Here is a 288,358-nt window from a genome sequence, read left to right on the forward strand (position 1 = left end):
CATATGGTACGGCATACTATAGCGCGCCGTTTTTCATCATTTTTGAGGATTTAAAAAAAAAGACGAAATGACAAAAACGATGGGTTATAGCCCATGTTTTTTTATATTTTGAAAAAAAAAGTTAGCCTCGTTTCTCATCATTTTGGACCATGGGCTATAGCCCATATCGTACGGCATACTATAGTGCGCCGTTTTTCATCATTTTTGAGGATTTGAAAAAAATGACGAAATGACAAAAACGATGGGTTATAGCCCATGTTTTTTGAAATTTTGAAAAAAAAAGTTAGCCTCGTTTCTCATCATTTTGGACCATGGGCTATAGCCCATATCGTACGGCATACTATAGCGCGCCGTTTTTCATCATTTTTGAGGATTTGAAAAAAATGACGAAATGACAAAAACGAAGGGTTATAGCCCATGTTTTTTGAAATTTCAAAAAAAAAAAGTTAGCCTCGTTTCTCATCATTTTGGACCATGGGCTATAGCCCATATCGTACGGCATACTATAGCGCACCGTTTTTCATCATTTTTGAGGATTTGAAAAAAATGACAAAATGACAAAAACGATGGGTTATAGCCCATGTTTTTTGAAATTTTGAAAAAAAAAGTTAGCCTCGTTTCTCATCATTTTGGACCATGGGCTATAGCCCATATCGTACGGCATACTATAGCGCGCCGTTTTTCATCATTTTTGAGGATTTGAAAAAAATGACAAAATGACAAAAACGATGGGTTATAGCCCATGTTTTTTGAAATTTTGAAAAAAAAAGTTAGCCTCGTTTCTCATCATTTTGGACCATGGGCTATAGCCCATATCGTACGGCATACTATAGCGCGCCGTTTTTCATCATTTTGGACCATGGGATATAGCCCATATCGTACGGCATACTATAGCGCACCGTTTTTCATCATTTTTGAGGATTTGAAAAAAATGACAAAATGACAAAAACGATGGGTTATAGCCCATGTTTTTTGAAATTTTGAAAAAAAAAGTTAGCCTCGTTTCTCATCATTTTGGACCATGGGCTATAGCCCATATCGTACGGCATACTATAGCGCGCCGTTTTTCATCATTTTTGAGGATTTGAAAAAAATTACAAAATGACAAAAACGATGGGTTATAGCCCATGTTTTTTGAAATTTTGAAAAAAAAAGTTAGCCTCGTTTCTCATCATTTTGGACCATGGGATATAGCCCATATCGTACGGCATACTATAGCGCGCCGTTTTTCATCATTTTTGAGGATTTAATTTTTTTTACGAAATGACAAAAACGATGGGTTATAGCCCATGTTTTTTGAAATTTTGAAAAAAAAGGTTAGCCTCGTTTCTCATCATTTTGGACCATGGGCTATAGCCCATATCGTACGGCATACTATAGCGCGCCCTTTTTCATCATTTTTGAGGATTTGAAAAAAATGACGAAATGACAAAAACGATGGGTTATAGCCCATGTTTTTTGAAATTTTGAAAAAAAAAGTTAGCCTCGTTTCTCATCATTTTGGACCATGGGCTATAGCCCATATCGTACGGCATACTATAGCGCGCCGTTGTTCATCATTTTTGAGGATTTGAAAAAAATGACGAAATGACAAAAACGATGGGTTATAGCCCATGTTTTTTGAAATTTTGAAAAAAAGGTTAGCCTCGTTTCTTATCATTTTGGACCATGGGCTATAGCCCATATGGTACGGCATACTATAGCGCGCCGTTTTTCATCATTTTTGAGGATTTTAAAAAAATGACGAAATGACAAAAACGATGGGTTATAGCCCATGTTTTTTGAAATTTTGAAAAAAAAAGTTAGCCTCGTTTCTCATCATTTTGGACCATGGGCTATAGCCCATATCGTACGGCATACTATAGTGCGCCTTTTTTCATCATTTTTGAGGATTTGAAAAAAATGACGAAATGACAAAAACGATGGGTTATAGCCCATGTTTTTTGAAATTTTGAAAAAAAAAGTTAGCCTCGTTTCTCATCATTTTGGACCATGGGCTATAGCCCATATCGTACGGCATACTATAGCGCGCCGTTTTTCATCATTTTTGAGGATTTGAAAAAAATGACGAAATGACAAAAACGATGGGTTATAGCCCATGTTTTTTGAAAATTTGAAAAAAAAAGTTAGCCTCGTTTCTCATCATTTTGGACCATGGGCTATAGCCCATATCGTACGGCATACTATAGCGCGCCGTTTTTCATCATTTTTGAGGATTTGAAAAAAATGACGAAATGACAAAAACGATGGGTTATAGCCCATGTTTTTTGAATTTTCAAAAAAAAAAGTTAGCCTCGTTTCTCATCATTTTGGACCATGGGCTATAGCCCATATCGTACGGCATACTATAGCGCGCCGTTTTTCATCATTTTGGACCATGGGATATAGCCCATATCGTACGGCATACTATAGCGCACCGTTTTTCATCATTTTTGAGGATTTGAAAAAAATGACAAAATGACAAAAACGATGGGTTATAGCCCATGTTTTTTGAAATTTTGAAAAAAAAAGTTAGCCTCGTTTCTCATCATTTTGGACCATGGGCTATAGCCCATATCGTACGGCATACTATAGCGCGCCGTTTTTCATCATTTTTGAGGATTTGAAAAAAATTACAAAATGACAAAAACGATGGGTTATAGCCCATGTTTTTTGAAATTTTGAAAAAAAAAGTTAGCCTCGTTTCTCATCATTTTGGACCATGGGATATAGCCCATATCGTACGGCATACTATAGCGCGCCGTTTTTCATCATTTTTGAGGATTTAATTTTTTTTACGAAATGACAAAAACGATGGGTTATAGCCCATGTTTTTTGAAATTTTGAAAAAAAAGGTTAGCCTCGTTTCTCATCATTTTGGACCATGGGCTATAGCCCATATCGTACGGCATACTATAGCGCGCCCTTTTTCATCATTTTTGAGGATTTGAAAAAAATGACGAAATGACAAAAACGATGGGTTATAGCCCATGTTTTTTGAAATTTTGAAAAAAAAAGTTAGCCTCGTTTCTCATCATTTTGGACCATGGGCTATAGCCCATATCGTACGGCATACTATAGCGCGCCGTTGTTCATCATTTTTGAGGATTTGAAAAAAATGACGAAATGACAAAAACGATGGGTTATAGCCCATGTTTTTTGAAATTTTGAAAAAAAGGTTAGCCTCGTTTCTTATCATTTTGGACCATGGGCTATAGCCCATATGGTACGGCATACTATAGCGCGCCGTTTTTCATCATTTTTGAGGATTTTAAAAAAATGACGAAATGACAAAAACGATGGGTTATAGCCCATGTTTTTTGAAATTTTGAAAAAAAAAGTTAGCCTCGTTTCTCATCATTTTGGACCATGGGCTATAGCCCATATCGTACGGCATACTATAGTGCGCCTTTTTTCATCATTTTTGAGGATTTGAAAAAAATGACGAAATGACAAAAACGATGGGTTATAGCCCATGTTTTTTGAAATTTTGAAAAAAAAAGTTAGCCTCGTTTCTCATCATTTTGGACCATGGGCTATAGCCCATATCGTACGGCATACTATAGCGCGCCGTTTTTCATCATTTTTGAGGATTTGAAAAAAATGACGAAATGACAAAAACGATGGGTTATAGCCCATGTTTTTTGAAAATTTGAAAAAAAAAGTTAGCCTCGTTTCTCATCATTTTGGACCATGGGCTATAGCCCATATCGTACGGCATACTATAGCGCGCCGTTTTTCATCATTTTTGAGGATTTGAAAAAAATGACGAAATGACAAAAACGATGGGTTATAGCCCATGTTTTTTGAATTTTCAAAAAAAAAAGTTAGCCTCGTTTCTCATCATTTTGGACCATGGGCTATAGCCCATATCGTACGGCATACTATAGCGCGCCGTTTTTCATCATTTTTGAGGATTTGAAAAAAATGACGAAATGACAAAAACGATGGGTTATAGCCCATGTTTTTTGAAATTTTGAAAAAAAAAGTTAGCCTCGTTTCTCATCATTTTGGACCATGGGCTATAGCCCATATCGTACGGCATACTATAGGGCGCCGTTTTTCATCATTTTTGAGGATTTGAAAAAAATGACGAAATGACAAAAACGATGGGTTATAGCCCATGTTTTTTGAAAATTTGAAAAAATAAGTTAGCCTCGTTTCTCATCATTTTGGACCATGGGATATAGCCCATATCGTACGGCATACTATAGCGCGCCGTTTTTCATCATTTTTGAGGATTTGAAAAAAATGACAAAATGACAAAAACGATGGGTTATAGCCCATGTTTTTTGAAAATTTGAAAAAAAAAGTTAGCCTCGTTTCTCATCATTTTGGACCATGGGCTATAGCCCATATCGTACGGCATACTATAGCGCGCCGTTTTTCATCATTTTTGAGGATTTGAAAAAAATGACGAAATGACAAAAACGATGGGTTATAGCCCATGTTTTTTGAATTTTTAAAAAAAAAAGTTAGCCTCGTTTCTCATCATTTTGGACCATGGGCTATAGCCCATATCGTACGGCATACTATAGCGCGCCGTTTTTCATCATTTTTGAGGATTTGAAAAAAATGACGAAATGACAAAAACGATGGGTTATAGCCCATGTTTTTTGAAATTTTGAAAAAAAAAGTTAGCCTCGTTTCTCATCATTTTGGACCATGGGCTATAGCCCATATCGTACGGCATACTATAGCGCGCTGTTTTTCATCATTTTTGAGGATTTAAAAAAAATGACAATATGACAAAAACGATGGGTTATAGCCCATGTTTTTTGAAATTTTGAAAAAAAAAGTTAGCCTCGTTTCTCATCATTTTGGACCATGGGCTATAGCCCATATCGTACGGCATACTATAGTGCGCCGTTTTTCATCATTTTTGAGGATTTTAAAAAAATGACGAAATGACAAAAACGATGGGTTATAGCCCATGTTTTTTGAAATTTTGAAAAAAAAAGTTAGCCTCGTTTCTCATCATTTTGGACCATGGGCTATAGCCCATATCGTACGGCATACTATAGCGCGCCGTTTTTCATAATTTTTGAGGATTTGAAAAAAATGACGAAATGACAAAAACGATGGGTTATAGCCCATGTTTTTTGAAATTTTGAAAAAAAAAGTTAGCCTCGTTTCTCATCATTTTGGACCATGGGCTATAGCCCATATCGTACGGCATACTATAGCGCGCCGTTTTTCATCATTTTTGAGGATTTGAAAAAAATGACGAAATGACAAAAACGATGGGTTATAGCCCATGTTTTTTGAAAATTTGAAAAAAAAAGTTAGCCTCGTTTCTCATCATTTTGGACCATGGGATATAGCCCATATCGTACGGCATACTATAGCGCGCCGTTTTTCATCATTTTTGAGGATTTAAAAAAAATGACGAAATGACAAAAACGATGGGTTATAGCCCATGTTTTTTGAAATTTTGAAAAAAAGGTTAGCCTCGTTTCTTATCATTTTGGACCATGGGCTATAGCCCATATGGTACGGCATACTATAGCGCGCCGTTTTTCATCATTTTTGAGGATTTTAAAAAAATGACGAAATGACAAAAACGATGGGTTATAGCCCATGTTTTTTGAAATTTTGAAAAAAAAAGTTAGCCTCGTTTCTCATCATTTTGGACCATGGGCTATAGCCCATATCGTACGGCATACTATAGTGCGCCTTTTTTCATCATTTTTGAGGATTTGAAAAAAATGACGAAATGACAAAAACGATGGGTTATAGCCCATGTTTTTTGAAATTTTGAAAAAAAAAGTTAGCCTCGTTTCTCATCATTTTGGACCATGGGCTATAGCCCATATCGTACGGCATACTATAGCGCGCCGTTTTTCATCATTTTTGAGGATTTGAAAAAAATGACGAAATGACAAAAACGATGGGTTATAGCCCATGTTTTTTGAAAATTTGAAAAAAAAAGTTAGCCTCGTTTCTCATCATTTTGGACCATGGGCTATAGCCCATATCGTACGGCATACTATAGCGCGCCGTTTTTCATCATTTTTGAGGATTTGAAAAAAATGACGAAATGACAAAAACGATGGGTTATAGCCCATGTTTTTTGAATTTTCAAAAAAAAAAGTTAGCCTCGTTTCTCATCATTTTGGACCATGGGCTATAGCCCATATCGTACGGCATACTATAGCGCGCCGTTTTTCATCATTTTTGAGGATTTGAAAAAAATGACGAAATGACAAAAACGATGGGTTATAGCCCATGTTTTTTGAAATTTTGAAAAAAAAAGTTAGCCTCGTTTCTCATCATTTTGGACCATGGGCTATAGCCCATATCGTACGGCATACTATAGGGCGCCGTTTTTCATCATTTTTGAGGATTTGAAAAAAATGACGAAATGACAAAAACGATGGGTTATAGCCCATGTTTTTTGAAAATTTGAAAAAATAAGTTAGCCTCGTTTCTCATCATTTTGGACCATGGGATATAGCCCATATCGTACGGCATACTATAGCGCGCCGTTTTTCATCATTTTTGAGGATTTTAAAAAAATGACGAAATGACAAAAACGATGGGTTATAGCCCATGTTTTTTGAAATTTTGAAAAAAAAAGTTAGCCTCGTTTCTCATCATTTTGGACCATGGGCTATAGCCCATATCGTACGGCATACTATAGCGCGCCGTTTTTCATCATTTTTGAGGATTTGAAAAAAATGACGAAATGACAAAAACGATGGGTTATAGCCCATGTTTTTTGAAAATTTGAAAAAAAAAGTTAGCCTCGTTTCTCATCATTTTGGACCATGGGCTATAGCCCATATCGTACGGCATACTATAGCGCGCCGTTTTTCATCATTTTTGAGGATTTGAAAAAAATGACGAAATGACAAAAACGATGGGTTATAGCCCATGTTTTTTGAATTTTCAAAAAAAAAAGTTAGCCTCGTTTCTCATCATTTTGGACCATGGGCTATAGCCCATATCGTACGGCATACTATAGCGCGCCGTTTTTCATCATTTTTGAGGATTTGAAAAAAATGACGAAATGACAAAAACGATGGGTTATAGCCCATGTTTTTTGAAATTTTGAAAAAAAAAGTTAGCCTCGTTTCTCATCATTTTGGACCATGGGCTATAGCCCATATCGTACGGCATACTATAGCGCGCTGTTTTTCATCATTTTTGAGGATTTAAAAAAAATGACAATATGACAAAAACGATGGGTTATAGCCCATGTTTTTTGAAATTTTGAAAAAAAAAGTTAGCCTCGTTTCTCATCATTTTGGACCATGGGCTATAGCCCATATCGTACGGCATACTATAGTGCGCCGTTTTTCATCATTTTTGAGGATTTTAAAAAAATGACGAAATGACAAAAACGATGGGTTATAGCCCATGTTTTTTGAAATTTTGAAAAAAAAAGTTAGCCTCGTTTCTCATCATTTTGGACCATGGGCTATAGCCCATATCGTACGGCATACTATAGCGCGCCGTTTTTCATAATTTTTGAGGATTTGAAAAAAATGACGAAATGACAAAAACGATGGGTTATAGCCCATGTTTTTTGAAATTTTGAAAAAAAAAGTTAGCCTCGTTTCTCATCATTTTGGACCATGGGCTATAGCCCATATCGTACGGCATACTATAGCGCGCCGTTTTTCATCATTTTTGAGGATTTGAAAAAAATGACGAAATGACAAAAACGATGGGTTATAGCCCATGTTTTTTGAAATTTTGAAAAAAAAAGTTAGCCTCGTTTCTCATCATTTTGGACCATGGGCTATAGCCCATATCGTACAGCATACTATAGCGCGCCGTGTTTCATCATTTTTGAGGATTTGAAAAAAATGACAAAATGACAAAAACGATGGGTTATAGCCCATGTTTTTTGAAATTTTGAAAAAAAAAGTTAGCCTCGTTTCTCATCATTTTGGACCATGGGCTATAGCCCATATCGTACGGCATACTATAGCGCGCCGTTTTTCATCATTTTTGAGGATTTGAAAAAAATGACGAAATGACAAAAACGATGGGTTATAGCCCATGTTTTTTGAAATTTTGAAAAAAAAAGTTAGCCTTGTTTCTCATCATTTTGGACCATGGGCTATAGCCCATATCGTACGGCATACTATAGCGCGCCGTTTTTCATCATTTTTGAGGATTTGAAAAAAATGACAAAATGACAAAAACGATGGGTTATAGCCCATGTTTTTTGAAATTTTGAAAAAAAAAGTTAGCCTCGTTTCTCATCATTTTGGACCATGGGATATAGCCCATATCGTACGGCATACTATAGCGCGCAGTTTTTCATCATTTTTGAGGATTTAAAAAAAATGACAAAATGACAAAAACGATGGGTTATAGCCCATGTTTTTTGAAATTTTGAAAAAAAAAGTTAGCCTCGTTTCTCATCATTTTGGACCATGGGCTATAGCCCATATCGTACGGCATACTATAGCGCGCCGTTTTTCATCATTTTTGAGGATTTGAAAAAAATGACGAAATGACAAAAACGATGGGTTATAGCCCATGTTTTTTGAAATTTTGAAAAAAAAAGTTAGCCTCGTTTCTCATCATTTTGGACCATGGGCTATAGCCCATATCATACAGCATACTATAGCGCGCCGTGTTTCATCATTTTTGAGGATTTGAAAAAAATGACAAAATGACAAAAACGATGGGTTATAGCCCATGTTTTTTGAATTTTCAAAAAAAAAAGTTAGCCTCGTTTCTCATCATTTTGGACCATGGGCTATAGCCCATATCGTACGGCATACTATAGCGCGCCGTTTTTCATCATTTTTGAGGATTTGAAAAAAATGACGAAATGACAAAAACGATGGGTTATAGCCCATGTTTTTTGAAATTTTGAAAAAAAAAGTTAGCCTCGTTTCTCATCATTTTGGACCATGGGCTATAGCCCATATCGTACGGCATACTATAGGGCGCCGTTTTTCATCATTTTTGAGGATTTGAAAAAAATGACGAAATGACAAAAACGATGGGTTATAGCCCATGTTTTTTGAAAATTTGAAAAAATAAGTTAGCCTCGTTTCTCATCATTTTGGACCATGGGATATAGCCCATATCGTACGGCATACTATAGCGCGCCGTTTTTCATCATTTTTGAGGATTTAAAAAAAATGACGAAATGACAAAAACGATGGGTTATAGCCCATGTTTTTTGAAATTTTGAAAAAAAGGTTAGCCTCGTTTCTTATCATTTTGGACCATGGGCTATAGCCCATATGGTACGGCATACTATAGCGCGCCGTTTTTCATCATTTTTGAGGATTTTAAAAAAATGACGAAATGACAAAAACGATGGGTTATAGCCCATGTTTTTTGAAATTTTGAAAAAAAAAGTTAGCCTCGTTTCTCATCATTTTGGACCATGGGCTATAGCCCATATCGTACGGCATACTATAGTGCGCCTTTTTTCATCATTTTTGAGGATTTGAAAAAAATGACGAAATGACCAAAACGATGGGTTATAGCCCATGTTTTTTGAAATTTTGAAAAAAAAAGTTAGCCTCGTTTCTCATCATTTTTGACCATGGGCTATAGCCCATATCGTACGGCATACTATAGCGCGCCGTTTTTCATCATTTTTGAGGATTTGAAAAAAATGACGAAATGACAAAAACGATGGGTTATAGCCCATGTTTTTTGAAAATTTGAAAAAAAAAGTTAGCCTCGTTTCTCATCATTTTGGACCATGGGCTATAGCCCATATCGTACGGCATACTATAGCGCGCCGTTTTTCATCATTTTTGAGGATTTGAAAAAAATGACGAAATGACAAAAACGATGGGTTATAGCCCATGTTTTTTGAATTTTCAAAAAAAAAAGTTAGCCTCGTTTCTCATCATTTTGGACCATGGGCTATAGCCCATATCGTACGGCATACTATAGCGCGCCGTTTTTCATCATTTTTGAGGATTTGAAAAAAATGACGAAATGACAAAAACGATGGGTTATAGCCCATGTTTTTTGAAATTTTGAAAAAAAAAGTTAGCCTCGTTTCTCATCATTTTGGACCATGGGCTATAGCCCATATCGTACGGCATACTATAGCGCGCTGTTTTTCATCATTTTTGAGGATTTAAAAAAAATGACAATATGACAAAAACGATGGGTTATAGCCCATGTTTTTTGAAATTTTGAAAAAAAAAGTTAGCCTCGTTTCTCATCATTTTGGACCATGGGCTATAGCCCATATCGTACGGCATACTATAGTGCGCCGTTTTTCATCATTTTTGAGGATTTTAAAAAAATGACGAAATGACAAAAACGATGGGTTATAGCCCATGTTTTTTGAAATTTTGAAAAAAAAAGTTAGCCTCGTTTCTCATCATTTTGGACCATGGGCTATAGCCCATATCGTACGGCATACTATAGCGCGCCGTTTTTCATAATTTTTGAGGATTTGAAAAAAATGACAAAATGACAAAAACGATGGGTTATAGCCCATGTTTTTTGAAATTTTGAAAAAAAAAGTTAGCCTCGTTTCTCATCATTTTGGACCATGGGCTATAGCCCATATCGTACGGCATACTATAGCGCGCCGTTTTTCATCATTTTTGAGGATTTGAAAAAAATGACGAAATGACAAAAACGATGGGTTATAGCCCATGTTTTTTGAAATTTTGAAAAAAAAAGTTAGCCTCGTTTCTCATCATTTTGGACCATGGGCTATAGCCCATATCGTACAGCATACTATAGCGCGCCGTGTTTCATCATTTTTGAGGATTTGAAAAAAATGACAAAATGACAAAAACGATGGGTTATAGCCCATGTTTTTTGAAATTTTGAAAAAAAAAGTTAGCCTCGTTTCTCATCATTTTGGACCATGGGCTATAGCCCATATCGTACGGCATACTATAGCGCGCCGTTTTTCATCATTTTTGAGGATTTGAAAAAAATGACGAAATGACAAAAACGATGGGTTATAGCCCATGTTTTTTGAAATTTTGAAAAAAAAAGTTAGCCTCGTTTCTCATCATTTTGGACCATGGGCTATAGCCCATATCGTACGGCATACTATAGCGCGCCGTTTTTCATCATTTTTGAGGATTTGAAAAAAATGACAAAATGACAAAAACGATGGGTTATAGCCCATGTTTTTTGAAATTTTGGAAAAAAAAGTTAGCCTCGTTTCTCATCATTTTGGACCATGGGATATAGCCCATATCGTACGGCATACTATAGCGCGCAGTTTTTCATCATTTTTGAGGATTTAAAAAAAATGACAAAATGACAAAAACGATGGGTTATAGCCCATGTTTTTTGAAATTTTGAAAAAAAAAGTTAGCCTCGTTTCTCATCATTTTGGACCATGGGCTATAGCCCATATCGTACGGCATACTATAGCGCGCCGTTTTTCATCATTTTTGAGGATTTGAAAAAAATGACGAAATGACAAAAACGATGGGTTATAGCCCATGTTTTTTGAAATTTTGAAAAAAAAAGTTAGCCTCGTTTCTCATCATTTTGGACCATGGGCTATAGCCCATATCATACAGCATACTATAGCGCGCCGTGTTTCATCATTTTTGAGGATTTGAAAAAAATGACAAAATGACAAAAACGATGGGTTATAGCCCATGTTTTTTGAAATTTTGAAAAAAAAAGTTAGCCTCGTTTCTCATCATTTTGGACCATGGGCTATAGCCCATATCGTACGGCATACTATAGCGCGCCGTTTTTCATCATTTTTGAGGATTTGAAAAAAATGACGAAATGACAAAAACGATGGGTTATAGCCCATGTTTTTTGAAATTTTGAAAAAAAAAGTTAGCCTCGTTTCTCATCATTTTGGACCATGGGCTATAGCCCATATCGTACGGCATACTATAGCGCGCCGTTTTTCATCATTTTTGAGGATTTGAAAAAAATGACAAAATGACAAAAACGATGGGTTATAGCCCATGTTTTTTGAAATTTTGAAAAAAAAAGTTAGCCTCGTTTCTCATCATTTTGGACCATGGGATATAGCCCATATCGTACGGCATACTATAGCGCGCCGTTTTTCATCATTTTTGAGGATTTTAAAAAAATGACAAAATGACAAAAACGATGGGTTATAGCCCATGTTTTTTGAAATTTTGAAAAAAAAAGTTAGCCTCGTTTCTCATCATTTTGGACCATGGGCTATAGCCCATATCGTACGGCATACTATAGTGCGCCGTTTTTCATCATTTTTGAGGATTTTAAAAAAATGACGAAATGACAAAAACGATGGGTTATAGCCCATGTTTTTTGAAATTTTGAAAAAAAAAGTTAGCCTCGTTTCTCATCATTTTGGACCATGGGCTATAGCCCATATCGTACGGCATACTATAGCGCGCCGTTTTTCATCATTTTTGAGGATTTGAAAAAAATGACGAAATGACAAAAACGATGGGTTATAGCCCATGTTTTTTGAAATTTTGAAAAAAAAAGTTAGCCTCGTTTCTCATCATTTTGGACCATGGGCTATAGCCCATATCGTACGGCATACTATAGCGCGCCGTTTTTCATCATTTTTGAGGATTTGAAAAAAATGACGAAATGACAAAAACGATGGGTTATAGCCCATGTTTTTTGAAATTTTGAAAAAAAAAGTTAGCCTCGTTTCTCATCATTTTGGACAATGGGCTATAGCCCATATCGTACAGCATACTATAGCGCGCCGTGTTTCATCATTTTTGAGGATTTGAAAAAAATGACAAAATGACAAAAACGATGGGTTATAGCCCATGTTTTTTGAAATTTTGAAAAAAAAGGTTAGCCTCGTTTCTCATCATTTTGGACCATGGGCTATAGCCCATATCGTACGGCATACTATAGCGCGCCGTTTTTCATCATTTTTGAGGATTTGAAAAAAATGACGAAATGACAAAAACGATGGGTTATAGCCCATGTTTTTTGAAATTTCAAAAAAAAAAAGTTAGCCTCGTTTCTCATCATTTTGGACCATGGGCTATAGCCCATATCGTACGGCATACTATAGCGCACCGTTTTTCATCATTTTTGAGGATTTGAAAAAAATGACAAAATGACAAAAACGATGGGTTATAGCCCATGTTTTTTGAAATTTTGAAAAAAAAAGTTAGCCTCGTTTCTCATCATTTTGGACCATGGGCTATAGCCCATATCGTACGGCATACTATAGCGCGCCGTTTTTCATCATTTTTGAGGATTTGAAAAAAATGACAAAATGACAAAAACGATGGGTTATAGCCCATGTTTTTTGAAATTTTGAAAAAAAAAGTTAGCCTCGTTTCTCATCATTTTGGACCATGGGCTATAGCCCATATCGTACAGCATACTATAGCGCGCCGTTTTTCATCATTTTTGAGGATTTGAAAAAAATGACGAAATGACAAAAACGATGGGTTATAGCCCATGTTTTTTGAAATTTTGAAAAAAAAAGTTAGCCTCGTTTCTCATCATTTTGGACCATGGGCTATAGCCCATATCGTACGGCATACTATAGCGCGCCGTTTTTCATCATTTTTGAGGATTTGAAAAAAATGACAAAATGACAAAAACGATGGGTTATAGCCCATGTTTTTTGAAATTTTGAAAAAAAAAGTTAGCCTCGTTTCTCATCATTTTGGACCATGGGATATAGCCCATATCGTACGGCATACTATAGCGCGCCGTTTTTCATCATTTTTGAGGATTTAAAAAAAATGACAAAATGACAAAAACGATGGGTTATAGCCCATGTTTTTTGAAATTTTGAAAAAAAAAGTTAGCCTCGTTTCTCATCATTTTGGACCATGGGCTATAGCCCATATCGTACGGCATACTATAGTGCGCCGTTTTTCATCATTTTTGAGGATTTAAAAAAAATGACGAAATGACAAAAACGATGGGTTATAGCCCATGTTTTTTGAAATTTTGAAAAAAAAAGTTAGCCTCGTTTCTCATCATTTTGGACCATGGGCTATAGCCCATATCGTACGGCATACTATAGCGCGCCGTTTTTCATCATTTTTGAGGATTTGAAAAAAATGACGAAATGACAAAAACGATGGGTTATAGCCCATGTTTTTTGAAATTTTGAAAAAAAAAGTTAGCCTCGTTTCTCATCATTTTGGACCATGGGCTATAGCCCATATCGTACGGCATACTATAGCGCGCCGTTTTTCATCATTTTTGAGGATTTGAAAAAAATGACGAAATGACAAAAACGATGGGTTATAGCCCATGTTTTTTGAATTTTCAAAAAAAAAAGTTAGCCTCGTTTCTCATCATTTTGGACCATGGGCTATAGCCCATATCGTACGGCATACTATAGCGCGCCGTTTTTCATCATTTTTGAGGATTTGAAAAAAATGACGAAATGACAAAAACGATGGGTTATAGCCCATGTTTTTTGAAAATTTGAAAAAAAAAGTTAGCCTCGTTTCTCATCATTTTGGACCATGGGCTATAGCCCATATCGTACGGCATACTATAGCGCGCCGTTTTTCATCATTTTTGATGATTTGAAAAAAATGACGAAATGACAAAAACGATGGGTTATAGCCCATGTTTTTTGAAATTTTGAAAAAAAAAGTTAGCCTCGTTTCTCATCATTTTGGACCATGGGCTATAGCCCATATCATACAGCATACTATAGCGCGCCGTGTTTCATCATTTTTGAGGATTTGAAAAAAATGACAAAATGACAAAAACGATGGGTTATAGCCCATGTTTTTTGAAATTTTGAAAAAAAAAGTTAGCCTCGTTTCTCATCATTTTGGACCATGGGCTATAGCCCATATCGTACGGCATACTATAGCGCGCCGTTTTTCATCATTTTTGAGGATTTGAAAAAAATGACGAAATGACAAAAACGATGGGTTATAGCCCATGTTTTTTGAAATTTTGAAAAAAAAAGTTAGCCTCGTTTCTCATCATTTTGGACCATGGGCTATAGCCCATATCGTACGGCATACTATAGCGCGCCGTTTTTCATCATTTTTGAGGATTTGAAAAAAATGACAAAATGACAAAAACGATGGGTTATAGCCCATGTTTTTTGAAATTTTGAAAAAAAAAGTTAGCCTCGTTTCTCATCATTTTGGACCATGGGATATAGCCCATATCGTACGGCATACTATAGCGCGCCGTTTTTCATCATTTTTGAGGATTTAAAAAAAATGACAAAATGACAAAAACGATGGGTTATAGCCCATGTTTTTTGAAATTTTGAAAAAAAAAGTTAGCCTCGTTTCTCATCATTTTGGACCATGGGCTATAGCCCATATCGTACGGCATACTATAGTGCGCCGTTTTTCATCATTTTTGAGGATTTAAAAAAAATGACGAAATGACAAAAACGATGGGTTATAGCCCATGTTTTTTGAATTTTCGAAAAAAAAAGTTAGCCTCGTTTCTCATCATTTTGGACCATGGGCTATAGCCCATATCGTACGGCATACTATAGCGCGCCGTTTTTCATCATTTTTGAGGATTTGAAAAAAATGACGAAATGACAAAAACGATGGGTTATAGCCCATGTTTTTTGAAATTTTGAAAAAAAAAGTTAGCCTCGTTTCTCATCATTTTGGACCATGGGCTATAGCCCATATCGTACGGCATACTATAGCGCGCCGTTTTTCATCATTTTTGAGGATTTGAAAAAAATGACAAAATGACAAAAACGATGGGTTATAGCCCATGTTTTTTGAAATTTTGAAAAAAAAAGTTAGCCTCGTTTCTCATCATTTTGGACCATGGGATATAGCCCATATCGTACGGCATACTATAGCGCGCCGTTTTTCATCATTTTTGAGGATTTAAAAAAAATGACAAAATGACAAAAACGATGGGTTATAGCCCATGTTTTTTGAAATTTTGAAAAAAAAAGTTAGCCTCGTTTCTCATCATTTTGGACCATGGGCTATAGCCCATATCGTACGGCATACTATAGTGCGCCGTTTTTCATCATTTTTGAGGATTTTAAAAAAATGACGAAATGACAAAAACGATGGGTTATAGCCCATGTTTTTTGAAATTTTGAAAAAAAAAGTTAGCCTCGTTTCTCATCATTTTGGACCATGGGCTATAGCCCATATCGTACGGCATACTATAGCGCGCCGTTTTTCATCATTTTTGAGGATTTGAAAAAAATGACGAAATGACAAAAACGATGGGTTATAGCCCATGTTTTTTGAAATTTTGAAAAAAAAAGTTAGCCTCGTTTCTCATCATTTTGGACCATGGGCTATAGCCCATATCGTACGGCATACTATAGCGCGCCGTTTTTCATCATTTTTGAGGATTTGAAAAAAATGACGAAATGACAAAAACGATGGGTTATAGCCCATGTTTTTTGAAATTTTGAAAAAAAAAGTTAGCCTCGTTTCTCATCATTTTGGACCATGGGCTATAGCCCATATCATACAGCATACTATAGCGCGCCGTGTTTCATCATTTTTGAGGATTTGAAAAAAATGACGAAATGACAAAAACGATGGGTTATAGCCCATGTTTTTTGAAATTTTGAAAAAAAAAGTTAGCCTCGTTTCTCATCATTTTGGACCATGGGCTATAGCCCATATCGTACGGCATACTATAGTGCGCCGTTTTTCATCATTTTTGAGGATTTTAAAAAAATGACGAAATGACAAAAACGATGGGTTATAGCCCATGTTTTTTGAAATTTTGAAAAAAAAAGTTAGCCTCGTTTCTCATCATTTTGGACCATGGGCTATAGCCCATATCGTACGGCATACTATAGCGCGCCGTTTTTCATCATTTTTGAGGATTTGAAAAAAATGACGAAATGACAAAAACGATGGGTTATAGCCCATGTTTTTTGAAATTTTGAAAAAAAAAGTTAGCCTCGTTTCTCATCATTTTGGACCATGGGCTATAGCCCATATCGTACGGCATACTATAGCGCGCCGTTTTTCATCATTTTTGAGGATTTGAAAAAAATGACGAAATGACAAAAACGATGGGTTATAGCCCATGTTTTTTGAAATTTTGAAAAAAAAAGTTAGCCTCGTTTCTCATCATTTTGGACAATGGGCTATAGCCCATATCGTACAGCATACTATAGCGCGCCGTGTTTCATCATTTTTGAGGATTTGAAAAAAATGACAAAATGACAAAAACGATGGGTTATAGCCCATGTTTTTTGAAATTTTGAAAAAAAAGGTTAGCCTCGTTTCTCATCATTTTGGACCATGGGCTATAGCCCATATCGTACGGCATACTATAGCGCGCCGTTTTTCATCATTTTTGAGGATTTGAAAAAAATGACGAAATGACAAAAACGATGGGTTATAGCCCATGTTTTTTGAAATTTCAAAAAAAAAAAGTTAGCCTCGTTTCTCATCATTTTGGACCATGGGCTATAGCCCATATCGTACGGCATACTATAGCGCACCGTTTTTCATCATTTTTGAGGATTTGAAAAAAATGACAAAATGACAAAAACGATGGGTTATAGCCCATGTTTTTTGAAATTTTGAAAAAAAAAGTTAGCCTCGTTTCTCATCATTTTGGACCATGGGCTATAGCCCATATCGTACGGCATACTATAGCGCGCCGTTTTTCATCATTTTTGAGGATTTGAAAAAAATGACAAAATGACAAAAACGATGGGTTATAGCCCATGTTTTTTGAAATTTTGAAAAAAAAAGTTAGCCTCGTTTCTCATCATTTTGGACCATGGGCTATAGCCCATATCGTACAGCATACTATAGCGCGCCGTTTTTCATCATTTTTGAGGATTTGAAAAAAATGACGAAATGACAAAAACGATGGGTTATAGCCCATGTTTTTTGAAATTTTGAAAAAAAAAGTTAGCCTCGTTTCTCATCATTTTGGACCATGGGCTATAGCCCATATCGTACGGCATACTATAGCGCGCCGTTTTTCATCATTTTTGAGGATTTGAAAAAAATGACAAAATGACAAAAACGATGGGTTATAGCCCATGTTTTTTGAAATTTTGAAAAAAAAAGTTAGCCTCGTTTCTCATCATTTTGGACCATGGGATATAGCCCATATCGTACGGCATACTATAGCGCGCCGTTTTTCATCATTTTTGAGGATTTAAAAAAAATGACAAAATGACAAAAACGATGGGTTATAGCCCATGTTTTTTGAAATTTTGAAAAAAAAAGTTAGCCTCGTTTCTCATCATTTTGGACCATGGGCTATAGCCCATATCGTACGGCATACTATAGTGCGCCGTTTTTCATCATTTTTGAGGATTTTAAAAAAATGACGAAATGACAAAAACGATGGGTTATAGCCCATGTTTTTTGAAATTTTGAAAAAAAAAGTTAGCCTCGTTTCTCATCATTTTGGACCATGGGCTATAGCCCATATCGTACGGCATACTATAGCGCGCCGTTTTTCATCATTTTTGAGGATTTGAAAAAAATGACGAAATGACAAAAACGATGGGTTATAGCCCATGTTTTTTGAATTTTCAAAAAAAAAAGTTAGCCTCGTTTCTCATCATTTTGGACCATGGGCTATAGCCCATATCGTACGGCATACTATAGCGCGCCGTTTTTCATCATTTTTGAGGATTTGAAAAAAATGACGAAATGACAAAAACGATGGGTTATAGCCCATGTTTTTTGAAAATTTGAAAAAAAAAGTTAGCCTCGTTTCTCATCATTTTGGACCATGGGCTATAGCCCATATCGTACGGCATACTATAGCGCGCCGTTTTTCATCATTTTTGATGATTTGAAAAAAATGACGAAATGACAAAAACGATGGGTTATAGCCCATGTTTTTTGAAATTTCGAAAAAAAAAGTTAGCCTCGTTTCTCATCATTTTGGACCATGGGCTATAGCCCATATCGTACGGCATACTATAGCGCGCCGTTTTTCATCATTTTTGAGGATTTAAAAAAAATGACGAAATGACAAAAACGATGGGTTATAGCCCATGTTTTTTGAAATTTCGGAAAAAAAAGTTAGCCTCGTTTCTCATTATTTTGGACCATGGGCTATAGCCCATATCGTACGGCATACTATAGCGCGCCGTTTTTCATCATTTTTGAGGATTTGAAAAAAATGACGAAATGACAAAAACGATGGGTTTTGCCCATGTTTTTTGAAATTTTGAAAAAAAAAGTTAGCCTCGTTTCTCATCATTTTGGACCATGGGCTATAGCCCATATCGTACGGCGTACTATAGCGCGCCTTTTTTCATCATTTTTGAGGATTTGAAAAAAATGACAAAATGACAAAAACGATGGGTTATAGCCCATGTTTTTTGAAATTTTGGAAAAAAAAGTTAGCCTCGTTTCTCATCATTTTGGACCATGGGCTATAGCCCATATCGTACGGCATACTATAGCGTGCCGTTTTTCATCATTTTTGAGGATTTTAAAAAAATGACGAAATGACAAAAACGATGGGTTATAGCCCATGTTTTTTGAAATTTTGAAAAAAAAAGTTAGCCTCGTTTCTCATCATTTTGGACCATGGGCTATAGCCCATATCGTACGGCATACTATAGTGCGCCGTTTTTCATCATTTTTGAGGATTTTTAAAAAATGACGAAATGACAAAAAGGATGGGTTATAGCCCATGTTTTTTGAAATTTTGAAAAAAAAAGTTAGCCTCGTTTCTCATCATTTTGGACCATGGGCTATAGCCCATATCGTACAGCATACTATAGCGCGCCGTGTTTCATCATTTTTGAGGATTTGAAAAAAATGACAAAATGACAAAAACGATGGGTTATAGCCCATGTTTTTTGAAATTTCAAAAAAAAAAGTTAGCCTCGTTTCTCATCATTTTGGACCATGGGCTATAGCCCATATCGTACGGCATACTATAGCGCGCCGTTTTTCATCATTTTTGAGGATTTAAAAAAAATGAGGAAATGACAAAAACGATGGGTTATAGCCCATGTTTTTTGAAATTTTGAAAAAAAAAGTTAGCCTCGTTTCTCATCATTTTGGACCATGGGCTATAGCCCATATCGTACGGCATACTATAGCGCGCCGTTTTTCATCATTTTTGAGGATTTGAAAAAAATGACGAAATGACAAAAACGATGGGTTATAGCCCATGTTTTTTGAAATTTTGAAAAAAAAAGTTAGCCTCGTTTCTCATCATTTTGGACCATGGGCTATAGCCCATATCGTACGGCATACTATAGCGCGCCGTTTTTCATCATTTTTGAGGATTTGAAAAAAATGACGAAATGACAAAAACGATGGGTTATAGCCCATGTTTTTTGAAATTTAGAAAAAAATAGTTAGCCTCGTTTCTCATCATTTTGGACCATGGGCTATAGCCCATATCGTACGGCATACTATAGCGCGCCGTGTTTCATCATTTTTGAGGATTTAAAAAAAATGACGAAATGACAAAAACGATGGGTTATAGCCCATGTTTTTTGAAATTTCAAAAAAAAAAGTTAGCCTCGTTTCTCATCATTTTGGACCATGGGCTATAGCCCATATCGTACGGCATACTATACTGCGCCGTTTTTCATCATTTTTGAGGATTTTTAAAAAATGACGAAATGACAAAAACGATGGGTTATAGCCCATGTTTTTTGAAATTTTGAAAAAAAAAGTTAGCCTCGTTTCTCATAATTTTGGACCATGGGCTATAGCCCATATCGTACGGCATACTATAGCGCGCCGTTTTTCATCATTTTTGAGGATTTGAAAAAAATGACGAAATGACAAAAACGATGGGTTATAGCCCATGTTTTTTGAAATTTCAAAAAAAAGAAGTTAGCCTCGTTTCTCATCATTTTGGACCATGGGCTATAGCCCATATCGTACGGCATACTATAGCGCGCCGTTTTTCATCATTTTTGAGGATTTGAAAAAAATGACGAAATGACAAAAACGATGGGTTATAGCCCATGTTTTTTGAAATTTAGAAAAAAATAGTTAGCCTCGTTTCTCATCATTTTGGACCATGGGCTATAGCCCATATCGTACGGCATACTATAGCGCGCCGTGTTTCATCATTTTTGAGGATTTAAAAAAAATGACGAAATGACAAAAACGATGGGTTATAGCCCATGTTTTTTGAAATTTCAAAAAAAAAAGTTAGCCTCGTTTCTCATCATTTTGGACCATGGGCTATAGCCCATATCGTACGGCATACTATACTGCGCCGTTTTTCATCATTTTTGAGGATTTTTAAAAAATGACGAAATGACAAAAACGATGGGTTATAGCCCATGTTTTTTGAAATTTTGGAAAAAAAAGTTAGCCTCGTTTCTCATAATTTTGGACCATGGGCTATAGCCCATATCGTACGGCATACTATAGCGCGCCGTTTTTCATCATTTTTGAGGATTTGAAAAAAATGACGAAATGACAAAAACGATGGGTTATAGCCCATGTTTTTTGAAATTTCAAAAAAAAAAGTTAGCCTCGTTTCTCATCATTTTGGACCATGGGCTATAGCCCATATCGTACGGCATACTATAGCGCGCCGTGTTTCATCATTTTTGAGGATTTTAAAAAAATGACGAAATGACAAAAACTATGGGTTATAGCCCATGTTTTTTGAAATTTTGAAAAAAAATGTTAGCCTCGTTTCTCATCATTTTGGACCATGGGCTATAGCCCATATCGTACAGCATACTGCGCCGTGTTTCATCATTTTTGAGGATTTGAAAAAAATGACGAAATGACAAAAACGATGGGTTATAGCCCATGTTTTTTGAAATTTTGAAAAAAAAGGTTAGCCTCGTTTCTCATCATTTTGGACCATGGGCTATAGCCCATATCGTACGGCATACTATAGCGCGCCGTTTTTCATCATTTTTGAGGATTTGAAAAAAATGACGAAATGACAAAAACGATGGGTTATAGCCCATGTTTTTTGAAATTTTGAAAAAAAAAGTTAGCCTCGTTTCTCATCATTTTGGACCATGGGCTATAGCCCATATCGTACGGCATACTATAGCGCGCCGTTTTTCATCATTTTTGAGGATTTGAAAAAAATGACGAAATGACAAAAACGATGGGTTATAGCCCATGTTTTTTGAATTTTCAAAAAAAAAAGTTAGCCTCGTTTCTCATCATTTTGGACCATGGGCTATAGCCCATATCGTACGGCATACTATAGCGCGCCGTTTTTCATCATTTTTGAGGATTTGAAAAAAATGACGAAATGACAAAAACGATGGGTTATAGCCCATGTTTTTTGAAAATTTGAAAAAAAAAGTTAGCCTCGTTTCTCATCATTTTGGACCATGGGCTATAGCCCATATCGTACGGCATACTATAGCGCGCCGTTTTTCATCATTTTTGAGGATTTAAAAAAAATGACGAAATGACAAAAACGATGGGTTATAGCCCATGTTTTTTGAAATTTCGGAAAAAAAAGTTAGCCTCGTTTCTCATCATTTTGGACCATGGGCTATAGCCCATATCGTACGGCATACTATAGCGCGCCGTTTTTCATCATTTTTGAGGATTTGAAAAAAATGACGAAATGACAAAAACGATGGGTTATAGCCCATGTTTTTTGAAATTTTGAAAAAAAAAGTTAGCCTCGTTTCTCATCATTTTGGACCATGGGCTATAGCCCATATCGTACGGCGTACTATAGCGCGCCTTTTTTCATCATTTTTGAGGATTTGAAAAAAATGACAAAATGACAAAAACGATGGGTTATAGCCCATGTTTTTTGAAATTTTGAAAAAAAAAGTTAGCCTCGTTTCTCATCATTTTGGACCATGGGCTATAGCCCATATCGTACGGCATACTATAGCGTGCCGTTTTTCATCATTTTTGAGGATTTTAAAAAAATGACGAAATGACAAAAACGATGGGTTATAGCCCATGTTTTTTGAAATTTTGAAAAAAAAAGTTAGCCTCGTTTCTCATCATTTTGGACCATGGGCTATAGCCCATATCGTACGGCATACTATAGTGCGCCGTTTTTCATCATTTTTGAGGATTTTAAAAAAATGACGAAATGACAAAAACGATGGGTTATAGCCCATGTTTTTTGAAATTTTGAAAAAAAAAGTTAGCCTCGTTTCTCATCATTTTGGACCATGGGCTATAGCCCATATCGTACGGCATACTATAGCGCGCCGTTTTTCATCATTTTTGAGGATTTGAAAAAAATGACGAAATGACAAAAAGGATGGGTTATAGCCCATGTTTTTTGAAATTTTGAAAAAAAAAGTTAGCCTCGTTTCTCATCATTTTGGACCATGGGCTATAGCCCATATCGTACGGCATACTATAGCGCGCCGTTTTTCATCATTTTTGAGGATTTGAAAAAAATGACGAAATGACAAAAACGATGGGTTATAGCCCATGTTTTTTGAAATTTTGAAAAAAAAAGTTAGCCTCGTTTCTCATCATTTTGGACCATGGGCTATAGCCCATATCGTACAGCATACTATAGCGCGCCGTGTTTCATCATTTTTGAGGATTTGAAAAAAATGACAAAATGACAAAAACGATGGGTTATAGCCCATGTTTTTTGAAATTTTGAAAAAAAAAGTTAGCCTCGTTTCTCATAATTTTGGACCATGGGCTATAGCCCATATCGTACGGCATACTATAGCGCGCCGTTTTTCATCATTTTTGAGGATTTTAAAAAAATGACGAAATGACAAAAACGATGGGTTATAGCCCATGTTTTTTGAAATTTCAAAAAAAAAAGTTAGCCTCGTTTCTCATCATTTTGGACCATGGGCTATAGCCCATATCGTACGGCATACTATAGCGCGCCATGTTTCATCATTTTTGAGGATTTAAAAAAAATGACGAAATGACAAAAACGATGGGTTATAGCCCATGTTTTTTGAAATTTTGAAATAAAAAGTTAGCCTCGTTTCTCATCATTTTGGACCATGGGCTATAGCCCATATCGTACGGCATACTATAGCGCGCCGTTTTTCATCATTTTTGAGGATTTGAAAAAAATGACGAAATGACAAAAACGATGGGTTATAGCCCATGTTTTTTGAAATTTTGAAAAAAAAAGTTAAGCCTCGTTTCTCATCATTTTGGACCATGGGCTATAGCCCATATCGTACGGCGTACTATAGCGCGCCTTTTTTCATCATTTTTGAGGATTTGAAAAAAATGACAAAATGACAAAAACGATGGGTTATAGCCCATGTTTTTTGAAATTTTGAAAAAAAAAGTTAGCCTCGTTTCTCATCATTTTGGACCATGGGCTATAGCCCATATCGTACGGCATACTATAGCGTGCCGTTTTTCATCATTTTTGAGGATTTAAAAAAAATGACGAAATGACAAAAACGATGGGTTATAGCCCATGTTTTTTGAAATTTTGAAAAAAAAAGTTAGCCTCGTTTCTCATCATTTTGGACCATGGGCTATAGCCCATATCGTACGGCATACTATAGTGCGCCGTTTTTCATCATTTTTGAGGATTTTAAAAAAATGACGAAATGACAAAAACGATGGGTTATAGCCCATGTTTTTTGAAATTTTGAAAAAAAAAGTTAGCCTCGTTTCTCATCATTTTGGACCATGGGGTTTAGCCCATATCGTACGGCATACTATAGCGCGCCGTTTTTCATCATTTTTGAGGATTTGAAAAAAATGACGAAATGACAAAAAGGATGGGTTATAGCCCATGTTTTTTGAAATTTTGAAAAAAAAAGTTAGCCTCGTTTCTCATCATTTTGGACCATGGGCTATAGCCCATATCGTACGGCATACTATAGTGCGCCGTTTTTCATCATTTTTGAGGATTTTAAAAAAATGACGAAATGACAAAAACGATGGGTTATAGCCCATGTTTTTTGAAATTTTGAAAAAAAAAGTTAGCCTCGTTTCTCATCATTTTGGACCATGGGCTATAGCCCATATCGTACGGCATACTATAGCGCGCCGTTTTTCATCATTTTTGAGGATTTGAAAAAAATGACGAAATGACAAAAACGATGGGTTATAGCCCATGTTTTTTGAAATTTTGAAAAAAAAAGTTAGCCTCGTTTCTCATCATTTTGGACCATGGGCTATAGCCCATATCGTACGGCATACTATAGCGCGCCGTTTTTCATCATTTTTGAGGATTTGAAAAAAATGACGAAATGACAAAAACGATGGGTTATAGCCCATGTTTTTTGAAATTTTGAAAAAAAAAGTTAGCCTCGTTTCTCATCATTTTGGACAATGGGCTATAGCCCATATCGTACAGCATACTATAGCGCGCCGTGTTTCATCATTTTTGAGGATTTGAAAAAAATGACAAAATGACAAAAACGATGGGTTATAGCCCATGTTTTTTGAAATTTTGAAAAAAAAGGTTAGCCTCGTTTCTCATCATTTTGGACCATGGGCTATAGCCCATATCGTACGGCATACTATAGCGCGCCGTTTTTCATCATTTTTGAGGATTTGAAAAAAATGACGAAATGACAAAAACGATGGGTTATAGCCCATGTTTTTTGAAATTTCAAAAAAAAAAAGTTAGCCTCGTTTCTCATCATTTTGGACCATGGGCTATAGCCCATATCGTACGGCATACTATAGCGCACCGTTTTTCATCATTTTTGAGGATTTGAAAAAAATGACAAAATGACAAAAACGATGGGTTATAGCCCATGTTTTTTGAAATTTTGAAAAAAAAAGTTAGCCTCGTTTCTCATCATTTTGGACCATGGGCTATAGCCCATATCGTACGGCATACTATAGCGCGCCGTTTTTCATCATTTTTGAGGATTTGAAAAAAATGACAAAATGACAAAAACGATGGGTTATAGCCCATGTTTTTTGAAATTTTGAAAAAAAAAGTTAGCCTCGTTTCTCATCATTTTGGACCATGGGCTATAGCCCATATCGTACAGCATACTATAGCGCGCCGTTTTTCATCATTTTTGAGGATTTGAAAAAAATGACGAAATGACAAAAACGATGGGTTATAGCCCATGTTTTTTGAAATTTTGAAAAAAAAAGTTAGCCTCGTTTCTCATCATTTTGGACCATGGGCTATAGCCCATATCGTACGGCATACTATAGCGCGCCGTTTTTCATCATTTTTGAGGATTTGAAAAAAATGACAAAATGACAAAAACGATGGGTTATAGCCCATGTTTTTTGAAATTTTGAAAAAAAAAGTTAGCCTCGTTTCTCATCATTTTGGACCATGGGATATAGCCCATATCGTACGGCATACTATAGCGCGCCTTTTTTCATCATTTTTGAGGATTTAAAAAAAATGACAAAATGACAAAAACGATGGGTTATAGCCCATGTTTTTTGAAATTTTGAAAAAAAAAGTTAGCCTCGTTTCTCATCATTTTGGACCATGGGCTATAGCCCATATCGTACGGCATACTATAGTGCGCCGTTTTTCATCATTTTTGAGGATTTTAAAAAAATGACGAAATGACAAAAACGATGGGTTATAGCCCATGTTTTTTGAAATTTTGAAAAAAAAAGTTAGCCTCGTTTCTCATCATTTTGGACCATGGGCTATAGCCCATATCGTACGGCATACTATAGCGCGCCGTTTTTCATCATTTTTGAGGATTTGAAAAAAATGACGAAATGACAAAAAGGATGGGTTATAGCCCATGTTTTTTGAAATTTTGAAAAAAAAAGTTAGCCTCGTTTCTCATCATTTTGGACCATGGGCTATAGCCCATATCGTACAGCATACTATAGCGCGCCGTGTTTCATCATTTTTGAGGATTTGAAAAAAATGACAAAATGACAAAAACGATGGGTTATAGCCCATGTTTTTTGAAATTTCAAAAAAAAAAGTTAGCCTCGTTTCTCATCATTTTGGACCATGGGCTATAGCCCATATCGTACGGCATACTATAGCGCGCCGTTTTTCATCATTTTTGAGGATTTAAAAAAAATGACGAAATGACAAAAACGATGGGTTATAGCCCATGTTTTTTGAAATTTTGAAAAAAAAAGTTAGCCTCGTTTCTCATCATTTTGGACCATGGGCTATAGCCCATATCGTACGGCATACTATAGCGCGCCGTTTTTCATCATTTTTGAGGATTTGAAAAAAATGACGAAATGACAAAAACGATGGGTTATAGCCCATGTTTTTTGAAATTTCAAAAAAAAAAGTTAGCCTCGTTTCTCATCATTTTGGACCATGGGCTATAGCCCATATCGTACGGCATACTATAGCGCGCCGTTTTTCATCATTTTTGAGGATTTGAAAAAAATGACGAAATGACAAAAACGATGGGTTATAGCCCATGTTTTTTGAAATTTTGAAAAAAAAAGTTAGCCTCGTTTCTCATCATTTTGGACCATGGGCTATAGCCCATATCGTACGGCATACTATAGCGCGCCGTGTTTCATCATTTTTGAGGATTTAAAAAAAATGACGAAATGACAAAAACGATGGGTTATAGCCCATGTTTTTTGAAATTTCAAAAAAAAAAGTTAGCCTCGTTTCTCATCATTTTGGACCATGGGCTATAGCCCATATCGTACGGCATACTATACTGCGCCGTTTTTCATCATTTTTGAGGATTTTTAAAAAATGACGAAATGACAAAAACGATGGGTTATAGCCCATGTTTTTTGAAATTTTGAAAAAAAAAGTTAGCCTCGTTTCTCATAATTTTGGACCATGGGCTATAGCCCATATCGTACGGCATACTATAGCGCGCCGTTTTTCATCATTTTTGAGGATTTGAAAAAAATGACGAAATGACAAAAACGATGGGTTATAGCCCATGTTTTTTGAAATTTCAAAAAAAAGAAGTTAGCCTCGTTTCTCATCATTTTGGACCATGGGCTATAGCCCATATCGTACGGCATACTATAGCGCGCCGTTTTTCATCATTTTTGAGGATTTGAAAAAAATGACGAAATGACAAAAACGATGGGTTATAGCCCATGTTTTTTGAAATTTAGAAAAAAATAGTTAGCCTCGTTTCTCATCATTTTGGACCATGGGCTATAGCCCATATCGTACGGCAAACTATAGCGCGCCGTGTTTCATCATTTTTGAGGATTTAAAAAAAATGACGAAATGACAAAAACGATGGGTTATAGCCCATGTTTTTTGAAATTTCAAAAAAAAAAGTTAGCCTCGTTTCTCATCATTTTGGACCATGGGCTATAGCCCATATCGTACGGCATACTATACTGCGCCGTTTTTCATCATTTTTGAGGATTTTTAAAAAATGACGAAATGACAAAAACGATGGGTTATAGCCCATGTTTTTTGAAATTTTGGAAAAAAAAGTTAGCCTCGTTTCTCATAATTTTGGACCATGGGCTATAGCCCATATCGTACGGCATACTATAGCGCGCCGTTTTTCATCATTTTTGAGGATTTGAAAAAAATGACGAAATGACAAAAACGATGGGTTATAGCCCATGTTTTTTGAAATTTCAAAAAAAAAAGTTAGCCTCGTTTCTCATCATTTTGGACCATGGGCTATAGCCCATATCGTACGGCATACTATAGCGCGCCGTGTTTCATCATTTTTGAGGATTTTAAAAAAATGACGAAATGACAAAAACTATGGGTTATAGCCCATGTTTTTTGAAATTTTGAAAAAAAATGTTAGCCTCGTTTCTCATCATTTTGGACCATGGGCTATAGCCCATATCGTACAGCATACTGCGCCGTGTTTCATCATTTTTGAGGATTTGAAAAAAATTACGAAATGACAAAAACGATGGGTTATAGCCCATGTTTTTTGAAATTTTGAAAAAAAAGGTTAGCCTCGTTTCTCATCATTTTGGACCATGGGCTATAGCCCATATCGTACGGCATACTATAGCGCGCCGTTTTTCATCATTTTTGAGGATTTGAAAAAAATGACGAAATGACAAAAACGATGGGTTATAGCCCATGTTTTTTGAAATTTTGAAAAAAAAAGTTAGCCTCGTTTCTCATCATTTTGGACCATGGGCTATAGCCCATATCGTACGGCATACTATAGCGCGCCGTTTTTCATCATTTTTGAGGATTTGAAAAAAATGACGAAATGACAAAAACGATGGGTTATAGCCCATGTTTTTTGAATTTTCAAAAAAAAAAGTTAGCCTCGTTTCTCATCATTTTGGACCATGGGCTATAGCCCATATCGTACGGCATACTATAGCGCGCCGTTTTTCATCATTTTTGAGGATTTGAAAAAAATGACGAAATGACAAAAACGATGGGTTATAGCCCATGTTTTTTGAAAATTTGAAAAAAAAAGTTAGCCTCGTTTCTCATCATTTTGGACCATGGGCTATAGCCCATATCGTACGGCATACTATAGCGCGCCGTTTTTCATCATTTTTGAGGATTTAAAAAAAATGACGAAATGACAAAAACGATGGGTTATAGCCCATGTTTTTTGAAATTTCGGAAAAAAAAGTTAGCCTCGTTTCTCATTATTTTGGACCATGGGCTATAGCCCATATCGTACGGCATACTATAGCGCGCCGTTTTTCATCATTTTTGAGGATTTGAAAAAAATGACGAAATGACAAAAACGATGGGTTATAGCCCATGTTTTTTGAAATTTTGAAAAAAAAAGTTAGCCTCGTTTCTCATCATTTTGGACCATGGGCTATAGCCCATATCGTACGGCGTACTATAGCGCGCCTTTTTTCATCATTTTTGAGGATTTGAAAAAAATGACAAAATGACAAAAACGATGGGTTATAGCCCATGTTTTTTGAAATTTTGAAAAAAAAAGTTAGCCTCGTTTCTCATCATTTTGGACCATGGGCTATAGCCCATATCGTACGGCATACTATAGCGTGCCGTTTTTCATCATTTTTGAGGATTTTAAAAAAATGACGAAATGACAAAAACGATGGGTTATAGCCCATGTTTTTTGAAATTTTGAAAAAAAAAGTTAGCCTCGTTTCTCATCATTTTGGACCATGGGCTATAGCCCATATCGTACGGCATACTATAGTGCGCCGTTTTTCATCATTTTTGAGGATTTTAAAAAAATGACGAAATGACAAAAACGATGGGTTATAGCCCATGTTTTTTGAAATTTTGAAAAAAAAAGTTAGCCTCGTTTCTCATCATTTTGGACCATGGGCTATAGCCCATATCGTACGGCATACTATAGCGCGCCGTTTTTCATCATTTTTGAGGATTTGAAAAAAATGACGAAATGACAAAAAGGATGGGTTATAGCCCATGTTTTTTGAAATTTTGAAAAAAAAAGTTAGCCTCGTTTCTCATCATTTTGGACCATGGGCTATAGCCCATATCGTACGGCATACTATAGCGCGCCGTTTTTCATCATTTTTGAGGATTTGAAAAAAATGACGAAATGACAAAAACGATGGGTTATAGCCCATGTTTTTTGAAATTTTGAAAAAAAAAGTTAGCCTCGTTTCTCATCATTTTGGACCATGGGCTATAGCCCATATCGTACAGCATACTATAGCGCGCCGTGTTTCATCATTTTTGAGGATTTGAAAAAAATGACAAAATGACAAAAACGATGGGTTATAGCCCATGTTTTTTGAAATTTTGAAAAAAAAAGTTAGCCTCGTTTCTCATAATTTTGGACCATGGGCTATAGCCCATATCGTACGGCATACTATAGCGCGCCGTTTTTCATCATTTTTGAGGATTTGAAAAAAATGACGAAATGACAAAAACGATGGGTTATAGCCCATGTTTTTTGAAATTTCAAAAAAAAAAGTTAGCCTCGTTTCTCATCATTTTGGACCATGGGCTATAGCCCATATCGTACGGCATACTATAGCGCGCCGTTTTTCATCATTTTTGAGGATTTGAAAAAAATGACGAAATGACAAAAACGATGGGTTATAGCCCATGTTTTTTGAAATTTTGAAAAAAAAAGTTAAGCCTCGTTTCTCATCATTTTGGACCATGGGCTATAGCCCATATCGTACGGCGTACTATAGCGCGCCTTTTTTCATCATTTTTGAGGATTTGAAAAAAATGACAAAATGACAAAAACGATGGGTTATAGCCCATGTTTTTTGAAATTTTGAAAAAAAAAGTTAGCCTCGTTTCTCATCATTTTGGACCATGGGCTATAGCCCATATCGTACGGCATACTATAGCGTGCCGTTTTTCATCATTTTTGAGGATTTAAAAAAAATGACGAAATGACAAAAACGATGGGTTATAGCCCATGTTTTTTGAAATTTTGAAAAAAAAAGTTAGCCTCGTTTCTCATCATTTTGGACCATGGGCTATAGCCCATATCGTACGGCATACTATAGTGCGCCGTTTTTCATCATTTTTGAGGATTTTAAAAAAATGACGAAATGACAAAAACGATGGGTTATAGCCCATGTTTTTTGAAATTTTGAAAAAAAAAGTTAGCCTCGTTTCTCATCATTTTGGACCATGGGGTTTAGCCCATATCGTACGGCATACTATAGCGCGCCGTTTTTCATCATTTTTGAGGATTTGAAAAAAATGACGAAATGACAAAAAGGATGGGTTATAGCCCATGTTTTTTGAAATTTTGAAAAAAAAAGTTAGCCTCGTTTCTCATCATTTTGGACCATGGGCTATAGCCCATATCGTACGGCATACTATAGCGCGCCGTTTTTCATCATTTTTGAGGATTTGAAAAAAATGACGAAATGACAAAAACGATGGGTTATAGCCCATGTTTTTTGAAATTTTGAAAAAAAAAGTTAGCCTCGTTTCTCATCATTTTGGACCATGGGCTATAGCCCATATCGTACAGCATACTATAGCGCGCCGTGTTTCATCATTTTTGAGGATTTGAAAAAAATGACAAAATGACAAAAACGATGGGTTATAGCCCATGTTTTTTGAAATTTTGAAAAAAAATGTTAGCCTCGTTTCTCATCATTTTGGACCATGGGCTATAGCCCATATCGTACGGCATACTATAGCGCGCCGTTTTTCATCATTTTTGAGGATTTTAAAAAAATGACGAAATGACAAAAACGATGGGTTATAGCCCATGTTTTTTGAAATTTTGAAAAAAAGAGTTAGCCTCGTTTCTCATCATTTTGGACCATGGGCTATAGCCCATATCGTACGGCATACTATAGCGCGCCGTTTTTCATCATTTTTGAGGATTTGAAAAAAAATGACGAAATGACAAAAACGATGGGTTATAGCCCATGTTTTTTGAAATTTCAAAAAAAAAAGTTAGCCTCGTTTCTCATCATTTTGGACCATGGGCTATAGCCCATATCGTACGGCATACTATAGCGCGCCGTTTTTCATCATTTTTGAGGATTTGAAAAAAATGACAAAATGACAAAAACGATGGGTTATAGCCCATGTTTTTTGAATTAAAAAAAAAAAAAGTTAGCCTCGTTTCTCATCATTTTGGACCATGGGCTATAGCCCATATCGTACGGCATACTATAGCGCGCCGTTTTTCATCATTTTTGAGGATTTGAAAAAAATTACGAAATGACAAAAACGATGGGTTATAGCCCATGTTTTTTGAAAATTTGAAAAAAAAAGTTAGCCTCGTTTCTCATCATTTTGGACCATGGGCTATAGCCCATATCGTACGGCATACTATAGCGCGCCGTTTTTCATCATTTTTGATGATTTGAAAAAAATGACGAAATGACAAAAACGATGGGTTATAGCCCATGTTTTTTGAAATTTTGAAAAAAAAAGTTAGCCTCGTTTCTCATCATTTTGGACCATGGGCTATAGCCCATATCGTACGGCATACTATAGCGCGCCGTTTTTCATCATTTTTGAGGATTTGAAAAAAATGACGAAATGACAAAAACGATGGGTTATAGCCCATGTTTTTTGAAATTTTGAAAAAAAAAGTTAGCCTCGTTTCTCATCATTTTGGACCATGGGCTATAGCCCATATCGTACGGCGTACTATAGCGCGCCTTTTTTCATCATTTTTGAGGATTTGAAAAAAATGACAAAATGACAAAAACGATGGGTTATAGCCCATGTTTTTTGAAATTTTGAAAAAAAAAGTTAGCCTCGTTTCTCATCATTTTGGACCATGGGCTATAGCCCATATCGTACGGCATACTATAGCGTGCCGTTTTTCATCATTTTTGAGGATTTTAAAAAAATGACGAAATGACAAAAACGATGGGTTATAGCCCATGTTTTTTGAAATTTTGAAAAAAAAAGTTAGCCTCGTTTCTCATCATTTTGGACCATGGGCTATAGCCCATATCGTACGGCATACTATAGTGCGCCGTTTTTCATCATTTTTGAGGATTTTAAAAAAATGACGAAATGACAAAAACGATGGGTTATAGCCCATGTTTTTTGAAATTTTGAAAAAAAAAGTTAGCCTCGTTTATCATCATTTTTGACCATGGGCTATAGCCCATATCGTACGGCATACTATAGCGCGCCGTTTTTCATCATTTTTGAGGATTTGAAAAAAATGACGAAATGACAAAAACGATGGGTTATAGCCCATGTTTTTTGAAATTTCAAAAAAAAAAGTTAGCCTCGTTTCTCATCATTTTGGACCATGGGCTATAGCCCATATCGTACGGCATACTATAGCGCGCCGTTTTTCATCATTTTTGAGGATTTGAAAAAAATGACAAAATGACAAAAACGATGGGTTATAGCCCATGTTTTTTGAAATTTAGAAAAAAATAGTTAGCCTCGTTTCTCATCATTTTGGACCATGGGCTATAGCCCATATCGTACGGCATACTATAGCGCGCCGTGTTTCATCATTTTTGAGGATTTAAAAAAAATGACGAAATGACAAAAACGATGGGTTATAGCCCATGTTTTTTGAAATTTTGAAAAAAAAAGTTAGCCTCGTTTCTCATCATTTTGGACCATGGGCTATAGCCCATATCGTACGGCATACTATACTGCGCCGTTTTTCATCATTTTTGAGGATTTTTAAAAAATGACGAAATGACAAAAACGATGGGTTATAGCCCATGTTTTTTGAAATTTTGAAAAAAAAAGTTAGCCTCGTTTCTCATAATTTTGGACCATGGGCTATAGCCCATATCGTACGGCATACTATAGCGCGCCGTTTTTCATCATTTTTGAGGATTTGAAAAAAATGACAAAATGACAAAAACGATGGGTTATAGCCCATGTTTTTTGAAATTTCAAAAAAAAAAGTTTGCCTCGTTTCTCATCATTTTGGACCATGGGCTATAGCCCATATCGTACGGCATACTATAGCGCGCCGTGTTTCATCATTTTTCAGGATTTTAAAAAAATGACGAAATGACAAAAACGATGGGTTATAGCCCATGTTTTTTGAAATTTTGAAAAAAAAAGTTAGCCTCGTTTCTCATCATTTTGGACCATGGGCTATAGCCCATATCGTACAGCATACTATAGCGCGCCGTGTTTCATCATTTTTGAGGATTTGAAAAAAATGACGAAATGACAAAAACGATGGGTTATAGCCCATGTTTTTTGAAATTTCAAAAAAAAAAGTTTGCCTCGTTTCTCATCATTTTGGACCATGGGCTATAGCCCATATCGTACGGCATACTATAGCGCGCCGTGTTTCATCATTTTTGAGGATTTTAAAAAAATGACGAAATGACAAAAACGATGGGTTATAGCCCATGTTTTTTGAAATTTTGAAAAAAAAAGTTAGCCTCGTTTCTCATCATTTTGGACCATGGGCTATAGCCCATATCGTACAGCATACTATAGCGCGCCGTGTTTCATCATTTTTGAGGATTTGAAAAAAATGACGAAATGACAAAAACGATGGGTTATAGCCCATGTTTTTTGAAATTTTGAAAAAAAAGGTTAGCCTCGTTTCTCATCATTTTGGACCATGGGCTATAGCCCATATCGTACGGCATACTATAGCGCGCCGTTTTTCATCATTTTTGAGGATTTGAAAAAAATGACGAAATGACAAAAACGATGGGTTATAGCCCATGTTTTTTGAAATTTTGAAAAAAAAAGTTAGCCTCGTTTCTCATCATTTTGGACCATGGGCTATAGCCCATATCGTACGGCATACTATAGCGCGCCGTTTTTCATCATTTTTGAGGATTTTTAAAAAATGACGAAATGACAAAAACGATGGGTTATAGCCCATGTTTTTTGAAATTTCGAAAAAAAAAGTTAGCCTCGTTTCTCATCATTTTGGACCATGGGCTATAGCCCATATCGTACGGCATACTATAGCGCGCCGTTTTTCATCATTTTTGAGGATTTGAAAAAAATGACGAAATGACAAAAACGATGGGTTATAGCCCATGTTTTTTGAAATTTTGAAAAAAAAAGTTAAGCCTCGTTTCTCATCATTTTGGACCATGGGCTATAGCCCATATCGTACGGCGTACTATAGCGCGCCTTTTTTCATCATTTTTGAGGATTTGAAAAAAATGACAAAATGACAAAAACGATGGGTTATAGCCCATGTTTTTTGAAATTTTGAAAAAAAAAGTTAGCCTCGTTTCTCATCATTTTGGACCATGGGCTATAGCCCATATCGTACGGCATACTATAGCGTGCCGTTTTTCATCATTTTTGAGGATTTAAAAAAAAATGACGAAATGACAAAAACGATGGGTTATAGCCCATGTTTTTTGAAATTTTGAAAAAAAAAGTTAGCCTCGTTTCTCATCATTTTGGACCATGGGCTATAGCCCATATCGTACGGCATACTATAGTGCGCCGTTTTTCATCATTTTTGAGGATTTAAAAAAAATGACGAAATGACAAAAACGATGGGTTATAGCCCATGTTTTTTGAAATTTTGAAAAAAAATGTTAGCCTCGTTTCTCATAATTTTGGACCATGGGCTATAGCCCATATCGTACGGCATACTATAGCGCGCCGTTTTTCATCATTTTTGAGGATTTAAAAAAAATGACGAAATGACAAAAACGATGGGTTATAGCCCATGTTTTTTGAAATTTTGAAAAAAAAAGTTAGCCTCGTTTCTCATCATTTTGGACCATGGGCTATAGCCCATATCGTACGGCATACTATAGCGCGCCGTTTTTCATCATTTTTGAGGATTTGAAAAAAATGACGAAATGACAAAAACGATGGGTTATAGCCCATGTTTTTTGAAATTTAAAAAAAAATAGTTAGCCTCGTTTCTCATAATTTTGGACCATGGGCTATAGCCCATATCGTACGGCATACTATAGCGCGCCGTGTTTCATCATTTTTGAGGATTTAAAAAAAATGACGAAATGACAAAAACGATGGGTTATAGCCCATGTTTTTTGAAATTTTGAAAAAAAAAGTTAGCCTCGTTTCTCATCATTTTGGACCATGGGCTATAGCCCATATCGTACGGCATACTATACTGCGCCGTTTTTCATCATTTTTGAGGATTTTTAAAAAATGACGAAATGACAAAAACGATGGGTTATAGCCCATGTTTTTTGAAATTTTGAAAAAAAAAGTTAGCCTCGTTTCTCATAATTTTGGACCATGGGCTATAGCCCATATCGTACGGCACACTATAGCGCGCCGTTTTTCATCATTTTTGAGGATTTGAAAAAAATGACGAAATGACAAAAACGATGGGTTATAGCCCATGTTTTTTGAAATTTCAAAAAAAAAAGTTTGCCTCGTTTCTCATCATTTTGGACCATGGGCTATAGCCCATATCGTACGGCATACTATAGCGCGCCGTGTTTCATCATTTTTGAGGATTTTAAAAAAATGACGAAATGACAAAAACGATGGGTTATAGCCCATGTTTTTTGAAATTTTGAAAAAAAAAGTTAGCCTCGTTTCTCATCATTTTGGACCATGGGCTATAGCCCATATCGTACAGCATACTATAGCGCGCCGTGTTTCATCATTTTTGAGGATTTGAAAAAAATGACGAAATGACAAAAACGATGGGTTATAGCCCATGTTTTTTGAAATTTCAAAAAAAAAAGTTTGCCTCGTTTCTCATCATTTTGGACCATGGGCTATAGCCCATATCGTACGGCATACTATAGTGCGCCGTGTTTCATCATTTTTGAGGATTTTAAAAAAATGACGAAATGACAAAAACGATGGGTTATAGCCCATGTTTTTTGAAATTTTGAAAAAAAAAGTTAGCCTCGTTTCTCATCATTTTGGACCATGGGCTATAGCCCATATCGTACAGCATACTATAGCGCGCCGTGTTTCATCATTTTTGAGGATTTGAAAAAAATGACGAAATGACAAAAACGATGGGTTATAGCCCATGTTTTTTGAAATTTTGAAAAAAAAAGTTTGCCTCGTTTCTCATCATTTTGGACCATGGGCTATAGCCCATATCGTACGGCATACTATAGCGCGCCGTTTTTCATCATTTTTGAGGATTTTAAAAAAATGACGAAATGACAAAAACGATGGGTTATAGCCCATGTTTTTTGAAATTTTGAAAAAAAAAGTTAGCCTCGTTTCTCATCATTTTGGACCATGGGCTATAGCCCATATCGTACGGCATACTATAGCGCGCCGTTTTTCATCATTTTTGAGGATTTGAAAAAAATGACGAAATGACAAAAACGATGGGTTATAGCCCATGTTTTTTGAATTTTCAAAAAAAAAAGTTAGCCTCGTTTCTCATCATTTTGGACCATGGGCTATAGCCCATATCGTACGGCATACTATAGCGCGCCGTTTTTCATCATTTTTGAGGATTTGAAAAAAATGACGAAATGACAAAAACGATGGGTTATAGCCCATGTTTTTTGAAATTTTGAAAAAAAAAGTTAGCCTCGTTTCTCATCATTTTGGACCATGGGCTATAGCCCATATCGTACGGCATACTATAGCGCGCCGTTTTTCATCATTTTTGAGGATTTGAAAAAAATGACGAAATGACAAAAACGATGGGTTATAGCCCATGTTTTTTGAATTTTCAAAAAAAAAAGTTAGCCTCGTTTCTCATCATTTTGGACCATGGGCTATAGCCCATATCGTACGGCATACTATAGCGCGCCGTTTTTCATCATTTTTGAGGATTTTAAAAAAATGACGAAATGACAAAAACGATGGGTTATAGCCCATGTTTTTTGAAAATTTGAAAAAAAAAGTTAGCCTCGTTTCTCATCATTTTGGACCATGGGCTATAGCCCATATCGTACGGCATACTATAGCGCGCCGTTTTTCATCATTTTTGATGATTTGAAAAAAATGACGAAATGACAAAAACGATGGGTTATAGCCCATGTTTTTTGAAATTTTGAAAAAAAAAGTTAGCCTCGTTTCTCATCATTTTGGACCAAGGGCTATAGCCCATATCGTACGGCATACTATAGCGCGCCGTTTTTCATCATTTTTGAGGATTAAAAAAAAATGACGAAATGACAAAAACGATGGGTTATAGCCCATGTTTTTTGAAATTTCGAAAAAAAAAGTTAGCCTCGTTTCTCATCATTTTGGACCATGGGCTATAGCCCATATCGTACGGCATACTATAGCGCGCCGTTTTTCATCATTTTTGAGGATTTGAAAAAAATGACGAAATGACAAAAACGATGGGTTATAGCCCATGTTTTTTGAAATTTTGAAAAAAAAAGTTAAGCCTCGTTTCTCATCATTTTGGACCATGGGCTATAGCCCATATCGTACGGCGTACTATAGCGCGCCTTTTTTCATCATTTTTGAGGATTTGAAAAAAATGACAAAATGACAAAAACGATGGGTTATAGCCCATGTTTTTTGAAATTTTGAAAAAAAATGTTAGCCTCGTTTCTCATCATTTTGGACCATGGGCTATAGCCCATATCGTACGGCATACTATAGCGTGCCGTTTTTCATCATTTTTGAGGATTTTAAAAAAAATGACGAAATGACAAAAACGATGGGTTATAGCCCATGTTTTTTGAAATTTTGAAAAAAAAAGTTAGCCTCGTTTCTCATCATTTTGGACCATGGGCTATAGCCCATATCGTACGGCATACTATAGTGCGCCGTTTTTCATCATTTTTGAGGATTTAAAAAAAATGACAAAATGACAAAAACGATGGGTTATAGCCCATGTTTTTTGAAATTTTGAAAAAAAAAGTTAGCCTCGTTTCTCATCATTTTGGACCAAGGGCTATAGCCCATATCGTACGGCATACTATAGCGCGCCGTTTTTCATCATTTTTGAGGATTTAAAAAAAATGACGAAATGACAAAAACGATGGGTTATAGCCCATGTTTTTTGAAATTTCGAAAAAAAAAGTTAGCCTCGTTTCTCATCATTTTGGACCATGGGCTATAGCCCATATCGTACGGCATACTATAGCGCGCCGTTTTTCATCATTTTTGAGGATTTGAAAAAAATGACGAAATGACAAAAACGATGGGTTATAGCCCATGTTTTTTGAAATTTTGAAAAAAAAAGTTAAGCCTCGTTTCTCATCATTTTGGACCATGGGCTATAGCCCATATCGTACGGCGTACTATAGCGCGCCTTTTTTCATCATTTTTGAGGATTTGAAAAAAATGACAAAATGACAAAAACGATGGGTTATAGCCCATGTTTTTTGAAATTTTGAAAAAAAATGTTAGCCTCGTTTCTCATCATTTTGGACCATGGGCTATAGCCCATATCGTACGGCATACTATAGCGTGCCGTTTTTCATCATTTTTGAGGATTTTAAAAAAAATGACGAAATGACAAAAACGATGGGTTATAGCCCATGTTTTTTGAAATTTTGAAAAAAAAAGTTAGCCTCGTTTCTCATCATTTTGGACCATGGGCTATAGCCCATATCGTACGGCATACTATAGTGCGCCGTTTTTCATCATTTTTGAGGATTTAAAAAAAATGACAAAATGACAAAAACGATGGGTTATAGCCCATGTTTTTTGAAATTTTGAAAAAAAAAGTTAGCCTCGTTTCTCATCATTTTGGACCATGGGCTATAGCCCATATCGTACGGCATACTATAGCGCGCCGTTTTTCATCATTTTTGAGGATTTGAAAAAAATGACGAAATGACAAAAAGGATGGGTTATAGCCCATGTTTTTTGAAATTTTGAAAAAAAAAGTTAGCCTCGTTTCTCATCATTTTGGACCATGGGCTATAGCCCATATCGTACGGCATACTATAGCGCGCCGTTTTTCATCATTTTTGAGGATTTGAAAAAAATGACGAAATGACAAAAACGATGGGTTATAGCCCATGTTTTTTGAAATTTTGAAAAAAAAAGTTAGCCTCGTTTCTCATCATTTTGGACCATGGGCTATAGCCCATATCGTACAGCATACTATAGCGCGCCGTGTTTCATCATTTTTGAGGATTTGAAAAAAATGACAAAATGACAAAAACGATGGGTTATAGCCCATGTTTTTTGAAATTTTGAAAAAAAATGTTAGCCTCGTTTCTCATCATTTTGGACCATGGGCTATAGCCCATATCGTACGGCATACTATAGCGCGCCGTTTTTCATCATTTTTGAGGATTTAAAAAAAATGACGAAATGACAAAAACGATGGGTTATAGCCCATGTTTTTTGAAATTTTGAAAAAAAAAGTTAGCCTCGTTTCTCATCATTTTGGACCATGGGCTATAGCCCATATCGTACGGCATACTATAGCGCGCCGTTTTTCATCATTTTTGAGGATTTGAAAAAAATGACGAAATGACAAAAACGATGGGTTATAGCCCATGTTTTTTGAAATTTCAAAAAAAAAAGTTAGCCTCGTTTCTCATCATTTTGGACCATGGGCTATAGCCCATATCATACAGCATACTATAGCGCGCCGTGTTTCATCATTTTTGAGGATTTGAAAAAAATGACAAAATGACAAAAACGATGGGTTATAGCCCATGTTTTTTGAAATTTTGAAAAAAAAAGTTAGCCTCGTTTCTCATCATTTTGGACCATGGGCTATAGCCCATATCGTACGGCATACTATACTGCGCCGTTTTTCATCATTTTTGAGGATTTTTAAAAAATGACGAAATGACAAAAACGATGGGTTATAGCCCATGTTTTTTGAAATTTTGAAAAAAAAAGTTAGCCTCGTTTCTCATAATTTTGGACCATGGGCTATAGCCCATATCGTACGGCATACTATAGCGCGCCGTTTTTCATCATTTTTGAGGATTTGAAAAAAATGACGAAATGACAAAAACGATGGGTTATAGCCCATGTTTTTTGAAATTTCAAAAAAAAAAGTTTGCCTCGTTTCTCATCATTTTGGACCATGGGCTATAGCCCATATCGTACGGCATACTATAGCGCGCCGTGTTTCATCATTTTTGAGGATTTTAAAAAAATGACGAAATGACAAAAACGATGGGTTATAGCCCATGTTTTTTGAAATTTTGAAAAAAAAAGTTAGCCTCGTTTCTCATCATTTTGGACCATGGGCTATAGCCCATATCGTACAGCATACTATAGCGCGCCGTGTTTCATCATTTTTGAGGATTTGAAAAAAATGACGAAATGACAAAAACGATGGGTTATAGCCCATGTTTTTTGAAATTTCAAAAAAAAAAGTTTGCCTCGTTTCTCATCATTTTGGACCATGGGCTATAGCCCATATCGTACGGCATACTATAGTGCGCCGTGTTTCATCATTTTTGAGGATTTTAAAAAAATGACGAAATGACAAAAACGATGGGTTATAGCCCATGTTTTTTGAAATTTTGAAAAAAAAAGTTAGCCTCGTTTCTCATCATTTTGGACCATGGGCTATAGCCCATATCGTACGGCATACTATAGCGCGCCGTTTTTCATCATTTTTGAGGATTTGAAAAAAATGACGAAATGACAAAAACGATGGGTTATAGCCCATGTTTTTTGAAATTTTGAAAAAAAAAGTTAGCCTCGTTTCTCATCATTTTGGACCATGGGCTATAGCCCATATCGTACGGCATACTATAGCGCGCCGTTTTTCATCATTTTTGAGGATTTGAAAAAAATGACGAAATGACAAAAACGATGGGTTATAGCCCATGTTTTTTGAATTTTCAAAAAAAAAAGTTAGCCTCGTTTCTCATCATTTTGGACCATGGGCTATAGCCCATATCGTACGGCATACTATAGCGCGCCGTTTTTCATCATTTTTGAGGATTTTAAAAAAATGACGAAATGACAAAAACGATGGGTTATAGCCCATGTTTTTTGAAAATTTGAAAAAAAAAGTTAGCCTCGTTTCTCATCATTTTGGACCATGGGCTATAGCCCATATCGTACGGCATACTATAGCGCGCCGTTTTTCATCATTTTTGATGATTTGAAAAAAATGACGAAATGACAAAAACGATGGGTTATAGCCCATGTTTTTTGAAATTTTGAAAAAAAAAGTTAGCCTCGTTTCTCATCATTTTGGACCAAGGGCTATAGCCCATATCGTACGGCATACTATAGCGCGCCGTTTTTCATCATTTTTGAGGATTTAAAAAAAATGACGAAATGACAAAAACGATGGGTTATAGCCCATGTTTTTTGAAATTTCGAAAAAAAAAGTTAGCCTCGTTTCTCATCATTTTGGACCATGGGCTATAGCCCATATCGTACGGCATACTATAGCGCGCCGTTTTTCATCATTTTTGAGGATTTGAAAAAAATGACGAAATGACAAAAACGATGGGTTATAGCCCATGTTTTTTGAAATTTTGAAAAAAAAAGTTAAGCCTCGTTTCTCATCATTTTGGACCATGGGCTATAGCCCATATCGTACGGCATACTATAGCGCGCCGTTTTTCATCATTTTTGAGGATTTGAAAAAAATGACGAAATGACAAAAACGATGGGTTATAGCCCATGTTTTTTGAAATTTTGAAAAAAAAAGTTAAGCCTCGTTTCTCATTATTTTGGACCATGGGCTATAGCCCATATCGTACGGCATACTATAGCGCGCCGTTTTTCATCATTTTTGAGGATTTTAAAAAAATGACGAAATGACAAAAACGATGGGTTATAGCCCATGTTTTTTGAAAATTTGAAAAAAAAAGTTAGCCTCGTTTCTCATCATTTTGGACCATGGGCTATAGCCCATATCGTACGGCATACTATAGCGCGCCGTTTTTCATCATTTTTGATGATTTGAAAAAAATGACGAAATGACAAAAACGATGGGTTATAGCCCATGTTTTTTGAAATTTTGAAAAAAAAAGTTAGCCTCGTTTCTCATCATTTTGGACCAAGGGCTATAGCCCATATCGTACGGCATACTATAGCGCGCCGTTTTTCATCATTTTTGAGGATTTAAAAAAAATGACGAAATGACAAAAACGATGGGTTATAGCCCATGTTTTTTGAAATTTCGAAAAAAAAAGTTAGCCTCGTTTCTCATCATTTTGGACCATGGGCTATAGCCCATATCGTACGGCATACTATAGCGCGCCGTTTTTCATCATTTTTGAGGATTTGAAAAAAATGACGAAATGACAAAAACGATGGGTTATAGCCCATGTTTTTTGAAATTTTGAAAAAAAAAGTTAAGCCTCGTTTCTCATCATTTTGGACCATGGGCTATAGCCCATATCGTACGGCGTACTATAGCGCGCCTTTTTTCATCATTTTTGAGGAGTTGAAAAAAATGACAAAATGACAAAAACGATGGGTTATAGCCCATGTTTTTTGAAATTTTGAAAAAAAATGTTAGCCTCGTTTCTCATCATTTTGGACCATGGGCTATAGCCCATATCGTACGGCATACTATAGCGTGCCGTTTTTCATCATTTTTGAGGATTTTAAAAAAAATGACGAAATGACAAAAACGATGGGTTATAGCCCATGTTTTTTGAAATTTTGAAAAAAAAAGTTAGCCTCGTTTCTCATCATTTTGGACCATGGGCTATAGCCCATATCGTACGGCATACTATAGCGCGCCGTTTTTCATCATTTTTGAGGATTTGAAAAAAATGACGAAATGACAAAAAGGATGGGTTATAGCCCATGTTTTTTGAAATTTTGAAAAAATAAGTTAGCCTCGTTTCTCATCATTTTGGACCATGGGCTATAGCCCATATCGTACGGCATACTATAGCGCGCCGTTTTTCATCATTTTTGAGGATTTGAAAAAAATGACGAAATGACAAAAACGATGGGTTATAGCCCATGTTTTTTGAAATTTTGAAAAAAAAAGTTAGCCTCGTTTCTCATCATTTTGGACCATGGGCTATAGCCCATATCGTACAGCATACTATAGCGCGCCGTGTTTCATCATTTTTGAGGATTTGAAAAAAATGACAAAATGACAAAAACGATGGGTTATAGCCCATGTTTTTTGAAATTTTGAAAAAAAATGTTAGCCTCGTTTCTCATCATTTTGGACCATGGGCTATAGCCCATATCGTACGGCATACTATAGCGCGCCGTTTTTCATCATTTTTGAGGATTTGAAAAAAATGACGAAATGACAAAAACGATGGGTTATAGCCCATGTTTTTTGAAATTTAGAAAAAAATAGTTAGCCTCGTTTCTCATAATTTTGGACCATGGGCTATAGCCCATATCGTACGGCATACTATAGCGCGCCGTGTTTCATCATTTTTGAGGATTTAAAAAAAATGACGAAATGACAAAAACGATGGGTTATAGCCCATGTTTTTTGAAATTTTGAAAAAAAAAGTTAGCCTCGTTTCTCATCATTTTGGACCATGGGCTATAGCCCATATCGTACGGCATACTATACTGCGCCGTTTTTCATCATTTTTGAGGATTTTTAAAAAATGACGAAATGACAAAACGATGGGTTATAGCCCATGTTTTTTGAAATTTTGAAAAAAAAAAGTTAGCCTCGTTTCTCATAATTTTGGACCATGGGCTATAGCCCATATCGTACGGCATACTATAGCGCGCCGTTTTTCATCATTTTTGAGGATTTGAAAAAAATGACGAAATGACAAAAACGATGGGTTATAGCCCATGTTTTTTGAAATTTCAAAAAAAAAAGTTAGCCTCGTTTCTCATCATTTTGGACCATGGGCTATAGCCCATATCGTACGGCATACTATAGCGCGCCGTGTTTCATCATTTTTGAGGATTTTAAAAAAATGACGAAATGACAAAAACGATGGGTTATAGCCCATGTTTTTTGAAATTTTGAAAAAAAAAGTTAGCCTCGTTTCTCATCATTTTGGACCATGGGCTATAGCCCATATCGTACAGCATACTATAGCGCGCCGTGTTTCATCATTTTTGAGGATTTGAAAAAAATGACAAAATGACAAAAACGATGGGTTATAGCCCATGTTTTTTGAAATTTTGAAAAAAAATGTTAGCCTCGTTTCTCATCATTTTGGACCATGGGCTATAGCCCATATCGTACGGCATACTATAGCGCGCCGTTTTTCATCATTTTTGAGGATTTAAAAAAAATGACGAAATGACAAAAACGATGGGTTATAGCCCATGTTTTTTGAAATTTTGAAAAAAAAAGTTAGCCTCGTTTCTCATCATTTTGGACCATGGGCTATAGCCCATATCGTACGGCATACTATAGCGCGCCGTTTTTCATCATTTTTGAGGATTTGAAAAAAATGACGAAATGACAAAAACGATGGGTTATAGCCCATGTTTTTTGAAATTTCAAAAAAAAAAGTTAGCCTCGTTTCTCATCATTTTGGACCATGGGCTATAGCCCATATCGTACGGCATACTATAGCGCGCCGTTTTTCATCATTTTTGAGGATTTGAAAAAAATGACGAAATGACAAAAACGATGGGTTATAGCCCATGTTTTTTGAAATTTAGAAAAAAATAGTTAGCCTCGTTTCTCATCATTTTGGACCATGGGCTATAGCCCATATCGTGCGGCATACTATAGCGCGCTGTGTTTCATCATTTTTGAGGATTTGAAAAAAATGACGAAATGACAAAAACGATGGGTTATAGCCCATGTTTTTTGAAATTTCAAAAAAAAAAGTTAGCCTCGTTTCTCATCATTTTGGACCATGGGCTATAGCCCATATCGTACGGCATACTATAGCGCGCCGTGTTTCATCATTTTTGAGGATTTTAAAAAAATGACGAAATGACAAAAACGATGGGTTATAGCCCATGTTTTTTGAAATTTTGAAAAAAAAAGTTAGCCTCGTTTCTCATCATTTTGGACCATGGGCTATAGCCCATATCGTACAGCATACTATAGCGCGCCGTGTTTCATCATTTTTGAGGATTTGAAAAAAATGACAAAATGACAAAAACGATGGGTTATAGCCCATGTTTTTTGAAATTTTGAAAAAAAATGTTAGCCTCGTTTCTCATCATTTTGGACCATGGGCTATAGCCCATATCGTACGGCATACTATAGCGCGCCGTTTTTCATCATTTTTGAGGATTTAAAAAAAATGACGAAATGACAAAAACGATGGGTTATAGCCCATGTTTTTTGAAATTTTGAAAAAAAAAGTTAGCCTCGTTTCTCATCATTTTGGACCATGGGCTATAGCCCATATCGTACGGCATACTATAGCGCGCCGTTTTTCATCATTTTTGAGGATTTGAAAAAAATGACGAAATGACAAAAACGATGGGTTATAGCCCATGTTTTTTGAAAAAAAAAAAAAAAAAGTTAGCCTCGTTTCTCATCATTTTGGACCATGGGCTATAGCCCATATCGTACGGCATACTATAGCGCGCCGTTTTTCATCATTTTTGAGGATTTGAAAAAAATGACGAAATGACAAAAACGATGGGTTATAGCCCATGTTTTTTGAAATTTAGAAAAAAATAGTTAGCCTCGTTTCTCATCATTTTGGACCATGGGCTATAGCCCATATCGTGCGGCATACTATAGCGCGCTGTGTTTCATCATTTTTGAGGATTTTAAAAAAATGACGAAATGACAAAAACGATGGGTTATAGCCCATGTTTTTTGAAATTTTGAAAAAAAGAGTTAGCCTCGTTTCTCATCATTTTGGACCATGGGCTATAGCCCATATCGTACGGCATACTATAGCGCGCCGTTTTTCATCATTTTTGAGGATTTGAAAAAAATGACGAAATGACAAAAACGATGGGTTATAGCCCATGTTTTTTGAAATTTCAAAAAAAAAAGTTAGCCTCGTTTCTCATCATTTTGGACCATGGGCTATAGCCCATATCGTACGGCATACTATAGCGCGCCGTTTTTCATCATTTTTGAGGATTTGAAAAAAATGACGAAATGACAAAAACGATGGGTTATAGCCCATGTTTTTTGAAATTTAGAAAAAAATAGTTAGCCTCGTTTCTCATCATTTTGGACCATGGGCTATAGCCCATATCGTGCGGCATACTATAGCGCGCTGTGTTTCATCATTTTTGAGGATTTTTAAAAAATGACGAAATGACAAAAACGATGGGTTATAGCCCATGTTTTTTGAAATTTTGAAAAAAAAAGTTAGCCTCGTTTCTCATCATTTTGGACCATGGGCTATAGCCCATATCGTACGGCATACTATAGCGCGCCGTTTTTCATCATTTTTGAGGATTTGAAAAAAATGACGAAATGACAAAAACGATGGGTTATAGCCCATGTTTTTTGAAATTTAGAAAAAAATAGTTAGCCTCGTTTCTCATCATTTTGGACCATGGGCTATAGCCCATATCGTGCGGCATACTATAGCGCGCTGTGTTTCATCATTTTTGAGGATTTTAAAAAAATGACGAAATGACAAAAACGATGGGTTATAGCCCATGTTTTTTGAAATTTTGAAAAAAAAAGTTAGCCTCGTTTCTCATAATTTTGGACCATGGGCTATAGCCCATATCGTACGGCATACTATAGCGCGCCGTTTTTCATCATTTTTGAGGATTTGAAAAAAATGACGAAATGACAAAAACGATGGGTTATAGCCCATGTTTTTTGAAATTTCAAAAAAAAAAGTTAGCCTCGTTTCTCATCATTTTGGACCATGGGCTATAGCCCATATCGTACGGCATACTATAGCGCGCCGTGTTTCATCATTTTTGAGGATTTTAAAAAAATGACGAAATGACAAAAACGATGGGTTATAGCCCATGTTTTTTGAAATTTTGAAAAAAAAAGTTAGCCTCGTTTCTCATCATTTTGGACCATGGGCTATAGCCCATATCGTACAGCATACTATAGCGCGCCGTGTTTCATCATTTTTGAGGATTTGAAAAAAATGACAAAATGACAAAAACGATGGGTTATAGCCCATGTTTTTTGAAAATTTGAAAAAAAATGTTAGCCTCGTTTCTCATCATTTTGGACCATGGGCTATAGCCCATATCGTACGGCATACTATAGCGCGCCGTTTTTCATCATTTTTGAGGATTTAAAAAAAATGACGAAATGACAAAAACGATGGGTTATAGCCCATGTTTTTTGAAATTTTGAAAAAAAAAGTTAGCCTCGTTTCTCATCATTTTGGACCATGGGCTATAGCCCATATCGTACGGCATACTATAGCGCGCCGTTTTTCATCATTTTTGAGGATTTGAAAAAAATGACGAAATGACAAAAACGATGGGTTATAGCCCATGTTTTTTGAAAAAAAAAAAAAAAAAGTTAGCCTCGTTTCTCATCATTTTGGACCATGGGCTATAGCCCATATCGTACGGCATACTATAGCGCGCCGTTTTTCATCATTTTTGAGGATTTGAAAAAAATGACGAAATGACAAAAACGATGGGTTATAGCCCATGTTTTTTGAAATTTAGAAGAAAATAGTTAGCCTCGTTTCTCATCATTTTGGACCATGGGCTATAGCCCATATCGTGCGGCATACTATAGCGCGCTGTGTTTCATCATTTTTGAGGATTTAAAAAAAATGACGAAATGACAAAAACAATGGGTTATAGCCCATGTTTTTTGAAATTTTGAAAAAAAAAGTTAGCCTCGTTTCTCATCATTTTGGACCATGGGCTATAGCCCATATCGTACGGCATACTATAGCGCGCCGTTTTTCATCATTTTTGAGGATTTGAAAAAAATGACGAAATGACAAAAACGATGGGTTATAGCCCATGTTTTTTTAAATTTAAAAAAAAAAAGTTAGCCTCGTTTCTCATCATTTTGGACCATGGGCTATAGCCCATATCGTACGGCATACTATAGCGCGCCGTTTTTCATCATTTTTGAGGATTTGAAAAAAATGACGAAACGACAAAAACGATGGGTTATAGGCTATTATAGCCCATGTTTTTTGAAATTTAGAAAAAAATAGTTAGCCTCGTTTCTCATCATTTTGGACCATGGGCTATAGCCCATATCGTGCGGCATACTATAGCGCGCTGTGTTTCATAATTTTTGAGGATTTTAAAAAAATGACCAAATGACCAAAACGATGGGTTATAGCCCATGTTTTTTGAAATTTTGAAAAAAAAAGTTAGCCTCGTTTCTCATCATTTTGGACCATGGGCTATAGCCCATATCGTACGGCATACTATAGCGCGCCGTTTTTCATCATTTTTGAGGATTTGAAAAAAATGACGAAATGACAAAAACGATGGGTTATAGCCCATGTTTTTTGAAATTTAGAAAAAAATAGTTAGCCTCGTTTCTCATAATTTTGGACCATGGGCTATAGCCCATATCGTACGGCATACTATAGCGCGCCGTTTTTCATCATTTTTGAGGATTTGAAAAAAATGACGAAATGACAAAAACGATGGGTTATAGCCCATGTTTTTTGAAAATTTGAAAATAAAAGTTATCCTCGTTTCTCATCATTTTGGACCATGGGCTATAGCCTATATCAGTGGTTCCCAAAGTGGGGTCCGGGGACCCCCAGGGATACCTGAGGGAGTTCCAGGGGGGACTCATCTATTTTGTTCATGTTCATAAAGTGCTAAAGTGTTTAAAGCAGTGGTTCCCAAACCTTTTCATGTCAAGGACCCCCAAATTGACACTACTTAGCCCGTGGACCCCCATTTGAAAAGATATGCCAGGGACCCCCATAAGAGAAGACGTACACATTTAGACGTCTACATTTAGACGTACACATTTAGACGTCTACATTTAGACGTCTACATTTAGACGTCTGTATACAGACGTCTATATACATTTAGACGTCTACATTTAGACGTCTACATTTAGACGTATACATTTAGAAGTCTACATTTAGACGTCTACATTTAGACGTCTACATTTAGACGTCTACATTTAAACGTATACATTTAGACGTCTACATTTAAACGTATACATTTAGACGTATACATTTAGACGTATACATTTAGACAGTGTCCCCCCGAGTGCCTCCCCAGTGTCCCCCTGAGTGCCTCCCCAATGCCTCCCCAGTGTGCCCCCCGAGTGCCTTCCCAGTGCCTCCCCAGTGTTCCCCTGAGTGCCTCCCCAGTGTCTCCCCAGTGCCTCCTCAGTGCCTGCCCAGTGTCCCCCAGTGTCCCCCCAGTGTCTCCAATAGCAATACAAGAGCAATAATACAAATTAATCTTAATGTATTAATCTTATTAATTAATGAATCAAATTAATTAATGAATCAAAATTGCGGCCTGTGCCCAGCACCATGCCAAAGCTTTTTCCTGCAGGAAACACTGCTTGTGGTTGTAAATATATTGTTATCCGTGTTGCGAGGATGAGGGGGTACCTGGAAAAATATCTACCCCAAAAGGGGTACCTGGTCCAAAAAAGTTTGGGAACACCTGGGCTATAGCCCATATCGTACGGCATACTATAGCGCGCCGTTTTTCATCATTTTTGAGGATTTAATTTTTTTTACGAAATGACAAAAACGATGGGTTATAGCCCATGTTTTTTGAAATTTTGAAAAAAAAAGTTAGCCTCGTTTCTCATCATTTTGGACCATGGGCTATAGCCCATATCGTACGGCATACTATAGCGCGCCGTTTTTCATCATTTTTGAGGATTTGAAAAAAATGACGAAATGACAAAAACGATGGGTTATAGCCCATGTTTTTTTAAATTAAAAAAAAAAAAGTTAGCCTCGTTTCTCATCATTTTGGACCATGGGCTATAGCCCATATCGTACGGCGTACTATAGCGCGCCGTTTTTCATCATTTTTGAGGATTTGAAAAAAATGACAAAATGACAAAAACGATGGGTTATAGCCCATGTTTTTTGAAATTTTGAAAAAAAAGGTTAGCCTCGTTTCTCATCATTTTGGACCATGGGCTATAGCCCATATCGTACGGCATACTATAGCGCGCCGTTTTTCATCATTTTTGAGGATTTGAAAAAAATGACGAAATGACAAAAACGATGGGTTATAGCCCATGTTTTTTGAAATTTTGAAAAAAAAAAGTTAGCCTCGTTTCTCATCATTTTGGACCATGGGCTATAGCCCATATCGTACGGCATACTATAGCGTGCCGTTTTTCATCATTTTTGAGGATTTGAAAAAAATGACGAAATGACAAAAACGATGGGTTATAGCCCATGTTTTTAGAAATTTCAAAAAAAAAAGTTAGCCTCGTTTCTCATCATTTTGGACCATGGGCTATAGCCCATATCGTACGGCATACTATAGCGCGCCGTTTTTCATCATTTTTGAGGATTTTTAAAAAATGACGAAATGACAAAAACGATGGGTTATAGCCCATGTTTTTTGAAATTTTGAAAAAAAAAGTTAGCCTCGTTTCTCATCATTTTGGACCATGGGCTATAGCCCATATCGTACGGCATACTATAGCGCGCCGTTTTTCATCATTTTTGAGGATTTGAAAAAAATGACGAAATGACAAAAACGATGGGTTATAGCCCATGTTTTTTGAAATTTCAAAAAAAAAAGTTAGCCTCGTTTCTCATCATTTTGGACCATGGGCTATAGCCCATATCGTACGGCGTACTATAGCGCGCCGTTTTTCATCATTTTTGAGGATTTAAAAAAAATGACAAAATGACAAAAACGATGGGTTATAGCCCATGTTTTTTGAAATTTTGAAAAAAAAAGTTAGCCTCGTTTCTCATCATTTTGGACCATGGGCTATAGCCCATATCGTACGGCATACTATAGCGCGCCGTTTTTCATCATTTTTGAGGATTTGAAAAAAATGACGAAATGACAAAAACGATGGGTTATAGCCCATGTTTTTTGAAATTTTGAAAAAAAAAAGTTAGCCTCGTTTCTCATCATTTTGGACCATGGGCTATAGCCCATATCGTACGGCATACTATAGCGCGCCGTTTTTCATCATTTTTGAGGATTTGAAAAAAATGACGAAATGACAAAAACGATGGGTTATAGCCCATGTTTTTAGAAATTTCAAAAAAAAAAGTTAGCCTCGTTTCTCATCATTTTGGACCATGGGCTATAGCCCATATCGTACGGCATACTATAGCGCGCCGTTTTTCATCATTTTTGAGGATTTTAAAAAAATGACGAAATGACAAAAACGATGGGTTATAGCCCATGTTTTTTGAAATTTTGAAAAAAAAAGTTAGCCTCGTTTCTCATCATTTTGGACCATGGGCTATAGCCCATATCGTACGGCATACTATAGCGCGCCGTTTTTCATCATTTTTGAGGATTTTAAAAAAATTACGAAATGACAAAAACGATGGGTTATAGCCCATGTTTTTTGAAATTTCAAAAAAAAAAGTTAAGCCTCGTTTCTCATCATTTTGGACCATGGGCTATAGCCCATATCGTACGGCGTACTATAGTGCGCCGTTTTTCATCATTTTTGAGGATTTGAAAAAAATGACAAAATGACAAAAACGATGGGTTATAGCCCATGTTTTTTGAAATTTTGAAAAAAAAGGTTAGCCTCGTTTCTCATCATTTTGGACCATGGGCTATAGCCCATATCGTACGGCATACTATAGCGCGCCGTTTTTCATCATTTTTGAGGATTTTAAAAAAATGACGAAATGACAAAAACGATGGGTTATAGCCCATGTTTTTGAAATTTTGAAAAAAAAAGTTAGCCTCGTTTCTCATCATTTTGGACCATGGGCTATAGCCCATATCGTACGGCATACTATAGCGCGCCGTTTTTCATCATTTTTGAGGATTTGAAAAAAATGACGAAATGACAAAAACGATGGGTTATAGCCCATGTTTTTAGAAATTTCAAAAAAAAAAGTTAGCCTCGTTTCTCATCATTTTGGACCATGGGCTATAGCCCATATCGTACGGCATACTATAGCGCGCCGTTTTTCATCATTTTTGAGGATTTAAAAAAAATGACGAAACTACAAAAACGATGGGTTATAGCCCATGTTTTTTGAAATTTTGAAAAAAAAAGTTTGCCTCGTTTCTCATCATTTTGGACCATGGGCTATAGCCCATATCGTACGGCATACTATAGCGCGCCGTTTTTCATCATTTTTGAGGATTTAAAAAAAATGACGAAACTACAAAAACGATGGGTTATAGCCCATGTTTTTTGAAATTTTGAAAAAAAAAGTTAGCCTCGTTTCTCATCATTTTGGACCATGGGCTATAGCCCATATCGTACGGCATACTATAGCGCGCCGTTTTTCATCATTTTTGAGGATTTGAAAAAAATGACGAAATGACAAAAACGATGGGTTATAGCCCATGTTTTTTGAAATTTTGAAAAAAAAGGTTAGCCTCGTTTCTCATAATTTTGGACCATGGGCTATAGCCCATATCGTACGGCATACTATAGCGCGCCGTCTTTCATCATTTTTGAGGATTTTTTAAAAATGACGAAATGACAAAAACGATGGGTTATAGCCCATGTTTTTTTTAATTTTGAAAAAAAAAAGTTAGCCTCGTTTCTCATCATTTTGGACCATGGGCTATAGCCCATATCGTACGGCATACTATAGCGCGCCGTTTTTCATCATTTTTGAGGATTTTTAAAAAAATGACGAAATGACAAAAACGATGGGTTATAGCCCATGTTTTTTGAAATTTCAAAAAAAAAAGTTAGCCTCGTTTCTCATCATTTTGGACCATGGGCTATAGCCCATATCGTACGGCGTACTATAGCGCGCCGTTTTTCATCATTTTTGAGGATTTAAAAAAAATGACAAAATGACAAAAACGATGGGTTATAGCCCATGTTTTTTGAAATTTTGAAAAAAAAAGTTAGCCTCGTTTCTCATCATTTTGGACCATGGGCTATAGCCCATATCGTACGGCATACTATAGCGCGCCGTTTTTCATCATTTTTGAGGATTTGAAAAAAATTACGAAATGACAAAAACGATGGGTTATAGCCCATGTTTTTTGAAATTTTGAAAAAAAAAAGTTAGCCTCGTTTCTCATCATTTTGGACCATGGGCTATAGCCCATATCGTACGGCATACTATAGCGCGCCGTTTTTCATCATTTTTGAGGATTTGAAAAAAATGACGAAATGACAAAAACGATGGGTTATAGCCCATGTTTTTAGAAATTTCAAAAAAAAAAGTTAGCCTCGTTTCTCATCATTTTGGACCATGGGCTATAGCCCATATCGTACGGCATACTATAGCGCGCCGTTTTTCATCATTTTTGAGGATTTTAAAAAAATGACGAAATGACAAAAACGATGGGTTATAGCCCATGTTTTTTGAAATTTTGAAAAAAAAAGTTAGCCTCGTTTCTCATCATTTTGGACCATGGGCTATAGCCCATATCGTACGGCATACTATAGCGCGCCGTTTTTCATCATTTTTGAGGATTTTTAAAAAATTACGAAATGACAAAAACGATGGGTTATAGCCCATGTTTTTTGAAATTTCAAAAAAAAAAAGTTAGCCTCGTTTCTCATCATTTTGGACCATGGGCTATAGCCCATATCGTACGGCGTACTATAGTGCGCCGTTTTTCATCATTTTTGAGGATTTGAAAAAAATGACAAAATGACAAAAACGATGGGTTATAGCCCATGTTTTTTGAAATTTTGAAAAAAAAGGTTAGCCTCGTTTCTCATCATTTTGGACCATGGGCTATAGCCCATATCGTACGGCATACTATAGCGCGCCGTTTTTCATCATTTTTGAGGATTTTAAAAAAATGACGAAATGACAAAAACGATGGGTTATAGCCCATGTTTTTTGAAATTTTGAAAAAAAAAGTTAGCCTCGTTTCTCATCATTTTGGACCATGGGCTATAGCCCATATCGTACGGCATACTATAGCGCGCCGTTTTTCATCATTTTTGAGGATTTGAAAAAAATGACGAAATGACAAAAACGATGGGTTATAGCCCATGTTTTTAGAAATTTCAAAAAAAAAAGTTAGCCTCGTTTCTCATAATTTTGGACCATGGGCTATAGCCCATATCGTACGGCATACTATAGCGCGCCGTTTTTCATCATTTTTGAGGATTTAAAAAAAATGACGAAACTACAAAAACGATGGGTTATAGCCCATGTTTTTTGAAATTTTGAAAAAAAAAGTTAGCCTCGTTTCTCATCATTTTGGACCATGGGCTATAGCCCATATCGTACGGCATACTATAGCGCGCCGTTTTTCATCATTTTTGAGGATTTTAAAAAAATGACGAAACTACAAAAACGATGGGTTATAGCCCATGTTTTTTGAAATTTTGAAAAAAAAAGTTAGCCTCGTTTCTCATCATTTTGGACCATGGGCTATAGCCCATATCGTACGGCATACTATAGCGCGCCGTTTTTCATCATTTTTGAGGATTTGAAAAAAATGACGAAATGACAAAAACGATGGGTTATAGCCCATGTTTTTTGAAATTTTGAAAAAAAAGGTTAGCCTCGTTTCTCATAATTTTGGACCATGGGCTATAGCCCATATCGTACGGCATACTATAGCGCGCCGTCTTTCATCATTTTTGAGGATTTTTTAAAAATGACGAAATGACAAAAATGATGGGTTATAGCCCATGTTTTTTTAAATTTTGAAAAAAAAAAGTTAGCCTCGTTTCTCATCATTTTGGACCATGGGCTATAGCCCATATCGTACGGCATACTATAGCGCGCCGTTTTTCATCATTTTTGAGGATTTTTAAAAAAATGACGAAATGACAAAAACGATGGGTTATAGCCCATGTTTTTAGAAATTTAAAAAAAAAAAGTTAGCCTCGTTTCTCATCATTTTGGACCATGGGCTATAGCCCATATCGTACGGCATACTATAGCGCGCCGTTTTTCATCATTTTTGAGGATTTTAAAAAAATGACGAAACTACAAAAACGATGGGTTATAGCCCATGTTTTTTGAAATTTTGAAAAAAAAAGTTAGCCTCGTTTCTCATCATTTTGGACCATGGGCTATAGCCCATATCGTACGGCATACTATAGCGCGCCGTTTTTCATCATTTTTGAGGATTTGAAAAAAATGACGAAATGACAAAAACGATGGGTTATAGCCCATGTTTTTAGAAATTTCAAAAAAAAAAGTTAGCCTCGTTTCTCATCATTTTGGACCATGGGCTATAGCCCATATCGTACGGCATACTATAGCGCGCCGTTTTTCATCATTTTTGAGGATTTTAAAAAAATGACGAAACTACAAAAACGATGGGTTATAGCCCATGTTTTTTGAAATTTTGGAAAAAAAAGTTAGCCTCGTTTCTCATCATTTTGGACCATGGGCTATAGCCCATATCGTACGGCATACTATAGCGCGCCGTTTTTCATCATTTTTGAGGATTTGAAAAAAATGACGAAATGACAAAAACGATGGGTTATAGCCCATGTTTTTAGAAATTTCAAAAGAAAAAGTTAGCCTCGTTTCTCATCATTTTGGACCATGGGCTATAGCCCATATCGTACGGCATACTATAGCGCGCCGTTTTTCATCATTTTTGAGGATTTGAAAAAAATGACGAAATGACAAAAACGATGGGTTATAGCCCATGTTTTTTGAAATTTCAAAAAAAAAAGTTAGCCTCGTTTCTCATCATTTTGGACCATGGGCTATAGCCCATATCGTACGGCGTACTATAGCGCGCCGTTTTTCATCATTTTTGAGGATTTGAAAAAAATGACAAAATGACAAAAACGATGGGTTATAGCCCATGTTTTTTGAAATTTTGAAAAAAAAAGTTAGCCTCGTTTCTCATCATTTTGGACCATGGGCTATAGCCCATATCGTACGGCATACTATAGCGCGCCGTTTTTCATCATTTTTGAGGATTTGAAAAAAATGACGAAATGACAAAAACGATGGGTTATAGCCCATGTTTTTTGAAATTTTGAAAAAAAAGGTTAGCCTCGTTTCTCATCATTTTGGACCATGGGCTATAGCCCATATCGTACGGCATACTATAGCGCGCCGTTTTTCATCATTTTTGAGGATTTTAAAAAAGACGAAATGACAAAAACGATGGGTTATAGCCCATGTTTTTTGAAATTTTGAAAAAAAAAGTTAGCCTCGTTTCTCATCATTTTGGACCATGGGCTATAGCCCATATCGTACGGCATACTATAGCGCGCCGTTTTTCATCATTTTTGAGGATTTGAAAAAAATGACGAAATGACAAACACGATGGGTTATAGCCCATGTTTTTAGAAATTTCAAAAAAAAAAGTTAGCCTCGTTTCTCATCATTTTGGACCATGGGCTATAGCCCATATCGTACGGCATACTATAGCGCGCCGTTTTTCATCATTTTTGAGGATTTAAAAAAAATGACGAAACTACAAAAACGATGGGTTATAGCCCATGTTTTTTGAAATTTTGAAAAAAAAAAGTTAGCCTCGTTTCTCATCATTTTGGACCATGGGCTATAGCCCATATCGTACGGCATACTATAGCGCGCCGTTTTTCATCATTTTTGAGGATTTAAAAAAAATGACGAAACTACAAAAACGATGGGTTATAGCCCATGTTTTTTGAAATTTTGAAAAAAAAAAAGTTAGCCTCGTTTCTCATCATTTTGGACCATGGGCTATAGCCCATATCGTACGGCATACTATAGCGCGCCGTTTTTCATCATTTTTGAGGATTTGAAAAAAATGACAAAAAATCAAAATGACAAAAAATGACAAAAAAAAAGTTAGCCTCGTTTCTCATCATTTTGGACCATGGGCTATAGCCCATATCGTACGGCATACTATAGCGCGCCGTTTTTCATCATTTTTGAAAAAAAGAGGAAATTACAAAAACGATGGGTTATAGCCCATGTTTTTTGAATTTTTGAAAAAAAAAGTTAGCCTCGTTTCTCATCATTTTGGACCATGGGCTATAGCCTATATCGTACGGCATACTATAGCGGGCCGTTTTTCATCATTTTTGAAAAAAAATGTAATAATGAAAACAAAATTTGTATGTCTACTTCGAAGTTATGCACATTTTATGATAGGCCACTCCCATTGCATCTCCCCCACCCCTTTTAGCCAATTGGTCTGAAAGCACATGACCTTCATGCAACATTTCAGTCTTCTACAGTAAATATTGTAGCTGCTAGAGGGACGTTTAGGAAGATTTGACAAAACCGCTGGCGGCCATTTTGAAAAATGGCTGCCACACCCACCAGAATAAGAATTTGGGATGGCCCAATATCCAGTTTCGTTACCAATATATCTGTCAAAACTTCTGCCAAATTTGGCGCTTACGTCATAAAATGAACGATAGGTTAGCTATGCCGCCTCATTATGGAACGAAAATCATTCCGAGACCATGGGCTATAGTCCATGATCTTGGAATGATTAGTCTATTTTTTCAAATCCTCCAAAATGAAAAACGGCATACTGAAAAAAGTTCCATGGACTTCTAATATGGACCCCCAACCCCCAACTGACTGCCGAGTGTGACCGTGGACTGCCATTTTTGGTGGAAGGAGAAGAGAAAACCAAGAGTACCTTCGGGCTTGTCCCTAAATAGACTTGTAACCCAAATGTAGAGAGTACAAACGCAGTAAAGAACCTGGGGGTTATCATCTCTGAAAAGGCAACAATGAGCAGAAAATGAACCATGTAAATACAACAAATTGAGGGCACCGCAGGGAGTTGAACCCCATTCTGGTAAACCAGTAGTACCACACCAGTGCCTTAGTTTGTTTTGTTGTAATTTACAGGTCCAAAAGCAATCACATTCATAATAATTTGAATCATAATAGCCTATAAATGATAGCCATGATTATGTCTTACAATTGAAATCGAGAAGAAGACCAAGGAAAACTCCTCAGACATAAACTAAGAAAATATTTTATTTTTCCGTGCTCATAAAGAGCTGCAAAGTGCTAAAAGTGAAAAGTGCAGCAGAAAACCTTTGGGTCATAGGCCCATCGTCAATGCCTCGCCTACTGACCGGCATGAATTAAGTTTTAGCTGCAAATGGCAGCATAAATAAATCACATCAATACACACCACTTAATGTGATGTGAACTGACACGATGAAGCTTCACTCGCACATTATAAAAGACATACATCACATCAATCCACATCACATACCTAACCCTAGCCCTAACCCTAAATTCATCATGTGATGTGGGGATGACGTGATGAAGCCTTACTCACCAATGTGAAATGATACGAGACATAAACACACATCACATACCGGGCCTGTGTTCATATGTGATGTGGGCATAGATGAAGCTTTATACTCACAAATTGGATCTGATAATATAGCACAAACAATGCTCTTATGACCTAGAGGTTTGCTGCTGGACTTCTCACTTAAAGCACTTGGAGCGCTTTATGAACATGAACAAAACAAAAAGATTCTTGGTCTCCGCCCAAGCAGTTGGCCTTAGGTTTGTGGCCAGTCTTTCTAGCCAGTTGTCCCACATTTCCATTTTAAAATCTACATGTTTTCAAAAGAATTGCCCACATTTAAATATACATTACAATTTATGCCATTTGTGGACGATTGACAAATTATACGAGGTGCAAATTATGCAATGGCAGAAGCATTCTTTGGACCCCAGTATTTGTCAGCAATACAGCAACACTATGAACATGAGAACACAACATACATACAACACTGAGGATGACATTAGAACACAAGAGCAATGAACAGAGTGCATGGCGTGCAACGAGCTATCCGCAATTTGTGAAATAATCACATAAAAATATCACATAAATGCACATCACATACCGGCCTGTGTTCATATCTGATGTGAACTGACGTGATGGCGCTTTACCAGCAAATGACACAACGCAAATGACGTGAAACGATACAGCTCCAATCAAATGATTAGAAACTGTATGAGAGACACGACCCGACACACGCACCACATACACTAGTGAAGAACTAGTGATAGATAGGAAAGAAAGAAATGACTTATGAAAAATAAAGCAAAATGCGATTAAAAACTCTGACCAGAAAAAACAATAACTTTATTAAAGCAAAGAATAGAAGAGAAGATGAAAGGTCGGGGTAGAAACCGTGCATGTTCGATACTAATAGGTTATATTCAATAATGGATGATCTTTGCATCGTGAGCTTGTAGATCAGCTATTTGCTACTTTAGTGTGTGACACTGTAGCATGACCAAGTAAGGAAATTAATTTACAAAAGGTTGAACTATGGAGATACAAGGTTTCTGCCCGACATCAAAAGATAATAAACTACGTCCACTTACCTTCAATATCAGCACTAAACAAAACAAACTAACCAACGAAGAAAATCTGCCATAATTTTCTTCCTGTTAGTTTGGACAGATCTACAGCATAGAAGGCTGTAAACAGTGTTAAGCAGGCTACATGCTACCATAATGATACCGGAAATAAGTCGCATGACGCCAAATCACATTTTGTACACACAGTCCACTAGTGAAGAACTAGGGCAATGGGCAAGGAGAAATAAAAAAAAATACTTTTTTTATTAAAAGAGAAAGGAAATAGAAATTCTAATAACTCGACACAGAAAACAGCACAGAAAGACTACAACAGAACATACATAATGTGATGTGACGTGACGCGACAGCTTTACCCGTAAATTATGTTAAACAATACATAAATCACATTGCGGCATGTGATGTAGAGTGGCATTATACACAGATTACGTGAAACGATACACGGTGCGAATGACAACCTATGGTATGGTAGCATGTAGCATGTAGCCCACTTACACAAGCATCAGGAATCAAAAGGTTCATTACTAACCTTCACTGCCAACAGCACCCAGGAGTGGCAACAGCACTGTACCTTCAATACCGACGTCGCCTTGTCAGCTTCACGTTCTGAAATGACAAGAAAAAAATATATCTATTTAGTTGTCGGCCTACAGGATGACATTTTGTAAGTCATAACAGTCACTGAAAGCTGTGTCACCAATATCTTACTTTATTATTGTCACAAATTGTGATTAAAGCTCCTATAAGCAATAATGTCAATTTTAATGATTTTTATTTCATTCAGCAATGAGTAAAACACACATGATTTAGTCTCTGCGATACATCTAGGGGCCACAATCTGCAGTCAAAGATATTCCTAGAAGCTTTGTCATTGGTCAGAGAAAAAAAAAGAACCCGGTCAAAATGACTGACCAATCAGGAAGTAGACAGGCAAATCGACCAATGACAAAGCTAGGAACATCTTTGAATGCAGATTGTGGCCCCAAGATGTGTTAGAGACAATATTGTTTTACCCATTGCTGGCAGTCTGAATACCAATTTTTTTTAAAGTACATTTGACATATTGCTTATAGCAGCTTTAATGATTCAACCCATTAAACGGCGACTTCACCCCTTTTGCAACCAGAGCTTATTTTAATGATGTTTGGGAGACAAGAAACACTTTCCTGGGTTTTTTATGTGGGTAATCGTCGTTTTTATATATGTAGTATTTCAAAAGTGTCCATGGGCTCCATGATGTCATGGACAATGGGCTCACTTCCTCCCTAGACTACATGTTGTCTCAGTAAGACAGCCCTCCCCTATGCACAAGGAGCAGTGCACCAAAGCATTATGGGAATTGTAGTCTGGGTAGGAAGTGTCCATGAAATCATGGACACATTGAAATACTAAAAACACATAAAAACCTCAGTAAGGTTTTTCACCCAAACATATGTAAAATCAGATGTATGACAATGAATGGTCAACTTGACATGTAATGGTGACACTGCCCTTGTTTCTACTACAGCCACATGTAATCCAGGTACATACCATGGGGGGGCTTCCGTCGCTCAGTTGAAGATAGCCGGTATTAATAGAGCCGCGTAGGTTGTATGGCACAATACGTCCCGAGCACCGTACGCCTCGTAATCTCAGGGAGCGTTCGTTGACACCGTTATACGTTTCAGCTCAGCCGAGTAGACACTCTATTATCAATACCAGCCATCTCCTGATGACCCCATCCAAGGTCACACATGACACCAAGGTCACATGATTAACCTGCAAGACATAAATAAAAACAACATTACTCTTTATCCAGATTTCATACATTGTAAAATTCATATAATATTTCACTTTATCGTCTACTCAGGCTTATGTGAACACTGCAGACAGCTTTTAAGTTGCTTGATTCAGTATTTAAATATTCATTTTAGCTTTTTAACTTAAAAACTGTCTGTAGTGTTCACATAAACCCGAGTAGATAATACAATGACAAAAAGTTAGTTTTTTAAAGTGAATTGTCCCTTTAAGATATTGGTAAAAAAAAATCTAAACTTCAAAATCTACATTATATAACTTGAGTCAAAGTTAAAAGGTTTTGGCATCAAAATGTACTTAAACATTTCAAATGGGACAATCTGCATACTTGGTCATTTTGAACAGAAAAAAACCTTTTGAAAATAGCAGATCTAAAAGCTCACAATGTGTCACATCACATTCACAATGCATTGCGAGCTTGTAGATCAGCCATTTTCACAGACAAGACAATGCTTTTGTTGCGATCAAGGCCCAAGGCCTCAGTCACACATAAGCATATGTTCTGGGCTCTGCCTGCATGTGTTTGATTGCCCCCCAAAATCAAACACAAATGTTTGGTCAAAGCATGTGCCTCCCATTGGAAATGCATTGGGGCGGCCATTAAACAGACAAGACAAATGTTTTTTTTGTGTGATCGAGGCCCAAGGCCAAAGAACGAGTCCTATAAAAGGACAAACATTGCTGACATTGTTGTCCATTTAGTGTCACAATAAACAACAGTCTTATAAATACTCTGTTTAAACAATAAACAGTCCTATAAATCATCTTAATGTCTAAACAACAACAGTGCTCAAGGATAAAACCGTGTTTCTCAAACAAACGCTTCTTACCTTGGAACAAACAGCTCTGCTCACAGACAGCATGAAGTGGATCCCAAACCAAACAGCATGCTGGGAAAAAACATGGCCGCTCCTATTTAAATCCAAAGCCCCGCCCACTGGATCCGGTCACCTGTTCAACTAGTCCGTCCGTCATTGGTCCGTTAGTCAGTGTGATTTGTGTTTGGATCATCCACTGTTGATGTAACTGCTGTGTGCACCACACACACACACACACACACACACACACACACACACACACACACACACACACACACACACACTCATGCACTCACGCACGCACGCACGTGCATTATTTCACCCTTTGGTTGGTTATAAAGGCTTATATTAATAAACACAAGGACGTGTGTGTCTGTGGCTGTCTGTATCAGCCTTTATAGGTTTGTTTATTCCGCCATCTTGTTTGATATTTGTTTGAGTGTCACCACCATCAGCCTTTAACAGGTGTTCAATCAGGCAAATGAGCACCAGCAGCCATCTAGCAGCTGATGCACTCTGGGAGATGTAGTTGTTGAGACTGTAGAAGTTGTCTGAGGTGTCTTGTAGAAGATCCATGCTCCATTTATGAGTTTTAACTCAACAATAACGATTCATTATGAACTAATAACCTATAAGCTCATCAAGTGTGGTAGGACAAGGTGTCAAATCTTGAGGTCCTGCAGAAGTGTGGTCTACCCAGTGTTGAAAGCCTGATCATCAAGGCCCAGTTCCGGGCAGTAATGATACTGCCTGTGATATTTTTACAAAATCTCATTGACCCCCATTATAATTTTCTCAACTTTTAAAGAAATATATTTCTAAAACTATGAAAGATTTCAAAGATAAATTTTCAGGCAAATATGTCCACCGTAAGATGAACATTTACATGCGTGAATGCGTGTGTGGATGTGTGTGTGTTAGAGCTATGAAACAGCCCCAAGCAAAGACAAGATGGTAGCCCACACAACATCCAAAGTATTTTTTATTCCAGCATGAAATTTAAATCTCCACAATATTAACACCCAGTATCAATTAAATAAAAAAGTGTACAAAAGAAATAGATACAAAATATGATACAATATCTGGTAATTCGCTTATCATCGTTGATTGATCACTTGATCAATTCTAGCCTTTTGATCCAAAGACTTTGATTCAACTTGTGAGCCTTGTGAAGATATTTAAATATGTTCACTGTCCTCAAATGTATGGCCCTTGCAACTGAACGCAAGAGCTCTATCTCGATACAGCCATTCCCGGAAGAGCCCAAAAACCAAAATGGCCTCCGTGGGGAGAATGAAGACAAACATATTTTTCTACCAGTTGCAACCAAGCTAGAGAAGGTCAAAGAGCTTTGGGTTAAGTTTTTGTTGTTGATATCTTTGATACTTTCATTTAAAAATAATGAACAGCCTTCTCCAGGCTTATGGGTGATGTATAGTATACCTGCTTGGGCTCCGGTGTCGAGCTCTGGCAATTATGGCTAATTAACTGGAAATATATAAAAAAACGATATTTATAACCAATAAACGACTTAATCTTGCTTATGTAGGTTAATCAAATAATGTAAATGCAGGTTTTGTTGCATACTTTCTAAATGTATTAGTATGCATACTATCTAGTATGCACAATCTAGTACGCATCTAGATCAACAAATCAACACAATGTTTTATATAATCGCCAAAATGGATTAGTCTGATTAACCATCTTAACACTCTATTATACTTTTGTTGTACAGTGGTGGCATACAAAAATAATGAAAATAGCCGATCGACAAGCTCACGTGGCGCATTGCTCGATCATTAATCGAGGCAAACGTCTTAAACAATCAGGATTGGAATTCATATCTCGCCCAGCTCTACTGACAATATTGTCACGCTGTGACCTGGAGATCTGCTTGTCTTGGGGTGTGTGACGCCAGCAGGCAACAAAGAGTCAATCAGGCATTATTCCAGCACACAGCTATGCAAAGGATTTGACTGATATGCTGCATCTGCAAGTTCCCACTGGTGCCTTAATTGGTCTCAAAGCATCCTCCAGATTCTCATTATCAAGCAGCCTCCAGACTGTGGATTTTTATGCAATTTGTCCTGCAGATACTTTGTATCTCAAGACTTCAATTCTCTCTGTGCAGCTGTGACTGACAACTATTAATCTTCTCAGCATGTAACCTTCACAAAATGTGGAACGTACAGTTGATTGTTAGAAATGCACAGGCTTCGACTGCTAATGTTTTTCCTTTTTTTTCTTGCGAACACAAGGTTATTCCTTTGCAGAATGTTGACAATGCAAAAATTTAACAACTCAACAGTGTGTTGATTCTTCTCAGGTTAAATTATAGGCCAAATGTTTTTTGAAATTATTACACTGCTTATTAAAGTCGTAGTGTATAACCTTTTCCAATTAAACAAAAGTAACTTTTTATATAATCTTTCACTAGAAGAAAAGGGTCCCGCACACCGTCTTCACTTATAGAGCAGCAGTTGTATGCGCATGCATAGAGTGAATGCCAGATCGAGTGGCAAAGGGTATTTAATGTTGTTTAAAGTCATTTAATGCAATCAAATAGGACTTTTCTGTTTGGATGTATGGGCTGTAAGGCCAGAAAATAGTTGACAACGTTTCGGTCTAAACGTCCTTCACCAGGTATCTCCTGAGAAGGTCGTTTAGGCCAGAAATGTTGTCACTCTGAATAAAACAGCTGCTCTGGAAGTGAAACAGTGTGAGGGACCCTTTTTCTTTTCATGATTGGCATTTGGTTGCCGGCTCCCTCCTACGCACCTGTCCTTGTAGGTGTGCCACAAGGCCTTCTCTCTACAAAATATAATCTTTCACTGGCATATTTTTCACAATAACCATTCCACATAAATGTGATTTTGACAACTTCTTTAAACAGTATTTTAAACTTCGCGGAACACTTTAAACTCAGTACTGTGATTTGAGAACAAAATTCAGACAAGACAACGGAGCAACCGGAGTCACCCCCCCCCAAAAAAAGGAAAATCGTAAAATGGACGCTACACAGTAAGACTGTAAAGAAAATGGATAAATACACTCATACATTAGTCATATAACTTTCTATAATAAAAATAAATTGCAATACACCACTGAGTTAAACTATTGAATGTCAAAGCAAATACATAGTGAATCAATATAATCTCATGGTCTTAATCAAATGATAAATTACAAAAAACACAAAACAAAACAAAATGCATTTGGATTTTAATAATGTAAGGCCTATGCATTTTTGTGGTGATTGACTGAGGTCACATTACACAGTAAAATCCTATGCGTTAATTTAACTCAGAAAATGTACAAATGGACCCTTATGGCCTGTACCTCCGAGAAGTGTACAAAAGGAACCAAATGGTCCATTTGGTTCCATATGTACACTCTCAGAGTTCAACTAACACTAAGGAATTGACAGTGTGTGTAGTCTCATGACAGCCTGGCTCAAGAGACAGTCTGACTGTCTCACAGAGCCAGTGACACACGGCTAGAGACAGACGGATGGACAACAAAGACACATGGGTTTTAGAGACAGACCAGGAGGTGAGATGGACAGTGAGCGCTAGAGTGAGCTCTGTGTCCTGATAAACGCTGTCCTCTCACTGTGGCCGTCCACCTCCTCGCTGTCTGACTCAGACTCGTACGCCAGCGTGTCCTCGTCGCCCCACACGGTGGGGATGCCCTTGTAGCATATGCGCGCCTTCCTCTCGTGTCCCTGGCCCAAGGCCAGACTGATGCCCCCCGACACGGCGGCACGGGGCGTCCGCCTGGACCTCCAGCTCCAAGGCGGGCCGCCGCCAGAGTGCATCTGCAGCAGGATGAAGACTCCGGCGAAGGCTGCCAGGATGAAGGCACAGCTGAGCACGGCCACTAGGGCGGGCCAGTGGGAGGAGGACGGGGCTACGCCGCTGGGGGCGAGGGGTTCAACGCCCCCTCCTCCTCCTGCTACGTCGCCCTCTGCCGAGGTCTCTCCCCCGAGCTGGGCTGCCTCGCCCTGAAGTCCCGCCCCGGCGCCGGCGGGGGACTTGCGCTGGACCTGGTTCTGGTGCAGACAGGAGGTGAGGACCAGGTGGCTGTGAGGCGGGCAGGACAGGCAGTCCGTGCAGCCCGTGCCACGGCAGGTGAGGCACGCTGGGTTGCAGGGCAAACAGGCCTGGACTGAGGACTCGTCCTGGACCAGGTCCCAGGTCTCCAGGGACAGGTTGAGGAGCTGAGGGCCTGAGGTGAAGCCCGGCGGGCAGAACTTCACGCAGCCCTGGAGGAAGAGGGAGAAGCCGGGGCTGCACTCTGGAAGAGATGACCACAAACAGACAGGGGGGGGGGGTGAGTCTGATGCAACCAACACACCAGTGGCAGTGCTTCAAATACTGTACTTTTTACTTTACTTGAATATATTAAAAATATATACTCCACTACATCTCAGACACACAAATATATAATATTGATATTTTTACTATTGTACTTTTTTTCTATTTGAAAACTTTAGTTGCAGGTTACTTTGTAGATCTCTAGATTATTATTACAAAACAAACATTAACCAATTAAACCCTATGTGCAGACACTCAATCCGGTGATTGAGCTATCAGCCCAAATGAAAAGTCTCCGTGCCGGCTATGACCAGCCTCGGTGTCCCTGAAAAACAGACAGCTATACTGAAACCATTTCTTAAACCAGGAAATTCAATCTTGCACAGCCAGCAAGACCATTTATAAAGTCCCTTTCCACCATGTTCTGTGGTTTAAATCCGTAGAAAAATATCTGTCCAACAATGTACATCAATGTCAACTATTTTTATCATGAAGGTCTGATCCTAGTCACCGCCTGCCTCATTATCTTAACAGTGCCTCAAAACGCCACACCATTAAGGCAATTGGCCATTGCACTATTTCACTTCTCACTGTGTGCCCACAGAATACAAAACACTCACATTTGTCATAGTGTAGATGCAATTCTCATTCTATTTGACAGTCAAAACACATTTTTCCTCAATTGGCTGGCTAGGTACATTTTCAATTTGCATTGACACGGTTGTTCACTGGGTACAACATTGCATGCAAAATACCATGCGCAATGAATGAATGAATGAATGAATGATTTTATTTCCATGTCTGGCTGCCTTTCGCAGCCCATCCCTCACAGGATTATTCAGACACACTTTACAATACATTAGATTTCCTGTGCCAACATGCAGACACCAAAATATTAAACATAAATCAATATCACACAATGTACATAACACTAATCGAGAGTACATTCAAGTAGTCCATATGGTCAAGATAGAGACTAAAGTGGAGGGAGAGAGAGAGGGAGAGAGAGAGAGAGAGAGAGAGGGAGAGAGAGAGAGAGAGAGCGAGAGAGAGAACAATGTTTAACTTAGACAAGGTAATACACACACATACATACATAAATACATATACATGCATACATACATATACCTATATACAGTATACATATACTCACATACACATAGGCCTACATACTGTACACACAAAGAACTCAGATCTCCACTTAGGAGTTGGTATGATCCATCACAGTGCCACTATACATCCGTTTTCTTCCGTTCCAGGCTTTATGGATAAAGTTTGAGATTGCGAATGTATGGTATTGGTTATCAAATAAATATTTAACTAAAACACTGTCCAGGGAGTCAGGGACAGACCTACATGTACTTTGTCAAAGAGCGTTTTTCTTAAATCATGATAAAAAGGGCAGTACAATAGAAAATGAATTTCATCCTTAACCTCACCAAGTTCACAATAACTACTCTTTTTCGTTTCAACACGGTGCACAAAGAGATGACAGTGAGAATGATTGTAGAATTGTACAGCATGACGGGTGATCGGAGTAACATCAGATATGATATGACTTTATTATCAGCTCACACTGAAATTGCGACCCAGCAGCCATGTATGCAACACATGGACACAACTTACTGTATAACCATACAAATGATAAAATAATACGCTATAAACAATGTTTTTTCTAGTATCTCTGTGTTGAAGATTTTGTTTTGACACCAATAGCAACACTACACAAACCTGTCTCGTTTCAATGCAAATACATGGCAGGGTTTACCCAGAAGGAGCTATACACTGTTGTTTAATGTTGAAGAGTCACGAGTGTGTCCTTTCAGTGTGTCTTGTCAGTTTTGGCAAATAACAAAAAAAGAATTAAAAAAAATAAACTACGCAACTACAACTGGCAACTTGAGAACGGCTCTTGCATTGTTGCAGCGATAGTATCATCTCCTGCTGGTACTTCAAGCCTCCGTGCTCTTGATTAAAACTGACATGACATATGCCGTTTCCAGGCGCGTTTGGCACAGTGCTTATTCATTGCTGGTGTCCACAGGTGTGCTCAGCGAAAAAATGCTTGTAAGTAGTAAGCAAGCCAAGTAAGTGAGAATGCTTGTACAGTAAATGTACAGTCTGCATGTGTAAGCGTTTGGTCCTCCCAAATTCTGCGATTATAAGCATTTTTCAAAGGGCACACTCCCCCACACTTTACATGTGGGGGAGGAGAAAACGACAAAAGAAAAACATTGAAAAGGCTCAAATCAATAAAAAAGTAGTAGTAGTAAAACAGTCAAACAGGTGGGTGTGCAGTTAGCTGGGGAACGCCATATTGAAGAGGTGAGTTTCGAGAGCCGTCTTGAAGAATTGGAGGGTGTTGGGGAGTGTATTCTACAGGGTTGTGACAGCAAAAGATCACCCTAACTCCAATTCCAATTCTGTGTCTACAGCCGAGGCATTCAGCATGTTGTTGTGCAAGGCAGTGGTTCCCAACCTGGGAAGGCGCGAGGCCTTGTCTGTTTGGAGTGGTCCAACAAAATGACCAGCATCACGACAGACGCGTGGAAATCGGCTATTTTTGTCAAAGAGATTTGGTGTAGATGCCAGAAAAAAACTGTCCAAGTACAAAGCCAACTCGGGTTTAATTTTCCAAATCAAGTGCAAGTGGTTAAGCAAAGGATAATTGCCGGCATGCCGGGTGTTGTTGACATATATAACCCTCGACAGGATGATTAAACTCTAAGGCGAAGTCGAGGGGTTTAATTAGTAACAACAAAACCAAATATTTAATTTTCCTTGCTTACAGTAATGAAAGTGTTGCGCTGGCTGTCGTCCAGCGCAATGCGGTCGCCTGCCCAAACAAGTTAGTGTTGATCAAATAGAATACCGGTACATTGTCATCGACATATTTTTCCCGAAATCTAAAAAAAAACATTAAGAGCAATGTTTAGCTCGCAAGAATGTTTATTTCTGTGCATGTGCTGCTTTGTTGGACATGGCATAAAATAAAGCAGCGCAGCAGGTACTCTGGGGCTTCGATTAGACAGCGGCCTGTTATAGAGCTCATTCAGCTTATTCAGAAATAACAGCTGAATTCAGTGATTGTGATGCAATGGGAAACAATTGGGAACCACTGCTTGCTTAAAAGCCATTTAGGACTGAGGCCGGCATTTGCTATATATATAGTAGATGCTTTCAGAGCCACTGACATCAGTCTCACCTATACAGATCTGCTGAGCGTCAAAGGTCTTGCAGCTGTTGTTGGACGGCCGGGGGAAGTCGGACGACGAGGGGTTAACGGCGCTGGACCCGGTCCCCCACAGGATGAGAGTGAACTGACTCAGAACGCCTGCAGGGAGAAGAGGAGGACGTGTCAGTTTGAAAGAGCAGGACGAGTGCCATGTTCTTTTCATCCCAGGAGGGGACAGGGAGAAGGGTGAGTCGGCAGAGTATCAGAATCATCTTTATTGTCACATCACAGTTTTACGGTAAAAAGGTGGCTGACATTTGTTTTTGTGCATAGTTCCCATTGTGTCATTTTTCCAAGAAAACAAAGAAAATGTTTGAGCGCTTTTACCAAGAAAAGTACAAAAAGATATTTAGAAGCTTGTTTCACAAATGGCCCAGCCGTAGGGTCTCTCTTAGCTCATTTACAGGCTGTAAAGCCGTACAACCAAGGTTCCACAAAGGGCTGCAACTATCCATTATTTCCGTAGCGATTATTCTATCCATTACCTTTACGATTAATCGAATAATCGAGGAACATGTTTTTTTATTTAAATCTATATATTTTTCAGATTTTTTATACATCAACAAACCACGTAAGCCCTATTGTAATAATTGTATACTTTGTGGTTCAATGGTGTCATGCAAAAATAGCGGAAAAGGCATGCCTACAAGCACTGAGCTTGTAGAAGTGCCTACTGTATAATGACAAAATAGGGGTACTAGTAGGGGGGCTAGTTTTTATTTTTTTAAGATATTTTTGGGGAATGACACACTGCAAAGGTCGTCAGGATCGGGAGTCGAACCGGCAACACGCTGTCAGGCTGGATCAGCAGTCTAGGTGCCCAGACGGCTACGCCAGCCGCCCGGGCCATAGGGATACATTTTTTATGTATTATTTAATTAGATAATCTTTTATAATCCATTAGTTAGATTGACTGCTGCACTCCTAACCTGTGGCTTCCACTGCCACCCGTCTTATTCTCCTCTCTGTGGTGACTCTGGTGAGGTAGCCCTGGGAACACTCCTATGAATCAAGTTGTTTACAGCCTGATGTTTCTCCAAGGCGAACATGAGTCAGTTCAAATGGAACTGTTCAATTGTCAAAAAAAACACTGTCCAAAAACATTTCATCAAATGAATTTCATCCATTTAATGGTTGTTATCAAAGTGTGCCAATTTAACATAACAATTATACAAATGGAACTAAATGGACTTGTACATTATCAGAGTTCAATTAACACACAGAGCTGTGCATGTCTTGCCTTTTAGTCAGGATGTGCTTATCTGGGTTTTCTGCCCGAACAAACTCCCATTATGGAGGAAATGGGAAACAAAGTGTGGAACTGCTAAAATCTAAAATATCTAAAACTACAAATTAACCAGGAAGTGTAGCCCCCCAGCACACTATAGTGGCTTCACTCTAGGCTGCGGTAGACCGGCAATGATGTAAGAAGAGGGAATAATAACCTTCCAAACACTGGATTTTGGTTCATTTAGAGCAGAAAAAGGAGTAATAAGCGCACGCGCGTCGGATCCGTATGTATATCTGTATGTAGCCTGTCTAACATGTGAGTAAAAAAATAATAATAATGAATTACTCGATTAAATGAAATTAAAGAAAGATGAGGTCCCTCTTTTTGGCACAGGCGGGTCGCGGAGAGAAAAACGAGGCCCCGCGTTCTTGCCATTAATACGGTTAACTACTAGTTAATACATGTTTTTAATGATAATTATGGAAATATGCAAGGAACTAAAGCGATTAAATAAATGTAGTGCAGTAAAAACTACAAAATGTGCCTCCGATATGTAGTGGCGTATTACAGCAAATATTAAATTGTTCTTAAGTATACAGTACTGAATGTGAATGTAGTTAGTTCCATGACACCACTGGTAAAAAGTGGCTCTTGTGAGATGATGAGAAGTGGGCTCTCCAGTGTGACAGCTGGTGAATTGTGTTACCAGATTCATGTCCTCCTCCTCCAGCCTCGTTCTCGATCTCCAGGGTCCACTCCCCTTGAGGATTCTCATCCCACGAGTGAGTGGTCATGAAGGCCCAGTCGGTGAAACCCTCCGAGGAGAAGTCATGAGGCCTGAGAACCAAGGACAAGGGACAGTATGAGGGGAGGGGATTCATTGGAATAATTGTTGAATAATCCGTTTAGAGATGTGCATCATGTAAATATGTTGTATGTCTTTGTTCCATATTAGAAAATGTGAGAGAGGCGCAAGGGTGGCGAAAGGGTGGAAAGGTTCCTGTCCAACACCGAGTCTATATATGGGTGTTCCAAACTGCCGAAACTGTCGAATGGAAGAGCAGGACGACGTCCTTCTGGTGGGTGAGTGAGCCAGTAGGGTCAGCAGTGGAAAGACTACACAGAAATGTGTGGGGAATTTGGGAATTGGCATAGGCCAAGAAAAAAGTGTGTGTGGTTGAAGGCGGAGCGGCTGTCAACACATGCTGGCTTTGCCAAAAGTAATGGTCCAGGCAAATGAACGAAGGCTTTTTAAATTTGAACATTGGAGATTGATAAATTGGGAGGAAACAATTATTGGCTACTCCAAAAAAGAAGCAAAAAAAGCATGTTAGCTATATATCCCTGATGGAAGCAGAGCTGCTGCCCACACGTGTTGTGATGGACTAAATTGATGATTCAGCCAAATTAATAACAGCTTTTTAAATTTGGAACTTGGGAATGCCTCTGGGCTTTTTAGTAGTTTAATTACTACTTTCTTTCTTACATAATTTAGAAAGTGTAATATTTTGGACCAGTGGGTAGACTAGACACACATATGCAATTTCAAGAGGTCTGTTTAGGCTCAGATAACGTGATGATCATTTACCAATTTTGGTACATATCGCTTGGTAAACCAAGCATTTTAGGTCTAAACTAGATAAAGTGCCCCTCCTGGTGGCGCTATAATAGGCCAATGTGAAAAGGGTGCCATTTCTTCTTACGCCTTGGATGGCAATCGGATGATTTGAGGCATTTTGTTCCAAAATTGTGCTATAATAGATTAATCCATTCTGAAAATATTTGTTAATTGTCACCCCCGACAAACAAAGAGTGCTCCCTCTTCACTTACTGCTTCGAACAGCCGAGCTTTGTCAAACAACTGGTTGCTTGACTGAAAAATTGCATTAATATTACATAATGTACAAAATTGAAGACAAGCCGTCTTAAGATAAAGTGGCACTATAAGTAGTGCCACTTTATCTGTCTTTCTACGTTAAGCGTTCACCTCCTACGCACCTGTCTACTGAAAGCAAAAGGACCCTGACAATACTGGTCATAATAAGTGGGCAGAGTGATGCTTGATTTATACTTAGATGCACGTGGGTGTCATATCAACCATACATTATTACAATATCTATCTATCTATCAAGGTTCTATATCTATCCAAAAACCTCATATTGACTATTTATTTTATCAGTATACTTTGTGCACACTAATTTTCATTATTTATTACACTTATATTTATTAGACGCTTGCTGTTTAAACACGGCTTTAAATGGACAAAGTTTAGGTTGAGCTTAAACATAAAAAACATTAAAACTTAAGTCTCTTCTAACAAAATATAACTCAAGTCATGACTTGTCCTCATTATTTTAGAACAGTTAAAGATTTAAGGAATACAAACTTAGCACCCAGTAATTTTTGGAGACGACTACTATACTCAACACTTTTTTGACAAATGATATAATTCACGACAGCATTTTTCCCAGTTGAGCTCTTATTTGGAAAAGCCACATTTCCAGACTTCCAGTACTGAACACAAACTAGGAAGTGAAACGGGTCCTGGACAGGTGTTGTTTACCAAACGGATCTATGCCGGTGCATTGGAGAGCTCCACATCGTCGGCTCTGTGCCATCAAATAAACTTTTTTTTTTTTTTTTTTAATATATTTTTTATCCCACGATTTTGTAACCCATTTTTCACCCCTGTGTCAATCATCTAATGTGATCCTGGGCTCTACACACCCTCCACCAACCTGGGGAGAGCAACGGACTTAACTCATGCTTCCTTCATGCTTGAGTGTCCAAGTTGCTCCTTTACACCTAACAGGGGGGAGTTTCCCTGGTTGGACGTAGCGCGTGGAAGGAACACGTTATTCCAACCAGTTCCTTTCCCCTCCATCAGGCAGTTTAGAGACCAGGATTACTGCATGTTTTTTGTGAGGGTATCTACCCTAGGGGACACGGGGAGAACATGCAAACTCCACACAGAAAGGCCCTTTCGCCAACCCCACCTTCGGGTATGGGCACTGATGACGCGGAGGAGGAAACACGCCGCCAGCACCCACAGCGCCCCGAGCGGGAATCGAACCCAGGACCTTCTAGCTGTGAGGCTACAGCACTACCAACTGTGCCACCGTGCCCCTATAATAAACCTTGTTTTGACCAAAAATGCCATCTGGGACAAGGAATAGGAGATACAGGCGATTGAAAGAAACAGATGACAACAGCAGCTAGCAACCCGTTGCTAACGTAAGTAGCATTATGGCTTGATCGATCGAAAGTGCTATAAAATCGCAATTGCCGTTGATCTATGGCAATGGCGTTGAGCGTTTGATTAAATAATAAGCTTTAATTGACGAACATTTACTGCAATGGCGCTATAAGTGTTAAAATATTCCTTGGGCAAGAACACCAGCCTATCAACATTTTGAGGTTGAAGCCTCATTAACAGTAGATGTTGCTGTACGATGATGTCGCTCACCAAACAATAGCAGATCTACAGCACAAGCTCACAACGTGTCGCGATGCATGCAACACCTTGTGAAATTATATATCTGCTGTTTTCAGTGAATGAGATTGAGCTGTCCAATGACATTTTTCCCCCGCCGGTGTCATTCATCGCCAAGTGTACAGAGCAGCCAACGCAACGTTATTAGTTCCGACAGGGAAAAGATTCTAGCATTTTCATCATTTTTTCTAAACCCCTTGTTTGGTTGACTGGAGCCATATTTATTTAATCAAAGTGCCTTCGTTTCTGTAATTTCATCTGTAATATTTACGTTTAATCAGGTAAGTTTGACAGGTCAAAGCAGTTAGTTAAATACGTTGTATTTTTATTTTTCTCCCCTTCCCCAACCCTCTCCCCCTCATTGTTATCGCTGTCTCCCAGTTTGTGTGGTCTAGCAACAGCTGGGTTTTTGTGATAATGTGATTTTATGTTTTGGTCCTTCTTTGCTAAATCATATGGGATTTTATTATGTTGTTTGAGGCGGTTGTAGAGAGTTATAGAGTGTTACCTTGAGGTGCTGCAATGTTGCCAAAGTAGTGTTTTGAAATTAATGACTCCTTGTACATCCACACTAGAATGTGTTTCAGTATAAACACAAAATCACTCACCCTCACCACAAGGATATTCCTGAGTGTAGCTCATTTCTTTAGCTGTTTTGTGGCTCCATCAACACATGCTGCGTTGGGTTGCTATTCGATAGTAAAACTAGATAAAGTGCCGCTCGGGGCACAGGTCTCCACCAGGGAAGGTCAGGTTGTGGCCTCCTGGTGGCGCTATAATAGGCCAATGTGATGGCAATTGGATGATTTGAGGCATTTTGTTCCAAAATTGTGTTTTGCAAAAATCCAGCTGTTGGTGGCGCAATAACAGGCCAAGTAGGAAAGACTGTGAAAGATTTCACGTAAATTGCATGCTGTGTTCATGATTTGAGGCATTTTGTTCCAAAAATGTGTTCCAAAAAAATCCACCTGTTGGAGTGTTGGTGGCGTTATAACAGGCCAATGTGAAAAGGGTGGGAGATATTCCTCAGCTTAGTAGGAAAGTCTGTGAAAGATTTCACGTAAATTTCACGCTGCGTTCATGATTTGAGGCTTTTGTTCAAAACGGGCCAATCCTGCAAACTTTGAAAGCCAATGTTAGCCAATTAGGATGGAATATGAAATATCGGACAGATCCGGCTAGAACACATGACTATAGACATAGTGTGTAACGATTTGCGCGATTTTTGGACAGAATCTGGAGGAGTTTTTCAAAAGACGGCCTCCTGGTGGCGCTATAACAGGCCGTTCTGGAAAATTTGGGACAGAGGTTCATCATTGGCATCGAGGGAGTGGTGTGTGCAAAATTTGGCATCGGCCGGCTTAACGGTGCCGGAGATTAGCTGTACACGGACGGACGGACGGACGGACACGGACGCGCACACACACACACACACACACACACACACACACACACACACAGACACACACACACACACACACACACACACACACACACACGGAGGGACACACAGTTGAGTTATGTAGAGTGTTTAACACACACTTACACAATGAATGTGTGTTAATCCAATAATATCGATTGGACTAACAGTGTTAAACACTGTTTTTTCCCCCTTATTTTTTTACAGTTTTGCTCTAATGTTACAGTACATTGTTACATTGTTGTGTTTATACTGAAACACATTCTAGTGTGGATGTACAAGGAGTCATTCATTTCAAAACACTACTTTGGCAACATTGCAGCACCTCAAGGTAACACTCTATAACTCTCTACAACCGCCTCAAACAACATCATAAAATCCCATATGATTTAGCAAAGAAGGACCAAAACATAAAATCACATTATCACAAAAACCCAGCTGTTGCTAGACCACACAAACTGGGAGACAGCGATAACAATGAGGGGGAGAGGGTTGGGGAAGGGGAGAAAAATAAAAATACAACGTATTTAACTAACTGCTTTGACCTGTCAAACTTACCTGATTAAACGTAAATATTACAGATGAAATTACAGAAACGAAGGCACTTTGATTAAATAAATATGGCTCCAGTCAACCAAACAAGGGGTTTAGAAAAAATGAAAATGCTAGAATCTTTTCCCTGTCGGAACTAATAACGTTGCGTTGGCTGCTCTGTACACTTGGCGATGAATGACACCGGCGGGGGAAAAATGTCATTGGACAGCTCAATCTCATTCACTGAAAACAGCAGATCTATAATTTCACAAGGTGTTGCATGCATCGCGACACGTTGTGAGCTTGTGCTGTAGATCTGCTATTGTTTGGTGAGCGACCCCCAAAATCTAGTCTAGACGACGACAGGGGTGGTTTTGTTATCTCAGGCCTGAGAGGGACAGACGGACAGAGAGTGATGGTTTCACTCTTCCTCACCTGGGAGACAGCAGGGTGGAGCGCGTGCCCAGAGGGCTGACCAGATGGATGGCCAGGTTCCCACGGTGGTTGTAGGAAAGGGTGAGGTGAGCCTGGACGTGCTCGAGGGAGCTTACGAACTCCGGCCGCCCCCAGCATGCGTCCAGTGTCTTGCTGAAGGACAGCCGGCTCCCGATGTCTCTGCGGGGGCCAGGGAGAGGAGAGGGCTGAGGTTAATGGTGTAGCCTAACGAGGATCAAAGGAGGTCACGCACACATCAGATGAAAAGGCAAAAAGAGGAGTTCACTTTATCACTTCTGAAGAAGAGCAATGTAATGGAAACTGCACTTTGTTTATGTGGGTGGATGCCACAATAAAGTCATAGAAGGGAGCTAGTGTGCAAACTCATCTTTTTGCATTGGAGGCCTCCTAATACAGCAGTGTTTCGCAAACATTTTCATGTCAAGGACCCCTAATTGATATATTTGGCCACAGACCCCCATCTGAAAAGGCTTTGTAGAGCAGTGTTTCCCAACCTTTTTTTATTCTGACTGCATACATTAAGTAAGTAATACACGAGTTTTTTGCAATTTATCATGTGTAGCTATTCTTTAATCAATTTAGTTTTGATTAAAGAATAGCTACTATGAAAAAACTCCGGTGATTAGTTGCCGATTTGATTAATCAATTACTAAATTAGTTGACAACTAACGGAATAATCAATTCATTTATGATTCATCGATTCATCTTTGCAGGCCTATTTTATACTGAAAAACATCCCTCCATGTGCAAGAAATGACTGGAGCGGCCCATTCGTTGTGCTACTGTATATAGAACACAACAATGGACATATGGTAACTTATTAGAGCCTGCTTCATTCCTCATTAATGCCTTTTCATATTTGATATAGGATAAATTCTGGGCTTGATTGATTGAAATATTTATTAACAGTTTGCAGAATTACAGTACAATTCAAGCACAACTCAATACAAAAACTGTTAACTGTGAGTGGACGACCCAATAAAGCATTACACTTGTTTACAAGAGGGTCCACCTTGTGCCATTAGATATTGCAGTGTTCTAAGCTTGTGTCCCTGCCATGGAAGTGGCTTTGTGAGAATAGTATTGGAGGAAGACTAGTGCTTACATGTTCTTATTAAGGAAAGGTATTTTTCCCCCTTTTTAAACTAGCTAATGGATTTAGAAGGAGAATTCTTTCTTCGGATTTAATGGACAGCAGCGCTGCTGTCCATCAATCCCAAGAAAGAATTCTCCTTCTAAATCCATTAGCTACACACACACACACACACACACACACACACACACACACACACACGCGCGCGCGCGCGTGCGTTCATGCGTGTGTGTGTGTGTGTGTGTGTGTGTGTGTGTCCAAGTATAAAATAGGGTTAAAGTGTTTAATCTGATTTTGATGAAGAGTCCGTAGAAGCCTCTCAAGGACCCCACTTTGAGTGTAGTGCTGTACAGTCACACCGAGGCTAAGTAATTTCACTATTCGTTGTACGATGACGATATCTAGGGCTTAATTGGTTAACCCATTAAAAACATGAAAGCATCTATGCCATTTTAGATTTTAGTCTTGGCTATTCATGCCTGAAGAAGGTCTATGAGTTGGCTATTCATAAATAGCAGATGTACAAGCTCACAGTGATTTTGGAATGTTAAATAATTTTGAATTATTTGAGAACTTCTGATTTAGAAGGCATTTGTAGAGCCGGCCTCAGGTCTTAATGGGTTGAAGGACATTCATACAACCTTGGCTCTGTGAGCATGGTGTGAACACATTGGTGCTGTGGTCCCACGCTGGTCCAGTTCTGTGCCAGCGCCACCATGGCACCCGCGTCCAGCAGGCCGTAGCCGTATGAGTGACTCACTGAGAACGAGACGTCAGAAAAGAAAATGGGGTTTTATCTGCCATGTCCACTGGTCAAGACTTTATCTTGGGGGGTGGGGGTTTGAGCACAGAGTCTGTCTCACACCTGGATGGATTGAATGAATGGCCTTTTGTTACGTTGTATGACTTATTGATGAGCTGTCACCTACGGTGATAAAGCAACAAGCCCCTTGAGGCCATGGTTTTTAGTGGTTTTAGGACAGCTAAGGGGCATTGTTGGGTACGACATGGAGCAGAGTGTCTACAACCCTCACTATAAGCCTCATTCATAAATAGTTCGTTGCCGGCAGGTTTCGTGTACCAAAAAATTGCTGATCTACAAACTCACAGGGCTGTTGTGTGAGCTTGTAGATCGTCTATTTTTGGCGTGCGACAATGGTGTGCAACTTAGTAAGGCAGGCTTTAGGTGTACATACATAGACATATCCCCATGAAAACTCTTTGAACTCTTTTCACTATGAGAGTAATTTGTAAAAGTACGGTAGTCACAATTACCTGCCAACAAGGTAATTTAAACAGTGTATTATTTGCTGCAACACTTTGCACATACGCAGAATGAAAACAAGCACTCCAGCGGTAATAGCCTATCTCCATCAAATGGTGTGGTGCACATTTTAAACGAGACATTTTGGTACAGTGATACTGATACGGGCGGTCCAGGTGTGTGTATTTCACAACTGAGACTCAGCCAGCCAGAATAAAGCAACAGAAACATCTGTTTTATAATGTTGCAAGTTTTTGAGGGGTTCATGGGTTCATTCGTATATAGATGTTTTGTATAACTCCTCTACTGCATATCATTCTTGGGACAGATCTATCAGTCATAGATTGATGGAGCACAGATCCGTCAATGCCAGATGTGTGCTCTTTCCCGCATGACTATGCAGTATGCACGGCCTCGTTTCGGTGATTTGTTCACGTTACCTTGGAAGAACAACATTATGCTGCGTTCTCCCCGGCTACAGTAAAGCCTTGATGCACGACTATGTTAACAGAATGCAAGTGAATTCAATAGAGAGCTCATCTTTCAGCGTCTCTTCACAGGCAAATATAAAAACTCTCTGAATTTGTTTGTTCCCGTGACCGCTGCCCTGCCGCCATGTACCTCTGCGTCCGACACCATTAGTCTTCCAGTCGTCTGTGCTGAGGTGTGCGGGGCGCGACGTCCTCACCACCAGGTGCTGCATGTCCCGCCAGGTCAGGTTCATGCTGCGGAGAGAGAGACAACACAACAACAACACGTCACAGCAGAACAACAACAGCAGTGTATTAGCTCTCTAGCCCATTTAGGCCTGACGTCGAAATTTAAAAAAATCTCTTCTAAATCCTGAAAGTTTTATGAAAAACCCATGTTTCTATGTCAGTGGTTCTCAAACATATTCATGTCAAGGACCCCAAATATATGACTTTGGCCGCCGACCCCCATCTGAAAATATGTTGTTCCAGGGACCCTCTCAGTAGCAAAGATTTGAGTTAGAAACTCGCTCTGAAAGAACATATATTCAAAGATTTCAGGCACATTTTCACAATTTTTCAAAAATAGCAGATCTACAAGCTCGTAGCGTGGCACTTGGTGCCGCACTATGAGCTTGTAGAACTGCTATTTTCAACAGCTAAAGTACAACTTAATGCTTAAAACACCAAAAGGGGTTCCCGCCCAATATGAGCTAGTGTGTCACCCGGGATGAGTCTCTTAATCCAGTAAGACTTGAAAGACAGGCCGATTCTGCAGATGTCATTTTCATTTTTTTGAATGACACTTTATTTGAATTTTAACAGATACGAAAATCAGAGTAAGGAAAGAAGAATAATACAAATATACATTCATATTTTTACGAAGGCACACAAATAAACAACAAATCCTTAACAGTTTTCAGAAAAACGTATTATGTCTCTATATCGGTGGTTCTCAAACATTTTCATGTAAAGGACCTCCAAAATGATGAAGAATTTCGTAAAAAATGCATATATCTCACATATCTACAAGCTCGAAAATGACACAGAGAATTTCCCGGTTTGAATGGATTAAACCTTAACACAATACAGTAATGGAATAACGAGTTTGTAGAACACACAGAAAAGGTCACGTTACACAAGAAGACACACCTGAAATGTGATCATGATGAAGCCGGTACACGCCGACCTACATTGACAATTTTTTTACATGATTTTGTAAGATCATGTTTCGTCACTTCACAACACAGAGGAAGCCCCAGAGGTCAGCCATAACAGAGAAACGGTCTCAGGTTATGGGGCTTAACGCAGAGTATAAAACACTGCTTTATAAAAGGCACGTCGTAAACTGTTGTGTGGGAAAAAAAGAGGTCAGGGAACGCAGAGACGAAACCTTGGCTCGGAGCAGTTTGCCTGCCGGGCCACGGCGCCCCCGGAGGAGAGAGCGCCTCGTCTCGTCGCCTGTAATGATAGTTTCTAATGAGCCCTGGGATTCTGGGATGGGTCACCTTCAACAAAAAAGCACAAAGCCAAATAATAAAGCCCATAATAAACCCTCTATCCATTTAGAGGGTGAAGCCTTTCGGTGAGCACAGAGAGAGAAAGAGAGAGGTATGCTTGGTGGTTTAAGGTAATCAAACCATGAATCACACTGCTTTGCTGCTCACTCCGCGGTGCCACCATGTGCAGCAGAGACAGGAATAGAAACACTGAATTGCGGCGCGGACTCGACTCTCACCTCCGTCACCCCCCCCCCCCCCCCTTTCACATCAGCATTCCATCTCTCACAACCCTCTCATGTGTTATTAACACATATCCAATCAAATGTCAACTCAACCAACGGGAGAGACGTGCAGAGGTGCGAAAAGGAAGAAAAAATGAAGAAGAAAACAGAAAACCGAGACAGAATTCTTCCTATTAAATGATTCCATCTCTGTGAATTCTGGTGTGCTCTGACTGAGATTTACTATCTACCTTGTTATTACTAGTGCAGTTGTTCTCTAACGGTTTCATTTCAAGCAACGCCCGTAACTCTGAGAAAGTATAAATGGAACCAAAAGGACCCGCAAATGGTCCAGAGTTACAGACCTGTTAAGCGTCCATTTGGAACCCCCTCAAGGAACCCTCCCTGGACCCCACTTTGAAAACCACTCTGCTAGCGCCTCTAATGCCCAATTTGGGTTTATACGCGTGATGCATTGTGAGCTTATAGATATTCTATTTTCGTGTGCTGTGCACACAACTAGGTATAAATGAGGCTTTGTGTGTGTGGTGTGCGTGTCTGTGTGTGTGTGTGTGTTTGTGTGTGTGTAGGGGGCGGTTGAGGTGCTTGCACCGAATGATTGCATTTGGTTTGTCACTGAATGTGATGGACGTTTAGTTTAGTTTAGATGGGCTACGCTTCACTTCTGCCCGTCAGAACGCTGCTCCGTGGAGCGGTGTCTTGCTGAGGGCCTGGTATCTGCGCTGACAGTGGCACAGGCACAGGGGCGATGCAAGGGATGACGGACGTGGCGCGACGTAATGAGCATTCAAACTGACTCGCGCCATGATAGCTGATTAGACCTGACACCTGTCAGCCAATCCCCTAATGAGGAAAGATGTGGCGATATGGAGAGTATTGAGTATACATGCATACAGCAGAAAACTAATCTTACGTCTATCTCTCTCTCTCTATATATATATATATATATATATATATATATATATCCTATATTAAATTTGGCTTGCGGGTGGACGTTGGTAACCTGACTGCCAGATTGCGGCAGTATTGAGTTCCCTCCTCCTGTCTTCATCTGGGCTCTCTCAAGCAAAAACGATGAACTGGAAGCAGCGGGACAACAATCTGATATCTCCATAATAATTGAGTTGTAGTCTTGTTAGGTTGTGTTGTGGCACAGCTTCAATATGTCATCAGTGTTGCGTCGATCCCGCCTCTAGCGGCCGCATACGGCTGCATATCGCTCCGGTCTGATTTGGTCCGGAGTACATCGTCTCTGCCCGAGAGACACCAGACTCTCCCTTCTGGCAGAATGCAAATGTTGTCCAGCAGGGGGAGTGGTTTTACCAGGCTAGGACGTTGGGCGTCACAAACGTAATTTGCCCATATATGGACTTATGGTGACGACTTTTAAAGGCCATATAGCAGATGTGGAAATCTCAACATCTAGATTAGAGTGCAGCAATTTCAATGCCATTTTGTCTTTTTTCCCCCTGACACATGGGGGAAAATGTGTTAAGGTTGCGAACCAGGACGTGCACTGCACGCACACTCTCAGACGTGTTTGCGAATGTGCATTGAAACAAATGTTCCCTGTTCATTAGGGACAGGTCGATTTTTAAAAAGTGTACCCATGTAGAAAAAAAAAAATCAATGAAGTGAAAATATGTGTCAATCACCATCGTTGAGACTCTGAATAGGCTCTCTTTCTTTCTCTCTGAGGGAGATTTGACTGGGTCATTCACACTTGCAGTGTGTTGATGCCTGATGGCTTGTTAACGACCGTCATTGTGTCATTGATTGACTATTTTATGAATTCAAATTTGTATGACCCTCCATTGGACGCAAAGTAAAATTAGCTGATCTTGCCTTGGACTGAGATTAGAAAGGCATAACCCCCTCCCCTATTTTCCTCCAGGGGAACACATTCAAAAAATCGTCCTGTCCCTTACTACTTTACTACTTCATTAGTATTGTTATTATTATATTATTATTACTAGACTGGTGCCCGGCTGTAGAGCACCGAGTCGGTAACGATGGAAGTTGGAGATCCATGCCCCACACGGCTATGCAATACCCGTTGTACCCGTGTCAGAGTACCCCGTTCCACCCATCTGTCTGTGTCCTTTTATGTCCATATACAGTATGGAGATTTCTGTATCCGTCTCTCTGTGTCCCTTTATTCCTATATATTTTACATTTACATTTTTTTTACATTTACATTTTAGGCATTTAGCAGACGATCTTAATCCAGAGCGACTTACATTAAGCAAGAACAAAAAAGCATGGGAATACATCACATAAAAAGCATTTATCATGAAACATGCGTAAGCTAAGAAAGTAACAGTGGAATATCATAATGAAACTATACATATAAACTACGGTATACATATATACTACTATGCTATACATATGTACTATGACGTGCTATGACTACATATACAATGCAATTATAGTGCTGTCTACATAACATGCTATAAGTCTGTATCAAATGCTATCTAAGTCTACAGAAATGCTATCTAAGGGGGTAGGGTAAGTGCTATGGGCCATGATGGAGTCTTAAAAGGTGGGTTGGCCAGCCGGGGCGCCTGATGGAGGGGAAAGGAACTGGTCGGAATAACGTGTCCCTTCCACGCGCTACGTCCGGCCGGGGAAATTCCCCTCTGTCCGGTGAAAAGAAGCAGCTTGGACTCCTCATGCATAGAAGGAGGCATGAGGTCAGTCCGCTGCCCCCCCCAGGTTGGCAGAGGAAGTGTAGCGCCCAGGATTACATTAGACAATTGGCACTGGGTGAAAAGAAAACTGGGTTACAAAATCGTGGGATAAAAATTTAGAAAAAAATAAAAGGTGGGTTTTCAGACTACGGCGGAAGATTGGGAGTGATGCTGCAGTTCTGACTGCAATGGGAAGTGCATTCACAGTTTTGGAGCCAGAAGGGAGAAGAGTTTGGGACGTGTGGAGCGTTGTCCCGGCATTTTTAGTGAGGGTACTTCCAGCTTCCCTGCGTTGGCTGATCTGAGTGTGTGGGAGGGTTTGTAGGGTTCAATCATACTTGCAAGATATGGCAGGGGAGCCATACCTTTGATTGCTTTGAATGCCAGCATCAGAGTTTTGTATTCTGTGCGGGCAGCGACCGGGAGCCAGTGGAGTTCTGTGTCACGCATGCCAAAATATGGTGTTGTGATGTCACAACTGGCCAGCTCCATATATGGAGCCCGGGCAGAGGCCTTTTGTGGCAGTTCTGGGCAACTGTGGGTCAGACTCCGACCGACTCGACACTGGGCACTGCACTGGGGGTTTGGAATGTGTGTGTGGAATTTAAAGTCGACACAAACTCGAGTTACGTGGATTACAGACGTACAGAGACTCATAGATTATTCTTATTACACTTATTATTATACTCCTAGCTGCAACATTCTGTATCACAAGGTTAGAGTGTCCGCCATGAAACTGGGAGGTCGGGGTTCGATCCCCGGCCGGGTCATACCAAAGAATGGGACCCAATGCCTCCCTGCTTGGCACTCAGCATCAAAGGATTGGACCCAATGCCTCCCTGCTTGGCACTCAGCATCAAAGGATTGGGGGGACCCAATGCCTCCCTGCTTGGCACTCAGCATCAAAGGATTGGACCCAATGCCTCCCTGCTTGGCACTCAGCATCAAAGGATTGGGACCCAATGCCTCCCTGCTTGGCACTCAGCATCAAAGGATTGGGGGGACCCAATGCCTCCCTGCTTGGCACTCAGCATCAAAGGATTGGGGGGACCCAATGCCTCCCTGCTTGGCACTCAGCATCAAAGGATTGGGGGGTCAATTCAGCTAATCAAATGATTCCCAAGCACGGCTGCAGCTCACCGCTCCACTTTGATTTTCATCTATTTTTCTGTGTCTGCTCCATGTTTTATAACAGCGGTACTGCAAAGACAAATTTCACATCTCCCGCGGGATCAATAAAGGTCTATCTATCCATGTTGCAATGGCTGCCAGCAGAAACCGCCCTCTCTGCTGTTCTAATCCAGGCATTAGGATGGAGCAGGTGTTTCTCTTAACAGGCGACACACACACACACACACGATCATGAACACACTCACTTAGCCTCCAGCGCTAGAGCAATGATCCCAGCAGCCAGCGGGGCAGAGGCAGACGTCCCTGTGTGAGTGTCCGTGCATTTCTCTCTCAAGTCAGTTGTCACCTAGAGAAGACAGAAATGGAGAAATATATGGTACAGTGTAGTGAAAAGCCTGCTTTATAATGTACTACTCTGTACACTGGTGTCACAGCTGCTCTACAGCGATTTACAAAGCTCAACACGATGATGCCAACGTGTTGTTGCGGGCTTGTAGATCTGCTATTAGGGGAGTAACATGGTTTTACGACTAGTAAAAATTCAGTAAAAGACACACAGAGAGAGAGAGAGAGAAGTATGTGTGTGTCTGTCAATCTGACATGAGTTTTCCAGCAGCCTGAGTGAACATTACGCTGAAGGCATTTTGGACACAGGGTGGGCCAGTGGACTGTGGCAGTTCTGCCCGTGACAGTAGAAGAATCAGACAATCAATTCAATCCAAGGTCGGCAGCTCCCCGGCAAAGAGCTACCGACCAGGCGGTGGATGTCAGCCAAGTCAGATTAGCCAGCCAAGGAGGGCACAGAGAAGCAGATCCATCGGGTGCCATCGGGGTAAAAATATCCATTTTGGGATTTTGCCGCGTGCGTCATCTCTCGCTCCCCATCATTGGCGGAAATTTAACGAGGGTCATGATGAGGACAAGTCACAGACGAGCGGGGTGCCACAGGGTAAAAGGAACTGTGAAGGTAAGGGACAGATTCCTGTGCGTGTTTGTGTGTGTCTGCTTGACAGCTTGTGGCACTAATGACCTGTATCCCCATTCCCAGTGTAGAATGCACCTGGTTTAGAATCGTGGAAAAGATGCCTAGCTGTCGCTAGAAAAAGATAAACAAAGTAAAGGAGGGGGAGGGGCAGTTAATATGCAAGCCTGTTATCCCTCAGACACTCGTAAAAGAACACAGAAAAACTTCTGTCATGAGTCCTGCCAATAACGGCTACAGTGTTCGAGAGCTTAAGAAAAAAATAAAATGTTTTAGCATGGAAAAACCCCACAACTCGAGTATTTTGATCCGTGCCGCAGAACCTTTCCCCCTAATGCTACATAACATGTACTTAGAAGCCACCAGATGACAAAACGCGGTACACCGACTGCTACGGCAGTACATTAGTCATAGTACAAAGCACAGCTTCTTTCATTAATCACTGCTATTCGCACATTTTGAGTTGTTTGCTTGCTTGCAGCGTGCTTCTGGTTGAGCTCGGAGGGAACGGCAGACTTTCAGTTTGTTTTTAATGTTATTCTCTGTCTCTGTTCTTATTTTAGATGTGTGTGAAACTGTTTTACGAGTCTCATTTAAAGGTCCACCGATTTATGGGTGTTTATTCAGGCCTGACAGAAGTACGGCAACAGTACTGTATGTCGACTTTTGCCTTTCACTGGCATCCAAAGCTGATAATTATCATACATCAATAATTTCCACATTTGCTAATTTTCAGCGCAAAAATACTGTTGAGGGCGGGAATACAAATTCAGTCCCTAAAGTCCCTAAGATATGCGAGTGCTCGTTCTGTTTGTTTGGCGGAGACGATGATGAATTCTGTGAAGGAACAAACAATGGAAAAACAAACAAGCAAGGAGCAGATATGGTGCTTTTAATTTCCTCCACTTATTATCAGCATCGGACCACCAAAACCCTATTCACGCTGTTTGATCACAGACATCTCAGTGGCAAACGAGACATGACAACCACGGTCAATGAGCTGTGGCATTGTGCCATAACGTACGACAAAACACTTAATGAGAGTGCTATGAATGCTAATGAGACAATATTGAATAATTTTGTTTTGTTTTTCCTTTTAGAATCGACATCATGTGGTATTCATCATGTGCTAAATAGTCGATGTATATGGGGTTAAGTGGTTAAGTACAGATTTTAATGCTATGTTTACTCATTTTGTTGGGTAGAGGTCCCCGGATCGCACTTTGAGAACCACTGGTTCAACCACATGAACCGGGGAATCCCTACTCTGGGCATCTCGTGATCATTCAATGAAAATAGCAGATCTACAAGCTCAATATGGGATCAAGAAAGTATAAGGGAAAGTACAAGGGAAAGGGAGATCTTGGTTATAGGGCATAGCAGTGGGCGTGGTTTTCTGGTTCCACTGGGAATCGGCCATTCATTTTTCCCATAGAGAGCCAGTTCAAAGCCGGGCTCCCCCAGAGTTACAGTCGAAGTGTCCTTGAGCAAGATGCTGAACCCCTACTCCCGATGTATGGTTGGTGCCTTGCATTGGTTTCCGCTGCCATCGGTGTATGAAAGTGTGTGTGAATGGGTGAATGCACACCCAATGCACAATCTATGTAAAGCGCCTTGGATAAAGGCGCTATATAAATGCACCATTTACCATTTAGATTATGTGAAAGAAATTCTATGATATACTACATTTAATAAATACCTTTTGTTTAGCGTTTTCTATTAATTTTTTTCACAGAATGAAAGGTTTTCTGATCATGACTCACCGGGATCCTGGATGGCTTGATTCTACAGTAGGTTTCAAATAAATCATATAAATATTTTTGTAAATCTGGGAAAAATGAATGGCCAATTTTTCAGTGGAACCAGAAAACCACTCCCACTGCTATGCTCTATATTCCTGCAGGGGAAATTCAGTTTCACCCAGCTGCTGGCTGCTCGGATGATTATAATGAGCAGTTAGGGGTTAAATATAATTTGATTGTAGGTAGACGGAGAGAACACCAGACCTTACACACTCAGCCACGGCCGTCTGAATGCTTCGTCTGCTTGTTTGTCATTTGTTTGTTTACAGGGTTTGTCTCAAGGGTATGTCGAGTGTACGTGCAGTGCTTGCGCGCCGTTGCCTGACTACCCACTATCTGTTTCTCGCTGGGGTTTCCGGAGCTGAAGGTGGTGGCGAGGGTGGAGGAGCAGGCCTCGCTGTACCAGGGCACGTTGCCGTACTGGGTGGTGCTGCTGATGGACAGGGTGTAGATGCTGTTGGTGTAGCCGTCACAGTTGCAGCTGTCCTTCTCCCTGCCACCGTTGCCCGATGCCCACACGAAGATGGAGCCCAGTCCGCCGCGACCCTGGAAAAAAGGCAAAGAACACATGTAAGTGAAGGTACATCTGAAAGAGAGGCCATTAGTGGGAGAGGAGGAGAGAGAGAGAGAGAGAGACACTCGTATATGAAGAGTGATTAAAGTGTGAAGAATTACCCTCGCCAAAGATGTTCTCCCTCAAGCAATAAAAGCCTGCTATAACTTGCTGCATCCGCTAAGACACTGCATTGTAGGCATAAATGTTATTAATACATCATAATGCCTGACAATTTACCGTGGCAGCGAGACGGATAACAAACAGATGAAATGTAATTACAAAGTGTACTCAAGCTGACTTTAATTTGGGAGACTGATAAACGAGCAGTGGCTATTGGAAAGTAGAACAAGATAGAACAAGACAGGGGGGGAGGAAGGCACCCAAAATGTGCAGATCGTTCTCACATAATCCCATTAGCGGGGGTCCGCATTTAAAAAGAAAATGAAACAATGAAGTGGAACGAAGCATAGAATGTGAAGATCAGCAACGCAGGCAGAGGTTAAAGTAACTGAGTACGTTTACTCAAGGTACTTTTAATTTACTTGAGTATTTGCATTTCTTAATTCTTACTACTCTGCTACATCTCAGAGGCACATTTTTACTCACATTTTTACTTGACAGCTTTAGTTACTATGTAGATCTGGTGATTTAAAAAAAGTTTAGTATTTCTACTATCAACTATTTTGATGCCAATTATTTTACAAGTAACATTTAATTGAAACTGAAAAATGTAATAAGGGCCTTTTGCTAGTAATATAATACCAGTAAGACGCGCAAACGCGGGAAGCGAACGCAGCTCGTACATATTTGGGTTCTTTTAAGATTTATTTTTAAGTTATTTAAGTCTCATGTCACCATGACTCAGCCATAACCATATAAGGAGTCCACAAAGCAGCTATACGTCCAAATATGGAGTGTGTTGCATCAATCACAAACAAATCACTCAGCTCCATATATGGGCACAAAGGGGGGACACACGCACGCACAGACATGATCTGCTAGGTCTCATAGTAAGTGCTCACTGCGTTCGCAATAATGATGTTCTTTTCTAATGGTTTGAGCCTAAATCACCACTCTGATATAACCAGTTTCAAGTAATTTCTGTCTGGCTTCTAAAGTAGTTTCAGCTACAGCACCACTGATGTGGCTGGTGTTACTATTTAGCCACCACAACGTTTTGGTTACACTTTTATTTCAGTCCATATACTGTATCTATATCATATGACATATAATCCCTCCCCAATTATGTATTGCCCAAGTAGGGCAATACATAATTATGACATCACTGGTACCACCAAATCAGTTGGGCTGTTCTGAGAGAAATTTCCATAAAAACCAATTTATGATGAGAAAGTTGTTCAAAATTGGGTATTTGTGGGGATAGAAGACACAGGGAGCATCAAAAACACAAACATATGGGAAAAGTTGAAATTCATGATATAGGAACTTCCAGTAAAAAGTACTTCTTCCACAACTGCACGTATCATTCCCATTAGCAATGCAGGGGTTCATATTTCAAAGAAAATGTATGGGAACGTTTCATAGCATGTGAACAGCAGCAACCCCCGGCACGGACTCTATACAATAAAATCTTTCTTTGGGTGGAATAAAAATGATAACACTACAAAACCCAGAAGGGGCGAGGGAACACGACCAGGAGGCTGGTGAGAGGTGTGATATATTCCTCTCACAGAGAAAGGGATAATGAAGTAGATAATGATCAACACTAGTGCAGTGTATGTTCCGAGCGTGGCCATTCGGAACACATGGCCATTTGGAGCTTGTAGCTGCTTGGAAGGCACGGCTGTTTAGAACGGGCCAATTACTTAGCTGCTGCTTGCTCCGTTCCCTGACGGGGTGTGCCTGTTCGGAGCACATGGTCATTCTGGGTAGTTTGAGTACTTGCCCCCCCCACCCCCACGACTCCTCCCCCCACCCACCTAAAGGGCTGCTTGCCGTGCTCTCGAGAACCAATCTTCCAATCGACTTCATATCTCAACACTGAACTGAACACACTAGGGTTCTTAGCGATACACACCACATAAATGTGAAGGCGATCGGATGAAGTCTAGAGATATGTGAAAGAAAGACACGCACACAAACACATTTGTAGATAGGCAGAGAACAGAGACAATGGTTAGGATGGGGATGGATGGCTCACTCCGTTTCACACCATGCCTAAGCTCCAGCAGAGCCTGAGATGAGAAAGCAGTGCTGTGGAAGTAACATCAACAAACTCCAAAGCATCGTCGCGCAACAGGCACACACACACACGCACGCTTACAACACTCTCTTCCGCAAGCGCACAAACACAAAACCCTCTCACATATGCATGAACACAAACACAAAACACCGTCGTCAACAAGCTCTTGTCATTATAGATTCAAAGAAGCCGCTGTGAATGTTTTCCTTGTCGCTTGTTTGGGGACCAGCAGCCGCTCTTCATGAATACAATAAGCACTAACCACTTTTCTCACTTATCAACACCTTTCTGGACGGCTTCCTGCCGGGGAAATAATGATTCAAGAGCGTTTCCAAGCTCATCCTTGAATCTCAAGAAGACTTGTGCTCCTGTAATTTAACTTTCCTCATACAAAAAAAGCATCATGCTGCAAATGTTTGTTGTTGTGTCGCGATATATTTCTGAGACACTATCAGACTTAAAATGGGTTATTCCACTTTAAAACGTGTTTGGGGGTCATTAGTTTCCATAACCCGCATTCTACACTTTTAATCCCTTGTCTCCCCCTGCGTAATATGCTAAACCCGCTATTTTTTTTATGCGTTTAATTCACCGTTTTGTAATAATTTAAAAGAAATAGTGGATTTGTCGCGAACCTGGTGACGAGGCGGACACGTTATGATGACGTAACCGGAAATCAACCAACCGCCGGCTTGCAAGTGCTTCTGGGAAACTGAGCCCAATCTTAGCTCACTTTGATCTTCGACTATGACCCGGATCACGGAAGTGGCTTTTTTATCCCGGCTCAATAACTAATCATTGGACTGTTTTCAAGCAGATTTTCATGGATCAAAGCAAGCCCCCAGTGCAGCTCTCCAACGTTGAAGTAGCCTGATTGTCAGACTCTGAGAGCCTCAGTGCGCTCAGTCGAGTGGGTGGGGTCTATGGGCTGGAAACCAGGCTAACGTTGAAGCACTGGGCCCTAGTGGAATGAGCTGGGACTGCAGGCAGACCCTTGGAGTTATGAGGAGGAAACCCCGTGCAGCTGGGGTTTAACATTGAGCGCCCGTTTGCACTTTGGACACCAAATTTGGCCTGTATATGTCATATATTAATATAAAGCCGTACTAGTCCATTGTAACATTTTCTCATAAATGTTTTCATTATTGTATTATTTCATTTCCCCAAAGAATTATAAAACATAAATGAAATAAGTAATTGTAAAAACACGGCCTCCTCACACATTAGAACAACAGTCACCAGAACCAAGGACAGGTGTTTTCAATGAATCTAACATGGTTAAAATGGAGTTTGAACTTAACCCCAAACATGTTTGAAAGTGATATATCCTTTTAAACACTTTGGGGCATTTGCCACAAATTCCCTCACTGGGAGCTGTGTACAGGGTGTACCTCCCCAAAATCTAAATGTATTGGTCAGCAGTGACAGCAAGTGGCATTACGAATAGATTGTGAGAAAATGTTAAATAGAGAAAATTAAAAGGTAAGAGAAAAAATTGATTAATGGATTCTACCATGTGCACTGCAGTTGTGCACTAAATGTCAGGCTTACTTTGAATTGCACCCAAGTGGTGGTCTTCAAGCTGTGATTGATGCTCTTAACGTTCAAGCCGCATTTATAGTGGCCGCACACCCCTGCAGCAGGTTACAGGGGCTAACTGGTCATACTTGCAGCATCAGGGGTTATCTCAGTAAAACCCGAAAGGTCCTGTTGTGCTGCTGTCAGGTAATAATTGCTCTGCAACACGCGTGCCACATAGTAGGCTTGTGATGAATGACTCACTCACTTCCATAAAAAAGAAAATCCACCATTTCACACGTGCATGTGCCAATTGCTTTCCAATTTTTCTCTTCTTTTAATCTAAACCCTGCTCTGCATCAGCTATTTCTCCTCAATTTCTCTCTCCGAGCCAGTCTGGCATTGCTCATTTCACCATCTTGCTAATGTCTCTATCTCTCTTAATAATTGTATGCCGCTCAGGGCGCTGACACATGAGAAGCGATGGCATTAGCCTTAGATGACTCGTTGGGCTGATGGCTCCCTCCGTGACTCGTCTGGGTCGAAGAGGACAAAAAGGAGTCATTTAACTCAGAGCATGAAGAGATAAGAGTATGGTCTATTGGTCTACTCTTACCCCGTCTGCTGTTAAAAAGACCTTTGCTGCCTTTTTTTGTTACACAGAAAACAATCCTCATTATACCACAGGTCGTTTCGAGGAAGTAAAACAAAGAATTCGGCTGCTCTGTTTTCCCAGAGCGCTAGCAAACTCGGTGGCTAGGCTAGCTAGTTTCTTGGGACATTTGTGGTCGTACTTCAGTGATGCTTGCGGAACTCGACTTCGTCTCGTTCCTTACCGCATCACTGTCGTGGCAATAATCACGTTAAACCACACCCTCTCGTGTAATATTGCTTAAGTATTCATTGATCTGTTTGTATTGTAACTCACAAAGCTCTCAGAATTAAAAGTTGCAATCCAGAACTTATTTGAATGAATAAAACAATATTGTATATACATGCAATATAACTAGTACTGCAGTGGTTGTAGCTGGTCTCCCTACTCTTCCATTGAGAAATGTAGCTTTAACAACTTTAACCCTAAATCAAGGATACTCAAATACAAATCTTGAAGGGCCACAAATATTTTTTTGAAGGTCCGTCTATTGAAGTCTGTCAAATAAGACAATTAAGAAGTTTATACAAATCGGATCCCATCACAACCAACGACTTAACAATACTGGGTTTTACTAGTATGAAAAATAACATTTGTCACATTGACAAGTATTCCTCTCCAACAATCCTGTTAATAATCACACACACACGCAGACACACACGCACACCCACGCACGCAGTGAATACAACAGAGACAGACTTGCAGTAACTCGAGAAAACTATAATTTGCTCAGCGTCTACAGAGAGGTGTGCCGGTAATGGACTGGTCTGCCTATTGAGGACCCGTGCCCTATATACTCAGTTGACCATGTCCCCCAACTCCTTAAACATTCGCCCACCAGAATATGATTATTGTAACTCCCTCCATACTGGCCTACCGGCATGCGCACTTAAGCCTCTCCAACTGATTCAAAATGCCACAGCTTGCTTGGTCTTCAACAAGACAAAATTCTCACATGTCTCCCCCCTTCTCCGCTCCTTCCATTGGCTCCCTGTCGCTGCCCGCACAGAATACAAAACTCTGATGCTGGCATTCAAACCAACCAAAGGTATGGCTCCCCCATATCTTGCAAGTCTGATCCAACCCTACAAACTAGGCCTGTCAAAAAAAATCGATTCGATGCTGTCCGATTCAGAATCGATTCTCATTTTCCAAAAATCGATTAAAAAAAAAAAAAAAAAAAAAACTTTTTTTTTTTTTTTTTTCACAAATGTACCTGTGCATGCAATGCATTATGGCCTGGGTTTCTGCATAGTGCATTTACTACCAGCTACGCTAAGCCTGCCAATTGTATTTATTTTACACCTGTTTTAATACTAATGTATTGTTCTGGTATTGAGTGAGAAGAGATTTTGTAACTTTTGTACTGGTTCAAATTTGTGCAAGCTAAATACATGAGACATGTTCTTACTCTTGGATTTAACCTTTGTGTGTTTAAATCATTCAGTTGATAAAACCTTTACAATTTTACAAGCTTTTTACTAAATGTACTCTGCTTTCATGCCAGAAGACTGGAGTAGATCATGCTAAAATTCAATTTAATTGTTTTTAATAAAATAAAATAAACTGCTTTAGAATCGAAAAAAATCTTTTTTGAATCGAGAATCGGAAAAATCGAAAAGATCGTTTTTGAATCGAATCGTCACCCCAAGAATCGGAATCGAATCGAATCGTGGGACACCTAAAGATTCGCAGCCCTACTACAAACCCTCCCGCGCACTCAGATCAGCCAACGCAGGGAAGCTGGAAGTACCTTCACTAAAAACGCCGGGACAATGCTCCACACGTCCCAAACTCTGCTCCCTTCTGGCTCCAAAACTATGGAATGCACTTCCCATTACAATCAGAACTGCAGCCTCACTCTCAATCTTCCGCCGTAGTCTGAAAACCCACCTCTTCAGACTCCATCATGGCCTGTAGCACTTTCCCTACAGGCATATGCAAAGGCCCAATTTATGTAACTTAGATTAGCATTTTACGTAGACTTAGATAGCATTTTATGTAGACCAAAAAAGGAGAAAAAAATAATTCCGGTACCTGCTCTCCTGTGTCTACTGTCTACTCCTGCTGAAACCACCAGCTTGTTGTTCTGTTGTTCATCAATGTGTTGCTCATGCCTTTTTGTTCTTGCTTAATGTGAGTCGCACTGGATTAAGAGCGTCTGCTAAATGCCTAAATTGTAAATTGTAATTTGATGCTGGGGTTAAGACTATTATGGCCGATTAACACCCAAAAATCTATCACGCTGCCCGTTTGGCGAATAACGAATGATGTTACATATTTTGTGTAATGTTATACATGTTTTGGACCAGACACTGACACGTTGAGTCTCCTCAGACTCACCTTGGTGACCCCCTGGAGGAAGGCCTCCTCAGACTCACCTTGGTGACCCCCTGGAGGAAGGCCTCCTCAGACTCACCTTGGTGACCCCCTGGAGGAAGGCCTCCTCAGACTCACCTTGGTGACCCCCTGGAGGAAGGCCTCCTCAGACTCACCTTGGTGACCCCCTGGAGGAAGGCCTCCTCAGACTCACCTTGGTGACCCCCTGGAGGAAGGCCTCCTCAGACTCACCTTGGTGACCCCCTGGAGGAAGGCCTCCTCAGACTCACCTTGGTGACCCCCTGGAGGAAGGCCTCCTCGGACTCACCTTGGTGACCCCCTGGAGGAAGGCCTCCTCGGACTCACCTTGGTGACCCCCTGGAGGAAGGCCTCCTCAAACTCACCTTGGTGACCCCCTGGAGGAAGGCCTCCTTGGCCAGCTTGGCAGGTCCGTCCACTGTCTTGCCGTCGTCCTCAGGGCCCCAGCTGGCGCTGTAGATGTGGATGTGCTGCGCGTTGAGGCTGAGCGAGCGGGCCTCCACCACGTCCGTCACTTCCCCGTCTAGCATGCGCACGCCTGGGGAATACACGCACGCACACACACACAAGCACGCACGCACATCAAACAATGACGGAGTGACAGGGGAGTCGAGGGGATTTGGAATTCTAGCTTCAGATGTCCACGAAAGAGCCAAAATGAAAGTGACAGATAGTACGCAAGTGGACGCGGAACAGAGCTTGTCGTAAAAGGGGGAAATAAAGAGAGAAATCAGTCAGGCCGCAGATTCCCATTTTATCTGCTGTCACAATAGAAACAGTGACAGGAAAAACAAAAGAATTTCCGAGAGCGCTGCAGTGCCGTAATGAGTAACTCTACGCTGCCTCATGCACGTGTGTCTGTGCACCGCCTGGCACACAATTCTATTGTCACATAAACAATAAATGCAGCTGTGCCGGCGCCATCAAACACACAAACAGACAGACTGTGTGGAGGAGGCTGGAGCCCAGGTGGGAGCTATGCTTCCCCACAGGCGACCTCAGGGGTTGACGTCTTACCAGTGGTGCCGCTGTGTCCGCGAGGGGCCAGAGGGGTCTCTCACCGCGCGTCACCTTTCATCATACCTGAACAACGGCCCTTTTGATGTGTGGCGCCTCAGGTCAGCGAGCTGAACATTAACGGCAGCACAGAGGCGTGAAATGAACCGGTTTCAAATAAGGGCCATTACAGTTACACGACCCCCTCTCCCCGGACCCCGGTATGACTGATGATGCCCTCATAAAGACTTCAATAATCCACGTTCGAGGAAACCTGCCCGCGCCGCCCGCGGGCGCCGAGTGCTTGTGAGGGATAGCGCCGCCGGGGACTGTAATCATTTTTAGTGGCGTGTAGGTAGAAGTCTAGCGCAATTCATAAAATAAAAAAAACCAAATGCCAGCCTGTAGTATAAATGGTGGCGGTGGTGGTATACTGTGGGATGTTTTTACTTGAGCATCATTATGTGCGATTCACCGCAACGCAGCTGTAATGATGATTGCCGTCGTAAAAGGCTCTCATCAACCTCCAACTGCACGGCGGCAAGCCCGTGGATAGTACGGTGTTACCTTCCTCTCCAGTTAGAGGTGGTATATACTATATCATATCATATCATATCATATACGTTGGTCCATGTGTGTCCGTGTGTGTGAGGAGGGTCAATTACAGTGGGTAAACACAAATCGTTGCTCAATACGGATGTTGCAATTAAGCTCTGAAACCCCACCACCCTCACCCTCCAACACACACACACACACACACACACACACACACACTATGTGCTCACATACACGCGGCACATGTGCGCCGCTCGCCACCGCTATATTACGGCGCACAGCTGTTTATAAACAATCTGGCGATCTCGTGGCATAAACGAATTGGCGGGGGAATAATGGATGAGGGGGAGCGGGGCCAATGGGCTTGCGAATGTTGTGACGAATGTTTAATGAAGACAGAGAGGGAGAGTTACAAGCAACATCTGCGGATGGGACCGCCACGGGCCCCACCGAGTCTTATTGGCTGCCTCTGACAGATTGTTTAGTGGCAAAAGTTTGTAAAAAGGCTCATCTGAAGATGCTCTGTGAAGGGAGCGAACTTATTCGAGAGGAAAAAACAACAACAGGTGAATTCACCGAGGACTATTTCCTAATAGACGATGGCGCGTGGGTGATCAATGTTCAAACCGTGTGCACACCTGGCTTTTAATAGCGTGTAATTTCTACGGTTGCGTAGAGACCTGTGGTCTGGTGGGACGAGAACAGATGCCAGGTGAAATTACATATCTTCTTTTAGGAATCGGGATAACGAGCCGACGCTCTGACAGCAGATGTCCAAAAAACCTGTGTGTCTATCCTAGCATGCATGCAGACAAAAGGTTCAAGCAGGCCAACTCCACTTTCTCTGTAAATATGCCTTATGATTCTACTGAGCTTTATTAATGTTTGGTTTGTTCATATTTTGTTCATTCACTCACTTTATTATGTTTTGTATTGTAGTATTATATGTAGTACTGATGAGCCGAATACAATGGACCACAGTGGAAACAAGCAGCTGGGGATTTTTGTGTTATCTTTAGCTGTGACCTTTGACTGTAATTCCTGTGCTGTTAATAATTGTGTGTATACATATGGTTAACAGATTTGGATACATTTAAAAAACTCTTAATGAATGTGGTTGACTGTGAAATTGTGAATTATTGTGTGTTAAGTCTAACAGTGTTCGTATTTTGCATTCCAGATCATGCCTTATACCCACCTCCGATCTTGGCATTGTACGCCACACCCACACCACACACACCGTTGTTGGCTGCAGCTGCAACCTCTCCCGCACAGCGAGTGCCATGCCTGCCGAGAGAGAGAGAGAGAGAGAGAGAGAGAGAGAGAGAGAGAGAGAGAGAGAGAGAGGGGGGGAGAGAGAAGAACAGGTTCATGAACCAAGGCTAATAATAGACAGGAGAATGATTAAAGACCCACAGCCAGGGGAAAAAATCACGTTATGTTTGGTTAATGTCTTAACGCCTACCCGTAAAAAGACTGTTAATGTTCTTTACACTCTGCATACCAAATCTCTCTAAAGCATAAATAGAGAGTTTAATAAACAAAACTCTGGTTTTCAGTACTCACTAAAATACCGTGGACCACACATTGCTGATAGAAAGATGTCATATTGGTTTTGATCCTGGTTTAAAAAGTATCTCTCTGAGAGACATCAATGTGTTAAAGTTGGAGGTGTAAAATCAGAGTTCCTTTTTCTAAAGGAGTACCCCAACGCTCGACTTTGGGTCCTATACTATTCATTATATATGATATGATGTGTTTAATTACAGACATTACAGACCTGTAATATACATTTGTATACAGATGATACAATCTTATATTGTTTCTCAGACTCTGTGGAGAAATCTACTCATATGCTGCAACTATGCTGCAAAATTGGTTTTAAATGCTGAAAAACCACATTTATGGGCCTTTTTCTTTTTTTTACAAAGGGAAGAGTTTTAAATGAAAATTATCCTCAGCTATACACCTCAACTGGCACCACCATTGAACGAGTACCTTATTATAAATACCTCCGGATCCGGCTGGATGAGAAACTTTCTTTTAAAGGGACACTTCACCCTTTTTGCAAAAAAATATATGTTAATGACGTTTAGAAGCTTTAGATCACTTTCCTGGGGATATTTATGTGTGTAATATGTGGTTTTAGATATTTTAGATTGTAGCAGTGAGCCTGTTGTCTCTGATGTCATGGACACTGGTCTCACTACCTTCCTGGACTACAATTCCCATAATTCTTTGGTGCACTGCTCCTCCTTGTGGATAGGGGGAGAGCTGTCTTACTGAGACAACATGTAGTCCAGGAAGGAAGTGAGCCCAGTGTCCATGACATCAGAGACAACAGGCTCACTGCTACAATCTAAAATATCTAAAACCACATATTACACACATAAAGACCCCCAGGAAAGTGTTCTAAAGCTCCTAAACGTCATTAACATATATTTTTTTGCAAAAAGGGTGAAGTGTCCCTTTAACACACACACATTAAAATGTTTACAAAGAAATTGCGAATGAAGCTTGGCTTTTTTTTTATCACAATAGATTCTGCTTTCCATGGCCTACTAGAAAGAGACTAATTGAGGCACTATTCATCTCTGCTTTGGACTATGGGGACATTATATACAGAAGCGCATCAGCTACCACACTTAAAAGCTTGGACCCAGTTTATCATTCTGCCCTCAGATTTATAACAGGTGGCAGCTATAACACCCATCACAGCATACTGTACAATATGGTTGGTTGGCCCTCCCTTGCGACAAGGAGAGACCAACATTGTTTTTTATTCATCTATAAAACTCTAGTCTAGTAGCCAGAATGTGAACCCAGACATGTTGAGTACACCAACGTTTTATGTTAGAAATGTTTAGTATGGGTCCCCAGCATGTAGAAACTGCCGGATGCTAACTTGCATACTGTATGTTGAGCAATTTTCATAATTGGCATAATATTTGACCATACCATTAACAACCTATAAGGAAAATAAATCAAAATGTCATATGCTACATACATTTATGTAGCATGTGCCATTTGCCAGGGTTTTTTTATGATGCTGAATCCATTCCAAGCACAAAATACACTCCTTAGGCTAAAACGGCCATAGCCGTAATCACAAATGTGATGATGTCAGCACATTTGTAGCTATGGCCGTTTATAGCCCAAGGAGTTTTTTTTGTTAAACTAATGCTTGGAATGGATTCAGCATCATGAAAACCCCCTAATTTGACATGTCACATGCTACATAAAGCATGATGAAATTTGGAAATCTTTGCCTTATATAGGTTGTTAATGGTATGGTCACATATTATGCCAATTATGAAAACTGCTCAACATATGCAAGTTAGCATCCGGCAGTTTCTACATGCTGGGGATCCATACTAAACTTTTATTTTATTTTTTATCCCACGATTTTGTAACCCAGTGCCAATTATCTAAGTAATCCTGGGCGCTACACTTCCTCTGCCAACCTGGGGGGGCAGTGGACTGACCTCATGCCTCCTTCTATGCATGAGGAGTCCAAGCTGCTTCTTTTCACCTGACAGAGGGGAATTTCCCCGGCCGGACGTAGCGCGTGGAAGGGACACGTTATTCCGACCAGTTCCTTTCCCCTCCATCAGGCGCCCCGGCTGGCCAGGGGGAGGTAGTTTTAGAGAGCAGGATTACGGCATGTTTTTGTGAGGGTATCTACCCTAGGGGACACGGGGAGAACATGCAAACTCCACACAGAAAGGCCCTATCGCCAACCCCCACCTCGGGTATGGGCACTGATGACGCAGAGGAGGGAACACGCCGCCAGTGCCCACAGCGTCCCCAGCGGGAATCGAACCCAGGACCTTCTAGCTGTGAGGCGACAGCACTACCAACTGTGCCACCGTGCCCCACATACTAAACATTTCTAACATAAAACATTGGTGTACTCAACATGTCTGGGTTCACAATGGGGCTCTATGGGCTGGCAAGAGTTCACCTTCTTATTTAAACGCTCTTTTACAATGGAGAACTATTTCTTATCATACACGCTCTCAAGATTATTTGATGCTAGTTGAGACCACACATGCCTCCACTAAGTCTGGAAAATCTGCTTTCAAGTGCTCTGCCCCACACACTTTGAACACCTTATAGACTTCACTCAAGTACAGCTCTCTTCCTTCTCTAGGTTGCTTTCAATTGGACATATCAACTTTGATAAATCTCAATTGTACCTGTTTTAATTGATGTTGATTCATTATGTGATTAAATGTTCCTCTATTAATTTATTTTATTCATCTATGTTTTGTTTTTAGTTTTTCCTTTGTCTCCTCTCCCCCACATTTTTACATTGTACATTATTGATGTGTTTTGTTGTTGTAATCTCGGCACAGCTGAAAAAGAGGGTCCGAGCCCTGAGTGTGTTCTCTAAATTAAAATTGAAATAAAAAAAGACGGTGGATACGCAGGCAATTCAGACAGCGTGTGACGTCACAGACCGAAGCCTCAGTAAAGGCAGCATTAGGCCGGGGCTCCACTGAGTCCGTTGCGTTGCGTTTGGACAGCGGCAAAAAATGAACACCGTCCAGGCGGCGTCCAAGCGCTGCAGTGGAGCTTCGGCGTTAGTCGAGTGAGGAGCAAACAAGCGCTCTCCCCAAAATAAATGTCATCGTCAATGAGGAAGTGACTGGCTTGTTGTTTGGTGGATGTTCTAAATTCTGGAGCATCAAACATATGCATAATTCATAGGATTTGGAGTACTAATTGAAAAACAGAAGAGTGAGGTTTTAAGCCTTTTTAAGTAGATGATTTAAGCCACAGAATGGATCATGTGGACACTGGACACAGACAAAAATAAATAATTACCCCATCTCCAGCTATACACTGCTAGTAAGAATGAAGTATGGAGTTTCTCTGAGAGTCACTCATGAGTCGTGACAGTGAGGTGAAACTTAGGGACAGAAAAAAACGTATTCGGCTTCATCTTCACTGGCCGCTGGCCATCCCAGTGAAATATGAGAGGTTATTGATGACTGTGAATTATTCACAAGAACCCCCATTAATATTTTACGAGGGCTGCCGAGTTGTCAGAGAACAAGCAGATGCCATAACACCAACTCCCCTTTATAGAATGTTGTATGGATATTATTAAACAATGCACAGCCACAGGCTGTAACCAGCTACTTGCTTTATTAGTAACTAAAAGCAAATCGTCAGCACACTTTATAGAATAGATACAGCCGAATACAAAACGTTGTCTTCAGGTTGCTTCAGGCTCTAGACAATATTATGATCACTGTTAATGAAATGGCTTTAATTTCCATGGAGGCAATATCGTGCGGCCAATGCCAGTGAAATGCACGAAAAAACAAAGAAGAAGACTCCCTTGGCCCACCAAGAAGTAATGAAATTCTGTTCTGTAGTCCGGGGCTGATCCATAGAGTAATAAAGGGATAGAGACCGAACCGGTCCTGTTCTGTAGTCCGGGGCTGTAATAAAGGGATAGAGACCGAACAGGTCCGGTTCTGTAGTCCGGGGCTGATCCATAGAGTAATAAAAGGATAGAGACCGAACCGGAGCGACTACTCATTTCAGTGGAAGTTGCTCAGTGGCGTTTTGAAGCACCCGGAAGAACTGTCGCTCAATGTTAAACCCCAGCTGCACGGGGTTTCCTCCTCATAACTCCAGGGGTCGGCCTGCAGTCCCCGCTCTTACCACTAGGGCCCAGTGCTTCAATGTTGGAGAGCCTCAGTGGGGGCTTGGGCTGATCGCGGGAGGAGGTGGAGTATCAGTGAGATCATGGATTAAAGTTTTATAAGCTTTTAACAAATTTTTGAGCAGAGAAACGATAATAATAAGCGTGTGCACGGCCGCGTGCACGGCCGTGTGCACAGAGGATTCGGATGTACAGTAGGCTGTCTAACGTGAGTTAAAAGAAAAAAGATTTTTTTTTTTTTACAAATATTATTTGAATTACTGGATTAAATAACATTAATCAAAAACAATATTTCTCGTTTAGGCAAACTGGGCAAACAGGCTAAAAATGACACTTCGTGTTCTTGGCAAAAATTGTTGCGACTGCAGGTCCCATTTACTATGAAATCATGCAATTCCCGTCAGTGTATCGCTCAAAATCCCCATACATGGGAAAGCCCCCATATAATGGTGCCCAGATCTCGTGAGTCGTGACATCACATGACATCATCAGATAGGAGATCCCTGATGTCATAGTAATTGTGATATGCTGTCACAATTAAGCCCATATATGGATCCCTAATGTCATCAATATTGGCCAGAAACTCTACATCTGACCTCAAACCTTGATCCTTCCCCATCCATCATTCCTCTTCGATGTCTCCCTTTTGACTGATACCTGTCCATTCAAACTCTTGATGGGCCGGCCCCAAAGTTATTAGTGCAGCTGGCGAAAACTAGAGTTCTCAACAGGCCTGAAAATTAGGGCCCGGCCCTCATCAAACCCTGTACACTCAAGAGAATGTCCCCGCTACCACCCTTAGATCTCCATATACAGTATAGAGCTGACCTGTTCTGACATTCCATTATGTTGATCTGACCTCATCAAACCCTATGTACACTCGAGACATTCTCCTTATATGTCCAGTACAGAATTCATTCCATGTTAATCTGACTGCCCATGCTTAAGCGCAAGCGCTCGCCCAGCAGTCTGCCATCAACGAGGCGGATGCGTGCACGCGACCGGGCCCTTTGGGGCGAGGTTGCTTCTTGCACCCTAGCTAAATCAGTAGAGCATGCCCTGGGCTACATCTGTGCCAAATGTGGTGCTTTTAGACTGATTAGTGCAAAAAATATGCCTAAGGCCCGGGGACTATCGGCTGCAATATTGTCCATATATGTGATTATAGTCATTTAAGCTAATTATGAAAATTATGAAAATTGCTCAACATGCTGGGGACCCATACTAAACATTTCTAACATAAAACGTTGGTGTACTCGACATGTCCGGGTTCACAATGGAGCTCTATGGGCTGGCTACTAGACTATTAGGCGTCTTACTGGTAATAGTGGTAATAATATGTTGGTAATAATATGTTCAATTGGTTTGAGGCTTTGACAGTTCGTCTGCAATGTGAGGAGCATGCAAACGGTTGAAACAGAATGGACCGCTTGCCATTCGTCATTAGGTTATTACACCGCTTATTGAGATCATACCTTGATTATTGTAGAGATATATGATTAGGAGGCACTCCGTCTCATTCCGTTTCCCGGGACGTGCTGTGCACCGTAATCTGAACATCAGCAAATTATGAGCACTGTATTGTTTTGGAGGAAGCAGTAATTACAATTCCTTGTTGGATCCCGCCAGCTCCTTGATGGGCGAGTCAGAGGACAAAGTCATTTCACAGGGTCATAGTATGAATGTGTCTCCAGCTGTGATCCTGATTAGACTGGGGCTGACTCTCTCACTTAATTCCCACCCACTAATTCTCAATGCACTCGGTCGAACACATTTTTGCAAAGAACACTGCTATTGCTTTCTTCTGAATTAATGAGAATAAGTCTATGCTGAGATAACAAACAATATGTTCACATTGCGAGACAAAAGGCAAGGAACATAGAGCAGAGCTGAAGAAAAACTACCACCAAATTGCTTTTAAATGACGCTTTCTAACGTGGCATTTGTTACATGACCTTGGCTGGCAACAGGCATACTCACCAGATTCAAGTGATTTATTAACACGCAATAACGTGACATGACAAGGCTTATTTATTTAATGATAGATGACCTTAGCCTGGCACAGCATATGGCAAGATGTGATACATCACTAAAGCTATTAAAACCTAATCAAACTAATCAAGGGGTTAAGCTCTGGTACATTGTTGCACAGCTGTGGTACCTAGTTTATTTCAAAGTTAATTAATACCAAGGGGTCAACGACAACAACGATTGAAAACAATCTCGTAAATAAAGTGAATTAAATGTGTAATTTCCAGACTATGTTTGTCTATGGGACATTTGTCAAGACATTTTTTCTCAGGATACTCAGAGCAATCGTTGATCTTGCATGGCTTATCACTGAGGGGAACAGAGTGGCATTCCGACGCAGCGCCACACCGACGCATGTGGTTAGGGACAGGGTTAGCATTGTGGTTAGGTTTAGGGTTAGGGACAGGGTTAGCATTGAGTGCGTCGTAAAGACAGTGGTGCTGTGAATACACCATTACCTCACATTCTAATACTCCTTAATTAACCTTGCGTCAAAAAAGCCTGGAGGAAAGCCTGGTCTGTATTACTAAATCGCTGTATGTTATCTTACGGTCTAGGTGTGGTGTGGTTTAGACCGGATGATAAAAAAAAACCCTCTTATGTTTCTGGTTGGGGGTTCCGGGTTTTTCGACGTTGATTTGCTTTGAACCTCCCCGTTTGTTTTCAGTCTCGCCAGTCGCTACAAGTTGGAATAAAATATGGAATTATGGATGTAACAAATTGACTATTCCAAGAAGTACTTTAAGAAACCTGTCGGATTCATACGCAGCATCAAGGCTTTTATTGGGTACAGTAGGCCCTAAAACTATGGTAATCACAGGTAATTTTGGGTAATTTGCATGTTCCTGTCTGATGATGACTACAAACCAGTGACTACAACATGACGTGACATATCATCATGGCCACAGACGCCAGGGAAAGAAGGACGATTCCCGGTGGCCTGCCTCCTAGTGGCCTGGCTGGTTTTTTTTTGTTTTTTTTTTTTATCAGGTCAGGCCAGCAAAAAAGAAATCGCTCCTAAGCTCAGGCCAGGCCAGCCACAGTCAATTTCAATTCAATTCAGGCAGTGTTGCTGCAGCACAACTACGTTGTGTGTCTTGTGTTAATGGAGGGAAGAAGTTAATAATATAAATAAATAACATCAGATGGTACATTTATCATGTGAAATTACTGTAAAGGCCCCCAAAATGTCCCCCAAGGGCCCCGCGCGGTGTGGCCTGCCAGGGCGTATAACTCCCGGCCTGATTTGGAGTTCCACTCCGGGCCTGTCTGATGCTGAATAATAGATTAAGACTAATTAAGTATAATTGGATAATGAGAACTTACATAACCCCGGAGAAATGAAATAAATTTGATCCTAACATTCCTGATTTATGTTACTAGAATTTAGAGTTACTTCGCCACGCACTATGGGAAGAAGGACATTTCGGGAGTTGACTCCACATGTAGTAACGGATGGGTTATTAGTTATTATTATAGCACAATGACAATGATAACGTGCTGTTGTAGATTGTGAGAAAGGGATGTCAGAAAGCCAAGCGTTGTCAGTTTACTCACAGCACAGCACCGTCACTCCCGTCAGTTATTTCGTCCTGTATTGGTAGCCTATATTAGCCCAATATTGGCGTTAAGCATTTCACTTGAATAAAGTTGTGTGCGCACGTGCGGAGAAAGACAGTTATTTAATGAAACTGAAAATTATAACGTGCTGTCTCCTGTGTGTGTGTGTGTGTGTGTGTGTGTGTGTGTGTGTGCAAGGCAGGCGTGCGTGTGTGTGCAGGCGTGTGTACTCGGCTGTCGGCTGGCAGGCGAAAATAGCCAATGCGATCGTTGTAATGGTAAGATTTAGGCAGGAACCAAGTTCGTGCAAAGAACAATGTTGATGTAACTAAGGGATTAGTTGAGTCATTGATATTTTAAATACAGAGATTTAGAAGGAATAAGCGAAATCGCGAGCCTAGAATTCCTCTTCCTTGTTTTTGTCTTCTCCTGCGAGAGCCGAGAGAACAGTCAGATTCTGAATTTCTGAGAGCTGTGAGCCTATTAGAAGACAGGGCAGTGTTGCCAGGTTTGCGAATTGTAAGCGAGTTGTAGTGTATGTAAGTAGCGTGGTTAAAGGCCTTGTTTCTGGACCTGTTGGGGCAACAGCATAGGCAGCAGTGGTTAGTGTTCCGTGTAGGGAAGCCTCGGGGGTGTGGGTGATTGGGGCGATAATGTTTGTATTAAACAAATGCATTGCCGGCGTGAGTGTGGAAGGGAGGCAGTGTTAGTGCCAGTGCAAAGACTATTGTTTGACGGCTGGTGTTCAGCGTTGGCGAGGGCCTAGGAGATAGCGTTGGAACACTGCAAAGGGTAAGTGTGTGACGTCACTGCCCGTGTGAGTGTGTGTGAGTGTGTGTGAGTGTAGTGTGTAAGATGGTGTTGTGGGCGTTGCAGTAGCGACGTAGCGTTCGTGGCTTTGGGTTTCTTTCAACTTTTGGGTACCACTTTACAAATATATAATAGATAAATGTAGTGAACAAATGTACCCTATTCCATTGCTTATGGGAATGTGAGATTAAAACATTCTGGAGGTCTGTGGTCCATTATGTCTGTCTCAGATTACATCAGGTCCAGTTCCTCTCTGTGCTAAATTATGTATACTCAGTATTTATCCATTAAATTGTACACTAAATAATAAAGACAAAATAATGATTGACCTTTGCCTGTTACAGGCCAGACGCTCAATTGCGCTATGTTGGAAAAATGTCAATGCCCCTACAATCGGCTTAACAACCAGTTTGGCACATGAGAAACTAACGTACAGTGTGCAATTAGGAAGAAACCTGCTGTATTCTATAAGAGATGGGAGAGGTTCTTGGAGTTCATTAAGCGAGGTGATATTGAAGAGGCTTTGGATGTATAGTGGTTAATTGGAGTAGTCAGCTGTTGGGTGTGAACTGCGACGGGGACATTGTGCATTTCTTTGTTTGTTTAATTTTATAATCTTTTTTATTCATGGACATATCCTGATGTTTCTTTAAAAAATGTGTTTAGTGTTGCCATTTGCGTGTATGGAAAAAAATATATGTGCATACAGTAATTGCATTGAAAATACTATGTTGTAAAGACAAATCAATAAACATGATGCTGGGAGGGAGCCAGCCATTTACAGACCATATACTGTACAGCACAATAGCAGACAACAGCTGCTTGATTATAGTGTGTGTGTGTGTGTGTGTGTGTGTGTGTGTGTGTGTGTGTGTGTGTGTGTGTGTGTGTGTGTGTGTGTGTTTGTGAGAGTGTCTGATTACAATGAATTGGTTTAGTTTCAAGCAGCTTAATGTGTGCAGATGGATTCGGCCGTGCCAGACCCGCCAGACAAATGCATTTATGATAAGGCTGCATTTTTATCTGTCAAACACCCATGAAATGAAATGATTTCCGTGGCACTTTGCTAAATGTTTTTTTCCCTACTCCTCCCCCCGCCCCCAAATCCCATTTTAAATAGCTTTGGAGGAGTGCTGATGAATGACAGAATGATTAGTGAGGTCATGGAGGAGAAGCAAAAGTTGGTTGGAGTGGAAGTGTAAAAACTATTTTCATGCCAGCGCAAGCAAGGAGGCGTTATTGTCCTTTAGCAATTTGACAATTAATTCTGTAGGGCGCAAACCGAATAATGTCTTGCCTGAGCCCAGTTTGGCAATTTCATGGTCAATAATAAACACATTTGTCTCGGCAGGACAGAGCGGTAAAATAGGGGGTGTCAGTCAGTCAAAAACAATCTGCTCTGTGTAGAATGTATGTCTAAAAAATGTGCGGTTGCGTTTCTGCCCCAGCCAGACCATGTTCTAATGCAAACACCAACACTGTGGTAATGCTGACTGCATATATACTGCATCTGAAACCACATTAGAATGCTAGGTGAATAATCTAGGCTCATGTCATGTCGTCATTCCACTTTGAGGCAACTTATCCAATCAATGACCAATTTAAATGCAACTGCAATCAATTGAGCACTACAAATTACTAGCACAGTTGTGGTCGTTCAATACACCCGTTTCACTTGAATGAAACAGAAACTGCACCTGGCTCGCTGATAACAAACTATCTTTACACCTGGGAAAAACTGAATCCATTCTCTTTGGATCTAATAGTAATCTCAGCAAGGCAAATTACTTCTTGGTTAGAGTGGGTGACAATGTTATCACACGTAAAGATGAAATGACCTACCTACAGTAGGTTCCATCCTGGAGGCTAATCTTTCCGGTGATAAAATGGCCACCAACGTAATAAAAAAAGTCAACCAAAGAACAAGATTCCTTTACAGGATCTCCTCACTGGTCAACAAAAACACCTTGAAGACCTTAACAGGGGCCCTCGTACAAGGTTTCTTTGACTATGCATGCACCTCCTGGTACCACAGCACCTCAAAGAGTACAGCATCTTTCAATGGGTGTGGTCCACAAGATTCGATACACCACCAAGATACCCATGTACCTGTCTAGATACTTCCTTAATGTTAACGAAGTCCACACCCACAACACCAGAGGGAGTGCAACGAACCATGTACAACCCAGATTCGGCACAAACAAGGGACTAAATTATTTTCGCTCCTATGCCACCAAAATGTGGAACTCCCTACCAACAGTCATTAAGACATGCAAATCCCTTGACTCCTTCAAAACCGCCCTCAAAGGGCACCTACGGACGGCTGCAATTCGAAACAGGCCCCCGTAAAATCTGAATCCCCCCCACCCCTTTTCCCACTGTATATGTTTCTTTTCTATTTTTACCTCCTTTATGATGAATTCCTGTTCTGTTCTTTGACTATATAGAAGTGTATATTTGTACATCTCTAAATGTTTTGATGAATTGAACAAGGTGGACCCTCTTGTAAACAAGTGTAATGCTTAATTGGGTCGTCCACTCACAGTTAACAGTCTTTGTATTGAGTTTGTGCTTGAAATGTACTGTAATTCTGCAAACTGTTATAATAAAATAAATATAAATAAAGATTTCAATCAATCAATCAAACAAACACTAGTATCTCTGCCTTGAAGCAGGTAAGATATTCCTACATATTGTTTGTTGCTGTCGGGCAGAAACCAAGTATCTCCATATTTAAAGTAGTTGTTTTTCCAGTGAATTAATACCCTACTTCACCATATACATAGTACAGTGTCGCAGCGTCATATTAGTAAGTAGTGAAAATCGACGAACTACAAGCTCACAATAACGCGGCAGATGGCAACACTTGCTCTTTTTGAGTGGTACAGCCACACCAATGCACATCAATGTGTGTCCCTGGGCCTGGCTGGCTGGCAGGGTCCGTCTCTCGGTCTGTCCTTCCCAGCACGGAAATAGCGTTATAGCGACACCAAGTGTCACTGTTGTGCAGCCTAAAGGTGACTCCAGACCAAACAAACTTGTTCAGACACTTAAAACTGTCAGATTGCAACAGACAAGCATTTTTTAATCAGCACACAAACCAGTCGGCCGAAAATAAAAATCCCCATGCAAATTGCAAAAAGCAATTTCAGAAGTGTAGTTGCTTATTTGACCTTGCTTTCATGATTCTTTTTGAAAATAGCTGATGTAATACTGGGCTCAAGTGGTGAAACGGGCTGCTTGTTTTGGGCTTGTTTTCATAGAACTGGTAGCTTATTTCACTCACAGAATCTGGCAACCCTGGAGTCTCTGCAATGCATCCCGCAACAAAACAAAACACACTAGCTTTGCTTTGCTTTGGAGTTGATCAAATGGTTTATGAATTGAGAGTTGAGATTGAGAATAACTATGGTATCTAGCACTGAACGAGTCAGACGAACAGACTAGAGAACCACTCTACAGTGGATTATTCGGTTCTTCATCAACGGGTTCCGACGCGTCTGCAAGGTGATATGGACGGCAAGCGACGGGAGGTTGTCATCGGGAGTCTCTTGCCGATAACCTTGCAACGCTTTCAAAATGACCGACAGCCGACGGTCAGCCACGCACACACACACACACACACACACACACACACACACACACACACACACACACGCCAGGGAGGAGGGCTTGTACAGTACAGTTATTTGAAAGTGTGTGACTTAATAACTACATTGAATCCATAACAGTTTTTTTTTTACCGGAAAATAACAATTTTGGACATTATAAGTAAGGTTTCTAAAAATACAGTGATGATATACATTATTTTGTAAGTATATTTCAATTTCCTTTATTGTTTTAGGTGTCTGCACCCTTTACAGAATATGTGCTGACAACATCATAAAGTGTAGAGAATTACTTTGATGATAATGGCCATTGGTTATCAAACAAGCCTGAAAGGTTCCCATGCAAGATGCCCACGCAAGTCATACAGAAATCCTCATTCATTAAATATTATTGTATCAGTGCACGGACTGCGCCCACCAAGGGGATGTAAATTATTAAACCTGGGCAAGCTCAGAAACCAAAATATGTGTAATAAAACATAAGCAGTTCATGAATTATAATAATTATTCAGGGTTGCCCCTCTCTAGCAAAAAATAAATACAGGAGTCTCTAACTCGAGAGTAAGAACTGCAAAATACCATTCAGCTCAACAGATATCTGACGATTGCTGCATTTCTAAGGAATGTTTACACAGCATATATGGAAAAACAGCCAAACTTTAATTTATATTTATTTATCCAAACTGTCTGTTGTTTATACTCCCCTCTTGTCTGTTCCTTGCCAGTTGCTTGTTTGCCACATTTGTTTGTTCTTGGCTCCTTGTTCTCTTAATTAAATCTTGTGTAAATATTCCTAGTGGTTGATTTCCTAGAGTTTCCCTTATGTATACATTGTAGTGCTCAATCCCATAGGGCCAGATTCACAACGGAAATGTACGACCAGGTGTAAATGAAGTGCGTAATGACAGCGTATTAATCCGTCCGATCAAGCTCATGTGTCATTCACCAAAGGTGGCGTAATGACTTAATTTGTGCAGATCGTCATTTCGCCTGGTTTAATAGAACACCCACGACAATTTCACGCCATATAAGGCAACAGGAAATATGTTTCCTCGCGTGAAACGTCATCACATGACGTCAATGTATCAATTTGTAACACAGTGTACTCTCTCTCCAATTGTAACCAAATGTACCCATTAGGGATCCACTTGGTTGCATTTGTACACCCAGTTAAATGTGACTGTACACAGCCAGTTCACTGTAAAGAGGCTGTGGAGGGCAGCAGACAGAAGAAAGCTGGAGACTCTGTTTAAACAGGCAATGTGACCCCTTTATCTTATCAGGAGGACCGAGGGGGATAGACAGAGCTGTTATCTGTCGCTGCTTCAGGCCAAGGCAACACATCCCGGCCCAGTTCTTGCCCTGCCCTTTACGAGACAATGCGGTCTCTCCACAGGCTAAGGCTATGAGATGCAGTGTAACACGCACGCACACAATCACACAGAGGATGCACGCACGCACGCACGCATGCAGTCACACAGACGGATGTACGCACGTGCGCACGCAGGCACACAGACAGGGTGGGATGGGATGCAAATTAAATTGTGATGAACTGATGAACCTTTCTTGTTGTTCTACCAAAGGTATGTATGCATGTAAAAGAAACAGCGGCTTGGTTTATTCCTTCAATGTCAGGGTTTATGTAGAGCATGGGTGTCAAACACAAGGCCCGCGGGCCAAATGTGGCCCGCCATGTCATTTAATGTGGCCCGCCTGCCTCAAGCAAAAAAAAAAAAAAAAAAAAAAAAAAAAGTTTTTTCTTTTTTTTTTCTTTTTTTTTAATAGCCAAAATATAGGCTTATAAGTAAGGCTGCATGATATATCGAACATGTACCTTCATCAGAGTGGAGAATATAAGTATAAATCAAGTTGAGCAAAGCCACTCTTCTCTGCCCCTCTCTCTAACAGACACAGTTAACGATTGCTTGTTAAGTGCCTGCCAGACAGACAATCAGATGAAATGAAGGCAGGTGTAGAGTAGAGTGTAGACTAGTGAACTGAACATGTTCTCTTTATATCAAGTACTTCATACCAGCCCCTTATGAAACTACTTCTCCCCAAATCCAAATGGATTTCATTTTCCATCCTGAATGGCAGTAACTAGCATACAATGAGAACTGAGAAGATCTCCACAAAGGTTTACTCATCAAAACTGATTATATAACTGTAACCATCAAAGCATGCACTCAACATAATGGTTATGTGACCATGGCATGTGCATAATATAAAATCTTATACGTTTTATCTGATATTGATTAATATGGGGGTGGGTTCAATTAATCGATTATTAATCGGCAGAGCTGTCGACTATTCAATTTGGCTGATGTTCACTTTGTGGCATCCCTACAAGTTACAACAAGTGAGTAAGTGACTATCTCTCTTCCATACTGGTGTGTGGCGTCTCTTGCGTGATATGATGAAGTAGAACGGTGCCGTGCACATTATAGGGACAAAGTCGTGTGTGTGTGTGTGTGTGTGTGTGTGTGTGTGTGTGTGTGAATGTGTGAAGACCCATCTTCTCTTTCTGTCATAGTGACATTGTCCTGCATCAGATCATGTCCAAATCAGGTTCTCCAATCTCCAGTAGCCTCTTCAGTTTTTTGAAGATTTTTTGAGTGGTGCAACCACTCCCTTACGGAGGTGTGTGTGGCTGGCTGGGTCTGAGCACTATGTGTGTGGCTTGCTGGCTGGCTGGGTCTGAGCACTGTGTGTGTGGCTTGCTGGCTGGCTGGGTCTGAGCACTATGTGTGTGGCTGGCTGGCTCTGAGCACTATGTGGCTTGCTGGCTGGCTGGGTCTGAGCACTGTGTGTGGCTGGCTGGCTGGCTGGCTGGCTGGGTCTGAGCACTATGTGTGTGGCTTGCTGGCTGGCTGGGTCTGAGCACTATGTGTGTGGCTTTCTGGCTGGCTGGCTGGGTCTGAGCATAGATAGATAGATAGATAGATAGATATTATAGCAGTGACTGACTGAAGGGCCTCCCACACCGTCTGCGAACGCCGCGCGTCAAAACAGCCGCCTCCATCATTTTCAATGAACCCATCGCACACCGGCGCCGTCCGACGTGCGCTGACGCGTCGCGTCGGACGGAGCCGGTGTGTGTTGGGCTTGAGACATCGAGCGTGCGTCCGCAACTGGTTGTGGCCCCCATCAAGTGACCTTTTGACCAATGCGGCCCTCGCCCCAAATGAGTTTGACACTCCTGATGTAGAGAGACAAAATAAAACTAGAAACTGAACTCACTATTTAGTAAAGAATAAATACTTTCTCTGCTTGTTATGTACAGTATCCCTGGGTGAGAGAAATACTTTCTCTGCTTGTACAGTACAGTATCCCTGGGTGCTGTTTCCACTGCAGTATGTCCTTATGTTGCCTTGTTTATGAAGTTGGTTTGTCCTTGGTATTTTTGTATTTTACTATCGTGTGTATAGTGTGTAGTGTGTAACTATAGTGCGATAATGACATGCCTTTGAAGGGCACCAGGTTGAAAGTAGTTAATAAGCAGTCTACGCTCAAACCTTCCCACCACACACTAGTTCCTCCATCCAGACAGAACAGTGAAGACATCTCAGTATTAATTCTAAACACGGTTGCACTCTAACCTCCCGTCTCTGTAATATATCCGGACTTTAACCACAACCTTTGTACTAAAACCAACACCTAACTGTTACACCTACCTAAACGTAACTTTAATCCTGGATAAACATCGATCCTTTGGCCTGTGGTGATGAAGAAAAGGTTTCCCGGGGTGAAACACACCCTTGTATTTTGGTGGCAGAATACAATGGTACTGTAACTGGTACCCTAGTTTTAAATGAACGCTGGGCCCAATTCAAAATAGAATGAATATTAGTTGCTGAGCAGGGGATATATTAACGCCCTAAATAAATTCCACATACAGAGTAATATATGAAGCTCTCTCCAATCGAGCAAGGGGAAAAAAGAGCATATATTATAGAGGGGCTGGGGGAATTATAGGTCTCATGGGTGGATGAGCGCGCACACACACACACACACACACACACACACACACACACACATTATGGGTGTTCAATTATTATTATCACAGTGTGACTGATGTGTACCCCACGTTTGGCAGAATTGTCAGATCTGTGTCTTGGTTTATAGCTCTCCTGGTTGCTATCTATGCCAGAGGAGTGAATGGAATGGGCAAGGGTCCTATGGTGCTGCTAAAGGGATTAGATTATTTTTTCTGCTCATGCAGCTTTTATCCATAGCCTGAGGCTGGACTGTTCAGTTGTTCCAGTATTTCATGTAGTGGAGGTCTATACACAGCATAGTCCAACCAGGCAGCTGGCTACTCTCTGCATCCCTGATTAACTCACAGCCTCGTTAAGATCCAGATCATACAGCTTTGATTCCTCTGCTCCCAAGATCCAAATCTTAACCACTTCAATCTGAGTGTCCCTATTCTGGGGGCGGTGCTGCTGCTCTACACAAGCTCACAACCGTTTTGAGCATGTTCTGTAGATAGGCTATTTTTGGTGAACATATTAGTGACAGCTTCGATTCCTATCCTGATCCAATGGCCTATCCTGAGGCTGATTCTAAAGAAATGTCTTCTAAATCCTAACAGTTTTCTGAAAAACCTATGTTTCTATGTCAGTGGTGCTCAACCTTTTCACGTCAAGGACCCCTAGAATTATCTGTATTTGGCTGCGGACCCCCATCTGAAAATATGTAGTTCCAGGGACCCGCCAGAAACAAAGATTTGAGTTCGCTCTGAAAGAATATTCAAAGATTTGCGCCACACTTTCAAGAAAATAGCAGATCTACAAGCTCGTAGCGCGGCACTCTGTGCGTGCTATGAGCTTACAGCTTAGGCGGGAAAGGCGGGGAGAGATGGTGGTAAGACCTACGCAGCAAAGGTCGTCGGGATCGGGACTCGAACCCGCAACACGCTGTCAGGCTGGATTACGAGCCTAGGTGCCTGGACCGCTCAGCCAGCCCAGGCCAAAGGACCACTTCACCACTTTTCAACCTACATTCATATGATTGGTCCTCACTAATGTTGATGATAAAATGCCACAATTGTGGCTACAAAAGTGTCTCATAGGAGGGCTGTGTGGGCAGTTCAGAAACCCGTCCACCAGTGACATCATCAATGGGGAATCCAAGCTAAAAAATCCAGATCTAAATATTTTACGATGATGTCACTGGTGGACGGGTTTCTGAACTGCCCACAGCCCTCCTATGAGACACAGACTGAGTAATATTTTTTTGTGTGGTATTTTATCAGTATATATTAGTGAGGACCAATTATACGAAGATAAGTTGAGAAGTGGTGAAGTGGTCCTTTATGTGTTTAGGGAAAAACTAACACAGACGCAGCTTAAAAAACTACTCATCAACAAGCTAATTAAAAAAAGCTTTTGAGCCAAGGCAAATTATTTGGTTTTTGAACGGACATGAGCGGAGCAAATGAGATGCACAACAATTCAACCAGGGTTCTGAAGCAATGTAATGGCATGAATCCTGCCAGAAGACAGGATGAATACGCATTTTTGAATGGCCTTAAAGCAATAAGGGTAACTTAATGAGAGAAACACATTCTTTCTCCAACGACATCTCACTTATAAGTGAGTACATTCGCTCGCCGCTGACACACCTGCTTAAAGATTCCATTCGTCAGTCTCCAAACAGCCGAGCGGACTAATGTTGATGGACTCCAGGTGGTCGGGAATGTGTGCTAGACGTGGGTTTGGCGCAGGACTGCCATCCTCAATCACTGTGGCCCTGTGCCTTATTGAGCTGGCTGGGGAACAGCAGCCTTCAATCACACAGCAGCCCACTCACTGGATAGAAAGTGTATTAATGGCAGAGTAGAGACGTGTGGCGTGGAGCGGTACGGATCTGAGTCTGTGAGCGAGTGTACCCCATGCCAAACATCTACCTCTCAATGTCTGTCCATTCATCTGCCGCCTCCCAGCCGTCTGGGGAAATAAACAGACTGTCCTGAGCAGAATAAACAAAGCGGAAGCAGGGGAGTGAGGCAGAGCCTCCAAACGGGATTCTAAATTAGAAGTGCTGAGGCGCATGGAAACAAGCCGAGCGTAGACGCGCTTTTGCATCGCATGAAAGCCACAGAAGACAGGAGTAGGTGTTTTGACGAGTGCTGTGTCTTCTTTATCTTGTTATTTTTTTTATTTTTTTGTTACACAACCAAGTGTCAGACTGAATATTATTTCTGTCAAACTGTCAAGGGCTGGGATGGGGATAAGGCATGATGACTAATAGGCTTAGACATCAAAGTTGCCATTTGCTAAATTACTTAACTCATTTACTCTGCCATGGGCGGAGTTTACTTAATTATGTCTTAAGTATTTGGCATTAGCGGCTCATAATAACAGAGTGAGAAACACTTTGGATATAAAAACTGCTTCATAATGCAATGCATTTTCAATTATTTATTCTACTTAGCCAACTCCCGTTGCTCTCACAGCCAACGTCTCCGTCAGTGACCCAGACTGATGTATAATAAGACGGCGACTGGGACACATCATGTGTGGAGGTGTGACAGAGATGTAAGGTCTCCGGCTGCTGAGGCAGGAATTGTACCCGCCTGTGGACAGTTGTCACCATCAGTCCAAATAGATTCCTGTCTGGCCCTCCTTACCTTCTGCGTCCACACTATTGACAACACTGTAATGGAGGAGCGAGGCGAAAGCACTTAAAGTAGACAAACATTCAGATGATGGAGTACTGCACAAAGGGATTACCTGCTCGGGCAAAACCCACCTCCAACTGAGCTTGAATCCCCTCCAACAATATCTGCCAGCAATGTCAGCTCAAAAACACAAAGCACCATCGTGGAACAACTCTTAATAGATGTGAATTCATAACTCAGCCGTGCGTGCTACCAATACAGATAAACTGGCCTACACAGCTGGGGGGGGGGGGGGGGGGGGGGGGATGAGCACGACCTCTTATTCTCCAGGTTCTTATGAATATATTCATATAATCTCATTGTGCCGAAGCGAGGAGGTGAACATTACTCAACGTCGGCCCGTATCACGCTATTGGGGATTTACAGAACTCATCGAGTATCATTTCTCCACAGGTCACTCCAAACGCCCACCGCTCAGCTCTATTGACAGCGACGCACCCTCGCTTCTCGTTTCATGGCCGTAAATCGATCCCGCCTGAGATAAACGCCTTGACAGGCCTATTGGAAATGGTGTGGGTGTGTGTGCTCTGTCGGTCTGTGTGTGTCTTAACCCATTTTGGGTGGGAACACCTTTTGGTGTTAGCATTATGTTATGCTTTAGCTATTGAAAAATAGCAGATCTACAAGCTCATAGCGCGCCACAAGCTTGTAGGTCTGCTATTTTTGAAAAATCGAAGAACCACAGACATAGAAACATAGCTTTTTCAGAAAACTGTCAGGATGTAGAAGACATTTTCAGAATCTGATCTCGGGTCAAAATGGGTTAAGTAACGGATCAAGTAGTAATCCAACATGAGTGAAGGTGCGGTATGGAGTAATCTACTACCCAGCGTCCCCAGTCGCAGACCCAATACCAGCGGGGCAGAGTGGAGTTTGCTTTAAACTGTGTCAGGAAGCCGGGTAGCCTGGCTCAGCCTGTGTGATCTCTGGTCTACAGGGGCGGTGGATCCTATTGGTTCACCAATCTGAGGGCCCCACCTCTTCCCCTCCCCAGTAGAAAACAGTGAAGAACACTGGCGTCACCGTATTTGGGGGGGGGGGGGGATGCCCCTCTGCACTGTTATTGGTTAGCGAAATACAAGGAAATGGGCTTCCTATGCCAGATTTTCCAATGCGTTTCCCCAGGCTTTTCTTTTTGAGCCAAATTAAAATTAAAATAAAAGCCATGGGAAGGCTAGAAGCTGGGCAACCATAGCTACTGTTATAATCATGAGTTGCCCATGTACATCTAAGTCTATGTACTTGAACTCTATTGTGTACTGCCTGTACTGTAGCATACTTTATAGATAAGCTACGAGAGACATCTCAGCGGTAGCAAGGTCAGCCTTGCTGCAGTAGGCGTGTTACTTTGTCTCATATCTTATTGTCACGTCATTATGATCCAGCACTATTATATGTTCCCTGTTGTGTAATAAACTTTGTGAACCTTTAGCGTGATACTGTCTCGTGTCACGTTATTGTTCTCCCGGGCCCGCCGCTGCAGTCTCCGTACCGAAGGAATCAACCGGATCACCACACACCACCCAGCCTGCACACACTACCAGTCTGTCAGAACCAGACGAGGGTCCAGTAATTAGAGTTTACAACAGCTACTGGGAAGGACAATTAACTGACCTTGATAATGCAAAAGCACAGAAACCTGTCCAAGATAAAATCTATTTCGTACTGAAAAGAAAGGCTGTGCAGAGTTTAAACCATCTCATTGTGTCGGCGACCCTGGGCCACTTCCTGTTTATTGTAGCAATGGATTATGCACTGAGACTCCCAATACTCTGTTATTTCATATTTCATTTCATATTTATTTATTTCATTTCAGTTTTATGGTTTTATGATGATTATATTAATTTTACCTTGTACTTTTTCTTTTTACATATTCCATTAAAAAAACATCTAATTGATGCTGAAATAAAAAGGAGAGAAAACAAAGACAAAAAACTAAACAAACAGAGCTCAACAAGTGAACAAAACAAAGCTGAGAGAACGGAAGAAAAATTTAAATCTAGCCTTCTAATTCATAATTTATAATTTATTCTCTGAAACACTATTGTACAACTCTTCAACTCCTGGTTTTGAGAATTCCATACATTTATATTGGTAATGATGTGTTTTTCGCTCTGAAAATACCACTAATAATTCAACTAAATCCATGATTTTCAGAATGCCTGATAACATAAAAAGCCTATTGGTGTGTGCTCTGAAATCTTCTTCATAAATGATTAACGCTCTTTTTTGTAACATAATCAAAGGAGTCATATTACTCTTGCATATGTATACTCTTGTGTACAAACGTGAGACCCTGACGAAGGCTTGTATAGCTGAAGCACGTTGGTCTGTATTTTATTAACCTTTGCCATGCCGTTACAATAAAGTACATCCCATCACGATTACTGACCTTAACTATGCAGATTATATTGCCTATCCTATAGTCCTGGATACAGGAGAGAAAGGACCAGAACTGCTACTAGAAATGGGGTACAAGGAAATCTGCCTCAAACTCAATGGCAAGAAAACAAAGGAAGTGGCATTTAACAGGGAGGACAAAAACAATGTCCACTGCCAATGGAACGATGCTCGAGATAGTCAAGGACTTCAAATATCTATCAACAATCTGGCTATCATTATCGTGAGGGGCGCTCACTGAATTTATATCGGCATAATGTCATTCAGTGGTCTAAACAAACATTAAAGTCCATAGACGTCGCTGGCAAACCATTTACATCATAAGTTCTCTAAATAAACATTAACACCCGAGCTTATCTTAAAACTCTAATTCTTAAAACGTTAATAACGTCTAATTCTAAGCAAAGATCATGTGTTGGACGGCCCACCACGGTCCCGTCGCTGGTAGCGGTAGATTTAATCATACCTCCAGTTGTTGTCGATCGCCTCTATAGTGTTTTGGCTACATCTAGCTGCTTCAGCCACATCCAGGATAACATCCGCTCCGTCAGTAAAAGTGCTCCGCTGCTATAAATTGCTGGGCGCTATGATTTAATGGATTAAATAACCCCAGGCGTTCGGGGTGTTAACCCATTCAGGACGGGAACCCCTTTTGGTGTTTTAACCATTTGGTTCACAAGTGCTCTAACAAGCACATTAACAAGTCCATATTTTTTTTAATTTCTCCTTTCATTGTCGATGGCAAATATTGAGACGTGTGGGGACAAAAGCTGTATATAGGAGGGGCTAGGCCCCTCAAAAATGTGAGAAGAGATAGGTCTAATTAGTTGTACAGTCTATATTCAAGAGAGTGATCATGGACTTTATAATAAGTATATGAACATTTCTGCATGCTGCATCTTTGGGACTACTGGCACTCAATGCCAATATGGGGGAGACATTTTATGTATGGAATAGGACTGGACCTGTGTGCCAAGCAGTGTTGTTTTGGCAATACATTTTGATTTTAGTCATAGTCTCTTCAATAGTTTTCCTTTAGTTTCAGTCACATTTTAGTCACCTGGAAGGCTTTAGTGTTAGTCTAGTTTTAGTCGACTAAATATCACAAGGTTTTAGTCGACTAAAATCTACAGTTGATTTAGTCGACTAAAATGTATTTTGGTGGGCGTTGATGCCGATCTACAAGTTCACAACGCGTCGCAGCACGACACGTAGATCTGCTATTTTCAGCATGCAACCAAGTGTAAAATGACTTATACTGGATATCTTGTCCACTAGTCTATTCCTAACATTTAAGACCTAAGTTAATACGTTTTTATTTGTTGACGAAATTGTCAGTATATTTAGTCTTAGTTTTAATCATCATGGCTTAGTTTTTATTTAGTTTAATTTAAAGTTTTTGTCAGTGAAAAAATGTAATCGACGAAAACAACAATGGTGCCAAGTTTTGATTATTTGTATTAACGGGAAGACAGATGTCCTCATTATATAGAATAAGGAAGAAGAATCAGAAGGTAGAACAACCCAGTGTGTCCCTGAACTGTCAGTGGCTGTCACATGTTGAAACACAAAACTAAAAACAATAAAAAAGACTGTGGCAGTGGTCCCAGAAACAAAAAAAAAGAAAAAAAGAGGAGGGATGGGTGGGCTTAGACTAATCCCGCGGCGCACTTCAACGATGGTTTGCAGCTTCTCTTCTGCCATAAACAATCTGCCAAAGTGGCCCTGGGGTTGTGGCACCCGGAAAACCTTTCCGTGCGGCTATTATGGCAGCTCAGCCGGTTTACTGGAGCACAGCAGAGAGACACTTTAGTTTTAAGGGAACAGAGACTTCAGAATCAGAAGCTTTTCAATTGCAACTGCGGCACTGCGTCTAAAACCTAATATAATTGTGTTTTTTTAACCGATTAAAACTGGGAAAGCGTCCGTGTCGTTTTAGATTTTAGCTATATACGTTTTTCAGAAAACTATTAGGATTTAGAATAGTGGTTTAGAAAATAGTAGATATGCAAGCTCACAGTGTGTCTCTTTGTGCCGCGCTGCGAGCTTGTATATCTGCTATTTTAAATCACAATTTAGGCATTTAGCAGACGATCTTAATCCAGAGCGAAAAGGTTCCGAGAACAACTAATTTAGGAGAAGATTTGGGTCTTACTGGGTTAAATGTTAAATACCCGTCAGCTGCGGCAGCACCGGTGCCAAAAGCCTTTAAGATAGCACAGCACGGTGCCTTCGCTCAATTTAGCTGGACTTTTTTTCCCCTCCCCGCATTGGTTTCATTCCCTGGCAACTATATCCTCATAGGGAATTATTAATGAGACTGCACAGAGCTAGACATTTCTGTGTGATGTCCTTGTCAAGAGATGTTTTTTTTAGAGAACCGGGACAGCTTCTGAGTGCATGTACAGGGGGTAGCTTGAAGGACGAAACTGTCTTGAAACTAAGAAAGACTGAGCCAACAACATCCCACAGCATTCGCTTTCCTTTTTTCTGTATGCAGCATCTATTTTTCATACTCGCGCTGGGGTTGAATCACGTACAAAATCATCAAAGCAACCACGAAAAATTAGGAGCAATCAAACCCACTTTCGAGGAACACATCTGCGAGATTGCTGCAATTGGTGAGATAATTACCTGTTCTCGTTGCGCTGAGTGTATCGTGGCTGCGGGTCACTGTCGTTGTCGTTGACATCGTAGCTGGCTTCCGGGTCCTGTGAGAGAAATTAAAGGAAATATTAGATTCTCATCTTTTTTGAGCGGTGCTAGTTGCTCCTATGCACAGCTATGTGTGTGTGTGTGTGTGTGTGTGTGTGTGTGTGTGTGTGCGCGTGTGTGCGTGTATGTCTTATGTGTCTATGGACTTTAATGTTTGTTTAGGGCAGTACATGACGACGTAAATTTCATTTTTCATGGACATGAGAACATCAAAATGCCCCCCAAAACCTGGACGCCCCTCACTTCACACATTATTCCTCTACTTACGTAATTGTTGATCAGATCGGGGTGGTCTTTCTCAATGCCGTCGTCCAGGATGGTAACCACCACATCTCTCCCTGTGTAGCCCTGAGCCCAGGCCTCTTTGGCGTTCAGGTCCTGGTGGGTTGGGCTGGACTGGAGGCAGCGCCGCACGCGCACGCACACGCACACACACACACACACACACACACACACACACACACACACACACACACACACACACACACACACACACACACACACACACACACACACACACACACACACACACACACACACACACACACACACACACACACACACACACTCGTTTTCCAGTGTGACTGGCCAGCAGTTATATAAAAATATATATAATTTCATTTTAAAAACAAAACAAACCATATGTTTTTGTCACACCGGTAGGTATGATCGATCCAAAACACTGTGACATTTGATTTTGTCAATATCAGCTAATGTTGTACATAGTGCTGAATGACTGTAAATAAACACTGAAATGTAGACGGTCTGGTGGTGCATATGGATGCATCTGAAACTCTTTGCTAATGATACTGTCCTTCACCCAAAGACAAATAGTTTTGCCATTGTTTTTCTTTAGCTAGAAGCAGATGAACCAGCTGCAATGTCCGGGGGGAGCTTTTCCACCTTGCTCGAGGAGAACAAAACAGCTTCTCTCAAACAGTGAGATGATGAGACAGAGAGCAAGCTACCGAGACGGAAGGAAAGGGAGGGAGGGTGAGCTGGATAAACAAGCAGGGACAGGATCAGTACGGAGAAAAGCAGACGATTACGCAGTAACAAAATAAATACAATTACTGTCCGGTATTCTTTTTTTAATAAGTGATCTACAAGCTCATAACACGCTGTGAGCTCGGAGATCTATCTAAATCGAATTAAATAGCCCATTTTGGAAATTACTCTTGAAAGATTGAGAAAAAATGTGTGAAAATAAGGCTAACATTTGACAGTGTTCACCTCTTTGTTCCATGTCCATGTCCTGCTGAGCTGCTGTGGCTGCGGTGCCAGGGTGCTTAGCTAAGGAGCTTACATCCCCCGGGCTGTGGACTATGCACTGGCACCGCTGCCATTCCCATACACAGAACCACGTACATGAAGGCGCATTACAGGGCGCTTCTGTGCCACATCTTGGCCTCAGTCACACACTGTCAAAATCAAATGTCACCGTATTTCTGACCGAATCTCAGTAACTCATGTGACGTGACGTGTCGTTTTTCATGTCATATGAAAGCAGGGAATCATGTCAAATTGACATATTGGTTGTTCAGTTTGACCCACCAGTTTTGGCTTATAGAGTAAGCGAGTTGAGAAAACAGGCTTGAAAAGTTCACTTCTGTGGTCTCTAACATTACACCTAGCTACATGTTTAAGCATTTATTTCATGTTTACATGTCGATTTCAGCTCTGCCTCTGACACTTATTTCAGACATGCTCTATTATGTCTGCCTGTGCTATTAACTCATTTAAAAATCTCCTCTGTTGAAAGGCTGTAGTTTGCGCGATGGCAGGCTCTCAGTCAAATCTGGTCACACATTATCATACCTCAATAAATACCTAGATAAGGTGACCATATTTTGGGGATGATGGTGGGTGTTTCGGGATATATCTTCTTTGAAAAACTATCAATTAGTAATGTGGTTGTGATGACCAAACAGGAAGAGGCATTCACTTGGCATTTAACTTGACTTCAGCAGTCGTCAAAAGGTCTGAAAAGTGCATTCATTTATAGTGACATTAATGGCTTTAAGATCAGGAAAAGACAATATTGTATGATGTTAGGATTACCAAAATCCCCGGATCATACTGTATCTACCCTAGTTGATATTATATTAATAATACCCACCTCTAACAAAAAACAACAACTAAAGAATGTCTGTTGCACTTAATCCTCCCCCATCGTCATGCTCTCTTTGATTCCAACCAGACAAAGACTTTTAATAATATTTATATCCAAAAAGGTTTGACCGCACTATCAAAGTAAAAGCATCTGTATTGGCAACACGTACGCATGACTTGGAGCGCTCAGCTGATTCGAGCCAGTCTAAAGCTGAATGGCAGAGGTCCCATTCAGCTGTGATTTACACCCGGGATAGTCAACAGTGCCATTAATCCATTCCTAGTGACAGACAGGGGCTTACTGCACAAAAAAAGGGAGAAGGGCAAGATAAGGGTCAATCAAAGTGTCTCATAAAGCGCATGAAGGAGCCATTGTTGAGCCATATGGCTCACATCGGCACTTCCACTGTGTGTCCGTTTCACTTTATTGTCCGATGCTGATTCCTGAGTCTGTCGAGGACGAATTTGACTGAAAATAGCCAATCTGTAAGCTCCGAACGGATGCGACACGTTGTGAGCTTACAGATAGTCTAATGTCTACACTTATAGATCTGCTATTGTCGGTGTGCGATGCTGTAAACTAGGCATCAGCTTAGACATGGAAACCTTTGCGCTGGCGGCTGTTTTTCTTTTGAGGGAACTAAACCGAATTGATGCAACATAGGCCTGTAGGGACACTCTTAGACAGCGATTCAATTCTCTGCTTATCAAGCTGTCCACGAGGGAATTAATAATTGCTGCCAGTTTATTATCGAGTACAGCTCTAAATCAGGTATCCCCACAGGCTTGTGCACATTGCTGAAGGTATTGAGCGCAGCACAGCTCTGGCAAGGCTGAATACAAGGCCTGTTAAAACTTTAATCAAAAATAATTGCATACGGAAGAAAAAAAGAAAGAAAGAAAAAGTCAAAAGATTTGAAAGATGTTCAATCTGGGACAGCGTTATTGACTTAAGGTAGTGGGGGGGGGGGGGGGGAAACGCATTCACGTGAATGGCTTTCTTCCCCAACGGCTGCCAAAAAAACCCCACAGAGGTAAATAATATTAAGCACATCTGTTTTATTGACCATGCGTGTGTCTCTTTGAGTTGACATTGTATGGATTTCAGCAAGATACATGTTATTCAATGATCCTTTAGTTTACAAACGCTATTCGACTCTCCTTGTTCCACACCCGATACGCCACTGTACGGCCGTGATAACGGATCACAGAGGGTTGGCAGATAAGGCACCATTACTCACCAGGTAGTACTAACCCCTACTCACCAGGTAGTACTAACCCCTACTCACCAGGTAGTACTAACCCCTACTCACCAGGTAGTACCTCTACTCACCAGGTAGTACCTCTACTCACCAGGTAGTACCTCTACTCACCAGGTAGTACCTCTACTCACCAGGTAGTACCTCTACTCACCAGGTAGTAGTAGTACCTCCACTTGTTTACAATAGGGCCCACCATTTTCAATTCATCAAAACATGTAGAGACGTACGAATATATACGACTATATAGCCAAAAAAGGAAATCATCAGAGGTAAAAAGGGGAAAAAAACATATACAGTGAGGGGGAAAAGGGGTGGGGGGGGGGATTCAGATTTTACGGGGGCCAGTTTCGAAATGTGTAGGGGTGAATTGCGTAGGTTCCCTTTGAGAGCAGTTTTGAAGGAGTCAAGGGATTTGCATGTCTTAATGACTGTTGGTGGGGTGTTTGGTGGCATAGGAGCGAAATTAATTTAGTCCCTTGTTTGTACCGAATCTGGGGTTCACATGGTTTGTTGAACTCCCTCTGGTGTTGTGGGTGTGGACTTCGTTGAAATTAAGGAAGTATTTAGACAGGTACATGGGTATCTTGGTGGTGTATTGAATCTTGTGGATCAGGCACATTGCAAGATGTACTCTGTGGTCAACTCTAAGCCATTCCAGCCTGTGAAAGTGGGCAGGGGTGAGATGGGTTCGGGGAGTGAGGCCAAGTAGTAGCCTGCCCAGTTTGTATCATCACTAACCAGCAGGTACGTACTAACTACACACAGCAGGTGTCATTGCTCACCAGGTACCACTGCTTGGAGAATTCAGGGTCTGAAGGGTCGTCAAACAAATCCCTCTTCTTTCTCCTTTTTATCACCTGCTGCTCTGCCCATTGCACCTAGGTGGAACACACACACACACACACACACACACACACACACACACACACACACACACACACACACAGTGTTATTTATTTCATATCTTCCATGCACACACAGTCTTCATGACAGTCCCAGCACTTTTCATTTGTGCCAGTGTGTTGTGGCATCCCACTGGCCTCGGATACAGAGGAACCAGGGCCCCCGCTGTGTTTAAAAAGAAATCACCAGAATGAGAACGAAATGTGAGGCTGCTTCATGGCAGGGAGGTGGGGGGGATCAGAGTATGAAAGTTCACTTCAGTTTAATTCATGTTGTAGGCTTGACTAGAGCTCAACCTGTGCCCGATGTTTGGGTCTTGGACGACCGATTACCAATGTTTTGACTGATATTTAGTATGTAACAACAAAAATACTATAGCAACTTTACTACTAGCAAAGACAAACAAAATAGATCTACACGCTCACAGCGCGTTGCAAACTTGCAATGTGCTAATCTATGAAAGTCTTCACTTATAATGACAATGACAAAATAGGTACACGAGGGTGAAAGTGGTTAATAATCTGGATACATTGGTAGCATCATTTTCTACACAGATGTGGTCAAAAACAAGGCAATGGCAAATATATTGGCCAAAGGCAAAGCTGTACATTGGTCTCTCTAGCATCTTCACAAATAGAGCAGAAACCTCTTATTTCTATATTCAATTTTTCTGTAAATTATCATCATCCTACAGTGTCACACAAAAGCATTAAAAGTAGCAGATCCATAAGCTTGAAATGTGACACGAAGTGAAAACTTTTTCATTTGAATCCTGAAAAGTAAGTGTATGTGAGGTTTCCACCCAACAGAGACGATATGCATGGTGTGTATAGGCCTGCAGGGTGATACTGGGCTACACCAATAACCCATTTAGGCCTGACATTGAAAAAAAAAAAAAAAAAAAAAATCCTGACAGTTTTCTGAAAAACCTCATGTTTCTGTATCAGTGTTGCTCAATATTTCATGTCAAGGACCCCAATAATTTGTTGTAATATGCCTCCGCCTCCCATCTGAAAAAAATTTGTTCCAGGGACCTCAACACGAGCAAAGACTTGAGTTAAAAACGTTCACTCTGAAAGAATATATATTCAAAGATTTGTGCCACATTTTCACGACTTTTCAAAAATAGCAGACCTACAAGCTACGAGCTTGTAGATCTGCTATTTTTCAATAGCTAAATTATAACATAATGTTTAAAACACCAAAAGGGGTTCCCGCCCAAAATGGGTTAATAAAGAAGCACATTTTGTGAATATTCTGATAAAACAGTTTTGTTACTCATTAGATACAGTATACTGTAATTGACTCATGCTGAAAAACTGGCACATTGGCAAACACTTTGAGACTGTAGGTTTTCATTCCCCCTGCTGTGTGTGACACAGCAGGGGACCGACGTGAGAATAATTTACATGCGCGCACACACAGTCACACACAGTCACACACACACAGCTTTTCCAATCAAACATCATAGGCGTTTCCCGCCCACGCTTGTTAAATTGTAATGAGCATCCTATTTCAAAGGCTGCTGACGTGCACTACAACAGCTAATAGTAAAACATACTGTCATGTATGTAGACCATGGCAATTAATGTTGGAGTCACTTAGGCTATCTTCCAAAATGCTGTCCCACCATTGGGGAATTTTAAATCAAAATTAAAGACCCAGCTTTTTTTCCCCTCTTGCTTTTAGTTCAGCCCGAGGTTGTGCCATGGTTTTAGTTTACTCTTAATTGGCCTTAAATTCGTTTTTTAATATCCTCTCACTGTGCTTTTTGTTGGTTTTACTTTTATTCAGTTTCAATTAAGTTCTTATTTCGACACTTTGATTTCGATTTGATTCTTGTATGGTTATCGTGTTCTGATTATTTTATGGTTAGTTTGTTTTTGTTTCCTACCATTTTAATTTCAACAAATGAATTGCAAACCGTAACATATCGTATCGTTTGACTGTTTAGCGCATCATATTGTTTTAGCAATGTATCGATACTAAGTAGTCCAAGTAGGCTACTTGTGCATTGTATTCAGTAATTTTTAAGATGAAAAAAAGAGAGGGGTTTAATTACTTTTTCATTCTACGTCGCTACATTTGGTCTATTGATAAATGTGTGTATTCCCTGTGTCAGTGGCGGTTGGAAGGTCCCACGGGCCCCGAGGCGAGATTGACAGCCCGGGCCCTAATACAACGTCCATGCATTTGCCAGAGAATCACTGTGTTTACTTATTTATATCCAATATGATAAATGTTTCCCTCAACAAAACCTGAATTTACACAGATTTAATTTCTTCGCCAAAAAGTTACTGAATCGATTTTTAATCATTGAATCGTATCGTCGTATCGTATTGCTGTTTGTATCGTTACACCACCATGCTTTATTAATAAGCATAATAGGTACAACAGAACTGCTCAGGTTTTTTGTATGTGTATATAGTAAATAAAGGTGATCCGACTTGACAAAACTTAGACCCTAATCACCCTATATATATATATATATATATGTCTTTGACTAGGAATATGTACTTGGCCCCCTCCTTTTCTTCCTCTACACAAAATCAGTTCGCCAAACATAGCCGATCTACTGCATAACTTTCCATGCGTTTTGTGAGCATGGACATTTCATTAGGACGTGCTCGGAATAGGGACACTATAGGGTTCATGTGGTTAATATCTCAAATAATAATGAATTGCATTTTTAAAAGGTCATGTCATCGCTGCATGGGCATTATTAGCGTAGCTGATGAATGCTTCCCTTGCTTAAGTTATATTGTGCTGCAGTGGGAATGCAGAGGCCACGAGTGGATGGTAAAAAACGTTTGTTTAACACTTATGAATTTGATTACGACTTGTACGTCTTTGCTTTGCATTGCCCAATACAAGTTGTTATTAGCAGGCTATTTTCCATCCTTCCATCCATCACTCAATTCCCATAAAAGTACATTTCTAATAAAACGGTTTGAAAATACAGCTATAAATTGGTCAGCTGGCGTGTAGAGCCCTCTCATAGAAACTGGAGCTATTAACCTCATTCAGTTGATAGTTGTGCTACAGTGCTGTAGTGATTTATTAATAAGCGCCTTTATGTCCCCTGTATCAAATCTACTGACCTGATTATGCTGCAGAACCCATGAGATTAGCACAGACAAAATGACTGGAGACATGTGCTGGAACACTGTGTAATACAGTAAGTGTCATAAATGGCTTAGATGTGATTTCATTTTGTTTTATACAAAAACAACACATTGGATTCACAGATTACTTAGTTTACCACTGCAATGAGATTAGACATCAGTGCAATGCAATCTACGTGTTAAAGTGGCTCCACAGTAAGTTTTATTATTATTATTATTATTATTCAGGGCACGGGAAACAGTGAGATAATGTGTATTGATCCGGGGCAGCATTGCTCACACCGCTGCTCCCACAGCTCAAGGTGAGTGACAAAAGGACTAATTAGGACACAGACAAACAGATGCAGATAAAGTAACTACCTCCCTGAAGCCTAGACAAAGTCAGGCAGCCGACACAGACACGGCCGCACAAACAAGCAAACCGAAGGGAGGTAAAGCAAGTGATTTAGGAGTCCGAGCATGACCTGAACGGGTAATCCACTCCACATATAAACTGTTTGCTCCATCCATCCAGACCCCTGTGTCTGGTTTGTCCTGTTTGGAGAATAGACAGAGGGAGAGGCGGAGCGAGGCAGACAGACAGACAGAGAAACACAGTGAGACAGAGAGAAAGTGAGGAAGTGAGAAAGAAAGATTGACAGAGTGAGAGCCACGACTGGAGACATTTTAGCACTGCAGAGAGAAAAAGTGAGAACAAGAGTGAAGAGAGGATGTGAAATGAATGAGTGTTAAGAGTGCTGGTGTGAGAGAGAGGGAGAGAGAGAGAGAGAGAGAGAGAGAGAGAGAGAGAGAGAGAGAGAATGAGAGTGAGAGTGAGAGAGAGTGAGAGTGTGAGAGAGAGAGAGAGAGAGAGAGAGAGAGAGAGAGAGAGAGAGAGAGAGAGAGAGAGAGAGAACCAGTAGAGAAATGGTGAAAGATATGAAAGTGTGCTGTAGGTGCCTACAAAGCTAGGCAAATCAGCAAGTTATCTTTGCTAAAGCCTAATGGCAACCACACAGCAAAACAAATCAAATGTATTTTCTCCCTTCAGTCAGGATAGCAGGAGATGCATAGTGGTGGAGGCTTATGCTGCAACCAATGTCAATTCCACTGCGTTATTATTCCGGGGGAAAAAAAGGGGACGATAAGCAGTGTGTCAGTGCCACAGAGCTGAGCCGGAGAAGACAATGGAGGTAATGTGAGAGACAGCATCCGGATTAGGGATGGGGAAACACTGAAACGAGTTTAAAGCTTAGCAGGGTCTAAATCCTAATCCCCGTCTTTATGTTCTCATTGCCTTTTAAAATGAGCTTCTGTGAACCAGGTGTAGATGCATGCTTCATAGCATGACGGCGTCGTGTGCACCGAACAGCCGACCTAGAAGTTCACAACAACACGTTGCGTCCACGCGGTGTGAGCTTGAGGGTCTGCCGTTTTGGGGTGCGCGACACCGCGGTGCAAAAAAGAGTAACTTCGATTTGATCCGTTTTGTCTGTCTTCACGCCCACATGAGCTCTGAGACGCGTGCATGCTCATGCAAAGGCATGAGAAGTGGCATGCATGATGCCCAAATAAACGAATAATAACGATGCACACATTTCACACAATTTTTGGCCGTTGTTTCACTAACAGGCTGAGTGCTCGACTCACAAGCAATTGTGGTGTGTGTTTTGCCGGAGGCGGAGGTACTGTATGTAAGTGTGTGCATGTGTGTGGGAGTTGAGGCCGGGGCTACGCAGGGCAGGCTGATGTTCACCCGGGAGCCCTGGATAACTGGCGGTTCAAACTGGTGTTAACTTGAACTGACTCAGGAGCGCCCAGGAGATGGCAAGTTGGACTTGATGGTTTCTATTTTAAACATCCTGCTAGAATGGACTGCCTTTTGGACTCCAGTCAATGAAAAAAATAAAGTACTTCCCCCCCTTCATAACCATTTATGTTATGTTATGTTATGTTATACATACTATATAGGCTGCTGGTGCTGGCCTTCAATTGATTATCTCCTAAGACTCTAGTGCTAGATTAATTCTAGTCTTTGCCTGCAGCTGATCAAGAGAATATCAAATATGCTTGAGCCGTTTCTGATTAGGCCACCTATAGTGTCTCGTCAGTTTATTCTGCATTCTCTCCTGCATATATACATCTCCAATCCACTGCCTAAGCATCGCTCTAGTCGCCACCTACATCTGACACAGCATCTCATCTCGCCGTCATATTGATTTTGGCACTCTCGCATGCTAGTCTTATTGCTGCTTAGGTGCCGCGGTGCTCTCCGAGCCCGCAGCTATAGCCTCCCCAAGAACTGGACCTGTAACGCTGACATGTCATGGCTGTGCCCGTTTAGCCTGACCTCTATAACATAGCCGGCTCCGGTCAATGTCACTAACTCTCACTTAATGAAGAGCAGAGACAAGTCTCCCTGTCAGCACATGTTGGGCACAATGGTGGCAACCGTGGCATACCTTCAAAGGTGGCGTCTACAGCTCAGTGTCGGTAAGACAGTCGCAGCAGCATACCACCTTAGCACCAGGGAAGCAAGGAGGGTGAGCGTCGACAGCAAACGCCTGGAGGTCCAGCAAGCCCCAAAGTACCTTGGTGTGAGTCTTGATCGGACAATATCCTTCAGACAACACCTCGAAGAACTCAAGGCAAAAGTGACATCCAGGGTTGCGCTGATCCGCCGCCTCGCTGGAACAACCTGGGGAGCCTCCGCTAAGACGCTGCGTGTATCCACCCAGACCTGGCCTTCTTTGCAGCGGAATACTGCGCCCCAGCCTGGAGCAGAGCCGCCATACGAGAAAGGTTGACGTGGCAATTAACAACGCCCTCCAAATCATAACGGAATGCCTGAATCCCTGTGTTCCTCTTTCCAGTACTTGCGGGAATAGCACCGGCCGGCCTCCGATGGGAGGCTGCCACCCTCGTCCTGGCCAGGAAAGCTAAAAAGCACGACTGGCACATCCTGCACAACACCACAACAACTCCAGCGCTTCCAAGCAGACTCAAGTCCCTCCACCCCTACAACAAGGCAGCACAAGAGATGCTCAACTCCACCTCAGCACTTGGAAGCAGGAGTGGGAGTCCCACATTCATCGCTACATCTGGGAACCAGATGAGAGAGAGAGAGAGAGAGAGAGAGCAAGAACCTCGCTTTGCAACAGATGGGCTATGTCTGTTCACTCCCCAACGGCCTCCCCTGCAACTCGGGTCACCTACCTCTAACTCAAGGCCTTCCAATATCCATAATGGCTGGGTTTCTCGAACGCATGTGGTGTAAGACTTGTAGTGCCGCACATGCTCAGTTGCTCCTCTATGCCACACACAGAAGCCTGTGAACATAGACATTTCGTGCATAGATGTGCCACGCAATGGTAGACCTGGTATGGTAGGCCTCAAGCCTGGTATGGTAGGCCTCAGGTCTACCATAGAGCCATATGAAATCAGTTTATTTTTTTCCCCAATTCCGTGTTATTTTTTCCCAAATTCAGTTTTTTCCATTTTTATATTTCTGAATTCCGTATTTAGCTTTTTATGCTTGTTTACGTTATCTATAAGCAGAATCATGAATAGGCCTATTTAATTTATACAAAAGGAGAAGAGAGAGAGCAATGCGTTTGTGGCTCAAACGTTGTCTAATATTGTTTTAGAGCAGTGGTTCTCAAACATTTTCATGCCAATAGCAAAGGACCCCCAATATTTTTTCAATCTACAAAAATAATCCCAAAATCGCTTAAAATTAAATTAAATTAAATTACTTACTAATCGCTTATTTGGCAACACTGGCAAGAAATGACAAGTGTTGCTTATTTTATTATTATTTTGTATAGACCTAGGTGGCTTGTTTCTGCCATAGAGTTATACTGGCAACACCTCTGGCTTCTAGCTAGCTGGTCTGGATATGTGCTGCTGCTCGTCGACTCGTCTCTGTGTGTGTACTGTCAGTCCCAGCTCCGTGACTGGGAGATGGGACTGTGGATAGTCTGGATAGAACTTTCTGTTACAGTTAAATCAATATAAAAGTACCACACAAGTATATTGGTCTGGATGGATGGACTGGAACGTAAACAACAACGACATGCTTACTGCGTATGTGCACGTTCGCGCGTGTGGCTAGAAAGCTCGCTCCTCCGTCATCACTTGATTTCGGAACAAACCTGACCACTGAATGTTCCATTTTCTCCCGAAAACTGAATTTCAGCCCAGATTAGGGCCAATTCCACAATATTCCGCGTTTTATTCCAATTCCATTTTCCATTTGTCATTTCCGCAATTCCGTCCGCGATTCCGTTAACACGGATTTCATATGGCTCTAAGTCTACCATTCTGAAATGTAATTTAATAATATTTGGACTGCTGGACAGCTGACAATAGGCTCTCTTTACTCTGAGCATGTGCCGCACTACAAGTCTTACACCACATGCGTTTGAGAAACCCAGCCATTGGCATTTTAATGCTGCATCGACAATATCTGCCAAGGAGAGAGGTCGGAAATCACAGAAGTGCTCTATTACAAGTCAGGCTAGAGTTTGTTGACTGAGCAGACTGCTAAACTGAAGGAATCTGTCTGAAAAGACCTTGACATTCAGGGATAGAACACGCTCTCATGTTGGCCCAACAGATGGGAGCGTGCCAGCGCCTCTCTCATTGACATTTAGGCAGTAAAATAAACATTGCTTTGACGTCTGCCACAAAATGAATTTGCCGGCCGCAGAGGCGATCGCAGCTGTTCCTATTTTGTGCGTATTTACAGCTGTCAGGTAGTGGTACCTAGGTGGGGTCAGAGAGCAAAGCGGATGGAAGCATGGGTGTTCCGAAGAATTCTATTTGAAGGAGCGTCCCAGACCAGTAAAAGTGCATACGACATACATACAGTAAGTCCTTCCTGCATTTCTTTGCGGCATTTCATCCCCTCTCTCTCTCTCCCACCTTTTCCATCTCTCTCTCTCTCTCTCAGTCTCTCACTAAAATAATAGAGAAATGCTGAAAGAATCATCTAGAAAACATGTGCCGTATGACAAGCTGTCATACGGCACATGGTGGCACCTTTTACTGATGTTAATCTGCATTCCCAAAGTTAACTGCCGTTCCGAAGAATTCTATTTGATGGAGCGTCCCAGACCAGTAAAAGTGCGTATGACATCCTACATTTCATCCCCTCTCTCCCTCTCACTGTCACTAAAAGAAAGAAAATGCTGAAAGAATCATCTAGAAAACATGTGCAGTATGACAAGCTGTCATTGTTGTCAAAAACAACAACAGGCCTACCTGTGGTTCTTTGTGCAGCATGACGTGCGTTCCCCTGTGGCCAAGCACGGACCTCTTCTCCACGGTGCGATGCCTGAAGTGATAATAATCTCCAAAAACCTGCACAAACACAATGGAGGATACAATGAGTTTACCTGCTGCTACAGGACAGCCAGATAACAGCCTTTAGACACATCCACCATGGGAGGGAGGCAGGCAGGCCTGCACGCACGCACACATGCACACACGCACGCACTAATATACTTGAGAGGACATCCTTTTATTTTCATTATAAGCGCCATTTTAACCTTTTTGTGTGGCATTTTTAACAAACTTGCCTCAAGTTATACTTGGCTAGACCCAAAAAAGCAGATCTAAAAGCTCTACAAAATGACCTTGTAGATTGTTTTATTTTTTCCAAAAATAAATCATGGATAAATCTAACACTAAAAACTGAACTTAACTTCGAAATGTTTAATCCTAACCATTACTTCAACCGGAATCTTTTCCTAAATTATAAGTACACACAAGCACACGCACGCACAGTGCTCTTTCGCAGGGAGCTTGAGACAGATCGATCCATTTGAACACCACCAGGGACATTTACATCTATTACATCACAAAGACATTCCCATACATCTCATGCACATTCTGTCACACGAGCAGTTAAGACACGAGCGCAAGAATACAGTCTCGCATGCGCCACAAACGCCTGCAAAGACAAAGACATTCATTACACATGACTGTGGACGGACGCCATCCATCAGAAATAATTAGACACATCCATTAGAGAGCGATCCGGTGCTACAAAGCCACGGCGGCGCATTCCTCATACTCCTGCCATCGTCTCCTTCACGCCCGTGGCCGTAAAAGAGCTTTTAAGGACAGATTGGTGGTGACAGTTGTAGCCAGACAAAAACCTGAGGGAGTGCTTTGCATTTCTGTGACCTTTGACAGAGCTGGCACCACGAGCACCTGGAGGCTTCCATTTCGTTCTCTTCCCTCTTTTCTTCTTCGGTCAAGGACAGCCCTGGCACAATACAGAGACAGACACCACTAGGGGACCGATTAAGTGCCCGGTCAAAATGAGAAAAGGCAGAGGCGGCGGCGGGCCAGGTAGCGGCGGAGACGACTGTTGCAGTCTTTACATAGGCAATTCACAAGAGACAGAGGGAGAGGCATCCATTTGAGGCGGGAAGGGGCTGCAATCTGTACAGCCAGCGCCGCTGGGGATCGGCTCACCTTCATGTGACCAGTGGAGCAGAGGAATGGGGCGGGGGGGTTGGGGGGGGGGGGGGCAGAGCAGGTTCTGTCAGGCGGACCGAGTAAGGATGGATGTGTTTGAGGAGAGAGAACAGCAAACGCAGCAGGATGCAAGGCTCTCCTGGGGCTGTGGGCTGATTTTGCAGGTTGGCTGCTTGCTGGCTGACTGGCCTGTGGAAGGGACCCAGAGACCCTGCCTGGCAAGACTGATATACAGCGCAGCTGCAGCTATGAATTGTTTTCTCAGTGATTGTTCTATTGAGTACTCATTCGATTAATCAAATCACCCAGAATCACATCCCATATTAACATTGGCTCAAGGGAGGACCTGGGCAGTGGGCCGGCCGGCGGACGGACCTCTGACATCACACCCGTGTCACCATGACTCAGCGATAACCAGGACTAGGAGTTCCCAATGCAGCTGCACCCAAATATGAGAAGATAAAGATATCTCCATATATGGACATAAGTCAGGAATGGCAGTGCGGCGTAACTCTAGATGTGAACGTAACTCTAGAGGTTACCTCTGGTTTTTGATAAAATAGTTTTCATTGTTAACGACTTGGACGCTATATACCGGTACTGTGTTGTATTCGACCCATGCAGGCCAGGAGGCCTGGAAATAGCAGATCTACAAGCTCATAGTGTGAGCTCATAATGTGATCTTTTACAGATCTGTTCATTTCAATATACTGTACATCAACAATGCTAACAAATTCAAATCAAAGTTCAAGTCAAGTCAAATTAACTGTTGCAGCCCTATTGGACTTTATGGTCCATTTAATGCTATTTAAAGACACAAATGTACAAACGTGTGCATGTGTCATGTGATTGGAAATTGTTTTTGTTGTTGAAGCCATGGGTACACATTAATTATAGAGACGAGACTGAAGACAATTATATCTTCTTTAGTGAACTGTTCATTTTAAAGGCTGATGGAGAATGAATGAACAAAGATAAACCAATTATCCAAAGCAAACAAAATGCCCTTGATATGAGTTTTTTCTCACCTCCCGTTTCTCTGCAAAATTATATTATGAAACATTGGAAACCACATCTCCCTTAATCTCAGGCAATAACTTTGACAGAAAACACCCAGGTGCTGCTGGGAAGGCTCAGAGGAGGGTTTAAACGAGCATGCATAACCTGCGATATTACATTACATCTATATATTGTTGGAAAAAGCTCTGGATGGAGTCTACACAAGAATGCTACGAATGGCACTAGGTGTCAGAAATGTGGACCTCTATGGGGACCTACCACGGGTCACGGACAAAGTCAGAGAGAGAAGGATGAGGCTGGCATGAGGGCACTGCGTCAGGCACCCAGAACTTGAGGCAAGTAAATTGACCCTATGGTAGCCAACCCAGGGAAAAGCCAGGAGGGGAAAGAAGTGTACCACCTATATGTACAGACGTGCTGCGGCACGACAGCTTGGCTGACAACACTGCAGAGCTCAATAACCTGATGTTGGATAGGAAATTGTGGAGGGCAGCGATCCAGGAATCCAGAGTTGGTGTTGGCTAAACCTCACTCTCAGCAACATATTGTTTACATTGCAGACACCACCAGCTCGTATACAGTTTAATAGCATGCCCAAATTACATGACCAGCAAGTACTGTAGCCTTAAGGTTAATTCAGATCGCAATGTTCAATTTATTGCTTAAGCTTAATTCAGACCGCAATGTTCTATTGCTTAATTATATGCTTCATCGCATGATGGTGTCCTTGTAGGTCTGCTAATTGAGGCGCATGACACCGTCGTGGGAGGAAGTATAAATGGCGCTTAAAACGGTTTCTTCATCTCGTCGCAAATCTTTGGTCTAAACTAGGCCTTTAAAAGGGGCCGTGCATGCACTGGAAATTCACATCAAAGCCATGCAATGGCAAATGGCCTAAAGATAATGCAAAGATTGAGGTGTAACGGAGGAAACGACCCAAGAAGTTAATGGAGCCTACTTTTAGTTTCTTTCTGCGGAGCAGAATGCTAATTCGAGCTGTGCCGGTGTGGGCCGGTCTGCTGGGCGGGCCCATATCCCACGGCGCTGATGTCCTTATTTAGCCCACGGGTCTATCTGTCCTGGGAAATTCAGCCGAGGCTGCAGAAGTTACTTCGTAGTTTGTACATGCACAGGAGCAACATGTGTGCTTGTCTGTCCGAAGTATGTGTGACTCATGCTTCTCTGCAGCCAGATGTGCACGTACGCACAGGGAGCTGTGAATCACAAAGCAGTTGTGTGTGTGTGTGTGTGTGTGTGTGTGTGTGTGTGTGTGTGTGTGTGTGTGCGTGTGAGTGTGCGCAGGGACGATAATTGAGAGCAGTGTGGATCATTACTCATCCTGCCAGTGCTGTGCATGTCTGCATCGGTGGACCACTGCCCTTTACACTCCTCAGTGAGCAGTGCAACCAGTTGCTACCTCATCATCTGTTCTGCAGTTTGCCTTGTCTCCTTCCATCTATCACGCACACACACGAGCGCACGCTTACACACACACAAAACAAAAAATCATTATTTTTAGGCCTAGACTAGTACCAATTATACCTCTCTGTTCTCCACGGACCAAAACTGTGTCTAGAAGTAGAGGTCATCTGATGGATACAGATTCCAATATTTTGGAGAACAGGACGGCTGATAGACAGATAATAATAACCAATTTGTTTGTCTTCCTTTCAAAGTTGCCTTTCATTCGTGTGTAAATGTTGTGCATGTTTATTGTTTACCCTATTTTACCTTATTTTATGTCTAAGTATAAAGGACTTGTGGCCGTGACACAAATGGTGCTCTCTCTCAATTGTGGCTTGTGCATGTCTGAAAATTATTTCTACTGTATTTCACTATTTTAATTCAGGTATACCATTAAGACCTGAGGTCGATTCTACAAATACCCTCTAAATCAGATGTTGTCAAACTCTTTTGTGCCAGGGACCCCCAGAAGAGAAGATCTGTGTAAAAAAGTGACGTGCTGTGAACTTGTACATCTGCCATCTTTGAGAAACACTGGAGGTAGCAGAGACTACAATGTTGAGGTTCTCCCTGGGAGTAACAACGATGGATAGGATCAGGAACGAGTACATCAGAGGGATAGCGCACGTTAGATGTTTTGGTGATAAAGCCAGAGAGACTAGACTGTGATGGTTTGGACATGTGCAGAGGAGGGATAGTGTATGTACATTAACCGTCAGCAAGTCTTTCACAACAGTGAACAGAAATCATGTCGGTTTTGTCGGAGCCTTTGGGACGCAAACGAAGAGTTGACGCCTAGTCAAATTTCACATATGACGCCAGGACGGACAAGACCACTTGTGTAACGTGTGACGGTAAACTCAAAGGGAAGAACACAACTAACCTCAAGCGACATTTGGAGACTACTCATCCAATACTATTATGAGAAGGTAAGCTGCTGTGCAGAAAGTGTTGATTGGCCATTGACATGTGGACAATAAGTGCTATAAGTGCATGCTACTTTTGTGTTGAACAATGTAAGCCAGAACACACATTGCAGTAGCCCACCCACACACTGCAGTGTCAATTAAGGCAATTATGTGGACAAATGTATGCATGAGTGGCGCATAACAGACAATGGGAGTAACACGGTGGCAGCCTTGAAGACCACGCCAGAAGAAGACATCAGCTCCGACTCCTCAATGGAAAATGACACTGAAACCGATGACTAGCGGTGAGCCATGTTTAGTTAATTATTGTATTAGTCATTTATCACATGAATATGAAACAGACTTTTCCCACTCCAATGTGAATATATATATATATATATATATATATATATTAAACTTATTTGTCTCTTCTTCTCGTTATAGGTACCAGCAAGTCAACATGGACATGCACTGGACCCCGTGTGTCGTGCATACAACCTTACAGCTTGTGGTCCTGATGGTGCAGAAGGAAGCTGCTGTCAAGAGAATCCTCGAGGAAACAAGACATGTGGTGAAGCTCTTTCGCAAGTCCTCAGTGGCATCACAGAAGGTAATAGAGAAGTGCGGCCTTGTTGTTCTAAATGACTCCACAAAATCAAAGTGGAACTGTGCAAAATTGCGACAGACATGGGATGGGACACCTTGCAGTGTGAGTGAGTGGCAAAAGCTTTCTTTAGTGCATGAGCTACTGCCGCCTTTTGCAGAACATACTAAAAGCCTCCAGAGTGACACCACATCCTTGTCCCTAGTAGCCTGGAACTCACCTATGTTTTTTATGGCATAGGCAGCTCCCGGCAGGATCCGCCGGAAGAATATATGCGCAGCTGCGCGACATGAGACTAATTACTTAGAGCGACAGAGAGAGAGAGGAGCGTGTGTGTGTACATGTGTGCGTGTGTATGTCAATTTTACAAAGGTGCAGACAATCAGAAATCAGCAGAGAGTGAGCAATGTTTGCGCTACTCTATGCCGAATTGAAGTGGACTCAGACCCAGACTTTTTTTTTCTCCCTGGAAATAAAAACGTCTGGGTTTCCGAGGCTATGTCCCTAGTGGTCCCCATGCCATCTTTGATCTGCACAGCCACCTTACAGAGTTCTCACCAAGCTCTCGCTACAGAGACCTCGCCACTCTTGCAGACCGCATGAAAGCAAATATGAAAGAGCGGTTTGCTCGCTTTCTCGATCCAGACAATGAAAAGTTCACCACTTGCAGCAGCTGCCTGCTTTGGCAACCCAACTGTCTGTGAGATCCTTCTTAATGTTGACATGGCTGGTGGAAATATCCAGGAACGGCTGGACAAGAGGACAGTTTTTACCACAGTTTATAACAGTTTGCATTAGACTTGTTAGCTATGCCAGCTTCTCAAGCTTTCGCAGAGAGATTACTCAGTGTCACAGGGGATCTCACAAGAGGCAAGTGCAACAGAGGAAGGGTCACATTGCAGCGAAGTGCTTTCCTTAAGATGGACAGAAACAAATAGAACTCCCTGCTACAGTATTTTTTCTTTTTTTTTAATAACCGATTCAGTATGGGAACCGCTTTTGGTGTTTAAGCATTATGTTATACTTTAACAGATCTACAAGCTCGAGTGCTGCGCTATGAGCTTGTAGATCTGCTATTTCTGGAAAATCTTTTAATATAATTATATTCTTTCAGAGCAAACGTTTTTTGCTCAAATCTTTGCTTGGCTGGAACATTAGATTTCCAGATTGGGGGTCCGGGGCCAATTATATATAATTCTAGGGGTCCATGACATGACATTGAGCACCCGTGACTGACCTAGAAACAAGGGATTTTCAGAAAACCTTTAGGAGAAGCCATTTGTAGAATGTGCCCCAGGTCTAAATGGGTAAATAGAAGAAAACAGATAGATGTTGTTGTTCCAAAGCTAAGCAACTTAAACCATAGATGAGAGTTCTTTTATTTAATGTGATATTTACACATTTGCACAATTTTTTCCATACTTGGTCAGAGGTCAGGTCACTGGTTATATTTTTCACTTCAGGAACATTGTATTTGCAATTTAAGTTTTTGGTTGATTTTATTTGAACAGTAAGTACAGGAGTGTTTTCCATCCATGTGTGCATAGCATTATTTTTATTTTACATTTGAAAATGTACTCCGACTGTGTACTCGGACGGTGTAGCCTTAGCAGACAGTGTTAGTCGCATGCGCACCATTTCTTTTGAGAATAAGAGAATTGCACTTTCTTTTTGACAGTAGAATGTTCAGAGTTATGTGGTTCTAATTTTCAAGAACATTGTACTTTTGGCTTGAATGAATGTCATATCTGCAGTATGCACTTTTAGTCATACTTTTGCACTTTTCCGGGAGAGCAGGGCAGACCATGATACGATCATGGACATGTACATTGTTTTGTTACTAAAAATAAAATGAGGCATGTTTCATATTAAAACTAAATCTGTGTCTGTATTGCATGTTCAAACGTAAAATGTATTTGACTAAGACTAAAACTAAGTCCAAATTTCATCATTATTTAAGTAGCATGTGACATATGAAAATAGGGGGTTTTCATGATTCTGAATCCATTCCAATCATTACGGTAGTTTTGCACACAAAAAAACACTCATTGGGCTAAATTCGGCCATATCCACTTTTGTTATGACGGCTATGGCTGTTTTCCTCCCAAGGAGTGTTTTTTGTGCAAAACTAATGCTTGGAATGGATTCAGAATCATGAAAACCCCTAGTTCCATATGTCACATGCTAGTTAAAGAATGATGAATGATTAGAATTTTCTAGATCTAAATCTTGAGTTATCTGTAAAACACATGTTGCCAAAATAAAAAATGACACAGATGCTTTCCCGATTGTAATGGGTTAAACAAAAACAATTTAAGCGATATAAAAGAAACTGGCCATGTAGTTGTCTACACTTGACTGATTGCACATCTACAGCAGCTAGTTTAAAACTTTGTTTTCAGAGAGTTATATTTGAGTGCATCATTTAACTAGCAATCATCATGCCAGCTGTGCCCAGCAGGAGATTGCACAGGCAGCGCAGAGAAATACAGACACTCTGCGTCTGTCTGGCAGCTGGCAGCAACTTTCTTGTCACATCACACGATTACAGGTAGAAAAGAGGTGGAATTATTTTTGTCAGTGCAGGCTCTCAGCATTTGCAGTTTTAGGAAGAGTTGGAATAGGGAAAGAGAGAATAGAAAGAGAGAATAGAGAAGAAAGGAACACAGCAGATAGAACAAGTCAAATAACAACACGGCACAGTCAAATACTGAGTCAAATATTCATAAGGTGCATGATGAAAACAAAACAGCAGATACAAATACCAGCCGGTATAAACGAAGTCAACATTTTAGGCAAGAAATAGCCCTTGCAGTAGCTCGTGAGTCGTGATTAATTTCACATTCAAATCTACAACTGCTATATATTGAAATGGGTTTCTGTCCATCTCAAGTGGTGAGTGACGCTCAATGTAGAAATGGTTGCAACGTGATGATTAGCTGCCGTCCAGGAAAAAACAAACGTGCACCTCATTTGAATAAAGTTGCGTTGAACACTTGAACACGCATCCAATCCCATGATCCTTTGTGCAGGAATACGCCCTGCTTCGGCTTCCATAGAACATTTATGAGGAGTGGCAAAGAAAACACCTTGCTCGCATATGCACCATTACTGACTGTGTAAGAGTAGTGCTTGAAATGTTCTTTTTAACGCATTCAAAATGCATGTGGATGAACACATTTTGTAATAGAATTACACGTAATGAACATCTTTATCATTAATGTGCGTAATTATCTAATTTGAAACGTTAAAGAAATTAACAAGTACGGTACGAAATGCAAATATCGGCCCAATGTCGGTCTATCCAATTAAGTCAGGCTATCACTATCTAGTGCTGAAAGGAAAAAATAATTAAATCCACAATAAAATAAAATGGTTGCCACAGAACTGCATGACACAGCGTGCATCCAAGTATAAATCAGGCGTTATTGGACAGAGTGCCAGACAGACCATCAAGCCATGTCTCTGTGTGCACTGACTGCACACAGAGACCCCACCGGTTGGTTCCCAATGGGAACCGGTTCAGTTCTTTTTGGTTCTTAGTCCATGAGCCAGAGCTCCAAAATTGGAACGTTAATTATGAATTGAGTGTGCAAAACCATACATATATTATATTGTTCACCATGACAACCATCACCATGAAACTTCCCCAATTGATTACTTACACGAAGACAATGATTTATTGCAAATTAAATATGCAAATGAGTATGTATTCATGTATGAATCCTATAAACAATTTAATATAGGTCTAGTTTTTTCCCACCAATTTTGGAGCTCTCATGGACTAAGAACCAAAAAGAACTGAACCGGTTCCCATTGGGAACCAACCGGAACTGGAAAGGGGGTCAGACTGATAAAAGGATGAAAGAAAAGCACAGGCCTCGAAATGGACTGCCATTAACAAGAATTGCATGACGCAACGGGGATGAATAGCAGAGCAAATAAAACTAACTGCAAATAGCATTTCTAATTTAAGTGGCTTGATTTCCTTAAATGTCAGGAGAAGATGAAACAGCAACTACATTTGAACAAAGTTCGAACTTCAAAGAGAAGAGATGGGTTATGGGCTTGTGTGTGTGTGTGTGTGTGTGTGTGTGTGTGTGTGTGTGTGTGTGTGTGTGCGTGCATGCGTGCGTACTTGCATGCGTGCGTGCGTGTGAGAACGATTGAGATAAGGAGAGAGAGTGGGATGTGAGGTGTGAGGAGATGCAGACTGATTTGAGTGCTGCTGACAGTAATAACGGTTATCAAACGTTCCCCGACAGCCTGAGAGTGCCGAGAGGCTTCAAAGCAAAAGTCCACACCGTTCCCACCTCATCCGCGGCACCTTGGTGTCTCTCTCACCGCTGGCTTGCCGTTTCTTTCACACTAACCTTGCGTTTCACGCTGCTCTCTCTACCGCCGTCATCCATTTAATTATCCTCATGCTGCCTTTTTTAATGACTCACCTATGTTCTTCTCTATCCATATGTAGCGCTCCGTTTTTGCCTGAGCCCCATTCTCTCTCTCTTTATCATGACAGAGATAGGAGAGAGGAGGAGGGGGGTGCCCTCCTTCTCTCTCCTATCTCTGTCGTGGGTAAGGCCCTTCTTAGGGACGTGTTATACACGTGAAGTTCCATATCAGAGATGCAATGCATCGCCGCCATTCTCTGCCGGTGTTTGCTAGCATTATCAATCAGGAAAGCTGTCAAGCTGCAAGGTGACTAAACTCAATGTCACGGTGTGTGTATGCGTGTCTCCCCCATAACCTCACCAATCCTCTCTATCCTGTCCTCATCATCCCCAGGGAGGCTTTATCACGGTCCCTGGCGCCCTGCAGTCTCAGGGAGGCGCACCGTCAATATTGGCCAGAGGGGGCTTGGCTCCAGTTCACCGGTGCCTGGAAGATAAGCTGTATACCTTCCAATGAGGCTATGATGACCTTTCATGTACACACTAAACAGTAAAATCTTACGTGCTAATTTAACTCCGACCGGATCCATTTGGTCCCATTGTACTCTTGCAGTTATTAGCACTGATAATTTTACTGCGTGATGAGTAGGGAATGTTGTGAATATTCTACTCTGCAGACCAAACCTATGGAGGGCTTTTCACTGCCAATGAGCACTAGTCGCCACGGTCAACCTGGAAGCATCCGTTCTGCTGAGGGACGAATCTATAACTTGTTCTGTGCCATTGCCATTCTGCAGTGTGGCAGCAGAAAGACAATCTAAAATCAAATTTTCTTATCGTCACAACAAACGGTCAAACACCGCTGTAGGGAGAGGAAAACAAACCCATTTGGAGCGATGGTGGAACAAGTTAACATCTGGAAATGTGGTAACCTCACCTTAGTGTGCGTGACTCTGTGTTCAATACAGGAGCTGCTCTTTGAGGATTCCATTTTTTCGTACTATAGCTGTCCGGTGTCATTAAATCGGGCATGGCGGGATGCCTGTCCCCCCCGTGGCTGGGCAAACAGACGCAATTATTGGAGTTGGCGTCACTTAAGGAACAAGGGACAATTGTTCAAGAAAAAACACTGAGGTTCAATTGCTGGTTAGAGGAGCAGCAATAACAGTAATTCACTCTAACCGCTGTGCATTTTAATTTGCAGCTTGTGATATACAATTGCAATACCGCTGATGGAGAGGGCCAGGCCTGCATACAAATGTGCATGTGCGGCACACACACACCCCTTGTGGGTAGTGAAACAGCTTTGCATGCTCATCGGAGAGGGAAATGTCAGCAGCACAGCTCAGTGATTGCCACGTAGCCTTGCAACCCTCTCTCCCTGTGCTGCCCAGGTCCGTTATTAATCACACACACACACACACACACACACACACACACACACACACACACACACACACACACACACACACACACACACACACACACACACACACAGTGATGAATACTCCCCATTGAATGGTTCACACTCCTTTGTTCCTTATATCAACTCACAGGCCCAAACTGTACAAATGCTTATTCGAACACAACAGACACACACGTGCACGCCCGCCCACCGCGATACTAGCTGTTTGGTACTTTGGTTAATGAAACGGTCATGTATTTGGCGTCCGCTGGCCTGCTGTCTTCTAAACTAATTACAGCTCAAACTCTGTGGTTCTGTTTTCAAAGGATACGCTCATTATTTTTCCTCTGAAACAGGCTAATTGAGTGTTTTTAAATGAAGGGTAATTATTTGTTTGCACCGCGCCTCTAATTCCGAATGTTGCCCGCCTACACTACCGCTCGGGGGAAGAGTCATCTCGGGATTGAAGCGTCTAACATGAAAAGCGGCTAGCCTGCTCATTATGTGTCTGTCTTTCTAGGCAACATTTAATGAAACCACATCCATGAAAACCGTCCAGAATAACAAGACGGTGGCAGAGTGAAAAGGTGGGTTAAATGGCTCCACCAGGTCAGGTAGGTTATTGTGGCCTCCTGGTGGCACTATAATAGGCCAATGGGACAAGGGTGAAATTTGACTTTGACACCAAACAGGCATTTTGTTTGAAAAATGTGTTTCACCTGCTGGTGGCACTATAACCGGCCAATGTGAAAAGGGTGGGATTTATTCCTCTGCCTAGTAGGAAAGTGTGTGTAAAAATGTCACATATAAATTGCACGTTCATGATTTTAGGGCATTTTGTTCAAAACAGGACGATTCTGCAGACTTTGGAAGCCAATGTTAGCCTATTAGGATGGAATATGAAATATCAGCAGGGAAGCTGGAAGTACCTTCACTAAAAACACAGGGACAACGCTTCTCACGTCCCAAACTCTTCTCCCTTCTGGCTCCAAAACTATGGAATGCACTTCCTATTACAATCAGAACTGCAGCCAAATCTTCCGCCATAGTCTGAAAACCCACCTCTTCAGACTCCACCATGGCCCGTAGCACTTGCCCTAGCCCCGACGACCTTACAGGCGTATGCAAAGGCCCAACTTATGTAACTTAGATAGCATTTTATGTAGACCTAGATAGCATTTTATGTAGACCTATAGCATCTTATGTAGACATAACACTATAAAGTATACATGCATATAGTTTCAATATATAGATATTCCACTGTTACGTTCTTAGTTTACGTATGATTCACGATAACTACCTTTTATGTACAGTATGTGATGTATTGCCATGCTTTTTGTTCTTGTTCAGATCTTGAACAAGAACATAGATACTTATATAACATAGATATTTATAGATACTGTGTATCGATTTGCGGGATTTTTGGACAGAATATTTTTTTAAAAACATAAGTCGGCCTCCTGATGGCGCTAAAAAAGGCAGATTTGAAAAATGCAGGTCCAAGGTTTTTCCTTGGCCTCTAGGGAGTGTACAACTGTGCATGCAAAGTTCCACACAGATCGGTGCAGATATAGGTAAAACACCCTACAACAACAGGGTGTTCTGGAAAATGTGGGGCATAGGTTCAAATTGGCATCCAGGGAGTGTGTGTGCACAGTTTCGTAGCAACCGGACCAATGGTGCCGTAGATTAGCTGTACACGGACGGACGGACACACACACGCACACACACACACACACAAAGTGCAAAACATACTTTTCGGCTTGGCGGAGACGAAAAGCAATTCTAGCCCGTTGCCTCAGAATAAATAAAGAGGCACAAGCCGTTAGGGCGAGGCCTTGGGAAAGTGAAAAGTCTCTAAATCATGAACTCGCCGGTGCCAGTTCAGTTTGATGGGACTATACGACACAGTGGAGTATAAAAGACGAGAAACATCGAAGGGGATGGACAGGTGAGCAGCACTGCATGAAAAACGACAGGGGACAACGACGGACACTGAAAGGAAATCGCCTGGAAATGGATGGGTGACAGACGAGACAAGAGAAGAGGAAATATACAGCCCCTTGACAAATGTCGCCATATAAAATGATATTTGACATGCCTTACGCTGGAGCTACGATTTATTTTGTCTACGGTGAAAGGCCTGATCATCATCAACAGCGGTGACACATCTGAAGATCCGCACCTGCCCAATTGCAGGACAGATCCAATCGGGTCTAGGCTGTAAAGTCTAATGGTCTCAGATTAAGGATGTGTCTGCCACAGGCATTCTCCTGCCAGACATACATCTAATGCAAAGGTTTTCAAAGTGGGGGCTGGCCAGTGGCCAGGGAGGCCAATTGGAAAGTGGAAAATGGAGGGGGGAAAAAAAATGTATTGTCAAAAAATACATTAAATAAAAAAATTGCACAAATAAAATTCAGCTCACAATGCATCGCTATTTCCGCATTGCTAAAGTCCAAAGTTTGCATTGTGTGATTTTTTGAACAGAAGGCAGATGAGGGGAGGGTGGCGTGCTTATCTGTAAAACCAACACACACACACACAAAGTTTCCTCATCAGCCCTGGCCAAACCTTGCTGAAGGTGACGGCAATGCCTCAGCTTTCCATATCTCTCACACACACACACACACACACACACACACACACACACACACACACACACACACACACACACACACTCCGCTGCATGACAGCCAAGCGTAAATCTGGCATTCCAACCCTAACCCGTAAACCTCTAATTGCCGAATCCCAACCTGAATATTTTACGAATTGTAAGCCTATAGCTCCGCATTTCTTTTGTTCTTTTGTGAGGACCAGAAAAAGGGTCCATTTGTCTATGTTGTAACTATACTTGTATACCTCACAAGTATAGTAATATAATACAAGTACACACACCTCAAATAATTTGAGCTATGGCCTTGAATGATAACGGAGAGAGAGAGAGAGAGAGAGAGAGAGAGAGAGAAGAGATGGAACATTTCATATTTTAAGATACCAACAACAAATCCCTGCCGGGCTGCTTCCCAAGCCTCACTTCCTCCAGTGACCAGGGCGCATAGAAATATGTTAACCAAATTGGTAAACACCGCAACGTTTTAACTCCCCCTCTCTGAAGCGCTGAATATTTATGAGGGCCCTGAGAGTCGTTGGATCCATCCTCCTTCCCTTCCCGACATTGCAGAGCAGCGGTGTGCTTTAGTGGGTTCCTGCACGCATCGCATCGTAATCATGCTATCGCTCATCGATAATGCTACACATTAATGGTCCGCTGTGGGAGGGGGAGAGGAGTCAGGGTGAGGGGGTCTTTCCATGTAATTCCTCCAGATAATGTCCAGGGAGAGACTAGAGGTTAAATAAAAGTGGAGGGAGCAGTGGTGGAAAGTAACCGAGGACATTTACTCAAGTACTGTACTTACTACAATAAGTAAACTTTTGTGGTACTTTTACTTTTATACTTGCGCATTTCTTCCGTTTTTGTTAGCATTATACTTCTACTCCACTACATCTCAGAGGCAAATGTCATACTTTGTATCAAATATTTTAGAGTTTGAATACACCCCTGTAAATGGTGCAGTCCAGGCTCATTAGCTGCAGCTTGGTATAAAAGGCTGCAGGTTGAGGTTGGGAGTAGAAGGAGGATGGAAGGCTGGATGCCAATGTAGAGACACTGATTGAATGTGATCCGTGTTGGTGTTGTGGAGAATAAATATACCAACCTGTTGAACTCTATACCATGCCTCTGTAGTCTGTACTGCATTCCAAGCTAAAGGCTCATAGTCATATACATAGAGTAGGTCATTATATTACAAAAGATCTGTAGGGAGGGGGGAGATTTTGTCCGTGCATTCTTTATCTCCGTTCGGTTGTACGTCAGACGTACGTTACCGTTATGGTGGGTGCAGTATGGTGGGTGCAGTATGGTGGGTGCAGTATCCCCTGGTGACATTTGACAGAAGCATACACAAGTACATATGAAAGTATGCATGCAGACGTAAAAAGCGTACGTGCGTTCCTCACCCCAAACGCACAGAGTACTATTGACTGCTGCTTAAGAAGTCATTCTCACACAGCGTTAGCTAGCCATTAGTTACTTTTCACAATTTGAATATAATAAAACATTTGAATACCGGTACATACAATATTTGAAAATAGCCTATTGACAATCTCACAAAGTGTTGTGAATTGACACGTTGTGAGCTTGATGATCGTTCAAAAAATGTACAAGCCTTCCACTGTAGTCAAATTATTGTGTGTGCCGTAAAAGCCTGATCGAAAGTACATGTAGTGTGGGCAGGAGAGAGAAAAGAGAGAGAGAGAGGGAGAGGGAGAGAGGGAGAGGGGGGAGAGAGAGAGAGGGGGGAGAGAGAGATGGGGGAGAGAGGGAGAGAGAGAGAGAGAGAGAGAGAGAGAGAGAGAGAGAGAGAGAGATTGGTAAATAGGATCTGTACTGCAGTCGTGACTCGTGGCCACAGGGGCTCGTTCCTCCTATTTATCTTCAAGGCATCAGAAGCACGTCACAACAAAGCACAGAAGACCTGATATTATGTGAAATAAAAAGAGATCTCCCGCGGCAGATCAAAGAACGCCCCCCTCCCCCATGGAGCAGATTCTGAATGGGGTTACTTTTTAACAGCATCATGGGGAAAGAGAAAAAGAATAGTTGAAAGTCGAAAATGCTGCACCCAAATTCTACCCAAAAGGACCAAAAAGCTCATGGATCAGTGCCCATGCCCCTCGGATCAAAACTAGCTCCAGCAATGACTATGTTGCTGTGATGAATTTTGCATTCAACTTATGAAATGAAGCATGGCATCATGAAAATGAATAGACAGATAAGATATGGAAGGAGATGGACAGAAATCCACTAAAACTTCCAGCTGAATATATTTGCACTAGAGCTGCATGGGTAATAGCCTACAGTATATCAAAATTATACCGATGTATATGGCATAAGTGTTCTCTCTTTCTATAGTTTTAAATCATTTGCCGAATTTCATACTTTCAAAAATGTCCAAAATTAACAAAACTAACTGATCTACCAGCAACACTTCAATATGAAGATCTGCTATCTGCTATTACATTTTGAATTTTTTTGAAGAACGAAAGGAAAGAATCGCGGCAATATGATATTATCGTCACAATATTGATATTGATGTATTTGGCCAAAACATATCGCTCAGCTCTACTTTGCACTGAATATTATGTTATTCCAAAATCCAAAAGGTGTAGCGTCACATTATGCATGCCCACAGTGCTGTTGTATGGCAGGCAGCGTGTCGCCATGATTGCAAAAGTCATAAAAGTTTAAAATGTGATCTGATCTGCAGTCAATAGAAGCACAGGCTGCTATTGATCCAGCCACAAGAGAGAGGAGGAAAAAAACTAAACACGAAAAAATAAATCTCTTATGCTGCCTCCCTCCATCTCTTTCTCATTTATATTAATAACGCCCCAGTGCTCTTATGCAATATCGTTTCCACCCCTGGTCCGCAGTCATAAAAGGACTACACTACAGTATATTTTCCAGAGGAACCAGTCCTTGTTAGTACAGTAACTACACTACAGCGCATGAAAAATCCATGAGGAAAGTTCTCCATGTGCTGTCGTTATCGATTTCTCATAGACTCAAATCAGTCAACCTGTCTGTGGCGTGGATGTGATGGTGGAGGGTGTACTGTACCACTGACTGAGGTGCACGCCGCAGGCGGAATGACGCTGATTGACTGCAGAAAAGGATATGTTGTGAACGTCCTCTGTCCAACACATGCCCTTCACTTCAATAACATGGGCCGGGACGGGGAGGCAGGGGGGGGGGGGGGGGGGGGGGGGATGTAAAAAATTGAAAGCTGTCAGCGTCTTCAATGAGCAGGAAAGGATTGAGACGCAGCCCCACCGCATGAAGGAGAAGAAAACATCCACGGAGAAAAAAGGAAAGCCACCTCACACCTATAGAAGCAATACATCACAGTATTACTTTTGTTCCTTTCTTCTATTTTGTGTGTGTGTGTGTGTGTGTGTGTGTGTGTGTGTGTGTGTGTGTGCACTGTGTAGGTTATCTAGGTATGGGGTGGGGTCAGTCAAATCAAATTCAGTCAAATTGTCCCGCATCTCCTCCCTGGGAAGAGGTGTTTGAGAGCAACCGAGATGCAGCTCCACCACATGAAGGAGAAGAAAATGAAAATGTCCACAGAGAAATGGCAAGCATGCACCTCATGCTTATTTGTTTCCACCTGTTTTGTAGTACCGGTGGAAACGGAATCTGACAGGCATTCAAAAGGAACTCAAATGTGATGTTAATGTCCTGTAAGTAGACTTAGAAATAAAACTAGTGTTGACTAATCATTACATGCTACTACCCCCCCCCCCCCCCCCCCCCCTCGGAGCTTGAAGGTTATTTTTAAAATGAATTACAAACGAATGGTTCGAAGGTTCGCTCGAAAATTGTTATCAAAAATGGGTGCCCGAGGGGGAATGGGTGACAGGGGGGATGCTGCCAGGCTTGTCCATTAATATGCATGTGCAGTAGACAGTGTAACCCATGGGCCCGGGTGGTGTCACCAATGTAAAAGGTCCCTGCTGGATGCAACAGGGGCTCAGTCACACCGAGCCCACCGGGGAACTGAAATATTAGTTCCATTTCCTTTTCCATTTTACCACACGAGTCAGTTTAATTCCTTTATTATCCTCATCTGGCCCTCAGCTCTTTCTCCATTTCCATCTATGAATACTGACAGTTCACTGCGCCTCCGCTTGATCTATCTCTCCCGTGTTTCGATTCCAGTGAATATCAAGCTGTGTGTGTGTGTGCGTGTGCGTGTGCGTGTGCGTGTGTGTGTGTGTGTGTGTGTGTGTGTGTGTGTGTGTTATTCCGTCCGCGTGCAGCTGAAATTGGACAGCAATACATGTGATTTATACACAGCGAAAATAGCGATCTCTTGTTGTGAGCTTGTAGATCAGCTGATTACGCGGCGAGACACAATGTGCAACCAAGGATAAATCAGGCTTAAGACCTGACAGAATTAGGACGGATGTGAGCACACTATGAATGGGCACATTTTAGCTGCATTACAGTACTGACTGACCTAACTCCTGCCTCATTGGCGCAACTGACAGCCAAACGAGGAAAAATGCACGAGGTCAAATGGAGGTCTATGTCTGGAAAGGAGCCAGCCCAGAGACCAGCAGGGGAGCGTGGCCCCTCACAGTGCTGAGAGCACCAAGGTTTATCGCAAGGTCCTTCTGAACACATGCTGGAGCCTGGAGGACGCTGATATACGTACTGAATGGCGGAACCTTCTCCTACACTATTAACTACCACAGATAGTGGTAGTTAACACAAAGATCAAGACATGACATATTATGTAGACAACTCTACTGCACACACACACAAGCACAGGTACTGCAGAAGCAATACTGCACATGTACTGTAGTACAGTAGAGTACAGTTGCACACACATACACGTTGGTGTAAACATTTGGGGACATTAGACTAAAGCCAACTCCACATTGCAGAGACTGTCGGCTGTCTGCCAGTTTGGAAGTGTCACGAGCTTGTCGGCAGGAGACTCCCGACGAGAAGCTCCCGTCGCTTGCCGTCCATATCGTCTTATCGACGCATCGAACCCGTTGATGAAGAACCGAACATGTCTGGTCGGTTGCCGATGTCGGGAGCGACCCTATCCATGTTGTACTGATGAGGGGGGTAAATTACTCCACTGTAGAGTGTACTTCTAGTCTGCTCGTCTTGTTTCAGGGCTGCATGACTATTGTAGTGTGAACTAGATATCATATTCTCAATAAAAACTCTCAATGAATATATATAATATCAATCGATCAACTCCAAATAAACTCCGAAGCAAGGCTAGCGAAAATAATAATCTCTGTTGTTTTGGTGCGACGCTCTGTGTTGCCAGATTCTGTGAGTGAAACAAGTGACCAGGTCTATGAAAACAAATCCAAAAGAAGCAACCAGTTTCACTACTTGAGCCCTATTACATCAGCTATTTTTTTAAATAATCATGAAAGCAAGTCCAAATAAGCAACAACTACACTTCAGAAATAAACCCAAACTACAATGGGCAACTATGAATATTAAGCTATGTTACAGGAAAACTATTCTATTATTCTATTCATCCCCTCCCTCTTAACCTAACCAACCTCAATGAACCCTATAGTCTCTCAAGACAGACTATTGACTCACAAAGGGGATGCTGTTTTTCCTTTAATTAAACTTCCAAAATCTTTCTGGAAATGTGCACAGAGAGAGAGACATGCTCACACGCACACACACACACACACACACACACACCTCCAGACTTGTGGGATGATCAATTAACAATTTATCCACTGATGCTTCAAAGTCCAACAAGTTGTTCAGACAACAAAGGCTCCAGCTTCCTCTGTTCCTTCCGCCTGAAGGATCTGTTGCAGAGCCCCAGCATGCTGTGGATGCAGGGTGCCCGGCGGCTGGCCAACAGAGCAGTGAAGGATCTGTTGCAGAGCCCCAGCATGCTGTGGATGCAGGGTCCCCGGCACTGCCCAGCGGCTGGCCAACAGAGCAGTTGTTTCTTTGAACCGGGCTTCTTTTGAAATGTGCAAAAACATCACTTCCCCAGGTTATCAGCGCAGTGAGGGTTGGAGTAGTGATTCTCAACCTTTTTGGTCTTCAAGGACCCCCGAGTTTGATATGCATTAGGCCACTGACTCCATTTGATATCATTTTGATCTCTGTGACCCCAATCTACAGGACATTGTAAAATGTGTTAATTTAACAGAACCGGTAAGGGTCCATGGTTCCCCCAGCTATCAATAATTTTGCCCCAGACCCACTCAAATCCCCAAAGACCGCTGGTGGTCTCCAGAACCCACATTGGGAACCAGTGCTCAAAGCCTCTGGATTCCAAACGCTGGGTCGGGACTCAATTTAGTTTTGTATTACTATTTCAATACATTTTTTAAAAATATTCCCCAAGATTTTCATGAATTCTAAATGTTCACGGAGGAGACAGCCGACGAGCGGCGCCGTCATCTGGCCAGGGAACGCCAGAGGCGCCGCCGGCGGATGATTGCACACGCCGATCTGCCCCGGCAGTCTCGTCGTACTGCTGGGGCAGATTGGCACGTGCACTCATCCACCGGATGAGTGCACGTGCCTGTTCTGACCTGTTCAGACATTCCATATGTTAATCTGACCTCATCAAACCTGTATACACTCAAGACATGCTCCTTACATGGCCAGTACAGAATTCATCAATTCATCCCCATGCCAAAGCGCCAGTGTCAACGAAAGGGCGAGGTCGCTTCTCGCCCTCATGCGTTTTATTGGTAGATTTTGATCGTTATGACAAAACATACGTTAACACCTTGAGGGACTGGGCCTATTTAATCCATTAATAAAATGTGCCCATCGTCAGCAAGCGCCTCTAGGCTTGCTGACGATGGATCCGTTTTCATAGCACTAATTTGACCGTGCACTTGAACTTGACGGTGATTTACATCATGGGCCCCGATGGTGTTAACCACTTCAGCCCTATACATTTCGGCCATTTGAATAGCCAATCTAAAAGTTCACAATGCGTAGCGATGCGACGCATTGAAACTTGAAAACTTGGAACATCATCATCATCATCATCACACTATAATTCAGTCAATGTCTGTCTGAATGTGTGTCTGTCTGTCAGAAACAACGCCGTATCTCGTCACCTGCACCAATCGCTCCCACTTTTCACACAGGCATTGACCATAATAATATGGAGGTCTTAACGAAGCCCTTTTTCCAATTTAACAAATTATTTAGAGAATTAAAAATGCGAAATTAAAACGCACCCAGGGCGTTTTCTCATTTTGATGTCAGTACTTTTACTCAAGTAAATTTTACTTCTAAATTGCAGTATTGATACTTCTACTTACAGTAAGTAAAACATTTGAGTACTTTTTCCAGCACTGTGTGCTTCACACAATTTCCTGAAATGACTCCTGTAATGCAGTTGGCTCTGTGTCGGCAGAGCGACAGAAGCGATACAACCTGAGGGATTGATGTATGCATCTGTCAAGAAGCGCACAGACAAACACACAAGCAGAAATGTACGCAGGCTCGCCTCGTATACGTGGCCGCAGCACAATATGATCCGCCGCCGCTATCGAACGAGGAGCCTTATCAACATGACATTCAGTCGTGTCAGGTAGCCTTGTTACAGTGCTATTTAAAGACGCTTCCCTTGACTGAAAAGGCCATGACATTTACGACCATTAACGTACCGGTGTGTGCCGTGTGTGTGAGACAGAGAGAGAGAGAAGTGTTAACACACCGTCAGTAGAGCCAAAGGCTTTTACACAGCAGATGCCCACAACCGCATACTTAACCACAGCCAGCTGACCAATAAAGGAGAGGGAAGGGAACTAATTGGAACATGATTTAAGAAAGGATTTACTTCAGAGGAGTTCATCCATTTCACGTAGTTCCCTTCCATTCAAAACCTCAGAGACAACATATCATAGCGGGGTGCATTAAATTAATGCGGCATAAACAATAGGCATAAAAACAAATCTAGCACTTCCAAGTAATGCCTGCAGTGTGTGGTGTGGTGGTCGTGGTGGTTATATGTTGTGTGTGCGTCGCAGCAGAGAAATGTACGAGAAAACAGAGCGGTTATTATAATGAGTCTCATGCAGGGTCCCATGATAGCCCTCATAACAATGATAAATGGATGAAGCTCGCTAAGCTATGTCACAAGCCTAGCATATAACTCCACAAAGAAACGCTTTTCTAGCAGGATTAGGCCTAGGGCATTCTGGGAAGGCTGCACTGGGAAAAGCACCTTATCTAGTAAACAAAATATAGGGTTTAACAGAACGGTATGGCCATTTTAAACTTTCTTGTGGGGAGATGGACATTTTTTACGTGTGCTTTTTTTATTTCACCATAGCCATAGCAGAGTTGCATTTTCTTTCTCAGGAGGCTTACGGCTTATCATATTTTGCTGTGAAGCCTCCTGTGGGTTGGTTATTATAAGATAAAACTTTTGTCTATACCCTGGAATTGTATTCACTGTGGGACAGAAATGCACATATTTTAGCATCGTTGAAGCGAAGCTGAGGCAACAACCCGGCAAACAGCTGTTAAAAACCACAGGAGACAAATAGAATGGAGACAAGGATATTCCACAATCCATCAGGTTAGACAGGCAGTCCGGTGCCTCTCAAGACTAGTTCACATTGTTCCAGGAGTTTTAAATAGAGGCTGTTTATGTGTATTGTAATGGCACATGAATAGAAACCCAAAGAAAGACATTATCCTTGTTTTACTTGTATGCTGGATTTAGGCAAACTGATATGAATACTCAAAGTATGAGTATCCATTACTCCAGTGCTCCACACTTCACTATTTGTATTTTAATACAAAACGTCAGAACCTTTGTTGCATGAATCATTGTGCATAATAACCACAGTGGGATCAGCTTGGGTCCTACGTTCCCTCAGCATCAGAGCCGGCCCTTTGGTGTCATGATAAAAGTCTGTCCCCACTCCCCAGCCACACGGCACTAATGTATGATGACACCGCAGAGGTAGTCTTTTGCATGCCATAACACCCATCATGGAATGCAGACCTGCAGGTCACGATGATTCAATATCTTTTGCATATCACGTTGATGCCGAAGGAAATGCAGACCAGCCGACTATGTCAATTTAATAAAAATGCTGGCACTGAAAACAAATCAGTCGTGCTAACAGAAGTGGCCTTGAGCCAGAGTTGCATCAGCCGGGTTGAGTGCCCACTGCCCATGCCGAGCGGGGTGATGGTCACACTTGTCAACTAGGTGCTGTCCTAGTTGCATACTGATGGGAATCACGTATACTCTATTTGGAAACGGCACATGGTTAAGTTTAATTTAATTTGTTGATATGGTCTGCATTCCATCATCGTAAACGCAAAACATGAAAGGGTACCCTCAGTGTTAATATGTAGATGCTGAGGTTCCTGCCCAAGCGGCAAAATGCGGCCAAATACATATGCCAAGTGTGAGGGGTTGAGGGAACATACAGGGTAGGGCTGAATGAACATAGGGTTGAGGGAATATACAGTAGGACTGAGGAAACACAGGGCTGAGGGAACATAATATGGATGAGGGAACATAGGGCTGAGGGAACATAGGGTTCAAGAACATAGCTGTCATGACATACCGTACTCGCACCACAACCCCTCTATCACAACCTCTCATGGAGCACGCACAGTACATACTGTAGCAGCCAAAAATAATCACTGGAGCACAACGCACAGTGCGTGTGCCATTTATTTAGACTAACGTTTCGATGTTCTGTCACTGAAGTATGAGGGCATATTGTGAACATATTTTCTCAGGAAATGATGTACAAACTGTCTGGGACAATGGTTCAATAAAGGCTGTCTGGACTCTGGACAGAAAAAAATAGCAAGTGTTCTCATCCAACCTCTCTTATAGGAAACATCAATACAATCCTACATCTCATTTTTAGTTGGCAGTAGGATCAGAATGCGGAAAGGGACATAATTTCATCAATTGACTTTTAACACTACAGAATCACACTCCAAACCCATAACCACAATAGAACCCCCTTTGGCAGCAGGGTGGGTGATAATCGTCCTGTCTCCATTCCAGGTTCCAATACACACAAAAGACCCACATTATGGCATCGTGCAGCAATATATCCAAGCCAAGTTAGCCAACCATGGTCTGAATATTGAAAAAGTCTCTGTGCCATCGAAAGGTGGTGATGTCTTCAAAAACACTACTGTGCACAGAAGGAGAAGCACATTGGATCTATATAAACTCAACAGAATCAAGCCATTAATGAAAAGCTATAAGCCTAGCTTTTTTTTAAACAGATACTAGTGTACTCTTCTACTGTATATGACTGCTACACAGTAAAATCCTCAGTTTGAAATGATTAATTTGTACAAATGTAACCCATGGACCCATAACAGAAACCTATGCACCCAAAAAACATACCCTTTGAATTAACACCCAAGGATTTTACACTGTATGCTGTGCAAAGTCTGCCTTCGTTAATTATTGATGAAATTTAAACATTTAGACGTTGGCTAATTGAGTGCACTGACCCTTTCATTACCCTGCAAGGTGATTTCTGTAGTATGACATAAATTGTCACACTTTCGTCCTCTCAGTCTCGACTGATGAACTTATGAAGACAAAAGGAACATTGAAACGTCTATGAATCACAGATAAAGGCCTGTGTGCTCAGTGCTCCCACACAGATCCCTCGATGTAAATTAGTCATTAAGTGCAGGTTACATAACAAGGCTAGACAGCTTTGTGCAAAACAAACACGATGCTGTGTCAAATCAATGGAGAAAAAGCATCTTGGTTGAGAACCACACAATAACAAACGTCTACTGTATAAGTTAGTCAATACTGCCGTAGTTGTCAGTAATCCTTTTCCTCTAGTGGCGCAATCCAGTGAACATGAAGTGACATGTCATCAGTGTGCTTGGATCATCCCTTCACAGGACAGGAAAACATTGCAGGAAGCAATGACTGACAGCTAAACAAGTCCAATGGGGATGTAATGTACGTATCACGACATGTGAGTGAAAAGAAAAAGAAAACCATACACAACATGTCAGGCTAATATTATTAATTGCATCTCATAACTTTCCACTCAAACGTGGCCATATACTGTATAGGCTAAAGCCTTTTTAGAACTGGTAAAATATGCAGAAATGCATGCACAGATTGCACACATTGATTGTTGCTGCTTTATTGCTGCAGTTTGGAAACATACTGCATAATTTTATTTGGATCGGTCAATTAGCAGTCATTAAAAGCCAGAGTGCTATAACCACCAGAGTATTACTTAAAAACATTATCTTTTGTTGATGTTGAAGATTGAGAGGAGTAAGAGGTTTGCTGCCACTGCAGTGCTATGGCTTCATTTATACTATGTCACACGGCGGCATTGCTTGCCAACGCGACGGCGTTTGCTTGTAGATCAGCTCGTCTTGGCAAGCGACACCGTCGTGCGACAAAGTAAAGATTTGGCATAATGCAGCACAGATGCGTGCATGATGGAGGAGCTGCACAATGGCTTCCACTGTACATGCAAAGCATACATAAATAATGCAGAGTTATTTTCACACCAACTGCGTAATAAAGACGGCTTATTTATAGCGCTCTCCGTTCCATCAGAGCTGTTAGTTAACAGTGCAATTTAGCAATAGTCCCAATACACTTCTCTGCACCACATAAATCATTGTTCCTTTATCATGGCGAGTTCGGTTAGCACATGAGCAGGCCTGTTCCGTCTTCTGTTCAGTGGAGGAGATAACTTTAAGAGTCACAAGTGCTGTGCTGAAACAGGCTGAAGACTATGTGGGAATGCAGAGACAAGGTACTGCATTAAAGTGGTCCCTCAACTAATCACATTTCAATTCATATCCACAGCTAGGAGCCAAAACATGGCTAAATGAGCAAAAATAATTGAAGAATTGTTGCATTGAATTGTTGTCCATCCTTCCTTCATTTTTCTATAGATGTATTATAGTTATAATAGCTCAGATTTATATATGACTTTTCTATTCACCCAAAGTCGCTTTACATAAAAGAAAAGGAATTATAAAAAGACACGTTATCTTTTCTAAAGACAAATGATAATAATCATGTATTTATATTTTCTGGGATATTGTTTTCCTCTAGATGGCTGCTGTCTTTTACTAGGTGAGAGCACTATCCATGGCTATAGGAGCCAGGAGAGTTCTAAATGCCATTTGAGCAAAAAGCCCATGATGCTTATTGCTTTTATTATGGTGTGTGTGCGTGCGTGCGTGCGTGCGAGCGTGCGTGCGTGCGTGCGTGCGTGCTTGCTTGCGTGCGTGCGTGCGTTAATCTCGCAAACCACTGGACCGATCAGGGCCATATTTCTTGTACACACTGCTGGTAGACCACAGTCCACAGAGGTATCAGAAGCCAGCCTGAGAAGTACCACACGATATTGTTTTCACCGTTGCTTTTCAGGAAATGGAAGAAAGGAACCTGTGTTACATGGAACCAATTAATATAGATATGATTTTGTCACATACTCTTGTTAATACTGTACTTTTCAATGGTTAAATATGTATTGATTTATCGCTTTACTGATCGGATCCACATGATTCAAAATGGGGTTTTTTTGTTAGTTTTTTGGGTGGGGGGGCATTTATGATTAACGGTCCTTGACTTCTTGCAGTCTGGACGCATTTTGTGGGACCTAAAGGGACCTTTATTGTGAATTGAATGACTCCATTCGTCATCCTGTTTCTCTACAATAGTCTTAGATCCACAGCTAGGAGTCAGAAGATTGCTAAGTGCCATTTGAAATTTTGAACAAAAAGCTTGTTCTGGATCAACTGCTCCATTCTTGGATGTCAGTTCCATTTTGGAGAATACACTTTGGAACTTCTATTGTAAGAGTATATCGGATGGCTGCTCAAGCGATCCTGCTGTCTCTGTTCTCACAAAAGAAAGAGTACACCTCTGTAGTGAACATGGCCAGTGTGTGTGCGTCAGCGAAGAACAGTCTATCCATCGGGATGACAGTCTTTGTGCATTATGCATACTGAAAGCGATCCATCCGCATTACGGCGGTTACACAAATGCTGGTTCAGGATGAAGTTTCCACAAGCTCGCACTCTCACCTAAACATTCACCCACCCACACACAACTATTGCAAACACATACCAATGAAGTCCTGCATGGATTATTAGCCCTATAGGTAGGGAGAAAGAAATCCATGTTTTGATTATAATACCTCCTCGACTATCCCTTTAATACTTTGCTATTATGTGCTGTAAATATCACCCTTTTCATTATTGTCCTTTTTTTTTTTTTACAGCTCAAGCCAATTTTGAAGTCAATCATGATGACCTGTGAGGATAAAACCAGCCACTGCACTTTTGTTTTTGCGATCTATAATTCGATCCAGTAATTAATTCACAAACTCAATTCTGCAGAATAGCCAGACAGTATATTATTATTGTCGCACAGCCCGTGACAGCCAGGACGCCATGGTAACCTCGCAGGCCTTTTACTCCTCCTTTCATATTTCCATCAAAAGGTCACATTATCCCCCTATTGTGCCATACTTGCCTCTTGCTATCTTGTCGGAGGGGAGAATAAAGACGGTGCTCAGTTGGTCGAGTATAACACTGAAGCCTGTAGATACTAATATAGCTATCATGAAATTGGAGAAAGCTCACTTTGCCCTTGACAGATAAATGAGCCACATATACTCTTTAAAATACATTTATACAGCAGGGACGTTTGAGAATAGAGTTAGATTTGTGTTTCTAGAGCAGGGAGGTGCCCAGACAGAGCTTTACTAATAGCCATTTTACAATGTAGGTAGGAACTATAAATGAGCTGTTTAGTAGAGAGAGGAACTGATATAGAGATAAACAGCCCCCCACGCTTTATAGATCCTATGAAGTGAAAAAACGACTTCCTAGTTGATTGATGTTCTAAACTTTAAAGTACGTTACAGACCAAGCCCAAGCAGTCGATATTTCTTTGCTTTTCACTTCTCCTGTAAATTTATCATTTTTAGGTTGTTTTAACGATTAATGTAAAAATTGTTATATTTTTATCTAGCATTTCAAACAGGCACTTTCACTTTATGATGATTGACAGCTGGAGGTGCTCCGCAAAGTGTATAACTTTGGCAGGTGGCGGTGCCATGCAAGGTAGGTCTTTGTGAGCCAAACTAACTAAACAAACAAAACAAATTGGCAAACTAATTAAATCTAGATAAAACAATCAAGAAAATGTATTTGGTAAGTGGTAACCCATTACAAAAATCGTGGGATAAAAAAATATTACACAAGAAAATGTATTTGAATGCTACCAACTTAGGCTAAACAAAATACTCAAAAGTAACTAAACATCGCAACAGACCGCAATAATCATGAAAACGTACGCAACATACCATGACATGGGATTTGTGAGCGTCCGAACATAATTTAAGATGCATATAAATCCTCAGTAGGAATACAGTGCTGTGGAGTGGTAAATGAATAAAGGAGGATTTATAATGATCCCAGAGGGGAAATTACTTCTCTGAATTGATCCAGCAGTGGCTTGTTCAGAGAGACTGCATGGGAGAAGAGTTGGAGGTTAAGTGTCTGCGCTCAGAGCTGGGCATTAAACCAGCCAACGCAAAGATTGGAGGCGCCGAGGATCGAACCAGAGACCTAAGGACTGCTCTACGTCCTGAGCTACTGCCGTATACTAAGGTGAATGTAATCAAGGAAATTAGTATTGGAAAGACACGACTGTGTAGAGTAGGGTAGAATGCTGAACTTTTTATTAGACGAGGACACACAAAGAAGTGATTATAATACAGTAGTTCAACTCTGTTGTGCTGCATGTAATGGCATATTTCAAAATAGTGACAATGTCTAAATGTCTTTATTTTTTTCTGATTATGATGCTGTAATTAGTAATAGTAACTGCAATACATTTCATGAGAATATAATTCAAAACACTGTAAAAAATAAACCTTACAATTCGATACAATTTGATAGACAATTCGTAGTCTGGTGATGTTTAAAGAAGATTCTTGGCAGAAACATTGCCATTACATTTCTTCTTTACTGAGCAAGTTAAGATGCAATGTGCAAAGTGCAGGTGATTTTGATTCTTGCAATACAATTCTGAAATTTAACTGACTTCATATATTATTATTTTTTGCAATAATTTTCAGTATAGTAGATGTTTACTACAGTACTGTTTACACTTTACAGTAAAACATTCTGATGCCCTGTGGGCTCAATTTTGAACTTGTCTGTTCTCCACAGAAATAGTTGAAGATGCTGAATTTTGAAGATGCAGTGTAGAGTGTTTGGTGTCAATTGTGAGGTGAGAACATACAACTAATCTGTTGTGAATTCTCAAAGTTTTAAACTTCAGACAATTCAGTACTATTAGCCCATATAATGCCAGTTGAGTAAGTTTGGTGTAGGACTGGACCGATTTGTTTCATGTTCATGCATGAGGAGGCAGATTTCCAGATTGGAATAATATAGAAGAAAGGCAAATACAAGAGGGACCAGCCCTGTTGCAGGAAAGTTGGCCATGGCTAACACCATTACTAGGCAATGGAGACCGCCGTCGTTCTCAAATTCCTTTTTATCACAGCACAGCCTCGCTTCTTCAACTGAGCTCTGATTTACATTTCATGGGATATTTAAATATTCATGCTACATTGACTTCCTGTATATTAAATGAAAGCAACATGGAAATATAGCCTAAGGAATTGCATCTGACACCAGAAAAGAAATGTAAAAAGTTTGCACCCTCTGCACATAATTGTAATGCTATAGCCTAGGATCTACCAAACGAAACAGGGAGATCAAATGCTAAATCATCAGATCAAGGACAATCTTCTAAGCTTTCAGAGGAAAAACTCATTTTATTTGAGATAAAAATCATCTCGACAAGGAAATGACAAAAGCTTTTTGACTTTTGAAAAGATCCAACCGTCTCGTGGGCCTGCGTCAAACCACACCACCATCATTCGCCCCCACACACATAGTACCAGCTTAACTTTCGTTCAAATAATGTATTAGTGGCTGTAATAATAAAAATGTAATAATCAAATGATTCTATTTAAAGAGCAATTATCAGAGCTCTTAGATATCAAGGCATTGACATTGAAATTAAGGCAGGTAGAAGGCCATAGTTTTAAACATAATGTCACAGAAAATGTTTGCCTTTAATGACATCCCCAAAATAGGGACGCATGTTCGAAAGTGGATAAGTCTGTCTGTAGGTTCATATGAAAACTTGAAATTAACCAATGAAGAGTATTAACAAACTGTTTTTCATTAACCCATTTAGACCTGGAAAGATGTTGTACCTTTCAATCCGTCATTCATAAATGTATGCGCTACTTGATCAGTAGTGCATTACAGCAATAGTTTTAGACATACAGTATGAGGTTTTTCCGAAGACTAGGGTCAGGATTTTGAAGGTGTTTTTAAAATTGGCCTCAGGTCTAAATGGGTAAAAGTTATGGTTTTGGACATACAAGTGGTTTCCACCCGACAGCAAGGATAATGTATGCAAAAGAGGCCTGGGTCCATTTCCTGGTAGCCGTACCCAGAGCCATAGAGTAAGACACTTCATGGGGCCAGGCTCTTCTAAAAAGGACAACCGGAAGTTTACGGAATGCATTGGAGTCTATGGGCTCGGGCGAGTACATGAACCATGTGACCAGTCTGTTTTCTGCCCCCTCAATGTCTTAACTCTAGCTCGGCCTGTGTCTCTGGTAGACCAGTGAACAGTCACTCTGCTAGCGACTCCTTCTGATTGTTGGGGAGCCTGTCCAGCAGGGGACCTGGCGATATTAATTATTTCAAAATATTAAAACATAACAATAAATACAAAGGTTTGACCACTGGGCTACACCACTGGTTCTCAAAAATGTTCATGTCAAGGACTCCCAAATTGACAATATAATATTTGGCTGTGGAGTGCGGACTGAAAATCCTGCTGATTTCCTGCATGACAGGCACTTCTAGGCAATCAAGCAAATGCCATTATGCGATACTTAACAGAAAAGCAAGCAACTGCTCATTTTACTTTGATAACCAGTAATTTGGGCTGCATGGCAGACTGGTTGGGTAATTTCCCAGTGTTTAAAATTAGATATTCCTATTATTTTTTATTTTATTTATATATATATATATATATATATATATATATATATATATATATATATATATATATATATATATTATTTTTTCCCCTGAATGTACAGTATGACCAGAATAGAGCTGTCACGATTATACATCAAAGTTGACAATTAATTGTCACTCAAATAATTGCAATTAGACAATTATGTAATAATATTGTGACAACTCTAGACCAGAAGACCCTCGGTCTATCATATACTATCATATCGAAGGTAAGAGAACGATGTGTGTTATTTGGTTGTCTCTGATGGCTCTCGCATTGACATCAATACACTGAAATCAGTGTCTGATCTAGTTACATTTCTCCCCACCACACAGGAAGCAGGTCATTATACGTGGCCTGGCGTTCCTCTGTAGCCTGTGGTCTTGATGTGCTTTTGGAGTCTGTCCCTGTAAGGCGGGATCAAGGCTGAGCTCCATGCCTCTGCTGTGGGAATGGGAATATGGGATGTTCTTTAGTTTGTTTGTCGAAACAGCCAAGAAAGGCTTTAAGAGCAATACTCAAGAGTCTCAGCAGCTACATGTTGCACAGTTGCACTCTAAACCTGTTTGAAAGGGAACCGGAATGTTACCGGAAGCAAATTGCCCGCAATGCCGCAAAAATCGTCTGTGAATGTGCATCACACAGACTATAGTTCCACCTAAATGGCTTGTTACGACTACTAACAAATGAGTTTATATGGACATATTCCCACGGACAAGTTTATTGCTGACTACGAAGGGCAAAGTAAATATGATTCAGAAATATGATTCGGAAATCAGGCTCTGTGTTTTGCATACACAGCAGGGGTTGGATATCTTTCAAAGGCTTTGAATTTTAATTGTCCTATATGCCATTATATGTGCCATTAAAATACACAAAAAAACACCGCTTTAGAGGACCCTACTATAGCAAGAAATAGTACTAGCCCAATGTGCCGATAACATGTCTGATGAAGGGCAGTTGATCGTCACGTGATCCATGTGCGGATGATTTAACTTTGGGAAATCCCTTTGTAGTAACTGCAACTGACAAAAGGAAATACATATGAATGAGACCCGTTGGTAGATTCTGATTGTGTGCCAATATAAGCGTTGAAACGCAAAAAAAAAACCTGCCATCATCATGTGTTCAATTCTGTCTTTTCATTTCTGCTGAATGCATTCAACACGGTTGAAAGGTTTCAATAAATGCTTCATTTGGCCTCAACATCTTGACACATCCATTCACCACAAAGTCAAAAGTAGGGCGCTTTCGCACATGCAAACATGCACAGGACTCTGACCCCCCCCCACACCCACACACACGGCTCGAACTGACACATACACACAGACGCACGCACCCACCCTTGCACTGACTACGAAGGAGCTAAAGAGGTACTCGAGCAAAGTAAAAATTGATTCAGAAATCAGGCTTGGTGTTTTGCACACACAGCAGTGTTTGGTTATCTTTCAAAGGCTTTGTATTTTTATCTTAATTGTCCTATATCCCCTGTGCCATTTTCATTTACAAAGCCTAAAAGGGTACAAAAACCACAATTTAATCAATTTTTTTGTATGACAATTAATCGTGATCAATCTACAATCTCATGATCGTGACAGCCATACCCTAGCTTCTGGACCAGGCTTGCTGTTTTGCTGCTCTGCCAACACACTAACACAGCAGTGGTTGGATCACTTTCAGTAGGCTATGGCATTCCACACCAGTCACAAACAATACTCACATATACATACTGTACCATTATTTGACACCGATACTGTAGCTGGAAAGAAAATGCTACTTGATGGCAATTATGGTTATTTAACTGTACCATAATTGCGTGCAATTCCTATAGAGGAATAAAAGTAGACTGCTTAAAAGATGTTGCTCCATCATCTGCCTTGGGCAGTTAATAATGGACAGAGTTGGAATGTGAATATGTCTATAGAAAGTGTTCCCTGGCCTGAAGAAGACAATAGACTTCAATGAAATCTGACCCAACACACGCACACAGCTGGCTCTATGCATCTATGCCTACAGCATCTATTCTACAGTATATATACTGTCAATCCCTTTTCTGTCCACAAAGAGTATAGCCTGAATACTACAATTATTACCAATACACTGACTACAATAAGTGCGACTCAAGTCCAACCTTGTGGGTCAACAGTCGAAAAACTTTAGACTGCCTTTTCGGTAGCAAATTTTAGGGAACTTTGGCAAAGTACCAAGTCATTAACAGGATCTTGAAATGATTTAAAGTCCGTGGCTGTAGGCTCTGTATAATGAAGTGGTGCATTTACATGAGAGAGAGCTCTGGGACTGAGGAGGAGCACTTCACTCAGCAAACGGGGCATGAAAGTGGAGCGTGCTTAGATCACGTATTAAGAAGTATAGGAGACAGGAAGAGGAAGGTCGAAAGAGACAGAGTCACACAGAGAGAGACGCACATGCGCACACACGCACGCACACACACACACACACACACACACACACACGGAACCTGTAAAAACTGACTGAATGGAGGTGTGGAGATACTGTAGGCGAGGGCAAGTAAGATAAGAACAGGATAGGTGAAAACAAAAGTTGAAAGAAAAAGATGGTGCAAAGAAGGAGAAAGGAGTTTTGAAAGACACTGCTATTAAATCCGTAACATACTGTAGCAGGAAATAATGCCCTAAAGAAAACTAGCCCAATGTGCCGATTTATGTCTGATATTAAAGGGCCGTTGATCGTCACGTGATCCAGTGTGCGGACTCTACCCGTTGGTAGATTCTGATTGTGTGCCAATATAAGCGTTGAAATGCAAATCACACAGTGTAAAACCTTCCATCATTTCAATTTCCACTGAATGCATTCAACACAGTTGAACGGTTTCAATAAATGCTTCATTTGGCCTCAACATCTTGACACATCCATTCACCACAAAGCAGAAAGTAGGGCGCTTTCTTTCGCACATGCAAACACGCACAGGACTCTGACCTCCCCCCACACACACACAGCTCAAACTGACACATACACACATATGCGGCACGCACGCACGCACACACGCATGCCCCTCAAATAGACAACGATAAGCTGGCAACACTCTCCATGGCAACACTGTGCCAAAACGCTCATGTGCCACCAGGCTGCTAGACACGACGGCTTTACCTTGTGTCTGTGAGGTTACACACAAACAAAAATCTATTACCACACACACACACACACACACACACACACACACAAACACACACACACACACACACACACACACACACAGACACACACAGACACCCCCCCCCTCCCTCCCTCTCTCCTACTGAAGAGAACCACAGCAGGGTGAAGAGGAAAAATGAAATAACTCCTCATAAACAAAAAGAAAGCCTAGCACTGAACGGTATAAATTGGTGTGATGATTATGACGGGAAACAGAGCTTCCATATTCAGAACCTATTTTCTTTTCAAGTGCAACCTCCCCTGTTATAATGTAATCGTTCTCCCGCTGTCTCCTTTACCGCTGAGGTTTGTTAACGCTAATAGCAAGTACTTGTTGTTTTAGTTCGTTTGTTTTTTCCTTTGCAGGGGAGTGCTCCCTTTTTATTTTCATTTGAAACTCCTGCAGGAAACAGGAGAGGATGTAATGGTATAACTTTTGCAGAACAGTATGGTGCAGTGTAGTTACTGTACCTGTCTTCAAAGATTAAGCTTAATGCACCTCTATTTTTATAGGTGTGCAAAAATTATTTTTGAGTGGTTTTTCACCACCTGTGTGCAACCTAACACACACGCAAACACACACACGCACATATTAACTGTATATATGGTGATTTCGGGTGTGCCAGTACAGTACAGTACAGTACAGTACAGTACAGTACAGTACAGTACAGGGTATAGTAGAGGGACCCCCACACGGTAACTGTCATTTCTCAACCGTTTCGGATGCGGGGCGGCTCGCCGGAATCGGGGCGGCAGTGTGCCACCCTGGGTGCGTTCCTGTGGGTCTGGAACTCCCCCCACCCCCCCACACGTAGTTGCACCACTCACTTCACACGAGTGTCATTTTTTTCTACTACAGTATGGTTACCAATACCATGCATTATTTCATGTTATGTGTTTTCCCCCTAACCATTTAAACCCTATATAATTGTAAATGGTAAATAGATGGTGTATTCATATTATCGCTTTTATCCAAGGTGCTTTACAATGTGCAGTCACCCATTCACACACACATTCACACACTGACGGCCGAGGAAACCATGCACCGTCCTGCTCATTGGGAGCAGTTACAGTATGCGTTTAGTGTCAAGGACACTTAAACACCAACTCTGGGGGAGCCTGGTATCGAACTGGGAACATGTTCCCAGATGCTCTACCTCCTGAGCCACTGCTTTGTTGTTAGTTTCCTTTCTGGATTTTCTTGCCTTTGATAGTTGCAGTGAAGAGAGAGTAGAAGAATGACCAATCGGGTATCGATGCCCCCTCCATAGTATATGGAGGGGGCATCGATACCGAATATAGAACTAAATTTTAGTTCACACCGGGGTCTCCCAGGGCTCTATATTCGGTCGGTTCCTTATTTCCCCTCTACTCCAAATCTCTTTGCCAAAAACATGCTGCATGACGACACATTGTGAGCCTAATGTTCAGCCCTGAATAGGGATGCTAGGAACCAGGTGGTTTAATGAAATATATAGTACCATGGCCTATTCTAAAACACAAACAACTATTTTTCATTGAGGACAATTTTGGTTTACTGAACTGAAACTCTGTGTGCATTTAATTGAAACTCGCTTGCATTAGCATGCCAACATCAACGTAAAACGCAAGGGTTACATTTCACCATGGGTGTGGTATTACAGGGAAAGGCTTACAGTTCAAAACCTTAAAAGTTTCTTGTATACTGGTATATGCAACGGTTTAGTATAGTGTGGATTTTATGAGACAGCGTGGTCTGCTAAACTGTGAGGGAATGACAAACTGTATATGGAATAATGGAAGGAGTGGGTGTTGATTCAGGGAGGCAACAAAGGATATAGGAAACAAATCTGCATTTAAACACATACGCGCACAGCCGCACACGCACGCACGCACACTACACACTTAACTTGTTCTTTCTTTCCTTTCTTTTCTATTTTGCATACACATTATAATGTGTATCATATGCTTTTCTTTATGATTTATCTAAAGAACAACTAAATCACTACTATATATTCCAGTCTATTCCCCATGAGACAATGTGCTTTTGAAGTTTTGTTTCTAGTATATGAATGGACCTCAGACATTTCATATACTTCCTTTCAGAATATAATTTATATATTTCCATTGGAAGACAGGAGAATGTTTATGCCTAAAACTGCCTTGCAGTTGTAGAGTACAACTTTGTACTTTCATACTTTGCAATATTATGGTTCATGCAACATTCATGAAAATGTATGAAAAATAAATACAAAATTAAAGAGAGAGAGAGAGGCGAGAAAGACAGGCAGAGAAGAGAAAGGAGAGAGCACCAACTCCCTGCACCAGTATACACTAACCCCCTGTTACTGTATAGCACATTATAGAGTCAGCAGGAGCTGGCAGTAATACAGCCCCATTAGATTACACCCACCACCGAGTGTGGACGTGTATGTCAGAGGTGCAAAACCATGACATTTTCCAAACAACATCAGAATAACTAACAGCATGGTGCAGAATATAGCATTTTGCTATATAAGTTTGGGTTCACATTAGTGGACTTGAGCTGCTTGCAGATCTTCCGTTTGGAAGAGGCCTAATGAAGTGTCGCCGAACATGCAACCTACTATTAGTGCATTGATGCGACTTTGGAAAACAGAGCCAGCGGAAAGGTGAATGGCAAGACTGTGCTTAATGCTTTTGTGATGAGTTTATCTCAGATTTCATATCGCAGCCATATGCTGCCTCTTGTAACATTTACCTGGGGAAAAAAACAAAACAATCTTTTATTGTGGGATCCAGGGCATCCAGATGGTACACTCTGGAGGCTTGGAACAGCTAGACAGAGTAACAACCATTCCACACTCCTCATTATGTGCCACTGTGACAGTTTAACCAACCTGGCATCGCTATCTTGGTGTCATTATACAGAATTTTCAAAAATAGTGAAAAACAGACAACCTACAACTTCACATGGCATTGGTCATATTTTCTCTGTTCCTATGATGAGGAATGACTTCCGTTTTGTGTGGTTAACAACAACAGTGTTTCAGTTTCAGTGCACCAACAGGATGATGCACCATGGAAAAATCACAGAACTTCCACAACATCTTAAACGTTCCAGAACATAACATTCCACACTAGGATATTCTGGGACATCCTGCGGTCTTTTCCTTGGAAACAGAAAACTGAGACAGAAACTGAGAATCAGCAGTTTTTGCAAGAGATCAAAGTCGGGATGGCTATTTGCATTGGCTCGAAAAAGCACAGATAATCACCTATTTTTTTTGGCAGGCAACCCCATACTGATGTCTGACAACTCCTTGTGAGGTCAGATTATTTTATTCATGTATGTAATGTGATTTATTTGTGTATAATGTTTAGGTTGTGTTAATGTGTTCACAGTCCACACTGTGTTAATGGCTAGGTCAGGTTAATGTGTTCACGCTGTGTTAAACTTTAGGTTAGGTTAATATGTGTAACGGTGTTAATCACATTATTGGTTATTATTGCCCCAGAAATATCATATTGCACCTGTTAGCTTAATTTAACCCTGTAAGTCCCAGTTCATATCTGACCATATATAAATTATCCGGTTTAGTTTAGACTTGAGGCAGATAAAAATAAAAAATAAACAGTTTTCTGAAAATAACTATGTTTCTATGTCAGTGGTGCTCAACCTTTTTCATGTCAAGGACCCCCAGAATGATCTGTATTTGGCCGCGAATCCCCAACCTAAAATATGTTTTTTTCCCGTTTTTTTTTCCCCAAAAATAGCAGATCTACAGATCTGCTATTTTTCAATAGCTCAAGTTTAAAATAATGGTTAAAACACCAAATGGGTTATGGACCAAAACAATAACTTATTGTTTTAATATTATTTGGGTTTATTCCAGAGTAGAGATCTTGGAAAGGCATAGTTCTGGTCTGATATGTTCTTCTGAAGAGTTTGATAGATATTTTATTGTATTGTGTTTTATTATTTTATACTGTAATTACATCTTATAATGATGTTAAAAACACCTTGTCTGTATGTGCAGGACCACCCTGTCATACCATGCCATGTATACCGTTTCCTGTAATGTTTGCATGTTTACTATCAGCCATCACCCACTGCAGATTGCCACCTATACCAATTGAAAATAACAATAATACCCAAAAGACCTAAGAGGAAAATCAACAAGAAGGAAAACAAAGGAGAATAAACTATGGCCACAGAGATAATGACACAAAACTGGATTGAGCAAGTTTAATCAAGGTCTCAACATGACTGGAGTCACAAACAAACTTCAGAACCACTGTCGCCTGATGACAGCAATATGACAACTCTCAACGATGTAATGTGTCATCCTATGGTTATCCTATGTTATGAGTATAAAATGATTGTGCAATTGCTGTGATATTGTTCAGGGCTGCATCTTGAAACTTTGTGGACATATCTCTCTTCTGTCTCAACTGTACCGCTCTGAAACTGAACTTGAGATAAAAGTAACTTGTAAGATATACCTTAAGTCCGTTGTCATCGTGTCCATCATGGGTTCTTTCAACCTCTATTTTCCATAGAGTTAAATCTTTTTCATATCTGGGTTAAAGGTTTCATGGTTTTACATCTATTCAATTTACTGAGGTTGGGTTTCTGGTGTTGGCTATCATTTCAAAGCCATCTTCTATCTGTCAGTGACATTGATTGATACAGTGTACATCACCTCAACCATCATGACTTGCGTAGTTCCCTGGGCAACTAGGGTTGTTGACATTTTAAGCAGGAAACTCTAAAGGCATATATGCTATCTCATATTGTTTACATACCAGAAGGAGCCCAACGGATGAAAAACATGACCAACGCCGTTTGTGAACCGCAAGCACTTAACACAAACCTAGTTTCGACTGAGCATCAGCTTCTGTCAACGCCCACAGAGCTGTTCAGTGTTCACCTCACTGAAAACAATCACCCTGACCTGGCTCACCAGAAACACAACATGAAACACACTCGCACATATAAAATACAAACAACCTACATAAATACAAATGATATAAACAAATTATGTCCCCAGGACCCCCAGGTATATATTTTGTGTGACCCTACAAGCTGTAACCGTCTCACTATCAGCCTGTGTACATATCCTTGATATACCCACTATGGCTGCTACTACTAAACATACCTATATGCGTTATTGTGTTGTGGGCCACCACACAATCATGGCCAGCCAGCCACCACAGTATGGTTTTTAGTAGGTGGCCTCGAATAGGCCAACAAAGCAAATAACCGCAAAAGACAGCAAAAAAGAAAACGTGCGTGTGCACTGGTCCGGCGCATGCATGCGCGCTGCACGAGTGTGCATGCGTGAAAGCTCCCCCCACACTATCAGCTACATGCTATGCTAGGGGAAACACTGAACTGCATGGTAGCCTAATTCCAAAGCCACGCCGTCATGCAAGGCTGGTGCTCCTTCAGCAAGAGGCCTCGTCTCGGGGCTATAGTCATATAGGTGCACCTGACCTTCACAACAGACTTCTTCTCTGGTTTCTTGATCAAACGCAGCCACGCGCGCACCCAGCCACGCACGCACACACACACGCACACACACACAAGTCAAGTCAATTTTATAAAGTAAAACGTATACAGTAGAGAACACAAACGCACACACACTGCAGTGAGAGGAATGCCGTGAAACGTTAGTTCATTATCTATTTTATACCCTTTATTCTGACCTCGTTGATGGTGAGAAGCCTATTTGTTGTACAAAACAAGTAGGCTTAATGAAAATATACTGCTGAAAGAGCACTAGCACTGTGTGCTAAACATAAACTTGATACTATAGGATGGCCGGCCTACCCGTTTTTCCCTATTGACTAAATCAAAATGTTTTGCAAAGTTGCAACGCAACGTCGTGCACACACACACACCATTGAACAAAAACAAGCAGTTACTGTACATGATGATCCCGTAATTACATTAGTGATAAAAATCCCATTACTTTCTGATTACACATCAGCTTCGCCGTTCTCTGCAAATGCCTTGGACAAGCCATTCCTTCACACCCCACACCCCTGCTGTGGTCCAGCCACCAGGGGGGCTTCCAATCATTGTAGAGATAAAGCCTCCCCTCGCCGTCACTCTCTCCATCTCTCTCCCTTTTAGCACCTCATCATCAGCCGCACAAGGCTCATTACCCAGTCACCCTGTCAGAGAATGATGGCCTAGGATTTATTCCTACATACAATAACGTCGTTCCAGACTACAGATAATGCTAAACGTCACTTTGCACTCCCACTTTGCCTCTGTGTTTCTGCTGACCGACAGACTGGGTCCTTCTGGGGCCACACTCTGTCCACTCCCACTCGTTTTTTTTGCTTCCTCTCTCTCTCTCTCTCTCTGCCTCTTGCCAGACTCTCCCACTCGCCCCGTTATTGCACTCAGCTCCGCTGGCTGTGTGTTTTGCAGTGGGTAATTCCGAGAGACTGTCCTTCCTTTCACACTCTCCCCCAAATGTGTCATTGTTTATCCCATTGCCTTCCTACTCTAAACCCACCCACGCAGTCATCTCCCCTCCAACACTGTATGGGGGGAAATAATATTCCAGAAACAGCCCCTTTCATCAATGCGCTGCAGGGTGTCAGCGGGGAAGGGAGAAGAAAGACAGTCTGCTATGAGGTTGTGAGGCCCAGCAGTAGAAGAAGAGGTCAGTGGATGATGGTAGTGGGTCTTTTTTGATATTCACGATTCATTATTCTTTGTTGTTACATCTTGTGTTACGAGTACATAAGAGTACAATTATTTTGTTCTGGTTTCACTGTAGCAGCAGCAGCTACAGAAATAATAACAAACAATGACAAAGCCATGAAAGAAGGAATATTTAATCAGAGAATAGCAGCAATAGTAAGGATAATAACAAGGTTTGGTAGGTTGGTCTTATTGTGTGCAATGTTCCGAAGGTTTTAAACATCTATATACAGTGCATGTGGTAGTGTATATAAAAGCTATAGTAACCGTGGCATGTGTTTAACCACTTCTATCCTCCCCAGTGATTTTTAATTGGCAAATACATTTGCAGCTTCATCACGATTCTTTGTAAATTGAAAGAAAAATATATAATAATAATAAATATAAATTCCAGAAATAACATGCCCAGAATAGGGAAGATAGAACAGTTCATGTGGTTATAGGCTGCCTCTGACCACAGTCGGGCAGTTGGGGGAATTGAGGGGTGGGGAGAATGCAGAGGCTTAGGGCTGTACATTCTGTAGCCTCGCGGTCGGCCCTTTTGGCACGCTGTGGACACGACAGCAGTTTAGCGTTCGCAGATTCCCAAACTTGCGTGGGTGGCATCAAACATTCATCAGTGACAGTCATGGCTACTGTAAGCGAAGCTCCTTTTATTTAAGTGACTAACGAGGAAGCACACGGTAGTTTCTCCCCTCTCTCCAGTCATTAATCTACCTGTTCCAATGACAGGATGGAATCCTGTTCTTTTCTTTGTATCTGGGCTGAATGAGGAAGAAAGTAGGATGGGTGGTTGGTTTGTAAACAGAGAGAAGAAAGAGAGAGACAGAGATGGAGAGAGAGGGAAAGGAAAAAGTTTGGGACAAAGGGAAGAAAGTAATCACACGACTTGAGATGAATGGGTGAACAAAGAATTATGCCAGCTTAGACGGGGAAGAGCTATTTTGTTTTCTGCCCCGTGCAAGTGTGTCCCTGAGTGATTGCATAGAATATGTATGTGCGTGTGTGGTGTAGAATATTGAGCATTTCATTTCACCCAATTCAATAAGGCTAAATTGATTCTGTCTAGAATTCACAGAAGCAATTAAGAATAAAAGGTCTATTTGAGGCCATTTTTCCCAATGAAAACTTTCTCTGTCTGTCACAATAACTTTTACACAGCCAAAACAACCGCAACCTATTGGGTCAATATCTATTTTTTTACAGTCTATGGTCAATATCCAAAGAGGTCTAAATTAAACTGGAGTGCAAGTCACTTCGACAAGATATTTTTTTGTCAATTCAGGGTGATGGAGCACACGATAAATACAATTTAATAAAAGAACACTTCTAATGTCTTCCAACTTAGGCCTATATGACAGCTGCTCAGCTCCACTGTGATATCACTGTGATTTCATTCATAACAAGAGGACAAATAACATCTCCCTCATAAACCAGAATACATTTAGCAAACCCCTCTTTTAGAAAGATCACAATTATGAGTTGGGAATATGCAGAGCCTCATAGGAATATTCCTGAGGAGTTCTCCAGAAGGCTGCTCAGCGGTGTGTGCAGCTCACAACCTGGCCCACACAAAGACGCATGCAAATGGAGTGAAGTCTCAAGTGAAGCAACAGCGAGCGCAGGGACCCAATAGCAACTAACTGTCAACTGCAGAGCGTAAATATGGAAAAGCTTAGCCTCAGAAGAATGTTGATATATTCAAAACGGCTACCATACCATCGACTAAACAATGAGACACTTTTCCCGCCTCTCTCCTCCGCTCCTCTCCTCTCGTCTGTCTGACAACTGTCCTTTTTTCCCTTATCTATGTGAGCCAATGGTGCGATTAATTAAAAAGATCGGGCAGTCTCAATCACCAGAAAGCAACAGAATAGAGAAAGGGAAATGAAACTCCCAGAGGCGTGATTTGAAACAGCAGCTTTCCTCTACTCCTCAAAATAATAGTTTTGCTGCTCTCCCCTTTGTCCAAGTATTAACTTGGTAAACACACCACCTCCAGCTGTCCCTCTCGAATGCCCATGAGTCTGCTAGTAAGTTGTAAGTCATGTGTGCTCCAATTAAGCGGTTATCACGGGGGATGCCATGCCTCTTGCTACCAGCAATAAGCTGCGTGCGCAGCATGGCCTGAAGGGGTCATGATGAGGACTCTACACTGTAGTGGAACTGCTCTCAACAACACTGTAGTTGTTGCCGCGGTGATAAGCCACTCATCCAACACATCTCTGTTTTTAGTATTAACGACCGTTTCGGTGGCCACCTTATCACCTAAAACTGGTGTATGAATAGACCTTTTACGGGTCCATTTAGGTTACTTATGCTGCAATGTTACTTATTTTAATTAATAAAATGTTATTTTAATTTGTATGGTAGACAGTGTATGTTAATATAACATGCTGCAATGGTTGGAGGTCCCTACTCTTCCAATGAGACATTTAGACGCAGGTGTCAGGTAGGACACCTACTGGTTAACAAGTAGCACCATTAAGTGCAATATCCTACTACCAGTATCAGAGAGTCTGGTTAACAAGTAGCACCATTAAGTGCAATATCCTACTACCAGTATCAGAGAGTCTGGTTAACAAGTAGCACCATTAAGTGCAATATCCTACTACCAGTATCAGAGAGTCTGGTTAACAAGTAGCACCATTAAGTGCAATATCCTACTACCAGTATCAGAGAGTCTGGTTAACAAGTAGCACCATTAAGTGCAATATCCTACTACCAGTATCAGAGAGTCTGGTTAACAAGTAGCACCATTAAGTGCAATATCCTACTACCAGTATCAGAGAGTCTGGTTAACAAGTAGCACCATTAAGTGCAATATCCTACTACCAGTATCAGAGAGTCTGGTTAACAAGTAGCACCATTAAGTGCAATATCCTACTACCAGTATCAGAGAGTCTGGTTAACAAGTAGCACCATTAAGTGCAATATCCTACTACCAGTATCAGAGAGTCTGGTTAACAAGTAGCACCATTAAGTGCAATATCCTACTACCAGTATCAGAGAGGCAACGTTGCTGTGCGTCAGCTCATCATGGGCTGCCTCCATGGGCTGCCTCCACACTTCATCACTTCTCCGTCTATGATCTAGGCTTATTATCCCGCCCTCAATGTTTTCACCTTTGCACAATATTGTACAGTTAATATAAAATGCAGTATTTAGGCACATTTAACTTAAGCCACCTTTTGCCTATTAGGCCCACTCTACATAACGTCATCAAACAACGATGCACACGTGGTAACATCATTCTACAGGCCACAGGTTTCTGCGTTACACCTTTTTTTTGCCCGTGGCGCTAGAGTGAGACGGGGCGAATGCCGGTCGAGACTCGAGCTTCTAGTCTGCCTTAAGGCTGGTGGTCAGCTCACCACCGAAAATCCAGACTATGTATGAGCCTTTAACCAAGAGGCTGAGCAGTATAAATGTGGCGGCTGGCCTCTCACACGGGAGACACAGGTTTGAATCTTGGTTAGAACTAGGGCTACAACTAATGGTTATTTTCATAATCGATTCATCTGTCCATTATTTAAATGAATAATCAGATTATGGGACTTATTTAGCTACCACCTTAGAATATATGAATAATTAATTCAGAAATACATAATTTATTATACATTTTGCTAAGCTGCTGATTACCCTTTTATTCAAATAAGACAAATATAATAATAAATAATATAATAAATTAATCAATGCCACTCATGGTACCTTTACTCTTATTCTGACTGCATACATTTCATTATGGTTAAGAGGAAAAACACCCACGATAAATAGCAATAAACTCCAGCGATTAGTTGCCGATTCGTTTACCATTACTAAATTAGTTGGCAACGAATTTAATGAAATTATTGCAGCCTTAGTTAGAACATAAAAGTTACAAATTGCATGTTTAACACTGAGGACTTTACTGTGAAATGTTCAGCTAAAAGCCTACAAATACACACGACACACCGGCTGACAGCCTGACACTGGTTACAGTTTGCAGGATTGGCGCGTGCACGCACGCACGCAGACACACGCAGACACGCATGCACGCACGCACGCAGACACACACTAGGCCTGTCGTGGTGCTAGAATTTCCCCACCGTTTCCACCGTGCTTTTCAACACCGGTGACACCGGTAAAACCGGATCCAACCACTATGTAGGTGTCCTAATAGACCTGCCTGGCATAGATAGAGCACAGTCTCTTTCAGTAGAGGGCGCCATGTATTTTTTTATTTGCATTGAAATCCCCGATTTTAGGTCGCTTCATATAAGAACTGTGTTTGAAAAATAAACCGATCATCCCGGCCTTTCTGTCAGGGGGGTGGCTGTGTGTCGTTAATGATGTCCATTAATATTTGATACAGCCAGTTTCTGGAGAAAATGGAATTAATGTGGCCGCAAAAGCCTTGAAACTACAATGAAAGCAATGTCGTTGCTAATATACGTCACGCCCAGCTGTCAACACATTGCGTTCCTGAGATTCCTCGTTGACGTAAGCTCAGCTGGCAGTGATTCGACTCGTAGTAACCACGAAACATTAAAGACCAATAAAAAAAAACGTAATTAACATGTCAGTTTCTGCGATGGGCAGCTGCAGAAACCCCGCCTACCGGGAAATGTAGTCTCTGGGTTGTTTGACTCGTTTCTAATGCTTATTGTGTTACTCTTTGGGTATACTTGTACATTTTCACCTTCAGTCGATGCTTCATATCCATATGAGTGAAAAGGCTGGGATGATCGGTTTATTTTTCAAATACAGTTTTTATATGAAGAGATCTAAAATCCACCTATGGGGATTTCAATGCAAATAAAAAGTACACGAACCTGTGGACTGGCGCCCTCTACTGACCATGACCTCAGGACTTCGGTGCTCTATAGATCCAGAAACAGAAACTACAACAGCGCTTGAACTTCTAGATATAATTTCCAAAGTAACTTAAATCGATGCTTTAGGCAATATAGGCAGGCACGGTCAAAAAATACAACTAGAAGATAAACAATCCAGGCCTGGGCCATGGCTCAGTGGTCCAGACAGGAAATCATTACAGGATGAATTGAGAGTGCACCGTTGCTACAGGTTATTGTGAGTAAATAAAGCACTAAAACATTGTGGAAGTATAAGCTCACCGTACCATAAGTCAAATGCAGCTAAGACCTGTCACCAAACTAAAGTGAAATTTGACACCATGCTGCGTGTGTGCTCAGCTCCGCACTGGCTGCTGCCTGCCTGTAGCCCCGTTGAAGGGCAGCACTCAGTGGTTTTATAGGGTACACGAGAAAATAATTAGTCTAGTATTAAGAATAATAATAAAACAGTGCTATCGGTGTGCAAGTAATGTACTCGGTGGCGTGCCCGCCCACCGGTAACACCGGACACCGTGACATGTCTAACACACACACACACACACACACACACACAGTTTGCTCATACCCACAAACGCACTCTCGACTTACGTTGCCGTAGTTGATGAAGCCATGTTTCGTGGCAATGCGGTCGGCCTCGCCCGGCCCGCCTGTGATGTGCACGGCCCAGGTATTGCTGTAGATCTCCGCGGCGTCGGCCCACGTCAGTGCCACCGTCGAGAGCACAAGCAGTGTCCACAGGTGCGGTAGGGCCAGCCTGGCATCCATGAAAGGGACAGCGGGCCACGGAGCCTGTCCGCCTATCCGTTTGTCACCTCGTACCAGGCACAGCCCAGCTGCTCTACCTCACGGCAGTAAAGTAGAACAGTGACCTGAAGAAAAGAGGACACACAGCCGCTTATAATCACACCCTCTTAGTTGGGTCCCTCGTTCCTTGGCCCCAAACTGCTCAGTATGGATTCTCTAAAGAAAGTAAAACTATCATAAAACCAATGCCAGATTGACCAACGATTAGTGATGTTTTGACCAGTATTTTGTCAAGAAGTGCAACATAAAGTAATGGGAAGCTGTATTCCCCTTTTGCCTAATAGATAGTACTAAATCTCAGAGAAGAAGACTCCTACTTTTGGGTCTGACAGCTGCAAAAACAAGTTGTCGGTTGGTCGTAAGATGGAAACCTCCACATAACTCAAAGTTTCACAATGGATCCTCTCGTTATTGGACATGATCTCTGGAATTCTCTATAGCTCAAATAGTCTAATTAAAGTGGCGAAAGGAAATCCAAAGCACTGATTAAAGTTCTAATTATTGTCCTATACGGGCCAATATGGAAATGGCCTGGGTGGCTAGTGTGGCGGTCCGGGCACCTAGGCTGCTAAGCCAGCCTGACCGCGTGTTGCGGGTTCGACTCCCGATCCCGATGACCTTTGCAGCGTGTCAACCCCAATCTCTCTGCCCATTTCCTGTCACCATACATACTGTACACTATCCAATAAAGGCAGAAAAAGCCAAAAAATATATTTTTAAAAAAGCAACACGCATTGTCTCACTGTTGATAACATCTGTTCTGACAACTGGCAAATTCTGAGATTGAATGTCTGTGCAACAAGTCAAGTCTGCCTGATATTTATCTGGATGGAATTTCTCTAAATGTTGTGCGAAATAACATGGCACATAAACTGGGACAAAATTACTTAGATATTGCCAACTTATGACCCGTTACATACCTGTTACATACTGTCTTTTCCAAACAAGCGATTTTCGCTTCTAAGAACTGATTTGACTTTGTTAAATTAGGGCCTGTAAAGACCTTTGGGTCACATTCAATGTAGCCTCGGAAATGCAGACGTCTGTACCTTTGTTAAATTGACGCACACACGCACACTCCTCTCTCTCTCTCTCTGTCGCTCTAATTAATTAGTCTCATGCCCAGCAGCTTTGCCTAGTTTCTCCCGGCAAATCCTGCCGGGAGCTGCCTATGCCATAAAAAGCATAGGTGAGTTCCAGTCTACATTCACTGTGACTTGAGTCAAAATGTCTTCGATCTCTGTCCCTGAAGGTTTTGGCTAGAGAAATCTCTGGGACCGAGGCTATGTCGGCACTGCATTAGAGAAAGGTTTATGGAAATGTTGCTCAATGTGGGGCAGAAATATGATACGGTGTGGGTGGGAGTCCCGAAAGTGCATCAATTTGTCTTAAGAAGGATGGTACTGTAGGACCTACAGTACCATCCTTCTTAAGACAAATTGATTTGTCCACCTACAGTGTAGGTGGTGAAATGCAGCTCTGAATGTTTGTCATTTTGCAGAAAATCCCCACCACCACTGCCAGGCATCCCTATAGTTACACAAACTGATGGGAGCCATGTAGATTTTTGGGCCAGTTTTTTACTTTCCAAACTGAATGGATTTAATTCCACTGTGCTGTGGAGATCTAGAATTCTCCCGAATTTTGAAGACATTGTGTGCTGATAAGAGATGGATTTTCCTGATCCACTGTTTTTTTTTAAAGAATTCTTACTGTATAGTTATTTAAATGAATAGATACTTGAAGCAGTAACAGAAAGAGAAGCTCAGGTGTGGGTTATGATGATAGTACTTACTACTTACTTACACAGTTCTAGACAGACACAGGGGTGAATTGTTCACTGGGCACTAACATTTTCACTCTGAATTTTCACAAAAAAAAGGGAGCTCGCTTAAAAGATGGCGATTCTTGCCGAGCAGACGGGATCTAAAGGCAGAGCAGCGAAAGCCATTCTCCTGAGACCCCCTAGTCACAGTTGCCATAGGTGGGCTTAGTATTCAGGGGGGCAGACAGACGCATTATTCGGCACAGACAATCTGGTCCCTGGGGGACAGCTTATGGGTACGGTGCCATCTCGCTGTCTTGACAATGCTGCATACTTGGATTACCCTAACTTAATATACAGTAATGAGAAAAGGACGCCCACCATGTTCGCTTGTACAACACAATTGCTTTCTAAAAGTTTTAGTCAATGGTTTGACAATGTTTCCACCAGGACAAATCCAAGTAATTCAAATTGAGAGGACACCAGGTAGACAGGCGATATGCTAACAGTTCACACGGAAACCTATTGCTTTGTCCTTTAATCCTCCCTCAAATCACCTGCCAAGGAGCAAGGGCTATTCACATGAGCAAAAAAGGAGAAGGTGTGTGGTGGGACATGATCATCTGTAGATTCAAAGATACATTTGAGGGGAATGGCTGCGATTACACTGAAAAGTGGTTGAGATGGAGGCATGACTACAGGCCCCAGGCTGTCACTCATCGTGGGGAGTGATTATTCTGAGCTCATTAGGGCTAGGTCTCAGTCAGTCACAGAGCTAGGAAAGGCTCAGGGGTGTGTGACAGTCTGTGACTGTCACTGGGTTAGTAGGAGACAGTCACGGGGAGAGAGAAATAAATAGAAATCGCAAGAAAGAGACAGATAGATACACATCCAGAGAGAGAGAGAGAGAGAGAGAGAGAGAGAGAGAGAGAGAGAGAGAGAGAGAGAGAGAGAGAGAGAGAGAGAGAGTGTGTGAGTGAGTGAGGTGTGCGTGCATGGCTGCATGCGAGATAGAGAGAGAAAGGGCAAGTTACCACCCTCCTACCCAGCATTGTGCAAAGTAGCAGGCATTATTACAAAAAGAGAGAGAGAAAAGCACTTTCCTAAAAAAACATAGCCTGGAGGAGAGTTAACAAGAGACTGCTGCTTGCTTAGGCTATACTCGATACAATATACATCAAAGAACAGAAACCAAGATGAAACTTGAACCTCACAGGAGAAATTCATGAGCCAAATGGCATAAACCTCTTTAGAGCTCATTGCGGAGCTGGTGCAGTGAGGACCATAAGCAGTGACCTGATGCATGGCTACTGTTTATCATGAATCCAGCACCCCCTTCTTTAAAAGGTAATGACAGCTCAACAATATACAGTAAGAAGAATGGCAGGGATTCAGGGAAAGTAGATCACAGCCTCCCGTGCAAAACAATTCCCCAGTGCCTGGAATAGAACAGCAGCTGGACGGAAGGTTGTGTTTCCGAAAACATGCACTGCCTCAATAATACTACTCTTGTGAGGAACTACTGCCCTTTGCTTTGTCCTGTGAAGTATTTCTCACAACACATTCTAGAATGTGAAACAATAGAATCCTAAAACACAGGACGTGATGTTCAGACTGTGCCAATAGATGGTGTGGGCTCACATGAGATTATATTTGTTCAACCTAAACGGCTAAAAGATATAAAAGATCCTTCCCCTTGTCCCCCCCCCCCCCCCCCCCGCCCTTCTTTCTTTTCTTTTAGGAAACAATCGATGCACACAGAAAACTAATTTCACCCACTGTTTTACACCTGTAAACCTGTAATGTGACAATAAAGATGATTTGATTTGATGTTATTACCTGCAACAATAATTAATAATTTTCAAAATGTTTCTCAAAAATAGCATATCTACAAGCCAACAACAATGCATCGCATTGTGACACACTGACACTTTGGTCGTTTTTTTCAAAGTATAGAGAACGAGCGTGGTGGAGCTCCCCCACAAACTTCGACCACTTTCGGCACCATGTTGTTTGTTACAGGATCTTCCAAATACTATCTTTGTTGAGCAAGCAACTACTTATTGGACTGTGTATACCATCTTCAATCTCTCTACTATCTTTGACGTCTCTGTGCGCTAGTGTAGCGTTGTCGGTTGCAAGGCAAAGTGAAAGTGTTCTGATGTTGGCGTTAAGAACTTAAGATGTTTGGATTTCCAGCTTGGAAGCAAAACCAAGGAGATGACATGGCGGAATTATGAAAGAAACGTCGTATGGCCTGGGTGTCAGCTGTTAGATGAATCAACATAACTTTCAACAACATTCCCAGACACATGTTTGTGTGTTCACAGCCTTTTCAGACGGGTAAGTTTAGTTAGAATCCAAAGCCGTCATCACAATGGGTTGTCAGCACATTTGGGCAAGTGGCTATGGCCGAATTTAGCCCAAGGAGTGTTTTTCGTGCAAAACTAATGCTTGGAATGGATTAAGATTTCAGGATCATGAAAACCCCCTAGTTTGACACGTCACATGCTACTTAAAAGCAAGCATAATGAAATTTAGAACATGTTGCCTTATATTAGGTTGTCAATGGGGCCATCTTGGATTAAGGCAAATTTAGGGTATTAGCAGAGAGCAGATCAGGGTAGATTTTTTATCCTGGCTAGTAGACTAAATTCCCTGTCAGAATCAGTTGAAAAACAAAATAATCTAATTTTGTCCAAACTGAGTGGATGTTTTTAACTTTATTTACTGGACTACTGACTGACTGATGGGAAATGCACGATTCCATAGTTAACTGCGACCTTCGGTCGCAACCAGGAAATATCATTCACAATGCTACATATCCAGAATCCCAGATGATTGGTCACACATCACAATATCGCTAATAAATGCCCAGCCTGATATATCAAGGTCCCAGATCTAAGGTTTTTTATTGTTACACCTTGTGTACACTCGCGTACATGAACCCAGAATGAACTGCACATGAAATGCGTTGTGGCACACACAGTCAAAGAAAATGTCCTCCCCCCCCAGAGTGAAATTGCACAGAGATATTAAGGGCGATTGTGAAATGAGACATGCTACATGTTGCCCTCCGCCCCCAGACAGAGCATTAAGTACGGCATTACATAACTGGCCTGTGATCTCTATACCGACATCGTCTGAGATGTGCACAGAGGTGACTCAGCTCAGGATGCCAATGGTGGAGCACAGCTATAGACTGATTTGACGGCTTACATTGCCTATGAGCTGCAGAGATGGAGCCTGATAAACCACTGTGTGGTGGCTCAGCTGGAATGTGTCTAAGGAAATAAAAGCAATTCAACAAGTAACATTGCACATATAGCTACTGAAAGCCACCTCTAACAAAGACAAGCAACCTGATTGTTACTGTAAGTATGCTTCACTGAAAAACCTTTGTTAATGTACAGACAGCTACAGTAAACCCTTAGTTCCAGTCCACAGAGAGAGTCCATAGTTGAGATGTTTCTCTTACTGCACTGGTGCGTTCCTTTGTTGTACCCCCCCCCCCCCCCCCCAACACACACACACACACACACACACACACACACACACACACACACACACACACACACACACACACACACACACAATCTTATTTTGTGAGATACTGCCCAGAGCAAAAAGTTGGAGCATCATCAATACTGTAACAGTAGCACCCACAGTAGACACACTGGACTTATTTGCTTCAGATGAAACAAACCTTTTTTAAACTACTTTGTCCAACTTTGCCAGGTCAAGAGAGGAATACATTATACTACACAGCACTTCACAACATTGCCTTGGCCACTGAACACACTTGAGCAAGACATAGTCCAGCAAAGATTGTTATGAAGGGCTGGTTGACTGGCAGCCAAAGCAAATTGCTTCATAAATCAATGTTTTGACATAGGGAAGTACTGCAATCCTTTTATGTAAGAAGTCCACTCCAGCCCAAAATGCATCGTGTGACCTTGACTTCCCCTGCTTAGATCTCAATATGTATTGCATTAGATATGATACAGGAACAATAACAATAACCAAAGCATGAATCAACTGGGTCAGTGGCAGTGCCATGGGTCACTGAACGTTTTCAGATGAAACTGTGAGAAACAAGATCCGACTATTTTTCAAACCAATGACACTCTAATGTAGAGAAAGTCCCAGTAGAAAAAGAGTGAGGAAAAGTTAACTGCTCAACAATTATCTATTGTAAGCACTATTATTACTATATTATAAGCATGACTTGAATTTAACTGTCATACCCAATGCAACACATTGAGTTACTAAGTGATGAGTGACAATACAATACGAGAAAGAAAGAGAGGTGGAGAGAGAGAGAGAGAGAGAGAGAGAGAGAGAGAGAGCGAGAGAGAGAGAGTGTATATAGATACACAGTAAGTAGATATACAGTAAATGTGAATTTAAAATGCGAACTGCAGCTGACTGTGGTGTCGGTGGAAATCAAGACATTGCTACTGATGTAAGTGTATAAATGTGGCATTAAATCTGCTACATTGTAACTATATGACATTAAATCTGCTACAACTTAACAGCATGACGTCAAAACAGTACAGTATGGCATGTCTGTACAATGTAACAGCGTGGCATGATTCTACAATGTAAAATGACAAGTCTACAACAATGACATTTTAGCATACAATGACATTAAGTCTGCTACAGTGTAACAGTAAGACAAAGTGTCTTCATCTTACCAAGAAGAATAAAGTTCGGTGCGGACGCGCTGTAATTTAAAAAAGCCGTTCCATAAAGAGTATTATTATTAACAAAGCCAGGCTCGAGCCTGTTAACCTGACTGGAACCGACCCAGACTGTTAACCTGACTGGAACAGATCCAGATAGAGTGACTGCTAAAGTGGTAAAGTAGTGGAGGAGGTCGATCGTCTCGTGGCAAAGACGCGCTGTCACACTTGTGCGCTAATAGCGTTCGCCCAAATGGTGCCATTGTTCCCTCCCACTCTGCCACTGTAATATAACGGTCCCTCCTCGTTGAAAACACAACTGTGTGCTAGATAGAAGGTTGTCAATGTCAACCACAGTTATAGTTACCCGTCGTCAGATCAGATGCCAAGGAGAAGGAGCCTCATCTTCCTCTGTGCCAGGGTGGAGACTCCCCTCCTCCTCCTTCGGGTTGGCTATCAACTTTATGATCCAGGCTTTACTTGAGTCGTGGGCGTAAAGAAGACACGGACACCTTTGCACCCCGGCTCTTCCTCCTCTTCTTCACCAAGAACGTCTCCAAAAAAATGCAACTATTCCGTCCGACCATCACATCGCTGTCCATCGACTCGCTCCCATTGTTCTTTCGCAAACTCCTCCGGGTTCTTTTGGGACGGGGTTCTGCTTCGGGACCATGCAGCAGACACGCTTGGTCTTTGAAGCGCGCACAGACCTGTGCCGGAGGGTCGCCACGCATTTGGAGAGCAAACCCCCTGCTGCAAAAAGCACAAAAGTGTAGGAAAAAAACCCAACCGTGGATGACAACAAAAAAACACAAATCCCAGTCTCCAGGAAATACGTCACGTTCACACAGCCCACTCTGGTTGTGGTTTGTGGCATGCGCCTGTTTTGTGTTACTGTACCCGCTGATAAGGCGGTGCATTACTTGTCTCCATTGGGCCGCCGTGGGAGCGGGTCCCGTGCTACGCATGTGTACAAAACATTCATCCATGTCTGTGAACCTATGCTGTGAACAGGCAAGCGTCCGCTGAGCGGGCTGCGAGCGCCATCTATCGTCCATGTGCCGCACATGCAAAGTGATTATTTGTAATACAAATTGCCATGAACAAGCAAATAAAACGTAAATGTAGGCCTATGGCTATTGTGTACAATATATCTCTTTCATTTTAACATTGCAACTTGGCAGTCAAGTACTATTAAATACAATATAAATAAAATAACAAACTATAACAACAAAAATGTGCTTTTGGCTTTTGCTGTTGGAAAACAACATGTTTAGTAGTAAGCCTAGGTGGACCAAGGAAGGTGGACCCTCTTGTAAACAAATGTAATGCTTTATTGGGTCGTCCACTCACAGTTAACAGTTTTTGTATTGAGTTGTGCTTGAAATGTACTGTAATTCTGCACACTGTTAATAAATACTTCAATCAATCTAAAAGCAAATATACAAATAAATAAAAAGGGCAGAGCAGAATATGTCCCAGTGAACAGCAGAGGGGGCCATAGTGCAAAGCTTGCATCTCCTGACTCGGGTAGTTTTGGTCCAGCCTGAATAAATATCCCGCTTCCAGAACGGACCAAAGTTATCCCGGAATAAGGACAGCACGCATGTGCCGTCAACCCGGATGTATTTGTTTTATGTTATCTTTTCGCCCATTTTATTAGCAACTTGTCTTCATGAAATATTATTGCCGTTATTCGTCATGTCTAACACGCTTTAGCCACCCCGTCAGACCACAAGTCGTTCCAATCCAATTCCAAAGAGGAACCAGTCCAAACCGGGTTAAAACAAAGATATGTGTGTCACCTCTCGTGGATGGATGTCACAACCTGGTCACAGCTAAGTGACAGTTCCACAACAATCCCTGTGGCGAAGACCTCCCTTCACTTTCCCCTTAAGGTGAGAAAAGAGCGATACGTGGTTACGTGGACATATGTATTCAGATCAGCTATAATTTAGAACGACCTATTGCAATTACGTCTGTCAGACACAGATTAAGGTGAATAGTTAATTAATGTAACTGCGCGCGTATGCACTCAGAGATGCAGTTACAGACCCCCTTTCTTTACTTTTTCATCCTGTCTTCTCTTGCAGACTTGCCTCCTATTAATTCAACTAGTAGAATGGACTTCCGCGGCAGGAGACATGAGCGCGGGAGCAACTGGACCGACCCAGAGATCGTGGAGCTGCTCCAGCTGTGGTCCGACGAGTCCGTGCAGATCGAGCTGGAGAGCTCCCTGCGCAACCAGCGCGTCTTCGACCGCATCGCCAACGTGCTGCGCGACAAGGGAATCTACCGAACCGGGGACCAGTGCCGAGAGAAGATCAAGAAGATGAAGCTGGAGTACCGCCGCATCAAGGACAACCACAAGCTGCGATCGTGGAAGTTCTACGACGTGATGGACAGGGTTCTGGCCAACCGGCCGGCCATAACGTATTCGTCTCTGGGCGGTGCCGTGATCGCCCAGCAGGTGTTTCAGAACAACCCAGGCGGCCAGGAGGCATACCTACATGGAGGAGGAGGAGGAGGAGGAGGCGCAATGGGCCCCTTTGGCCCTGCGTCTGCAGGCGGATTCTTGTTCGGTCATCCGTCCAGACCTGGGGATCTGCTGGATATCAAATGTGAGGATGTGAAAGAAGGGATGCTGAACTCTGGCATCGCGGCCCCGGAGATGTACTATGCGTCTGGGGATGAGCAGGAGACTGACGGGCAGTCTGTGTTGGAACCAGAGGATGGACAGGGCTCAGCAAATGCAAGGATCTCCCCCTCAGGTGGTCCATTTAAATTAAACCATAGGCCTATAGATATACTGTAGTGTATAGGCACTGAAGACTAAAGAGGATTGTTAGGTTTTAGTTTTCTTATTTAATGTAGATGTTTTAAGAAGTGACACTTTACCCTGAAAGGGTCCTTGTATTTTAACACACAGACAGACAGTGTCGTGACCATAGTTTTCTGTGGAATCTGATGATTCTATCAGTCAGAATGACAGTACGATAACTCATGATATGCATTGCCCTCATCCCCCTTTAACTTTTTTTTTAATACATATTTGAATACATTTACTTTAGTTTTAAACTGCTCTCTCCTTTCTGTGTTTATGTTTCTATAGGTTTCAGTGACCTGAACGTGACTGGTTCCACAGCTATGAGCAAGGCTGACAGTGGTCCAACACAGCAGGAGACCCTCACCAGGCCCGATAGGGTGGGTTGCCGTCCCCCGGCTGCTGCGAGGCAGAGGAAGCGTCGTCGGGCTGGCAGAGGATCATGGAACTGTGGGGACGCTCGCTGCAGTAGCCAGCGGAGCCTTGACAAGGCCCTGGTCAGCTTCCTGAACTGGCAGCGGTCAGCAGAGGAGCGGCTCCTGTCCCTGGAGGAGGCACGTCTGGAGAGAGAGGCCCAGGCGGAGGAACGGCGGGAGCAGCAGGACGAGAGGAGGGCAGAGCAGGAGCGCCAGCACGAGATACGTCTGCTGAGCGTATTTGCCGGGGCCTTGGCGGCTGCCCGGCAGGGCGGCCTGGGTGCCTCAGTGCCTAACGGCACTAGTAATGACGCCTCCATCTCGTTAGCTAATCTCTCAGCTTCTCTGGAGACCATGCGCTCAGCTTCATCGTCTTCACCTCAGCCGTCACATCCTGACGGCCCTGCGACGCAGGCTACATCCACCGCCGAGGCTCCCAAGTCACCATCAGCGCCAACTCGTGAGGCCTGTGACACTGCTGAGAGTGTCCTGGCGACTCTGAGGGGCGCAGAGACACCAGGCCATAGTGTGTACCTGTCTAGCCGTGGAAACGCCATCCGACAGAGGCAAGGAATCCTCCAGGAGGGCTATTCCCAGTACCATGCGGACAAACACCATGACACCCACAACCCCAGTGTGAGTGTGGACAGTGTTTTCGAGGGCTTTTCTTGTGTAGTGCAGAGCAGAGCATGACCGATATATTGGCCGATATTTTATTGTTGTGATAGCAAATAGGAGGCACACAGTTGTCAGATCATTGCAATAAATGGTAAATGGTCAGGTGCATTTATATAGCGCTTTTATCCAAATCCTGCTCATCGGGAGCAATTAGGGGCTCAGTGTCTTGCTCAAGAACACTTCGACACTAACTAAGGGGGAGCCCGGGATCGAACTGGGAACCTCACCATCCGGCCACTCTACCGGCCACTCTACCCCTGATCAACTGCTGCCCCGCAATGTGAGATATGCTTTGTTTTGCCTGATTTATGCTCCGTCGTACGTAGTGCCAGAACTAGCCAATCTACAAGCTGTGTACTTAAGTAAGCCTTGCCGAGCCATGAGGAGATAGGCCAGGAGTGTGAGGCAGCTTGATGTATAGTACAAGTAAACCCCTGGACATGATGACGCTAGTTAGTATGTCACAGGGACTTAACACCCAATCCAACCCTTGATGCTGAGTGCCTAGCAGGGAGGCACTGGGTTCCATTTTTCAGAGGCTTTGGTATATGATCCGGCCAGGGATGGAACCTCCCAGTCGGTAGATTGACATGTGACACTGTAATACGAAGTATAAATCAGCCTTAATGCTGTTCAGGATGAGGTGTGTTACTGATGTGATTATTATTTGTTTGTTTTATTCCTCATCTCCAGGGGATTATCAACTTGGGCACCAGTGAAAACAAGCTCTGCTACGATCTTCTCAACAAGCGGGTAAATCAGGTTATAGGGACAGCATTCACGCTGTACTGTAAATCTGTACTCTATTGAGTATTGAGCGGCTCTGTAATCATGACTACAATCTTGGGTAATATTCATAACTTGTACCACACTACACGTTTATTTATTTTTTGCTATACATTAAAACCTGAATGATAATTTATGGTAACTCTGAGATTGTTAAAATCCAACCAAATGGACCCTTAACAGCCCATTTGGTTACAGAGTTACAAATTGATAATTTTACACTGAGGGTTTTACTGTTGACATGAAAATGAACATTTATTTAATAGCCTGTTGTTTTCCTGTCTGCTTACTCTGCTATAGCTGACCCAGCCTGACATGGTGCATTTTGATCCATCCCTGTTGCAGTACCCAGACTGGAAGGGACATGGCTTGTATGTCTGTTTTCTTTTCTTTTCTTTTCTTTTTTTCTTTTTACATTTTATGGTATGATTCATGGAATAAAAGTAAAAAATAATGAGGTGAGAGACCACTGTATAATGCAAAATATATATTACCTTCACATTACCTACACATCCTTTACATTGTTTTTCCAGGCCCACGAACACACAAAAAGGCTTAAATCATACATACTACTTGGCCAAAAGCTCTTCATCAGGCTGCCTAAATGTGTACAGTAGGAGTAGGCTGTATTTCAGGAAAAGGATTAAGCATAGTATGTAAGCATTGGCAAATTATGGATTTGTGTAATTCTAACTGGATTTTCTTTCATCTCATTGTAGTCTGAGAAAAGAGGTGGCAAGTTTCCTTTCCCACTACTGTTGTTCTCCGAGCCCACTGAAAGCTGACAATGTGAGTGACTGTTTTCAGCATTTTATACAATAGTTGAACCTCACTCATTTCAACCTCACATTAATAGTTCAAAATGGAGTCAGCATGGATAAATACAAAGTTATCTATAATCATGATTGATTGATTATTTTATTTTTGTGTCCTGCACACAAAGTGCACAACCCCCATGGGTTTATGAGACACCATTTTACACTTAACAGCATGTTTACAGTATATTCATATAATACATTGAATTACAGCCCAGATTTCAGACCAGATTTGTGGTGCGCAGATTTGTGCAGACGGATCATTCCATTTTGTTTAAATTATACTTCACATAAGGTTCTACAGTGTACCTGCCCTTTATGAGACAGTAAGTTTGCAACTTCACCAATATCACTACACCATTTCAATGTATTTCATAAATGGCATTTATGAAATACATTGAACTGATGAAAAGTTCAGTAACACATTCAATCTATCTTTTGTCCTGATTGTAGTCAGTAAGTCGTAAGATCCCTATTCTGGGCAAGTCACAACATTGTATGTATGTTTAAAGTGTTGCATAAAGGAGGTTCTCATGTGTACAGAGCATTATATTCAGGGACCGTCTACTGCTGAAACAGAAGTGGTAAAAACCCATAACTCAACTGAATTCAAGTACTCAATGAGAGTAATGTTGCGCTTTCAGAAAATACAGCCAATTTAATTTGCAACCATAATACACTGCAGTGTTGTAGTGTATTATTGAATTCATGGTAGGTATATTTATTAGACGTATTATTGTGTTCAGGTCGTGGTGATGAATGGATGCGGCTCCCTCTTCTCATCTATTGCTGCAGTCATCTGTGACCCTCAGGGTACATTCACACATGCACTCGCCAACGAAGAATTGATCCATGTTGGAACTGTATATAAGAAGTATAATAGAAATGTGTATACAATAGCAATGGCATGTTTTTGAACCTATTCTTTGAGGGCCACTACCACACTAGCCTCTCCTATGCCTGGCTTTTCGGGTTTGTGTAAACACAAACATTGGCTTGTGATTGGTTGATCACCCCATAGCAAAGTACATATTTGCATGATTATTAACCACTACAAGCTAAGAAGGCGATGATGAATTGTGAGCTTGACCTCTTTTTTTTATATGCATAGACTAAAGTAGTCAGTAGTCAGTCACTAGACTATATTTAAAATGACCTTCCATTCTTTCAGATTCCATCCTAATTCCTACTCCATTCTACGGTGTGATCACAGAGGATTTGCGTCTGTACAGTGATGTGAATCTCTTTCACGTTCCTCTTGACTGTGAGGTAGGTACAGTATAAAGATGGCTTGTAATAGTATCGAACACCATGTCCGTGTTTGAAATGTTTCTATAGCTTTTAAATGAGGATTTTGTATTCTCTTTGCGTTGTCTGACTCTAGAGATAGGTCTGCTATTTGACCTTCTACAAAATGTTATGTTCAGCATTGTTTGTGTTTCATGTCCCCTGTGTTACTTTGTATTTATAGGCAAGCGGGAAGGACAGTCGACCCTTCCACCTCACCGTGGTCAAACTGGAAGACGCTCTAGGAAAGGCAAAGCGAGAGGTAACTTGGGAATCCATACAGTATTGTTAGAGTTATATGGGATCAATCATGGTGTTGTGCATGTGTCGTGCCGTCGGGAACTGGACCTCTCTCTCTCTCTCTCTACGCACACACGCACTGTTCTTTTGGGCATGGAGGCACAGCGCTGAGTGCGCTAAGCGCACTGAGGGCACTGAGCACAGACAGCAGCGCAACATGTTTATCGAGATGAAGAAAGTCCCTACTCCCCACACAGTGACAGCACTCCATGTTTACGCACAGATAGACATAATATTCTGTAGGCTATACTGCAGTGTCGGTGGTCAAGAAGTTATCTGATAAAAGTGGAGATCAGCCTATACACATACAATAGTGGGGAGATTGTCGCCAAGCTGTACTCAAAACAATAAATACCAGGCCTGTTGTGGCATCTTAATTCTATAATATTCAGATCCATTTCAGGGCCTTGTGCCTATGATAACAAGACGGTGAGGCTATAACTAACAATGAATATAATAAATGAACAGTATGTTGTAATCCAGTGATTCAATGGGAAAATTCACCTCCTCTTCGAAGATGAGCCTTGTCAGCCAACAGGATCATAGTCTGGGTCAGTGTTCTGGATTTTTGAGTGGTGCAGCCACACCAAGGAACAGCAATGTGTGTCCCTTTTATGTCTGTTTAGAGTACCAACAAGTGACAAAGTGGCGCTGTTGAGCTTCACACTGTGCACAGCTGCATGATAGGAAGCCGAGTTGTTAGCAGCCATTACGTGATTTTGGGTATGACAGTACAGTAGTAGAGGGACCCCATCGGGACCCCCACACAATAACTGTCATTTCTCAACCGTTTCGGACGCGGGGTGGCTCGCCGGAAACGGGCCGGCCCCCTGGGCACGTTCCCGGAAGATCCGGGGACCCCCACACAGAGTTGCACCACTCGGTTCACACGGTTGTGATTATTTTTTTCTTTTTGCACCACAGACCCTGTATTGTTTTAATCTGTGTTTTGAAAGGTTGTGTTGTTTGTTTCCCATTAATTTCAAATGAACTGTTCCCTTCCCCTCTCCCCAGGGGGTGACTATCCGAGGTGTTGTCCTGGTGAATCCCCACAACCCTCTGGCCGACATCTACACCCCACAGGAGATGGTTGCCTTCTTGGAGTTTGCCAAAAGGTACAGTACACTACTTACCTCCTGAACATCCCATGCGGGGCGCCCCCTCCTCCAACCCTCCACTATGCCTAATCTGTGCTCTGCTGCTCGCCGAAAATGTCAATGTGAGCTTGTAGATCGGCTATTTCTGGCAAGCAAAAGACGGCGTTACGGTGAAGTATAAATCAGGCTTCATCGTCTCATCTCATGCCGTCTCATTGGCCCGTTAGGAGATTAGCCGCGGCACAGCAGACAACTTCCTAGCATAGACTCCTTCATTTTACAGCCAAGAGCTCTGTCCCGTGTGAGGAATATCAAGCACTCTGGATGGAGTTTTATCACCTCTTCTAACCATCAGCATATTGTCAAGTGCAGCCACGGGCCAAGGAATTTCCTGCATCATCTGTTGTTTTCTAAATGATCTTGCCAGAGTTCCCCCCCCCCCCCCCTTCCATGGACCCTAGAAGGCACTGAGCTGTTGTAACCATAAACCACAGCGTTTTTACATAGCTCCCTGAGGATGGCCACTGAAGGAACCATTTTGCTGTCAGCTTGCATTATCTGCCCCATAAATAATTGCTAACCCCGTAAAACCGTGGAAGATGAATTGTATAAATTCTTATTTATTTATTTTCCACTCCACTCCTAACCCTCCTATCCACCATTTACTGCTGCAGACACGAGCTCCATGCCATCATAGACGAGGTGTACATGCTGACGGTCTTTGACAAGTCTGTTACGTTTCACAGCGTCCTCAGCATCCACAGGTACCGTATGACCACAACCTCTGCCTAAGTCAAGTGATTATCGACCTTCATTAAGCCACAGACCATTTTATATGTTTTGGGACCTTTAGCTACAGTATCAATATTAATATACCTGGGGACTCCCGGAACCCCCTCAAGGACCCCTAGGGGTCCCTGGACCCCATGTTGAGAACCAGTGCCCTTAGTAATCCTGATACTTACTTACTATGGATCAATTTGTCATCTTCCTACTGAAACTATTCACGGTGTGTTTGTTATTGTAGTTTGCCTGATCCACTGAGAACACACGTCATGTGGGGAGTCAGCAAGGTACGTATTTAACGTATTTAACAGGTCTATTTGGCTCCATCTGATTCTATTGACCATATTAACTCATTTAGCTCTTATGGCATACTCGGGGAGTATAGGAATAAACAAAGTCTGCACAAGCAGCTGCTGCTCGAGTCTTTAATGTGCAAAGTACAATGTTTCAACTAGTGAATTCACACTTATTTTATATATGATATTTTTTTGTCCTTTGTCCAGCGACTGACATAGTCATAACGATTCCTTTTCAATCAATACTCACGGAGTATGCCATAAGTTCTTAGGTATGACGTAAGAGCAAAATGGCCACCGTTCGAATGAGATGTTTAAACCCATATCTGTTTGTGTTACTTGAATGTGTCTTGGTCCGTTGCAGTCCAACAATATGTCTCTTTATGTAGGATTTTGCTATGGCAGGCATCAGAGTGGGCACTCTGTACACTAACAACAGAGACCTCATAGACGCCTTGGATTCGCTGGCCTCTTTCCACGGTGTCCCTGGGCCCATACAGTACCAGGTGGCACAGCTGCTTCGGGACAGAGGTATGGAGCCACTTTGCTTGGGCTAACGACACAAAACGCTACCGTGGGATATTGTAATATTTTAACTTAAGGAGCTTATCATTGCCACACACACCTCTTGTTTCCTCAGACTGGATCAGCAAGGAGTTCTTGCCTCAGAACCGACACAGAGTGCAAGCAGCTCACTGCTACCTGACAGGAGAGCTGCAGCGCCTGGACATTCCCTACCTACACAGGCCTGCAGGCTTCTATGTGTGGGCTGATCTTAGGAAGGTACTATGTGTGGGATATAATTGGCTCATCACGAGCTGTGACATCCATTTCCCTCTTTGACTATCACACCTGGCCGCCCCATGATAAGAATGTGCCTGCCCATTTGGCAGAATGCTTGACACTCTCTCTCTCTCTCTCTCTCTCTCTCTCCCTCTCTCTCTCTGTGTCTGCCTCGGTAGTACCTCAGGGAGGCATCATTTGCGGAGGAGCTGTCTCTGTGGAGGTGTTTCCTTAGACACAAGGTGGTGCTGAGCTGTGGCCAGGCTTTCTCCTGTTCCACGCCGGGCTGGTTCCGCATCGTGTTCACGGTTCAGATGCATCACCTACAGCTCGGTCAGTCCGTGATGGATGCTTTTGTCTGCTGCATTTAGCGCCCGATATATTTGTCTGGCTAATTGGTCTCTGTATTATTGGCAATTATTCAGCTGATTTGTCCCGGTTTATAACCTTTTTTCATTTTCAAAAATAGCCGATCTACAAGCTCTGTGAGCATTTATATTGGCTATTTGGGATCTTTTTTTTACAGTGAGCTTAAGAAGTTAAAGCTCACGTTAAGGCATAGGCCGAAACGTTGCACTGCATTTGAAGACAGTGTGCAGGTGTTTGTTCCTTATGCATGAAAAAGTAAAATGTTCTCAAATTAATAATCAAATCAAACATTTTCAAATTGATTAGTACATTTTGCACTTGTGGACAAAATATGGATAAAAATATCGGTAATCGATGGTCTAAGATTCTCTAAAATAGGCATCAAAATGGGCATCAGTCGGGTTCTAATCATGTGTCTTTCCTGACTGATGTCTTTGGACCGTATCTATTGTTTGAAATCGTCGATTAATTTGTTTTTGTTTGTGTGTGATCAGGCATGAAGAGAGTTAAGGAGGCCTTGAAGGAAACGCAAGAAGAAAAAAACATCAGCCCTGACTCAGGCCTTATCAAAGACACAAAGGCGCCAGTGAAAAGGGACAGTGTTGACTCGGACAGTGCCGTGATTGTCAATTCCACATCGTCACCCCAGAGCAAGTCATCGGACCAGTGGAAGGAGCGGGACAGCCCGGGCTCAGACACTGGCCCGCTGGCCAGCGACGAGCTTGTGTTGCTCGACTGTCAAACATCTCAGCCCTCAGAGAATCTGGATTCCCTGATTGGTGCTCTGAAACAGCAGATCCGCTCCTCTGATTGGCTGGAGAAGAACACACCAGAGCTGTCTGCCGGGGAGGACCCTGAGATGCTTGACGTTTTCAGAGACCTGCTGCAAAGAGCCAGTAAGTAGAGTTGTTGGGACAGATGATCTGGAAGGTGGTAGGCACCCGGGCACTGCCAAAATAGCATTTCGTTCTACTCTGCCATGTTTATGGTAGAATGATTCATCTGGATTAAAAGACGACTTTCGTTTCATACTACAGTATAAGACCGCAAGATTAGCTAGCCTAGGCACGTGGATGCCTTATTATTTCTATGTTGCTATGAGAGTTTGCCTTGATATTTTTGTAAGCAAAACCTTAGCTTATTACTGCAACTTTAAGTGAATGCCAAATGTGAAATGACCAAAATTCAATTTATTTTATTCTTAAGACTTAATACAATAAATTGAACTTGTTTTCTTGTTTCTGATCTCATATGCACTTTAACGGTTGATATAATTCCCCTTTTTTGCCAAGTTATCGAATCTGTAAATAAAGACATTTTATGTATCTATCTCCCCCAGGCCTTAATTTTAATTAAATCCTGTTTGCTAATTAAAATGCCTTGTATTTTACTGCTTTCCGCTTGAGTGACTTCCTTCTGGAGTTACACTGTGTTTTATCGGGTTTATCTTGGCTGTGAGACATTTATTAGCTATACTTTATTATATTCTGTAATTTTGTTTCAAACATGATGTTTTGATGGGTCCTTTGCGGTATTTAAAGCGGTGTGACAGTATTTATATGCCTTTGGGTGGGTAACTTGTCAGAGGTTTTTACACATCGACCATGACCGGTATAAAACATGTGGGAGGGGAGGCGGAGGGGGGAGTACTTGGAGAGGTGCATAAGAACAATATGAGAGGAGATAGAGTGGGACTTCCTTATGGGTGGTGGTCTGTCATGCGTCACCACCTTCTGACACCCACCCTCCACACACTTTCTATAATAAATCACTGGTTTGTGCCTGACCTACGTCTGGGCTGACACCCATCTCAGGGAGAGAGGGATCATGGTTTGTAACTTCTCTGCTGTAATGACGTAAAAAATTAACACTAAATTGCATGTATATTCCTGTCTACACAGTGAAAAACATATTCAGACAGTGTTATTTTATCCATTTGTAACTCTGAGATTGTACACATGTAACCAAATGGACCCTTCGTGGGACATTTGCTTACATTTGTACACCTCAGAGTTAAATGAACATTGAGGATTTTACCGTGTACCATTTATAGACGGTATGAAATGGTCATGAAACCTGATTTTATTTTCCCTTTCCATCATTTACCAAATGTTCAGTGTTGTGCAGTATGTGGGCATCCTCGATTGTGTGTAACTTGTTTCACATTGTCTATTGAGCTGGGGGATTCTAGGGGAACTAAACCACCAAGAGAAGGCGGAGTTTCCACTGTAGCTGGCGGGGGAAGAGTCGTACGGACGCGGGGAGAATACTTACAGTGTCATGTTCCACCACAACGTGGGTAATCCTTGTACTCTACAGTGGCAACAGGGTTAGTCACACCGTGTCAGTGTTTTGAACTTTGTGAAAGGATTTGTACAGTAGCCGAACTGAGAGTGTCGTAGCCACCTGGGAGAATTTGTATCTGATTGTTCTTCCACATAATTGTGGTTCATCATCCAGTACAGCTGGATTACAACTTTGCTTGTGTTCCTGATAAGTCTGTCCTGAACAACAACGCAGAAGGTAAGGCTTTTAATGACCATTCTATATTTACAGATCTATACAGTATGTATGCACATATTACTGATTTTGTGACGGCTTTGAAGTATGTTATTATGGTGTACTGCTTACACTATTCTTGTTGTATGTGTTTTCCCTCTCTCCCTCTAAGACAAGTGTACTAACATGAAGTGGCTGGATCTGCGGAACTCAATAGGTCGGTTCAGGTTTGCTGAGTCCTGTGTGGGCCTGACTGGCTGCCTGTCCATATGCTATGCTGTATGGACCCCATACTGGCTAGCAAACAGGGGCCTCTGGACAGATTGGAATATCTCTGAACAAGGCCAGACACGGGATGACAGCAATAGTGCAGTTTATAATGGTGAGTCAACAAGCTTTACAACATGCATTAAAGTGCAAAGGAACCACCATGTAATTCAGTTCCAATTCAGCTCGTCGAAAGCTGTTATACTGGCTAAAGTTCAAAGTGTGATTGGCGTAGAACAAGTGTGCTTATATTAAACATATCAGTGGAGGCGGTATGCAGTAGTTAATGAGACATAAACAACTGTTCAATTCATGCTGTGCGGCTCAGGGTCTTGATAGGACATTTAGCTCTGCTTGAGAATAACCTTAGGCTATACTTTACACCCTAGCGTAAGAAATGTGAAGAGTAGACCTGCAGCACAAGTTGTCAGCAGTAAACCTGTGTGGGCTTGTGGCTGTTGCAGGGATCTGGATTCTTAGTAGGTTATAGTTGAAGGAGGATCTGTCCATACAAATATGCTACAATCTTCATCATTACCGTGGTCTCTATATATGCTGTGTGTGTGTGCAGCCGTGCATGCGCAAATTCACTATGTGAATAAAAGTCAATACATAACCTTTCATTGGATAATGTACTGTAAATAGATCACACTTTAAAACAAAACGTCAACATTGATATACACAAAAAGCCTATGGCTTGTTCCCATTGTGGTCCCATCATATTTCTAATTAGTGTTTCTAATTTGTGCGATCTGTTCCAGTGAATCTTAATGCAACAGCTACAGTAAAATGACATTTTAGAACATTTTGTGGCAATAGATTTCAGAATGCCGTTTCATGTTTGACAATCCTCCATGCCCCCCATAGAGATATACTTTATTAGTCTCCCGAGGAAGACATTTGACAAAGGGCCATGTCGCCGCAGTGCAGCGCCAAATACATCTTTCTTGCATCATAGAAGAGGCAAGCAAGAAGCTTCAATTTGGGTGTTTTTTTTTTTTTGTATTCCATGAGAAGAGAGAACAGCTATCTTGAGAGGTAGAGTGAGAGAAAAGGGAAAGTAGACATGTTTTAGAATCATTATCCCCATATGCATTGCAGGTGTGTGCATAACGTGAGGCCATAAGGCTGGTACAGTATTTGTTAATGTGCTTGAGGAAGAATATTAGAATTAGTCTACTCGGTGATTTGTTTATTTTAGATAAAGTTTTGACACATCAATTCAAGACCTGATCTGATCAGCAGTGAACAATACACATCATCTCTGTTGTCATCCTTCAGTCCCAGAGGCCCAGAGGTTTTTTGCAGTCATTTCCTTCCTCATGGCCCTGAGCTGTGGTGCTCTGTGTCTCATCTTCGCCCTCTGCTGGACATCTGACACGGTGCACTCCTACTCCAACACGCGTTCCCTCCTCATGGTGGGACAGGCACTCTACCCCACAACACTGCTGCTCTTCACCCTGGCCTCTACAGGTCTGTATACACATATCTCATTGGCTCGGGTGACTTGTCGCATGAATGGGGGAAATATAGTGACATGGTGAGGAATAACACTAAATGCCTTTAGGTTAATTTGTCCTTCAAATGGCCTACTGGCCTATGTAGTAAAAATAAACAAAGGGACCTCAAAGGGATATCAATTTTCTATGTACATGTTCCTATAGGGCTGCCTGTTGTTGTTTTAGAACAGTTGATCTCAATCTTTTCTGGGTCAGGGCCCACTTGTAAATCTCAAATGTGTTTGCAGCCCACCAATCTGATCATTTAACCCATTTAGGACTGAGGCCGATTCTAAAAACGACTTCTAAATCCTGAACTAAGTTTTCTGAAGAAATTCAAATATGTATTATGAATTACAAAAATGTTATGTTATACTGTACATAGCAACAAGAACACCAAAAGGGATTCCCGTCCTGAAGGGACAAAACATCACAACATGGCAGCCGGTGTATGTTGTGATCAAAAACATATTTTTCAAGGTATAATAACATGTATTTCTTTAAACAATTGGATCAATTTATCACCTTTATTTGGAACAAAACAAACCCGCGAATGAAAAAGATATATCTGGAAAGATCCAAAACAGAGGGTGGGTTAGGCTTGCCAAATTTCTTACATTACTACAGGGCAGCGAATTTAGCCAAATTTTCATATTGGACTAACTAATTCGCTAATAAAGAGGGCCCAATCTGGCCACAAATGGAACTCGAGAATAATCTTCCAATCTCCCCTATATCGCTTTTGGCTGCCCCACTTCCCCTCAATATAAATAAATACACTCAAAATCCCACTGTAAAAAGCTCTATTCGAATTTGGAACCAATTTAGATCTCACTTCAACCTCAAACAAGCAAATACTTCTCTTCCACTAACCCACAACCACCTATTTTTACCATCACAAATTGATCCGGCTTTTAAGTTCTGGCATCGAAACGGTCTCATCTTTTTTGCTGATTTATTTAGAGCTAATCATTTAGTAACGTTCAAGCAGATTTGCAATAACATTCCAAGGTCACATTTCTTCAGATATCTACAAGTGCGCAGCTTCGCCAACAGACACTTCCCATCCTTCCCTATTACCCCTGCAAAAGACCCATTACTCTGCATACTGAAATTAAATCCGCTTGACCAAGGGCTAATATCTAAAACATATTCGATAATCCATCAGATCAACCCAATCAATTGGACAAAAAATAAAGTGGCCTGGGAAGAGGATATCGGGGAAGGGATACCGGACCAGATATGGGTAGATAGTATAGCACGCATTCATTCTTCATCATTCTGTATAAGACACTGTCTAATACAGTTTAAAGTGTTTCATCGTCTTCATTATTCTAATGCCAGGTTAGCTAAAATATACCCAACAGCCAATTCTAACTGTCCCAGGTGTTCTCAAACCCCTGCAACCTTAGGTAATATGTTTTGGAGTTGTCAATCATTAAACATGTTTTGGAAGCAGATTTTCGCAACCTTTTCAGTTATGTGTGGGAAAACACTCGAACCGAACCCGATAACGGCAATATTTGGAGTGGTAAAGCCGGAGGAGAGACTAGCTGTGCATCAAAAGAACGCTTTTGCCTTTGCCTCACTGTTGGCCCGTCGTCTCATATTGGTGAATTAGAAAGCAATAAACCCACCGTCATTCAAACAATGGATCAATGAAGTGGGGAGCGCATTAAAGTTAGAAAAGATTAGTCACTCTGTAACCGGAGCAAGAGAGAAGTTCGATACAACATGGGCTCCATTCATGAGATATGTAGAGAACCGAGCTGTCATATAATAACAGCATAAACCAAGCTGCCATCATGATGATTCTCTTCTCTCTCCTTCCCCCTTCCGATACACCGTGCAGACTACATCCCTGTCCATTCAGGGCGGCAGGCGGCATGGTGGAGAGGATGGGGGGGAGATGGAAACAGAAGATTTATAGGCACATGATTTACTGTGATTTTTTTTTTAAATGACTTTTTAAAAATGGAACACTGAGTGGGGAGAGTTAATGTATGAAACAAATTATTATAAAAAGTATAATAATGCTTTAAATGTTTGTTGATCACTCTCCTCCCAGTTCTGTACAACTGTATGAATGAGTGTGCTTCTCAATAAACAGGAGGAGAAAAAAAGGGCTCACTCGTTGAGAACTACTGTTTTGGGAAAAAGCCTCCTAGTACTTTAATCACTTTAGTTTACTGAGACTTACTGAAAGGACAATAGATGAACTCAAACCTGTCCTCGGTCTTCCAGGTCTCCTCTTCCTGCTCTGCTGGTCTCTCTTCACCTACCACCACAGGGAAGAGATACGCCGGGATATCGCCTCTCTCGGCTCCTCCTATTGGCTGGGGGCTGTGGGCTGGGTGCTGCTATTGATTCTTCAGCCTACCGTGTTCTTGGCTGAACAATGTGTCGTGCCAGACATCCTGCCGGACCTGGAGAATTCCATCGAGACGTGGCGGCGTGCCTCCCTGCAAAAACGCACTTTCAGTGCAGGCTGTCACCCGGGCAACTACAAGGTAGATGACATTGCAGGCCTGCGGCGGTACATGTCAGAACCGTGAGAGAAAACAAGACATGATGAAAAACATTAAATGGGAAGGTGAGGAGAACTCACCTTTAGTCTACTGTATGAGACCAAGTGCCTGTGCTGGGCAAGGCATGTACTGCACACAACCAGCCTGAACATCGAATGCTGACCACCGGTGAATCCTGGAGATCTTGCTGGACTGTTCCGGTGCGTATTGTGGAGGGGCGCCTCTGGCTAAGCTGGAATGATATTGAGCTGCTTTATGATCAATATGTTTTTATTCTAAAAAACACAACAAACAACGTAACACACACAACACTGTGACATGAGAAAATATAATCTATTGAGCTTTGACAATTTTATCAAATATAATGATGCCTGCCTGACGTTTAACCACTTGGCATGTCATTTTTATTGTAATAATTGTGTAAATTGCTGATCTACAAGCTCACAAATGTGAGTGCAGTGCTGATAGGTCAAATGTACCTTTACACGGTTGGTAATTATTTACACTCTTAGAGGTCAATTAACACTAAAGGATTTTGCAACCAAACTGCATGCTGAAGAGCAATGAAAGGTTTTACTGTTGTGAAATGAGGCAACTCTGCATCTGTTTTTAAGTGTTTAGCCAGTAGTCCGTCAATGTTCTACGGAAATCTGGAAAGTATGTAGGTCGGCAAATAATATTCACATATTAATAATAAATGCCGGGCATCTGTTGTTTGACACGTGTCGTCTTAATTACAGGATATCTCATAAATTGTGAATATCTTTTGAGAACGCTTGTGAAACGAGCGCATACGTTTAATATCCAAAACATAGCAGCAGCTGCTCATTCATAAAGGGCATAGCTCATAAATTCCACAATGCCAGTGCGTTGTAACACAGCCAATACTGCTCAGCAGTCATATCATCCAGAGAATGGATGTTAAGATTATTTTGACGTTTGGAACCCTGCGGATCGGAGAATGTGATTTGTGATTTGAAGGCTGCCTGACCAAATCCCAACACTGACTGGAATCTACGCTGCCAAAGTGAATAATGTTTGTGTCATCCAGCAGACGGAGCACTGTTTATAGTTCCACTGAGCAGAGTTATTATTGTTTTGAATTATTCATTCGTTTTTATTTAGAGTTTCAGTTTGGTGTTTGATTTCAGTTTTACACATGCATAAATAGTTTCAGTCTTACTTTTAGTTTTTCAGGTTTTAAGTTTTAAATGCAAGAAAAACTAAATGTATGCTGTTTTCTAGGGCTATGAATATTAACTTGGATAGTGTAGTTATAACTTCCTCAGATGGATCCACGATTGAGAGTGTCTGAGTCTGAATATAAATATCTTGGCATCTGGCTTGACGATAAACTTTCTTTTGTTGATCTTGTCTCCAAACTAAGACGCACGCACACAGAGACGTGGTGTATTTATAGTAGGATAGTATACTATTGCTCAATGCTCAACTTCTGGACAAATGAAAAGAATGAATGTGTAGACTACACAATAAATGTATTCCATTTGTTGAGTGTACAAATGGAACATTACACGAAGGGGAGGACTATAGCCTCATTCCATTTTGTGTGTCCACTGTCCAAGCACTATCCTATCCTGAATTTTTGAACCATCAGACGCCACCCTCCCTCTTGCCCAGAGTCCTAAAGAGGGGCTGCCCTTCTCCCTCGCTCCCGTAAGTAGGGGGAGGAGGAGAAATGCTGGTCTGCGTATGTTTACATTCTCACCCTGCTAAAGTGATGCAGATTACTGGCTCTGGTTCCGTTAATTGGGCGTTAATCAGGTGTTGCTCTAATTAAAAGGCAGTTCCGCCCTGTTGGCACCTCGTAATGAGTTTGTTATTAAATCCACAGAGGATTTTTGTCTCTTTTTCAATTTAACAACAGGGTACAGATTAATTGCTGTGTAAATGAGCAGAATGTCCTTGAAGGTCGTCTTGCTGAACTGCATTGAGACAAGTGTCTCCCCAAAATGCATCAAGGGTTCTGTGTCATGAGTCATGGCCTTTTACAGAACAATTCCTTTAACGTTAACCTGCACTTCTTCAGATCCCTCTTTGCCTTTATAAATAACTATTTATTTCATTTTCATCCAAGGTTATCATTTCCTCCTACATAGTTTGTTGGTATCTGTCTGAGTCCTTGAATTCATGTAATGTTTTTGCAGTGCCTTTTTGAACAGAGCCCTCCTCCACTTTTCAACCTCCCACCTTCCTGAGACTCCACTGTTCCACCTCCCTGAGACCTCACCATTTCACCTCCCTCAGAGAAATAGAACAAAAAGTTGTGAGTGCTAATTAAGCACTTCTTAAACCCTTTGTTCTTAGTAAAACACATCTGAGGTACAACTGTACTCGTCTCTGACTGCTTTTTTCCGTCTACACACTGCATCTCTTCGTCAAGAGCTCTTCAAGCTCACAACGCATTGCAAGCTTGTAGATCTCCCAAAACGCTACCCCCAGAATCGGCATGCTGGGGTTCAAGTGACAGAGATAGAGATTGTAGTTCAAAAGCTGAGTGTAAAGGAAATGGAAAAACAAAAAATAAGTACAGTACATGAAAGCAGAAGTGACTGGTGAGAGATTGCTGGACAGGTGGCCGGAGAGGAGAGGAGAGACAAGACCGGGAGAATATGGATGGTGTTGGAGGGCATTCACTCATAGATTGTAAAAAAAAAAATAGCATTCACTAGGAGACATAAATCAGAAGATGGCCCTTGTGATTGAACGGCCTGCTAGCCAGTGTTTCCTGCCCTCTGCCAGCAGCACGTGTAGAACAGCCTGAGATACGCAGCTGCTCTTCATATCAATTAGAGACCAATTACACAACCATGTCCTACTAATTATGCTACATAGCCACCATGCCACCACCATAGTGCACCATGAAAATCCTCAGTGTTCTTTTAACTCTTGAGTGCACAAATGGAACCACTGACCATATTGGGTCCATTTGGTTCCATATATACTTTTCAGTGGAAAGGTATGGAAGTAAATCAGAATTTACTAATTGTTAGTTTTTATTTTAGTTTCAGTTAACAGAATATTTCACACATATACCTAATCATTTTTCTTTCTTTAATTTAATTTCTTTAATGATTCTTTCATTTAACCCAGAACAGAAGGTTAATAATACTAAAAGTATGGAAGTAAATCAGAATTGAAAGTGTGTGAGAGAGAGAGAGATGGAGAGATAAGTCTCGTTGCTGTTAGCTGCTTTGCCTTTTGGTGGTGCTAGTGTAACATCTATTTGCTTCTCAGGATGAAATCAAACAAAAAGGAGAAATCCTGGTTTAATGTGATGAGTAATGACTTCACAAAACATGTTATGTATGTTTGTGTTCGCGACCCCACACATTTGTGTGTGTTGCATATTGTACGCACGTGCAAACATGTATGATTGTGTTTAATTCTTATTTGTGAGGTAGACAAAGTGTGATACATTTTCTTACATAGACGGCACGTCGGCAAACTACTGGACGGTTTTATTTGGCTCCGGGGTGTGAAGAAAAATGAAATAAAAAAGTGAGAGGCTAAATGGATTTTAGCAGTTTTCATGTCTCGTAGTCTACATGGTTTGCATAATTCAGAATTCAGAACATCTTCCCTGACAGGCTAACGTCATCAAGTTCCGAGTGAAGACCAGGGGATGAAGACATGGATAAAAGGAAGAGATCATCTGAGATGAGAGTTTCGTATGAGTCCCTGCACAGTAAAATACTGTGTTGTTCTATATCCAATTGTAACTCTCTGAGAGTGTACAAATGTAACCAAATGGACCCATATTATGGCAGGTAAATTAACTGAGGAACTTTAGAGCAGTGATACTCAACCTCAGGCCCGCGGGCCACATCAGGCCCGCGGGACCATTATGACTGGCCCACCAATGAAAATCTAAAAAAAAGAAGAAAAAAAAATCTGGAAAATGAAATAAAAAAAAAGAAATCTGAATGAAGTTATCTTTAATTACATTACCGGTATTATAAGTAATACTATTAGAGTTGTACTATTACTCGAACGAAAATAAAAGCTTGGGGGGGGGGGGGGGAGATGCAATGCAAATGAAAGACATACGTATACTGTGTATCCCTATTCCCTGACATAATTTTATAGCTAAACGGACAGAATTCTATTTTATTTGAATGATGAAACCCAGCTGCCATTAATAGTTGGAAATGGAAATGGAAATTGCGGAAATTGCGAAAATTGAAATTGTGGAAATGGTGGAAATGGAAATTGCGGAAATTGCGGAAATGCGGAAATGGAAATTGCGGAAATTGCGGAAATGGTAATTGCGGAAATTGCGGAAATGGTGGAAATGGAAATTGCGGAAATGGAAATTGCGGAAATGGCTCTTCACTTATAGCTATCTATTTTCAGGTAGATTGTTTTATTTTACTCAGTCAGCCATAATCCCGCTCCTGCGCATCACTACAATCTGGCATAGTCAGCAGGACATGGAGTGCAGGATCCTTGTGTGAGGGACATGAGGGACGTTGTCATCACCATCATTTTTCGACTGCGGTCGAGATTGTGGATTTCACAATGTCATGCCAGACTTCCCGGTCCTTCATTGCCATCCATGAATGCCATCCATTCAATGTGTACAAAGTGGGTCCTTAAAAACTGCTAAAACTTCTGAAATGTATGTATGTAGATATGTAGGTATGTATGTGTGTAGTATTTAAAAGGGGGGCTTTTTTGTAAAAAGCCCAGCCCACCATACCTTCATATATTTAAAACTAATCCAAAATAGGGTTACCAGTGAAGGGCAAAATGCCTATTCACTGGGGACTATGCAAGGCAGAGGCGTCCACCCCCCTGAGTCCAAGTTAGGCTAGACCGCATACCTAAACCATGGTCCGAAACTGTCCTCTAACACCCAATGGTAAAATGGATATAAAAATAGACATTAATAAAACAACGTAAAACCATAAAAGAGTAAAAGTTCACAGCAAGGCCTGGATACCATTTATTTAGTTTGCAGATAAGTGAACAGAAAAGGGATAAAATTCAACTTCTTTCATTTAAGCCAGTGGGTGTTACAGTTTGTAATTTTTGAATCCATCTGTGCTCCATGAGTTTCCGCTTTCCACTGGTCCATCGGACTCCACATTCCAGACCTGAAATGATGAGGTTAGTGATGGGATGGGATTGAAAGTGTGTGTACAGAGTTGTGTGTATGTCTGCTCGTTTGATGTGATATACTGTAATTTTCTTTAATTTTCTCTGGAGTTGTTAACCCATCTAGACTTTCAAGCACCAAACTGAATGTGTCCATATTTGTATATTATTCTTTGGTATATGTGTATAACTGTGTCCTTTGTTCCACAACGTGCCTGAGCTGAGCTGAGCTGTCTGTTTTTGTTTGTTTGTTTTGTTTGTTTTTTCCTGTCTTGTCATTGTCATAAAATGTAAAAATCAATAAAAATATTATTGAAAAAAAAGATACTGTATCTCTCAAACCACCTTTAACCATGTCTTGCGATTTGCTACTTCAGTACCCTTTGATGTTAAAGATATAATATTTCTGGGATCACTACAGACAATTGCAGATAAACGTTTCTTATGCAGCAATTCACAATTATGGACACAATATCACTTACTATCAAATTGTGTCCAATTGCAACCCACAGATCTGCATATAACACCCAGCCAAAATACTAGAGTTTTGACCCTCTTGTTTTTCTTCCAGGGACCCAATTTATCTCTCCTGCACAATCTCCAATGGGGCATTGGTCTTCCTGTCTGACATCTCATGTCAAACCACCCTGATTACATTTGTTAGCAGGATGGAGAGACATGGAAAGAAATGGGCGAGATGGGATCATGGGAACGACTGAACTCGCGCAAAGGCGTAAAATAATGGTATGTTTCTTGATTACTGCGAGTTCAGGGGTACGTTTCTTGATTACTGCGAGTTCAGGGCTCCATTCATCCATTTGATATGTGCACGTGGTGCTTTCTGCATTGTAAATATCCTCTTATACCGTCCGTCTGGATATATTTGGCTTAACTCAAGCTTTTGAATCCCTCCATCTGAATATTTGTCCATCATTGTCTATAAACAGTGTCTTTCTTTTCTTTTTTTAAATCTCGGTCCAGACAATGAAGCTATAGTCCTATTCTCATCACTCTATTCATCCATGGCCAACTGCTGCAGCTTCCCTTCCCTTATCTCTGTGTGACCAAGGAAATTAAATTACAAATATAATCACTCGGCACCCGTTTCTTTAACAGCGTGGCTCTGCTTTGCATATAGAGTGTGCTTGCTTTGGAGACGCTTGGCGTGGAGTTACTTATTGGCCTCTGGGCTCTGCTCTACTAGCAGTGGAGTCACACACACTCTTCCACAATGACGATGACAATCTGGAGGTGAGTGGGAAAGGAAAAAAAAGTTGGAGAAGGAAGGTATGAAAGACTTGGCTTGGACGTGAGTGCCGTAATCTTGACAAATAAACGTTGCAGTATTCTCTGCGCGTAATTTAGTATTCAATGACATGGTCTGACTAAAAGGTGAGGTTATGGGGAGATGATTTCTGCCTTTAGTCACAAGTGAAGATAGATAGGAAAGAGGGAGAGAGAGACTGGGAGAGACATGCAGCAAAGGTTGTCATGAACGGGAGTCGAACACATGACACGCTGTCAGTCCAGAGCATATAATATGTGGCATGCGCCTGGACCGCTAGGCCAGCTGGTGCCCCAGGGAGACAGTATTCTGTTTTGAATGGCATGCACTCACTCAAGCATGTACAGTACTCACTCGCTCACTGACATAGGCCTACTTATGACTCACTCACACACATTCTTATGACTCACTCACATACTACTCACTCACGCATGCAGACGCATCCTCTCTCTCTCCCACTCACTCATGCACACACACACACACACACACACACACACACACACACACACACACACACACACACACACACACACACACACACACACACACACACACACACACACACGTACAGGTAAATATCCATTAAAGTGATGGTGGCTGCAGGCTGCTTCCTCTTCACTTCAAACCTATTCCAGACACGTTAGAACCATCTGACTGATTGAACAGTGCCCGTCTCTCTCTGCCCCAGTCTCTCTGTCTGTCTCTCCACCATTCTCTCTCTAAGTCTCTCCATTATTTCTGTCTCTCTCTCCCCTTATCTATCTCTCTCTCTCCAGCTCTATCTCCCCTTTCTCCTGCTCCTACAGGTCTTTCAGATTGAAGAAAAAAAAAAAAACACGTCAGGGATGAGAACCTGCGTCTATTAGAATGATGTGCTTCCCATGGGAGGCAGAAGGAAGGCAGGGTAGAGGTAGAGAGAGTATGAGATGGAGTATGAATAGAATTGCATTACTATCAGCGTTATTATGAGGAGGCCATGGCGAGCCTCCTGCCTCGCTCCCTTATTCCCTATTCAGTTAGGAGACAGTGAATATACAGATTTACTTATGCAGCGGCTGCTACAGTGCCTGCTCGTACAGGAAGAACAGCGGATGCAAAGGTGTATCAATATCTTTGGCTGTATCCAGTCCCAGGGTGCTGTATCCAGTCCCAGTGTGCTCCCAAAGCAGGTGGCTGGTGTATTTCTTTGTGATCTTTATGCCAGTGGTTCTCAAAGTGGGGCCCAGGGAGCCCCAGGGGTCCTTGAGGGGAGTCCAGGGGGTCCCCTGCGAAATGAGTTAATATTATCAAAATCTAGGGTTAAATCACTTTAACCCTATTTCTAGGGATGTCCCGATCACGTTTTTTGCTCCCGATCCAATTCTGATCACTTGATTTTGAGACATACTGATACAGAACACTAATGCCATATCACAATAGCAAATATCCTAATGTACTGTATGTCACTCTAGTGTAGTCTGTTGTGTTGCCTTTCAATTATTGAAAGGCAAAATGTGACTATACTTTAATTAGAATGACTGTAATCTTTTTTTTTCCTTTCTATGAAAGCATGGAATCATAGCAACATTGTATTGGTTAATTAGAGTGAATACAGTTCTACAGCTTATAGAACTGAAGTCAAGTTAAAACTCTTAAAGAGTATCTCTCTTTGTTGATGATCTCTGACTGGGAGGAAAACAACTAGCATAAACTCAACAGTTTTTACAAAATCACATTACATCTTTCTTTGAGATTTACATTAGACAATTAAAAATCCAATCTTTTCTCCCCGATCTTTTGAAAATCTTGTGATCTGAGCCGATTTCCGATCTCCCGATCCGATCGGGACAACCTTTGACTATTTGAAAATTGCAAATCGCCCAGCAAGAGAGACCGCATTGTGAGCTTACTGTAGGCCTATAGTCGTTGCTGTCGGGAGGAAACCTTTTCTTTTGCATAAATCAAATAGTTTCTTATTAAAACTCCACCACCTCTCCCCCTCTCATGCAAGTCATTGACAATATATAAAGTCACAACACCAACTTTGATGAGGAAGTATTGCTTTGTTTTAAAAATATAACGTTTTAATTTAAATTTCCTGAAGAATTAACATTTTGGAGTTTAGGTGGTTTCTTCCCGACAGCAGAGATATGCAAAAGATTTGAAATATCGTACTTTGTTTTGAATGATTTTGAAAAAGATTTAACATCACAAATGTACAGGGGTCCCTGGCACAACATATTCATGGGGGTCTGTGGCCAATTACATATGGGCATTGACTTCAATTTCTTCGTGTTTCCCAGTTTCTTCTCCCCCTGGCATTTTGTGGTGTTCTGCCACGGTGAGCTAATGCCACATTGTCCCTGAATTGGGCTCAACCATGCAGTTATTTCTCAATATATTCCGATTCCGGAGACAACGCCTGACTGACTCTGTGAATTCTGAGCAGCGAATGGGATTTTATTCCCTCCCTATAATCCTATTGTTTGTGCGGCACAGCTATGTCTGTTTTTATGAAGCCCACAGTCATCATCCTGCTGACCGTCCGGCTGGTGTGAGAGACTGGGATGTGAAATAATGGCTCCCTGCAGGATTGTGTAAATCATGGTGCGTTTGATAAACGCTCAGCCACCCGGCTCTCTGGCTCCACCAGTCATCTCTCTCTCCAACTGGAACCGGCCGTGCTGTGACAAAATCCCCCCTCCCCAACCAGTACACCGCCTCGGCCCCCACACAATTTCAACCCCGCCCTCCCTTTAATTATGCTGGGAATTGAGTTTAATGCCAGCCTGTCCACATCTCTCCTGAATCAGCACCACACTGCAAAAATCTCGAATGTCAATTTAACTCCCAGATTGTGAAATGGATGGATTCGTACACAGAGTTAGTTAACCACATGAACCTACCTGTATATGGGCTTGTTTGAACATTAATGTATATAGCTGAACATTTGTTTAAGATGGCAAATCTATAAGCTCACAAATGCTTGTGGTTCGATCGGCTATGTTTGACATACGATCCAACAAAGTATATAGGCCTAGGGTTTAACTTGTTAAATTGACACTTAGAGTTTTGCAGCCCATCACCAGTGCCCATTGTACCACTTGTCTCAGTCTCTGACACCAACTGGTGCGGCAAAGGGCACAGTCAGCCTGGCATTTCCCATAATGGACTTTTTAGCTAAAGGACAGAAAAATAATAATCATCAGACCAGCATGGGAGCACAGTCCTTTGTCTTTGGCGGGCGAGTCGAGACCAGGGACAATCGGGGTTAGAGTTGACAGACAACACCGCTGCTCTTTTCATCTTTCCTGACACCCAGGGGACTGTTTTCCCTCTCTCTCTCTCTCTCTCTCTCTCTCTCTCTCTCTCTCTCTCTCTCTCTCTCTCTCTCTCGCTATCATTTGCTCATTACAATGATGGAGAGGGATGCAAAGAGGGAAGGATAAAGCACATGGGAGAATTAAGCGGAGTGACTAGTCAAGAGACATTGTTCGGAGATTTGGACTGGACAAATCTTTGCCTTCTTTGTTATGAATTATTCTTAATCCCAGTGGTGGAAGAAGCACTCAGATTTAAGTAAAAGTAGCAATCCCAATACCACCAAAAATACTAGTAAAAGGTCCAAAGTCGCAGTTAAAGTCGTGCATTTCCCGTCAGTGTGTTGGTCAGGGTGAGAGAGCACATGACATCACGTAACATCATCAGGGATGGAGATCTCTGATGTCATCGATATTAGCCAGCAACTCTACATCTGACCTCAAAACTCAAACCCTTAGATCTCCATATATGGAGCTAACCTGTTCTGACATTCCATATGTTGATCCTTCCCCATCCATCCTTCCTCTTCGATGTATCCCTTTTGACTGATACCTATCCATTTCAACTCTAGACGGGCCTGCCCTAAAGTTATTAGTGCAGCCCGGCAGCCGGCGACAACTAGAGTTCTCAACAGGCCTGAAAATTAAGATCTTACCCCCCATGCCAAAGTGCCAGCACTCGCCCAGCAGTCTGCTGTCAGCCTGTCACGGTGTCACCCAGGCAGATATGTTGATCTGACCCCCCATTCCAAAGCACCAGCGCTCGCCCAGCAGTCTGCTGTCACCCAGGCGGATGCGTGCACGTGACCTCGTCCTAATAACCAGTAAGTCGCCCTGAGGTCGCGTGCAGGTGCCTGTGTGCCAGCAGACTGCTGGGCGAGTGCTGGTGCTTTGATATGGGGGGTCAGATCAACATATGAAATTAATTCTGTACTGGCCATGGAGCGTGTCTTGAGTGTACAGGGTTTGATGAGGTCAGATCAACATATGGAATGTCAGAACAGGTCAGCTCCATATATGGAGATCTAAGGGTGGCAGCGGAGGCAGTGTCTTGAGTGCACAGGTTTTGATGAGGGCCCAGGTAGGGCTGGTCCTTAATGTCAGAACAGGTCAGCTCCATATATGGAGATCTAAGGGTTTGAGGTCAGATTTAGAGTTGTTGGCCGGCTCCATATATGCAGATCTATGATCCAGTCTTCCAGGGTTCCAGTCCAGGATTTGATGAGGTCTGTGTCGTGATTTTCATATATGGAGACGGCCATATATGGAGCGTGTCACGAAGCGTGATGGACTGACGGCCATAATATGGTGGTGTGACGTGTCACGAGGCGGCGTGATGTCACAAGGCGTAATGGACTGACAACCATATATGGTGGCGTGACCTGACCTGACAGGTTGTGCAGGTTTTCATAGTAATCTGCGACCTACGACCACAATTAACAAATATTTTCCTCTAAGATGTCCTAGTGGAGAAGGACGTATACGTTATTGAAAAATGGAAATACTCAAGGAAAGTAAATAGTAAAATTGTTCTGCAGTACTTGAGTAAATGTACTTTAATTAAATGTATAATTTGGAGGAGTTGTTTGTGAGACACAATCCCTGAGCTGGCAGAGCTGCTGTGTGTGATAAATTCAGTTCAGGAAAGAGCTCTGATATTGGATTAAAACACAACACAGGGAGTCCAGCGAGCAGCTGTTTACCTGGCCACAGCTCCCCTGGCGTCACGTGGACCGCAGCTCTCTCGGGGAAATCGGCATTTAATTAACAAAGAATTAAAGAGCATTGTTTTTTCTGATTAAAAGACACACCGTTCGCTCCTGAATCCGGCTTAGCTAGGGTTCAATTTAATTCCGTTTAACGAGAGTGGATCAACATCCATCTGGCGAGTCTGCTTCAGACACAGGATGACTCATGTCTAGGTGAGATGTAAACCGCAATCATGAATCCATAGTCGCACTATTAGGGGAACGAGGTGCAACACTTAACGGAACTAATCGATTTATAATCGATTCTAATAAAAAATATAGCTGCAAGCAGCTATAAGACGGGGTCAAGCCCAAAAAGAAAAACATGGTGGTCCAGACTCCATTCGCATGAATGGAAATGCAATTTCAAGGGGAGTGGTCATTCTTTGATTTGGCCCAAAAAAGTCTGAAAAGTGGACTGAGCAAATTTACTCATCGGGATATGTAAAGGTCTGAGGTCTTTTGACGAAATAGAAGTAGAAATATAGATCCCCCCCCCCCTCATTCAAATTGTTTTAAATTGCAAAAATAGCAGACTCACAGGATCATCTAAAATAAATGGTAAATGGTGCTTTACATTCACCCATTCACACACACATTCATACACCAATGGTGACGGAAACCATGCAAGGCACCAACCAGCACATCAGGAGCAATTAGGTTCAGTGTCTTGCTCAAGGACACTTCGACACTAACTCTGGGGGAGCCCGGGTTCGAGCTGGCAACCTTGCGGTTACCATCCAGCCACTCTACCTCTGAGCCACCTAGATTTCCTTAAAGCACCCAATGACCACTTATAGTGATTTATAATCCCACTCTAATGCATTTATAACAGTGATTATAATGCATTTTACATTACATTGTTTTACAATTATAAGATGTATTATACACTAGCATTCTTTCAAAAGCATATGTGATTGTGCAATAGTGTACACAATATGCCATGATTATTGTTAGAAAATCTTAGGAATATGTATGATCACAGCATTATAAGCATTACCGCATTGTAAGCATAATATAATGCATTAAAAGTATCTTTATAATGTATAAGACATGGCCGTAATATACTGTGTTACTGAAATAAAAAATGTCCTCATGAAAAGTTTCTTTACCTAGTATGCCTTTAAGTTGTTCTCCACATTGTCTGACTCACCATCACTCAGGAGATAAATTAAACTGGTCGGAAAACCACAATAACTCGACGGTGCCTTGGGCAAAGGCCACAGGACAGCATGCGACAAATTAATGCGATTTCACGACCTGCGCACATCCAATAAAACGAATGTGTACAGCTGAACATAGACGATATTGTGGTGTCGCTTGAGGAGGATGTTTGTGGAAGCCAGGATGCTGTGCGCGTCTCCTTGGCTCTCTGTTAAGGTTCCATCCGTCAAGAGGGGCGAACATCAAGCACTGCCATGTCACACAGGGTCACGCAAAGCCCGGAGACAGCATCACTCACCTCAGCTGTCACCTGGCTGTCACCGTGTGATTTTATGTGCCCTCACCTGTGGTGGAAAGGAAGGTGCAGCTCTTAATGAATCACCCTCATTGGAATAATCACATAAATTATTATCACCAAAACCTGAGGTGAGTGTGAGAGACAAGGGAAATAAAATGTGTGTGAGAGAGAGAGAGACAGAAAGAGAGATGGATGAGTATAGAATGAGTGGTGGGGAAAGGTATTTTTTTCTGTCTTTTTGGCGGGTTGGTTTGACAAATAGCTTTGCATTGCAGTCCACCTCCTTGAGTATTAATTTACCAAATCATGTCTCAGGATGAAGGATGGAAGAGAATCAAGAGATGGACAGTGGGAGGCACCTTACTGAAGAATGGGGCTAGGTGGGTGAGACATAAAAGGATCCCTGGCTAATAAGACAAATATGCCTTGATACATTGATACATTATAATGAATCTAAAAAGAAACACCTTAAATATTGTATTTATTTAATAAATAGATAATCTTTCACACCATATGGGACTACTTACGTGACGTCACAGGTTGATGATGTCATATGCCCATGTGTAGTCTAGCCCTATGGAATGCATATGCTAATAAAAAAACAAGAACAAGCATTCCATAACTATTCCATAGGGCTGGAACACACATGGACAAATTACTAAAATAAATAAATATTTAAATGTGGCTAATGAATCTTATTAGCCAGGGATCCTTTTAAGTTGTTAGTTACAGCAGATTGCAGATAGATGCGTAATTGAATTCAACTGACTTACTATAATCTAGAACTACTCTAAAGAATGCTAAAATACTAAATACTAAAATCACCAGTAATAAAATACAATCAAATCCCAGTCAGTTCCTAATGAGACAGAAATATTGCACAACAGGAGTCCTCAGCAGCATATGAGAAAGGTTAGGGGATATTGCCTTTGATGGAGGGCAGTGAGTCAGTGATGTCCCAATGATCTTCTCCGCTGTCCTCACCACTCTGCACAGTTTTCCAGTGTGATGCATTTCAGCTTCGAGACCAGACAGAGATGCAGTTGGTCAGGATGCTCTCTATAGTGCCCTGTAGGGGCAGTGGGCACTATAGAGAGAGCAGCTTGACCAACTGCATCCCTGTCTTTAACACGCCAGGATGAGCTCAATGAGTTAAATGAGCCAAAAACAATTAACCACATAATCTCTGTACTGGAAATAGCCGCTCTACAAGCTCACAGAGTTTGTGAGCATATAGAACGGCTAGTTGCTGTATTTTTTTTATTGTTTTGTAATTCTTTTAAATGTTTTGCCTATATTGACATGCCCCAAATATATAGGACTAAGGACACTATGTTTAAAGTATAATTATGATTATGTTGTATTCTGAATACCCATATTGACTAATTCACTAATTCACCCTGCATAGAAGATGAAGCTTCTCTGGTGAAATTCTAATTCAACTTCAACTTTACTTCATTGTCACATCACACAAGTTTGGTGTAAAAGATCATTATCACATGGTGGTTGTTTTTGGACCTTCGAACTGCATAGTTCTGCATTTAAGGCAGAACTATTCTCCCCTTTCCTTAGTTGTCAGTTGTCACAACCTTCACTCTGCCTTAAGCCTGTTGGTGTTCCCTCTCCGAGGTAAGCCTGTTATCCAGTGCAACTCCTTTTCAGCGGGTCACTACCTTATCCCTCTCTCTTTTACTTAGTGTGTATTGCCCATCTCTTCTTCCTTTCTTTCTTTGTTTCTGCTGTATCGCTTTTTGACATGTGGGGGTGAAGGTGAGAGTAGTAGGTGTGTGATAGGATCTAGGATCTGAATATCCGAGTCCTCCTGCATACGTTTCACATATCTCTGGTCCTGTGTGTTATGCACCTGGCCTAGGGGGTGCCTTAAGGTACACAACAAAAAACAGGGGAGACGCAGTTTACCAAAGAAATATAATTGATTGATTAACCAAAAATAAGTAATCAAATGATGAATCAGGAATAAACAGATGAAGTGTAGGTGATCAGTATTCAGTGGTGTAGTGCGTGTAGTGTATGCATGAGTGAAATGTATGCGTGTGCGTGTATGCATGTATTAACAGAAATGTTGAAAAGTGTGCATGGTGGAAAAGGTGCAGGAGGCAAATGAAAAGAACAGAACTGGGGAAAGACTGGGGAAGCAGGCATTTATAGGGCGTCGACACCCGGGTCCAGGTGCGAGCTGATCATAATTAGTAGCTCTGCTCCCCAATCCTATTGGACAGAGAACATACAAATGATTAGGAGAGCAAGACATATTATACACTAAGAGTAACATATAACACACAATATAGGGAACCGTCACATGTGCCACACACACACACACACACACACACACACACACACACACACACACACACACACACACACACACACACACACACACACACACACACACACACACACACACACACACACAGTGGTGTTGAAGTGACCTGGTTGTAAACAGTAAACAAATAAAAAACAAGACTTTCTTCCAGTGGCGTGTATCCACTTGGTTCCATTTGAACACTCTCACAGTTAAAATGAACACTCGTGATTTTGCAGTGTAAACTCCGGGTCCTCCTCCACCCCCAGGTCTGCTCCCCACATTCATAACACTCAGCTCCATGCCAGGTGGCTGTCTCCGCCACTCTTTCGCCCCATAAATCAAACTGTCATCGAGTTGATCAATAACAAGTCAATTAGCAGACACAGAGCGATGAGGGTCTCGGGGGGTCAGCGCTTGTTTGTTAGACAGACATCTGCAGCTCTGTCCCTGTCTGCCACCGAGCTATGGGTGTCACTTAACGTGGAGGCATGTGGCTACCTGGCCGCCATAAATCTAAACATCAACTATAAATAGGGTTTGGAACATCTTGCTCCAATTCATCATCTGCTTGTTCTTGGCTACATAATGTATGGAGCGTAATGTACCACTGCATACATCAAGTCTCCCTTGGAGGCTGATCAAGGTGGATGGACCCAGACATAGTAACTTTTAGTCATTGACATAGTTATAGTATTTGTTCACCACTTAAGCCTCCCTATAGTGTATACCTGACTGCATGTCTCTGCTGTCGGGAAGAAACCCCTCCTATGCCCAGCTTTCCAGGTTTGTGTGAACACAAACATTGTCTTGTGATTGGCTGATCACCCCATAGCGATGATATGATTGGCTGAGCAAATTCATATTGAAGATAAAAGTAAGATAAAAGTGAAGACGCCAAAACTGATATTTTGGATATTATCTCTTTTCTGGGGGGAACATTTTCAGAAAATAGCATAGACCTATCAAAAGAGATTTGGTGGTGTAGTAGAAGGCAAAGAGAGCGAAACAAGGACAGAGCTGACCCAGGTCAAATAGCATTAGTATTTAAGTAGTTAAATTATTTTAGATAACATAACAATCTGGAAGTGTGTGAACTTTTTGGAAAATGTGCCCAACATCCAGAATTACCGTGGGTAACATTCTATTTAAAACTAGAACTGCACTCTGCCGAGTGCATACTTGCTTGTTGCACACTAGTAGGCCATAAATGGCCTACTAGTGCGCAAGCAGAGCGCGCAAGTACTTTCGACCGCTACAAACCGCTACAAACTGTAAAATCTCAGTTTCTGCCTCTATGTATATGTCATTTGTAAGTTGATTAGCGGTATACTGTGGTTACTTTGCGCCCTATGCACCGTCCCAGCCTTTTCGATCTGTATGCACCGTCCCAGCAATGACTAATGACTAGACATACGTATACATATACATTATACTATATAGAGTATGTAGTTGTAATTTGATTAGCAGTATACTGTGGTTACTTGGTGTCAAAAAGTGACAGCCGTCTTTTTCAACCGTTTTTATGTGTATGCAAATCTGTGCCTGGTTTGCTGGGACCAGATTACACATTACGTCATCGTTGAGAGCTGGGACCAGAGTACATGGTGTGTATATGTATGACTAGCTCTCAGTGATGACGTAAGAGAAATGGTCATCTGTGTAATCTGTCCCAGCAGACCAGGCACAGATTTACAAATTACAAATTTCAAATTACAACTACATATAGAGTATGTAGTTGTAATTTGATTAGCAGTATACTGTGGTTACTTGGTGCCAAAAAGTGACAGCCGTCTTTTTCAACCGTTTTTATGTGTATGCAAATCTGTGCCTGGTTTGCTGGGACCAGATTACACATTACGTCATCGTTGAGAGCTGGGACCAGAGTACATGGTGTGTATATGTATGACTGGCTCTCAGTGATGACGTAAGAGAAATAGTCATCTGTGTAATTTGTCCCAGCAGACCAGGCACAGATTTACAAATTACAAATTTCAAATAACAACTACATATAGAGTATGTAGTTGTAATTTGATTAGCAGTATACTGTGGTTACTTGGTGCCAAAAAGTGGCAGCCAGTTTTTTTCAACCGTTTTTATGTGTATGCAAGTCTGTGCCTGGTTTGCTGGGACCAGATACCACATTACGTCATCGTTGAGAGCTGGGACCAGAGTACATGGTGTGTATATGTATGACTAGCTCGGCAGTGTAATGGTTTTTACACTGGTGTGTATATGTATGACTAGCTCTCAGTGATGACGTAAGAGATATGGTCATCTGTGTAGTCTGGTCCCAGCAGACAAGGCACAGATTTACAAATTACAAATCACATTACAACTACATACAGAGTATGTAGTTGTAATTTGATTAGCAGTATACTGTGGTTACTTGGTTCCAAAAAGTGACAGCCAAGTTTTTTTCAACCGTTTTTATGTGTATGCAAGTCTGTGCCTGGTTTGCTGGGACCAGATACCACATTACGTCATCGTTGAGAGCTGGGACCAGAGTACATGGTGTGTATATGTATGACTAGCTCTCAGTGATGACGTAATGTGGTATCTGGTCCCAGCAAAACAGGCACAGATTTGCATACACAAAAAAACAGTTGAAAAAAAAACTGGCTGTCACTTTGAAGAGACCAAGCGAAATTATTACTTGCGCGCTCTGCTTGCGCAAGTAATGAGAATTTAAGCGCTCGGGTGGTGCAGTGGTAAACTCACTGGCACTGCCCACCACCATAGAGGTTGTGGGTTCAAATCCACCATGCTGCATCCGGCTTTGTCAAGCGCACTGTGTTTGGGGGAGGGAAGCCGGGTGGGGCGTGTGATATTGGTTATTGCATGTAATCCTACGGCCTACGGGCTGGCGCAGCACTTGTCAGTGGGGAGTGTTGGGTGGTAGGAGTAGGACGAAGGCTCTATGTCCTCCCGGCTGGGGCTCCTCACTGGCAGGTGAGTCAGTAGAACGACAGTAGTGATAACACAGAAATGTGTGTGGGGAGGAATCAATTGGCATAGTGACTAGTTTGGGGAGAAAAAGGGGGTAAAATAATTGGCTACACTCTAAATTTGAAGAAACAAAAGAAAATGAAATGAATTTAGGCATTTAGTAGATACTGTTAAGTGCACTTACTCTGTTAGTGGCATGAACCCTAACAAATGACAGGCTAAATGCTCACATAAGTAGAGTGGAAAGGAAAACAATTAAGTGCTACAAAGTAACTAGGGCACCAGTCACTGTGTGATAATTCTATTGGGAAATGTGCATGCTAATTAAACGGCCAACTATTTTCTGTTTTTATGGTCACCCTCCTCGACCATAACATAAGCAACAGTAGATATAAAAGCCAATAAAGCCAGCCCACACTCTAGCTTCCTTTTTGTTAGGCAGACACATGATGTGGAAAGATCGAAGCGCTTTTTGGCTGCCGCTTACTGTGTGGTTAATGACTTGGCTGCCATGTCCTGCACAACAGCAACAGGCTCCTGTGGTGACGAGAAGAGATTAATCCCCTGGATGATTACAAACTAGGGTGATTTGGGGCATTATAGCTCTCCCGATCCACTGAGACATCACATCAAACCATGCTGTCTAATTAGTGCGCTTACTGCTTACAGTATGTAGATTGGAGAGACAGGCATTTTGAAGGAATGAATGTATACCCTTACTTGGGTGTTGCCCAGTGTTGGCCTGTCAAAAATATCCAATCTACAAAATCACAATAATGCACCACGATGCAACATGCTGTGATCTGTACAAGCTGGTGTTTCTCAAATGTGGGTGTAACGTTAGGGGTATTGCATATGTGGAGTTAGTACAAGCAGTAAAGAGAATGTGAAAAATGAAATAATGTACATTTTTACTGCTATGTTTAAGGATAAAACATTGACAAACTTTGAACCTGCTGATATATATATGAGTAGGCTACTTTTGCTTTTAAGTATATTTTGATGCCAATATCTTTTAACAAAAATAAATTTTGATTACCAGACTTTTACTTGTAACATAGTGTTTGTACATTACAGTATTGAAACTTTTACTTAAGTAAAACATTTGAGTACTTTTTCCAACCAATGGTTGTATAAGTGAAGAGGGTACTTGGATTCAGAGAATCAGAGAAAGTGGGGATTGCTAAAGCTGAAAAGGTTTGAGAACCATAACGAATAAGATAACTAAACAAAAAGCTTTGCTTGACTCTTCCAAGATCATCCACGCAGTCAGTGTAGAATACAGCTTGGTAGGCTACATCGCTGTTCTTATTGTGAAAAAGCGATTGTTGAACTGAGGCCTGCTGAAGTGAATGTGAAACGTGTAAGTGTAAGTGGTACAGTATAAACAGTGTCTCCAGTCCCTACCTCCTTCAAAACTGCCATAAAAGAAAACCTGTCTGCAATTTACAAATGGGCCTATAAGTCTTCTAGCTTGCCAAAATAAATTACCCCCTCACTGTTTCTCTGTAAATATACGTTTACTGCTCCTAGAATTGATGATCTCGTGTATGTCTTTCTATCTTGATGAATTGAATACTGCCAGGATCACAATGGAAACAAGCCCTCAGGGCTTTTGGTGTTATCCTTTTAGTATAATTGCAAACTTGTTAAAAATGTATTCAACTAATCAAACTCATTGTAGAAGCAATGACAGTATGGAATCGTTTCTTGGTATTGACAGACAGAGTTATTGTTTTGAGCAATCCATTGTGATTTGTGACTCTGTCTGCACTCGTAACATTTTCCCAGGTTTAACAGTGTCTGTTTTGAGTTACGAGCAACACGAGGCCACCTGCCTGAGGTGAATCTTCAGACATGGGGGATAATCATGACATGGTGGCCTCTCCAGATGAGGTGGCGTGCACAATTGTTTGTTTGGGGGTTACTGTTGGAATGTGTGTGTTGTGTGTGCATGTGCATGTGTGTTGTTTTTTTTGGGTTAACCATGCTCTCTCTCTCTCTCTCTCTCTCTCTCTCTCTCTCAGCTGTATGGATCAGGTGGCATCAACTGACTGTTGCTAACCCACACCAGTGTGGGTATAAATACCAGACACAATGAATGGATCCCGCTGCATAGAGAGTGAATCCTTCATACAGGAGCAGCACCAAGCTGGGAGACGCTTGGAGACAGATACAAACACATAGAGGGTTGTGTGTCACATCGGCTCCTGGGCTTCCCCTGTGCTCCCATGCAGAGAAGACCCCCAAGTAACCCCCCGGGGATCCAAACACCAGCTGAGACTGAAAAACAAGGTAGGGGCCCAGCTGACACACACACGTGCACACAGTTTGTCTCAGAGGACAGTTCAACACGGCAAACAGACAAACACACTCACACACACATGATGATGGGGGCCGCCAGATTCCAGCCTCCCAGGGATACAACGTACAATGGCAGATAGAAAGATGGATAGACGGACCATGCTGAAATGTGTGCACTACTGGTATGCAATGGTAAGGCTCACCAATGGAATTAAGAGTTTATAGGCTTATTTACATGATTCAACTTTGATTGAACTTGCAGACTATGCAAATTTTGAATTGGAATTGATCAATTATGGTTTGGCTTGGGACATTTGGGAATAGCAATATATATTTTTGAGGGGCGCTAGCCACTCCTCTACCTAGCTTTGAGTGTTTGTGTAAACACAAACATTGAAGACAAAAGTGTGTAAACACAAACATTGAAGACAAAAGTGAGGACGCAAATTGTATATATATACTTTTGTAGATGGTGGGTACCTGTTGACCTTTTCTCCTGTATAATCAATAACGTTGTTTCCACGTCGTTTCGTGGGTTTTTAAATGCCAGTCAAGCTGGCGCCGGGACAACACTCCACATGTCCCAAACTCTTTTCCCTTATGGCTTCTTCCGCCATAGTCTGAAAACCCATCTCTTCAGACTCTTAGCCCGTACATAGCACTTGCCGTAGCACTTGCCCTAGCCTTGACGACCTTACAGGCGTATGCAAAGGCTCAACTTATGTAACTTAGATAGCATGTTACAATGGGTTTATATAGGGAGGGAGCGGGGCAGCTAAAATGTGTATAAAATATCTAAATACTGAATCGAATGACTTTAAAACTATCTGGGGTGTTCACATTAGCCGATTAGTAGACGATAAAATTACATTTTTTTTAAAGTGAAATATGCATTTAAAGCCCAAACCACACCAAAGGCTGGGTCGAGCGGTGTGATATGTCCTGTTGCACCTCGACCAAAGTCCACCCAAGTGATTCAACTGGTTCAATGCAGTGGCCCAAACCGCACAAATGGTTGCAACTGTTTGGTTGCAAGGTGTTGCATTGCGACCCATTGGTGTGGTTTGGGCTTCTAAGAGCAAAATTTTGTAAATTGTAAGCTGGAGAGAATTGGAGGCTGGAGGCTTTCAATTCTTCAGCCACAATATAGCCATTATGCGTGTGAGACAGTCTTACAGTTAAGGCTGTCTTGCAGTTATCAAACTCGCTGTGTCAAAGTAAAAATAAAGTCACAATGGCTCCCTGAGTGATGGAATTGCATGGAGATGAAATAAATTAAGATTTTGGTGCTGTATTGATCCCCAATGCTTGTCTCATACATTTTACAGAAGACCTAAATGGCATTTATGATATAATACAGCACTCAGAGTCAAGGCTCACCATGCATGACTGCCTGTACAGGGGGATTTTAGATGATTTGATGTATAAATCCAACAGCAATCAAGTAAAGCTGTCATGGGCTCAAATGTTAAAAAGGCACTTGAGAAATCTTTTACAGTTAAATCTCTTCTCTTTATGTTTTAATGGCTTCTCACAGGAAGCTGACATTATTTAATACTTTTATTATATGCCTCACTACGCCCTCTCCTCTCCTCTCATCTCCTATTCAATTCTATCCTATCCTCTCCAGGGTCCACAACATTTCTCCCATCATGGCGGAGCAGGGCCTGGAGACAGATGGCCCCAGATCTTCCATGCCAGCTGAACTCCATCACGATCATTCCAAGTTCTCACACTGGAAGTTTAAACTGTTCAGGGTGAGGTCCATGGAGAAGGCCCCTCTCCCCAGCGAGACAGGGCCTGAGAAAGCAGCCTCTGGTATCTCTCCTCCTGCAGATGATAGTGAGCCTCTTCCTGGGAGTGTGATGAAACTGTGCCTCGGGGGGGAAAGTAAAGAGTACATGGAGGGTCCAGGCCGGAGAGTAGATCTGAAACTACAGGAGATGGACACTCATATGAACCACCTCAGGTGAATGCACAGTGCATACACTCAGCTGTTGTACATTACACTATACTACCGTATACTACTTTTTTATTTTTTATTTCGTGTCAGGACAAGACACAATTCTAAGATGATTAGTCCAAAACATAATTATACATAATGTATAACATATCCCAAGCTTTCTCTAATTATTCAGCAAATGCTAAATCCATGTGTTCAAAAAGCCATTTATGTCTTTACTCTTTATGCATCACTGAACTTTATGCATCACTGAACTTTATGCATCACTGAACCACTTATTTAATCATTTTTGACACAACTATATGTACTATACTATACTATACTATACTATACTATACTATACTATACTGACTGGCTGTATAATTGTCCTGTTTGAAGGTGTCTCTGTCGGCTCTGTGGTGTTGCTCTAAGAAAAGCCAAAGGCACAGAGCATGAGGTGCAGGGTTCTTTGGATGAGGCAAGCAGGTCTGCCCTGCGTAAAATGAGCTGCAAGTTCACAACCTGGCCACAGGTCATCCTGAAGGTTTTCAAAGTCGACGTGGAGGAGGACATGGAGGCCATCCACCCCCCGTCCTTCTGCCATCGCTGTTGGACGGTCACCATGCGGGGAGGAGGCTTCTGCAGCTTCTCCAGGGGAAGGGTACCCGAGTGGACACCCCACTCGTCACTCTGCTCCCTCTGCTTTCCCAGGAAGCGCTCACTCCAGCGGAGTGGGAGGAAGAGGAGTAAGTGTCATCATGGAGCCCAGCACATGACCAAGAGAGCCAAGTGGGACCTCTCTGATCACCATGTCCCTGGTGAGAGGAGATCCCTGAGGGACCTCTCTGATCACCATGTCCCTGGTGAGAGGAGAGCCAAGTGGGACGTCACTGATCACCATGTCCCTGGTGAGAGGAGATCCCTGAGAACAAATGCAGGTCAAGGTCCCGCGGACAACTCCTGGGCGAAGCCCAACATTCAGAAGGAACAGTGGGTGAAAAGCATTACTCACTGTCAGAACGACCACCTCAGCACCGGGCTGGTCTCAGAGGGACTCCCCGTGGACTTCCTCTGCTCCCTTACCTGCCTGGTTTGTGACCATCTGCTCTGTGACCCAGTGCAGTCCCCGTGCAGACATCTCTTCTGCCGCAGCTGTATTGTGAAATATACCCGTGCGCTAGGACCCTACTGCCCGTCCTGCTACCGGCACTGTGCCCCTGCTGACCTCACCCCGCCCACCAAGGCCTTCCTGGTGGTGCTGCACTCTCTCCCTCTCGTCTGCCCGAGAGACGGCTGCGGGGAGCTGGTGAGGCAGGACACTTTCAGGTCCCACCGTCTAGCCCACCAACATGTGGAGCTGGAAGAGAGTTGGGGGTCCCAGGAGAGCCACACAGGCGACCACCTTCCGATCAACAAGGGAGGTCGACCCCGTCAGCACTTGCTGTCACTGACCCGTCGCGCCCAGAAGCATCGACTCAGAGACCTGAAGAGCCAGGTGAAGGTGTTTGCCGAAAAAGAGGAAGGAGGTGATGTGAGGTCAGTGTGTCTCACACTATTCCTGCTCGCTTTGAGGGCTGGAAACGAGCACAGGCAGGCAGACGAGCTGGAGGCCCTGATGCAAGGTAATAGAGGTATTATGTGGCTTATTATCCAAGCTAAGTTTCGTACTGTAAACCTTGTATCTCCAATCGTTTTATGTTTCTTTCCTAAATTAATGCTATTGGTCACCCTTCATCCACTTCATCCATCATCACTATGTTATACTTTGTTGTATGCCTCTCTCGTAAAATAGCAGCAATAACATATAAGCTCACAACGGGTCACGTGGCACATTCATCGTCAGCTTGTAGATCTGATATTTTTGAAAATACCTACAAAGGTTTTTGTTTTCAACTGTAATGACATGTCCAACATAGGGATGATGGGTTCGTTAAGTGGTTAAGTCTGTGGGTTTGATAAATGTTTAACCAATTTAAAATATTGTATTCTGTAGCCTATCCCTATACAATAATAACATAGCCTCTTTTTCCATTTCCTAAACTGTTTTGGACATCCCTAAAATGCTTTGAAAGAGAATGAAAATGCAGCAGCATTTGCTCATTAATATTTCTGTGTACCACAGAGGAATGCAACCATCTCATAAATAACAATGAGTTGAAAAGTTCACCATTCCACGACAATGGAGTAACTTGCCTGCGAGAAGAATTGAAAAGCTTTTTTTTATTTTTTATTATTTGCCTGTCTTTTGAAATGCTTCTGTCTTGTTACACGCGCAGTCTCCTCCCCGGTTCTCTCTCATTCTCACTCTTCATTTAATACACAATAACAACTGTCAAGGGGCTGTTAATATCAAAACAACATCAGAAGCTCTTGTATGTGCAAATTACACAGACAGCACCATTCTCCTCTCTGGAGAATAGGGGCCAGCTGGTGTCTGTTTTCATTTGCAGCCAATACATCACTTTTGCCAGCTCCAACGACTCACCCTCTATCCCCCCCTGTAACATTTCGATATTACGAAATATAGAATTTTGTTATTATCACAAAAAACACAAAAATTGTCTGGTCCCTCATTTGGCTGTTAGATTCAGGATTCTCTCTGCGTCAAATAACATTTAGCCATTAGCCAAATTGCTTATATAGACAGCAAATGCAGAGCATGAAAATACTGTAATAGATTAAAAGAAATATCAGAGCAGCAGAATACGCTTGAACAACGGCTTCACTGCCTGTCTCCTTTCTCTCTTCTTTTTTTGCTCCTCGAATATTGTCTTTGTTCCTAATCTCTCTCTCCTTTTACCTCACGTCTTTTACAGGCAGAGGCTTTGGGCTGCACCCAGCTGTGTGCCTTGCCATTCGGGTCAATACTTTTCTGAGCTGCAGTCAGTACCACAAGATGTACCGGACTGTGAAGGCCACCAGCGGCCGCCAGATCTTCCAGCCCCTGCACACCCTCCGTGCCGCAGAGAAGGATCTCCTCCCTGGCTACCACCCGTTTGAATGGCAGCCAGCCCTCAAGAGCGTGTCCCCCTCTTGCCATGTGGGCATCATCGACGGGCTCTCTGGCTGGGCCGACTCGGTGGATGACTCACCAGCGGACACAATCAGCCGGAGGTTTCGCTATGATGTGGCCCTTGTGTCTGCCTTGAAGGACCTGGAAGAGGAAGTGATGGAGGGGCTGAGAGAATGCGGGCTAGATGACAGTGCTTGCACCTCAGGCTTCAGAGTAATGATCAAAGAGTCCTGCGATGGCATGGGAGATGTCAATGAGAAACATGGCGGGGGGCCCGCGATCCCTGAGAAAGCGGTCCGTTTCTCTTTCACCGTTATGTCCATCTCTGTGACGCCGGATGGGAAAACGGAGGCATTGACCATCTTCACAGAGCCAAAGCCCAACTCCGAACTGTCCTGTAAGCCCATGTGCCTGATGTTTGTGGATGAGTCGGACCACGAGATGCTCACTGCCGTCTTGGGGCCCGTAGTCGCAGAGCGCACGGCAATGACAGAAAGCCGACTCATCCTGTCCATGGGTGGCCTCCCCCGCTCGTTCTGCTTCTACTTCAGAGGCTCAGGCTATGATGAGAAAATGGTGCGCGAGATGGAGGGCCTGGAGGCATCAGGTTCTACCTATGTCTGCACTCTGTGTGACTCCACCCGGGCGGAGGCCTCTCACAACATGGTGCTCCATTCCATCACCCGCAGCCACGGCGAGAACCTGGAGCGCTACGAGATATGGCGGAGCAACCCCTTTGCAGAATCTGTCGAGGCGTTGCGAGATCGGGTGAAGGGGGTCTCCGCCAAGCCCTTTATGGAAACCCAGCCCACTCTGGATGCATTGCACTGTGACATTGGTAACGCCACTGAGTTCTACAAAATCTTCCAAGATGAGATCGGGGAGGTGTTCCAGAAAGCTAACCCCAGCCGTGAGGAAAGGCGCCTCTGGAGGGCGGCTCTCGACAAGCAGCTGAGGAAAAAACTCAAGCTCAAGCCCGTGATGCGGATGAATGGGAACTACGCCCGGAGACTGATGTCCGAGGAGACCGTGGATGTGGTGTGTGAACTGGTGCCCTCAGAGGAAAGGCGGGAGGCTCTGAGGGAGCTAATGGGGCTTTACATCCAGATGAAACCTGTGTGGCGTGCCAGCAACCCAGCCAAAGAATGCCCTGACCAACTGTGCCGCTACAGTTTCAACTCCCAGCGCTTTGCAGACCTCCTCTCCACTACCTTCAAATACAGGTATGACGGAAAGATTACCAATTACCTGCACAAGACCTTGGCCCACGTCCCAGAAATCATAGAAAGAGATGGCTCTATTGGAGCATGGGCCAGTGAGGGGAACGAGTCAGCAAACAAACTATTCAGGCGCTTCCGTAAGATGAATGCGCGTCAGTCCAAGGCTTTCGAGCTGGAGGATGTGTTGAAACACCACTGGCTCTACACCTCCAAGTACCTGCAGAAGTTCATGGAGGCTCATAAAGACTCTGCCACAGCTCTGAAAGCTACCATTGACCCAGCGGAGATCGTGCGAAAAGAAAATATCTCCCCTGACACTCATGTTTGACAATGTTAAGGCTTGATTGATTTTATAATCTTAATACCGGGATTTTTATCTGAAGCGGTATAGTATTTTTTACCTAAACATTATGAGAAATTAATGACTTGATTTACACAATTTAAAAATGTTTTTTCCTTTAAATGTCTCATTAAAAGGGATATTTCACAAAAAACATTTGGTCATTTTATCGTCTACTCAGGCTTATGTGAACACCACAGACAGTTTTTAAGTTGCTCCATTCAGTATTTAGAGATTTGATATTCATTTTAGCTGCCCCGCAATCTTCCCATACAAAGCCATTATAACTTAAAACTCCATTTTAACCACGATAGATTTATCGAAAACACCCAATCTTTTTTCTGTTGACTGATAATGACCTTCTAATACCGTGGATTTTCATTTACTGTTTTCATTTATTTTTAATAATTCTTTTTGATTTTGTAAATTGTGAGCAGTGCTGGAGGAGTTTCTTTTCCAAAATAATTATAAAAAATAACTGAAAACAGTAAATTACAAACCACGGCCCCCTCACGTATTATAATAGTAGGACAATATCAGTAAACAGAAAAAAGGTTGGGTGTTTTCGATGAATCTATCATGGTTAAAATGGATTTTGACGTTATAATGGGTTTGTATAGGAAGGGGACAGGGCAGCTAAAATGAATATCAAATATCTAAATACTGAATCAAGCAACTTAAAAACTGTCTGGGGTGTTCACATAAGCCTGAGTAGACGATAAAATGACCAAAGGTTTTTTTTTTTTAAGTGAAATATCCCTTTAATTGCCTAATTTCAAGATGGCTGTGGAATATAATATAATGCCATACATCCTATAATGTTATTCCAGCATTTATATTTGGTTCATACTTAATTTCAAGGTAATGATCACAGTTCAAAAGCAGGCCAGTTCACAGAGGTAACATAAAGGTCTTTCTCCTTTCTTTTAGCAGGAGAGATTTCGTTTTTTATCTACAGCTTCCTGTGAAATATGGTGCAGTTTATTGTGTTGTGGGGTTATGACACATTTATACATTTATACAGAAGGGATATTTATGGAAACAGATGAAAGCACTGTAAGTCATGGTAGGGAAATTGTGTTAAAGAGACCAAATTTATGACCGCAGTATTAATTTATCTTTTGGGCTGGAGCTAAATGGAATCAGCAGGACCCAAATGCTCTTTTTTTCATGAGCGCCCTCAGAAAAAGATTATTTTAGTGCTTTGTGGTGGGATCCCTGAGGGGATTTAATAGACGCCAGGTCACTTTGAACCAGTTTTATCTCTATAGAGCTTTTGCACAGTGGCAGAGAAAGTGATACTTATTCTACCTCGTCTTCACACAAAATAAAACATATACTGACCTTTTTTGTTGATATCATAGAAATGTGGTATGGTTCATAACTAAGCCCAATACCGCATGGACTTCCTTTCGGGCTTGACTTTGTCATATTTTGCCAATGATTTTCACAGCGAGGGGAGGATGATGGACGACAATAGGAGAAAGTGGATGTAAACTGCATTGTTTGAGTTCACACATTTGTTTGATTGATTGATTATTTTGTCCCGTTCAGCCCCTGACTATTTTGTATTGTGACAGGCAATTTTTATTTTCTTATTTGATTGAATGTTCTTGGTTTGTTTTCGCTGTCATAACTTTTACCACATGACAGCAGTGTGAAGTATACACATTTCGTTTGACAGTTGTCAGAATCCTACAATAACGTCATGCTTTACAGTATAGTGTATTGTTGTGCTGTGTCTCACTCTCATATTTGTGTTTGCCCATATAATGAATTGCATTTCCAAACTAATGGGTGATGGATGAGTCATGAAATTCCACTGGTTCACTTTGCACGGTGCACTTCATCATTTCTTTCTGTTTTTACAACACCATTTTGAATATGATGAAAATTGGATTTTGTGGATGGAGAAAACTTTTGTGTGTATTAAGGTAATACATTTAAGTAGGTTCAAATGTTAAAATGTTTAAATGTAAAATGTTCAAGTGTAGGTTTCTTGCACTGAAGCAGAACATCCTCAGTGTTCATTTTACTCTACGAGTATACAGTACAATTGTAACAAGACCATAACATACTTGCATTACAAATTAACACTGGATATCTGTGGTGATGAGTTACAGAGTTAGTGTGCAAGTCTAGGAGTTTTCTTATGGACACAATCTGTTATGTCAAAAAATTAATAAATACAAAATAACTGTATATTCTGGATTTGTCTCATTCTCATGTACATGCTTTCTAAAGTGTTTGAATATTGTTTCATATACACAAGATATTTTTTCCCAAAACTTATTTCATACTCAAGGTCCATATCACATACCAAATCACAAAACACACAACCAATAAATAAGATAAAACAAGAATGACGCACGTCATAACCATGCTGGTCACAATAAACGCTGTACAGTGCATAGCTGGAATTTGACGTAAGTAGCGGGATTTTGGCGGAAGTAGACCTACCGCTCAAGGAAATGACGTTGACGCTTTACAAATCTGTTTACATTCTCTGTGAATGAAACAGGTGTTGTGATTGGTCAAAAACATATTGTATCCGGGGGAAATGCATCTGACGGGTGTTCCGTCCCAACATTTCTGCCTATGCACTCGCTGCCTTATAGCCTATTGTAACCAGGCTTTTCTCTTCACTCGCTGCCTTATAGCCTATTGTAACCAGGCTTTTCTCTTCACTCGCTGCCTTATAGCCTATTGTAACCAGGCTTTTCTCTTCACTCGCTGCCTTATAGCCTATTGTAACCAGGCTTTTCTCTTCACTCGCTGCCTTATAGCCTATTGTAACCAGGCTTTTCTCTTCACTCGCTGCCTTATAGCCTATTGTAACCAGGCTTTTCTCTTCACTCGCTGCCTTATAGCCTATTGTAACCAGGCTTTTCTCTATGCACTAGCTGCCTTATAGCCTATTGTAACCAGGATTTTCTCTTCACCGATGAGTAAGGCTGGGGCATATATATGCTCACTGTCTGTAGAGGCTGTTGCGCCAATGTCTCCAAATCATGAAAGAGAACCGATTAGACTCTTCACAGGGTTTATTACAATCATAATAGCACAGTGTTCTAAATTAACGACACACATTTCTTGAAAGGGCCTGACAGAAAACAAAGCCTAGATATCAGTTTTGAATATATATATTATAATAGACACTATTTTAAACAATGTCCTATAGAATATAGTTTGTTTTAAGCATTTTTTCACATTTCACAGAATATGAACACAACAGGTGTCCTCTCAAGAGTCAGTTAAAGCTGAGCAGTTAAGTTAAACAGCGGTTCAACATTGTTTTCCCATTCATCAGTTAAACAACCTTCTGAGGAAGCTCTTTTTAGCCGGTGTCATCCTCACTGATGGAGGAGTCTTCTTCTTATTCTGCATTTTCATGGCCGTGCGCTTCAGGGCTAACGCTCGCCGAGGTGGGGTCATTTCCTGTCGGGGCAGACCTCCATGGTCCATACAGAAATACTTGCTGTTCCCTTGAGAGAGCCTCACTAGTAGGGCCTCAGACAGCTCCATGCACTGCGCATGCACCCAGTGGCCTCCTTCTCCCCTGGAACAGAAGATCATGGCAGGACGGTGGAGCTCAGTGGAGTAGTACGGCTCCCATGTGTTGACATCCACCTGGCAGCCCAGGCAACATTTCATCCAGTAGCCTGTTTTGGACTCGTCCTCTTCGTCGTCCTCGTTGTACGTGTATTCTTCTCCGTCGCTGCCGCTGTCCTCCAGCTCATGAGGCTCGCGGCCAAAGTACAACTCCTCTGAGTCCTCAAGCGGAGTGGAATCGTCATAGTCAGTGGATTCTTGGCTGCAGCCCTGGGTGCCCTCCCCTGCCTCGTCGTCCCCCTCCATCTGGAAGCACACCTGATAGAAATAGTGTGCATCTGACTGGGCTGACCTTCCCTCCGATGGAACCCCTATCAGGGCACTTCCCTCTCCCAGGCTGCCACCGAACCATGTGCGGCTCTGATTGACATCGGCAGTCCACTGAGGTGGTTCTAAAGCCTCGATGTGGATTCCTTTTTCATCCAGGATCACAGTGCTACATTCCAGCCTCTTCTGAGAGTCAGCCTGATATCCTCCCAAGATAATGTATTTGTGAGCGGGACCCGTACGGGTGACAATAGCACTCGTGATAGACAAACCCGTACCAAGGGCGTCGCAGGAGAGCAGGGCGTTTCCCTGCAGAAGCTCGACGCGGAGTCGGAAAAGGCGAGGGGGGCGGGAGTCGGAGGAGAGCGAGTGACCGCCAAGGAAGTAGACGCAGTCTTCTCTGGCGAGACCCAGATGAAAGGACTGTCCACCACTGAGCTCCGATAATGTGTGGACGGAGCAGATGCCAAATTCCAGGTCAATAAGGAACACCTGAGGAGGGCAGTCTATAACGCTGTTCCAGTTTTCGGTGGTCCGCTCTCCTGCAGGCATGTATGATCTGCCCCCAAACAGCACACAGGCCGACTTTCCCCGGCTATGTACCATACTGATACTGTGGCCATATCGTGCCCCTGGCAGCTCGCCTACTAGCTCTTTCTCTTGACACCTCAGAGTGACTTTGCGATTACAGCCACGGCTATCCAGGGTCAGCTGGTAGAGGCTGTTGGAGATCTCGTTATTTGGAGTGCGGCCACCATGGATTAGGTAGCTCTCTGGGTAGCCGTCATGGGGATCAAGACGGGCAACAGCTGGGCAGCGCAACGGAGGCAGGTAACAGGAGTCGTTAGAGAAGGAGATGGGCCGCAGCTTGAGCTCTCTGTTCTTCAGCCGCACTCCAAACACTCCCGTTGGACAAGAGCGCTTGGGCCAACCTTTCTGGCCAAACAGAAGTGCCTCCCCATCCAGGTGCAGCAGGGAGCAGCCGGGCTGTAGGAGGGCTGCACAGTTCACTGGAGTTAATGGCTGCAGGGACATTCTGTAACAGGTGCCTATGTGAGAAAACAACACACAAACACAATGGAGTCAGTCAGCTGTCGATTGTTTACATGTATTTCAGGAACTTCATGATTCTTCCTGTTTACTAGTGAGTGAGACATGTCAGTTATATTGTTGTGTGTTAAACATTCACATGGGATATGAACATTTGAAATGTATGCAGTAGTAGCCTATTATGCTTTCCTGGCCTTTTTTTATTTTATATTTGTATTAATTTAACTATTGTTATAATAATACTGATACTAATACTAATCATACTTATTATTATTATTATTATTATTATTACTATGTAAATTTTCTTCTGATCTGTCTTTTAAGTAGCCTAATCTGTTGTTGCATATACATTTAATAACATCATTATCCCATCATTTTAACCGTAGAGACAGGTGTTGGTCTGAAAACAACATTACCCAGCAGCCATCAGAAACCCTCAAAGTGGACCGGTTGCTATAGAAAAGAGGAAGACGCTATTGGCAAACTGCCAGAGCAATGAAACCACCTATACTGTAGCTCTATGCAAACCACTGGGTAAGCTTGGAGCATTTAAGTTAACCTACATGTAACCTCGGTAGCATGTTGTGTGCAAAACGTTTTACATAGTTTTCTATGCAGTTGCTTTGTTAGTCAGAATACCTTACGGCCAAACATAGATCTGCTCTAACTTTATACTGTGCTTATTAATATAGATAGTCTGCTTGACTAGTTCACGTAATTGTAAATGTTATATGGTAGTTATATGTACACTATCTGTTTCTGTAATTTTCATCAACTTTATGGACGCCATGCAGTTCCCAGGATGATTTTATGCCATCATGTCTCTTCTCAAACTATAACATTAATGACCCACATAACAGATGTAACCAAATGGACCCGTAAGTGTCGAAGACCTGTATAACTCCCCCCCCTCTTTTTAGCCTCTCCCGGATAGTTCTACCACTATAAAGGACAGCTAATCTATATAAGTATAACTCAATTCCATGCACACTCTGTTTTCACTGATACTATACTGTATTTAAATGAATAAATTGCATACCGGTAAACCATACTGTAGCCTAATACTGACATTTGGGATGATAATTCTACCATTGCTTACCTTATGGTCCGTAACAGGATGCTATCCAACAACTCACTTTCAAAGGAATCTTATCGGCAGATCGAGGTTCTTAAGGTGTTCTTTATGCAGCCTAACTTTGACAAAGACGATATGGGACAGAGTTTGGAAGCTTCATTGACTAAGAAAGATTTTTTGGAACTTGAGGTTAACAGTTTGTGACGGTTGCTCATTGCCAGGTGTTCTGCTCCAGTGCAGTGAAGTCACTTCTGCAATATCACAGAAAAGACTGCAGCACAGACGTTGGGCCATTTATTTATTGAAAGACAGTATGTCTTGTCTAGTGAAGAAAGAAAGCCGAAATACTTTATTGCACCGGTATTACTGATGCAAGTTTTTTGTGTTTTGGGATTTCTTTTATGTCGACCCCATTTTTGGAGAGTCCTGGACCACCGATTACTGATGTTTGACCGACACTTTTGTAAAACTAAATCTAAGTTCTTTCTAGATATTCGATACTTGCTTGATACTTTCAAGCAACCAAACACAAAAAAATCACAAATTACCTTTTGATTGATAAAACATCAAATTAAGTATTGTATTAAGATTTTTTTAAGGTTACACAATTGGGACAATTTCTGATACCAATGTTGTCAAAAAGGTGAAATCATCGCCAAACCGATATATCGGTCCAACTTTAAAAGATATTCTGAACACTATTCAATTCAATTTGAGTTTTTGTTTTTCTTGATTTACTAGATTTAGCTGACATCCTCCTTCAGTATTCCTGACTCCAGACTCCTGCGCTGCACACAGCCTCACAGACAGTCAAGACCACTGACGTGTCTCTTGCGAGTTTCCCCACCTAAATGGATGTGACTATTGGGTGTAGGCAGCTTATCTTGCAGCATATAAGCGTCTGTGGCTTAAATGGATGTATCACATAAACTCCTCACCTGGCCCATGAGCTGGAGAGTCATCATGATACTGCCAGTGAGTGACATTTTCTCTCATGGCAGAGTTGAGTGACATGTTTTACCATGTACAGTGAGTGGGAGTGTGATTCATGGTCTCTCACACAGTGTACTGAGCGTAATGCGTGACTCGCATTATCATGCTGTTCTACCAAGGGAAGGGAGAACAGTAAGGCCCTCTGTCTTATCGAGTGATGCGTTCTGTTTAATTCTAGGTTATAGTATGTCTGAGACGGCTCTCCGTTAAGGCCGGGTTTTCAAATCACTGGGTAACTTGTATAGTCACACACGCACGCACACGCACACACACACACACACACACACACACACACACACACACACACACACACACACACACACACACACAGCAACACCTAGGCAAGCGCTGAGCTGTAGGCAGATGTCTGTCATTAGCATAATGTTTTTGTGGTTGTTGCATTGTGTGGCGGTGAGAAAATCCGGGGAGTGTGAAAAACAAAGGCTGTAATACAAGTGTGCCTGGAAGAACACTACAGCTTGAAAACATGGTACGTGCAGTGCACCTGTGCATATAGCTGATGTTCAGTAGGCGCTGTGGAGGACAAAGACATTTCCCCCGTAGTGCTAGAGAGCAAATAGTGCACCAGCCTCTACCAGTGGAATATGCAGAGCAGAAATGTGTTATTCCACCCCACAACGGGTTGAGATGTATTGTATCCAAATTAACATTGGAAATAGACTGAAACAACAGCAACAATAACAATATGGCTGGCTGCAACTATCAATTATCTTCTTAGAGATTCTATAAATTATGATTAATCAAATAAGAGCGTTTTTCATGACAATTAACATTTTCGATACAAAATAAATCTGATTGGTGAAAAATATTCAGCTAAACTGCTGGTTAGTTTAATTAACTAGCCTATTTTATACAAGCATGGTTTTGCGAAGAAAAAAAAATAGCCGATCTACAGTAGTAGATTGCACTGTGATACGGTTATTTTGTATCATGAAAATCATTAATACCAATGAGACGCCCTGAGGGTGAGAAGCGAGGTCGCGTGCACGCATCCGCCTGGGTGATGGCAGACCGCTGGGCTGGCACTTTGGCATGGGGGGTCAGATCAACATATGGAATGAATTCTGTACTGGCCATATATAGAGCGTGTCTTGAGTATACAGGGTTTGATGAGGTCAGATAACATATAGAATGTCAGAACAGGTCAGCTCCATATGGAGATCTAAAGGTGGCAGCGGGGGCAGTGTCTTGCAAGTGTACAGGGTTTAATGAGGGCCCAGGTAGGCCCGGGCCTTAATTTTCGTGCCTGTTGAATGGACAGGTATCAGTAAAAAGGGCGACATCGAAGAGGAAGGACGGGTGGGGCAGGATCAACATATGAAATGTCAGAACAGGTCAGCTCCATATATAGAGATCTAAGGGTTTGAGGTCAGATGTAGAGTTGCTGACCGGCTCCATATATGCAGATCTAGTGATGATCCAGTTTTCTCCATGTATGGCTATCCAGGGTTTGATGACGTCAGTGTCGTGATCTCCATATATGGAGAAGGCCATATATGGAGACGTGATGTCACGAGATGACCATATATTGAGGTGTGACACGACTGACTGACGGACATGTTTTGCAAGTTCTCATAGTAATCTGCGACCTATGGTCGCAATTAAATCAATACGTTCGATTAACAGTTGGACGTTTAAACAACAACAACAAAACCCACTATTGAAGACTGTGCACTGCATGCCATGCTGCTACAGTGCAGCTGGTATAACGCAGACTGCGAGTAGCAGGCACAGTGGTGTGCGTCAGAACCCCAGGCCATGCAGGCTTTTCTGCATAATTGATAGAACAGAGTAATTAGGATCTATGGCAGCACCTGTTCCTGTCCCTTGTAATGTTTCACTACCTGACTACTCCTTCCCCACGGCAGAGATTTGACAGATGAGGCAATGACTGCTCTGACGTTCTGACGATTGGCGCGCACCAGTGTTTATCACTCTTTAATGCTGCGGTAACTGTTCTCCTCGTGGTAATGGGCATGGAGGTCATGATGCCGCCTCGCTTATTATAATGACGGCAATCAGACTGTGCTGCGTCTTTTTCACATTTAATCCCAATCTTTCGTTTCTACATCACTCTCCTGCTTCGTTCCACCTTACCCTCCGCCCCACTCTCCCTTGCCCCTCAGTACCCAATCTCTCTTTATCTTCCAGTATCCCCCTTTCTATTTCCCCTGCATCACTGAGTGCGTTTCTCCTCTCATTGTCCTTTCTCTCCGCAGGTGAACAGCGCAGCAACTTGGGTCCACTCGCCTCAGTGTGTGCGTGGCAGGCTGCCAGGACGTGGAGAGTGGCACAGATGCCCCGGGCATGCAACCAAATGCCGGTGGTGGAAACCCCCGGAGTGCTTCCAGGGCTCCTCTGAGCCGCCCTGTGACCGGTTCTTGGTCTCATTCACACTCATTCTCGTTTTCCAGCTAGGTCAGTCTCACAGTAACACACTGGACAGCTTTACAGTTTGAATTTAACCCCATACTTGGCCTTCTTTTCCCATCACAACTGCCACGCACTGACTTAACTTCCTCCCGATGGTGGGGGTAGGGGCTGCGAGTGGGGGGATGGGAGTGGAGACAGAGTGTGGGGGAGACCAGGTCCGGTCGATGTGGTGAAGGAAAGTGGCCTGTCAACATACAGACAGCCAGTGCAATGGCTGCATCTAGCTTGCTGTGCTTATCAGGAGCACGTCAGGGAGTGACTCATGGGCTTTGTTCAGACTGCAGTGAAATCCGATTTGTTTCTCAAATCTAATCTTTAGGACAGACTGTCCACACTGTTATTTGCAAGTGATCGGATTTATGTGTTCAGACATTGTCGACATATATCTGCACTGGTTGCTGTGGGAAAGACATATATAGGCATGATGACTGAGTAATGCTTAAGTTACCGTAATACTCTTAAATAGCCGATCTACAAGCTCACAACTCTTCGCATCGCATGCGATACACAAACAATACGAAAATATACATACCATAGAAAACGCAGTTTAACAGGGAATTGGTGGGCCAGGGATATAAGAGACATAATGAAGCTCACAGAGGGAGTGAGCCGTCTAACTATGGATCCTTGGTTGTGTCCTGCAGACCTGACGGACTGAAGCTCTCAGAGTGGTAGATCGCACCGCACTGTCACCGCAGGCCTCAATCACATCAAGAGCCTGACTTTATTAACCCCTCGCCTTCGTCACCAGACAGTCTCATCCCCTCTGCTAGCTCTGGTCCACAGCACAGCCTCTCCAACAGGGAGCCATTTGTTTGCCCTATACTCGCATTTGTGCTGAGTCTGTGTGGGCGATCAGAGTGCGTCCACTAGGGAAAGTAGGCTTTCTTCATCACCTTTGTATTGGTGTGTAGCAAAATCGTTATTTTTATTTTAGCATAAGTCGAGAGGCTGTGCTGCATGTCATTCGGTGGCAGGAAATGGAAAGTCAAATAGCCTTAAGGAGAAGTCCATAAGGCTATGGACCAGAGCTACCCCTCTACACCTTTCCTCTCCTTCCGTTTCCTCTTGTTTATCTCCGCCGTCCTCCCCATTTCCGAGATTCTCGATTTTCTTAAAGCTAATAGCCGTGTTGTTTCAGCAGATGGGGAGTTTACTTCAAATGTGTACATTGGAGCATGAACGGGACCTCAGGCTATGCCAGCTATTGATTTTACCATGATTCTGATTAGAGGGCTCCCTGTCGCAATCAATATAATACATCAGCGGACTGCGCAGTGAAACTGATGGTCTCGGATAGGATCCCATATTTGGTTTCCAATTAATCATGCTGTTGATTATTTCGAAGATTAAAGGGCAGTTGACTGAGCAGGGGATCCTTTAGGCATGAAAACAGCAGCACTCAACTGTCCAATTACATTGGACTGTTCATGCCGTCCGCAAACATACATGTGTATGGCATGACAAGGATTAAAGATAATCTCCATACACAGTTTAGGGTGTATTTTACAGAGTCTTATATAAGCACTTAAGGCCTATATGTGTGCCTATATGTGTGTATATGTGTGTATATACACACACGCACTAACGCACGCACGCACGTAACCACTATAGCCTACAGTAGCCTACAGCCAAAGCCTCTTCAATATCACCTCGCTTAATGAAGTCCAAGAACCTCTCCCATATCTTATAGAATACAGCAGGTTTCTTCCTAATTGCATATGTTAGTTTCTCATGTGCCAAACTGGTCGTTAAATTCCTCAACCAAAAGCCAATCGTAGGGGCATTGAGATTTTTCCAAACATAGCGCAATTGAGCGTCTGGCCTGTAACAGGCAAAGGTCACTTGTAGTAATATTTGACCAGAAGTATCTATACTTTGACTTTGAGCAGTCCAGCAGCGGGTATCGATCAATCCATGAACCCCTTTATGGTTTCCTGCAGATGGATGACTGCTCATCTGTCCGCCATCGCAGTCTGGAGGACAAGGGCCCAGCGGTCGTGACCAGTGATTCAGGTAACATGAATCACCCTTTGTGCTCCGCTCACTCCAAAAATGTTCCCCTAAATTGTGAAACAGGGTGACCAGGGTTATATACTTCACGCGCCAGTGTCACGGCACCCCGGGAAATAGCCAGATCGACAAGCTCACAGCGTGGCCTGCTGCGACCCGCTGTGAGCTTGCTGATCTGCTATTTTCGGTGCGCGACACGGGCAAATCCGGGAAAGCATCTGTGTCATTTTAGATTTTAACCATAATTCAGTCAGACAACTCACGGAAAGATTTAACCAATATTTATTATAGAATGAGAATACAAGTGTGCATATAATATTTATCTTGGCGTTCGGCTCGGCTGCATTTACTCCCTGCTCGGCACAATTAACCATCATAAACATTAAGATCAGGGAGATAGATATACAATGAACCCCCGATGGGGAACATAAATAACAGAGCCCACCCGTGGTGTTGAGGTGGTGATGGGAGCAAACATCACATAACAACCGGGAACCATAGCAGAAGGAAGGCAGGAAGAGCATGCAGACTAGTGAGCTTAAGTAGCCCGCCCAATTGGTCAGCTGCCACCTCAGCGAATGACGTGTGGGACTTGCACACTTATACACCCACATAGGAATTCAGCATGTTAACCCCTTGAGTATAGAATGTGCCTTTGAGCACGGCATGAATCGAGTGTGACTGACTGAACTAACTCTGCAAGCTACGTGTCATTTTTTACTTTGGCTATCAAATTTATAGAGCTGCTCTTTTTGGAAAATCGAGAAATCTTGTGCAAATCTTTGAATATAAAGCTATTTGTTTTTTACTCAATTATTTGCTTCTGGGGTCCCTGGAATAAAATATTTTGAGATGGGGTCCGTGGCCAAAAATACATATAATTTTGTGGGTCCTTGACATGAATTTGAGCACCACTGACATGGCAACATGTCAGAAAACTGTTTAGAATACATTTTATAATCGACCTCAGATCTTACGGGTTAATGTGGTGGAAGGTGTTGCATTAGAACGGTGTGGTAATGGAATTCTTGTTATCTGAAAATAAGGCTGTCTAATTGTGCATAAGGATCCTCATTAATTTCAATTTCTACTAATCATTGTGATTATGCTGGTGTTAGAAGGGTAGCTTTGCCACCCGATGTGAGGATTTGAATTAGCTACAATGCTATTTCACGGAGAATAGTTCCTTTAATCAATGCTTCTTTGACAGTAAATTGCATTCACAAATGTTCTTAACGTTTTGTACTAAAAGAGTAGAAAAAACTCAATAAAAGCAATGCATTTCTTAATCCAAGTAAGAAGCTATAACAGATGAAAGGGCCACTTATAGACTCATGAACTGCGTTTAAGAGTCCGACTTTCATTTAATAGGATTTAGATAATGTTATGTGCATATTATTTCTGTGATTAAGCAAGTCATTTCCCTCACTTTAAATATTCTACATTACCATTTTAATGCACCTTCAACATAGAAAAGGGCGATCTGCAGAGGCTATATCACCGCCAGGCCAGGGTTGCCATAAATTGCGGGTTGCTCTATAGAGGCCCCTCAACATGCAGTTCCAATTTGTTACGCGTGCACGCACGCACGCACTAGGCCTGTCCCCTATAAGTCTAGGCAAATTATTTCATTCCATTATTTGATTCTGTGTAGATTTTGGCTGAAGTTCATTTTCATGATATGAAAACCATGCTTCTGTGACTTAAACAATGTTCACAATGTTCAGGGTTAATTTGAACCTTTTCATGTCTGTTTCATTTACAGTAGGCAGAAATGGAATATTACATGACTTGTACATTCTCATCTACATGTATTTGCTTGGGATTAACGTACTGTACAGTCAAACCGTTATCCACTAAAAGCATGATGAAACTGCATGGTACAAAACACATCATTAGCATGTCATGTAAAGAATAATGCACAAGTGAATGTTCTAAAAAATAATTGGGAGTCGCACACATGAATATCAAACGCTTGGACACTCAGGCATGAAGGAAGCATGAGTTCAAGTCCGTTGCTCTCCCCTTGTCTCCCATATATGGGGACTAGGTTGGTGGAGGGTGTGTAGAGCCCAGGATCACATTAGATGATTGACACAGGGGTGAAAAATGGGTTACAAAATCGTGGGATAAAAAATATATATTCTTTTTTTTTATTTTTTGTTTCCAACTTAAATTGGCAGGGAAACATGCTGCCCAAAACGTATAACCAAAATAAAGAAATGAACAAGCTAGGTTTCTCTCCTGCGGCCGCTCCTGCAGCCTGTGGAGAAAAGCAGTTCTCTATCGTGTTCGAGACTGGCTCTCCACTACATATTTTCAATATGTACGGGAACTGACCCCACAGGGCAGTGTTCATGGATATCTCTTTAAGACACATCTTCTATGGTGGCCCTGCGCAGATGCCAATCAGCGGGCTATTTAAGCCCCATCTGTGCAGTGCCACTTCGATTTTTTGATTTCCACGAGAGCAGACGTTTCGTGTATCTCAGCAGTTTTGACACTATTAAACATTATATATAAATATATATATTTAGAACATGAAGCTGCGTGGCACACAGTCCACTTACCTAGGTAAGAAGAGAGCTGGTCGTCTCGACGACTCCTCTCGGGGCGCCGCGTAGCTCCACAAAAAAAAAAACAACAACAGCAAAGCTGCAGGTCTAATCCGAACAAGCTGAGTGCCGAGTCCGTCTTGCGGAGGAAGCCTCAGTTTGTCCGTGCGACCGCTCCTGGGTGAAACCTGCTCGTTGGGGGAAACCTTGGAGACGGCGTTCGGTCCGTGCGTCCAACCCTTGGTGAAACCTGCTCGTTGGGGGAAACCTTTGGTCGGCGTTCGGTGTGGAGCTTGTCCGTGCGTCCGCTCCCTGGCGAAACCCGACCACGTTGGGGGAAACCTTGAGACGGCGTTCGGTCCGTGCGTCCGTTCCCTAGTGAAACCCGACCACGTTGGGGGAAACTAGGAGACGGCGTTCGGTGTGGCCAAAGCCAAGTGCGAAGCCGACCACGTTGGCGGAGCCCTGGTTCCCTGGCTGCAGAAGCGGTGAGACCTCCGGGTCTATCATCGCGGCTGTACACCGCGGCGGCGATCGGCGGGGTAGAACCCAGAGGAGCTGACCCAGTCGGCGTACTCTGAGGCCATCTACGGCCGTTGTTCGTTGCACCGCGGCCCGGTCAGACCACACGGCAGAGAGTGTAAACAAACAATTCCAGCGTGTTCCAACTTCCTCATTGACAGGTTGACATGAGCGTCATAGTGTATGGAGGTATGTCCGTCAGGGACGGCTGCCCAGTCTGCACTGTGCCTTATGGGTCACAAGAGGGCGGTGTGGCTCAAAGATCAGGAGACAAAAACTCCTGATGACCCACCGTGTTAGGCGCTGCAATTAAATTGCTTACTCTGTCACAATTGGTTCTGGTTAATATATACTTATATGCTTATAAGTATGATAAAGGCTACAACAACACACTATATGCATGTGGACTTGTAGGCCGACTGGAATGATATATACTAAGGTTTGGAAGCCTCCAGTGTGCTTAATGTCAGATTGTTTTGGGCTAGAGCGCCTCAGAGCGGCTGAGCAGTTTATGTACAACCTCTTCCAGAGGTCCATAACTCTGCTGGTGACACAAAACAAATTGTGGACATTGATTTGGTATGGACTCTGTCCTAACAAAGAGAGAGCACACGGAGAATCCGTGTCAGGGGGATGTCTTAGGGTACCATGTTGCCTTGATTCGTTTATGCAGCATTGTGAGCTGCAAAGGGTAGATTATGACCCCTCACGTTCAAGCAATTACTATGGGCCCACTCCCTGTGGAGCACATTCCGAACAGTTAAAATATGGTGTACAATACAAGATGTATACATATATGTATATATAGGTACACATATAATAAATAATATATAGGTATACATATGAATATATCTATATAGAGACAAGAGGAGATGGAAATAGCAGGGGTTTCTCAGGCTGCATGTGGAGCTCACACGCCCACAGAGGATGGCCATGACCAGTGTGTGCCCTGCGGGGGCCCTGGTATGAGGACCTCCTGTATGAATGGTCTCTTCCTTCCAGCTGAAGCTGGAGGGGCCATGCCTGTTTTAGAGGCAAAAGACCAGTCGTTTCCACTGACAGACCCATAAAAATGTATTTTTTATGTGAACGGGTATATGCTATTTGTATACAGCTGTGACTCTGTCTCCAAGACAATGTTTTCTCAAGAGAGACAAATAAAGACTACCTTGAACCTTGTCCCAGGTTGGCAGAGGAGCTAAGCTCAGGCTATAGCTCCACCTCTTTCCTGCCCTGCCTGGTATGGACAGGTCTGTAAAGAAGGATTTAGTGAAAGTTTTCGGCGAGACTACTTACGAGTGTCAGCAGCCTATTAATGCACTACAGTGTGCAGTTTAGGGAGCGAGCGTTGACTCGCCCTCTCGGGTTAGCTGTTGTCTCGTTTGTAGGTGAGACTAACACAATTCCTTGGGGTCAGACGGCCATTAGAGCACACTATACAGGGTATGGTTTACTGAATGGATCCCCATTAGCTGATGCCAAAGCGACAGCTAATCTCCCTGGGGTCCATATGAAATAGACATACAAAGAGTACATGAATACATGTATTGTGGGTGTTGCGCCAGCTTACACCCCGGTGATGTAGTTCGGTATTGTGGATCTGGGTTCAGTGACACAAACAGAACGTGCTGGGTCAGTCGAAGGTTTCCCTTTATGTTGGGCAGTCATCATAGCGCACTATACTGTCGTATTTCTGGCGGGGTGTCAGCTCACGCGACAGTGGTGTAGTTCTGTCACAGACAGGACATGCTGTGTCTGTCCGACGTTTGGTAACATAGACATGACATGCTGGGTCTGCCAGGAAGTATGCCTGAATCTCAGCCATTATCACACTATAGGGCGTATTGCTGACGAGGTCAGCTCATGCGTCCGTGGTGTAGTTTCACGGTGGAGCCGGGCTCAGTGACACAGCAGAGCGTGCTGTGGCTGTCGGGCAGAGCACACGATACAGTGTACAGTGTGTCACGGCGAGCCGTTTATGCACCTAGGTGTGACTCTGCGGGGTAGAATCCGGTTACCGGTCTGAAACCACAGAGAAAGCTCTTCTCATCCAGAGAAGTCACGAAGTCATGGCTATCTAGGCGCAGCTAGCCAACAACAACAGCAACAAGACTGAGTGCCGAATCTGCCTCGCGGAGGAAGCCTCAGTCTTGTCCGTGCGTCCGCTCCCTGGTGAAACCTGCTCGTCGGGGGAAACCTTGAGACGGCGTTCGGTCCGTGCGTCCGCTCCCTGGTGAAACCTGCTCGTCGGGGGAAACCTTGAGACGGCGCTCGGTGCGGCCAAAGGGTCCCAAGTGCGAAGCCGACCTCGTTGGTGGAGCCTGGGTTCCCTGGCTGCAGAAGCGCTGTGAGACCCCGAGCGAAACCGACCTCGTCGGTGAACCTCCTGGTTGATCATCGCGGCTGTAAACCGTTGCGGCGGGTAGCGGGGTAGAACCCAGAGGAGCTGACCTAGTCGGCGTACTCTGAGGCCATCTACGGTCGCTGATCGTTGCCGCCGCGGTCCGGCCAGACCACACGGCAGAGAGCGTAAACAAACAATTCCAGGGCCAACCGGCGGGGTATGGCTAGAGGTGCTCAGCACACCGAGCCCACTCCTCAGTCCTGACAGTTCAGGATACCCAGCCCCCACATGCTGTCTCTCGAGACAGTGGCGGTCAATTCAGGTGGACCCCTGAGTAGGTTCCACCATGTCATGGGTTGTAGCTCTCTCGAGGTCGTCCTCAGACGAGCCCTCCATTGTCGCTTCCGGTGATCCTGGATCTCCATCTGGCCAGTTTGTTGGTACTTGGCGCTCCTGCGTCGTTCTTGAGTACATCCACGGATGTTGGCGTGGGACGTCCTCGTGACCGGTGCCCGTTTGTTGGATCCCACAGCACTAGTTTGCTGGCTGGCATCTCTTGGCAGTGAGCCAGCGGGTGCCTCCGCCCCTTAGGGCTGAGGGAGACCACGGTGTACCGGGTGCTCGCACATTAGGTCGGCAGCCCCCCCACGGGAGGTGGTACTGTCTGCCTTGCGGCATGAGCCAATTAAGCGTGGACACTTGGGTGGCTTCTCGCAGGACAGCATTTTTGTTGTTAGCAGTGTCAGCCACAAGAATGTCCCTATCAGTGCATGAAGGAGGCTGCCGCTTCCTACATGGCAATGGTTAGGTGGTGCTGGCACCAATCCCTGCACTCTATACCATACGGCCTGATCAGAGAGTGCTCGGGTAGACCATGGTCGAAGGGTGGACTGTCCCACTGGATCACAGGGGTGATCCAACAGGGACAAGCAGGCAGGAGTGCCAGGGTCGCCTGGAAGGCGGGCACACTCTGCCCATGGGACAACAGCCCCCTGGTTGCCGTAGAATGGTGTATCTCTGACAGAGATCTACACAGCAGTGACATGGGCGACTCTGTCTACATTCACCTTGTCCTACCGATGGAACGTGGTGGCATCCGCTCCCCCTGTGGGAGTCGCTCCTGCGTGCTACTCAGCGGTAGGGTCACCAGCACCTTGACCGGTCAGGTCGGCCGGGCATCTGACGGGCTGGCTTGAGCAGCCCTTCACCCCGGTGGTCACTGGCCTAGCATCATGCTGGGCCAGCTGAGCCTAGGTGGCGTCTTGCGCCTAGGCCACGAGTATTACTTACTTGGTATGAATACTGAAGTTTTGGAGCGTTTGGCAAGCGCCTGTGACTCATGGCGCTCACCACTTATAGGCTCGGACGGAATTCAGGTTAAACTGCCTCGGGCTGCCGCAGGGGCAGCTGGTCTGCTTATTTCCTCGCGGTGTGTCTTAGAGAGTTCCCGTACATATTGAAAATATGTAGTGGAGAGCCAGTCTCGAACACGATAGAGAACGGAGGGTTACACTCTCTGTAACCCAGGTTCTCTGAGTGGAGAGACTGGCTCTCCACAAAAGAGCCGCTCCGAAATGCGTGTCAATCAAGAATTAATCGAAGTGGCACTGCACAGATGGGGCTTAAATAGCCCGCTGATTGGCATCTGCGCAGGGCCACCATAGAAGATGTGTCTTAAAGAGATATCCATGAACACTGCCCTGTGGGGTCAGTTCCCGTACATATTGAAAATATGTAGTGGAGAGCCAGTCTCTCCACTCAGAGAACCTGGGTTACAGAGAGTGTAACCCTCCGATCTAAAGCCTTGTGAGAGCAGGTCTCTTAAATAGTGTTTGGAGAGACAATGGCCAGGTGTCTCCCCTTCCACTCATCATCTCTGTCTCCGCCCTTCAATCCAGCACTGCAATGGCACAGCCACACACACAGAACCCCATAGTAGACTTAAAGGTCCAGGGAGCCGTCACAACAGATACAGAGCTCCCTGGCACACATTACATGGGAAAAATACAAATTAATTTGGGGGTCCTTGACATGAAAATGTTGGAGAACCACTGGTTTTAAAAAACTTTATAGGAAAACAAACTCAAAGTTGCTTATAATAAGTACATGCAACACTGGCTCCCTGGCATGTGGCATTTGTTTATGGAGGAGCAATAGAGCAAAGCATTGTGGACATTGTAGGAATTCAGCAATAGTCATACCCTAGTCAAATTCACAGACTTTATAATTTTTCTGGCCAGAGGGGGAAAATTTCAAATTGTGCTGCTGTTATCTACTACAAATACCATTAACATTGATTGAGTGACTGGAGTTTCTTCCAGGGGTGAAATGCCCCTTTAATGCATTGTGTGTGCGTGTGCGCGCGCTCGTGTGTGTGCGCATGTGTGCGTGGCTGCGTGCACGTGTGCGACTGTGCGTACCTTTTGTTGTGCACCTGGACTCAAGTGCATGCACAGAGGAGAACATAGCAATGGCCACTGTGCATCATTGATGACATTGCAGCTGCAGTGGCACGCTGCAGTGGCACAGGAACGCTGTGTGAACACAACAGCAGGGCATGGGGCGAGGCATGGGGAGCACCGGACTGCAGTGACACAGGAACGCTGTGTGAACACAACAGCAGGGCATGGGGCGAGGCATGGGGAGCACCGGACTGCAGTGACACAGGAACGCTGTGTGAACACAACAGCAGGGCATGGGGCGAGGCACGGGGAGCACCGGACTGCAGTGACACAGGAACGCTGTGTGAACACAACAGCAGGGCGTCGGGCGAGGCATGGGGAGCACCGGACTGCAGTGGCACAGGAACGCTGTGTGAACACAACAGCAGGGCATGGGGCGAGGCACGGGGAGCACCGGACTGCAGTGACACAGGAACGCTGTGTGAACACAACAGCAGGGCGTCGGGCGAGGCATGGGGAGCACCGGAGGCCGCCGTCATCATCGCCGCTGCCAAGCGGTGTAGAAATGATTTGGTTGTTGTCTCCCTGCAGTCGCTCAAGAGATGCTGACAAAATGAAACAGCGGACTGTGAACTCCCACCTTGATTAGCATGTGTAATTATGAATGTGCTGTGGTGAGCGTAAAAACACGCCTTAAAGGATGCATTCGGAAGAGTGGCGATGTCTCCTTGACACTGAGCTGCCTAATTGCCTCGACCACACAATCAATGAGCACTCTGCATCTGCTATCTGGATGAATCAGCCTGTCTGGAGGACCTGCGAAATCTTCAAACGCTAATGTAGTCTACTGTACAGTATTCGTACGAGTAATTTATTCTGTGATTTTGAACGAGAAATGCTCAACTATTCCACACAATTTATGATGTATCAACACTTAACCACACAAAGCCTTCTTATTCTGGGCATGTCATATTAGGTGAAAATAGCTGATCTGCAAGCTCACCATTCACAATGTGATGTGTTGTGTGAGCTTGTAGACTGGTGTACATGCCAATCTCAAAATACATGCTGATTTGCACCATGCGTCTCCTACAAATGATGCGAATGATGTGTGTCACCCACGAATGCCAGCAAAGTATTCACTGACATCTTTGTACACAGGTCTAATGAAAGCTCAAACAAAACAAGCAGCTTTATGCAAGTTGAGTTTCAAGTTGTTTGTCAACATAAGCTAATTACTGTTCCTCTGCTGCGCTGTCCAACAACATGCATTGTTTTTCTGCCCCTCAACCCCAACCCTGCGCACATCGCCTTCCCGCCATGGCCTGTGTTCCTCCTTCCGCTGTGTCACTTCCACAGTCAGAGTAATTAGCTGTTTAATTAAGATCAAAACCGGCTCTGCCACCGCATAAAACGAGGCGGAGGAGGGGTTTGCAGGCAACAGGGAGGCGAGTGTCAATATTTAACAGTCTCTGCTCCTTTAAATGGATGTAAATTCCCTTTTATGAACACAATACAATACATAATCATACACCCTTGCCAGTCTTTTGACAGTTGCCTGCTGCTTCCCTTTCGGTTTGCTCTGTTTCAGCCTCGTGGCTGCCCTGACGTTTCTGTATGGCTGCTGTTATACTGTTATCACCAATTCATTTTGGGTGTGGAGTGGGTGGGGGTGGGTGCACTGTTTTTTGCCGCCTGCCTCTCTCCGTGCCTGTTATCTGCCTTTTGGATTCCATTAGCTTGTGGCGGCGAGGTGATTACAGCCAGCCCAGGCCTTTTAATACAGATTAGACGTCAACCGTGATCCTTGATGCCTTTCATATGCCTGCCATCCCTCGGCACGTTATTGTCCAGGGACCCAGTCTGGCCCTGTAATGGTATCTGTATTCTGTGCACTTTGCCATTGTGAATATCAGCATGTCAGCTTGGCGCAGATGTGATGCCTACGTATAACGTAGCTAGATCAGGCAGAAAACTCAAAGTAGCACCACCATCTAACCTCCAGGTGATCAGTAACATGCAGCCTACCTCTAATAGGGGTGGAATATTTAGCCAATGGAGCGCTACATTATGTTGCGCTGTCCCTACTGCAATTGTGTTATTGCCTCTATAGTGACATTTTGCACTCCCATCGCCATGCACCTCACGCTCTGACCTTATATGATTTTTATTTTTGTGTCCTATTCGTTATTTTATGTATTTTAGTTTTTCCACTTTTTCCATTTCCTCCCAATTTATTCGTTCCCCCATATAGTCCCTGTCACTGCTGCTGACCCTGGGGTGTAGAAAAAGCACTATGTCGCCAGCTGCTTCTTTTCACCCGACCGTGAGGAGTTTCACTGGGAGGACGTAGCGCATACGGAGGAACAGGCTGACAGAGATCACCAGTGGTGGAAAGCAACTGTATACTGAGATTTACTTAAATACTGTACTTAAGTACAATTTTGATGTGTTTTTACTTAAGTATTTCCAATTTCCAAAACTTTTACACTACATTTAGGATCCAAATATTGTAATTGTACTCCACTACAATTATTTGAAAATGTTAGTTACTATAGTTACAGTAGTTTGTAGATGAACATACAGTAACCACTATACATTTTGGCCATTTGAAATGTGTCGCATTGCTTGTACATCTGCTATTTTTTTGCTAAGATTTTTTTAATACATTTTGAAAACTTTTAATGGGACATTCTGCACAATGAGTATACTTTAACTTTTGGTACATTTTGATGCCAATACTTTTGTACTTTTACTCCGTATACATTTTAAATTTCAGACCTTCACTTGCAACGAAGTAGTTCTATATCGCAGTATTGATACATTTACTTAAGTAAAACATTGGAGCACTTTTTCCACGACTGGAGATCACCCTCTCCTGCTGGCATCCCAGTCGTGAACACAGGCAAAGTGTGTTTATTGGAATGTCCGGCCAAGCTGGACACACAGTGGTGGATTGGAACACGTACCAGTCTCCATCGTAGTTGAGGAGAATAGGGATATTTCGCGCCAATTCGTCTAAAAGCGCCACATTTTACACAGATATAGCCCAGGGCATGCTCTAATGATTTAGGCTAGCTAGGGCGCCCGAGCCGGCGACCTTCGGGATCGCCACAGCAGCCAAATCCATATGGCCACCATTAACATCCTATATAAGGCAAACATTTCATATGCTTTAAGTAGCATGTGACGTGTCACGTGTCAAACTTTTTCATGATTCTGAATCCATTCCAAGCATTAGTTTTGCACAAAAATCACTCCTTGGGCTAAAAACGGCGCTCCCCAAAACAATTGGAGATCTGTTGGGAATTGATTACATGAAACAGTCACCTGTGCGCCCAGTCGCAAAGTTTGCCTTATATAGGATGTTAATGGTGGCCATATGGAATTGGCCGATGAGGCGACCCAGAAGGTCGCTGGCTCAGGCACCCTAGCTAAATCATATTAGAGCATGCCCTGGGCTACATCTGTGCAAAATTTGGTGCTTTCAGACCAATTAGCGCGAAATATCCCTTATCTCTCCCTAAGTTGAAGTTCCTCCACTAATGGTAGTGGGACACCTGTGACATCCGGATGCCCCCGTTATGCTTATGGGGAGTGATTTGAGAGTAAAAATTGTGAATTGACATTTTCATGCTCAATAACAATATTTTGTCTGACCTTCCATTTGGGCGAAATTGGCTTTCAGTTCTGACGTACGAACTTAGCCAAAACAAAAGCTTGGCACGCTGTGAGGTTGAAGATCTGCTTTTGGCGAGCGACATGGTCATATTCAAAGTATGACTGACTCGGGCGTTACTGATTGTAGTGTGCAGAAGTAGAGAGTGTAAACCAAAAAACAGTAAGGGCTTTGGAACATTATCATTCCTTTGCACGATTTCCCAGTGACACAATTCAATTGCATCTGAGAAGCAACCCTTTCAGAACAAGCGGAGCCTGATTTTAATTGAACAGCGAGTCAGCTCTCATTTCGTGTAATTTGATTGTCACGCTCCTGAATTGCGTTTGATGATCACATAAAACAAAGCCACTGAGATAATCAGTGCAGTGTAATGCCGCACTTATTTTAATCTTCACTAATACAACAGCTAAGCCACGCAGGTAAAGGGAGGCTGTCATTCCCAATCAGGAGCGAGCCACTGGAGCATCACTAGCAAAGATATGGGACGTAATGAGTTTCCAAGTCCACATCTCTCTGTGTGCTTGTCTGAATCCAATTAAGCATCCTTTATTTTGTGCTTCCATTATGTTGGATGTGTACCTGGAGTGACTGAAGGTGAAAGCAATAAAACTCTCCTCCCTACCAACCAATTGTGTGTGTGTGTGTGTGTGTGTGTGTGTGTGTGTGTGTGTGTGTGTGTGTGTGTGTGTGTGTGTGTGTGTGAGTGTGCGCGCGTGCGTGCGTGCGTGCGCACGTGTGCGCACGCACATATAATAGTCTAGTCTAGTGAGAAATAAAGGTTAAACCATGTGTATTGTCTGTTTAGGTGGTAGGTAGTGGTGTCCTACCAGGGGAGGTAGAACATGTTTGGCGGGCCTCCGTGCCCTCCTGTCACATGACCTGTCTGGAGGTGTCCACCACAGGCCTGGCAGAGAGAACAAGGCAACAGCAGGAGACACAGGAGGGAATGGTATAGATATAGGGCTGCAACTATATCCATTATCTCCTATTGATTACATTTTCGATTAATGGAATAATGGATTTTTTAATATATAACAAAACCATTATTATACAGTATACTTTATCAACAAATCGATTAACAATATTGAAGCATTATTTCATAGTAGAATAATTACATTCTCAAAATAGTGATATTCGACTTCACAGTCCATTTATTCTGAAAACAAAGGAATTGAAATAGCACCTGGAATCCTTTTAAAGACTCTCGGGGGTCCCCGGACACTACTTTGAGAACCAATAAGGCTGGGATCTGGTAGCAGTTCTAATTACGCCTCTAATAACTTTTGCTGTAAATTTGGCTGTGACCTATATTCTAATTCTAATTACCTAATTTGAATATGTATTAACATTTTGTTTGACTTTTTATGTATTGTGCTGCGAAATGTAGCGCATGGAAACAGCAATATGTCTAAACGACATTGTCAACAACATCCCGTCTTCTGGTAACAGTCAAGATTCTTTCATATTCAATACGCTTTATGTCAGAACAAAACATGAAACATGTTTGAACAGCATACAGATCAGAGAACTCTTATCCGACAAAGGAATGCTGTAGAGAATATTCAACGAGATCAACCACAAAGTAATAGTATCTTCTTGCAAACATATGCCTTATTCACAGTGATTCGCTAAGGTAAGGTCAACATTATTATACCAGAGAGATGTTGGTGTTTCGCTAAGGTAAGGTCAACATTATTATACCAGAGAGATGTGGGTGTTCAAGTGCTGTACCGTCATAAAGATAGATACATAAATTCAAATATACAAATTAAATAATGTACACATGCACGCACGCACGCATGCACACACGCGCACACACACACACACACACACACGCACAAACACAAACAGACACGCACTCAGAGCGTGGGTTTCCCAGCAAAAAAACTGGAAAACACTTCAGTTTGTAGGTGTTATTATGCACTGTAAAACATAATAGTCTTGCATACTTGATTTGTTTTGAGTATGACTAGAGACAATACAGTAGCATTAATGAGCTTGCATTTATCAACCAGAAATGCTGAAATCTGTACAAATGTTGCATAGACTCCTGAGGCGCTGTTTTCCTTCACCCCAAAAAACTACTTTTTTTTGTGGATAGCACAGGAGCTGTTTTGCAACCATACACAAGTTTAGTTTTATTCTGTGCCTACTGAGTTCTTTTTAAAAAGGAAAATGCTTTGATAGCCACTGTAATACTACTAATGGGACATGGACTCAGCATTCTGTAGATGCATGATGGGGATGTTAAATGCTGGCTTCCCCAGAAAAACCGCTTAGTCCAGATTCCCGCTGAGGGATATGGAGGCTTCAGCATGTTTTACGTTGAGAGGAGGGGGTATTTTCTAAGGAGAGAGCACAGTACAATCCTCTGTGTTACTTTAACTCTGAGAGTGTTGAATCGATCCTGTTTGTACACTCTCAGAGTTATACAAATGAATAAATAGCAAACTGCTTTGCGCAAATAAAAAATCAGCTAGAACAAAGACACGACAAAAAGTCATGAATTTGCGATTTTTTGTAAAGAAAAAAAAATGGTATCAGTGAAACATCCTTTCTGTAGTGCCGTGTGTGTCTGTGCATGCAGGCTGGCACACTTGACAGCGTTGCAATGTTTGTTCCCCACCGGGGCAAACACACAGCACTGTAATTAATGTCATGTTGCTACATCCTGTATGTCTCGATGTGCTTTTTCACTGAAACAACCAACTTAGAAAGGCTTTTGAATGTGACTGCAAATATATTTTCATTCCCTTGTCTTTTTGATGTGAGGTCACGCGTTGCCCTCCTATGAGCTGCTGTCTTATCCATCTTTCTTTGATGCTTGTTACATGTTGAGGAGCGGGTATTTTCTAAGGAGAGAGCACAGTCAAATCCTCTGTGTTACTTTAACTCTGAGAGTGTTGAATTGATCCTGTTTGTATACTCAGAGTTACAAATGAATAAATAGCAAACTGCGCTTTGCGCAAATTAAAAATCAGCTAGAACAAAGACACGACAAAAAGTCATGAATTAGCGATTTTTTGTAAAGATTTGCATGGAATCAATTATGCAAATGTCAAGGGGTGAGTCAATTGCATGGGGGGGGGGGGGGTGCAAAAAACAAACAAACAAAAGAAAGATGTCTTTCTGTAGTGCCGTGTGTGTCTGTGCATGCAGGCTGGCACACTTGTTTCCCACCGGGGCGAACACACAGCACTGTAATTAATTTCATGTTGCTACAGCCTGTGTGTCTCAATGTGCTTTTTCACTGAAACAACCCACTTCGAAAGGCTTTTTTTGGGTGGGGGACGGGGGACGACTGCTACTGAATGTGATACCTGAGAAGTGATTGCAAATATTACCCGTGTTATACCACCTGATTTAATACCTGACTGCAGCACAAGGTTCGACGTTTAATGCGATTTCAACATTGCGTGCAAATATTTTCATTCCCTTGTCTTTTTGCTGTGAGGGCACGTGTTGCCCTCCTATGAGCTGCTGTCTTATCCATCTTTCTTTGATGCTTGTTGTCTTTTATCTTGCTACCCACCTGCAATTGTGTGGATGTGCCTGCTTCTGTGTGTTTGTACACGCCTGTGTGCATGGGGCTGGTAGATAAATCACCCCCAAATGTGTATTATGTTTTAGGGCAAGTGTTCATACTGTATAGGCCCTATGGTAGAAAATAGGAACGTATTTTCCAGCACGCTTCGTGAGATGTGTTATGCTTGCTCAGTCTGAAGCACTCTGTTTCTGTCACCTTACATTTAATTGGTGGCTGGCAGGGCTGGACCTTTTCATGTTTGTTTTTGTTAACATGAACGTAGTTCAGTTCAGTTCTCTCTCCGCCTATACCCCACTGCAGTCATTCAGTTGTATTAAGTACAACATCATGTAGGATCAGTTAACCTTATTCAAATCACAAAAGATTTGGTTTGTTTCTTGTCTAGATCATCGTTGGTATATTAAATAATTAAATCACATTAACTACATGATGTGTATTAATGTATCCTTATAAATGGCCTGATAATGATACAACTGTACTACTCACTGTCAGTTATTGTTCTTTAACACATGACTGTAATGTTGTACCTTGAATCTTGAAATAATAGCATAAGGTATGCTGGTCTGGATATTCAGTATTTCACAATATAATAAGTTCATAATATAATCTTGCCAAATGTTTGCCTATTTTTGCCGAATGTTCATCTATTACATGCCCATAATAAATCAAGTTAAGTATAGAACGGCAGGTATGATATGTTTTAACAGCAGTGACGATGTGCAAGAGCAGAAGGCATACATGTACTGTACACATCAAAATCACATGTCTTTTTCACTTGTTTATCGAACAGTTTGAGCAGCTGCTCAGGATTCTTACAGTTTTACTGTGTGTGTGTGTGTGTGTGTGTGTGTGCGTGTGCGTGTGTGTGTTTGCGTGTGTTTGCGTGCGTGTGTGGGTGCGCGACAGAGACTGTGCACGGACAAAATTGACTTCTGTTCTGCAGGGGACATACAGATGGAGTAGGCTCACCTCTCTCCAGGTGGTGCTCCCTGTGGTGAGAATAGAGTGAGGGCCATGACCACAGCCTTTCAGTTGGTGCTACCCCACCAGGAGAGCAGAGATGGGGGGCAGAGATAGAGGGGCAACCCCCCACCGACTCCATCAGTGTGCACAGGTGTGCTTTTTGTGGGGCACCAACAGTAAACTCCAGGTGCACCGTAAAATCCTGGGTGTTAATTGAACCCCTTTCAACCTGGTTTCCCTATTTTGTACGTTGTGAGTTTGTGGATTGGCTAGTTTCGCCGCATGATCCCACCATACGACGAAGTATAACATAGGGTTTAAAGGGATAGTAATCTTTTTTTTTTACTTAAGCTGTATGAAATACTTGCCATTAATATAGTGGTTAACTTGCAACTGTATACATGTATTGCCTGAGTCCCATGGTGGGAGTTCTGCTCTGGTTTTGGTAAAATATTAAGTAGTTCCGGTCATTTTGTGGGGGGCACAGGGGGCCACGCATTAAAAGTAAATTAATCCACAAAACTAGCGTAATTCGTATTGTTGACCTATTTCTAAAAAAGGGGTCAAAGTTGAATGAAAGTTGCACTAATATTTTAGAAATAGGTCAACAAAACAATTAAATTACGTTAGGGTTAGGGTTACTACATGGCCACGTTACTACGTGGCCCCAGTGCCCCCCACAAAATGACCGGAACTACTTAAAAACTACTACCAAAACCAGAGCTGAACTCCCACCACGGGACTCGGGCAATCAATTAATACAGTTATTAATGGCAAGTATTTCATACAGCTTAAGTTAAAAAAATATGAACTATCCCTTTAAGTGGTTAAATCAGAGAGAGAGAGAGAGAGAGTATTCAACTGAAGAGAAACATAGCGCCTCAATGTGGCCCTGCTGAACATGGATTAGCCTACTTTGTGCTATACAGTACGTAGCAGCATTGACATTTAGAACAGAATTTTATGAAATACTGTATGCCAAGAATATACACGGCAAGGCAACACATACTGTATACAAATCTTTCTGTCTGGAAGAAAGAAGAACAAGGAGGAGTAGAAGCCTATAATGAAAACATAACAAGATATGCAATATGTCAAAGATGTAGCCCTATGAACTTTTGTAAACATTAGTTTGTGTTTGTGTGATTGTGTCTCCAATATATGCAAGTAAATAAATACTACAAATAATATGGATACACTCAAAGAGGTTAAAAACAGTTGAAGGTTTTGCCAAACATAGATATATACAGCTACTGTATATCTTGCGCCCTTACCCCTTATTCCTAAACTTATTTGCCATATTTTACTATTTTAAGACATTTTAAAATAGTTAAAATAGCTGATCTACAAGCTCACCACGTGTCGATTTAAAAATGTTTTAAAATAGTAAAACAATGGCAAATGAGTTTAAGGATAATAATAATAATAACTTTATTTTTATAGCACCTTTCGAGCCACAGAGTGCTGCACAGGAATAATAAGAAAATTCACAATAGAAAAAAATAGAAAAATAAGGAAAATAAGATGATCTATCATAATAAACAAGAAATAACCAAACATTTAAGCAAATCAGTAAAAAGACAGGGAAAACAACAACTGTTATTTATAGGAATGCTTTTTGAAACAAATGGGTTTTTAATAGATATTTAAAACGTGTAAGGGAGTCAGTGAGGCGAATCTTTTCTGGAAGCGCATTCCAGAGCTACCCTTCGTGACATACTGTAGTTCGCAGTGCGATTTTTTTGGAGCCGCTTGCCTGCAGACCTCAGGCTGTGAGGAGGGTCATGAGGGGGCAGGAGCTCCGCGATATAACGAGGGTCAAGACCTCTCTGAGCCTTAAATGAGATTAAAATAATTTTAAAATCAATTCTATAAGTGACCATGAGAAGCCAGTGAAGCGACATCAAGACAGGGGTGATATGAATATGATCATGCTTTTTGGTGTTGGTTAAAAGCCTAGCAGTTGCATTTTGCACTAATTGCAAGTGGGAGAGTGATTTCTGTGTTAAACCTGAATAGAGAGCGTTACAATAATCAAGACAGGAAGAATAAGGGTTAAGGGCACATACAGTAGATAGGGCACATAGTTTAGTTATTGTTTATAAGCTTGCTTACATTGAGTGAGTGTGACAGGGTTGTGAAGTAGGATTCAGTGGCCCTCTTCCCACTGTTGGGCTCAAGTCAGATGCAGAGCTTTTGAATGAATCACTTAAATTCGTGTTTACGTTGCCACTACAGTACAGCATACTATCCTGTCCCAGGTCTTCTTTTATTAATGTCCCCATGAAGTCCAAACGTACAGTAAGTGCACTGTATGGCATGTTCTTTCACACTAGAAAATACATTTTGTGAGGTCACTTAACCACTTTGTAGGATTTTCAATGTCTGTTATAGCAAGCTCAGAATACTGATGCTTGGGTTCATGAGGTTAATTGTCAAAAAAACCTTGGTGTGCTCTGTGATTCCGCGTTTAAGTAGGTAAATGCAGTAGCAAAAGGCAGTTTATTTCAGCTTTGTACGCTGGTTAAAATCAAGCCATTTCACTCTGTCTCTAAGACCTTGAGAAAGTCATCCACCCCCTCATATCATCCCGCTTGTATTTCTGCAATTCCCTGTACACTGGGATTAATCAGTCATCCCTGTCCCTTCTGCAACTGGTCCAAAACACTGCAGTCAGGCTGGTACCAATAGGGACCATATTATTACCCCTATCCTGGCCTCTCTCCACTGGCTGCCAGTATGGTTTAGAATCAATGCTAAACTTCCCTTGTTTGTTTATAAAACTCAAAACGGATTGCCCACCTCCTACACCGTTGACCTTTTAACCCCTCCCTCCTACCTGCAGGTCCCTCAGGCTACTAAGGCCCAATTCCAATTTACCCTCAAGCCCTAAGCCCCTCAATGACTTAAGTGACGTCAGTGCTTGCAAGGGCTCCAAATTGTAGTGAAAGGAATGGGAGAACTAAACTCGGCTCAGGGGTTGACAGTACCTTTGCTGTTGTTGCAGTCCACTCCCCAGACTATAGTATAGAAATGCATTCCCCTCCCTAACCCCGGCCCTCCCGAGTCCCACTGACTGTTTGGAAGTTCATGCTCAAGACTCTCTCTCTCTCGCCTCTGCTTTTACATTGTTTAACTCTGTTTCTTACTTCCTTTTCTATACAGCGCTTTGGGCGATGAGCTGTTTTTAAATTAGCTTTATAAATTAATTTGACTTTCCTTGACTTAGGTAAGTATAATAATACAGGCTTTAAATTTAGATTCAAAAACGAAAAAAGCGGCTAAACGGGAAATAGTCTGTGTTATAACAGTGGTAAACACAATCTACTACAATCTACTTTCTCTGGATGAGTGCAAGTGCCGCTTATCATGTCTGTTGCCCTCAGCTCTAGTTTAACTTGGTGAACACGCTTCTCACTGCTTGCTTGCTCGTCCCTCTAACACAAAGAAAAACAATTTATTGATATGGTGATCATTTTAATGACTCCCAGAGATAATGTGTGATTTTGAGCAAGGATGACTTATCCTCGGAATTGTTTTTCAATAATTATATGTGCAAGTTGCTGGTCGGAATGAAAGAATTGGGAGCCGGCTTACATGGAGCTAGCGTGGTGCACACACTGACACAACCACCAAGGCTGTTGGCATATCGCATCATTTGTAATACTCTGTAAGTTTTCTCCTGGCCCATTTAGGGATAAAAAATGGGCACCATTAATATTTTATTATTTTGCCCTTGCTCAATATGTCTCTATGAACTTATACCCACCGTATAATCAGTGAAGGGAGCTGGGAGTTTGTTTCCTGCAGGGTACGCTTCTCCCTGTGGGTGTCACTGTTGCCACATCTGTGACACTTGAGGCTCAACCAGTGGTCCACCTGCACTGATGATGAGTCTTTGTCGAGGTATATAGCTGCTGGCCATAGACAACCAAATGTCACCGGAACGCTGGGTACACACGTACATGCATGTGTGTGTCCACACATGCGTATGGTGAGCGTCTGTGTGTGATCATGTGCCTACAGTATTTCAGCGGTGCAGAGTAAGGCTCTGCAGTCCTTCTATGAGAGCCGGTTAAGGCGGAACTTAACAGGAATACATCCAAGCTTTTGGTATAAGATAACTGCAAATAGCAAGTACATTTCATCGCTTTGGAGACTTAAACCCCTGGCATTCATCTTTTTGGTCTCTGATGTCATTTAGAGCCGTCGATAAATGGACTGCATGCAGTGGCTGAGATTTATATTTATGTCATCACTCTCTCTGTGATATTACGTGAACATGGTATTTTTGTGTGATTTGATTTCCTCGCCACTAGCACTCCCTCAGAACACGTTTATACCAGAGTGATCAGGGCTAAGGCTAGGGTGATTTACGGAGGAATGAAATGATGCAGTAATAAAATGATAGTAAAGCATCATGCCAGCTTCGGAAAATAGAGAGCGATAGAAGGAGAGAGGCTCGTGCTTTGGTTTAGTGTGAGGGCTGTTGATCTCTAAAGCAATATTTTCTGTGTCCCTCTGAGGCAGACAGTCACCTTGCCAAAAGCTACGATGGCACCAACTGTCAGGGCTTGCCTTGGGCCCCAGACACAGACAGAGCCCTTTCTGGTCGAGTCTAGATTTTGTGGGGATCAATGGAATTTACAGGGACACGCAGACTGCTACTGTATGTCTCCGGTACACTGTATGGTGTATGCTGTGTGGAAAACTCAGTTTGGTTTCTGCGCCTGCCTGAATACTGATGAAGATGTGACGGGAGGTATATGCTGCAGGACAACAATGGTGCGCGTGTGTGTGTGTCTGTGGAGGAATTTAGGCCATAGATGTTATACAACACTCTGGCAGATGAATTATAAGGAAAGCTTTAAATCTGCTGACATAATGGACTTTTCCCCTCTAATGCAGCTTGACTTTAATTGCATTCATCATTACACTCGGAGAGCAATCCTGACCCTTGCATATGAAACATCGGCTAGGTCGCGACCAAAGGTCACTGATGATGAGATATGACAACAAGTCATTACCATGACAAAATTATGTTGACATCTTCTCTTGGCCGTGTGTGGGCCACCTGCAAACCACTTTAAATCATCATTAAATGACTGTTATTTTTACAACATAATTAATAAATCAATGTATTAATTAAAAGAAAATCCTGCCATGTGCTTATTACCATTGTTGTTTGCTAGACATTAAAAAGGTAATGTTTACATTTAAAGTGGACTTATTTTAATGAGACGTAGCTTGCGGAGTTAGTTCATTCAGATATACTCGAGGGGGTTCATGCCATGCTCAAAGGCGCATACTATACTCAAGGGGTTAACATGCTGCATTACTATGTGGGCGTGTAAGTGTGTGCAAATCCCACACGTCATTCGCTGATGTGGCAGTCAGCTGACCAATTGGGCGGGCTACTTAAACTCACAAGACTGCATGCTCTTCCTGCCTTCCTCTGCATATGGTTCCTGGTTGTATGCAAGGACTGTCTAAAGAGGACGGGACGCGAAGACCGTAAGGGCACCGCCATGTTGCTCACATGGTGCTCCATGGAAGGAAAGACACATGCACAGTTGAGACCAAGGAAGCTGAACGAGGAAGTGTTGGCTGCATATAGCCCATTGCGCATGTTTCTTTCCTTCCATGGAAGCAACATGAGCAACATGGCGGCGCCCTTACGGTCTTCGCATCCCGTCCTCTTTAGACAGTCCTTGGTTGTATGTGATGTTTTCTCCCACCACCACCCCAGCACCACCGGTGGGCTCTGCTAATGCTCCCCATGGGGGGGGGGGGGGGGGGTTATTGTATATCTATCTCCCTGCTCTTAATGTTTTATGTTGGTGCTTAATCGTGCCGAGCAGGGAGAAAATCCAGCAGAGCCGAACGCCAAGTCAAATATCATATGCACTCATTACTCATTCTGTAATAAATATTGGTAAATCTATTTGTGAATTGTCTGACTGAAATGAATAAAATGTTATATTAACAATTCTGTATATTAGAATATGTTAATACAATAATACCGCAACTACATAGCACATCTGCAGTGGTTGGATCGAGGTCCCCTGATCTTCAACTGGGGAATTGAATCCCTGGTGTCGTGTATTGATTAATTGGATTGATTGATTACATTATTAGACAGAAATGCAAACAGCAACAAAGTACAGTCAACACTTGGCCTAAAAGTATATCACAATTCGGGTCCTACGTATTCAATTCATAAACATGATATGAAAAATAACAACTAAATTTGATATCATCACAAAATATAAAACACTATAGAGCGGAAGAAAAAAGAAGGGGGGGGGGGAGTAGGACACCTACTGGTTGACATGTAGTACTGCCTGAAGCTCATAGGTGCAATATACCTGTATACCCTTGCCAAGGACGGATTTCGTCTGAGAATCCAGGGTTAAGTTAAGGATTCCAGCTTTAAACAACCCACAATTTCTGCCATTAGAGTTTTGGCCTGTCTAATTCCATTCGTCTATATTGATTCTCCATTATTCTCCATCCCTCTCACTCATTTGAGTCATGTACCTGTCCGCAGAGGAAGAAGGCACAGCAACTGTTTGTGAGAGAAACATGATGGCTGGGTCCCTCCCTGCCTTTGATATCAATAGCATCCCGTCGGTCACACTGCGGAATATCGTAGGTTTCCGTAAATGCCAGTGATTCAGCACTGTCTCATTTAGAGAGCCCGCTGTGACACTGTTGTGCGGTCGTAAATGTGTTTTTGTCTCACAAGGGGGACTGACTTGCCAGCCTTAATCGCCAGCCTTTTCTCTCCAGTGGGCATTCTCAGGCTCTGGCAATCAACTCTTGTTTCATTCGGGGGAAAATTAGGAGTGAGGGATCTTTAACACGGCGGTGGAGCGGAGCCGCTGAAGGGTCACTCATCCTTCACCGCCCCGGGGAGGCCCCGCCGAGACACGGCACAACAGCAGCACATTAATGGTGCTTTGTGGAGGTCAGCCACTCGTATTCATTTTTCATAACTGTCTGACCACATTTTCAAAGACTGCATGCGTCTGTTGTGGACAGAATCTGAATTACAACGACGGATGCTATACTTTTCTTCCTAATTAGGAGTCATGCATTTCTGTTTGTCCCCCGGTGAACCAGGATTATAAGACCTCAAATGTCTCTTGAGGACAAAAGGAAATTGTACGAAGACCTCCGTGGTGGCCAGTGGAGAAAGGGGGTGTGGAAGACAAGTGAAGTAATTTGCTGTTCAGTTGACTGTTTACAGAGTCTGGGAGAGCTGAGCGATATGTATCACCACCAGAGGAACTTTCTGCTCTTTGAAGCCTCATCCGGTATAGCAGTCAGGAAATGAGACAGCTTTTCATTTCCGCCTCGCTATCTTCACTCGTAAACTAAATGAGGACTCCCTTTGCCTACACGCTTCCGATTACATCTACCTGTGACTGGCAGAGCTGAAGGAAGACTGCCATTCCACTATCGAGAATGTAATCTATACCATGTATGTTCTATTAATGGTAAATGCTAAATAGCAACAGGTCAAGAGCCTCTGGGAAGGAGGACTGGGAGATAATTGATTTCGCCTCCTATAGTGTCTCCGTCTGTTTGTTGATTGTGTCTGCTGGTGGGGTGTGAGGCTGCCGGAGTGATTGACACCCTGAGGAGGCGTGGAGCTGAATGATGTATAGATGACATCACCCAAGGAAAAGGCAAAGCAGCCTGCTTTTTATCATGACGGCAGAGAACAAACAAATCACAAATCTCTCTTCAAGTGCTCCCCCCCCCTTCTCTCTCTCTCTCTCTCTCTCAGATTTAACCACTTAAGTCCTATGTTATACTATAATATATTATTATAAGAGGTTGAAGGAGAGTTAAATAATAAAAACCTCCACTTAACACACTGCCTGTCATTGTGGGCGGGGGGGGGGGGTCTCTGATGCCTCTTTTGAGCTGCAGAATTTCTCTCCCGAGACATCTCCCTCGTGCACTCTCCCATTTGTCTCTCTGATTAATATAAAGTCTGCTCCCACTTGGCTCACCGGAAAGCCAAGGCAATGGGTGTCTGTTTGATTGGCCTTGGCCTTCACGCACACACAGGGGGAATTGAGGAGCTAGGAAAAAGCAAAAGTGTTTAATCTATTCATCCATCCACGCGGAAATCAATGGAGTCTGTCTTCCAGACACGCCCTCGTCGTCACTTTTCTTCTTTCTTTTTTTCTCTTTAAAAAGAAAATACAACCAGAATCCTGCCCTTCATCTGAGTCAGCAGCAAAAGTGTGAGGTGGAGATTGGCAGGGGCGTCAATGTCCACATCAATGCCCACTTTTCTGCAGGGGTACAAATACGACCTGGGGACGCTGTGGACGCTAGGGGCGTGTTCTCTCCTCCACGTCATCAGTGCCCATACCCTAGGTGGGGTTGGCGAAAGGGTCTTTCTGTGTGGAGTTTGCATGTTCTCCCCGTGTCCCATATAGAGCGTCGCAGTCATGACGACGCCAGGCCCAGGAAATAGTTCCCAATGCATTTTTCCCATATACATTTCAAAACGTATTGATTTAAAGACCTCATTTTTAATTATTTGTTCAGCCCTAAAAATTGTTTTTGTTGTCATGATTTGTCACGACAAGAGTTGGCTTTGTCCGCGGCGTAAACGTCTTTAAATAAATACTTTCTGAAAAGTCTATGAGTAAAATTAACGGGGATTTCTTTTCCGCGTCTCTCGAGGGGGCAGGACTGCAACGCTCTATAGGGTAGGTACCCTCACAAAAAACATGCATTAATCCTGGTCTGTCTGTCTGTCTGTATATCTAATGCTTTCTTTACACTCACCACAAATAGCAGATAGGAGCTTATAGACAGGCTATTTATTGTCTGTGTGTAACACACATAACAGTATAAATCATGCCTGGCAACAATGCTCTCCGCTTGCTATTGTGGTCAGTGCAGGCCGGGCAGAGTCTATACAGTGGCAGTCCATATTTGTTTATATAGTATCATCCTCCAATGTAGCAAGCTGTCAGGTAAGGTATTGTGTAGTAGTTTGTATTTGTTACAAAACTGGGAGATTTCAACATTTTTATTTTGCCTATTTAAATCATCTTGTTTCAGCTGAAGTGAATGGCTTACTGTGGGCGAATAGGATAGGTGACCTCAAGGGATTGTGTTGGATGTGCAAACAAAGGTGCTTCTTTGGTGGATTCCGCCTTAGGCCCTGCAGTTACAGGTACCTGCAGTTACAGGTACCTGCATGTGCTACAATACTTCAACCATATAGCTTTGTGCTAGGATAGAAACAAACATACATTTAACACACTGTACATACACAATACTTACTGTACAGTATTAGCACCCTGGGCAAGACCTACTCAGCGGTCAGTGGTGTTGTAGGAAGGTTATTATAGGTTTGCATTATGTTTTTTCTTTCTTTTTCATTTTGTATTTACAGTATATGAAAACCAATAACTTTTTCCTCTGTGATTATACTTTGTTTTAGTTAGTTTTGTAAACACAATTCCAGCCTTTTTCCCCCCTCCCACTGTTCTTTGCAAATCTGGGAATTTTGGCAGATGTAGAAGTATGCAACAGCTTCAAAAATAAAACATTTTGGGGAACAGGTTTTGGTTCAAAAACATGCAGTGAGTCTGACAATTAGCAAACAGCTCTTCAATGATATCAATGGCACATGTGTCCTGTGTGAAGGGCTGTGTAGTGTGTTTGCCTGAGAATTTATTGTCTGCTTGTTAACCTTTTAGTTGGCAATGAAAAGGTTGCTCATTGTTTGTTTTCCCACCTCTCTAATTTATCAGTTTGCTCTCCTACGTTTGCTTGTAGAGACAGCTGAACTGAAACAGGTGCGTCCTCTAATACAAAGATACAAGCTGCTATTGTAGCTCGTCTATGCTATGAAACAGAATTGATTGTCATTTATCTCTTCCTGCAGTCTGTGTTATGTGGGTTACATCCTTTACAACCGTGTGAAACAGACTTGTTATTGTGATGTATTTTACAGAGGAGAGTGTGAAAGGTACAGTATGCTGTAGCGAGCGGAGAGGTGATCTAATTGTGTAGTCATTTGCATGTAATCATTGATTACAGTCCCACACAGTACAGCAGCTTTTTAATGGCGTGGCTGCTGGCCAAGCCTATAGAACAAGACTTGTTTGTATGTCTATAATTATTATACGTCCCCTCAAAAGTAGACCAGCTCAAGCCGTGATATCACAAAACTGAAGCAGACTATAGGAATGACCGTGTTGGCTGAAGAAACAGTACAGCGGCATTGGTAAAGATTAACCAATGGTATGTTTATTCACCAAAGGAGCACTACCAACTGGCATAAATACAGGAAGCTCTCTACTCCCAGCACAGACTTCAGTTCACTGGCAAAATGGAAGCCTTTTATACCCAGCTGGAGATAATGAGAATGGACTATCCCATTTACAGGGGTGTCTTCAAATGAGAACATACCATAAATGCATGCATAAGCATACAATAAATACATATAAATAAATAACCTTAAATCATACAATGTTACAAGTTTCTGTGAACTACAACTATACAAGTTATATAATACTGTAAGTCCTTCACACTACAACATAAATAATCAATCACAACAGCACATCTTAACCCCCCCTGCTATCCTGATTCCTGACATGCTGTCCAGCCCAATCCTTACTGAAACACATCACAGGAAATTGTTAGGCATTCAATCAAACCTCAACAATAGAACTCCACATTATTGCACTTCCCAAACACATTTAATCTATAACCCACATTGCACTTGCCCCTCATGTTTGTTAATCACCAAGCATTTTCCCAGGTGGAACTCGTTGGCTGAGTGGCCATCTCAGCCAAACAGGAAACGGTATTCAACAATAAAATCATGACTTCAAAATACAACTGTGCAAGTTACTAAAGTGCCAATATGCTGTGCAGAGGACCACTCTGTTACATTACTCTCCAAGCCCCTCAATCCTCTGGGTACTTGGAACAGGACTCTTCTTCACAACATTTCAGCCCTCCTCTCCAAGGTCCTAAATCTTCTGGAACCTGGTAGCGGCTACTGCATGGGGACTCCTCGCAACACCGACACAAGCAGCTTTCACATAGCATACAGTAGACATAGAATTCATTGGAGCGACCTGTATCGAACTGACAGCGGAAGTGCGCTCAGAGAGTTATATGGACATGAGTGTCATGGCAGCGTCCAGGGACTCGTCCCTTCCTTTCATTATATTCCTTGGCACCAACACGGAAGCTTGCCCTTACTTGAGAGCATTCGCCCCAGAGGCATCTACCTTTGTATGTATATGGCAGTGGCAGCCATAGACCATATGCACATGGCGGCCAGTGTAGATATTTGGTTGAAATTGGGTCTCAGAGACCTACTGAAATTAAAAATAAGTTTTTCACACTTTTAGACCATATCCCTGGTCATCATAACATACCTAACAATGGATGCAAAAAAAATGATATTTTTTCATTTTTGTGTATTTTTATTCAAAAGTCAATACAAATCTAAATTGAATTACTTCCTTCCTGAGACTTGCAATCAATGGCAGAGAGGAGGCAATGGGGTTCGGAGACCACTTGCCACTTGCACGGGATGAGGAGAGTGTGGAAATCAGATATGGGAGAAGACCTTAAGAGGCGGCTGTTCATAGCTACTGTGGAGTCAGTAGGCTACTGCTGTATGGGGCCGAGACATGGACCCTTACAATACAATAGGAAAAAGCCCTGGATGGAGTTTACACAAGAATGCTACGAATGGCAATAGGTGTCATATGGAACGGACCACATCAGAAATGTGGACCTCTATGGGGACCTACCACGGCTATCCTTCTCTCTCTGACAAAGTCAGGCTGGCAGGGCACTGCGTCAGGCACCCAGAACTTGAGGCAAGTAAATTGACCCTATATGGGAGCCAACCCAGGGCAAAGCCAGGAGGGGAAAGAAGCGCACCACCTATGTAGACATGCTGCGGTGCGACAGCTTGGCTGCCAACACTGCAGAGCTCAAGAACATGATGTTGGATAGGAAATTGTGGAGGGCATGCAGCGATCCAGGAATCCCGAGTTGGTGTTGGCTAGACCTCACTCTCGCAGCAACTAACTCATTACTTCCTTTGAACTAAAACGTGCTGTGTGATGACGTGCCGAGGCTCACAAACATATTAATGAATCTTGATTAAATCCACCTGTTTCACGCTATGTTGGAAGAACGTCAATGCCCCTACGATCGGCTTTTGGCTGAGGAATTTAACGACCAGTTTGGCACATGAGAAACTAACGTATGTAATTAGGAAGAAACCTGCTGTATTCTATAAGATAAGTTCTTGGAGTTCATTAAGCGAGGTGATACTGAAGAGGCTTTGGATGTATAGTGGTTAATTGGAGTAGTCAGCTGTGGGGTGGGGGTAAGGAACTGTGATGGGACATTGTGCATTTGTTTGTTTAACTGTATATGTAATGTGTTTTTTTATTATTATTATTATTTTGCTTTGTATTTATGGACATCTCAAGATGTTTCTTTGAAGATTTTGTTTAGTAATTGTGCTGCCATGTGGTTGTGAATAATTGCTTTGAAAATACTATGTTGTAAAGAAAAATCAATAAACATATGTTTAAAAAAAATCACCTTTTTTGCCATTCCCATTGCTGCGTCGTCCTCCAAACACATTGTTTTGATTACAGAAATACTCTGTTTTTAATCTCATTCAAGCTGACATCCAGACAGTGTATTACTCGTTTTAAACGTAATCATCACGCTAAAATATGTATCTGAAAACATTATAGGTTAGAATTAAGCCATGAGCTTTGCTGCCTGTCTCTCTCTGACTTTGTTTACAAACAATCTGCGTGTGCGTGCACTCAACGTCCCATAGCCTGGAGGAATGCAACGTTTTGATTGGTTAAAAAACTTTCCGTTTGAGAGTGAAACTACAAAATAAAATAGCCATTTCACCCCGTCTTTTAAAACCTGCTGGTCCTTCAAAATGAAAAAGCTTGAGGATCACTGGTTTATTGAACTGGTCTCTCGTTGGCATCATGTGGCGCTGGCATCACGGAGCATGCTCTGAAAGAGTAGCAGGAAGCAAAGTGAAATGCTGATTGAAAAGAGGAGAGAATCAATCAGGCGAACCCGCCTGATTGACAGCCTGCCAAGGTGTTTTCTGTGGAGGTGTCAAGAACAGCACAATTGCTCTCTCCTCCCCTCCCTCTCTCTCTGTTGCACCCTCTCGCTCGCTCATCCATCACTTGCCTCCTCCTCACCCATCATCATACTGTCGTCTTCTTCTAAATGTCTTGCCAAACTCCCCCAATATCTCTCACTTCTCACTCCATTGTTCACCCCCCAACCCCACCCACCCATACGCTCTCCCCCGGCACACGCCCACCACCCTGCCGCTCCTCCTCGGCTGTTGTTGCACACTCATTTTCTTAGAGGAAGAGATGCATTCACTGCCAGCCATTTAAGGTTGCCGAGTCTGCCGACTGACACTCCTTTAATCTTGTTGTTTCCGTAACCTTCAGGGGACCAGGGAGATGCGCTCCAGTTGCGTTTGCCTTTTACATAACTACACCGATCCATCCCTTATTTTCTGCCTCCCTCATTAGTCATTACTCAACTCAATCCACTGAGGTTGGTTTTGTTCTATTTGTTTTCATTATACTCAGATACATTACAATGGCAGGACAGAGGGGGGGAAAGAAAAGACACAGTAGAGGATAGAAGGCAACTGCATGCCGTGCGGGAATGCACAACACTAATAAACATGATGAAACTGCAATGGTACGGCCTATATTTTTAGCAAAAACATTGTTTTGGCTCACTCATCTCTTAATTGTCATAGTTTTAAATCCTGGGCACTTTTGATACATTTTATTGGTGTGGCTCTGCAGGATGGTTGGTCCGTTTGTGCATTTTTTGATTGATAGATTGAATCATTTATTAACAGTTTGCAACAGTTTACAATGATTGTTAAAAGGATAACACAAAAAGCCCCAGGGGCTTGTTGCCATGGAGGTGATCTCCCAAACTGCTGTACCGATCATCGTCAACATTCTTGTGCACTCATTACTTGCGCAAGCAGAGCGCGCAAGTAATGTGGTTTGTCCGGTGCTTCGATGCGTATGCCGTGGTATTGATTTTGAGAGTGACGTAATGAAGTAATGTACCAATGCCAGGGTATAACTGGCTCTCGATGGTGACGTAATAATGATATGTTTCAGGGTCGGGTGAATTAAAGGTAATGCCTTGTTCTGGTGTCCTCTGACATTGTAGCAGCAGAACACAACGCAACAATGAATTAAAGGAATATTCAGGGAATAACAGTTACTGTATTGTAATTCAACGGGTGAAGGACTAAAATAAGTTTTGTCTGTAGGGCCTATAGCACTTAAAGATACGGTGTGCAAGGTTCTTTCTCTGAAGTTATAAACATCTATCTGTGCCAGTGTCCTTGGCATTGTTTAATACTGAGGCTGCCGCTCTGACCTCAGACAGACAGCCTGGGGGGCCACACTAGATTCCTCTGAGCACAGTGCACATGGATCCCAGTGGGAGTCCGTTCGTTTCATGCTATGTCTGGACTATGAATGTCAATTCTTAAGGCCACTGAAGACAGAACGGCAACACACAGAGAAGTGGCACTCTTACAAAACAATGTATTCAAGGCACTGGAACTGCCCAAATGGAATGCTGTTGGCAAGTTGTGGTCCATAGCCCATAGCCTGGAGGCATGATTGGTCTGTGATTATTAATTCACAAAAAATGACATAGTAAGCGCATGTGAGAAATATATTAACACTAATTGGCCAACAGACATTACAAAACTACAGTATGTGGATATAGTTCTCAAGTGTACTGATTTAAGTCCTGATATTAATTAAACGTTACTGACAGAGAGTGCCACAGCTTAAATGTTTAGGAATCTGGGTCAATGAAGGACTTAATTTTAAATGTCACATTGATGAATTACTATAAAATCTATGGATAAAAAAAAGTTGAATCTGTGCTTTTTATCTGTAGTGGACTATATGAGAGCTGCTGCTACTGTATCACCTTGAAACCATTAATTCCATAATTAAGATATATTGGTGGCAACAGATACAAAACACACCATTGTCTCCTTTATATAAAGGTTGCTTAGCCTGCTCTACCTGTAAGACCTGACCATTATTGTTGATATGTTTGTATTACAATTACATGTTACTGAAGAAGCATTCACCTTACTATATATGTTTTAACCACATTAACCCCGCCATCCTTATTTTGCCCTAATTTCAAAGATTTATATAAAGAATAGAAAAAGTGCCCCTCAGAGCAGGCACAGGTCTCCACCAGGATAGGAGCGTTTTTGGAAAAATGTCAAGTGGCATTTCTTCCTCAGCCTAGTGAGAATAGGTGGTTTCACCGCAATCGGACGCTGTTTTCATGATTTGCGGCATTTTGTACAAAAAGGGACACTCCTGAAAACTTTGGAAGCCAATCGTAGGATGGAATATGAGAAATCAAACCCTTCTTGATCACATGACTATAGAGATTATGTGTACCGATTTGTGTGATATTTAATTTGGATAAAATCTGAAGGAGTAATATCAAACAGTGTCCTGGTTGTGCTGTAAAGAGCAGATGTGAAAAATACATGTAAAAGGTTTTTCCTTTTCCTCTAGGGAGTGTGCTTAGTGCACAGTTGTACACAGATCAGTGCAGTTAAAGGTAAAAACACAAATGGGCCTGTTATAGCACCACCATGAGGTTGATTTTCAAGTGGCATTTCTTCCTTGGTCTAGTGGGAATGTGCATGAAAAATTCCCCTGAAATTGCACTCTGCGTTCCGTGATTTGAGGCATTTTGTTCAAAACGGACCAATCTAGCAAACTATGGAAGGAGGATGGAAATGGGGATGGAATATGGGGAAGCAGACAGGTCCCAAAAATCAGCCTCATGGTGGCGTTATAACAGGCTGTTGTGGAAAATTTGGGACAGAGATTTGGCGTTGGCATCCAAGGAATGTGTGTGCAGAGTTTGGCATCGACCGGTGCAAAACCGGTCGATGTTCAAAACATACTCTGCCCATGCCTTCAGCCTGGTAAAGACAATAACACATTGGTTAATGCAGAATACTAATGGACTTGCAAAAAGGCCTTTGCTCCATGATGGCATGATCAATTTTTGGACTTTTGGAATTGTAAAAACTACAGAGCACTATAGCCTCTACAACTGTTCAAAAGCCTGATATCAGAGCTTGTATCATCATAGCCTTCATTTAAACGGGTAAAAGTACAATTGCAAATTATTGTACATTTGTATTGTAACTGTCCTTAATCTCTGAGTAGATAAAAAAAAATGTCATACTTTTATTATATTCTGTCTTCACACACGCACGCAAGCACGCACAATTTTAGGGAATAATAAATCATTTTTAGCTTTCATAACTCAAGACCATCGTAACTTAGGATCATTTCTCAATGGTTTCTTGAGGTGAAATGTAATGTGCATGCGTGTTGAAGGTCACTCAAAGCAGTTTCTTTGTGTCACTAAGCCTCTGTGAGAGAATAGTGTGAGGAGATACGGAACGTTGGGAATCAGGCCCTGATGAAATGACTTAGTGTGAGGAGATACGGAACGTTGGGAATGAAATGACTTGTCAGTCAGTTGTCACTTACGTATTACAGTAAGAATACTGAGAAGACATATTGACTCAACCATCCCTGAGTGCCCTTGATGGCTGGCTTCTAGACGGAGTGAGCCTTGATGCTAATTATAATGGCAAGACAAAGTCTCCCTAGCGGGCAAGTAAAGAGAAATATAGCAGGATCTCCAAAATGATGAATCATGGCTTTTAGTTCCGCAGCTACTGTATATGGGTTTCATTATTTTATCACTCTCTGCTCTCAGCAGGCAGTCACTTGGTATGACGAATTGTGTTTGTTTAACTGCATTGTACCATCTCATGGAAAACTTCTCTTCCGAGCGGAGGACAACATATTTTGGATTTAATGAGCGCATTGGCACTAGTTTTATACTAGTGGATAATGCACACTACATGCATTTTCTTTTTTAAATGCAAGCAGATATGCCATGTGCTATCGCACTCGCACACAGTAAGAATTTTTCAATTGTTTAGGGGCCTTCAGGCCAGCTACGCTTGCCGAATGATTCTGAAATGCATTTACTTCATGTAAAAGGTCTGACAATGTCTGACTTTGAGAAACATATCGTCGCTGTTGCCAAGGTTTCTACCTTTCTCCATAATGATCATTTTATGTCTTCTTTATTCGACAGTGAGAGACACAAAAGTAGTGAAATAGCTGCTATTTTCTGTACTTTTGAACATTTTTGGACATTTTCACCTGCAGTATAATGAAGCCCAGAATGGGAATACCAGATAAGAAAGTGGTTAAGCCTGCCTGTGGGTTTTATAAATATTTAACCAGTTCAGTTGAAGGTATTAGCAAGAGCTTCTGACTAAATAATAAACAGTAGGCGGGCTACATTGGATCCATGTACTCGGACACAGGTCATCAGCTTAAAGTAATGTTTTTGGACAATGTTTCTTCCAAGACAGCATGGCAGAAGTTGGCCTGTGCCTCCGATGAGCAGAATATCAATAACGTGATGGAGATGGTGTTAGGATGCAGGCTGTCACTGTTTTCCACAGTGCAGTTTGAGGAGCTAGCCATGAGGGCTAGCCAAGATCCTGTCACCTCCCTGTGGCCCCTAGAATCAGCAGACAACCACATCAGCACTTCCACAATTTCTTCACCTTGTGTAGGGAGCAAGTTGTCAGCAAGCGACACCATCATACTACGGAGAATAAGTTAGGCATTAGACTTTGTCGATATCATCACTTTCTAAGCACGAGTGAGACATTGGCGTGCTCATAAAATCCCCCACTCATGCTAGTTCCTCACTTATTAAATCAGATATTCAGATTGGCTCGGAGAGGTGAGTGTTCGGAAAGACACCTCGGTTAAAATGCAGTGATATGCAGAAGATATAAGAAGAGGGATGACGAGATATTAAGAACCATCAGATTCATGGATATATATGTGCTCTTTGAAATCAGCCTTGGCTCAGCTTTGATGAATTTATCAAAAGGTAAAGTCTGAAAATTCTAAAGGTTCTTGTGTCCCGTCTCAATAGACTGGCTGGCTCTGTAATTGTGCCTTCCAAACGGGTGGCTGAGAAACAAATGTCACTGCTGGCATTGAATGGTAATTCTAGGGAAGGAAGCTCTCACAGTGAGTGATTCTTGCATATATCAGCCACCAGTATCGGCACATAATTCACTCTAAAAATGTAAGACTGGTGATCATGTTTTGGAGATAGGCTTTCTCTGATGCACCTACGATATCTGATTTTGTGCACGAACTGCATCATTTGTACATCAGCACGCAGTACTCCATTGCCTTCCATCTTTAATAAGCGAAAGGAAAAAAAATCACATTCACCAGCATCATCGGCATTGGATGTTATGTGCTGAGAAGACACAAGTTAAAAGTTAGCAGTTAGCAGCAGGGTTTGCTGGGAGGGATGAGGGGAATGTCTTTGCTTTTGATATGCCCCCTTTGGTCATTCTGTTCGTCAGATCGTCAGTGCCAGTGGGGATTATGTTTTATCCCCGTTTCTGGTCAGACTGAATTAAATACATACTGTTGGGAAATGTAGACTGTCTGATAGGTTTCACAATATTTTTTTTGATAATGTTACAATTTAATTAAAACAATGTATGTTAAACACATTACATTTTTGTATAATTTCCTAAATTTGTCACAATTCAAAAATGGCAAAAACAATTGCAAATCTGCAACCTCACAATGTGCACATGAACGGCTATTCTGCGATGACTAGAGCGCAGCGCCACAGACACATATCGTATTACCTTATTTTTTGTCAATCTATGAGGCCTCGGTGGATCACTGAGTAATAAGTAAAAGTGCATAATGATAATGTACCACATGCATAAATAAGACTATAGGCCTAATCTGTCTTGAGCTGTCCTCAAGGTTCAAGGTTCAAGTTTATTTAAAGTCCCCGAAGTGGCCCACAAGCGAAGACCAGATGGAAGGAGTTCGTATTCTACATTTAGTGGGTGAGCAGCATCAGAACGAAAAGAGCTTTGTTGAGCACCTTGTCTGTTAAAAATCACACCCGTGTGAACCGAGTGGTGCAACTCCCATCTCTCTCCCCCCCTCCTCTCCTCTCTCTCTCTCTCTCTCTCTCTCTAGAGAGTTGCCTGCCTCATTAGCAGGCAACAATGCAGCACTGTCTCTCTCTCTCTCTGTTTCTGCATGGCACAACAGCGCCCCTACTGGTACTCATACTGGTGTTAACGTCAGATACATAGGTGAACGTCACATACATAGGTGAACGTCACAATAGGTGAACACGGACATTGCTGTTCCTTGGAGTGGTTGCACCACTCAAAAATATGTTCTAGGCTGTTCATCTGTTACCTTAGAGGCCACTTTTACAATTTTTCCAAGGGAGTTCTTGTCTCTGATACAAAGATTGCCATACTAACATATGATCGAGAAGGAAATCGATTGAGGCACTGTAAAACAGTTTCATCAGAGTCTTGTCGACATTGAACATGTTCCTTAAACAGTATAGGCGTTGTTGACCTTTTTTGACCTGTCTTTCTGTTCACTGTCAAAATAAAACAGAATGCATTTTAAATTCTTCTGATCAAAATGCACTGCAAGCTGCACCGACATGCTTGACAGACCAGACTGAACACTTGATAACAAGGGTATTTTTTAATGAAAGAATGAGGCAAATTAATAGTTGTAATTACTAATCATTTAATTATAATTATCCAGGAGGGCAGAGCTAGATGAAGGTTACCTTCACAAGGACACTGAGTGCTACCGGCCAATGTGATCAACTAACAATGAGAGAGAAACACTTTCAACATTCAATTATTTTGTGTGAGACATATCCCTGAAGTCATCTGGGAGCAGACAAACTAGCAACTTAATGAGCGTGTGTGCACACGCGTGCATGTATCTCTGTCTGCCTGTCTGTCTATCTGTCTATGTTCATGCCTTTGCACATCGGGTGAACACTTTTCATTTGCTGAACATATCTCATTATGTATATTCTTAAAAAAGCTGATTTTCTTATCTAAAAACTAGTAGAAAACCAGGGAGAAAAGAAAGCATAGCCAAAAATACACGTAGGCCTACGGGGAAATTAGGTATAATAAAGAGGAAGGAAAGGAGGTACGTTGCAAGCCTATGTTAGGGAAACACTAATAGCCTACCTCCTAATCTATACTAAATGTGCACTGCAGGAGAAATTACAGCATAATAGAAATTAATCACTGACAGGTCACTTTCGGCTGGATGAGAGTAACTGAAATTTGTATGGCCTCCTTATTTGATGCCGGACATATTTTAGAAATCAGAGGAAAATGCAGTTGAATCATCTTTTCGTTGCCAGAGTGATCATTCACAGCCCAATGGGCGCCCGCATACAGCTGAGATGCCTGGCAACGTCTTGGCAGTTGGTAGAGCCAAGTAACTATGTCCTAGCGGATAATTATAGTGGTTTTTTGAAGTTGAATGCCCTCGTGAATGGGGGGGAAAAGGTAAAAAGAAAAAAGGGCATGGTACTGTAGTTGAGATGGAAGAGGTATATGGTGTTCAGGCGAGCAGAGATGAAAGAGCCAGCGGCAATGGTGAGAGTATAAGGGCAAATAAAAAAAGGGGAAAACAAGGGATGAGTGGAAATGAATGACACACCCGTGTAATTGGAGCAGTGATAAAGATAGCTGGGGGGGCGGACCGCAAACTTGTAAAGTCTTGGCTTTTTGTGTCAAGTTTTTGGATTTGGGCGTGGTGTTACTGTAGGTACAGTATGGGTATAAAGTTTTCAAAAAGCTGTGCAAACGCCATGAAACCATAAAAATGGTTCTGCCCTCCCTGTGTTTGGGAAACATTGCTTTGGGGTAGTAGTGGTGAAGCAGGATCACAGTTAACAACTTTAACCCTGGTGTCTCTATTTTCACTAGGAACTATAGGCTACTGTATTTCTCAAAAATAACTATCTATCTACAAACTCACAAGTTGTCAACATGCTTTTAGATCTGCTATATTATTATATTATTAATATAGCTTTTTAATTAGCTTTTAATTCTTGAAATTTAGCTTGAAAAAAAAAAACCATTTTGCTCAGAAGTGATTGAGCACAGTCTTCTTCTATTTCCCATTTTACCACTTCAAGTCCTCCTTTCCCCCCCCTACAGTAAATCTCAGGCGAATGTTCACCCCATAATAGGGTTCATGTCATGACGTTAAGTGGTAAATCTGCTAGCGGCCCACATAAATATTTGTAACACCTTTTAAGTTCTAGCAAGTTGCCAATTTCATCATGTTCTCAGATTTATATAAATTTGACTAATTACAAACAAAAGTTTTGACAAGGAATCATTAGCTTGTGGCAGCACATAATTCACCACTCACAAGTGTTATATTTTGTCTTCGGGGCCTCCGATTAGTTTCCATAAATTATGCTTGAAAGATAGTTTAGCAAATGTGTTATTTATAACAAAATAACAATTATTTCCCATGACTGTACAATACATTTCACAGGCTTGTTTATCTGATGCGGTTTTATGCTAAACTGAGATCATCCCATACTCACAGGTTCAACTTCAAAATTATAGCAGGCCAAGTTGGCTTCAAAAAACGATTTCCATAACTATTAAATGGGATTTCTCTTTCAAGGTCTTTGCCTCCTCTGCCAGGCCACCCATCCTGTTGCATTGCTAATGACTCAACACCTCCTGTATTCTCTTTTAATCAATCTCACCAGAGGGAAGCCCGTGGGTAAAGCTGAGCTGTGCCGTCCAATGCCTTCTCCAGGTTTGTTCTCTTCCTAGTTCACAGTGCCCCAAATGGGAGTGCAGGGGGTTTATTTTGTTTTCAAATCAGTAGGGGACAGTAATTACATTATAGTCTCATTAGCTGTCCCCCTTGACTTTGCATGGCCATCAAGTTAATGTATGTGGCCCTTCCTGTTTCGGCAAAAATGGATTTGTGCTGCATTAGCTGATGAGACAGGTAAATTACATTATGTCCCCCAATGTGATCTTAATGTCAGTCATTCTGGAATGGATAACCCTGTGGACAGCTACAGACTTGTTAGTCTGTCCATTCACCACTCCATCTGCCACAGTAGATTTGAATGACTGCAACAGCATGCGGAAACTAACAAATAATGGTCCTAAATAAACTGCACTATTTAAAACTATGATTGTCAGCCATTCTTTGGAAAGTTTGACGTTCATTTTTGGGCAAAAGAATAATCTCAACATGAGAGACATAATGGTTAGAAGACCAACTTAAAATTAAAGAATAATAACAGTTAAGCTATTTGTCGAAGTAATTGTATGCTTGCAAAAGATCTCCTGCCACACATGAGCTGCACTTGGTGTTGGTTGAAAATGGCTCATTCTCATTCCAAGATGCACACACTGACTTCATAATGTAAACGATTCTCTCTGGCTCTCTGGTTGTTTGTGCTTCTCACAGAATGTTTCACAATCACAAACAGCAGAAAACAATATGTAATTTTCTCAATGGCTGCTATGCTTAGATGCTTGGTTATAATTCAGTATGAGTCTGACAATATAACCATGATCCATCTACGGGTATGGCCAGAATCATGCCATGAAGCTATTTACAACCACACGATTTCAACCATATAATCACCTGGGGGATCGACATTATTTTGCACTGCATGAAATGTGAAAGCAAACTGCAGACACAAATGTATGTTCACACCAGGACTAGATGGGAAGCCTTCACATAATGACAAACAATTACAGTACAAGTACAATGCTTGTACTCCTGCACAGAGGCATATATGGTTCCATGTACCACACCGATGAAATTCAACAGAAACACAATTACCCTTCTGACACAAACTTCATGTTGTCTGAGTCTGTTGTGAGCCACGGTGAGAATAGATAATTCAACACTCATGCCGAAAGACAACTGTCTACTTTACAGCTAAAGATTTCTTAAGTTAATTGCCCATCTCTCCCATTTACCGGTATTCATATGGAGCCATTTAATGAAAGGCACAGATAAAGACAAAAAAGAAACTTGCAGTATGAATCTGAACCACATTGCTAAAATCCTATGGTTATTCATAAATATATCTCTTTTCATAATTCATCACACAATGAATGCTACGAAAATAGCAGATCAGGTCATTGTGCAATTGTTATGAAAGTGTCATTGTTTAAGGCATATTGCACACTGCTCTATACTGCTCAACTGTGGTCATGTTGTGTCTAGTATGCAAAGGTTGTAGCCGGGGAGCTACAGGCCCAGAACGGTTAAGGATTAACATGTGATGTCATCATGACATACTTTTTATTTGTGTTTTTTCTATTCACTTGGTCATTAAGGTCCACATAATGAGAGGTCTGCTCTGCTGGAAACATCGCAGAAAAAAGGCCATTTTTGTATACCACACCATAGACAACCAATATAAGGCAAAATTCCATCATACTTTAAGTATAGCTGCATGTGACATGTCAAACTAGTGGGTTTTCATGATTCTGAATCCATTCCAAGCATTAGTTTTGCAGGAAAAACACTCCTTGGCCTAAACACGGCGATAGCCGTCATCACAAATGATGAGGTCACCACAAGTGGATATGGCCAAAATTAGGCCAAATAGTGTTTTTCGTGCAAAACGAATGGAATGGATTCAGAATCATGAAAAACCCCTAGTTCGACATGTCACAGTATACTTAAAGTATATGATGAAAATTTGCAACTTGTTTTGCGATATTTCCGGCAGAGCAGACCTCTCATTCTGTGGACCTTAATGACCAAATTAATAGAAAAACATCATACCCGTGTGAACTGAGTCGTGCAACTCCCCCCCTCTCTCTCTCTCGTTAGCAGGCAACAGTGCAGCACTCTCTCTCTCTCTCTCTCTCTCTCTCTCTCTCTGTGTTTCTGGCACAACAGCGCCCCTACTGGTACTCATAGTCATACTGGTGCTCATAGTCACATTGGTAGGTTAACGTCACATAGGGGAACATTGCTGTTCCTTGGAGTGGTTGCACCACTCAAAAATACAAATAAAAAGTATGTCATGACATCACAGGTCCTCTCAAATTTTTGGTGCTGGCCCCTCTGCTGTTGCAAGTTGCATATAATGATGCAATGAGAATACTCCTTAAACAACCTAGAAGGGGCTAGTCAGAGGTTTGTCACTGCCTGGAGTGAGGACTTTTAAAGCACTTCTAAGTTCATGCAACGGCTGGATGTAGTCAGACTATGTTTTTAATGTTTTGCCTGTTGTGTTTCTTTTATGTTTATTACTTGTAGGCTACCTTGTCAATGCACCTGAATCCACTAATAAAGATTGCATTGAATTTAATTGTTGTTGTTTTGCCCAAAATATGAACACCAAGGTGAAAGTGATACTGTAGTTAGAGATATCCACATACAGTATACTCATTGAGATCTTGCTTTGCACACATGTATTATTCTGGAGTGGTGTCTATGGATCGCAACAAGGTTTGCCTAATCCCCAGTGAGGGACTGGGCCATCTGGCAAAGTGGGTAAATGCCAGAAAGGACCTCTGACCGGGGTCAGAGGTCCACTCAGAATGGATTATTACTAGGGACGGACAAGGGCCAGAAATTAGCCTGGGAGTTTAAATTATAGCACTCTCCATATTTGTCCAACTTAACATCAAAATAAGAAATAACTACAAAGCTGCCCTCCGTGGAGAACATAATCTCCTGACCCGACTCGAAACTGACCCAAACCATTCATTTTATAGTGGCTGGTCTACTCTCGACCTGCCTGCCGGAACCCACAATTATTGTGTCTGAAGCGTACAAATCCACCCGCGGACATCAAACTGCATCTCCCTCTCTCTGTGTTACAGTGAAATCAAATGGTGACCTGCTGTAATATGTGACCATCTTGTGTCTTCTCATAACATTGCAAAACGTGTCCTAAATACCAGGTTTAAAAACAAACGGCAGTCATCTAAGTTTGGACATTGAGTTATGTGAAGTCCACAAGGACATATTTTGGCAGGTCACCAACATTTTCACCATAACCCTGCCATGCTGGAGTATTGGGATCTGGCTTTTATCTCACATAGCGGTGAAAACATATAACCTCTGCCAGCTTCCCCCAGAAGTGTGTGTGTGTGTGTGTGTGTGTGTGTGTGTGTGTGTCCATGCACGCATACATGTGTGGGTTTGTTAAACACCAGGGACATGTTTCAATCTCAGTCATCACTGACCGTTACAAAGTGTATCTTTACCATACAACAATAAGAATAATGTGTGTGAATATGGAAGCACCTTTTGTTTTCTTTTTCTGTTTAAAAAAAAAGTCTCCCAAATTTCCCTTTTAGCTGCTGACCCTACTGGTTGATTTGTTAGTAGTCTCACGTAGCTACTGTCACAGTTCAGGACAGGCAGGTGTTGGACCCAAGCGCAGACAAAAGCAGAGGGCAGACAGGTCGAATACAAGGGGGTTTATTAACCAAAAGAGGAGATCAAGAGCATACACTGGAACACGAGGAAACAATTAAGGAAAAACTAGGAGCAAGGGAAAACACTAGGAACATGGAAAATCACAAGGAGCAAAAAAAACCCACTGACTTTAATTTAATTTAATTTACGAACGAACAAAGAACTGAAAACACAAGGGCACACTTATAGACATGGGATAACTAGACACAGGTGATTGGGTGAACACTTACACCACTGACAATCAACACTGGGATAGGCTGGGGAACTAAGGGGACACAGGTGGAAATCACAGGACTAGACTAGTGAGACAAGACAGGAACACACAAAACAAGACTACAAAATAATGTACACAGTGTAAAGCAAAACTGCAACTAAGAAACAAGGGAAATACAGACTACAAAATCACAGTAACACAAAGTAAAACACTAACTAACTAAAACCAAGAACAGGGTACACAAGAAAACGTAACACAAGTCACAGACCGTGACAGCTGCTGCTAGACAACTATTCGACAATCACTGAAACCTATGTACTGTAGAGTCTGGAACTACGAGTTATTTAGAAACAGGGTTTTTAAATGACAAGTAAATGCCAAGTCAAAAATTATAATTTTGCCCAGAAATAAGTTGAAACATTGCTTTGCCCTATACCTACAGTGTCTGATGTCTTGCACTCTTGGACTGTGATAATTTCCATTGCCTGCTGTACGGTATCTGCAGTGATAAACCACACTCATTTTAGATTTGGATCACAGTTGTGTATGTACAGTAATGTAGTCTCTTCACCTGATACCCAGCTGTTCGCTGTACAGTATCCTGTAATACCCACCCACATCCTGTTCAAGCATCCCAGAAAACCTCCAGAAGGCAAATGTCAATGCGCACACGCGCGCGCACACACACACACACACACACACACACACACACACACACACACACACACACACACACACACACACACACACACACACACACACACACACACACACACACACACACCTGACCGACACAGCCTTCAGCCTTTCTTGCTGGAGACCATGTGAATGCAATGTTCTTTTCTTTGTTAAATGCTTTGTGAAATGTAATGGTTCTGACAGCCAAAAGCACTTGTGCTCTGTCCTATTCTCTCTTCTAATCCATCATTATTTATTATATACTCTCTCTCTCTCTCTCCCCCCCCCCCCCCCCCCCCCCCCACCTGCTGTCTGTCATTGTCATTCCGCTCCCACAAGGTGACTTGCAGTTCTTTATAACACGTTTCAAACAAAGCTGAATGAAGTGAAGCTTAAGGCCCTTTTGTTTCCCAATGCTTTATCGAACTTGTCAGAGTCCAAGTCGTTCAAACAAAAGTGCTATCTCAGAATCCATTCCAGCAATGGTGGTATAGTTGTGTTTACGTAACATCTGTGAACGCACATGGTGAGGAGCACAGCTAGTGCAGAGCAGTTTACAGAACGTTCCCAGGAAGGGGGTTAAGATCCATTATGAGACGATTATTCATTCTCCGACCCAAAAGACAAGGTTCTGATTTCCAGGGAGTTTACCCTACAGCTTTCCAGTGAGAATGTTTATCCTGTGGACTTATTTATTTATCTTTGTCCCCTCATTAAATGTATTGAAACGAAGTAAGTGGGGTTGTCGATAGTGCGTGGGGTGTGAATAATTTCAATGAAATAAACCAATAATTAAAAAAATACTGTAAATACAGTAATCTTATCGAGCCCAACAGCCCGCATAGATACCCCACCTCTCCACACCCCCACACCCTTCCCTGGTAAAAAAAATCCCCTGTTCTTACAGTTAAGCTGCTTATAAATATTTGTAATTAAAACATAGCAGGGAGAAGCAGGGATAGAAGCATGTTTATCAACAGAGACACTGCTGCTGCAGGTATCTTTGATGCCCAAAGAGGCGGTTTGATCTGACAGGAGGCTCCAATCAGCTTGTCCCATGTGCATTTTTAGCCTCCACACTCGGGCACCACCTCTCCTCTCCACAACCTTGCATGTTTATGGAGTTCATTAGTCATATTCCCACATTCTCTTTTTTTTCTTCATTTTTCTTTTTTTTGCTTGGTTTGAAATTATTCATAACCCCTAAAACACAGGCTCCTATATTTTACACTTGAAAGGCAGCATTTTACCAGCACGTGCAAAATGCTGTGTCCAGTTTTCTTGTTTCAGACATTTGAACACATACAGTAAGACATGGTGCCCTTTCAACAAATTCTTTGACGCACAGAGATTGCCGAGTCCGACAATTGCCTTGGAGTTGCAAACAACACTGATATCAGCATTGAGCTTGTGAGACAGCTACAGTGTAATATACAGTGATATTTTTTCCGTCCTAGCACAAAGTATCGTAGTTGACCTGCAACATGAAAAATGAAGATGGGGTGACCATATATTAGTTTCTCAAGCTCCTGAGCCACAAAAAGGAGCCAAATCCACGCTCCAACACTCACTGTAGCAGTCACTGCCGGACAGTTTTCATTACTGTATGTGTTCAATTTCACAAGAAAGCCTAAGTTGTATAGAAAAGTAAATTTCTCTTTCTCTCACTTGCTTTTTTTGGTTTGCTTAATCTCGTTCTCTGGCCTCGATCCTGAAGTTTTTGTTTTGTTGAATAAAGGATTAAGATTTAATTTAGAGTCAGACTTGCATGGTGTGTAGAGTCAGGGAGTGTGGCAGCAGCTGTACGTGAAGGTAAAACATGATGTTCCCAACTTCCCTCACTGTGGCCCTGTCAGAAAGAGAGAAAGAAAGAATACAAAACAGGTTTATTCCCAGCATAGGGTGACTTTCACATGATTGTGCCAGCTCTGGAGGATGAGTTGGGAGCACCGTGGCCTACTTACCCTTTCCTCTCTCTCTTCTGTCGCTGTCTCTCTATTTAGAATATTCTTCGTCCTCGGTCAACATACTT

At 41.7% G+C, this 288,358-nt stretch overlaps 5 protein-coding genes across 7 annotated transcripts; 3 read left to right on the forward strand and 2 right to left on the reverse strand.

Moving 5' to 3' along the window:
* Positions 1 to 63,644: 63,644 nt before the first annotated feature.
* On the reverse strand, positions 63,645 to 189,333 carry furinb (furin (paired basic amino acid cleaving enzyme) b). Of its 2 annotated transcripts, none has more exons than XM_080761862.1 (16): positions 188,573 to 189,333; positions 181,540 to 181,820; positions 135,512 to 135,610; positions 127,022 to 127,117; positions 123,133 to 123,261; positions 122,785 to 122,861; positions 98,575 to 98,663; positions 96,191 to 96,363; positions 88,872 to 89,084; positions 86,000 to 86,100; positions 80,341 to 80,444; positions 79,097 to 79,214; positions 77,342 to 77,521; positions 72,166 to 72,296; positions 70,199 to 70,327; positions 63,645 to 66,973 (listed from the first exon to the last, which is right to left on the reverse strand). In XM_080761862.1, the coding sequence occupies exons 2-16, from the start codon at positions 181,714 to 181,716 to the stop codon at positions 66,249 to 66,251; spliced, it is 2,541 nt and encodes an 846-aa protein (XP_080617988.1). In that variant the 5' UTR covers positions 181,717 to 181,820; positions 188,573 to 189,333; the 3' UTR covers positions 63,645 to 66,248. The 2 variants fall into 2 exon arrangements, with proteins under 2 accessions (XP_080617988.1, XP_080617989.1); XM_080761863.1 differs by lacking the exon at positions 188,573 to 189,333 and adding an exon at positions 188,218 to 188,409.
* Positions 189,334 to 189,851: 518 nt separating this feature from the next.
* accs (1-aminocyclopropane-1-carboxylate synthase homolog (Arabidopsis)(non-functional)) lies at positions 189,852 to 200,018 on the forward strand. Its single transcript, XM_080762421.1, has 16 exons — positions 189,852 to 190,103; positions 190,299 to 190,976; positions 191,318 to 192,081; positions 192,817 to 192,876; positions 193,210 to 193,280; positions 193,629 to 193,698; positions 194,471 to 194,537; positions 194,896 to 194,993; positions 195,196 to 195,273; positions 196,326 to 196,426; positions 197,083 to 197,172; positions 197,436 to 197,481; positions 197,880 to 198,021; positions 198,131 to 198,273; positions 198,453 to 198,606; positions 199,137 to 200,018. The coding sequence occupies exons 2-16, from the start codon at positions 190,328 to 190,330 to the stop codon at positions 199,544 to 199,546; spliced, it is 2,943 nt and encodes a 980-aa protein (XP_080618547.1). The 5' UTR covers positions 189,852 to 190,103; positions 190,299 to 190,327; the 3' UTR covers positions 199,547 to 200,018.
* A 912-nt stretch (positions 200,019 to 200,930) lies between these two features.
* On the forward strand, positions 200,931 to 206,815 carry LOC308313952 (uncharacterized protein). 2 transcript variants are annotated; one of them, XM_080761293.1, is made up of 4 exons: positions 200,931 to 201,165; positions 201,314 to 201,523; positions 202,690 to 202,881; positions 205,152 to 206,815. In XM_080761293.1, the coding sequence occupies exons 2-4, from the start codon at positions 201,328 to 201,330 to the stop codon at positions 205,460 to 205,462; spliced, it is 699 nt and encodes a 232-aa protein (XP_080617419.1). In that variant the 5' UTR covers positions 200,931 to 201,165; positions 201,314 to 201,327; the 3' UTR covers positions 205,463 to 206,815. The 2 variants fall into 2 exon arrangements, with proteins under 2 accessions (XP_080617419.1, XP_080617418.1); XM_080761292.1 differs by having other exon boundaries at positions 201,319 to 201,523.
* An 11,838-nt stretch (positions 206,816 to 218,653) lies between these two features.
* On the forward strand, positions 218,654 to 232,426 carry rag1 (recombination activating 1; the record flags this gene model as incomplete). The annotated part of the gene is made up of 4 exons (XM_080762133.1): positions 218,654 to 218,727; positions 227,554 to 227,892; positions 228,298 to 229,487; positions 230,682 to 232,426. 4 exons carry the CDS (start codon positions 218,654 to 218,656, stop codon positions 232,424 to 232,426), a joined length of 3,348 nt encoding a protein of 1,115 aa, XP_080618259.1.
* A 3,318-nt stretch (positions 232,427 to 235,744) lies between these two features.
* Positions 235,745 to 237,352, reverse strand: rag2 (recombination activating gene 2; the record flags this gene model as incomplete). Its single annotated transcript, XM_080762134.1, has 1 exon — positions 235,745 to 237,352. The coding sequence occupies one exon, from the start codon at positions 237,350 to 237,352 to the stop codon at positions 235,745 to 235,747; it is 1,608 nt and encodes a 535-aa protein (XP_080618260.1).
* Positions 237,353 to 288,358: the final 51,006 nt, after the last annotated feature.

The sequence above is a fragment of the Protomyctophum bolini genome (assembly GCF_963924005.1).
Source record: "Protomyctophum bolini genome assembly, chromosome: 4".
Classification (NCBI taxonomy): domain Eukaryota; kingdom Metazoa; phylum Chordata; class Actinopteri; order Myctophiformes; family Myctophidae; genus Protomyctophum; species Protomyctophum bolini.

Bases quoted from the DNA above. Each gene is read 5' to 3' on its own strand.
- furinb (XM_080761862.1), bottom strand. From the start codon at position 181,716: ATGGATGCCAGGCTGGCCCTACCGCACCTGTGGACACTGCTTGTGCTC. The intron at 127,118-135,511 runs GTAGGCCTGTTG...TGTTCCACCTAG, and splicing joins TGCTGCACAAAGAACCACAG to GTGCAATGGGCAGAGCAGCA. The intron at 70,328-72,165 runs GTAACACAATTC...TTCTCCCTGCAG, and splicing joins AGGAGGAGGACATGAATCTG to GCGTTCTGAGTCAGTTCACT.
- accs (XM_080762421.1), top strand. From the start codon at position 190,328: ATGGACTTCCGCGGCAGGAGACATGAGCGCGGGAGCAACTGGACCGAC. The intron at 193,281-193,628 runs GTATGTCTGTTT...ATCTCATTGTAG, and splicing joins GACTGGAAGGGACATGGCTT to TCTGAGAAAAGAGGTGGCAA. The intron at 198,607-199,136 runs GTCAGTCCGTGA...GTGTGTGATCAG, and splicing joins GATGCATCACCTACAGCTCG to GCATGAAGAGAGTTAAGGAG.
- LOC308313952 (XM_080761293.1), top strand. From the start codon at position 201,328: ATGAAGTGGCTGGATCTGCGGAACTCAATAGGTCGGTTCAGGTTTGCT. The intron at 201,524-202,689 runs GTGAGTCAACAA...GTCATCCTTCAG, and splicing joins CAATAGTGCAGTTTATAATG to TCCCAGAGGCCCAGAGGTTT. The intron at 202,882-205,151 runs GTCTGTATACAC...TCGGTCTTCCAG, and splicing joins CTTCACCCTGGCCTCTACAG to GTCTCCTCTTCCTGCTCTGC.